Genomic DNA, 286702 nt, shown 5'->3' with positions numbered 1-286702 from the left:
CTTATGTAAACAATAACATGCAGGGGGTCTAGATTTGTAAATCCGATTATAATTAAGTCGGTGCCTCACCAGGTATGAACCTCACCGCAAGTCACTAATCTATCTATCTATCTATCTATCTATCTATCTATCTATCTATCTATCTATCTATCTATCTATCTATCTATCTATCTATCTATCTATCTATCTATCTATCAAATTAGTACAGATCCAGAAATATTTGAAGGAGTGAAACTTAGTAAAAGTTTTGCAGATTTCAGCTGAAGAAGCAGAAGTTTTTGTGCAACATGAATTATTTGAAAAGTCAAAAAGTGAAACAGCATAAAAATATCATAATTAGCACAAAAGGAAATTAGTGCAAAACCATAAATAGTTAAAACGGTTGAACAGTGAAACAGCAATAAGCTTACATTAAGGGAAGCAAAAAAACCAGAAATATTTGAATTAGTAAAACAGCAAAACCAAAAGCAAAAAGGATCAGAAGAAGCAGAACATTTTCATATATTAATTGCTAAAATTGAATAAAAATTGCAGAAGAAATTAGAAGATAGTAAAAACCAGTAGAACCAGAAGGCAAGACAGAAAAGCAGACTTGCAGAATGCGTAGAAAGAGATAAAAACAGTGGAAGATGAAGGCATCTTCATCTTGAAAAGGTGAAAGGTAGTAAAACCAGTGGAAGGCAGTAGAAACCAGTAGAACCAGAAGGCAAAACAGAAAAGTAGACTTGTAGAATGCATAGAAACAGATTAAAACAGAGCACAAGACAAAAATACATTGAAAGAATAGGAGAAAGTGTGACATGGTTGTACTCCAGAAGAGTTTGACAGAAAACAGTAAGACCTATAGCAATAATAGTAATAATTCCATAAAGTAGACACACGTAGCTACATTTTAATGCATAAATTATTTCTCTACAGTGAAATATGTATGAACAGCATCATTTTGTTTGTCAAAAAGCAGAAAAAAGTTCAAAAACGGCAGTTAGAGTGTACACTCTAGCAACTGACGTCTGTTAGTGAATTCCAGCATAGGAATGAATGGGGCAATAAATTTGCACAAAAGGGCAATTATTTCAAAAAGTGCAATAGTGAAGTTTACCAAAAGATAAAGCAAGATTCTCCTGAAGGAGCTGAACGTTTTGATATATGAATTAGTAGAATTAGTGAAAGATAGTAGAAATAGTTAAACGACAAAAAACGTACGGAACATTATATAATAATAATAATAATAATAATAATAATAAAGGGAAACAGAAACACTAGTAGTGAGAATGCATTGGATGCATTCTCACTGATAATAATAAAGAGAAACAGAAACACTAGTAGTGAGAATGCATTGAATGCATTCTCACTGACTAGAAAAATAGCTGTTCCTAGCGAAACAGCCGTGAGAATGCATATTTGCAGAATGACTGCAGCAGAAATGCAAGAAAAATTTGAGAACAAAGAATAAGAAGTAGGAAAAAAGCATAAGAAAGCTACAGTCATATATTGTAAAAATCCTTTGCCCAGTAGTGGAACTTAGCAAAGGTGTTGCAGAATTCAGCTGAAGACGCAGAAGTTTGTGTGCAACCTGAATTATTTGAAAAAGTCAAAAAGTGAAACAGAGCATAAAAAAGACCATAGTTAGCTAAATTATGGTCTGTATATATATATATAGATAGATAGGTAGATAGATAGATATAAAATCAGTGATGTGCTGTCAGATGAGGCAGGAGAGCCAGAGCCACACCTGTCATCATTGAAAAATAATATATAACAATAACCTCATTTATAAAGATTTTTTCACCCTGTGGTTTGTCCTATAAAGTCCCTATTTATCATTTGACTAAAATATGATGATGTTTTTTCTTCAAAATCGCTGAATTTTCCCATTAAAATGCTTGGAAGCGAAGTCGGTGAGGCAGCATCGAGCTGAGCCTCACCTGTGATTGCGCAACCTCTCGCTAAGAGCACCGGTTGCCATTCTATGAGAGCAGCTCCTCCTGTCTGTACGTCGCCAATAAAATGGTTAAAAACATTTAATGTATGAACCTATTTTCCATGATTTAGCTTATGTATTTAATGTACTGTGTTTTTATTTTCACCAACTGTGTGTGTCAACATGTTTCGTGTGCTGAGGAGCGATCATAAATGGCATATTATTTGAGACGGCAAACGCCATACAGATTAGAGGTGAGGCAGGCAGTTCTCATGCCTCATCGCTGGGGGCGCTCATGAACCCAGACATTGTGACTGCACAACTGCAGAGTAAGAGATGGTAACAGCGAGCCGTCCAGCGAGCTACTCACACAGTAGTTGTGCTGATACAGAGAGCGAGAAAGACATGGTTTTGAGTTGCACTTTAACGGTTTCTCCCTTTGCTTTTAAGGACAGCACGGAATTAATAATATCTACATGTCTAAGTTTGATTGAGATCACGGAATCATGAATGGCATGTAAAGGAATAGCCTTTTTGCCCTCCAGCATTGTAGCATGCGAGAAATTTCCTTATGTAAACAATAACATGCAGGGTGTCTAGATTTGTAAATCCGATTATAATTAAGTCGGTGCCTAACCAGGTATGAACCTCACCGCAAGTCACTAATCTATCTATCTATCTATCTATCTATCTATCTATCTATCTATCTATCTATCTATCTATCTATCTATCTATCTATCTATCTATCTATCTATCTATCTATCTATCTATCTATCAAATTAGTACAGATCCAGAAATATTTGAAGGAGTGAAACTTAGTAAAGGTTTTGCAGATTTCAGCTGAAGGAGTAGAAGTTTTTGTGCAACATGAATTATTTGAAAAGTCAAAAAGTGAAACAGCGTAAAAATATCATAATTAGCACAAGAGGAAATTAGTGCAAAACCATAAATAGTTGAAACAGTTTAACAGTGAAAGAGCAAAAAGCTTACATTAAGGGAAGCAGAAAAACCAGAAATATTTGAATTAGTAAAACAGCAAAACCAAAAGCAAAAAGGATCAGAAGAAGCAGAACATTTTTATATATTAATTGCTAAAATTGAATAAAAATTGCAGAAGAAATTAGAAGATAGTAAAAACCAGTAGAACCAGAAGGCAAAACAGAAAAGCAGACTTGCAGAATGCGTAGAAAGAGATAAAAACAGTGGAAGATGAAGGCATCTTCATCTTGAAAAGGTGAAAGGTAGTAAAACCAGTGGAAGGCAGTAGAAACCAGTAGAACCAGAAGGCAAAACAGAAAAGCAGACTTGTAGAATGCATAGAAACAGATTAAAACAGAGCACAAGACAAAAATACATTGAAAGAATAGGAGAAAGTGTGACATGGTTGTACTCCAGAGGAGTTTGACAGAAAACAGTAAGACCTGTAGCAATAATAGTAATAATTCCATAAAGTAGACACACATAGCTACATTTTAATGCATAAATTATTTCTCTACAGTGAAATATGTATGAACAGCATCAATTTGTTTGTCAAAAAGCAGAAAAAGTTCAAAAACATCAGTTACTACAGTGTACACTCTAGTAACTGATGTCAGTTAGTGAATTCCACCATAGTAATGAATGGGGCAAAAATTTGCACAAAAGGGCAATTATTTCAAAAAGTGCAATAGTGAAGTTTACCAAAAGATATAGCATAAATCTCCAGAAGGAGCTGAACGTTTTGATATATGAATTAGTACAAATAGTGAAAGATAGTAGAAGTAGTTAAAGGACAAAAAACGTACGGAAGACAGAATAATAATAATAATAATAATAAAGAGAAACAGAAACACTAGTAGTGAGAATGCATTGAATGCATTCTCACTGATAACTAGAAAAATAGCTGTTCCTAGCGAAACAGCCGTGAGAATGCATATTTGCAGAATGACTGCAGCAGAAATGCAAGAAAAATTTGAGAACAAAGAATAAGAAGTAGGAAAAAAGCATAAGAAAGCTACAGTCATATATTGTAAAAATCCTTTGCCCAGTAGTGGAACTTAGCAAAGGTGTTGCAGAATTCAGCTGAAGACGCAGAAGTTTGTGTGCAACCTGAATTATTTGAAAAAGTCAAAAAGTGAAACAGAGCATAAAAAAGACCATAGTTAGCTAAATTATGGTCTGTATATATATATATAGATAGATAGGTAGATAGATAGATATAAAATCAGTGATGTGCTGTCAGATGAGGCAGGAGAGCCAGAGCCACACCTGTCATCATTGAAAAATAATATATAACAATAACCTCATTTATAAAGATTTTTTCACCCTGTGGTTTGTCCTATAAAGTCCCTATTTATCATTTGACTAAAATATGATGATGTTTTTTCTTCAAAATCGCTGAATTTTCCCATTAAAATGCTTGGAAGCGAAGCCGGTGAGGCAGCACCGAGCTGAGCCTCACCTGTGATTGCGCAACCTCTCGCTAAGAGCACCGGTTGCCATTCTATGAGAGCAGCTCCTCCTGTCTGTACGTCGCCAATAAAATGGTTAAAAACATTTAATGTATGAACCTATTTTCCATGATTTAGCTTATGTATTTAATGTACTGTGTTTTTATTTTCACCAACTGTGTGTGTCAACATGTTTCGTGTGCTGAGGAGCGATCATAAATGGCATATTATTTGAGACGGCAAACGCCATACAGATTAGAGGTGAGGCAGGCAGTTCTCATGCCTCATCGCTGGGGGCGCTCATGAACCCAGACATTGTGACTGCACAACTGCAGAGTAAGAGATGGTAACAGCGAGCCGTCCAGCGAGCTACTCACACAGTAGTTGTGCTGATACAGAGAGCGAGAAAGACATGGTTTTGAGTTGCACTTTAACGGTTTCTCCCTTTGCTTTTAAGGACAGCACGGAATTAATAATATCTACATGTCTAAGTTTGATTGAGATCACGGAATCATGAATGGCATGTAAAGGAATAGCCTTTTTGCCCTCCAGCATTGTAGCATGCGAGAAATTTCCTTATGTAAACAATAACATGCAGGGGGTCTAGATTTGTAAATCCGATTATAATTAAGTCGGTGCCTAACCAGGTATGAACCTCACCGCAAGTCACTAATCTATCTATCTATCTATCTATCTATCTATCTATCTATCTATCTATCTATCTATCTATCTATCTATCTATCTATCTATCTATCTATCTATCTATCTATCTATCTATCTATCTATCAAATTAGTACAGATCCAGAAATATTTGAAGGAGTGAAACTTAGTAAAGGTTTTGCAGATTTCAGCTGAAGGAGTAGAAGTTTTTGTGCAACATGAATTATTTGAAAAGTCAAAAAGTGAAACAGCGTAAAAATATCATAATTAGCACAAGAGGAAATTAGTGCAAAACCATAAATAGTTGAAACAGTTTAACAGTGAAAGAGCAAAAAGCTTACATTAAGGGAAGCAGAAAAACCAGAAATATTTGAATTAGTAAAACAGCAAAACCAAAAGCAAAAAGGATCAGAAGAAGCAGAACATTTTTATATATTAATTGCTAAAATTGAATAAAAATTGCAGAAGAAATTAGAAGATAGTAAAAACCAGTAGAACCAGAAGGCAAAACAGAAAAGCAGACTTGCAGAATGCGTAGAAAGAGATAAAAACAGTGGAAGATGAAGGCATCTTCATCTTGAAAAGGTGAAAGGTAGTAAAACCAGTGGAAGGCAGTAGAAACCAGTAGAACCAGAAGGCAAAACAGAAAAGCAGACTTGTAGAATGCATAGAAACAGATTAAAACAGAGCACAAGACAAAAATACATTGAAAGAATAGGAGAAAGTGTGACATGGTTGTACTCCAGAGGAGTTTGACAGAAAACAGTAAGACCTGTAGCAATAATAGTAATAATTCCATAAAGTAGACACACATAGCTACATTTTAATGCATAAATTATTTCTCTACAGTGAAATATGTATGAACAGCATCAATTTGTTTGTCAAAAAGCAGAAAAAGTTCAAAAACATCAGTTACTACAGTGTACACTCTAGTAACTGATGTCAGTTAGTGAATTCCACCATAGTAATGAATGGGGCAAAAATTTGCACAAAAGGGCAATTATTTCAAAAAGTGCAATAGTGAAGTTTACCAAAAGATATAGCATAAATCTCCAGAAGGAGCTGAACGTTTTGATATATGAATTAGTACAAATAGTGAAAGATAGTAGAAGTAGTTAAAGGACAAAAAACGTACGGAAGACAGAATAATAATAATAATAACTAGAAAAATAGCTGTTCCTAGCGAAACAGCCGTGAGAATGCATATTTGCAGAATGACTGCAGCAGAAATGCAAGAAAAAGTTGAGAAAAGCGCAAGAAGTAGGGAAAAGCAGAAGAAATTGAAATAGTTGAACAGTGATACGTAGCAAAGAGCAGAAATTAGCTGAAGCAGAAATCAGAACAAAACCACAAATAGTTGAAACAGATGAACAGTAAAACATAGCAAACAGCAGAAATTAGCTGAAGCAGAAATTAGTACACAACCAGAAATATTTGATGGAGTGAAACTTAACATAAAGGGCCAAAGAAGCATATTTGCAGAATGATTTATGCAAAAATATAAGAAACTTGAGAACAAAGAGTAGGAAGTTGGAAAAAAGCATAAGAAAGCTACAGTCATATATTGTAAAAATCCTTTGCCCAGTAGTGGAACTTAGCAAAGGTGTTGCAGAATTCAGCTGAAGACGCAGACGTTTGTGTACAACCTGAATTATTTGAAAAAGTCAAAAAGTGAAACAGAGCATAAAAAAGACCATAGTTAGCTAAATTATGGTCTGTATATATATATATATAGATAGATAGATAGATAGATAGATAGATAGATAGATAGATAGATAGATAGATAGATAGATAGATAGATAGATAGATAGATAGATAGATAGATAGATAGATAGATAGATAGATAGATAGATAGATAGATAGATAGATAGATAGATAGATATAAAATCAGTGATGTGCTGTCAGATGAGGCAGGAGAGCCAGAGCCACACCTGTCATCATGGAAAAATAATATATAACAATAAAATCATTTATAAAGATTTTTTCACCCTGTGGTTTGTCCTATAAAGTCCCTATTTATCATTTGACTAAAATATGATGATGTTTTTTCTTCAAAATCCCTGAATTTTCCCATTAAAATGCTTGGAAGCGAAGCCGGTGAGGCAGCACCGAGCTGAGCCTCACCTGTGATTGCGCAACCTCTCGCTAAGAGCACCGGTTGCCATTCTATGAGAGCAGCTCCTCCTGTCTGTACGTCGCCAATAAAATGGTTAAAAACATTTAATGTATGAACCTATTTTCCATGATTTAGCTTATGTATTTAATGTACTGTGTTTTTATTTTCACCAACTGTGTGTGTCAACATGTTTCGTGTGCTGAGGAGCGATCATAAATGGCATATTATTTGAGACGGCAAACGCCATACAGATTAGAGGTGAGGCAGGCAGTTCTCATGCCTCATCGCTGGGGGCGCTCATGAACCCAGACATTGTGACTCCACAAGTGCAGAGTAAGAGATGGTAACAGCGAGCCGTCCAGCGAGCTAGCCACACAGTAGTTGTGCTGATACAGAGAGCGAGAAAGACGTGGTTTTGAGTTGCACTTTAACGGTTTCTCCCTTTGCTTTTAAGCACAGCACGAAATTAATAATATCTACATGTCTAAGTTTGATTGAGATCACGGAATCATGAATGGCATGTAAAGGAATAGCCTTTTTGCCCTCCAGCATTGTAGCATGCGAGAAATTTCCTTATGTAAACAATAACATGCCGGGGGTCTAGATTTGTAAATCCGATTATAATTAAGTCGGTGCCTCACCAGGTATGAACCTCACCGCAAGTCACTAATCTATCTATCTATCTATCTATCTATCTATCTATCTATCTATCTATCTATCTATCTATCTAGATAGATAGATCTATCTATGCTAAATAGATAGATCTATCTATCTATATAGATAGATCTATCTATGCTAAATAGATAGATAGATAGATCTATGTATCTATGCTAGATAGATAGCATAGATATTTGAAGGAGTAAAACACAGCAAAACCAAAAGCAAAAAGGATAAGAAGCAGAACATTTTCATATATTAATTGCTAAAATTGATTAAAAATTGCAGAAGACCTTAGAAGATATTAAAAACCAGTAGAACCAGAAGGCAAAACAGAAAAGCAGACTTGCAGACTGCGTAGAAAGAGATAAAAAAAAGTGGAAGTTGAAGACATAGAGAAAAGTTGAAAAGGTGAAAGGTAGTAAAAACCAGTTGAAGGCAGTAGAAACCAGTAGAACCAGAAAGCAAAACAGAAAATTAGACTTGTAGAAGGCATAGAAACAGCTTAAAACAGAGCACAAGACAAAAATACATTGAAAGAATAGGAGAAAGTGTGTCATGGTTGTACTCCAGAAGAGTTTGACAGAAAACAGTAAGACCTATAGCAATAATAGTAATAATTCCATAAAGTAGACACACGTAGCTACATTTTAATGCATAAATTATTTCCCTACAGTGAAATATGTAAGAACAGCATCAATTTGTTTGTCAAAAAGCAGAAAAAGTTCAAAAACGTCAGTTACCAGAGTGTACACTCTAGCAACTGATGTCAGTTAGTGAATTCCACCATAGGAATGAATGGGGCAATAAATTTGCACAAAAGGGCAATTATTTCAAAAAGTGCAATAGTGAAGTTTACCAAAAGATAAAGCAAGATTCTCCTGAAGGAGCTGAACGTTTTGATATATGAATTAGTAGAATTAGTGAAAGATAGTAGAAATAGTTAAACGACAAAAAACGTACGGAACATTATATAATAATAATAATAATAATAATAAAGGGAAACAGAAACACTAGTAGTGAGAATGCATTGGATGCATTCTCACTGACTAGAAAAATAGCTGTTCCTAGCGAAACAGCCGTGAGAATGCATATTTGCAGAATGACTGCAGCAGAAATGCAAGAAAAAGTTGAGAAAAGCGCAAGAAGTAGGGAAAAGCAGAAGAAATTGAAATAGTTGAACAGTGATACGTAGCAAAGAGCAGAAATTAGCTGAAGCAGAAATCAGAACAAAACCACAAATAGTTGAAACAGATGAACAGTAAAACATAGCAAACAGCAGAAATTAGCTGAAGCAGAAATTAGTACACAACCAGAAATATTTGATGGAGTGAAACTTAACATAAAGGGCCAAAGAAGCATATTTGCAGAATGATTTATGCAAAAATATAAGAAACTTGAGAACAAAGAGTAGGAAGTTGGAAAAAAGCATAAGAAAGCTACAGTCATATATTGTAAAAATCCTTTGCCCAGTAGTGGAACTTAGCAAAGGTGTTGCAGAATTCAGCTGAAGACGCAGACGTTTGTGTGCAACCTGAATTATTTGAAAAAGTCAAAAAGTGAAACAGAGCATAAAAAAGACCATAGTTAGCTAAATTATGGTCTGTATATATAGATAGATAGATAGATAGATAGATAGATAGATAGATAGATAGATAGATAGATAGATAGATAGATAGATAGATAGATAGATAGATAGATAGATAGATAGATAGATAGATAGATAGATAGATAGATAGATAGATAGATAGATAGATAGAAAATCAGTGATGTGCTGTCAGATGAGGCAGGAGAGCCAGAGCCACACCTGTCATCATGGAAAAATAATATATAACAATAAAATCATTTATAAAGATTTTTTCACCCTGTGGTTTGTCCTATAAAGTCCCTATTTATCATTTGACTAAAATATGATGATGTTTTTTCTTCAAAATCGCTGAATTTTCCCATTAAAATGCTTGGAAGCGAAGCCGGTGAGGCAGCACCGAGCTGAGCCTCACCTGTGATTGCGCAACCTCTCGCTAAGAGCACCGGTTGCCATTCTATGAGAGCAGCTCCTCCTGTCTGTACGTCGCCAATAAAATGGTTAAAAATATTTAATGTATGAACCTATTTTCCATGATTTAGCTTATGTATTTAATGTACTGTGTTTTTATTTTCACCAACTGTGTGTGTCAACATGTTTCGTGTGCTGAGGAGCGATCATAAATGGCATATTATTTGAGACGGCAAACGCCATACAGATTATAGGTGAGGCAGGCAGTTCTCATGCCTCATCGCTGGGGGCGCTCATGAACCCAGACATTGTGACTCCACAACTGCAGAGTAAGAGATGGTAACAGCGAGCCGTCCAGCGAGCTAGCCACACAGTAGTTGCGCTGATACAGAGAGCGAGACAGACGTGGTTTTTAGTTGTACTTTTAACGGATTCTCCCTTTGCTTTTAAGCACAGCACGAAATTAATAATATCTACATGTCTAAGTTTGATTGAGATCATGGAATCATGAATGGCATGTAAAGGAATAGCCTTTTTGCCCTCCAGCATTGTAGCATGCGAGAAATTTCCTTATGTAAACAATAACATGCAGGGGGTCTAGATTTGTAAATCCGATTATAATTAAGTCGGTGCCTCACCAGGTATGAACCTCACCGCAAGTCACTAAACTATCTATCTATCTAGATCTATCTATCTAGATCTATCTATCTATCTAGATCTATCTATCTAGATCTATCTATCTATCTATCTATCTATCTATCTATCTATCTATCTATCTATCTATCTATCTATCTATCTAAACCAAAAGCAAAAAGGATCAGAAGAAGCAAAACATTTCAATATATTAATTGCTAAAATTGAATAAAAATTGCAGAAGAACTTAGAAGATAGTAAAAACCAGTAGAACCAGAAGGCAAAACAGAAAAGCAGACTTGCAGAATGCATAGAAAGAGATAAAAACAGTGGAAGTTGAAGACATAGAGAAAAGTTGAAAAGCTGAAAGGTAGTAAAACCAGTGGAAGGCAGTAGAAACCAGTAGAACCAGAAGGCAAAACAGAAAAGCAGACTTGCAGAATGCATAGAAACAGATTAAAACAGAGCACAAGAGAAAAATACATTGAAAGAATAGGAGAAAGTGTGACATGGTTGTACTCCAGAGAAATTTGACAGAAAAGAGTAAGACCTGTAGCAATAATAGTAATAATTCCATAAAGTAGACACATGTAGCTACATTTTAATGCATAAATTATTTCTCTACAGTGAAATATGTATGAACAGCATCATTTTGTTTGTCAAAAAGCAGAAAAAGTTCAAAAACGGCAGTTACTACAGTGTACACTCTAGTAACTGACGTCAGTTAGTGCATTCCACCATAGGAATGAATGGGGCAATAAAGTTGCACAAAAGGGCAATTATTTCAAAAAGTGGAACAGTGAAGTTTACCAAAAGTCATAGCAGAATTCTCCTGAAGGAGCTGAACGTTTTGATATATGAATTAGTACAATTAGTGAAAGATAGTGGAAGTAGTTGAAGGACAAAAAACGTACGGAAACAGAATAATAATAATAACTAGAAAAATAGCTGTTCCTAGCGAAACAGCCGTGAGAATGCATATTTGCAGAATGACTGCAGCAGAAATGCAAGAAAAAGTTGAGAAAAGCGTAAGAAGTAGGGAAAAGCAGAAGAAATTGAAAGAGTTGAACAGTGATACGTAGCAAAGAGCAGAAATTAGCTGAAGCAGAAATCAGAACAAAACCACAAATAGTTGAAACAGATGAACAGTGAAACATAGCAAACAGCAGAAATTAGCTGAAGCAGAAATTGGTACACAACCAGAAATATTTGACGGAGTGAAACTTAACATAAAGTGCCAAAGAAGCATATTTGCAGAATGATTGATGCAAAAATATAAGAAACTTGAGAACAAAGAGTAGGAAGTTGGAAAAAAGCATAAGAAAGCTACAGTCATATATTGTAAAAATCCTTTGCCCAGTAGTGGAACTTAGCAAAGGTGTTGCAGAATTCAGCTGAAGACGCAAAAGTTTGTGTGCAACCTGAATTATTTGAAAAAGTCAAAAAGTGAAACAGAGCATAAAAAAGACCATAGTTAGCTAAATTATGGTCTGTATATATATATATATATATATATATATATATATATATATATATATATATATATATATATATATATATATATATATATATATATATATATATATATATATATATATATATAAAATCAGTGATGTGCTGTCAGATGAGGCAGGAGAGCCAGAGCCACACCTGTCATCATGGAAAAATAATATATAACAATAAAATCATTTATAAAGATTTTTTCACCCTGTGGTTTGTCCTATAAAGTCCCTATTTATCATTTGACTAAAATATGATGATGTTTTTTCTTCAAAATCGCTGAATTTTCCCATTAAAATGCTTGGAAGCGAAGCCGGTGAGGCAGCACCGAGCTGAGCCTCACCTGTGATTGCGCAACCTCTCGCTAAGAGCACCGGTTGCCATTCTATGAGAGCATGCTCCTCCTGTCTGTACGTCGCCAATAAAATGGTTAAAAACATTTAATGTATGAACCTATTTTCCATGATTTAGCTTATGTATTTAATGTACTGTGTTTTTATTTTCACCAACTGTGTGTGTCAACATGTTTCGTGTGCTGAGGAGCGATCATAAATGGCATATTATTTGAGACGGCAAACGCCATACAGATTAGAGGTGAGGCAGGCAGTTCTCATGCCTCATCGCTGGGGGCGCTCATGAACCCAGACATTGTGACTCCACAAGTGCAGAGTAAGAGATGGTAACAGCGAGCCGTCCAGCGAGCTACCCACACAGTAGTTGCGCTGATACAGAGTGAGAAAGACGTGGTTTTGAGTTGCACTTTAACGGTTTCTCCCTTTGCTTTTAAGCACAGCACGAAATTAATAATATCTACATGTCTAAGTTTGATCGAGATCACGGAATCATGAATGGCATGTAAAGGAATAGCCTTTTTGCCCTCCAGCATTGTAGCATGCGAGAAATTTCCTTATGTAAACAATAACATGCAGGGGGTCTAGATTTGTAAATCCGATTATAAATAAGTAGGTGCCTCACCAGGTATGAACCTCACCGCAAGTCACTAATATCTATCTATCTATCTATCTATCTATCTATCTATCTATCTATCTATCTATCTATCTATCTATCTATCTATCTATCTATCTATCTATCTATCTATTTAGATAGATATCGCTGTTCTTGACATTACAAATTTGATGAGAGAACATCAAATTTTTTGTATAACTTAGTTTTTTTATTTGTAATGTCAAGAACAGCGATTTTTTTATGGCTATAGATAGATAGATAGATAGATAGATAGATAGATAGATAGATAGATAGATAGATAGATAGATAGATAGATAGATAGATAGATAGATAGATAGATAATCAGTGATGTGCTGTGAGGCTACACCGAGCTGAGCCTCACCTGTGATTGCACAACCTCTCGCTAACTGCACCGGTTGCCATGCTCCTTCTGTCTGTACGTTGCCAATAAAATGGTTAAAACATTTAATTTATGAACTGATTTTCCATAATTTAGCTTATGTATTTAATGTACTGTGTTTTTATTGTCACCAACTGAGTGTGTAACGTGATTTGTGTGATGAGGAGCGATCATAAACGACGGAGAACAGATGCGGAGTGAGGCAGGCAGTTCTCGTGTCTCATCGCTGGGGGCGCTCATGAACCCAGACAGTGTGACTGCACAACTGCAGAGTAAGAGACGGTAACAGCGAGTTGGCAATACAGTAGCTGCTCTGATACAGAGAGCGAGAAAGACGTGGTTTGAGTTGTACTCTCACGGTTTCCCCGTGAGAATCTATCTAAAATCTACAATCTATCTATCAAATTAGTACAGATCCAGAAATATTTGACGGACTGAAACTTAGTAAAGGTTTTGCAGATTTCAGCTGAAGAAGCAGAAGTTTTTTGTGCAACATGAATTATTTGAAAAGTCAAAAAGTGAAACAGCGTAAATATATCATAATTAGCACAAGAGGAAATTAGTGCAAAACCATAAATAGTTGAAACAGTGAAACAGCAATAAGCTTACATTAAGGGAAGCAGAAAAACCAGAAATATTTGAATTAGTAAAACAGCAAAACCAAAAGCAAAAAGGATCAGAAGAAGCAGAACATTTTCATATATTAATTGCTAATATTGAATAAAAATTGCAGAAGAAAATAGAAGATAGTGAAAACCAGTAGGACCAGAAGGCAAAACAGAAAAGCAGACTTGCAGAATGCATAGAAACAGATTAAAACAGAGCACAAGACAAAAATACATTGAAAGAATAGGAGAAAGTGTGACATGGTTGTACTCCAGAAGAGTTTGACAGAAAACAGTAAGACCTGTAGCAACAAAACTTATAATTCCATAAAGTAGACACACGTAGCTACATTTTATTGCATAAATTATTTCTCTACAGTGAAATATGTATGAACAGCATCATTTTGTTTGTCAAAAAGCAGAAAAAAGTTCAAAAACGGCAGTTAGTAGAGTGTCCCCTCTAGCAACTGACGTCAGTTAGTGAATTCCACCATAGGAATGAATGGGGCAATAAATTTGCACAAAAGGGCAATTATTTCAAAAAGTGCAATAGTGAAGTTTACCAAAAGTCATAGCTTGAATCTCCAGAAGGAGCTGAACGTTTTGATATATGAATTAGTACAATTAGTGAAAGATAGTGGAAGTAGTTGAAGGACAAAAAACGTACGGAAACAGAATAATAATAATAATAATAATAATAAAGGGAAACAGAAACACTAGTAGTGAGAATGCATTGAATGCATTCTCACTGACTAGAAAAATAGCTGTTCCTAGCGAAACAGCCGTGAGAATGCATATTTGCAGAATGACTGCAGCAGAAATGCAAGAAAAAGTTGAGAAAAGCGCAAGAAGTAGGGAAAAGCAGAAGAAATTGAAATAGTTGAACAGTGATACGTAGCAAAGAGCAGAAATTAGCTGAAGCAGAAATCAGAACAAAACCACAAATAGTTGAAACAGATGAACAGTAAAACATAGCAAACAGCAGAAATTAGCTGAAGCAGAAATTAGTACACAACCAGAAATATTTGATGGAGTGAAACTTAACATAAAGGGCCAAAGAAGCATATTTGCAGAATGATTTATGCAAAAATATAAGAAACTTGAGAACAAAGAGTAGGAAGTTGGAAAAAAGCATAAGAAAGCTACAGTCATATATTGTAAAAATCCTTTGCCCAGTAGTGGAACTTAGCAAAGGTGTTGCAGAATTCAGCTGAAGACGCAGACGTTTGTGTGCAACCTGAATTATTTGAAAAAGTCAAAAAGTGAAACAGAGCATAAAAAAGACCATAGTTAGCTAAATTATGGTCTGTATATATAGATAGATAGATAGATAGATAGATAGATAGATAGATAGATAGATAGATAGATAGATAGATAGATAGATAGATAGATAGATAGATAGATAGATAGATAGATAGATAGATAGATAGATATAAAATCAGAGATGTGCTGTCAGATGAGGCAGGAGAGCCAGAGCCACACCTGTCATCATGGAAAAATAATATATAACAATAACATCATTTATAAAGATTTTTTCACCCTGTGGTTTGTCCTATAAAGTCCCTATTTATCATTTGACTAAAATATGATCATGTTTTTTCTTCAAAATCGCTGAATTTTCCCATTAAAATGCTTGGAAGCGAAGCCGGTGAGGCAGCACCGAGCTGAGCCTCACCTGTGATGGCGCAACCTCTCGCTAAGAGCACCGGTTGCCATTCTATGAGAGCAGCTCCTCCTGTCTGTACGTCGCCAATAAAATGGTTAAAAACATGTATGAACTTATTTTCCAAAATTTAGCTTATGTATTTAATGTACTGTGTTTTTATTTTCACCAACTGTGTGTGTCAACATGTTTCGTGTGCTGAGGAGCGATCATAAATTGCATATTATTTGAGACGGCAAACGCCATACAGATTAGAGGTGAGGCAGGCAGTTCTCATGCCTCATCGCTGGGGGCGCTCATGAACCCAGACATTGTGACTCCACAAGTGCAGAGTAAGAGATGGTAACAGCGAGCCGTCCAGCGAGCTAGCCACACAGTAGTTGTGCTGATACAGAGAGCGAGAAAGACGTGGTTTTGAGTTGCACTTTAACGGTTTCTCCCTTTGCTTTTAAGCACAGCACGAAATGAATAATATCTACATGTCTAAGTTTGATTGAGATCACGGAATCATGAATGGCATGTAAAGGAATAGCCTTTTTGCCCTCCAGCATTGTAGCATGCGAGAAATTTCCTTATGTAAACAATAACATGCAGGGGGTCTAGATTTGTAAATCCGATTATAATTAAGTCGGTGCCTCACCAGGTATGAACCTCACTGCAAGTCACTAATCAATCTATCTATCTATCTATCTATCTATCTATCTATCTATCTATCTATCTATCTATCTATCTATCTATCTATCTATCTATCAAATTAGTACAGATCCAGAAATATTTGAAGGAGTGAAACTTAGTAAAGGTTTTGCAGATTTCAGCTGAAGAAGCAGAAGTTTTTGTGCAACATGAATTATTTGAAAAGTCAAAAAGTGAAACAGCGTAAAAATATCATAATTAGCACAAGAGGAAATTAGTGCAAAACCATAAATAGTTGAAACAGTTTAACAGTGAAACAGCAATAAGCTTACATTAAGGGAAGCAAAAAAACCAGAAATATTTGAATTAGTAAAACAGCAAAACCAAAAGCAAAAAGGATCAGAAGAAGCAGAACATTTTCATATATTAATTGCTAAAATTGAATAAAAATTGCAGAAGAAATTAGAAGATAGTAAAAACCAGTAGAACCAGAAGGCAAGACAGAAAAGCAGACTTGCAGAATGCGTAGAAAGAGATAAAAACAGTGGAAGATGAAGGCATCTTCATCTTGAAAAGGTGAAAGGTAGTAAAACCAGTGGAAGGCAGTAGAAACCAGTAGAACCAGAAGGCAAAACAGAAAAGTAGACTTGTAGAATGCATAGAAACAGATTAAAACAGAGCACAAGACAAAAATACATTGAAAGAATAGGAGAAAGTGTGACATGGTTGTACTCCAGAAGAGTTTGACAGAAAACAGTAAGACCTATAGCAATAATAGTAATAATTCCATAAAGTAGACACACGTAGCTACATTTTAATGCATAAATTATTTCTCTACAGTGAAATATGTATGAACAGCATCATTTTGTTTGTCAAAAAGCAGAAAAAAGTTCAAAAACGGCAGTTAGTAGAGTGTACACTCTAGCAACTGACGTCGGTTAGTGAATTCCAGCATAGGAATGAATGGGGCAATAAATTTGCACAAAAGGGCAATTATTTCAAAAAGTGCAATAGTGAAGTTTACCAAAAGATAAAGCAAGATTCTCCTGAAGGAGCTGAACGTTTTGATATATGAATTAGTAGAATTAGTGAAAGATAGTAGAAATAGTTAAACGACAAAAAACGTACGGAACATTATATAATAATAATAATAATAACTAGAAAAATAGCTGTTCCTAGCGAAACAGCCGTGAGAATGCATATTTGCAGAATGACTGCAGCAGAAATGCAAGAAAAATTTGAGAACAAAGAATAAGAAGTAGGAAAAAAGCATAAGAAAGCTACAGTCATATATTGTAAAAATCCTTTGCCCAGTAGTGGAACTTAGCAAAGGTGTTGCAGAATTCAGCTGAAGACGCAGAAGTTTGTGTGCAACCTGAATTATTTGAAAAAGTCAAAAAGTGAAACAGAGCATAAAAAAGACCATAGTTAGCTAAATTATGGTCTGTATATATATATATAGATAGATAGGTAGATAGATAGATATAAAATCAGTGATGTGCTGTCAGATGAGGCAGGAGAGCCAGAGCCACACCTGTCATCATTGAAAAATAATATATAACAATAACCTCATTTATAAAGATTTTTTCACCCTGTGGTTTGTCCTATAAAGTCCCTATTTATCATTTGACTAAAATATGATGATGTTTTTTCTTCAAAATCGCTGAATTTTCCCATTAAAATGCTTGGAAGCGAAGTCGGTGAGGCAGCATCCAGCTGAGCCTCACCTGTGATTGCGCAACCTCTCGCTAAGAGCACCGGTTGCCATTCTATGAGAGCAGCTCCTCCTGTCTGTACGTCGCCAATAAAATGGTTAAAAACATTTAATGTATGAACCTATTTTCCATGATTTAGCTTATGTATTTAATGTACTGTGTTTTTATTTTCACCAACTGTGTGTGTCAACATGTTTCGTGTGCTGAGGAGCGATCATAAATGGCATATTATTTGAGACGGCAAACGCCATACAGATTAGAGGTGAGGCAGGCAGTTCTCATGCCTCATCGCTGGGGGCGCTCATGAACCCAGACATTGTGACTGCACAACTGCAGAGTAAGAGATGGTAACAGCGAGCCGTCCAGCGAGCTACTCACACAGTAGTTGTGCTGATACAGAGAGCGAGAAAGACATAGTTTTGAGTTGCACTTTAACGGTTTCTCCCTTTGCTTTTAAGGACAGCACGGAATTAATAATATCTACATGTCTAAGTTTGATTGAGATCACGGAATCATGAATGGCATGTAAAGGAATAGCCTTTTTGCCCTCCAGCATTGTAGCATGCGAGAAATTTCCTTATGTAAACAATAACATGCAGGGGGTCTAGATTTGTAAATCCGATTATAATTAAGTCGGTGCCTAACCAGGTATGAACCTCACCGCAAGTCACTAATCTATCTATATATCTATCTATCTATCTATCTATCTATCTATCTATCTATCTATCTATCTATCTATCTATCTATCTATCTATCTATCTATCTATCTATCTATCTATCTATCTATCAAATTAGTACAGATCCAGAAATATTTGAAGGAGTGAAACTTAGTAAAGGTTTTGCAGATTTCAGCTGAAGGAGTAGAAGTTTTTGTGCAACATGAATTATTTGAAAAGTCAAAAAGTGAAACAGCGTAAAAATATCATAATTAGCACAAGAGGAAATTAGTGCAAAACCATAAATAGTTGAAACAGTTTAACAGTGAAAGAGCAAAAAGCTTACATTAAGGGAAGCAGAAAAACCAGAAATATTTGAATTAGTAAAACAGCAAAACCAAAAGCAAAAAGGATCAGAAGAAGCAGAACATTTTTATATATTAATTGCTAAAATTGAATAAAAATTGCAGAAGAAATTAGAAGATAGTAAAAACCAGTAGAACCAGAAGGCAAAACAGAAAAGCAGACTTGCAGAATGCGTAGAAAGAGATAAAAACAGTGGAAGATGAAGGCATCTTCATCTTGAAAAGGTGAAAGGTAGTAAAACCAGTGGAAGGCAGTAGAAACCAGTAGAACCAGAAGGCAAAACAGAAAAGCAGACTTGTAGAATGCATAGAAACAGATTAAAACAGAGCACAAGACAAAAATACATTGAAAGAATAGGAGAAAGTGTGACATGGTTGTACTCCAGAGGAGTTTGACAGAAAACAGTAAGACCTGTAGCAATAATAGTAATAATTCCATAAAGTAGACACACATAGCTACATTTTAATGCATAAATTATTTCTCTACAGTGAAATATGTATGAACAGCATCAATTTGTTTGTCAAAAAGCAGAAAAAGTTCAAAAACATCAGTTACTACAGTGTACACTCTAGTAACTGATGTCAGTTAGTGAATTCCACCATAGTAATGAATGGGGCAAAAATTTGCACAAAAGGGCAATTATTTCAAAAAGTGCAATAGTGAAGTTTACCAAAAGATATAGCATAAATCTCCAGAAGGAGCTGAACGTTTTGATATATGAATTAGTACAAATAGTGAAAGATAGTAGAAGTAGTTAAAGGACAAAAAACGTACGGAAGACAGAATAATAATAATAATAATAATAAAGAGAAACAGAAACACTAGTAGTGAGAATGCATTGAATGCATTCTCACTGACTAGAAAAATAGCTGTTCCTAGCGAAACAGCCGTGAGAATGCATATTTGCAGAATGACTGCAGCAGAAATGCAAGAAAAATTTGAGAACAAAGAATAAGAAGTAGGAAAAAAGCATAAGAAAGCTACAGTCATATATTGTAAAAATCCTTTGCCCAGTAGTGGAACTTAGCAAAGGTGTTGCAGAATTCAGCTGAAGACGCAGAAGTTTGTGTGCAACCTGAATTATTTGAAAAAGTCAAAAAGTGAAACAGAGCATAAAAAAGACCATAGTTAGCTAAATTATGGTCTGTATATATATATATAGATAGATAGGTAGATAGATAGATATAAAATCAGTGATGTGCTGTCAGATGAGGCAGGAGAGCCAGAGCCACACCTGTCATCATTGAAAAATAATATATAACAATAACCTCATTTATAAAGATTTTTTCACCCTGTGGTTTGTCCTATAAAGTCCCTATTTATCATTTGACTAAAATATGATGATGTTTTTTCTTCAAAATCGCTGAATTTTCCCATTAAAATGCTTGGAAGCGAAGTCGGTGAGGCAGCACCGAGCTGAGCCTCACCTGTGATTGCGCAACCTCTCGCTAAGAGCACCGGTTGCCATTCTATGAGAGCAGCTCCTCCTGTCTGTACGTCGCCAATAAAATGGTTAAAAACATTTAATGTATGAACCTATTTTCCATGATTTAGCTTATGTATTTAATGTACTGTGTTTTTATTTTCACCAACTGTGTGTGTCAACATGTTTCGTGTGCTGAGGAGCGATCATAAATGGCATATTATTTGAGACGGCAAACGCCATACAGATTAGAGGTGAGGCAGGCAGTTCTCATGCCTCATCGCTGGGGGCGCTCATGAACCCAGACATTGTGACTGCACAACTGCAGAGTAAGAGATGGTAACAGCGAGCCGTCCAGCGAGCTACTCACACAGTAGTTGTGCTGATACAGAGAGCGAGAAAGACATGGTTTTGAGTTGCACTTTAACGGTTTCTCCCTTTGCTTTTAAGGACAGCACGGAATTAATAATATCTACATGTCTAAGTTTGATTGAGATCACGGAATCATGAATGGCATGTAAAGGAATAGCCTTTTTGCCCTCCAGCATTGTAGCATGCGAGAAATTTCCTTATGTAAACAATAACATGCAGGGGGTCTAGATTTGTAAATCCGATTATAAATAAGTAGGTGCCTCACCAGGTATGAACCTCACCGCAAGTCACTAATATCTATCTATCTATCTATCTATCTATCTATCTATCTATCTATCTATCTATCTATCTATCTATCTATTTAGATAGATATCGCTGTTCTTGACATTACAAATTTGATGAGAGAACATCAAATTTTTTGTATAACTTAATTTTTTTATTTGTAATGTCAAGAACAGCGATTTTTTTATGGCTATAGATAGATAGATAGATAGATAGATAGATAGATAGATAGATAGATAGATAGATAGATAGATAGATAGATAGATAGATAGATAGATAGATAGATAGATAGATAGATAATCAGTGATGTGCTGTGAGGCTGCACCGAGCTGAGCCTCACCTGTGATTGCACAACCTCTCGCTAACTGCACCGGTTGCCATGCTCCTTCTGTCTGTACGTTGCCAATAAAATGGTTAAAACATTTAATTTATGAACTGATTTTCCATAATTTAGCTTATGTATTTAATGTACTGTGTTTTTATTGTCACCAACTGAGTGTGTAACGTGATTTGTGTGATGAGGAGCGATCATAAACGACGGAGAACAGATGCGGAGTGAGGCAGGCAGTTCTCGTGTCTCATCGCTGGGGGCGCTCATGAACCCAGACAGTGTGACTGCACAACTGCAGAGTAAGAGACGGTAACAGCGAGTTGGCAATACAGTAGCTGCTCTGATACAGAGAGCGAGAAAGACGTGGTTTGAGTTGTACTCTCACGGTTTCCCCGTGAGAATCTATCTACAATCTACAATCTATCTATCAAATTAGTACAGATCCAGAAATATTTGACGGACTGAAACTTAGTAAAGGTTTTGCAGATTTCAGCTGAAGAAGCAGAAGTTTTTTGTGCAACATGAATTATTTGAAAAGTCAAAAAGTGAAACAGCGTAAATATATCATAATTAGCACAAGAGGAAATTAGTGCAAAACCAGAAATATTTGAATTAGTAAAACAGCAAAACCAAAAGCAAAAAGGATCAGAAGAAGCAGAACATTTTCATATATTAATTGCTAATATTGAATAAAAATTGCAGAAGAAATTAGAAGATAGTGAAAACCAGTAGGACCAGAAGGCAAAACAGAAAAGCAGACTTGCAGAATGCGCAGAAAGAGATAAAAACAGTGGAAGATGAAGGCATCTTCATCTTGAAAAGGTGAAAGGTAGTAAAACCAGTGGAAGGCAGTAGAAACCAGTAGAACCAGAAGGCAAAACAGACAAGTACACTTGCAGAATGCATAGAAACAGATTAAAACAGAGCACAAGACAAAAATACATTGAAAGAATAGGAGAAAGTGTGACATGGTTGTACTCCAGAAGAGTTTGACAGAAAACAGTAAGACCTGTAGCAACAAAACTTATAATTCCATAAAGTAGACACACGTAGCTACATTTTATTGCATAAATTATTTCTCTACAGTGAAATATGTATGAACAGCATCATTTTGTTTGTCAAAAAGCAGAAAAAAGTTCAAAAACGGCAGTTACTACAGTGTCCCCTCTAGCAACTGACGTCAGTTAGTGAATTCCACCATAGGAATGAATGGGGCAATAAATTTGCACAAAAGGGCAATTATTTCAAAAAGTGCAATAGTGAAGTTTACCAAAAGTCATAGCTTGAATCTCCAGAAGGAGCTGAACGTTTTGATATATGAATTAGTACAATTAGTGAAAGATAGTGGAAGTAGTTGAAGGACAAAAAACGTACGGAAACAGAATAATAATAATAATAATAATAATAATAAAGGGAAACAGAAACACTAGTAGTGAGAATGCATTGAATGCATTCTCACTGACTAGAAAAATAGCTGTTCCTAGCGAAACAGCCGTGAGAATGCATATTTGCAGAATGACTGCAGCAGAAATGCAAGAAAAAGTTGAGAAAAGCGCAAGAAGTAGGGAAAAGCAGAAGAAATTGAAATAGTTGAACAGTGATACGTAGCAAAGAGCAGAAATTAGCTGAAGCAGAAATCAGAACAAAACCACAAATAGTTGAAACAGATGAACAGTAAAACATAGCAAACAGCAGAAATTAGCTGAAGCAGAAATTAGTACACAACCAGAAATATTTGATGGAGTGAAACTTAACATAAAGGGCCAAAGAAGCATATTTGCAGAATGATTTATGCAAAAATATAAGAAACTTGAGAACAAAGAGTAGGAAGTTGGAAAAAAGCATAAGAAAGCTACAGTCATATATTGTAAAAATCCTTTGCCCAGTAGTGGAACTTAGCAAAGGTGTTGCAGAATTCAGCTGAAGACGCAGACGTTTGTGTACAACCTGAATTATTTGAAAAAGTCAAAAAGTGAAACAGAGCATAAAAAAGACCATAGTTAGCTAAATTATGGTCTGTATATATATATAGATAGATAGATAGATAGATAGATAGATAGATAGATAGATAGATAGATAGATAGATAGATAGATAGATAGATAGATAGATAGATAGATAGATAGATAGATAGATAGATAGATAGATAGATAGATAGATAGATAGATAGATATAAAATCAGTGATGTGCTGTCAGATGAGGCAGGAGAGCCAGAGCCACACCTGTCATCATGGAAAAATAATATATAACAATAAAATCATTTATAAAGATTTTTTCACCCTGTGGTTTGTCCTATAAAGTCCCTATTTATCATTTGACTAAAATATGATGATGTTTTTTCTTCAAAATCCCTGAATTTTCCCATTAAAATGCTTGGAAGCGAAGCCGGTGAGGCAGCACCGAGCTGAGCCTCACCTGTGATTGCGCAACCTCTCGCTAAGAGCACCGGTTGCCATTCTATGAGAGCATGCTCCTCCTGTCTGTACGTCGCCAATAAAATGGTTAAAAACATGTATGAACTTATTTTCCATGATTTAGCTTATGTATTTAATGTACTGTGTTTTTATTTTCACCAACTGTGTGTGTCAACATGTTTCGTGTGCTGAGGAGCGATCATAAATGGCATATTATTTGAGACGGCAAACGCCATACAGATTAGAGGTGAGGCAGGCAGTTCTCATGCCTCATCGCTGGGGGCGCTCATGAACCCAGACATTGTGACTCCACAAGTGCAGAGTAAGAGATGGTAACAGCGAGCCGTCCAGCGAGCTAGCCACACAGTAGTTGTGCTGATACAGAGAGCGAGAAAGACGTGGTTTTGAGTTGCACTTTAACGGTTTCTCCCTTTGCTTTTAAGCACAGCACGAAATTAATAATATCTACATGTCTAAGTTTGATTGAGATCACGGAATCATGAATGGCATGTAAAGGAATAGCCTTTTTGCCCTCCAGCATTGTAGCATGCGAGAAATTTCCTTATGTAAACAATAACATGCCGGGGGTCTAGATTTGTAAATCCGATTATAATTAAGTCGGTGCCTCACCAGGTATGAACCTCACCGCAAGTCACTAATCTATCTATCTATCTATCTATCTATCTATCTATCTATCTATCTATCTATCTATCTATCTATCTATCTAGATAGATAGATCTATCTATGCTAAATAGATAGATCTATCTATCTATATAGATAGATCTATCTATGCTAAATAGATAGATAGATAGATCTATGTATCTATGCTAGATAGATAGCATAGATATTTGAAGGAGTAAAACACAGCAAAACCAAAAGCAAAAAGGATAAGAAGCAGAACATTTTCATATATTAATTGCTAAAATTGATTAAAAATTGCAGAAGACCTTAGAAGATATTAAAAACCAGTAGAACCAGAAGGCAAAACAGAAAAGCAGACTTGCAGACTGCGTAGAAAGAGATAAAAAAAAGTGGAAGTTGAAGACATAGAGAAAAGTTGAAAAGGTGAAAGGTAGTAAAACCAGTTGAAGGCAGTAGAAACCAGTAGAACCAGAAAGCAAAACAGAAAATTAGACTTGTAGAAGGCATAGAAACAGCTTAAAACAGAGCACAAGACAAAAATACATTGAAAGAATAGGAGAAAGTGTGTCATGGTTGTACTCCAGAAGAGTTTGACAGAAAACAGTAAGACCTATAGCAATAATAGTAATAATTCCATAAAGTAGACACACGTAGCTACATTTTAATGCATAAATTATTTCCCTACAGTGAAATATGTAAGAACAGCATCAATTTGTTTGTCAAAAAGCAGAAAAAGTTCAAAAACGTCAGTTACCAGAGTGTACACTCTAGCAACTGATGTCAGTTAGTGAATTCCACCATAGGAATGAATGGGGCAATAAATTTGCACAAAAGGGCAATTATTTCAAAAAGTGCAATAGTGAAGTTTACCAAAAGATAAAGCAAGATTCTCCTGAAGGAGCTGAACGTTTTGATATATGAATTAGTAGAATTAGTGAAAGATAGTAGAAATAGTTAAACGACAAAAAACGTACGGAACATTATATAATAATAATAATAATAATAATAAAGGGAAACAGAAACACTAGTAGTGAGAATGCATTGGATGCATTCTCACTGATAAAGAGAAACAGAAACACTAGTAGTGAGAATGCATTGAATGCATTCTCACTGACTAGAAAAATAGCTGTTCCTAGCGAAACAGCCGTGAGAATGCATATTTGCAGAATGACTGCAGCAGAAATGCAAGAAAAAGTTGAGAAAAGCGTAAGAAGTAGGGAAAAGCAGAAGAAATTGAAAGAGTTGAACAGTGATACGTAGCAAAGAGCAGAAATTAGCTGAAGCAGAAATCAGAACAAAACCACAAATAGTTGAAACAGATGAACAGTGAAACATAGCAAACAGCAGAAATTAGCTGAAGCAGAAATTGGTACACAACCAGAAATATTTGACGGAGTGAAACTTAACATAAAGTGCCAAAGAAGCATATTTGCAGAATGATTGATGCAAAAATATAAGAAACTTGAGAACAAAGAGTAGGAAGTTGGAAAAAAGCATAAGAAAGCTACAGTCATATATTGTAAAAATCCTTTGCCCAGTAGTGGAACTTAGCAAAGGTGTTGCAGAATTCAGCTGAAGACGCAGAAGTTTGTGTGCAACCTGAATTATTTGAAAAAGTCAAAAAGTGAAACAGAGCATAAAAAAGACCATAGTTAGCTAAATTATGGTCTGTATATATATATATATATATATATATATATATAGATAGATAGATAGATAGATAGATAGATAGATAGATAGATAGATAGATAGATAGATAGATAGATAGATAGATAGATAGATAGATAGATAGATAGATAGATAGATAGATAGATAGATAGATAGATAGATATAAAATCAGAGATGTGCTGTCAGATGAGGCAGGAGAGCCAGAGCCACACCTGTCATCATGGAAAAATAATATATAACAATAACATCATTTATAAAGATTTTTTCACCCTGTGGTTTGTCCTATAAAGTCCCTATTTATCATTTGACTAAAATATGATCATGTTTTTTCTTCAAAATCGCTGAATTTTCCCATTAAAATGCTTGGAAGCGAAGCCGGTGAGGCAGCACCGAGCTGAGCCTCACCTGTGATGGCGCAACCTCTCGCTAAGAGCACCGGTTGCCATTCTATGAGAGCAGCTCCTCCTGTCTGTACGTCGCCAATAAAATGGTTAAAAACATGTATGAACTTATTTTCCAAAATTTAGCTTATGTATTTAATGTACTGTGTTTTTATTTTCACCAACTGTGTGTGTCAACATGTTTCGTGTGCTGAGGAGCGATCATAAATTGCATATTATTTGAGACGGCAAACGCCATACAGATTAGAGGTGAGGCAGGCAGTTCTCATGCCTCATCGCTGGGGGCGCTCATGAACCCAGACATTGTGACTCCACAAGTGCAGAGTAAGAGATGGTAACAGCGAGCCGTCCAGCGAGCTAGCCACACAGTAGTTGTGCTGATACAGAGAGCGAGAAAGACGTGGTTTTGAGTTGCACTTTAACGGTTTCTCCCTTTGCTTTTAAGCACAGCACGAAATGAATAATATCTACATGTCTAAGTTTGATTGAGATCACGGAATCATGAATGGCATGTAAAGGAATAGCCTTTTTGCCCTCCAGCATTGTAGCATGCGAGAAATTTCCTTATGTAAACAATAACATGCAGGGGGTCTAGATTTGTAAATCCGATTATAATTAAGTCGGTGCCTCACCAGGTATGAACCTCACTGCAAGTCACTAATCAATCTATCTATCTATCTATCTATCTATCTATCTATCTATCTATCTATCTATCTATCTATCTATCTATCTATCTATCTATCAAATTAGTACAGATCCAGAAATATTTGAAGGAGTGAAACTTAGTAAAGGTTTTGCAGATTTCAGCTGAAGAAGCAGAAGTTTTTGTGCAACATGAATTATTTGAAAAGTCAAAAAGTGAAACAGCGTAAAAATATCATAATTAGCACAAGAGGAAATTAGTGCAAAACCATAAATAGTTGAAACAGTTTAACAGTGAAACAGCAATAAGCTTACATTAAGGGAAGCAAAAAAACCAGAAATATTTGAATTAGTAAAACAGCAAAACCAAAAGCAAAAAGGATCAGAAGAAGCAGAACATTTTCATATATTAATTGCTAAAATTGAATAAAAATTGCAGAAGAAATTAGAAGATAGTAAAAACCAGTAGAACCAGAAGGCAAGACAGAAAAGCAGACTTGCAGAATGCGTAGAAAGAGATAAAAACAGTGGAAGATGAAGGCATCTTCATCTTGAAAAGGTGAAAGGTAGTAAAACCAGTGGAAGGCAGTAGAAACCAGTAGAACCAGAAGGCAAAACAGAAAAGTAGACTTGTAGAATGCATAGAAACAGATTAAAACAGAGCACAAGACAAAAATACATTGAAAGAATAGGAGAAAGTGTGACATGGTTGTACTCCAGAAGAGTTTGACAGAAAACAGTAAGACCTATAGCAATAATAGTAATAATTCCATAAAGTAGACACACGTAGCTACATTTTAATGCATAAATTATTTCTCTACAGTGAAATATGTATGAACAGCATCATTTTGTTTGTCAAAAAGCAGAAAAAAGTTCAAAAACGGCAGTTAGTAGAGTGTACACTCTAGCAACTGACGTCGGTTAGTGAATTCCAGCATAGGAATGAATGGGGCAATAAATTTGCACAAAAGGGCAATTATTTCAAAAAGTGCAATAGTGAAGTTTACCAAAAGATAAAGCAAGATTCTCCTGAAGGAGCTGAACGTTTTGATATATGAATTAGTAGAATTAGTGAAAGATAGTAGAAATAGTTAAACGACAAAAAACGTACGGAACATTATATAATAATAATAATAATAACTAGAAAAATAGCTGTTCCTAGCGAAACAGCCGTGAGAATGCATATTTGCAGAATGACTGCAGCAGAAATGCAACCAGTGGAAAACCAGTGGAAGTTGAAGGCATACAGAAAAGTTGAAAGGCAAAAAGATAGTAAAAACCAGTGGAATTTGAAGGCATACAGAAAAGTTGAATAGTTAAAAGATAGTAAAAACCAGTGGAAGTTGAAAGCATAAACAAAAGTTGAATAGCTAAAAGATAGTAAAACCAGTGGAAGTTGAAGGCACACAGAAAAGTTGAAAAGCTAAAAGAAATTAAAAACCAGTGGAAGTTGAAGGCATACACAAAAGTTGAATAGTTAAAAGATAGTAAAAACCAGTGGAAGTTGAAAGCATAAACAAAAGTTGAATAGCTAAAAGATAGTAAAACCAGTGGAAGTTGAAGGCACACAGAAAAGTTGAAAAGCTAAAAGAAATTAAAAACCAGTGGAAGTTGAAGGCATACACAAAAGTTGAATAGTTAAAAGATAGTAAAAACCAGTGGAAGTTGAAAGCATACACAAAAGTTGAATAGCTAAAATATATTAAAAACCAGTGGAAGTTGAAGGCATACAGAAAAGTTGAAAAGCTAAAAGAAATTAAAAACCAGTGGAAGTTGAAGGCATACACAAAAGTTGAATAGTTAAAAGAAATTAAAAACCAGTGGAAGTTGAAAGCATACACAAAAGTTGAATAGCTAAAAGATAGTAAAATCCAGTGGAAGTTGAAAGCATACACAAAAGTTGAATAGCTAAAAGATATTAAAAACCAGTGGAAGTTGAAGGCATACAGAAAAGTTGAAAAGCTAAAAGAAATTAAAAACCAGTGGAAGTTGAAGGCATACACAAAAGTTGAATAGTTAAAAGATAGTAAAAACCAGAGGAAGTTGAAAGCATACACAAAAGTTGAAAAGCTAAAATATTAAAAACCAGTGGAAGTTGAAGGCATACACAAAAGTTGAATAGCTAAAATATTAAAAACCAGTGGAAGTTGAAGGCATAAAGAAAAGTTGAAAAGCTAAAAGAAATTAAAAACCAGTGGAAGTTGAAGGCATACACAAAAGTTGAATAGTTAAAAGATAGTAAAAACCAGAGGAAGTTGAAGGCATACACAGAAGTTGAATAGCTAAAAGATATTAAAAACCCGTGGAAGTTGAAGGCATACAGAAAAGTTGAAAAGCTAAAAGAAATTAAAAACCAGTGGAAGTTGAAGGCATACACAAAAGTTGAAAAGCTAAAACAAATTAAAAACCAGTGGAAGTTGAAGGCATACACAAAAGTTGAAAAGCTAAAAGATAGTAAAAACCAGTGGAAGTTGAAGGCATACACAAAAGTTGGAAAGCTAAAGGACAGTAAAACCAGTGGAAGTTGAAGGCATACACAAAAGTTGAAAAGCTAAAAGATATTAAAAACCAGTGGAAGTTGAAGGCATACACAAAACTTGAATAGTTAAAAGATAGTAAAAACCAGAGGAAGTTGAAAGCATAAACAAAAGTTGAATAGCTAAAAGATAGTAAAAACCAGTGGAAGTTGAAAGCATACACAAAAGTTGAATAGCTAAAAGATATTAAAAACCAGTGGAAGTTGAAGGCATACACAAAAGTTGAATAGTTTAAAGATAGTAAAAACCAGAGGAATTTGAAAGCATACACAAAAGTTGAAAACCTAAAAGATATTAAAAACCAGTGGAAGTTGAAGGCATAAACAAAAGTTGAATAGTTAAAAGATATTAAAAACCAGTGGAAGTTGAAGGCATACAGAAAAGTTGAAAAGCTAAAAGATATTAAAAACCAGTGGAAGTTGAAAGCATACATATAAGTAGACAAGCAGAATGCACTGAAACATATAAAAACAGAGCACAAGAGAAAAATACATTGAAAGAATAGGAGAAAGTGTGACATGGTTGTACTCTAGAGAAATTTGACAGAAAACAGTAAGACCTGTAGCAATAATAGTAATAATTCCATAAAGTAGACACACGTAGCTACATTTTAATGCATAAATTATTTCTCTACAGTGAAATATGTAAGAACAGCATCAATTTGTTTGTCAAAAAGCAGAAAAAGTTCAAAAACGTCAGTTACCAGAGTGTACACTCTAGCAACTGATGTCAGTTAGTGAATTCCACCATAGGAATGAATGGGGCAATAAATTTGCACAAAAGGGCAATTATTTCAAAAAGTGCAATAGTGAAGTTTACCAAAAGATAAAGCAAGATTCTCCTGAAGGAGCTGAACGTTTTGATATATGAATTAGTAGAATTAGTGAAAGATAGTAGAAATAGTTAAACGACAAAAAACGTACGGAACATTATATAATAATAATAATAATAATAATAAAGGGAAACAGAAACACTAGTAGTGAGAATGCATTGGATGCATTCTCACTGACTAGAAAAATAGCTGTTCCTAGCGAAACAGCCGTGAGAATGCATATTTGCAGAATGACTGCAGCAGAAATGCAAGAAAAAGTTGAGAAAAGCGTAAGAAGTAGGGAAAAGCAGAAGAAATTGAAAGAGTTGAACAGTGATACGTAGCAAAGAGCAGAAATTAGCTGAAGCAGAAATCAGAACAAAACCACAAATAGTTGAAACAGATGAACAGTGAAACATAGCAAACAGCAGAAATTAGCTGAAGCAGAAATTGGTACACAACCAGAAATATTTGACGGAGTGAAACTTAACATAAAGTGCCAAAGAAGCATATTTGCAGAATGATTGATGCAAAAATATAAGAAACTTGAGAACAAAGAGTAGGAAGTTGGAAAAAAGCATAAGAAAGCTACAGTCATATATTGTAAAAATCCTTTGCCCAGTAGTGGAACTTAGCAAAGGTGTTGCAGAATTCAGCTGAAGACGCAGAAGTTTGTGTGCAACCTGAATTATTTGAAAAAGTCAAAAAGTGAAACAGAGCATAAAAAAGACCATAGTTAGCTAAATTATGGTCTGTATATATATATATATATATATATATATATATATATAGATAGATAGATAGATAGATAGATAGATAGATAGATAGATAGATAGATAGATAGATAGATAGATAGATAGATAGATAGATAGATATAAAATCAGAGATGTGCTGTCAGATGAGGCAGGAGAGCCAGAGCCACACCTGTCATCATGGAAAAATAATATATAACAATAACATCATTTATAAAGATTTTTTCACCCTGTGGTTTGTCCTATAAAGTCCCTATTTATCATTTGACTAAAATATGATCATGTTTTTTCTTCAAAATCGCTGAATTTTCCCATTAAAATGCTTGGAAGCGAAGCCGGTGAGGCAGCACCGAGCTGAGCCTCACCTGTGATGGCGCAACCTCTCGCTAAGAGCACCGGTTGCCATTCTATGAGAGCAGCTCCTCCTGTCTGTACGTCGCCAATAAAATGGTTAAAAACATGTATGAACTTATTTTCCAAAATTTAGCTTATGTATTTAATGTACTGTGTTTTTATTTTCACCAACTGTGTGTGTCAACATGTTTCGTGTGCTGAGGAGCGATCATAAATTGCATATTATTTGAGACGGCAAACGCCATACAGATTAGAGGTGAGGCAGGCAGTTCTCATGCCTCATCGCTGGGGGCGCTCATGAACCCAGACATTGTGACTCCACAAGTGCAGAGTAAGAGATGGTAACAGCGAGCCGTCCAGCGAGCTAGCCACACAGTAGTTGTGCTGATACAGAGAGCGAGAAAGACGTGGTTTTGAGTTGCACTTTAACGGTTTCTCCCTTTGCTTTTAAGCACAGCACGAAATGAATAATATCTACATGTCTAAGTTTGATTGAGATCACGGAATCATGAATGGCATGTAAAGGAATAGCCTTTTTGCCCTCCAGCATTGTAGCATGCGAGAAATTTCCTTATGTAAACAATAACATGCAGGGGGTCTAGATTTGTAAATCCGATTATAATTAAGTCGGTGCCTCACCAGGTATGAACCTCACTGCAAGTCACTAATCAATCTATCTATCTATCTATCTATCTATCTATCTATCTATCTATCTATCTATCTATCTATCTATCTATCTATCAAATTAGTACAGATCCAGAAATATTTGAAGGAGTGAAACTTAGTAAAGGTTTTGCAGATTTCAGCTGAAGAAGCAGAAGTTTTTGTGCAACATGAATTATTTGAAAAGTCAAAAAGTGAAACAGCGTAAAAATATCATAATTAGCACAAGAGGAAATTAGTGCAAAACCATAAATAGTTGAAACAGTTTAACAGTGAAACAGCAATAAGCTTACATTAAGGGAAGCAAAAAAACCAGAAATATTTGAATTAGTAAAACAGCAAAACCAAAAGCAAAAAGGATCAGAAGAAGCAGAACATTTTCATATATTAATTGCTAAAATTGAATAAAAATTGCAGAAGAAATTAGAAGATAGTAAAAACCAGTAGAACCAGAAGGCAAGACAGAAAAGCAGACTTGCAGAATGCGTAGAAAGAGATAAAAACAGTGGAAGATGAAGGCATCTTCATCTTGAAAAGGTGAAAGGTAGTAAAACCAGTGGAAGGCAGTAGAAACCAGTAGAACCAGAAGGCAAAACAGAAAAGTAGACTTGTAGAATGCATAGAAACAGATTAAAACAGAGCACAAGACAAAAATACATTGAAAGAATAGGAGAAAGTGTGACATGGTTGTACTCCAGAAGAGTTTGACAGAAAACAGTAAGACCTATAGCAATAATAGTAATAATTCCATAAAGTAGACACACGTAGCTACATTTTAATGCATAAATTATTTCTCTACAGTGAAATATGTATGAACAGCATCATTTTGTTTGTCAAAAAGCAGAAAAAAGTTCAAAAACGGCAGTTAGTAGAGTGTACACTCTAGCAACTGACGTCGGTTAGTGAATTCCAGCATAGGAATGAATGGGGCAATAAATTTGCACAAAAGGGCAATTATTTCAAAAAGTGCAATAGTGAAGTTTACCAAAAGATAAAGCAAGATTCTCCTGAAGGAGCTGAACGTTTTGATATATGAATTAGTAGAATTAGTGAAAGATAGTAGAAATAGTTAAACGACAAAAAACGTACGGAACATTATATAATAATAATAATAATAACTAGAAAAATAGCTGTTCCTAGCGAAACAGCCGTGAGAATGCATATTTGCAGAATGACTGCAGCAGAAATGCAAGAAAAAGTTGAGAAAAGCGTAAGAAGTAGGGAAAAGCAGAAGAAATTGAAAGAGTTGAACAGTGATACGTAGCAAAGAGCAGAAATTAGCTGAAGCAGAAATCAGAACAAAACCACAAATAGTTGAAACAGATGAACAGTGAAACATAGCAAACAGCAGAAATTAGCTGAAGCAGAAATTGGTACACAACCAGAAATATTTGACGGAGTGAAACTTAACATAAAGTGCCAAAGAAGCATATTTGCAGAATGATTGATGCAAAAATATAAGAAACTTGAGAACAAAGAGTAGGAAGTTGGAAAAAAGCATAAGAAAGCTACAGTCATATATTGTAAAAATCCTTTGCCCAGTAGTGGAACTTAGCAAAGGTGTTGCAGAATTCAGCTGAAGACGCAGAAGTTTGTGTGCAACCTGAATTATTTGAAAAAGTCAAAAAGTGAAACAGAGCATAAAAAAGACCATAGTTAGCTAAATTATGGTCTGTATATATATATATATATATATATATATATAGATAGATAGATAGATAGATAGATAGATAGATAGATAGATAGATAGATAGATAGATAGATAGATAGATAGATAGATAGATAGATAGATAGATATAAAATCAGAGATGTGCTGTCAGATGAGGCAGGAGAGCCAGAGCCACACCTGTCATCATGGAAAAATAATATATAACAATAACATCATTTATAAAGATTTTTTCACCCTGTGGTTTGTCCTATAAAGTCCCTATTTATCATTTGACTAAAATATGATCATGTTTTTTCTTCAAAATCGCTGAATTTTCCCATTAAAATGCTTGGAAGCGAAGCCGGTGAGGCAGCACCGAGCTGAGCCTCACCTGTGATGGCGCAACCTCTCGCTAAGAGCACCGGTTGCCATTCTATGAGAGCAGCTCCTCCTGTCTGTACGTCGCCAATAAAATGGTTAAAAACATGTATGAACTTATTTTCCAAAATTTAGCTTATGTATTTAATGTACTGTGTTTTTATTTTCACCAACTGTGTGTGTCAACATGTTTCGTGTGCTGAGGAGCGATCATAAATTGCATATTATTTGAGACGGCAAACGCCATACAGATTAGAGGTGAGGCAGGCAGTTCTCATGCCTCATCGCTGGGGGCGCTCATGAACCCAGACATTGTGACTCCACAAGTGCAGAGTAAGAGATGGTAACAGCGAGCCGTCCAGCGAGCTAGCCACACAGTAGTTGTGCTGATACAGAGAGCGAGAAAGACGTGGTTTTGAGTTGCACTTTAACGGTTTCTCCCTTTGCTTTTAAGCACAGCACGAAATGAATAATATCTACATGTCTAAGTTTGATTGAGATCACGGAATCATGAATGGCATGTAAAGGAATAGCCTTTTTGCCCTCCAGCATTGTAGCATGCGAGAAATTTCCTTATGTAAACAATAACATGCAGGGGGTCTAGATTTGTAAATCCGATTATAATTAAGTCGGTGCCTCACCAGGTATGAACCTCACTGCAAGTCACTAATCAATCTATCTATCTATCTATCTATCTATCTATCTATCTATCTATCTATCTATCTATCTATCTATCTATCTATCTATCTATCTATCAAATTAGTACAGATCCAGAAATATTTGAAGGAGTGAAACTTAGTAAAGGTTTTGCAGATTTCAGCTGAAGAAGCAGAAGTTTTTGTGCAACATGAATTATTTGAAAAGTCAAAAAGTGAAACAGCGTAAAAATATCATAATTAGCACAAGAGGAAATTAGTGCAAAACCATAAATAGTTGAAACAGTTTAACAGTGAAACAGCAATAAGCTTACATTAAGGGAAGCAAAAAAACCAGAAATATTTGAATTAGTAAAACAGCAAAACCAAAAGCAAAAAGGATCAGAAGAAGCAGAACATTTTCATATATTAATTGCTAAAATTGAATAAAAATTGCAGAAGAAATTAGAAGATAGTAAAAACCAGTAGAACCAGAAGGCAAGACAGAAAAGCAGACTTGCAGAATGCGTAGAAAGAGATAAAAACAGTGGAAGATGAAGGCATCTTCATCTTGAAAAGGTGAAAGGTAGTAAAACCAGTGGAAGGCAGTAGAAACCAGTAGAACCAGAAGGCAAAACAGAAAAGTAGACTTGTAGAATGCATAGAAACAGATTAAAACAGAGCACAAGACAAAAATACATTGAAAGAATAGGAGAAAGTGTGACATGGTTGTACTCCAGAAGAGTTTGACAGAAAACAGTAAGACCTATAGCAATAATAGTAATAATTCCATAAAGTAGACACACGTAGCTACATTTTAATGCATAAATTATTTCTCTACAGTGAAATATGTATGAACAGCATCATTTTGTTTGTCAAAAAGCAGAAAAAAGTTCAAAAACGGCAGTTAGTAGAGTGTACACTCTAGCAACTGACGTCGGTTAGTGAATTCCAGCATAGGAATGAATGGGGCAATAAATTTGCACAAAAGGGCAATTATTTCAAAAAGTGCAATAGTGAAGTTTACCAAAAGATAAAGCAAGATTCTCCTGAAGGAGCTGAACGTTTTGATATATGAATTAGTAGAATTAGTGAAAGATAGTAGAAATAGTTAAACGACAAAAAACGTACGGAACATTATATAATAATAATAATAATAATAATAATAATAAAGGGAAACAGAAACACTAGTAGTGAGAATGCATTGGATGCATTCTCACTGATAATAATAATAAAGGGAAACAGAAACACTAGTAGTGAGAATGCATTGGATGCATTCTCACTGATAAAGGGAAACAGAAACACAAGTAGTGAGAATGCATTGGATGCATTCTCACTGATAATAAAGGGAAACAGAAACACAAGTAGTGAGAATGCATTGGATGCATTCTCACTGATAATAAAGAAAAACAGAAAGACTAGTAGTGAGAATGCATTGAATGCATTCTCACTGACTAGAAAAATAGCTGTTCCTAGCGAAACAGCCGTGAGAATGCATATTTGCAGAATGACTGCAGCAGAAATGCAACCAGTGGAAAACCAGTGGAAGTTGAAGGCATACAGAAAAGTTTAAATGCAAAAAGATATTAAAAACCAGTGGAAGTTGAAGGCATACAGAAAAGTTGAATAGTTAAAAGATAGTAAAAACCAGTGGAAGTTGAAAGGATACACAAAAGTTGAAAAGCTAAAAGATAGTAAAAACCAGTGGAAGTTGAAGGCATACACAAAAGTTGAATAGCTAAAAGATATTAAAAACCAGTGGAAGTTGAAGGCATACAGAAAAGTTGAAAAGCTAAAAGAAATTAAAAACCAGTGGAAGTTGAAGGCATACACAAAAGTTGAATAGTTAAAAGATAGTAAAATCCAGAGGAAGTTGAAAGCATACACAAAAGTTGAAAAGCGAAAAGATATTAAAAACCAGTGGAAGTTGAAGGCATACACAAAAGTTGAATAGTTAAAAGATAGTAAAAACCAGAGGAAGTTGAAAGCATACAGAAAAGTTGAAAAGCTAAAAGAAATTAAAAACCAGTGGAAGTTGAAGGCATACACAAAAGTTGAATAGTTAAAAGATAGTAAAAACCAGTGGAAGTTGAAGGCATACACAAAAGTTGGAAAGCTAAAAGATAGTAAAAACCAGTGGAAGTTGAAGGCATACACAAAAGTTGAATAGTTAAAAGATAGTAAAAACCAGTGGAAGTTGAAGGCATACACAAAAGTTGGAAAGCTAAAAGATAGTTAAAAACCAGTGGAAGTTGAAGGCATACACAAAAGTTGAAAGGCAAAAAGATAGTAAAACCAGTGGAAGTTGAAGGCATACACAAAAGTTGAATTGTTAAAAGATAGTGAAAACCAGTGGAAGTTGAAGGCATACACAAAAGTTGGAAAGCTAAAAGATAGTAAAAACCAGTGGAAGTTGAAGGCATACACAAAAGTTGAATAGTTAAAAGATAGTAAAAACCAGTGGAAGTTGAAGGCATACAGAAAAGCTGAAAAGCTAAAAGAAATTAAAAACCAGTGGAAGTTGAAGGCATACACAAAAGTTGAATAGTTAAAATACAGTAAAAACCAGTGGAAGTTGAAAGCTTACATAAAAGTAGACAAGCAGAATGCACTGAAACATAAAAACAGAGCACAAGAGAAAAATACATTGAAAGAATAGGAGAAAGTGTGACATGGTTGTACTCCAGAAGAGTTTGACAGAAAACAGTAAGACCTGTAGCAACAATAGTAATAATTCCATAAAGTAGACACATGTAGCTACATTTTAATGCATAAATTATTTATCTACAGTGAAATATGTATGAACAGCATCATTTTGTTTGTCAAAAAGCAGAAAAAAGTTCAAAAACGGCAGTTACTAGAGTGTACACTCTAGCAACTGACGTCAGTTAGTGAATTCCACCATAGGAATGAATGGGGCAATAAATTTGCACAAAAGGGCAATTATTTCAAAAAGTGCAATAGTGAAGTTTACCAAAAGTCATAGCAATATTCTCCTGAAGGAGCTGAATGTTTTGATATATGAATTAGTAGAATTAGTGAAAGATAGTAGAAGTAGTTAAAGGACAAAAAACGTACGGAACATTATATAATAATAATAACTAGAAAAATAGCTGTTCCTAGCGAAACAGCCGTGAGAATGCATATTTGCAGAATGACTGCAGCAGAAATGCAAGAAAAAGTAGAGAAAAGCGTAAGAAGTAGGAAAAAGCAGAAAAATTTGAAATAGTTGAAATAGTTGAACAGAGAAACGTAGCAAAGACCAAAAATTAGATGAAGCAGAAATCAGGACAAAACCACAAATACTTGAAACAGATGAACAGTGAAACATAGCAACATAGGAAAATAGCAGAAGCAGTAATTATTACAAAGGCAGAAATATTTGAAGAATTGAAACATAGCAGCACAAAAAACATAAAGGAGCAGAAGAGGCTGAACAGTTTGATATATGAATTGCTAAAATTGATTAAAGATTGCAGAAGACCTTAAACAATATTAAAACCAGCAGAAGTTGAAGGCATACAGAAAAGTTGAAAAGCTAAAAGATAGTAAAACCAGTAGAAGTTGAAGGCATAGAGAAAAGTTGAAAAGCTAAAAGATAGTAAAACCAGTAGAAGTTGAAGGCATACAGAAAAGTTGAAAAGCTAAAAGATAGTAAAACCAGTAGAAGTTGAAGGCATAGAGAAAAGTTGAAAAGCTAAAAGATAGTAAAACCAGTAGAAGTTGAAGGCATAGAGAAAAGTTGAAAAGCTAAAAGATAGTAAAACCAGTAGAAGTTGAAGGCATACACAAAAGTTGAAAAGCTAAAAGATAGTAAAACCAGTAGAAGTTGAAGGCATAGAGAAAAGTTGAAAAGCTAAAAGATAGTAAAACCAGTAGAAGTTGAAGGCATACACAAAAGTTGAAAAGCTAAAAGATAGTAAAACCAGTAGAAGTTGAAGGCATAGAGAAAAGTTGAAAAGCTAAAAGATAGTAAAACCAGTAGAAGTTGAAGGCATACAGAAAAGTTGAAAAGCTAAAAGATAGTAAAACCAGTAGAAGTTGAAGGCATACAGAAAAGTTGAAAAGCTAAAAGATAGTAAAACCAGTAGAAGTTGAAGGCACAGAGAAAAGTTGAAAAGCTAAAAGATAGTAAAACCAGTAGAAGTTGAAGGCATTCAACTTCTACTGGTTTTACTATCCAGTAGAATGTAGCTACGTGTAGACACACGTAGCTACATTTTAATGCATAAATTATTTCTCTACAGTGAAATATGTAAGAACAGCATCAATTTGTTTGTCAAAAAGCAGAAAAAGTTCAAAAACGTCAGTTACTAGAGTGTACACTCTAGCAACTGATGTCAGTTAGTGAATTCCACCATAGGAATGAATGGGGCAATAAATTTGCACAAAAGGGCAATTATTTCAAAAAGTGCAATAGTGAAGTTTACCAAAAGATAAAGCAAGATTCTCCTGAAGGAGCTGAACGTTTTGATATATGAATTAGTAGAATTAGTGAAAGATAGTAGAAATAGTTAAACGACAAAAAACGTACGGAACATTATATAATAATAATAATAATAATAATAATAATAAAGGGAAACAGAAACACTAGTAGTGAGAATGCATTGGATGCATTCTCACTGACTAGAAAAATAGCTGTTCCTAGCGAAACAGCCGTGAGAATGCATATTTGCAGAATGACTGCAGCAGAAATGCAACCAGTGGAAAACCAGTGGAAGTTGAAGGCATACAGAAAAGTTTAAAGGCAAAAAGATATTAAAAACCAGTGGAAGTTGAAGGCATACAGAAAAGTTGAATAGTTAAAAGATAGTAAAAACCAGTGGAAGTTGAAAGGATACACAAAAGTTGAAAAGCTAAAAGATAGTAAAAACCAGTGGAAGTTGAAGGCATACACAAAAGTTGAATAGCTAAAAGATATTAAAAACCAGTGGAAGTTGAAGGCATACAGAAAAGTTGAAAAGCTAAAAGAAATTAAAAACCAGTGGAAGTTGAAGGCATACACAAAAGTTGAATAGTTAAAAGATAGTAAAATCCAGAGGAAGTTGAAAGCATACACAAAAGTTGAAAAGCGAAAAGATATTAAAAACCAGTGGAAGTTGAAGGCATACACAAAAGTTGAATAGTTAAAAGATAGTAAAAACCAGAGGAAGTTGAAAGCATACAGAAAAGTTGAAAAGCTAAAAGAAATTAAAAACCAGTGGAAGTTGAAGGCATACACAAAAGTTGAATAGTTAAAAGATAGTAAAAACCAGTGGAAGTTGAAGGCATACACAAAAGTTGGAAAGCTAAAAGATAGTAAAAACCAGTGGAAGTTGAAGGCATACACAAAAGTTGGAAAGCTAAAAGATAGTTAAAAACCAGTGGAAGTTGAAGGCATACACAAAAGTTGAATAGTTAAAAGATATTAAAAACCAGTGGAAGTTGAAGGCATACACAAAAGTTGGAAAGCTAAAAGATAGTAAAAACCAGTGGAAGTTGAAGGCATACACAAAAGTTGAAAGGCAAAAAGATAGTAAAACCAGTGGAAGTTGAAGGCATACACAAAAGTTGAATTGTTAAAAGATAGTGAAAACCAGTGGAAGTTGAAGGCATACACAAAAGTTGGAAAGCTAAAAGATAGTAAAAACCAGTGGAAGTTGAAGGCATACACAAAAGTTGAATAGTTAAAAGATAGTAAAAACCAGTGGAAGTTGAAGGCATACAGAAAAGCTGAAAAGCTAAAAGAAATTAAAAACCAGTGGAAGTTGAAGGCATACACAAAAGTTGAATAGTTAAAATACAGTAAAAACCAGTGGAAGTTGAAAGCTTACATAAAAGTAGACAAGCAGAATGCACTGAAACATAAAAACAGAGCACAAGAGAAAAATACATTGAAAGAATAGGAGAAAGTGTGACATGGTTGTACTCCAGAAGAGTTTGACAGAAAACAGTAAGACCTGTAGCAACAATAGTAATAATTCCATAAAGTAGACACATGTAGCTACATTTTAATGCATAAATTATTTATCTACAGTGAAATATGTATGAACAGCATCATTTTGTTTGTCAAAAAGCAGAAAAAAGTTCAAAAACGGCAGTTACTAGAGTGTACACTCTAGCAACTGACGTCAGTTAGTGAATTCCACCATAGGAATGAATGGGGCAATAAATTTGCACAAAAGGGCAATTATTTCAAAAAGTGCAATAGTGAAGTTTACCAAAAGTCATAGCAATATTCTCCTGAAGGAGCTGAATGTTTTGATATATGAATTAGTAGAATTAGTGAAAGATAGTAGAAGTAGTTAAAGGACAAAAAACGTACGGAACATTATATAATAATAACTAGAAAAATAGCTGTTCCTAGCGAAACAGCCGTGAGAATGCATATTTGCAGAATGACTGCAGCAGAAATGCAAGAAAAAGTTGAGAAAAGCGCAAGAAGTAGGGAAAAGCAGAAGAAATTGAAATAGTTGAACAGTGATACGTAGCAAAGAGCAGAAATTAGCTGAAGCAGAAATCAGAACAAAACCACAAATAGTTAAAACAGATGAACAGTAAAACATAGCAAACAGCAGAAATTAGCTGAAGCAGAAATTAGTACACAACCAGAAATATTTGATGGAGTGAAACTTAACATAAAGGGCCAAAGAAGCATATTTGCAGAATGATTTATGCAAAAATATAAGAAACTTGAGAACAAAGAGTAGGAAGTTGGAAAAAAGCATAAGAAAGCTACAGTCATATATTGTAAAAATCCTTTGCCCAGTAGTGGAACTTAGCAAAGGTGTTGCAGAATTCAGCTGAAGACGCAGACGTTTGTGTACAACCTGAATTATTTGAAAAAGTCAAAAAGTGAAACAGAGCATAAAAAAGACCATAGTTAGCTAAATTATGGTCTGTATAGATAGATAGATAGATAGATAGATAGATAGATAGATAGATAGATAGATAGATAGATGATAGATAGATATAAAATCAGTGATGTGCTGTCACATGAGGCAGGAGAGCCAGAGCCGCACCTGTCATCATGGAAAAATAATATATAACAATAAAATCATTTATAAAGATTTTTTCACCCTGTGGTTTGTCCTATAAAGTCCCTATTTATCATTTGACTAAAATATGATGATGTTTTTTCTTCAAAATCGCTGAATTTTCCCATTAAAATGCTTGGAAGCGAGGCCGGTGAGGCAGCACCGAGCTGAGCCTCACCTGTGATTGCGCAACCTCTCGCTAAGAGCACCGGTTGCCATTCTATGAGAGCATGCTCCTCCTGTCTGTACGTCGCCAATAAAATGGTTAAAAACATTTAATGTATGAACCTATTTTCCATGATTTAGCTTATGTATTTAATGTACTGTGTTTTTATTTTCACCAACTGTGTGTGTCAACATGTTTCGTGTGCTGAGGAGCGATCATAAATGGCATATTATTTGAGACGGCAAACGCCATACAGATTAGAGGTGAGGCAGGCAGTTCTCATGCCTCATCGCTGGGGGCGCTCATGAACCCAGACATTGTGACTCCACAAGTGCAGAGTAAGAGATGGTAACAGCGAGCCGTCCAGCGAGCTAGCCACACAGTAGTTGTGCTGATACAGAGAGCGAGAAAGACGTGGTTTTGAGTTGCACTTTAACGGTTTCTCCCTTTGCTTTTAAGCACAGCACGAAATTAATAATATCTACATGTCTAAGTTTGATTGAGATCACGGAATCATGAATGGCATGTAAAGGAATAGCCTTTTTGCCCTCCAGCATTGTAGCATGCGAGAAATTTCCTTATGTAAACAATAACATGCCGGGGATCTAGATTTGTAAATCCGATTATAATTAAGTCGGTGCCTCACCAGGTATGAACCTCACCGCAAGTCACTAATCTATCTATCTATCTATCTATCTATCTATCTATCTATCTATCTATCTATCTATCTATCTATCTATCTATCTATCTATCTATCTATCTATCTATCTATCTATCAAATTAGTACAGATCCAGAAATATTTGAAGGAGTGAAACTTAGTAAAAGTTTTGCAGATTTCAGCTGAAGAAGCAGAAGTTTTTGTGCAACATGAATTATTTGAAAAGTCAAAAAGTGAAACAGCATAAAAATATCATAATTAGCACAAAAGGAAATTAGTGCAAAACCATAAATAGTTAAAACGGTTGAACAGTGAAACAGCAATAAGCTTACATTAAGGGAAGCAAAAAAACCAGAAATATTTGAATTAGTAAAACAGCAAAACCAAAAGCAAAAAGGATCAGAAGAAGCAGAACATTTTCATATATTAATTGCTAAAATTGAATAAAAATTGCAGAAGAAATTAGAAGATAGTAAAAACCAGTAGAACCAGAAGGCAAGACAGAAAAGCAGACTTGCAGAATGCGTAGAAAGAGATAAAAACAGTGGAAGATGAAGGCATCTTCATCTTGAAAAGGTGAAAGGTAGTAAAACCAGTGGAAGGCAGTAGAAACCAGTAGAACCAGAAGGCAAAACAGAAAAGTAGACTTGTAGAATGCATAGAAACAGATTAAAACAGAGCACAAGACAAAAATACATTGAAAGAATAGGAGAAAGTGTGACATGGTTGTACTCCAGAAGAGTTTGACAGAAAACAGTAAGACCTATAGCAATAATAGTAATAATTCCATAAAGTAGACACACGTAGCTACATTTTAATGCATAAATTATTTCTCTACAGTGAAATATGTATGAACAGCATCATTTTGTTTGTCAAAAAGCAGAAAAAAGTTCAAAAACGGCAGTTACTAGAGTGTACACTCTAGCAACTGACGTCTGTTAGTGAATTCCAGCATAGGAATGAATGGGGCAATAAATTTGCACAAAAGGGCAATTATTTCAAAAAGTGCAATAGTGAAGTTTACCAAAAGATAAAGCAAGATTCTCCTGAAGGAGCTGAACATTTTGATATATGAATTAGTAGAATTAGTGAAAGATAGTAGAAATAGTTAAACGACAAAAAACGTACGGAACATTATATAATAATAATAATAATAACTAGAAAAATAGCTGTTCCTAGCGAAACAGCCGTGAGAATGCATATTTGCAGAATGACTGCAGCAGAAATGCAACCAGTGGAAAACCAGTGGAAGTTGAAGGCATACAGAAAAGTTTAAAGGCAAAAAAATATTAAAAACCAGTGGAAGTTGAAGGCATACAGAAAAGTTGAAAAGCTAAAAGAAATTAAAAACCAGTGGAAGTTGAAGGCATACACAAAAGTTGAATAGTTAAAAGATAGTAAAAACCAGTGGAAGTTGAAAGCATACACAAAAGTTGAAAAGCTAAAAGATAGTAAAAACCAGAGGAAGTTGAAGGCATACACAGAAGTTGAATAGTTAAAAGATAGTAAAAACCAGTGGAAGTTGAAGGCATACACAAAAGTTGAAAAGCTAAAAAAATTAAAAACCAGTGGAAGTTGAAGGCATACACAAAAGTTGAATAGTTTAAAGATAGTAAAAACCAGTGGAATTTGAAAGCATACACAAAAGTTGAATAGTTAAAAGATAGAAAAACCCAGTGGAAGTTGAAGGCATACACAGAAGTTGAATAGCTAAAAGAAATTAAAAACCAGTGGAAGTTGAAGGCATACACAAAAGTTGAATAGTTAAAAGATAGTAAAAACCAGTGGAAGTTGAAAGCATACACAAAAGTTGAAAAGCTAAAAGATAGTAAAAACCAGAGGAAGTTGAAGGCATACACAGAAGTTGAATAGTTAAAAGATAGTAAAAACCAGTGGAAGTTGAAGGCATACAGAAAAGTTGAAAAGCTAAAAGAAATTAAAAACCAGTGGAAGTTGAAGGCATACACAAAAGTTGAATAGCTAAAAGATAGTAAAAACCAGTGGAAGTTGAAAGCATACACAAAAGTTGAATAGCTAATAGATATTAAAAACCAGTGGAAGTTGAAGGCATACAGAAAAGTTGAAAAGGTAAAAGAAATTAAAAACCAGTGGAAGTTGAAGGCATACACAAAAGTTGAATAGTTAAAAGATAGTAAAAACCAGAGGAAGTTGAAGGCATTCACAGAAGTTGAATAGCTAAAAGATATTAAAAACCAGTGGAAGTTGAAGGCATACACAAAAGATGAATAGTTAAAAGATATTAAAAACCAGTGGAAGTTGAAGGCATACAGAAAAGTTGAAAAGCTAAAAGATATTAAAAACCAGTGGAAGTTGAAAGCATACATATAAGTAGACAAGCAGAATGCACTGAAACATATAAAAACAGAGCACAAGAGAAAAATACATTGAAAGAATAGGAGAAAGTGTGACATGGTTGTACTCTAGAGAAATTTGACAGAAAACAGTAAGACCTGTAGCAATAATAGTAATAATTCCATAAAGTAGACACACGTAGCTACATTTTAATGCATAAATTATTTCTCTACAGTGAAATATGTAAGAACAGCATCAATTTGTTTGTCAAAAAGCAGAAAAAGTTCAAAAACGTCAGTTACTAGAGTGTACACTCTAGCAACTGATGTCAGTTAGTGAATTCCACCATAGGAATGAATGGGGCAATAAATTTGCACAAAAGGGCAATTATTTCAAAAAGTGCAATAGTGAAGTTTACCAAAAGATAAAGCAAGATTCTCCTGAAGGAGCTGAACGTTTTGATATATGAATTAGTAGAATTAGTGAAAGATAGTAGAAATAGTTAAACGACAAAAAACGTACGGAACATTATATAATAATAATAATAATAATAACTAGAAAAATAGCTGTTCCTAGCGAAACAGCCGTGAGAATGCATATTTGCAGAATGACTGCAGCAGAAATGCAAGAAAAAGTTGAGAAAAGCGTAAGAAGTAGGGAAAAGCAGAAGAAATTGAAATAGTTGAACAGTGATACGTAGCAAAGAGCAGAAATTAGCTGAAGAAGAAATTAGTACACAACCAGAAATATTTGATGGAGTGAAACTTAACATAAAGGGCCAAAGAAGCATATTTGCAGAATGATTTATGCAAAAATATAAGAAACTTGAGAACAAAGAGTAGGAAGTTGGAAAAAAGCATAAGAAAGCTACAGTCATATTGTAAAAATCCTTTGCCCAGTAGTGGAACTTAGCAAAGGTGTTGCAGAATTCAGCTGAAGACGCAGAAGTTTGTGTGCAACCTGAATTATTTGAAAAAGTCAAAAAGTGAAACAGAGCATAAAAAAGACCATAGTTAGCTAAATTATGGTCTGTATAGATATAGATAGATAGATAGATAGATAGATAGATAGATAGATAGATAGATAGATAGATAGATAGATAGATAGATAGATAGATAGATATAAAATCAGAGATGTGCTGTCAGATGAGGCAGGAGAGCCAGAGCCACACCTGTCATCATGGAAAAATAATATATAACAATAACATCATTTATAAAGATTTTTTCACCCTGTGGTTTGTCCTATAAAGTCCCTATTTATCATTTGACTAAAATATGATCATGTTTTTTCTTCAAAATCGCTGAATTTTCCCATTAAAATGCTTGGAAGCGAAGCCGGTGAGGCAGCACCGAGCTGAGCCTCACCTGTGATTGCGCAACCTCTCGCTAAGAGCACCGGTTGCCATTCTATGAGAGCAGCTCCTCCTGTCTGTAAGTCGCCAATAAAATGGTTAAAAACATGTATGAACTTATTTTCCAAAATTTAGCTTATGTATTTAATGTACTGTGTTTTTATTTTCACCAACTGTGTGTGTCAACATGTTTCGAGCGATCATAAATGGCATATTATTTGAGACGGCAAACGCCATACAGATTAGAGGTGAGGCAGGCAGTTCTCATGCCTCATCGCTGGGGGCGCTCATGAACCCAGACATTGTGACTCCAGAAGTGCAGAGTAAGAGATGGTAACAGCGAGCCGTCCAGCGAGCTAGCCACACAGTAGTTGTGCTGATACAGAGAGCGAGAAAGACGTGGTTTTGAGTTGCACTTTAACGGTTTCTCCCTTTGCTTTTAAGCACAGCACGAAATTAATAATATCTACATGTCTAAGTTTGATTGAGATCACGGAATCATGAATGGCATGTAAAGGAATAGCCTTTTTGCCCTCCAGCATTGTAGCATGCGAGAAATTTCCTTATGTAAACAATAACATGCAGGGGGTCTAGATTTGTAAATCCGATTATAATTAAGTAGGTGCCTCACCAGGTATGAACCTCACCGCAAGTCACTAATCTATCTATCTATCTATCTATCTATCTATCTATCTATCTATCTATCTATCTATCTATCTATCTATCTATCTATCTATCTATCTATCTATCTATCTATCTATCTATCTATCTATCTATCTATCAAATTAGTACAGATCCAGAAATATTTGAAGGAGTGAAACTTAGTAAAGGTTTTGCAGATTTCAGCTGAAGAAGTAGAAGTTTTTGTGCAACATGAATTATTTGAAAAGTCAAAAAGTGAAACAGTGTAAAAATATCATAATTAGCACAAGAGGAAATTAGTGCAAAACCATAAATAGTTGAAACAGTTTAACAGTGAAAGAGCAAAAAGCTTACATTAAGGGAAGCAGAAAAACCAGAAATATTTGAATTAGTAAAACAGCAAAAGCAAAAAGGATCAGAAGAAGCAGAACATTTTCATATATTAATTGCTAAAATTGAATAAAAATTGCAGAAGAAATTAGAAGATAGTAAAAACCAGTAGAACCAGAAGGCAAAACAGAAAAGCAGACTTGCAGAATGCATAGAAACAGATTAAAACAGAGCACAAGACAAAAATACATTGAAAGAATAGGAGAAAGTGTGACATGGTTGTACTCCAGAAGAGTTTGACAGAAAACAGTAAGACCTGTAGCAACAAAACTTATAATTCCATAAAGTAGACACACGTAGCTACATTTTAATGCATAAATTATTTCTCTACAGTGAAATATGTATGAACAGCATCATTTTGTTTGTCAAAAAGCAGAAAAAAGTTCAAAAACGGCAGTTAGTAGAGTGTACACTCTAGCAACTGACGTCTGTTAGTGAATTCCAGCATAGGAATGAATGGGGCAATAAATTTGCACAAAAGGGCAATTATTTCAAAAAGTGCAATAGTGAAGTTTACCAAAAGATAAAGCAAGATTCTCCTGAAGGAGCTGAACGTTTTGATATATGAATTAGTAGAATTAGTGAAAGATAGTAGAAATAGTTAAACGACAAAAAACGTACGGAACATTATATAATAATAATAATAATAATAATAATAAAGGGAAACAGAAACACTAGTAGTGAGAATGCATTGGATGCATTCTCACTGATAATAATAAAGGGAAACAGAAACACTAGTAGTGAGAATGCATTGGATGCATTCTCACTGATAATAATAATAATAATAATAAAGGGAAACAGAAACACTAGTAGTGAGAATGCATTGGATGCATTCTCACTGATAATAAAGAAAAACAGAAAGACTAGTAGTGAGAATGCATTGAATGCATTCTCACTGATAAAGAAAAACAGAAAGACTAGTAGTGAGAATGCATTGAATGCATTCTCACTGATAATAAAGAAAAACAGAAAGACTAGTAGTGAGAATGCATTGAATGCATTCTCACTGATAAAGAAAAACAGAAAAACTATAAGTGAGAATGCATTGAATGCATTCTCACTGATAAAGAGGCGTTCTATTGGGTGTAGAACAATAGGTGCCTGCCATGCAATGCATGGAGGCAGTGTCTGACCTGCTTTGCAGGTCAGTCACTGCTCTCCCTATGCATTGCTTATGGCAGGCCCCAAAAACAGCAATTTGCTGAAACAATAACACACTGAGAGCTGTAATTAATATTTTTATTTATTTCAAGTAGACAAAACGTAAAAGCAAAATAAAAAATGTAAAAATAAAACAGATTATCAAGCACATTGACATGCAATTTTACATAAGTTGTTTAAAAATGAGCAGGTAGAAGATACAGGATTTTCAAAACAGTAAACACACAGGCCTAAAAAAAAAAGGTCAAAGTTACACATTTTGTTTGCCAAAATATTTAAAGGTGACTCATTATGCTAAAGTGTTGGAAATCAGCTGGGGTTGCTTGGTAACGGGGCTGGGCTCTGCTGGGGTTGCTAGGAAATGGGGCTGGACTTCAATGGGGTTGCTAGGTAACGGACAGTGCTGCTGATTTACATTCACAAGGATTTTTGAAATGACTCATTTTCCAGACACCAAACATTAAGTTATTGCCAGAAAACAGCTGGTTGTTTTTTTTTTAGAAGCACTACAGACTCAAATGGAAGTAAAAAAAATGTACAAAATGTGGGTTTTAATTATGAAACAAAAGCAAATATTACCGTCAACAAGGCAACTTGCAACCAGGTGTTTGATCTCTTCATATTAATCGTTATACAACAGGCAACAAAATAAAAACGGTGTGCACCTTCTACATCGTTTTCATGCCAGTGCCAAATTTTTCTTTGATTCAAATTTTATTAACTCCATGACATTTTTTCAAACTGTGACTGAAAACAGAGAATGCTGTAAAAGTAAACAAAATTAAAACCAGAGAATAAGAAATTAAGAAAGTAACAAATCTATTACAGTAGAAGAAATCCCGATTGTTGATTCTCATGCTTGTCTTGGTAATTTCTAACAGAAACTGGTAATTTATTTTGGTTGATATATCGCTAAAACAGTAGAGTTTGTGACATCTGTGTTAAACGTTTCACAAAAAGGCGAGAAAAAAATAGATGATGAAAACCGAGTTTCCTTAAGCAGATCAAAGCGATCAAGAAAACTTGTCATTTGTGGGCACAAGAAACAGCCAGAACATTTGCATTTGGATAATCATATCAGCTTCACTTTCCGTTCATTATTTTTGTTTCATTGCGCCTGGAAGGAAGTAAATTGATAGCCTGCAAGGACAGGAAGAGAGAGAGAGTTAACATTTGCACTTGCAAACCCACAAGGATTACAATAAATAAAATAGTGTTGTTTTTGTTTTAATCTTGGTGTTGTGTGGGGAGGGTCCTTCTCCATAAGAGGAAGAGTCTTTAACTTTGACAGAAAAACAATACGAGGCAGACAATATACAAAAAGTCATCCTGCCAAGATTTAAAGGTGGCCCATTAAGCTTCCCTGAACAGGATACGGCAGGTATATGTTCTATACAAAACATGTTCATTACATTTTTTGCACAAAATCTTTCTTGGAGAATGAGGTTTTAGTCTGCTCCATTTTTCCTATTTTCAGAATGAGCTATTTTAGGGCTTCTGTTTCTTTAAATACAAATGGCAACGCTCCCCAACTCAACGTTTACACTTGTACATAAAAATGGCTGCAAAAAGATGTGCAATTATACAAACATACATCTTTGAAAAGCAGTAGTGGAGCCTCCTGCACAACCAAAAAGAATGCAGCAAGTGGTTTCTGGAAGGTAAGAGAAGCACCTACAGCAGTAAAACCAGCTGGCCAAATGTGCTGATGAGTGTTAAAAAAATACTAAAGGAAGTGGCAGAAATAAAACAAAATTGTAGAATTTAAGAAAAACACAATGGAACACAATACACTTCAATTTTGTAGCCTAATAATACTTAAATAACCAAACAAATATGAATGCTTTTTGCATTTTTGAATTTCAGGTAACATTACTAAATTTTTGAGGTGCAATTGCTCTCTAGTCAATAATTAGAGACTAGAGAGCAATTACGCATACTTTTGAAAACCTTGATACACCACTGGTTGCTTTATTATTAAGACAAGCAATCAAGCAAGTTAAATAGTTTAATTTAGTCCACAAATGTCCAGAATTGTATTAAAAATTGAAAAAGATCTAGAAATTTGGAAGTTTCTTAGCAAATATTTATATTTCATGAGAGAATGTTGTTGATATTGAAAAAATGATGAGAATACATTTCTTTTAAATATATAAAAACTGAATATGCATATTTATTTTAACATAAAGCAAAATGTATTTTGTATCTTAAGTGGGATATGATTTTGCACTTTTTCCATTCTAAGATTGATAAAAATATATATAACATCCCAACTACCCTCATAGCAACATGGATTTCCTGTTTTAAACATGCTAGCAGACAAACAGAATATACAAATTCAAATTATAACCAAAACAAGACTACTTACTGCGTATTGTGAAAAGATGTGTTTCTGCCTGTAGAGAAGCCAGCAGAATACGGCAGAGAGGACTGCCTGCACCAACGTGAAGAAAAGCAGAGACGACTTTAACCCCTTGGAGAATTTCTGTTGTAGGAAATAAAGAGCAGAAAATACATTTCTGTAATACCGTCGTTTTTTTAAAGCACAGTCTGGCTTACGCTAATGCAGAAACAGTGAGAGCTCACTAAACATTATATTTTTATTTTTTCCTATTATTTCTAGAATGTCTTCCTGAATTATTTTAGTGGTGTTTTCCACATCTTTAAAGTGGCAAGCTAATGATTTGTTAGCAGAGTATCCAAAAGTTATACTCAAGTGATAATAGAACTGTTTCCACATATTTTAAAAGTAAAAGTAAAAAGAATCCATCCAATAAATTACTAAAGTTAAAACATATTTAGTAAAAAGTCTACTCAAGTAATGAGCAACAAATCAAAACATCAATTATTTAAAAATTACATCATCAGATGGACCAAAAAATAAAATCATGTGACAATGTTGGTACTTTAATGACCAAATATTTCCTATAAATAACATAATCAGGCAAAATAAATATTTTCCTAATCATTTTTTTCCATATAAAATATATGAAACTTTAACAAAAACTGCAGGTGTGAATTTTTGGTTAAAACATGTTTGTTCATATATTGAAGTTTCTCACAGTGGGTAGAGAATCCAGAAATTTTACTCAAGTAAGAGTAATTATACGTCAGGTATGAAAAATGGAACAAAATCACAAAGGAAATTCACAACATGGTGACATAAATAGAAGCAGACACCAACCGTGGCGTTGATTTTGTCCTTACAGGGGTCGAATGAGTAATATGAGAGGTGCTCTGTCGTCATCTCACAGTGCGGCAGCGTATGTTTGTATAAATCCAGAGAGTAGATGATCACAGCCACCGCTGACAGCACCATAGCTGCCACACTCGTTACCAAACACACCTGTACCTGGATTGGAAAAACACATTTCACTTTCTGCATAAAGCTGGAATCAGAAAAGCACAAACTGAAACGGCTAATCAGGTCATCCCAGAACTTCTAGGAAAATGTTTTGGGATTTGGTGACTCAGATTAAGTTGAGCCGGTGATGGCATTTTCATAAAGTCAATAAAACCAAAGTGCATTTAAAAGAAAATGTGTGACCATGTTGATGAAGAAAAACACAGATGTATGAGTATTTTTGCCTAGTTTCTAGAGCAAATATCTCAGTTCACTTGAAATAAGACAAAAGTAATTTAAAAGTAACTTTTTAAATCAACAATTCTTGACTATAGATAGAGAAGTTCAAGTTCCACTGGCAGATATTTTCACTTATAACAAGACACTTTTCCTGTTTTAAGAGAAAAAAATCTCACAGTCGAACTCAAACTTTACCTATAATCAAGAATTATTGACTTAAAAGCAAACATATATCTTGCTGAAAAGTTACTTTTCAGTTACTTTTGTCTTATTTCAAGTGAACTGAGATATTTGCACCAGAAACTATGCAACAGTTTTGGTAAGATTTTGCAATATAAAATGTATGCAAATAACATACATATTGAGAATGATACAAACAATGACATAAATAATGTTATTATTTAAAATTCATGCAATTTTTAATATGCCTGGCGCAGACTTACAATCTTCACTGAGAAGTGTTTATCCAACGTCATCGCAATCGATCCTGCTGCAATGAACTGAGAACAGAAACAGGTAGATTTATTACATTCCACCTCCAACACAAAGTGAAAAACTTCATCAGCTTTTACACAAAGATTGTCCTAATTAACAGAAACAAAGGCTTGGAAACATCAGTATCTAGGTGCATTTCTGCTATAAATGTGCACAAAACACTTCTATGAATATCGAAGAAATTCCAATGTTTTAGTTTTTTTTTGTGTGTATTTTTTTTCTCTTTTTTATTTATTTCGAACAAATAACATAAGATCAAGTAATATCAACTTACATTAAAAAATAAATAGAAGAATAATGCTATATACAGGTGCTGGTCATAAAATTAGAATATTGTGATAAAGTTCATTATTTTCCATAATGTCATGATAAAAATTAAATTGTCATATATTTTAGATTCATTGCACACCAACTGAAATATTTCAGGTCTTTTATTGTTTTAATTTTGATGATTTTGGCAAACAGCTCATGAAAACCCAAAATCCCTGTCTCAAAAAATTAGAATATTATGAAAAGGTTCTCTGAACGAGCAATAAAAATAATCATCTGAATCAACAAAGTAACTCTAAACACCTGAAAAAGATTCCTGAGGCCTTTAAAAACTCCCAGCCTGGTTCGTTACTCAAAACCGCAATCATGGGTCAGATTGCTGACCTGACTGCTGTCCAGAAGGCCATCACTGACATCCTCAAGCAAGAGGGTGAGAAACGGAAAGAAATTTCTGAACGAATCGGCTGTTTGCAGAGTGTTATATCAAGGCACCTCAGTGGGAAGTCAGTAGGAAGGAAAAAGTGTGGCAGAAAACGCTGCACAACGAGAAGATGTGACCGGACCCTGAGGAAGATTGTGGAGAAGGGCCGATTCCAGACCAAATTAAATTTTCATCTCCATAAAACTTTTCAGCAGATGGAAGCATGAAGTGCTCCAAAATCATCTGATAGCTGCTGCATTGATCCTGCCCTTGATAAAACCCAGTGGACCAACACCAGCAGCTGACATGGCACCCAGACCATCACTGACTGTGGGTACTTGACACTGGACTTCTGGCATTTTGGCATTTCCTTCTCCCCAGTCTTCCTCCAGAGTCTGGCACTTTGATTTCTGAATGACATGCAAAGTTTGCTTTCATCCGAAAAAAGTACTTTGGACCACTGAACAACAGTGGTCCAAAGTGCTGCTTCTCTGTAGCCCAGGTCAGGCGCTTCTGCCGCTGTTTCTGGTTCAAAAGTGGCTTGACCTTTGACCTGGGGAATGCGGCACCTGTAGCCCATTTCCTGCACACGCCTGTGCACAGTGGCTCTGGATGTTTCTACTCCAGACTCAGTCCACTGCTTCCCCCAAGGTCTGGAATCGGCCCTTCTCCACAATCTTCCTCAGGGTCCGGTCACCTCTTCTCTTTGTGTAGCGTTTTCTGCCACACTTTTTCCTTCCTACTGACTTCCCACTGAGGTGCCTTGATATAACACTCTGCAAACAGCCGATTCGTTCAGAAATTTCTTTCCGTTTCTCACCCTCTTGCTTGAGGATGTCAGTGATGGCCTTCTGGACAGCAGTCAGGTCAGCAATCTGACCCATGATTGCGGTTTTGAGTAATGAAACTCCCAGCCTGGTTCATTGAGTAATGAACCAGGCTGGGAGTTTTTAAAGGCCTCAGGAATCTTTTTCAGGTGTTTAGAGTTACTTTGTTGATTCAGATGATTATTTTTATTGCTCGTTCAGAGAACCTTTTCATAATATTCTAATTTTTTGAGACAGGGATTTTGGGTTTTCAAGAGCTGTTTGCCAAAATCATCAAAATTAAAACAATAAAAGACCTGAAATATTTCAGTTGGTGTGCAATGAATCTAAAATATATGACAATTATATGTATGACAAAAATATATGACAATTTAATTTTTATCATGACATTATGGAAAATAATGAACTTTATCACAATATTCTAATATTGTGATAAAGTTCAATATTCTTTATCAATATTCTAATTTTATGACCAGCACCTGTATATAAAATGTCTGCTGCAACAAAAAACTAAAGTAAAAAAATATATAAAAGGTGTCTGCTTATGAGATAAAGTTACGTTTCTTAATAAGAGTCATTGTTTTATAAGTTTCTGATTATTTGAATTAAGTTTTTCAACAGGGGAATTGCACAACAGCAGTGTTTTTATTAAATAAGAAACAATTAAAATCACACATGAATAAGTTTGTTCATATGCTATTTGTTCTGTTTTCTTCTTCGTGGTTTACGCCAGTGGCAACATCTGGTTGTTGATCATCTGCAAAAAACGTGTTTCCAAAGCAGTTTCCCAAAATAAACCCATTTAGAAATAGCCGGGTAAAAAAAACACCTCGCCTTAGCACAACTTTTAATCAACTTTAAAATTTTCGAAATAGGCATATAGTACATTTATTTTTGAAATGTCAAATTGCACAATTAACGTAACCACAGCTGCTATGTAAATAATCTATATAATATTCAAATTTATTGAATATGGCTGCATAAGAAGACACAAACAAAACAACTCACTGTTAATCCGGTCCACCAGGGAACACCGAAGTTGACAACATGAGTGTGTTCAATGAAGTGTAGAGGCAGTGAGTAGGTCATAACCATCAGCCCCAGCATCACTTGGCTCAACTGGTACAAACACAACGAAAACACACACAAATCATTGTGGAAACTAAAAAACAAGAGAGTATAATGGCTTTTTAAAATTGGATTAAAAAAGGGTTTTTTGTATTAGGGCATACTACCCAACAGAAAAATAGTGGATCTGTGAAGAACGGTGAGGCTCCTTTTCGGTTTCAATGCTAATCCAATCCAATTTCTGGCCCAATTTGGTTAGAACTACTCAGATTCTGTCCCAACACCATGAACTCCATTTTGTGGTAAATAATAGCTGAATGAGAATGGGTCATTTCTGATGGATGGATCCGATCTTTTGATAGCTGATTTGTTTGTTTGTTTGTTTGTTTGTTTGTTTGTTTTTTCTGCCACTCATCTTACATGCTACATGTCAGACTTAGCTTCCAAATAAAATCTATTAGCTAAGCTAACTTTGCTTGTTCGCCAGTAATTACTACAGTAAATATCACTGATATTTATTTTAGTATTACACAGAGGTGGGTAGAGTACTCAAAAATTTTAATTGAGTAATAGCAGTAATGCACTTATACTGTGTATAAGGCAGGAAGAAGGCGAGAGCCAGTTCCAAGCTTGTAGGTTGTTTATTGTTGTCATAGCAACTCCATAGCAATGGCCTGCCAAGATGGATGTCAGCTAAAAGTTTACGGAAGTGTTACGTCAAACGAGAACGTTTGCACGTGACCTATGTAAGTTCGACCATAGAGTTCGACGCCAAGAAGCTTATCGAAGAAGAAGATACTATCCTGGCTAACACAAACTTGAACACAGAAGTAAATATAGCTAATAACTCACCCCCAGACATTTGGGCTCGCCCTTCTGTATGGCGGCGTGCAGCTGCTGTTGTCTGTCAGTCAGTTTCACTTTGTTCGGATCGTCCAGGACCTGGACACTCAAGTCCCTGGAGATAGTCACAGACATCTTCTGCTGATGGCAAAAGCGCTGTTACACAATGTTAATCAGACCATTCACAGCTTTACTTTATGCAAGTAAAGCTTTTAAGTTGAAGTACATAACTTTTATAAAGAATATACCTTTTATTTGTTAAAACGGTCACTATGTCTTGACTGTTTGTTAAGACTGTTTGTTGGGTTTTAATGGCGGTCTAAACCAACTCAAGGTGCATTTACCGCCACCTACTGGTCTGGAGTTTGGACGTCAATATAATCTCCTCCCTGAGCTACTATTGACATATGAAGAAATGCACCGCTCCCGATCAAAAACAACCAATCAGAACTAGTAGGAGGGAATAAGCACTGTGGGTCAACTTCATGTACTCGCTGCTAAATTCGCTAATGGTGGAGAAACAACTTAGTGTTTCAAGAAAACCGTTTATCTGCCTACAGGTAGCATTAGCATTCACAACAGGCTTTGCTGATGGGGAAAAGCTGTGCTTAGTAGAGCGCAAGGAGGGAGGGGCAGGGAATGAGAGATTGTGATTGGCAGCAGTAAAACCCGCCTCCTGGCTCTGATTGGTTGTTTCTAGTTAGCGCTGGGAGAAGACAGAGGAGATGAAGTTTTTTTCAAAGGTTATCTGACTCATACCATACTGTTATGACATACAGACACTTTCAACAGATATGTAAAAAATAAAAAAGTATTTTTTTTAATAAAACTTACATACTGCAGCTTTAAGAAAGTTACAGAAAGAATTGCAGAACAATGCTAGATTTATATTCATTCTTAGTTTGAAACTGAGCAGCTCTATTGCTTAACAGACATTTATATTCAATATTATAGAAACAACTTTAACAATCTGAGTTAGGGTCAATTTGATGAGTTTAGCTGGAGTTAGAAGAATTTTATTCTAACTACTTTAGGTATTTTGATATGTTTTAATAAAAATCAAAAACACGTCTTCTATGCAAGGTCTGTAGGCGTATAATCAAACACGACAGAGATTTTAAAAAGCAGATGAACGCTGATTAAACGACAACAGAGGTCTGTGCTGCTTCCCGGTCGTAGTTCTGCTCTGTTGTTTGTAATGGTCATTTGTTAAACCACCAAACTCCAAACTACTTACAATCTAATGATGCATTAAAAGTACAGTATGGGTGATTCCTACCTTTTATTGGACAGTCAGTGGTCTCTTCGTCTGTTTTCTGTCTGCGCTCCACGCTGTGCCTCCCTAACTTCTCTGTTCAGAGCCAGCAGGGTGTGTGTGAGGAGGGGGAGAATGTGTTTATCAGGGAGAGACTGGTCTGTGGGAGAAGTCCAGTAAAGCTCCCCCTCCTTCGTTTCCTCTGCCAGTTTTGTGCATTCCACGTATTAGTTTCTTGTTTGGTCTTTGGGTTCTTGTTCACTGTGAACTGTTCATCTGGGAACCAGGAACCGGGTCGTTTCTGCAGACCGGAGTCTCTCCGTCAAGGTAAATAATCCTGTTTTAGATATAGATACTCGCATGTTGGTGTTGTTTGTGTCACGCGAGAAGCTGACATGAAAAATGTCAACATGAAGAGTTGCAGATGTAGAATACTCTCCACCTCTCCACTCTACATAATACTTACACCCAGAGGTGGACAGAGTACACAAAAACTTTACGCAAGTAAGAGTAGCAATACTTCAACATACTTTTACTGTGGTAAAAGTAAAAAGCAGCCATCCAAGAAATTACTCAGGTAAGAGTAAAAAGGTATTTGGTAGAAAGTCTACTGAAGTGAGTAACTGGTCATATTATCAATCATTTAATATTTAAAAATCACATCATCAGATGGACCAAAATATAAAGTTAAGTGGAATATTTTATGGACCAAAATGAAAATAATTCTATTAAAATAGCATATAGCAAAAGTAGACAAAAGCAAAATCAATTTCCAAATCAATTTATTTCAATATAAAGTTAATGAAACTTTAACAAAAACAGGTGTGTGTTTGTGTCTGGTGAATTTTTGGTTAAAACTTGTTTATTTTTCATTCAGTGAAGTCACTCGCAGTGGGTAGAGAATCAGTTTTAAGTAAAAGTAAAAACATTTTTTTCAAAAAGTTACTCAAGTAAATGTGAGTAAATCTTAGTTTCTAACCACCTTTGCTTACAGATTACTGTAAATATGTTCAAATCTGGATTTTGATGTATCAGTGCATGACCATCTGTCAGGCTGCAGGCTGTTCTGATATCGATTCATTGGACGGAAAGATGCTACACTTTCCAAATGCACATGTAGAGACACTTGACAACTTTCTTCAGTATAACAGTGTTTCCTGTAGAGCTGTCCAGCTGGAAATCTAAGGCTTGAGATGAGGTCTTCAGGATAAGTCTGTCATTTATAAAGGCTTTGAATTTTAAAGTCACTGATTGTTTCATATCTGACTTATTGTGTGGGGGGGTGGGGTAGCACTTATAAAACTTGTATAGATTAAAATTTTCTTTTGTATAGAACTGAAAGTGGATACAGAGATCACACAAACTCAGTTAAACGCTTTGGAACTTAATGAATTGATAGAATACAGTATCTTAAAATTTATCAATCAATCAAGTTCAATTGTATAAAACATTTCAGCGACAAGTTCAAAGTGCTGTACATCACAAAAACATCATAAACAAATCGTACAGTCACCAGCCATTTTGCAGTTTTCTGAAAGTTTGTTTCAGATGTGTGGTGCATAGAAGCTGAATGCTGCTTCTCCATGTTTGGTTCTGGTTCTGGGGATGCAGAGCAGAACCAGAAGACCTGAGAGGTCTGGAAGGTTGCCATGACAACAGCAGATCTTTAATGTATTGTGGTGCTGAGCCGTTCAGTGATTTATAAACTAACAATAGTATTTCAAAGCCTATTCTCTGAGCTACGGGGAGCCAATTAAGGACTTTAGAACTGGTGTGCTCTGTATTCCTGGTTTTAGTCAGAACACCAGCAGCAGCATTCTGGATATGATTGATTTCTTAGGCAGACCTGTGAGGAGACTGTTGCCATAATCAATGCAACTGAATATAAATGTATGGATGAGTTTCTCTACATCTTGCTGGGACAAAAGTCCTGTAATCCTGGAGATGTTCTTCAGGTGATAGAAGGCCAACTTTGTAACTGTCTTTATGTGTCTCCAAAGGTTCAGGTCAGAGTCCATCACTAAAGTTATGTCACATCCACACATTAATTTGTGCTAAGCATCTGTTCAGTGCTTGGATGAGTTCAGAGTCACCTGCATAGCTCTGGTAGCTAATCTTATGTACGTACAAATCGCTTAAAACAAATACTTAAAGCTGATTTCTAAAAATAGAAAGCAAACACAATTTAAAAGGTACTGAGATTTTTCACAGTTTTTTGCAGTGATGATGGAAAGACGCATTTCAATTAAAAATGTCTGTTTTTGGAACAATCCATGCACTTTGGGAGCTGGTGAAGTTGTGCCAGAAACATCAGGACCAACAGTGACATACATGCCTACAAGGTGCTGCGTATCAACATCTTTGTGCATGTCTTTTATATACATATCAAAAAGCATACACTAAAAGTTTAATTGCATTTTATTGTTTTAATACAAGTAATTTAAGAGGCAAAAAAAATGCAAATGCCTCTAATTTTAAAGGAGTATTTCACAATTTATCAGAACGTCCTGAAATCTAGCAGCATGTAGTTTGGCAACGTGCAGTTCAGTTCTCCTGCCTCGAACAATACAAGACAAAACCCACAAAATGTTTCTTCTGTTGCCTGAAATCAGCATGTTTCACTTCTACATACCAGTGAAAAACCAGACAATCAACACGCAGACGGGAACCTGGAGCCTCAGCTTTGAGTTGCGTAATTTTTTTTTTTTTTCAAAATATATTGGGTCTCATAAGTAGAGTAGATTGTAATAGTGCATCATGACAGATAATGTCATTCAAACATACATTAGGAATACTCTGAGTTTGAGTTAGTGTTCCTTACAAAGCTAAATGTTCAGATTTGCCCTCTCTGGGTTGAAACAGACGGAAAATAAATTACAAAGCAAGATCTTATTATGGAAGACAACTCTTGCATCAAACAGGAAATGCTTAGAAAGTTAAATTGGTAGCTGAAGGCCTCAAGGCTATACACTGCAAAACAACGAAAATCTTACACGTATTTTTGTTTTAGTTTCTGGTGCAAATATCTTAGTAAACATGAAATGAGACAAAACTAATTTAAAAGTAACTATTCAGTAAGGTGAAAGAGCTTGTTTTAAGTCAATAATTCCTCAATATTGATTCTATTGGCAGATTATTTCTCGAGATTAAATAATCTGCCAGTAGGACAAGCTCTTATATCTTGCTGAAAAGTTACTTTTAAGTCAGTTTGGTCTTATTTCAAATGTACTAATATATTTTCACTAGAAACCAACCCAAAAATATTTTGTTTTTTTCTTCAGTGTAGGACAATAGAAAGGTTGTTCTGCTTGTCGGCTGCTTTAGAACAAGATGTTCCCGGTTCATCCACTGGACCTTCTGAGATGTTTCTGCCATGAAGAACTTCCTTGTCAATACAGTTTCTCTGCCTTTCAGAGTCCCCAGCCTCACACACACACACACACACACACGCACACACACACTTCGCTTTGTCGTCACAACACATCTGCTTCTTACCCCACAGCATTCCTCTGTTTCCTTGGAGGATTGTGACATGTGGTTCTGATGAAATAACATGCTTAATAGACACTCTCACTTCCTTTTTACTCTCTTTTCCGGTTCCAGACTCTTCTGAGTTCGACCTAACATCCTTAGAAAACAGAAGCGTTAATGATTGAACAGGAGTCAACTCAAAAACACAACCAGCTTCTGTGTTATAAGTCTTTTTTCTGTTAAGATATGGTTTATTAAAAATGCTCTGATATGAGTATTTTGTTTCGTAACTTAACGAAAAAAGTCAATGGGACTGCAGATGAGAATTAGCTTATGCTGTAATTTGGTACAGTGCATCAAATAGTGCTATACATTGTCCCTGTTTAAAAAAAGTGTATTATTATTTATTGGAGATATTCTCTTCCTGTCATTTCCCCCTTGTTGATATTGAGCATGTTACTCAGAATCTGACGTTTTCAATTTTAATTGTGAGATTATGGATTTAGCAACAAGCTGTCAGTGAGCTGACAAAAAATTAGATTTTGAAAATTATTTTATTCCCAAACAATCCGTAGAAAAGCCTTCATTGGCATCACACCAATATTTATTTTATTGCTTTTTCCCAATAAATTCAAAACATCCCTGCCATTATTTGCAGTTTTAATAATTTTTAATAACATTTTTGTCTGTATTTGAACATCTCTGTTGTTTGCACAGTTTTGTTTTTAATATACAAGTACACACACATAAACATGTATGTTTCCTACATTTTTTTAAAATTATCCTATATGATGCACATACCTTTAAATTGGAGTGTGCTGTTTTTGATAACTGCACAGTATTTTAGGTTGTAAAATATACTGTACTGTACAGTATATTATTTTAAATTTTGTTTTTAAATATTCTTATACTTTTTTATCCTTGTGTGAATCTACAAGCCTGAATCTCCTGTTATTTTGCTGCTGTTACATCTGAATTTCCGCTTTGTGGGACCATAACAGATATTTCTATTCCATTCTTCTATTATTCCTGTATTATTTGAGTTCTCATCTTTGTACTTTAAGCACTATTGCTTTATATATGTGCATAGTGAAGTAATGTTCACTATTAAATCAGGTTTTTTTTATTCTGTTAACAGTAACATGGCTCTTGAAAGGGAAGAATCGCCTTTTGAATTCACGTGGCGTCATTTCTCCTCCTGGTTTGACGTTGAAACTGTTGCGGTGAGACAAGAACACAATCACTTCTGCTTTGTTTGAATTTAAGAATAAAGACAACTCCATGTTAAATGTCTCTTTACGATATACAAAAAAAACAATATTAGTCATTTTGTGACCTTTTTTTACTCCTTTAATGTGACATATTCTGTACAATTATTATTGTAGTTAATTTAGCATTCATAAAGTTAAGCTGACTTGCTTAAAATTTGCTCATTTGCACACTTTAGCTTCAGCCATATTTTATAGAGAGGTCATAAAGGTTAAAGTGACTTATTTGTACAAAGGCATCAGTCATGAAAAGTGTTTTTGCATTAATTTGACACACTAAAAGTCTTGGATAATTAGAAAAGATATGAAATAACATTGACATTACTAAACTAAATGTTTTTTTATATAAATCAGAAAAAGAAGGAACCAGAACTGTTTAAGGAAGCTCATCACAGTTAGACAGTAACACTGAATGGGCTCTAAGAATTTCTAATAAAGATTAGCTGAGTTTTAAATGTGAAGAGGAAGGTAGTTTTCACACCTGACGGTCCGGTAGACTCGGTTTGATTGACAACTAAGATTGCGATATTTGTTCTCTTTTACACTCCATTGTGTCAAATCAACCTAACCGTTTGGGAAAACCTGTTCATTGGAACCATTTGAAAAACCTGTTTCCCTTCTCGCCTCAGGGGGCGCTGCACCAAGAACTACAGAAGGAAACAGCTCGGTATCTTCTTCTTGTTCCGTTCCGTTCTGAAGAAGATACTGAGCGCAACTTCCTCCTTCATGAAACTTAAACAAAAATGGATTAGCATCAAATTTTAGCGGTTGTAGAATTTATTTTTGTCTCTGGTAAAAGACTACGAGAAAATTATTCCTCTACTGCTAAACTCGAACGTTTGTTTTTGGTTGTATTTACCCAGAATGCCCTGTGCTTTAGCCCACTTCCTGCTTTTGGAGCAGTCCATGGTTCTGTTATGTATTCGAATTCCATCAGAGTTTATCTTCACGCGAACTGGACTTTCCAGACAAATTAACTGGACAATCAAGAACTGCTTCAGCTCAGTTTTAGTTTAAGGTTATGCACACTTATACATTCAGGAAGTTTCACTTTTTTTCCCACACCACAACCAGATTTTTGCTGAACTGTGCAGGATACATGTCACATTAAAATCTACAAAAATTATCATGGTCTTATTTTCTTACCTCATATACCTGGCATTTTAGTTTTTATTTCCACTGTAAGTGTTATAAAATGAGTTTGTCAGTGAGTTGTGTGTATCTACAGGTGGTGACCATCCTACTTGGAGCTTTCCAGCTGCTGCTATGTGTCTCACTCGTCCAGAGTGATCAGATGTTGCCCAAGTTCTTCTTCATAGTGCCTTTGGTGTTGGGAGTAGTTGTAAGTACATCAATGATGAAATTCTTGGCCTGCCTTATATCAAGGTTTAGCAAACTCATTTTAAATCATGGAGGCCATTTAATGTTGCTTTAAATAACTATGAAAAAGTAATGTCTAATTGCTGACTTTATAAAATATCACCGCATTAATTTATCAGTTTAATAATTTTGATTTTTTTTTTTTAAAGTAAGCATTGTGTTTTTGTTTGAATTGCAGATTATAACCGGGGGATCCCTTGCAATGGCCAGCCAGAAGAACCCAAACAAACTACTGGTGATTAGAAAAGAGTTATTCTGAAACAAAGTTATTATCTGCATGTACTTTTTCACAGAAAAGCTCTAAATTTCATAGAATGTATCAAAAAACATTAACTAAACTACATCATAAAATTAAATTTTAGAATGTTAGAATATGATCTGTACCAGAGTAGAGCAGCCATAAGTTTTACTCACGTGGGAGTAGCTCTCCATCATATTTTTACTCAAGTAAGAGTAAAAAGTAGCAGTCCAAGAAAATACTAAAGTAAGAGTAAAACAGTATTTGGTAAAAAGTCTACTCAAGTACTCAATAACTGATCAAATTATCAATCATTTAATATTTAGAAATTACATCATCAGATGGACCAAAATATAAAGTTAAGTAGAAATTTTGGTACTTCAAGGACAAAAATGAAAAAGTTCATATAAGTAACAAATAAAATAACAAAATCAGGCAAAAGAAAAATTTTCCAAATCATTTTCTTTGAATAAAAACATTTTGGTTAAAGCATGTTTCTTTTTTGTTCAGTGGGTAAAAAAAACATAAAGTTTACACAGGTAAGAGTAGAAATATTTAAACATATTTTTATTACAGTAAAATTAAAAAGTAGCCCTATAAGAAATTACCCACCTAAGAGTAGCAATGCTTCATAGTAAAATTACTCAAGTAAAAGTGCAGTGTAGCAAAAATACTCCTATAAGTAAATTGTTTTCAAAGAAGTTATTCAAGTAAATTTAATTGAGTAAATGTAACTAGTTACTTCCCAACTCATTCTATTTTGTTTTCTCCCCAGCTCCGTGGCTGTGCTTGCAGTAATTTACTTGGTCTGCTGGGGTCGCTGTTGGGCTTCGGCATTTATATCTACGTCTTCAACACGGCTAAAAACAGGGAGTCATGTGAACACATTTACTACAGATGTCTTCCGGGTTTACTAGAGGTCAGTCTCTCCTGATCATTTCCCCACTTTTCTTTTACTCTGTTATTTTTGTTTTAACTTTTGCCATTCATAAACCACGTCTTAATTCATATAAAATGCTACTCCCATACAGTTTATTATTGCTCTGTAGCAGAATTGGGTTGTACTTAGTTACATTTACTCAATTACATTTACTTGAGTACATTTTTTGGGAAAAACATTACTTTTAGGAGTATTTTTTACTATGCTGTACTTTTCACTTTTACTTGAGTAATTTTATTATGAAGTATCTCTACTCTTACTAGAGTAAAATTTCCAGATTCTCAACCCACTGAATGAAAAACAAACATGTTTTAACCTAATTTTCCAGACACAGACACACACCTCCAGTTGTTGTTAAAGTTCCATAAGTTTCCATAAGTTTTTTTATTGAAAGAAACTGATTTGGAAAAATGTTCTTTTGCATAATTTTGTTATTTTTTGTTACTTCTATAAATTATTATTTTGCTCCTTAAAATATCAATATTTCCAATTAACTTTATATTTTGTTCTTCTGATTATGTAATTTTTAAATATTAATGATTGATAATTTGATCAGTTACACAGTACTTGAGACTTTTTTTTTACTCTTTCTTGAGTTATTTTTTGGGCAGATACTTTTTACTTTTAGTTGAATAAAAATATGTTGAAGTAGTGCTATTTTTATTTGAGTGTACACTTTTTGGATATTCTGCCCACCTCTGTTATCCGTGCAGTGTTTATGTAATGTTTTCCTTTTTTTCCTTGCAGGACTATGCCTCGAGCCTAACTCTTCAACTGCTGCTCTACGACACTGTGACTGTAGTTTTGCATTTCTTCTTGTCAGTCTGTGCCTTCAAAAGTCTTAAAAATGACTAACACACATGCCTAACATACTATGTAATCAATGTATTGGAACTGAGTATTAACCCTGCAGGGTATTGTTATAGCAGATATTATAACTGCATTTCGCATTGCTTTCATGCAAAACGTGTCCTGATTTTACATACAACTAATAAAGATTATTTTACATGCTTTGTAGCTTTGAATAAAAATCATAAAATAATTATTTTGTCTAAATATGATCTATTATGGATCAGTAAAACTGTCAGTGCGACCATTTGTAAGTTTAGTTTGTCTCTGTTCTTTTTCTATGTTTTGTCATTTAGCTCTCTGTTTATTTCTCTATTTTGGTCAGTTATTTTACTATAATTCTTGCACACTTACAACATCATTATATATATATATATATATATATATATATATATATATATATATATATATATATATATATATATATATATATATATATATATATATATATATTCTTTAGAACCAACCGGACATTGTGGTGGTGGATAAAGAACAGAGGAAAGCTGTTGTGGTGGATGTAGCAATACCAAGTGACCACAACATCAGAAAAAAGGAGCATGAGAAACTGGAGAAATACCAGGGCCTCAGAGAGGAACTGGAGAAGGCCTGGAAGGTGAAGACCACAGTGGTGCCTGTGGTCATCGGGGCCCTCGGGGCAGTCACCCCCAAACTGGAGCAGTGACTAAAACAAATCCCAGGAACAACATCAGACATCTCAGTCCAGAAATGTGCAGTTCTAGGCTCAGCCAAGATACTGCGCAGAACCCTCAAGCTCCCAGGCCTCTGGTAGAGGACCCGAGCTCAGAGGATGAAAGAGAGACCACCCGCCGTTTTAATTTTCTTTTGAAATCTGTGATATAGCTTCATCTTTAGGAATGAGTTTCTCTCTCAGCATGTATTTGAACTTCTCTCTTTTATTTACTTCAGCACAGCTCACAGTTTTTAACAATTTCCGTTGCTTTCTGTGTACTTCTAAATCCGCTCCTTTTTCGCATCTTTTCGGGCCTGCTACTGCCTCTAGTGGCGTGGTGGTAGCACAACTAATATAAATACATTACTAAATCAGAATACCAAAGTCTTTATTATTTATTATTAATTCTCGCATAACTGGAACCACAAAAGATAAAGTCCCTCACAAAACACCATACCTTTTAATTGTCTTAAGGAAGTAGAGCTAATTAAATGACATAAACAAGACCTGAAAGTGGTTGCCGTTTCACTCATTGGCCAACCTGTTGAAACTGGCAAATTTTAACAAAAAAATAAAAAATAAAAAATAAAATAAAATATATATATATATATATATATATATATATATATATATATATATATATATATATATATATATATATATATATATGCTTTAGATATTGAAAATTCTGTATTTGTTATATTTTAAAACTATTTGTTGTTGCTCACAGCTGTGATTTTCCTAAAACAAAGGGCGATAACTTACAAACATTGTTCCGATGGAAGTGACAGTTGCTTTGCCATTGTTTTGAATTTACATTGAGAAGCATTTGAGCATGCGCGAATCTCTGGCCAGCGACTGTTTCCTCTCATCTCACGGCGTATACCATTTCCAGAAAGAGCTTTTTGTTTTTTGGGTTCTCCAGAGGTCAGTGGTCTGCTTAAGACATTACACTCAAACGAAAGGGCAAAACAGAATTATTCAAAATTTGGGCAAACATAAAAATCTTGTCAGTTCAGCAATACACGCCTGAATAAAAATCGTTTCTCCTGAAATACACCCCCGCCAGCTGTGGAGGATTCCAAAAATGGCAGCAGTTCCTGTCAGAGCAGAGTGGAACTTTCCTATTTTTCTTCCAATTTTGCCAACTATCGGTTAAATTTTCCCCACTGCGTTAATATTTTTGATTCAACTAATCATTAGCAGGACTATAGGGAGTTTGGCCAGCCATCAGTTGCTGGGTGACTTGGTCCCGGGGCTTCGTGTTTGGTCGGCAGATCACCGGGCTTCCCTCGAAGTTGACGCCGCTCTTCTTTTCACAGGCTCCCCCTAACAACAGCTCACTGAACGCGGAACTTTCAGCTGAGACTGGACATCGGCGGTAGCTAGCTAGTTAGCTTGCCGGCCGAAGAGCGCCGAAAACAAACCAGCGTCGTCTCGTTTTTTTCCCTTCATTCAGCTGATACCCTCTCGGAGATCCAGGAGACGTGTCGCGTCACTTGTCAGGGGAAATAAATATCTGGTGTTAGATGTCAGCACCAGTCAGAGACGCACTGACTTTCTTCTGCTGTTATAATGTAAGTGCCTGTTTATTTACACCTTTTCTTTTACTGTTCTTCTGAAAATCTGTTTTTATTTACCGTGGCCTTCGACCACTTGTGTACTGTACATACTGTTCTGAGTTATATTTCTCAGCCGCCAGCTGGCCAGCTATTTATAGAATGTCGCTATTTAGGTGTTCTCCGTTTACTCATATTTACTAAATAAGTGGCCAAATCATTTATAATGCGTGTTTATTACGAAATGCATCTATTAAGTAGCTAGTGTGTTTCATTTTTGTCAATAAAACTGTAGAAAAAAAAAAAGGCAGTTATAATTGACTATATTAATTGACATTAATTTCAGATGGGAGGCCTCCAAGTGTTCACTTTCTGTTTCCAAGCAGTGGTTTAACCTCGTTTTACTTCCTGTATGCTCTCTGACGGACAGCTATCCTAGCCAATCACATGGAGAAGCTCCAGGATTTGGGCCAATCAGAGCTGCAGGAGCTCCTGGACAATCCAGAGAGGGTGGAGTCTATGGCTCAGGAGTCTGACGAGGTAAGAAAAAAAGGAAGCGTTACTTTACCTTTAGCTCATGTTTTGAAATAGCTCACGGGCGAGTTATAGGTTTATTATAATTCAGGAACATTAAAGGTAAAATTGTCAGACTTAGTTGTGTTGATTTGTTGACTTTTATGGATAGATATAATCAGAGGTGGGTAGAGTACCCAAAATAAAAGTAAAGAGTAGCCATCCAAGAAATTACCCGAGTAAAATAGTATTTGGTAAAAAAAATCTACTCAAGTACTGAGTAGTTGATCAAATTATCAAGCAGTTAATATTTAAAAATTACATCATCAGGTGGACGGAAATATAAAATTAAGTGGAAATTTTAGTATTTCAAGGACTTCTTAGGGAGGAATTAAGAAGCTTGATCACTAAATTCATCTTAACTGCACTCGGATTCTGAACCCAAATAAAGTTTCATCAGATTCTTTTAGATTTTCACAGAAAGCTTTCTTGGACATTTTAACATTTTAGGTTTACAGAGCTCACACTGTGTCAGACATGCAAACATTTATTTATGTTTCTTATTTCTTTGGATTTTTGAGAGTTTGAGTTTAGCTTTAAGTCCCATTTTGAATCAAAATTTCCTAGATTGTTCTGGAGGGGTTATTTTTATTTTTACAGTCACTTACTGTTGAGTAAGTTTTCCTAGAGACAGGGAGCAGCTCAGTTGGCTAAGACAGGAAAAAAACATCTCATTTTTTTAATGATGTTGGAATAACAACGCCCCTTTTCTCTATGACTGGGTGGAAATATTGACAATGGCTGCACTTTTAGACTTTAGCAAATCATTGGCAGCTTTTATGTTTGAGTCATAAACCAGCTGTGTGTATGGAAACACTGTTAGGCAGACATGTAGTGCTTTGCATAACATTTAGTCACATTACAGTAACAAACATTAGTATATTTTATTTTGATTTTATGTGATAAACCAGTGCAAAGTATTACATAATGTGAAGCTTAAGGAAGATGATGTTTTGGAAAATTCTATACAAAAGCCGAGAACGGTTGAACAGATCTGCAGAATATGCAACATATTTGTCATTATCACAATACACTTTAAGAACTGTGATAATTGTTAGCTAATTAGTTAAGTACCGTGGATGAAATAAATTTGGTGTTTGATGCAGCATAAGCAAGTTTTAGAAGGTAAGGAGGAGGCTCCTTGCTCCTTTTTCCAAAACAACTTTTATTTTTTTTGCAGTAGTTGGATACACTAATCATTATCTAGTGTCTATGCTATGAACTCTAAGCAGATTATTATTAATTCATTTTCTGTGAGCCATGTCGTTATTGCAACATTCATCAGTATTATTGCATGTTGTATTATCATTGTGCAGCTGTAGGGTAAAATGCAACCCTTTTTTTGCTGCAGTTTCAGCTGAACGTCTTATCTAGTTCGTCTCCAGCAGCTCTAAACACCCAGAGACTCAAATTTACTAATTCTCACTTTGGATGAGAGTCTATGTAAACATCCAGGTTCAAACCTCGCTGAAGTTTCAGCTTTCTATCTAGATCTTGACTTTGACCAGGTCATTCTAACACACAAATATGCTATAATTTAAAGCATGGGTGTCAAACTCGAGGTCCGCAGGCCAAATCTGGCCCGCCACAGCTATTTCTGTGGGCCTCTAAGTCTCAGAAATTGAACTGCAAGGTAACAGTTGTGGTTAAATATAATTTTAACATTTAAATCAAATCAGTTTTTATTTGTATTGGGCCAAATTACATCAATGTGAAAAGATGTTCAATATTATTTCATCTTAAGAAGTATCAGTATCAGGGTTGAGTCCCAGTCTCAACTTTTCCCTGTATTTAGCTCCTCCTTCCTCTTAATCAACCGCTCAGTTTTCTGCTGAATAACAGCCTCCCCACATCATGATGCTCCCACTTCCGTATTTCACTGTAGAGGACAAAAAGTTCAGGTTGACATGTTTTATTAGTTTTCCATCATATACATTTTCTGTTTTGGCCAAAAGGTAAAAATTTTTGACATGTTGTGTTTCTTGGACTTGTATACTTAGGTTAAATTATACAAAAGTGAACTTTAAGACTGTTGTTGGACTGGATTTTAATTAGAGCCATCAGAAAAAACAAACGTTCTATTTAAAAATCATGCACCATTTGTTTTGATATGTTGCTTTAAATCCCAAGAATGCACATTAAATTTTGAGGTTGTAAAAGTTTGATAAAGTGTTTGAAGGGTTGAAACCAACAGGAGTGAGCACGCTTTAATGTAAAACACATTGTGTGAGATATTATGAAGACTGTAGAACAAAAGAGGAAATATCACCGGTTGTCATAACAGTGCTGTGGTTATTGTCTACCTGTGTCTCAGCAGTTTGTCGCCATCTGTTGTGTTTTCTCACTTTTTAATCCTTTAACTAACTTTGACTTGAGTCTTTAACACTAGTGTATGTGCTATAATGCCTCAAACACAACAAACCTATTTATTTTGTGTTTTTTCCCTTCTTCAGATTCAGAATATCCAGCTGGAGAGAGAGATGGCGCTGGCGGCCAACCGCAGCCTGGCAGAGCAAAACCTGGACATGAAACCTCGATTGGAGTCCCTGAAGGAGGCGCTGGTGGCGAGATACTCTCAGCTGGAGGCCGTCAGAGAAACCTACAGGCAGCACTGCTCCCAGAGAGGTGGGGCGGCAGGAAACACTGACGTGGAAAATTAGAGCCACAATGAGATTTAAATAAATGCTGTCAGTTCACCATTGTCTTCTAGTCCTTTATATTGTGCTATTTTTAGACATGTGGATTAACTATTTTTAGGTTTTTTATAGTCAAAGTCTATATTGCCTCAGGTAAAGGTGCCTTATGTAACTTTTATACAAAATTTTTTCCTTACATATTTGTTAAAAGTGTCACCATGTCATGACTGTATAATATCAGACAGATCATCTGTAAAGCTAAATCTTCTTCATTTCCTCCCTGAGCTAGCGTTGCCGTCTGAAGAAATGCACCGCTCCCGACCAAAAACAACCAATCAGAGCCAAGAAGAGCATCTTAGCGCTGTCAATCATCCTCATGTTCTCACTGCTAAATTTCCTAATGGTGGAGAAACAGCTTACAGCTGCAGGATAACCATTTATCTGCTGTCATCAGCATATGTGTCAACTAGCCTTAGCATTCACGTCAAGCTCTGCTAGCTGCAGCATTGACAGTGCTAAGGCCCGCCTCCCTGCTCTGATTGGTTGTTTCTAGAGAGCACTGGAAGAAGGCACAGGAGCTCAATTTTTGTATTTTTTTTTTACAGATTATCTCTCTCATATTGTCACAACATAAATTATTAAAAAACATTCTTTTAATAAAAGTTGTGTACAGTAGCTTTAAGAAGTGATCAGTCCAGTTTAAGGTTTTTTTTTAATTGGCTTGAATGAATTTACTTTACTCTGCTCCCTTGTTTTCCCATTGGAAATTTTTTTAAAAGTCATGAAGTAGGTCATTTGCTGCACGTCTCATTATTCTGAGCAGATTATTATCCAGATGAACACAACCAGTTTTTCACGTTCTCTGCTGTTCTGTAAACGAGCTAGGTACGTTTTTTTTTTTATCTTAAGGTATTGTTTCTTATCTGTCCACACAGATGGGATGGTGGGTCAGGTCTCTCCAGAGGCGTTCTTCTCAAGACTACAAACGGAAAGTGAAAAAACAGAGTCTGAGTCAGAGGTTAGTGTTCAGCCGCCCAACACATCAATCAATCAACTAATTAATCAGGTTTACCTGTATAGCACATTTCAGTAGCAAGGCAGTTCAAAGTGCCTTAAACACAAAGTTGCTGATTAATGTTTCACTACCAATTTTTCAAAAGTAACTCTAAACAGGTGAGTTTTTACTCGCATGTCTAATTAAAATGTATAATACAGGGCATTATAGATGTATTTTATACAATATTTTTCACATATTGCTTTGTTAAAAATAGAAATTAGATTTTATGTAATAGACTATGACTTAAAATATAATCAGATTTTTTTCATACCAGACCTGTCTTTATTTAAACTGTTTTTAAACTTTATTCTGCTAATACTATGATTACGTTCTTGTAATTAAAACAAAATTGGTGGTTTCAACTAACTAACTCACTCACTCACTCACTCTTCGGTTACCTAGCAACTCACTCATTCTTTGGTAACCTAGCAACAACCTGTGGAGTAATTGACGCAGCAGCAGTTTTAAGGTTTTCTCACAGTGCCTCTTAACAGTTTAAAAAGAAAAAAACAAAGTTGTGGAGTAAGAGTTGAAAATGATAACAGTTCAAAGTTCAGTTTGGCAGTATTTCAGATATTTAAAACAAAAAACTAATCAATAATTATCAATATTAACTGGTATAAAATGCTTATTTTGCCATTCAGGTCTTATCTGGCCCTGATGCTGCGTCATACAACTCATAGAAGTTGAATTAATTAGAACCCATAGACTGAATTAAAAGCCTCTTTTTGAAAACATTTCCTGTCATTTGTAATATATTTTTTAGAAATAAAAGCAAGGAAGCTGGCGCGGGGGGACTTAAGATTGCAAATCTTTTTTGTTGTTGTTTTTCTCTTATTTTTATCTACAGTTGGGTTTTTAGGGCTAATTTGCTGTTGTAATGTTGTTTTGGAAAACAAAATACACAATTCAGAGCAAACTGAAATCAGATCTGGTATGAAAATAATTTTAGATTTTATTTGTAAGCCACGCTGCTCAGCCCTGTGTGTTTCTCCTGTTGGCGGTAGATGATGCGTGTTTCACCATGTGTGTGTCCAGGCTCTGGCCGATGACTTCCTGGAAGGCTCTCTGTCCTTGGACTCCTTCTTCGAGCGTTTCCTCCTCCTGCGCTCGCTCGCCCACAAAAGACGCGTGCAGATAGAGAAACTCCAAGAAATCCTGCGACAGAGGGACAAGAGCAACCCGACCGCCATGACATCATCAGCCGGCGTTGCCCCGAACCCCGTCGCCACGGCAGCCTCATGGAACCTACCGACGACAACAGTGACGACGACGAATCTGCCGCAGCCGAACTCCAACCCGCCATCCTCCAGCTACCAAAACTCCTCTCAGTCGGCCTCGTCTTCTGCAGTTGGAGCCTCTGGGCTTCCGTACAGCCCGTACCCCGTTTCCCCTCCCAACCCACCTGCTGTAGTGGCAGCGGCGGGGCCGATCCCAAACAATCCGCCGCCACAGTTCACTCCATACCCGAGCTCTGGCTCGTCTTTCACCCCGGCCGCAGGCTACTCCGGGCCCAGACCAGCATTCGGGCCGCCTTCCTCTGTCACCTGCCCATATCCGACCCAGCACCCATTTCCTGCCCCGCACCCCGGCTCTGCGTTCGGTCAGTACACCCCCAGCCACCCCCCCGCCGGCGGCCCGGCGCCGTACCCGGCCTCCTACAGCTACGGCGGCTACAGCTACCCGGCCGCGCCGGCGTATTCCAGTTCTCAGTCTCCAACGGGGAAGCCCATGTACAGAGCCGGGTATGGCGTTCCCCAGCCGTACTCCTGAAAGCGCTGCTGCTGATCGGCCTCACACCGCAGAAACACTGAACCTCTCCAAGTATTTCTGATGTAGTTTCTACTGCAAATATCTTAATACGCTTAAAATAAGACAACGCTAACTTACAAATAACTTCCCAGTAAACATGCTGTAAGTAACGTACTTACAGCATGTTGCTTTAAGTATGCCTTTATTGATTTAAAGACGTTCAACTGGCAGATTGTTTCACTTATAAGTGAAACAATCTGCCAGAAAACTGCACCGACTGCAGTTTTCTGGCAGATCATCAGTCCTGACCTGCCAATTCAGAATTTGGCTAATACCATTTTTTTTGTCTGAAATGTTGTTAAACCCCTCTAAAGGCAGAGCAGAAGAGGACAGAGGCTGATTTTTAGACCTTTACTGAGGTAGATAAGATCAGCTTCACATGCGTGCGTCAGCCCAGAATTAAGGAAATCAGGGCCAGTTTACTGCACCCTTACTTGTTTTAAGTGAATACTTTCTTAATATTGATAGTTTCACTGGAAGATTGTTCCACTTATAACAACACTGCAAAAACATAAAGTCTTACTAAGTATTTTTGGTCTATTAGTTTTTGGTCTTTTAGTGCAAATATCTTATTACACTTGAAATTGGACAGAACCAACTTACTAGTAACTTTTCAGCAACATGTAGATTATTGTCTTGGTTTAAGACAATAATTTTCTAATTCCATCAGCAGATTATTTTACTGATAAAACGTTTTCCCCATGTTATATGTGACATAATCTGCCGGTGGAACCAGTATTTTTTTTTTATCAATATTAAGGAATTATTAACTTATCTTGCTGAAAAGTTACTTGCAAGTTAATTTTGTATATTATGAACTAGAAACTAGGATTTTGTTTTTGCAGTGAAGACATTTTTCTCCTAAGTGAAATAATCAGCCAGTGCAACCAATACTTATTCATCAAGATAAAGGGATTATTGACGTATAGCTACAGTATGTAACTTTTATAATAAGAAAAAAGTTTTTCACATATTTGTTGAAGTTGTCACCATGTTGTGACAGTGTATGTGTGAAAAGATCAACCTCCTCCACCTTCTACCTGAGCTGTCTGAAGAAATGCACCACTCCTTAGCAAAAACAACCAATCAGAGTCAGGAGGCGGGTCTTACTGTTGTCAATCTTGCTTGCTGTTACAGAGAAACCCTTTGTCCGCTGTTATCAGTGGCTACGCTAACTAGCCTTAGCATTCACCGCAGGCTATGCTAGCTGCAGTGTAGCAGACGGCAAATGAGGTGATTGACAGCACTACAACCCTCCTCCTTATTCTGATTGGTTGTTTCTAGACAGCATTTTTTTTCACACTTTATCTGTCTTATACTGTCACTATATACTGACAGTTTCAACAAATACACACAAAAAATAATTTTTATAAAAGTTGCATACCACAGCTTTAAAACAAGCTGCCATATCTTGATAAAAAGTTACTTGTAACTTAGTCTTGTCTTTTTTTCCTCAATATACTTGGACTAAAAACTAAACCAAAAACACTTGGTTAGATTATTTTGTGTGTTTTTGCAGTGCAGTTCCCAACACTTTCTTCCTTTCTCTCCCTCTTCTCTCTTGCTTTTTTTCCCCTGCTTCTTCCTTCTTTCACACACAGTCTCACCCTCCAGAGGTCTCTTGCTTTACTTAACTTTGTTGCACTATTTCATTAAACCAGTCTGAAGTATCTGCCCCTCCCTTCCTCTGTCCCTCCCTCCCTTCACCACACTAGTCTCAGGTTGTTGCATTGCTTTGATGTGTTCAAGCACTCGTTTGTGTCGTCTTTCTCCCTGTTGAAGTGATGTACTGTCCCCCCCCGCCTCTCCGTCACTTTCATGGCAACGATGAGTCGTCGTAACACTACAAACAATGTAAACCAGCTGTCTGTCTGCTTCACACCCATATTTATTAGTAAACTGCTTGTGATCGGAGCGTCTTAGGAGGCTGAATACAGACGGAGTTGTGGCTAAAGCGAAGCATGGTTTCTTTATTAAGTCGTCTGGGTTTTGATGCAGCTTCGGCTCGTTCTGCCGTTTGATTGGCTCTCCCGGTGGCGGGTGAACGCCTTCATGCAAATAGCTTTTGTTCTGAGGAGCTTTCAGGAATCAGTCCCACTTTCTGTTCTTAGAAACCAAAGAAGCTTAATTTCCTTTGACCTGCAGGTTGGCGACGTTCTTCATCTGCATGTTTAAAACTATCCACGCCATTAATTTTGAGTTTTCAGCTGTTACTGTTTTTATGGGGGGGGGAAAACTCTTAAATATATTAATGAAAGATGATGACAGTAAAATTTCCTGAGCAACTTTTTTCTTGTTTAGCTAGATGAGCACCGATTTCAGTTTTCTGGCCGATCACGGATCTTTAAGGGCGTTTGCCTCGTAGACTCGGTTTGATTGGGGATAAAATCGGTTTCATATCTAAGTATCTACTGATTGCTGATTTTCCAAAATCATGGAAAACTGTGCCAATTTAACCTCTTTGAAAGAAAGGATTATTTTGTGTTTACGTCCCCCCAGGATTTGTCAACAGTTGGGAGACAATTGCTGTTTATTACAGTGTACTTTGTCCTATAGCGCCCCCCACTGGCCACACAGTTCACATTGTGAGGACTTGGATAAACCTGAAAGTAATTTTCCATTGGGGAAAATTTTCACAGGCGAGTTAATTGGTTTGTTGCTGGATTTAAAATAATCCAAGGTTTTAAAAATACCTCATAACTATAATCTGTATTTTTGCTTAAATCAAATATTGTTTTCAGTAATTGCAGCTCTATCATACTATACATTTTTAGATGTAATTCTTATATAAATACAATGATAGCTACCCTTGGAAATCTCCTACCAGCTCATGACAATTAGACTGAATAAAATTTAGAAGGAATATTTTTATCAAAGCCCGCCAACACAAGACACTGAATCCAACCACAGGCTATTTGTTAGCAAAACGTGAAGTTTCGTGAAGCCTGGTGGTGCACCGATTGCAAGTTTTTCAGCTGATCATGAATCTTTAAAAAGCCTGACCTGCCAATACCAATTTTTTATTTTTTTTTTATCTGAAAAGTTACTAAGTTTATTGGTGCACCCCCTTCCAAAACTACTTGTTTGTTCTTTTGGATATCTGGATGAAATTTTCTCTGCCAAGGATCTAGTTCTGAGTACTGTTTAACTTTGCACTGTGTTTCACCACTGTTCACATTCGATTCAGAACCGTTCTGCGAAGCTAATGTGTGAAAACGCCCCACATTCCCTCTGATCTGTTTGGATCCATCTTCAGGAATCGCTAAACTATAACATTTCTGTTTGACGTCAGAACAAAACAAATTAGTACTCCTGAACCAAACGAGTGGTCTCAGTACTGATGATGTGGTTTTTACACGCCTTGGGGTTCTGGCATTTTGCACAAACTTCCTCCCTGAGTTTCAGTTTTAGATCCCCAATAAAACAATAATGAACACCTTAACGCTGACTTTTGTCATGGATGAAGGAACAAAACTGATCTTAAAGAGATCAAACTGAACTTCTGACCAGACAAGGTGATCGAAACTTGCTTGTGATGGGAGTGATGTTGGTGGGTGATCAGGTACCGACTAATCAAAGGGAAAACGCTTCAACAGAACCACAGTGGGTTGGTTTTGTTGTAAATACGTTCTGACTTTACTTTGGCCCTCATGTGTTGACTGGACGTGGTTTAAACCATCCAGCACAGTGAATGTAAGGATCATGGTGTGGCGAAATGTTAACGGTCTACTTGGACCACGTGTATCAAACTCAAGGTCCGGGGGCCAAGTCTTGCCCGCCTTAGCTTTTCATGTGGCCGTCTAGACACCAGGCACCATATTACATCAATAAGTCTCTCTGGTTTTTCATGAAAATTCACATCACATAATCTTAACACATCCCCGCATTTTGAGTCAACAAAAAATGGTCAGAATCGTTTGGGTTTAAATGACCAACTCCCACCTGCAGGTGGCAGCATTTCTTCTTTTGACCGCCTCAGCCTCACTTGATGTAGTCTGTGATCAATAAGACGAGAAACAAAAAGTTGCATATGTAAATGCAAATACTGTAAAGATCCTTTTCAGATATTTCTGATTTAGCACCACACAATCAGAAACTTTGATTGTAAAAGAATAAAAAATCAATCATGAAATACTGGAGGGACTGATCAGTAGCTGCGTTTCTGTTGACCGTGTAATTCAGCAGTTTGACATTTCAAAAATTAATTTGCTTAATGGAAGCGCAGCAATTTTGAAAAAACTCATTTGGCGCTGGGATGATATGGTTTTCGGCCATTTTGAAATTGGTTTATTTATCAAAACTTCAATGGAAAAAGTTTTTTCGCATCACACGAGTCACATGATCAACAACGCCGGGCGCAAACCACGAAGAATAAAACGACAGGAAACAGTTGGAGGATATTAGTGTGGCATTTTTATTGACTTATTGTGTCAACAAACTTATTCACGTGACTTTAATTGCGTTTTTTTATTTAATGGAAACACCGCAATTACAAAATTGTGTTTCTTCTAGTGGAAAATAGAAAAATCTTTGCGGACATTTGTAATGGAAACGCAGCTAATGTGAAAAGACGATAAATATTTAATTTTTAGAAGAACATTCATGATCTTGGTATTGCCCAACATGAAAATGAGTTCGACACTCCTGCCTTAGACCATCAAAAGCACAAAAAGGCAGTGCTGAGAAATTCCAAGTTATTGACGAGTGATTTTGTAAGGTAGTCTTTGTAACGCTTCATTAAAAGCAAAATGGAAGCATTGTGCATCAAAGAGTGATCTGTCTTATACAACGGTGTACTAGAGCTACTATAGATGGGGGGGGAGTACATTTTCACCAGAAAACTGAAATTTTCAGATTAATCTCAAAAATTTTCTAGAACAAAAAAACGTGGAAATTTGAGTTTGAACATTTCTAAAATTTGCAAATAGAAAAAAGTTCCTGGGATTAATCAGAAAAATTCCAAAAGTAAAAAATTTTCTGAAGATTAATCTGAAAATTTCAGAATTTATTTTCTAGAAAACATTTGATTTTTCAAACTCATTAATTTCTGTTTTCTTTGGAAAATGAGATTTATCTCAATTTACTCTTTTTTTTCTAGAATTTTTTTTACTTCAAACTTAAAGATTTTTCAGAAAAACATGGACATTTTCAGATTAATCTCAGAAAATTTCCAGAAAAATGGGAAGATTAATCTAAAAATGTTATGACTTTTCATAGTCAGAAGATTTTTTTTTTGTTTGTTTGGTTTGTTTTTAATTTGTTAGATTGATCTCAAAATTTCCGGGATTTTTCTTTCTAGAAAACATTTGACGTGTCAAGCTCAGAAATAGTTTGTTTTTTTTCTGGAAATTTTCTGAGATTAATCTCTAAAATTTCTTAGATTTTACTCCTTGGTATTTTTCTATCTGCAGCGGCCCTCATAAACCGTCGTAATCATTTAATCAGAGTTAATTTTTCAGTCATAATATTTCACGGAACCTGGGATGACTCCAGAAGAGCCTGCGGCACTCCAACGTCAACATACGCTCGTCTATTGATGTGACGTAAGCAGGAAAAATCTCACGTGGAACAATCAGTCTTAAAACACGTCTTATCTGGCAACCATGAGGTGGTGAACGCTCCCACCGCATGGTGGCGCCACTGCGCCGGCGCGGCAGTGTTTCCATCTGGATCACGTGCTTTAGTTGAGTCTTTCTCGCCACACGCGGAGCCTTGTTGTTTTCTGTGGGCTTTGAGTGAACTCATCAATGTTTCTTCTTCGCCTGCCGGGTGAAAAAACCCCAGAATGGTTTCATATCCTCCTGATGAAGAGCGATCACACCGAGGACTTATACCGGCCCGCCGGGCTCTGACGGTAAAAGTGATTACAGTGTTTTAGAAGAAGCACAAGAAAAAAATATATTAGCTTGGTTGAGGATTTATATTATTCTGAGGGTAATGACATTCAGATGGACTGAAATCATCTTCTGATAATAAAAAAATATGTAGATTGTTTAAAATCTTATCTCTTTTTGTTGTGAATAATTAAACATTCATTCATTCATTTGAACTAATCTAAGCTTGTTGTCTTTTTATTCTGCGATTATTTCATTAAAGTTAAAAAAGAGCAGCAAAACGTGTTTTAGGGCTTCAGCTAACGATCATTTTAGTAATTAATTATGTTGATAATTAGTCGAGTAATTGGGTATTGGTAATTGCCGATTTTTCTTTTTTTCAGTTTTGACATTTCAAACTCAAATTTCTTTTTTCTTCTGGAAAATGTCTGTGAATTGAAAATTTCTGATTTTATTTTTCTAGAAAATCTTTGATGTTTTCTTCCCCATTTTTTTTATTTTTTTTTTTTTTGCGAAATTTCTCAGAGTAATTTCTTAAAATGTAACTTCTTTTTTAGAAATTATTCAACTTTTCAAACTCAAAAATATGTAAAAGAAATTCCTAGAACATGTCTGAGATTAATCCAAAAACAAGCTTTTTTTCAATCAAATTTTTGACTTTTTAATTTCAGAAGTTTTCTGTTTTTTTTCTAGAAAATTTCTGAGATTAATCTTATCCTTGCTTTATACAATATTAGGTAGATTTTATTGCTGACTCAAAGACCAAATCACATAAAATAAGAACCAATCAGAATACATAAAAAAGACTCCAAACCATTAAAACATTTAAAGATTTTTAATAATGCAAATAATTCAAATCTTTTTTCTAAATAAGCATTTTATTGCATAAAGTATATATATATATATATATATATATATATATATATATATATATATATATATATATGTATATCATTCATTTAGTGTGTGCAGAGGACCCATCTACAGCTGAATAAATACTTGAAGCTCTTTCTGCTCCACTTAACATCAATACAGTGCAGGACTGATAGCAAAAGTAGCTTAATGGGAGAATTTTACACAATTTGAACCAGATGAAGCTGAAACTACGACGCCTGAGGAGTTCTGCTTAGAACATATCTGCAGGTTTTGTATGAACAAGACGTCTCACTTTGAAATAAACTGTAGGTGGGGAAGTTTTCTTTAAAACATGTTTCTTTCATTCAGAGTAACTAGTTTTACTCAAGTCAGAGTAGCGATACTTCACAACAATGTTCACGAAGTAAAAGTAAAAGGTACTCCTAAAAGTACTTTTCCCTCTCTAAAAGTTACTTTAGTAAATGTGACTGAGTAAATGTCACTATCTACCTCAGGTTTCCTGAAGAACTTTTCTGGTCTCGGACAAAACCAAAGTTCTTCACATTCGCATTAAAACACACAACAGATTTAGGATTATGTTTAGGCTTTAGGAGACTGATTGATTGATTGATTGATTGATTGGTTTCTTAAGAAAACAATCAATCCATCATGTTTATTACATTTTGTACACTGCCATCGTTAAAAACATCAATGCAAGTCAAATATATTGATCAATGTTTCATTGACTATGGTTCAGAAGTAACTCCAAACAGCTGAGTTTTTAGTCTAGATCTAAAGGAACTCAGTGTTTCAGCAGTTTTACAGTTTTCTGGAAGTTTGTTTCAGATTTGTGTTGCATAGAAGCTGAATGTTGTTTCTCCATGTTTGGTTCTGGTTCTGGATGCAGAGCAGAACCAGAACCAGAAGACCTATAATGTATTTTGGTGCTAAGCTGTTCAGAGATTTATAAACTAACAACAGTATTTTAAAGTCTGAAAATACTCCTAAAAGTATTTTTTTTCTAAAAAGTTACTCCAGTAACTGTAACAGAGTAAATCTAACTAGTTATCGTATTTTCCGCACTATAAGGTGCACCTAAAAACCTTCAATTTCCTCAAAAGCCGACAGTGCGCCTTATAATCCGGTGCGCCTTATATATGGACCAATGTTGAGCCACAACAGGTCTAGCAACTACAGTAAGTAGCCGCCGACTTCATTTTCTCCCGTAGAAGAAGCGTGCAGTGCATGCTGGGATAGTTGTCAGAACGCTGGTTTGTTAATAAAGTTTGACTGACCTATCTCCCTACCGACCTGATAATCAGGTCGTCTGCAGGTCATTTAGCACCCCGTTCTCCACCAACATGCTGTGCGCGAACAGAGAAGGGTGACCATCGTCCGGCCTCGCCCCGGCCCAGTCGCGGAAAGCTCTCCTCGCCGACTGAAGTCGGACTGTTTTGTTGAAATTCCCTTTAGTGCAGCTCCATCTAGTGGATGCATAACGTAACTCCGACCTCTACTGTAGCGTCTATTCTATGAGCCTTATAATGCGGTGCGCCTTATATATGAAAAAGTTTTAAAATAGGCCATTCATTGAAGGTGCGCCTTATAATCCGGTGCACCTTATAGTGCGGAAAATACGGTACTATCCATATCTGTGTATGACGCAATGTATGATACATTGGTCCTTTAATCCTGGAAATGTCCTTCAGTTGATAGAAGGGCGACTTTGTAACCGTCTTTATGTGGCTCTGAAGGTCCAGGTCCATCACTACATCCAGATTTCAGGCCTGATCATGAGTTTCTACACTGCAAAAAAAAGAGAATGAAGCCTCAATTTAAAAAAAAAAAAAAAAAGTAAATGTGGTACATGTAGTCAAATTAAGTTTGTCAAACTTACTTTATTTACGTTTGCTTAACATGACAACTTAATAAAATTAATACACAGCTCTAGAGAAAACGAAGAGCCTACTCCTCTGAACCCCTTAGAAAACCTCCTGGCTACGCCACCAAATATTGATCCTGAGTTAAAACATTAGTATTGTTGTTTCTAAATGAATATGAACTTGTTTTCTTTGCATTATTTGAAATCAGAAAGCATTGCATCTTTTCTGTTATTTTCACTAAATATTAGATTTTTGCTTGGAATTTCAGGGAGATGTTGTCAGTAGTTCATAGAATAAAAGAACAATCGTCATTTTACGCAAACATATACCTATAAAGAGTAAAATCAGAGAAACTGATCATTTTAAGTGGGCTCTTAATTTTTTCCAGAGCTGTATTTACTTGAATAAACATCCTTTGATTACTTGTAACAATTTTATTTTTCTTTTTACAGTGTAGCTGAAGCTGACTCCGGATCGTTCCTCTTCAGGCCCAGAGATAATAACATTTTGGATCCGTTGTGTAACGGTTGAATTACAGCTAAAACATGTGCATGTGGGCGTGTATATTCATAAAATCGAACTTTAACATAAAGACATAAAATTATTTAGCTTTATCATTGTTCACTACCGCTGTGATATTTTTAGTAAATCTGTGTTTCTCTACACCTTCTGGCACACCAACATGCTGAAAGTACTTAGATTAAAGTAACGTTTGTCTTCTCTGCCTTCTCCTATCTCTTCCTGCTTCCTACTCGTTCTTCGTTGTTTCTTACTTTCCCCACCCCTTTTTCACCCAATTTGCTTTGAAGAGAGGAAATCTGCTCTTCTGCAAAAGCTGCAGCCGCCATCTGTGGATGAAGTTCTTCACTGTATGGAGAAGGTGGCGGTGGGGGAGAGGAGGGTTTTTTGTTTTTTGCAACTCCGCATCATTTCCTTTCTCATCACTTCTGCTGTTGTTGGCGTGTCAACTTGAACTGAGCTGTTTGTTCTCCTACATTTATCTTATTCATCTACTTAATCTCTTCTATGATGGATCTGAGCACCGTTGTGATCATCGTGGCCTTTTCTCTTGTGTCTGCAGGTGAGTTGGTTTGTACAAAATGTTAAAACAAAATAGAGATACGATTATTAGAACAGTAAGCTTCAGCTTTATGCTTGACTGAAATGTTTTTAAGACGGTGGCGAAGGTAAGTGGCAGAAATCTTCTTGTGTTTGTGGATGTTGGCTCAGTATATTTACACATACATTCATTTATACAATCATGTGTTCTGTGTTAAAGAAAGCAGGATTTTTAACGAGGGTTTTTCAATTTAAGTTTAAATTTATAGACGGCCTAAGTCTAGCTTTCATATTTTAGGTTTTTGCCCCTAAAATTTTGAGTTCACAGCAGCAGGATTAGAGGAAATCATGATTCTGTAGCTCAGTCAGGAAGGAACAGACTTAGGTTATTTAAACTGAAACTAATAGATATTGTAGGTCTAATTATGTATAGATCAATAACCTCTTTCTGTTGGTCTTGTTACAGCGCCAAATTTACTACAGGAACTTTGCAGATGTTAAAACTCAACCCTCGTACTAATGTCATGTTTGCACCTCAAAGTACTTTGACTGCAACCTGCAAAACTGTGATACCATCAAACTGAGAGAGAAACAGAAACGCCGGGAAAAACTTAAAAACTGCAAAAGGGATTTAAAAAGTAATCTGATTAAAACAATTAGAACTGGATTCAATTTTTATTTTTATGGACTCGTCTACTGAAAAACAACCAGTCCTGTAAAATATAACAAGACAAAAATGAACAGGAAACTATCTGAATAAGAGTCCAAACCCATAATCTAATGCACATTTTTAATCCACTTTCAACATTTAGTCTTCTTTCTTTCGCATCTAACAGGAGCTATAGGGAATTTATCATCCTAAAATAAACCACAACCATCCCAACCAGGTTTTACTCACATTTCACACAACAGACGAAACAAATTGATCTCATTTTCCAAAGGTATCAGTCAGGAGAAGAGCTGAAAGTCCACAGGATTACATATATCATGATATAGCGCAGATTGACATTAAGTATATGAAGAGAATTTGGGGCAACATTGACATTAGAAAAACTAAATGTTTCTCCAAAATTAGTCAAAAGACAACAGAAAGTGGGGAGGGAGACTCCCAAAACAAAAACAGAAACCCTGAAAGAGCTGCAAAAAATTCTGGTTCTGGTTCTGTTTTATTTGCATATCTGAACTGGGTTAAAATGGTGAGCTTTCCCTTTCAAAGCAGAAAGTTTATGCAGGGATAAAATATTCTACAAGCTTGTTCAAGCGAATTTAATATAACATCATATTAGTAGGAACATGTGTTAGTGGCAGAGTCATGCTCTGGGGTTGATTCCTTTTACATGCCACTGGGATTTTTTTGTTCAAGTTGGATGTCTTTCTTCACAAAGTCCAACGCTCCATCCTGCTGCATCCTTCGTGCACAAAGCAGCATTATTATATATCCTTCCTCCATAACGGTTTACATCCCAGCTGCTATTTTCATCATAACATTCCTGTTGTGCAGTGTTATTTTCTTATGTTGTATATTTGCCAATTCTGTACAGTTGGATATTGTTTACCTTAGTTTGAATATGTATGTTAAACTTTGATTTGCTGTTGTTGCATCTGAATTTCCCCGCTGTGATTAATAATTAAGGATATTTCTATTCTAGACCTCACACTGCTCCTTTATTGTGGAACATTTTCAACATTGATCTAAACAACAGGGAACAATTTGTTATCCTTTACATTTGAGTGTTACTGACAGTTGTGTGAGAAAAGATTCCTGCAAAGCTTCTCTAACTTAATATTTTAAACTTTTGTTTTGTTTGTGTGTTTTATATAGTGAATAGTGAGCCAGAATTGAACATCAACTCAACTACAATCAGCCCCAATATAGTCTGCTCCTGTGCCACTCCAGCTCCCCCTATTCCCAACCCCAACCCCAATCCCGACATCAAAGTGGGCATCCTCAAAGTCAATTGGACAGAAAAATGCGAAGGGACTGTCCAGCTGTGTTTTAGCTTCAACAACACTTCCCTGCCTGTCAGTTATAGGTCAGAACCTCAAGTCGCCGAGATTCTTAAAAATGCTTGTAAGGACAGAAAAGCCTGTGAATATAAGTCAAAATGGCTCCATCCGAGTACCAAAGAGGAGGACTGCTACATGATTCATGCTAACGGAACTAGCATAAAGTCCAACCGCGAGACAATCATCAGAGTCAAGTGCAAAGGTTGGTGCCAACAACATTCTACACATTACAACCCGAGTTAGGCAGTTACTTTACTCAGTTACATTCAGTAACTTTTTGGGGAAGAAAATATACTTTTAAGAGGAGGATGTTTACTACGCTGAACTTTTTTATTATGAAGCGTTGCTACTCTTACATGAGTAAAATTTCTGAACTCACTGAATACCCACTGAATGAAAAACAAACAAAAAGTCACCAGACAGACACACACCTGAAGTTTTTAAGTTTTGTTGTTGTTTAAAGAAACTGATTTGGAAAAATTTTTCTTTTCCTTAATTTTGTTATTTTGTAATTATTTTAATTTTGGTCCTTAAAATATATAAACATAACTTTATATTTTGGTCCATTTGATGATGATATTTTTTAGATATTAAATAATTGATGGTTTGATCATTTACTCAGTATTTAGCAGACCTTTCAACAAATACTTTTTTACTTTTAAGTATTTTCTTTGACGGCTTCTTTCTACTTTTAATTGAGTAAAAATATGAAGTACTACTCTTACTACAGTACAATTTTTGGGTACTCTACCCACCTCTGATTATATCTGTTTTTAAGAAAGTTGATTCAGTGCACTCTAAAACTTCCTTCGCTCCCATTTTGTCTGACTTATGTTAGGAATCTTGGTGTTATCTTTCATAGCTGTTTAAAATTACTGAATTTGTTAAATTAGTTTTTGCCACCTGTTAAATCTTAATTTTGTTTTAAAGTTGCAGGATGTAACTTTTATAAAAAGTGGTTTTTGACATGTTTGTTAAAATCACTATTATATCGCGACAATAAGACAATCTGTGAAAAACCTCCCAGTACCAACTAGAGCAGTGTTTCCCAACCCTGGTCATCAAGGCAAACTGCCCTGCATGTTTTAGATGTTTCCCTGCTTCAATGCACCTCATTTAAATTATTGCAGTTCAGAAAAAGCTTGTTAATCAGCCATCGATTGAAATCATGTGTGTTGAAGCAGGGAAATACCTAAAACATGCAGAGCAGTGTGTCTTGAGGACCAGGGTTAAATAGCACTGAACTACAGGAATACACCACTCAGTCAGAAACAACCAGTCAGGGTCAGGAGGAGGGTCTTAGCGCTGTCAATCACTCTTACCTGCTGGTTCACTATGACAAAGCCTGCCACGAATACTAAGGCTAGTTAGTATAGCCACCATTGACAGTGGAAAATTGTTTTTCTGTAACAGTAAGTTGTTTCTCCACAGCTTACATTTAGCAGCGAGTACACAAGAATGATTGACAGTATTAAGACCCTCCCCTTGGCTCTGATTGGTTGTGTTTGGTCAGGAGCAGTGCATTTCTTCACTCCAATCTTTTTACAGATTATCTGTCTCATACCTTCAGAACATGATGAAAGTTTTAACAAAAATGGAAAAATATTTTTTAAACATATGTTTACATGCTGCGTCTTTAAGGATTTTGAAGGATTTATTCATGCCTTTATTACATCGATATTGGATTGTTGTACCTCATTATATAAAGGCATAAATAAATCCCTAATACGGCGTTTTGGCTTGTTTTGTACTAGCTGCCTGTTTCGTTTTGGATAGATTCCTTTAATGCAGGAGTGCCCAAAGTCGGTCCTGGAGGGCCGGCATCCTGCATGTTTTAGTTCTCTCCCTGGTTTAGCGCACCTGGATCAAATGATGGCTCGTTAGAGACCTAAGAGGAACATTGACATGCTGAAAAGATTGTTACTACCACCAGGGAGAGAACTAAAACGTGCAGGATGCCGGCCCTCCAGGACCGACTTTGGGGACCACTGCTTTAATGACTTGTAAAGATTTTAACGGATTGGTCCCTTCTTATCTTCAGGATCTTTACACTTTCATCCAGATTCACCTGCTTTTAAAAGTGCTATATAAACAAGTAGAGTACCCAAGAATTGTACTGAAGTAAGAGTAGCAATACTTCAACATATTTTTATTAAAGTAAAATTAAAAAGTAGTCGTCCAAGAAATTACTCAAGTTCAGAGTAACTGATCAAAATATCAGTCATTTAATATTTAAAAATTACTAATCAGTTGGATCAAATAGGCTTGTCACAATAAGTAATAAATCAATTAATCGCATGATAAATTAAAACAAACTCAATCATTTCCATTTCCATGATTTATTATTTTTCCTCTTTTCTCTCTTTCTACTAATAGTGGATGATAAAAATCTTCATTCTGGCATTTTGGTCTCAGGTCATTTTTTTGAAGGCCAGTTTTGTTTATAGACACTTCATAATTAATTTTATTTGTTCTTTCTGTTATTTTGTTAAGTAATTTTGCATATTTAAAATGCCTTCTATTTCAAATATTAAATATTTTTTTTAAATTTAAAGTTTATTGATCCTTAATGATGTGTTCCTGTATTACCTCATTAACATTATCTTACTGGAAAATGGTCTCAAAACTACAGTATTATTGTTTATCGCAATAACTTCTGGGACAATTTATCGTCCAGCAAAATTTGTTATTGTGACAGGCCTCAGACAAAAGTATAAGGTTAAGTGGAAATGTTGGTATTTTAAAAATGACAATAATTTATATAAGTAACAAAAACAATAACAAAATCAGGAAAAAGAAAATTTTCCCAAATCAGTTTCTTTCAATAACAAACTTATGAAAGTTCAACAGGAACTGCTGTGTGTGTGTGTGTGTGTGTGTGTGTGTGTGTGTGTGTGTGTGTGTGTGTGTGTGTGTGTGTGTGTGTGTGTGTGTGTGTGTGTGTGTGTGTGTGTGTGTGTGTGTGTGTGTGTGTGTGCGCGCGCGTGTGTGTGTGTACATGCGTGCGTGTGTGTGTGTGTGTCTGGTGAATTTTTGGTTAAATCATTTTTGTTTTTCATTCAGTGGGAAGAAAATCTAGAAATTTTAATCAAGTAAGAATAGAAATACTTTATAGTTCAATTACTCAACTAAAAATAAAAAGTACAACGTGGTAAAAATACTCTTAAAAGTAAATTTTTTCCAAAAAGTTACTCAAGTAAATGTAATTAGTTGCTACTCAACTAAATAAACTTGACATTAACACACTGGTGAATTTTTCATACAAGTCTGTCTAAATGACTTTATTTAAACCCCGCTGAAGGCATGTTGCTCATGATTGGTAAAGTTTGTTCCTTCCTTACTTTACATGATGTTGTCATTAAGACTTTAGAGAATAATGTCTGTTTGTCTCCAGTTGAGGAGCTCCCAGATTTTGAGGGTCAGCTGGCGGCCTGTAAGGTGGTGATAGCTTTGCTCAGCATCGTCCTCCTGGTCCTTTTGTTAATGCGCTTCACCAAACCCACCGTCATGGCCCTGCAGAAGAGATGTGAGTACACGCACACACATTACTCATACTTCGAATCCTATTTAACTAACCTTGTATTCAAAAAAAGAGGAGTTGTGAAACATGCCGGTTCGCCGGCGAGATATGTGGGTTTAACGGCGCAAAATTACTGTTTTCAGTATCAGACAGGAGGCAACATCACTGGGTCGGGCCCACACAAAGTCACAGTGGTGAGTCACACACTTTTATTTTTACTGTTAACTGTTTGCTTAAAAGTATCCCATAAAACATTTTTATCACCAACATATTGACACACTAGCACATGGTATATCTCTGTACCTTCATAACGTCTTTGCAAGTATTTTTAGTGCAAATATCTTGAATACATTTGAAATGTGACATAACTAACTTACAAGTAACTTTTCGGTACAATATAGGATCTTCTTTTAAGTCAATAATGCCTTAAAATTGGTGAAAATAATCCAGGAGTGGAACAAGACATTTTAACTTATTTATGTTAAAGATTAAATAATCTATGAATGGAAAAAGCTATTTTCCCTGTATTATATCAATAACTATATATTTTTACAACAGGACATAAAATCACGCATGTAACACTCAAAGATTATTACATAATTGATAATTGAAACATGACTTTGCATCAAAAATTAAAATATGCCTAACAAGATAGAAAGTCAAGTTGGTGGTTAACATCAGTCCAGTAGCTTCAACCTCTATATATTAAGTAAAATACATTAAATATCCTTAAATAAACTACAGAGCAACAGCTCCCAATAAGCAGCTAAAACATACATTAATTATAATAACTGTTAAAACATACACAAAAAGTGGCAAAATTACACTTGAAACCCTATATATAATTATAAAAAATATATGTTCAAATATAATGCTTGTAAAGGAGACATAGCTCATATCCGCAACAGAAAAAAGGGTCGTAACCCTCGGTTACTGGTTGCTACGGTAACCACCAACTGCCAAGAGCAGATAACTTAAACAGCAAAAAAAAAACATGTATGGAGAAAATATATATTTGAAAATATAAAATGAATTTGAAGAATGAATGAACAAATTTTGACAAACTTCATATCCACAGGGTGTGCCATAAGTTTCCGTACACAGAAAAAAAAAAACATTCTGCATTGGACAGCCGTTTTTATTTTTGTGGGACTCTGTGTAATCGCTGCACGCCTTAGACCACTTTGTGGTTGATCTGCAACATTTCCAATTTTCTGAAACTTGCAAATAAGTTTTGCTATAGTGTTGTGTGTGATGCTTGTTCCATTTTTTCTGTTAAAGTTTCGTGCAACCCGATCCAGCCATCTGTATAATTTCAATTCTTTGCTCTTTTGTCAAACGCATCTTCTTGGATATCTGAAATATAAAATAAATATTATACATTTTACCTATGTATGGAAACTTATGGCCCACTGTGTGTAACATTGTTTAAAAAAAAACCCTGTTACGTTTAGTTTGCGTTATTTTACCTAAAACTTCCTGAAGCAGCAGTTAAATTCTCCTATTTGTTTAAAAATCTATTTTATATAACTTAAGTGTCATGTTATAATCTGACAACATTTGAAATTTTGATTTTAAACAGACAGAAATAATGTAGTATAATGTACATTTTAATAATTTTTACAAAACAGATTCACTTAAAAATACATACATTTAGTTGACTATATATTTATTTTTAAATAAATAGAGGGAAATAATTATATGTCATTCTAAGGGGTGGTCAGGTTGCCTATTTAAAAATGTAAATTACATTTTTGATTTGCCTTCTTCTGTTTCCTAACAGTTTCCTACCACCGAGGGAAAAGTGTCGCTAAGAACGAAGATGAAGAGAAAAGATTTTCAGGTAGCCTGATATTATGTCACAAGGTGCCAGCAGAAAGTTTTCAGACCAAACGTCATATTTTAGATTTTGTTCTGTTCTGTTTGTCATTTTACTCTATAATCATTGTGGAAACATTTCTGCACATACAGAAAATATCTTGTTTTTTTAATAGCTACAAATGGAGAACTTTGTTTTTATAAAATCTCTGGTTTGCTTTACTTCTTTTTCATTTACTCCAGTAAAAGTAGTGACACTTCACAAAATTCCTCAAGTAAAAGTAAAAAGTATATTGTAGTAAATCTCCTACAAAACATTACTCAAGAAAATGTAACTGAATAAATGTAATTAGTTACTACCCATCACTGAGGATAATAAGTGAATTTCTTATGAATGAAGCATCAAGAGTTTAGCTAATTTATGCTTCATTTGTTCTTTCACCAATTTCTTGCCTATAATCAAAACCTATAATAAACTTTCTGTTGGCGCTTTGCTGTAAGTAAAATATTATCTCATCTGAAATGTGTTTTAATCCGCCTCCACTTTGTGCCTGAACAGCTCTGGAGCGTCTGACAGTCGGCGGCGGCAGCAGCCCGTCGTGTAACAGGAACTCCTACAACTACTAGCCTGCAGCAGGATCCTCCATCTTCATATCCACGAGTGTCTTTCTCTCCGTGTTGACAATCTGTGTTCAAATGTGAAGCTCTAGATTGTACCAGTGTGTAGAAAAAACTGCCTACGCTTGTCAAATGAATTACCATGATTTGGATCACACACAAACATCATTGTAACATTATAGTATGATTTTATTCTGTCTGTAAATTGGACCTGTTTGTCTTGTAAAGTACCTTGAGATTACATTTGTTGTGGTGTGACACTGTACAAATAAACTAATATGAATTTAATCTGCTTAGTTCGGCAGTTTCTAATTCTTAAAATTTGTCATATTTTTATCAAAGCAAAATGTTATATATGGAAATTGAAATGTTAACAATTAAATGTAATGTAACTGCAGTAATTCAACTAGGGATGCAACATTTATGGTAGATGTAAAAAGTTTTCACACAGTTGAAATGCCAGGTTTTCAGGTGTTAAGAAGGAGACTGATTTTTCCACAATTAATGAATCATGTGTCCTGTACAAGACAACTGAAAAACAGAAATCTTTGAAACGTACTGAAATCATCTACTGTGACTACTTTAAAATTTTAAAAAGGAAATAAGAATTCAAGAGCACAATTTCTTTTGTCTTCTTAAGGCCAATTTAAGTCCATTATTCTTTAATTATATATTTTTAAATATCTTTATTAGTTGGTTTTAAGAACTTATGTCAGTTTCACATTATTTCAACAACCAAAATTGATTTTTGTCTTTTAATGTAATGGCATGGTAGCAACATGTATCCCTGAGAAACTTGCTACAATTAGTGTGATTTTGATGCTTTTATTTTGAAATGTAGCCGGACGTTATCTAAGACAAGCGGAAGGAGAAATTATGGTGGCGCCGCTAATGTCGGACTGGCAAACATGAACACAACCTTCCTGCTGTTGTTATATCGAAGTGCTAACAGTGTAACCGAACCCCCAAGTCGGTTACAACAGCAAGTTCGTGAAACTAAATAAATAAACGAAAGTCCGATGCGAGAGAGGTAAGCTAGCAATATTTTTAAAAAAGAAAAAAAATCGAATGACAGACGTTCATTCCGTCCGTTGTTCTTGATAAATGTCTGCAGTCTTGTGCTACTTGCTTTAACCCTTGTGTGTACGAGGACTGAGGCAAATGATACAAATGATACTGGTGTGTGGTCGGTTGGACCCCATTTGTAAACACAAGGGTTAAGCCGTACGGCCATTGTGGATAGAAAAAAAATGGAGTAAATTCCCGCCAAAAAAATTCAGATTTTGAAATTAATCTCTGAAATTTCTTTGAAAAATCTTTGACATTTCTAATTTACTCCTTTTTTATTACTTGTATGTACAATGACCCAACACCGTCATAATAGCTTGATGGTTGTGGCAATAAAAAAAACTGTGCAAATGTGTTAAGACTGGATTGGCTTTGGTGGCCATGAAAGCAATGGCAATGGCCGATTTGTCTTATTTTGACATTCAGGTTTATGCCTCTTCCATCCAAAGAGCGCTTCATGCTGAATCCCACACACACATCTTAAATCTTCCTGTTATTTGATGTTAGGTTGAAACACCAGTCTCTGAAAAATTAGACAGTAAAAGGGCTTCAGAGAATTTTTTTCCAAATTCAGTTAACTTTAAAGCATGTTTAAAGCTAAAGTGAAACTGACGAAACAGCTGTATGTGGTTTTTGGGTTTTTCGTCACTCTGTCGTGGTTTTGGTGAATACATTTAATTTTCCATTCTCTGCTTCTGTTTATTTCCTCATATTTTCTCAAAAGCAGAATTTTATACTCAAATGTAACTGAGTACACTGCAAAAACACAAAATCTTAAGTATTTTTGTTTACTTTCTAGTCCAAATATCTTAGATCACTTACAAGTGTCTTTCTAGGAAGATATAGGAGATTGTTTTACACCAATAATTTCTTAATATTAGAGAAGAAGTACCAGTTCTGCTGGCAGATTATTTCACTAATGGAAAAAATATTTTGTTATAAGTGTAGGAATCTGCCAGTATATTAACATATATTAAGGAATTACTTGCTTAAACCAAGCTCCTATGTTTTACTGAAAAGTTACTTGCAAATTAGTTTTGTCTTATTTCTAGTGTACTAAACTATTTACACTAGAAACTAGTCAAAACATATTTTGCTGTGTAACTGTAACCCAACTGTGGTCATGAGAAGGTAGATACTCGAGTACTGCGAGCAAATAAAAAAATAAACGGTGTCGAAAAAACATGAAGAGATCCTAAGAAGAACTGAGCTAAAGTAAATCATGCAGATCAAAAAAATAAAAAAGTATAAACAATACTTTCCTGGAGATGGTTGTTCTGGTTAAAGCAAACATACAACTTCAGAATCAATTGTGTAAAACAACATAATATTAAAACAGCAACACGCCCACACAGCGCTTTAGCAGCTTGACCAAACTTGAGAAACATTTCAACGTTTTTCTGAAGGTCCACATGATGCAACTGCAAAGCCAATGATGCAAACTGAACTGTTGCAGCAGTGGCATCTTCTGATACTACTGCAAGGTAAACTGCTGCAGAGGCATTTTATGCATGCTGCTGCTGGTGCAAAATAAAGTGTGCTCTCCACCATAGGACGTGAATATAACATAATTTGAATAACCTATATTTCCTCACGAAGTAGATCATGTCATGTTGTTGCAAACAGCTTCATGGGCCAACTCGTTTTAGTGTGTTTCCAAGTTTTTATTAGTTATTATTAGTTAAATATTAGTCTTAGTTAAATTTTTATTAGTCATAGTAGCCGTTTTATATTTTTTCATATTTTGGTTAATTTTAGGTTCAAAATTCAAAAAGGTCAAAGTATTGAATTGTGATTATGTAAACATTGATTGAGTAATGAATACTCAAAAGAAGAGGCCATTTTCAAAAATGTATTCAACTGTTGTTGAACAACAACCAACTCTGGTGTTTTCTCCCTATTGAAAGACTAATAAATAGATAAACATACTTTGAATCTATTCAAGGTTTGAACCTGTTTTCCTATGAAAACAAAGGACATTTTATGTATAAGTTCATTTAGTTTTAATTTTAAAAATGCATGCTATAGGTCCAGTTTGTTATAGTTTTTTAATTACTGTTTTTATTTCTGTTAAAAAAGTTTTAATTTCAGTTTTTGTTATTTTATTAGTATTAAAAAATACTAATTGTTAACTATTATAGTATTATAGTTAACTACAATAGCCTTGATTCCCAGTAGTTGGAGTACATGTTGTTCTCATCTGTTTGTAGCTCTGTTGACTTTATTTTGCTCATATTTTGGATTAAGCTTGATGGTTAATTAGGAATTATGGAAGTTTTACCTTTCACATTTTTTAAATCTAAAAAACTGATTGTTTCCCAGTGCCTCTACATCTTGTCCCACATATTCCCCAGACTTTTCAGAAATGACTGTATGCACACCTAGAGACAGAAAATTAGACTTTTACAAATTAACATTCTCACATTTACAGTTATGAAAGAAGCAGGGTAGGTATAATTCACAAACTACCAACAATCAGATTCCCCCACAGTTGAAAATGCAAAACTGACACAACTTCCAATGATGCAAAGGATACAAGAAGCAGCCACTGTGGTTTTTTTCATTTAATGGACAAAGCTAACAAAATGTCACCCATAAACTCTGATCAGACCCTTTAAAGTCATTTAGAACCACAAGATTCAGAAAATAAAAATTCAGGAAACATTTACAGTCCTGTCTTCTATTAAGAAACGCGTTCAAACTTTGTTGGCATTTTCTGCTCAATAACCAAACCACTATTAGCAATACAAGCTAGAAACTTTGAACAACTTTGAATCTTGTGGATTAATCCATAGCCGTTTGAACATTTACTGTTGTGGCTATTTGTCCATGAAAACCAACTAACTTAAAAGTGATCAAACTAAAGGCGACTATTAACAGTCATCGTTGGTTCTGGTTTTTGCAGAACAAAACAGGCAGACATTGACGCTGCTCTGTCATGTAGCTCAGCTGAATAAGCGCTATCAGGTGAAACTTCAGGATCTTTTAGAGTATTTACTTTTCAAATTAACTTAAGTAGCTTGTCAAATGTTTATATTTCAAACCAGGATCGCATAATGTGCATTTTCGATCCCACACCAGACTCTGTTTGGACCGTTCACACTCTGGTATATCTCCGCCATCTTGATTCCTGTACCAATGGTGCCGCTGATGGAAAATGACCAGTGGCGCCCCCTACTGGTTGGCGACCAAACTACAACACCAAAAGACTGTTTATGTGGAGGTTACCAGTTAACCGTTTGAAACTAATTTTAATCTAATAAACCATTAATTGACACTTAATCGTAAGATTAATTATTTACATCCCTCACCATTGATTTAGTGATATACAAACTGCCAGAAGTACAACTGACTTTATCACTTTCAAACATGTCAGTTGGATGAAATAATAAAATGACGTTAAAGGGAGGTAACATCCTCCTTTTAACATCATTTTATTATTTCATGTACACTTTCACAAGAGGTGTGTTAAGTTTATTCCTCTTTTTTCAGCCGATCAACATCCGTGTTACTCTAGAGACTCTGTGGTTGACGCTGTGGGCGGTTTCAGACCACCTCTTCAGCTCGTCAAGAGACAGCATCATCATCGTCATCATCATAACTCATGATCAGGTCAGGTGGATCAGTTGATAAACTGGGTTGATGTAGCCGCCAGAGTCCACCAGCATAACTTGATGTTGAATAGTCCAACTTAGAAAGTCTTTTTAGATATATAGAGGTTAATATCAACAAATATTAACATTTTATTATATAGATAAAAACATTTCTGGTTTGGATCATTTTAAATTACTAACCAGCTTCTGATAACTTGGGATCCTCCACCTTTCTACAGAGGAGTTTCTCTCTTTAGTTCAGCTAAAAATATTATTTTGAGCTGCTAACATTCCAACACAACTTATAATTTTTAATAAAGATTTACTCCTGTTGTTATCTTTTAAAGAACCGCAATTTTAATTCTGTGTTTAAGTTTTGTAATAAAATCTTTGCTAAAAAAAAAGTATCAATACATTTTTTTACAGGATGTTAATATTTGTCGAGACTGATGTAATAACAACTCAAAGAAAAATAGATCTGAACAATATTTCTAGAACTTTTAGTGTCATTCTTTTGTGGAAACTCAATGCAATCATTCCATGAAAAAATACTAAATACTGCCAGTCATCATGATATCTATTTTAAAAATACTTGGTTCTTTATTATTTTTAGCCAAAGGTAGTAAGAGATATTGGGACCATTGCGGAATGTCCATAGACCCACCTGTGGTCCCGGAACCACAGGTTGAAGACCCCTGGATTAGGTTTACCTGACAGCAAAGTGATTTCTTCACCACAATCTGACATTTTTTTGTCACAGGAAGAGGAAACTAATAATAACCTCACAGAACTTCAGTTCAAACAAATCAGACCGCTTCCTGTCCTTTTAATAACCTGCTAATCTGAAAATAAAAACTCTATTTTTGACAAAGAAATGGATGAAAACTATGACGTGCAAACTCTCCTTTACTCACACTGACTTTAAATGGCTTTTAAATGGTCCAAGCTGAGTTACTATGAAGAAAAAAAGCATGATTAAATTATAACGAACATGTTGCAACGTGAATAGTCATAAATTATGGCATCATCTATGGAGATGCAGAATGAAAACATTTTTTTATTTTCCAAGACTAATCAACTGAACGCAGGTAACTATTTCAAAGCATATTTATCATCTGTCTTAATTTAAACATAATTAATAGCAGATTTTAAAATTATATTTACTGGCATTTTTGGTGACATATTGTTTAATTTGAATTTTAATTTCTTCATGCTCATCGGTGCCATTTTCAAAACACACGAACAGAAAGAAAAGATTGTTATTCAAGAATATTTTATTAAAATTTATAGAGGGAAAGGGGAGAAAGTGAGACAGGAAGGTTGCTAGCAAGTGCAGATTGTGGTTTCCTTTGCCGTTGACGTCAGCTTCCTGTTTGTGTTAAATCGGGCTCAACCGAGGCATCGTGTCCCTGTCTTCCATTCTCATTCTCAGCTGTCCTCATTTGCTCCATTTTCCTTAATTTATCTTCATTCATAGAAAACAGTTGATACTATTAGCTTAAATCCAAAAATGACACACGAGGAAGTTAAAAACTGGAACGTATTGATGAATTATTTGGTACAATTGTTGCAGTTCTCCTTTAATTAACATTTTCTCTACTTCTCTCAGGTCTTTTAAGCCAAATATCAAAGAACATTAAAAGATGCCAATCTTACTCCAACACAACACACAAAACAATACAGAATTTTATTGTGGTTGGATCTCAAAATGTATATGTCTTGGACTCCTGTTTATTAAAGTTCAGCACTTACACGATCATATTACATAAGTCAACAAATAAAATATGTAAAAATTAATGTTTGATCAGTTAGAATATCTGTTCCTTTGAAAATAACCTTTAAGCAGTTATTAAACACACTTTTCATTAAAACTGAAGTATGAAATGTTTACATTTTTTTTCCACATATTTGGTAATACTGTCATCGTGTTGTGACAGTATTATAATAATCTGTGAAAAATCGGTCTCCTCCACATTCCTGAGCTACAATTGCTTCTGAAGAAATGCACCGCTCTGACAGAAATCAATCAATCAGAGCCAGGAGGCGGGTCTTAGCGCTGTCAATCACTCTTGGGAATGTTCTGGTAAAAGTGCTAATGATGGAGAAACAATTTACTGTGACAGGAAAACAGTTTATCCACCATAGTCAGTGTCCATGCTAACTAGCATTAGCATTCTGCTATGGGAAGATTCTGGAAAGAGCAAGAGGGAGCATGAAAGAGCAAGAGGGAGCATGAGCAAGATTGACAGCGCTAAGACCCACATCCTGGCTCATGATTGGTTGTTTCCAGCTGAGCATTGAAAACAGAGGATTTCCTTTTTTTCAATTGATCTGTTTTACATTATCCTATCACAACATTGACAGGTTTAACAAATGTGTCAGAAAATATATTTTTCATTAATACTTTGGCTTTAACCCCACATTTCTGCATTATTTTTTTTATTGCTCTGGTGTAAAATTCTGATTTTAATTTCTTCATTAGCTGTAAGCAGAAAATCATAATTATCAAAAATAAAGACATCAGTGTGTGTAATTAAGGTATATAATGTACTAATATACTATATAATGTAATGCTGTGCTCTTGACAAATTGTTGCTGAGAAAAAAAAAGTAACAGTGGTTTTGTGAAGGTAATGGGGGAAAAAACACTTCAAAAAATATGTTGTGGCGTTTGCCTGTTGTTGACCCTTCCAGGCCACCATAATAATCTGCTATACTCTTTTTAACTTGTATATTATGAAGATTACATTCAAAGAAATATAAACACAACACAGTTATGTAGGGTTTTATTTTGACACATTTTCACAATATTCTGTTTTGCTGTATTTCATTATAACTAATACTGATATTAAGAAGAGTCACACTACACTTTAAGCTCAATTTATATAAAAGGTAAAGTAAATTTAAATAATTAAAAATATCACATGATGTAAGCCTTTTCTCAGTAAAGTGTCCAAATTATAAAGATTTATCACAGTAAAGGTCACTTATCTTATAGGAGATGCTGTAGTGAATATATAATTAAATACATTTAAGAAAATCTGGGGTTATTATGACAAATTATTTCTATTTTTCTTCCATATTTTGAGTATTCATTTATTTTATCTGTAGAGCACTTTGCCACAGCTGTTGCTTTTCATAAGTAAAGTAGTTTTAACGCAAACTGTCAGTTGGCCAATCAGAGGTTTCCAAAGTCATGACATCATCACTGGGCTCCCCCACATTATTTAAAGAGACAGTAAACATTCTGTATGAAACGTCATCATTTTTAAGACATAACAAATAAATCTAACAGTTTCTTTCCTCCATTTTTGTGGAACTTATCAAATAAAAATAATTTTGTTGATTCTGACTGACCTGACCTTTGATCTGGTTTAACTTGAGACTGTAAGAAAAAAAATTTTGTGTGTTTTCTGTTTCATTGCTGTCTCTGTTAATAAAGTTCAGTTAAAACTTAAAGAAAAAGGCTAAGCTCAGAGCTTTGCTTTGAAAGTAGGTGAAATTATACTAAAAAGATCATGTTGGTTTTGTTGAATTACTTACATTAATCTCTGTAATTATGATAATTATTTATGTAATTTTTGTATTTATGTAATTATGATTATCATGCAAGACAATGTCTTTGTGGAGCAATAAAGAAAGCACTCCAACTTCTTTCAACAACATTTGGAGAACTTCACATGTTTTATTGTGGTTTCCATTTATATAGTTTGTGATCATTTACCCAGTTAGGTATGGGGGGCCGTTTGTAAAGTTACAGTCAAAAGTTAGCAGCAATAATTCAGGTTATTTAGCCTGTCATGAGAGGGGCTAAAAATATAGTTAGTTGACAGGAAGGTGGGTAACGAGAGAGGGGGAAGACATGCGGCAAAGGTCACCAGGCCGGGAATCGAGCCTGCGACAGCCGCGTCGAGGACTGAGGCCTCCATATGTGGGTTGTGCTTAACCCCTGCGCCACCACAGCACACCCCAACTAACAAAATACTTAGAGAAAGATATTTAGTTTGTAAACTACATATTTAGCTTAGCTAAGTATTTAGTTACCAACTGAATGCTTAGCTTCAAACTAAATATTTAGTGGGGAGCCAATCATTTGGTTTGAAGCTAAATATTTAGGTTGCTAATTAAATGTTTGGTTTGATGCTAAGCGTTTTGCTAACAAAATATTTAGTCTGATAAAATATTTAGGTTGCTAATTAAATATTTAGTTTCAAATTCTGACATTTATAAATGAATAGTGAAAATGTGACTTTGAAAAATGAACTCCCAATTTTTTTCCTCTGATGACAGGCTAAATAACTGAAATTAATGCTCTTAATTTCTGACTGTGTAACTCTACGAATGGCGCCTCACAGTTAGGAACCTATTTGGGTAACAAAGAAAAGTAATCTTTTCACTTTGTCCATTTAAAAGTATGAACAGGAAAATGTTTTGGAGACTAGAATAATTCGCATTAAGACAGCTTTGACAACACCATTGAAAACAACAAACCCACCAGTCATGAAGTAGCAGATAGAGTTAAGTCTAATGTCCTTTGTTCAAGCAGACGATCGATTAACACACACAGATACACAGAAGACTGAATATTTAGAGTCTGGCTTAAGGGAAGATTAAACACCATCTACATGCCACACTGGGACTGCTGCCGGTGTCTCCGAACGCTACACATCTGGCTAAAGGACTGTCCACAGCGGGAGCAGCTGTAGGGTTTCTCTTGTGTGTGAACTGTGCGGTGCCTTTTCAGGTGACTTGAAGAGATGAAGCTTTTCCCACACAGTGTACAGCGGTAGCGTCTCTCACCAGTGTGGACAAGAAGGTGGACCCTCAGGTTGTTAGGCTGGGCGAACCCTTTCCCACAGTGGGGGCAGGTGTACGGTCTCTCCCCCGTGTGAATCTGCTGGTGCTGCTCCAAGGCAGCAGCGTTTGGGAAGACAAGCCGGCACACCGCGCACACCAGCAGCTCCTTATTAAACGCAGCGCCGTTCCTGGGCGGCCGCCGTTGGCTAGGTGGTCTAGCTGCAGAACCTGTGCAGTGGGAGGGCGGAGGAGGATGTGGAGCGGCGATGACGGCAGCCATGTCAAAAGATGGCGCAAAAGCAGCCACTTCATGAGTGACAGCCATTGGACCGTCTATAGCGTCTGCCTCTCCCTGGGAAGGAAAGGAGGACAAAGCATGTGCAGAGTTTGTGTTCCCCAAACCCAGGTGTGCAACTGCATAAGCTGCACCAAGATGACTGACCCGCTCCTGCATCCAGGCCAGATCCAGGTCCAAGTTAAGGTCAGCGCTGGGTTCTTCTGATTTCACAGCAGCTGCCAAATTAGAAGGATGAAGGCTGTCATTTGTAGTTTCCTCTGGCTTCATTTCGCTGCCTGGAAGGCACTCGGTAAACTCCCTGCTAACGGGGCTTTGAACGCCAACGCTGCCGGCGGGAAAACTGCTGCTCAAAGGTTTCATGGCCTTCCGTTTTGCTCGAGGTCTGAAGGTCAGATCTATTGTGGCGTCAGTGGGAGACGGAGAAGACTGCGAGGAGGACAGCAAGGTGCTGGTACTGGTGTCAGTGACGATATCAGCAGGAGGAGGTTCTTCACTCTCATCCTGGGCTGAAAAAGGACAGAAAGAGAAAGAAGTTCTCTAAGTAAAATGGATCCACAATGCACATTCACCTCTGAAGTTTCAAGTTTACATTTTCTGACTAAATAATTAATAGGAAACAATCACAATTCTCAAAAAAACATACTTTGTTACAGTTAATATAAACTCTTAACATAAATTTGCTATAATTGGCAGCAAAGTCTTGTTTTCTTTGATTTCCCATAAGAAGCAAAATCTAAATATGTTAAAAAAAGCAGCAACATTATTGTCAGGATCAAAGGTCCTGGAAAAATCAGTAAAAACCAATCAGAAGCAGCTAAAACTACGATGGGAGGACATCTCACCAGAAGAAAGGTCGCCACAGTCGGTGCTGATGTTGACCTCCACCTTCACATCCAGGCTGCAGCTTTCTCGCTCCTTTTTCACCTGTTTCTGCAAGGCTAGCTTAGCTTCTTCTTGCTGGAATACAGTAAATAAACCAAATAAATAAACTATTTATTTTTTAGTGAACATAGAATATAATTGGATGTGTTGTATGAATGGATTAAATAGAATAGAAAATGTTAGTTTTCATCGTACAGGAGACGGTATTTAGATTATCGATACTGTAGACTGATAAACATAACTGTGAAGGTACATTTTGGAAACTGTAAGATAATAGTAACATAATTATATGTATTCCAGACTGAAATGTACAATGTGTATACTGGACGAGTCAGTTTTATGTTTGATTAATGTATATATTTTTATTTTGTTACTAATATTATTGACTCGTTGTTTACACTGTAAAACATTTGAAGGTGGTTTAACTTGAAAATGAAAGTCCACCTGCTGCCTTGAAGATCCAATTTAAGTCACAAGAAAATTGTTTTGGTTTTGACTCAAATTAAAGTTCATGAAGTTGATTTAACAAGAGACAAGTTTTCTAAACATAGTTTTTTAAGTTTGTTAATCTTGAATTGTGAGTTTTAACTTAATGCTGCGATTTAAACCAAATAATTATTTCACAATATGCAAGAAAAAAATCTGCCCTGGTTAAAGGTCACATTTCTCTATTATTTTACTCACATTATCAAGATAAAAAACTACTTATTTTGCTTTAAATTCTTGTTTCAAATTGCATGAACAAAATTTCTGATCTGATAATGAACTTTATTAGGTTAAAAATCTAAAACTTGTTAAATTTATTTGACTTAAAGAGTAGAAGATAGTCGACACAAATGTGGCTCAAATGTTTTACAGTGTACGTATTGAAAATAATAACTTGAAGAAAACTTTAAAACTTGACCGTTTCTCCTGTTTACTTCTAAAACAATAAATATTATATTGTCTAAATTTCTATTGATCAAATACAGCACTTAAAATATATGGAAATGTTTTTGTATAGTTTATTGTTTAACTTCAATCACTGCTGGTCTTAATGTCATGTAAAAATAAGACATTTATTGATCACAGCATATACTGACGGGTAAATCTAGGAGACGGTAGTAGAAATAAAACAAACCATCATGCTTCCACCACCGTGCTTTACATTAAGTAAAATGTCTCCCACTTAGCTGCTTTCTTATAAACTCTTCGGTTCTCATTGAAGTATTTTTGTTTGTTGTTTTATTTAGTTGTGTTATAAATGCTTGAACTGTTTCTTTCATGATATGTGGCGACAATTTGTGAATCACGTGATGATATTTTGGGCTATGAGTGTATATACTGTCAATTTAAGAATAATATTTCTTAATTCTTTGTGATTTTCCATTGAATATTGTTTTTTTCTCTCAACAATAGTTGAACATCTTTATTTTAAATTCCAATTTATATTTACCTGTGAGACATGATGAAATGTTACGTCTTCAGATGCTGCAGGAAGAGGCGCCAACAGAGGCTGATGGTTGCCAGAAACTGAAAAATATGACATAAAACTGTATTATGCATTATTCTTTACCAAAAAAAAAAAAAAAAAAAAAAAAAACTACTCCTTTAATGCATGACTTGGTTTCAGTCAGGTTTGCCTGAAGTTGTTCTGGACCATCGTTTTTTAGGTTTTGAGATCATCACAGAAAAGGTCTACAGGTTTGGTTCTGTTAAAAAATAATACTACAAATCAAATATATGTAATCTACCACTTTCTCTCTTTAAAAACTCCTGCTCTTTCTAAAACAACGCCTTCAGGAAACATTTACATTGGCCAGAGTTTTTGTTATCGTTCGTTTTTACTGCTTTTAAATGGAGAGGAATTAAAATTCTCCTGCTCTTTTGTTTGTCCAACAGTGACACCTTGTGGTCATTTTGAATAACGGTATATTTCTTCGTGGGTTTAATGGACTGCTGAAATGAAGGAACTAGAGGGAAATACTTAAAATAACGTCTTTGGAAAGCAGAATGAGGTAAATATGCACAATTGTGTTTTGTGATAAGACATGTTTATTTAATAAGTGGCATCATGTCTTTGGTTATTTTGTTTAGAAAGGAAAACTGCGTGCTGAAAAATTAAGGACAATACATATTGTTTTTTATGAACATTAATAGCTTTATTTTATTTAAGTGAAATATAATGTTTTATTTTCTATTTGTTTTGAAAGACACTCAATGACTATTTCATTTATATTGCATCATGATTAAGCCTTGGAAATTGTTTTATTGGGTTAAACATCTCCAACAATTCTGTTTCTTTTCCTCTTATGCTACAGTTTTCACAGTATCTGTTCAGTTTATCAGATATCATAGCTACATGTAGACAAGGACTTAGAGCAGGGTGTCCACAATGCCATTTGCAGCCTCTGAACGATTTCGGCTGGCCCTTGATCTCAATTCAAGAATGTCTTAATTTTGCTTTGCCGGGCAAATGGAAAAATATAAAGTCCAACACAGAGTATTCATCCAGGTTTCTGTTTTGAATGTATTTTAGTAAAAAGAGACAAAAAAACAAAAACAAAACACAAAAACTCCAGTGGTATTTACTAAAATGCAGACTTGGGCACAATCATTTAAGAAACTTTGCAAAAATAAATCAAGAGTGAGCCATGTCTGGTTCTTGTTGATAAAAGGACACAAAAAATAAATAAAAATAAGATGAACTTTAAAAATGTTGGATATGGTTTGCTGTTTTTTTGTTTAATCTGGAAAACCTGCAAGAGCATTTTATGTTTGAAATCTACAATTCAATAAAATATAGTGTACATTTTATACCCACCTTTATTTATTTTTCCAAAATTTGATATTTTTGGCCAGATTGTCAAAAAGTTTGGACACCACTGCCTTGGAGTAAACTAGGAATGACGAAGCATCCAGTGTTGATATATTGGTATGGGGGGGCCCTAAATTAAGATTTGCTCAGGCCCCCAAAAAGGCTTTGGTCGGCCCTGGTGGAGGGGGATTCTGGAAGCCACGCCCACTGAGCGTCAGCCTCAGACAGCTGTTGTCACCAGTTGATCTCTCACACCAATAAGCTCGTCTGGGATTCAGTCATCCCCATCCCGACATAACCCCAAACCTCTCTAATCCTGCTCATTCACAAACCAACGGTCCCACCGGCGCCATCTCCGTCCGTTTACCTTCTCCAGGCTTCAAATGGACGGCGTACATTTCCTCCCGCTGGCGGCTCCTCCTCAGCCTCTTCTCGCAGCTCCTCATCTTCACGTCCATTTCCTGCAGCCTCTGCCGCAGGGCATCGTTCTCCTTCTGGCTCTTGTCGAGCTCCAGGTCCATCTGGGAGCGCAGAGCCGCATAGCCAGCGTCCACCAGTTTGCAGATTTCCACCACCGCCGAATTGGCCAAAATCTCTATTACCGAGGCGATTTGCGCCTGGAAGCCCAGACAGTCCTCCATCATCCCCAGCGGTCTTCCTGGTGCCGTCTGGATGGACTCATACAGACAAAACCAGCCTGCTTCTTCCAGTTAAAAGTGTCTGCTGTTTTTAAACTGTCATGTTCCGATTCCCGGCAAGGCGCGCATGCGCAGACATGAGACGTTAGAAACAAACAGGAATGCGTCACAAATGAATAAGTGACAAGTTTGAATTGTTGGTGATACGCTAGATAATTTTTATTCGGCGAATATATAAAATACTACGACGGCGCATTAGAGACATTGTAGATAGAAAAAAATGAGTAAATTTCTGCCAAAAATGTACAAGAAATTTTGAGATTGATCTATTAAATTTTCTAAAGAAAAAGATAAAGGAAAACTTGAGTTTGTAAAAGTCAAGAATTAAAAAAAAGAACTCCGAAATTTTTAGATTAATCTGAAAGATGTTCTAGAAAAAAAATAATTAAAGTCAGAATTTTTAGGAAAAGTTTGGAATTCTGGGAAAAAAGTTAAAATTCAGAGAAAAGTCAGAATTCTGAGATCGAAATCTGAATTTTGAGGGAAAAAAAATTAAATTTGCAAGAAAAAAAAACTTAAATTTTGAGATTAATCTGAAAATGTTTCAAGAATTTTTTTTTCTGAGGGCAAAAATATGAAAATTAGGTGAAAAGTCAGGATTCTGGAAAAAAAGTTACAATTCTCAGGTTAAAATCAAAATTTTGAGAAAAATAGTCAGAATTTTGAGGAAAAAATAAATCTGAGAACAAAAACATTCTAAGAAAAAAATCCACAATTCTGAGATTAAACTCAGAAATTTATTTGTTTGTACTTTGGGGGGTCCTAATCCTATTAGAATTCAGAGTCAGACTGAGAGCTAAATTATCTGGTTAGGCAGAGTATCTTAACAATAATAATTAATAATAATCTAAATTTTGTGTCTTACCAGTTTGATTAAACTGATTTCACTTATTATGTAAATGAAAATGCAAAACAAAACAAATGCAGACATATTTATAACATTTAGATCTTTTTATTAACATTTTGTTTGCATTCAGCTGTTGAGTGAAGAAAAGGCAGCAAAATTCAAAGCTTAACCAACTGAATACTTTGGTGCAGGAAGCGTTTCACAATAATAAATCAGTGTCTTGTAAACTGGACAGATAAAGATTTTAAAGTACGAAAAAGCAACATGGAGGCATTCATCACTGCTTTCTGCTCCTCCTGTAGTTTGCGTTCACCTCTTTCTCAGACATTCATCGACAACAAAAGGAACTGGAAATGAGGAAAAAATGCAGGTAAATCAACTTGATTTGTCGCTAAATCAAATTTAAATTTGATTTCAGCCGGAGTTATGTGAGGGTTTTTACCTGCATTATGTTCATTCTTACTCTTCCCCTGTTGTGTTCATCCAGGGCCTGGAAAACTCCTAAATAAGAAACACAATTCAGTCTAAATTAAGGTTACTATAGTTAGCTACCAAAACAAAACAACAAAAATAAACTAAAATAAACTAGTGACTAATGGGAAAAATAACCAGTTTTCTCCTGGTGTCACTTATATCAGCAAACAAAATGGCAACAGAAAAAGTTGGGTGAAAACGCCACAGTCAACAATAACTAATAATTTGAAAATTTTATCTTCTGTTAAGTGTTCTTTACCCAATTAATATTTTCATAATCACCATGCAATACTTTGATTTTAATTCTGCACCTAAAAATTAATTAAAAGTATGAAATAGATAAAACTACTACTATAAATAATAAAACCTAAACTAAAACTAAGCAATAATAACTAATAAAAACTAGAAAACACACTTTAAAAACTGAATTAGACAAAAAGTTACCAAAACAAAAAAACTATTATAATTCTGGTCTGAATTGTGGCAAATCAAAAACATTCATCAGGGATTAATATTGTCCAGTCATAAATGTTGATTTTTACTGCTGTCTCTAATGAATAAGTTAAATTTTTTAACGTACTGAACATGTTCTCCAGACGGACGATGCAGGTGAGGTAGTCGTCAAAGTCGATGTCGTAGTTATCGTCTGCGAACCTCAAGCCAATCAGCTGCAGCAGCTGGTTATTCAGGTTCATACCTGCATGAACCCAAGCAGAGGTTAGACGTGACCCGTCACTTCATGTAATGAGATCCACTTCAACAATAAGTCACACATTTTCTGGGCTTTCAGATTTTAACTAGAAGGGTCGTAGAAAAGTCTCTCAGAAAACTTCATGAAAGTCCATATAAAAATATTGTTCCTAAAAATGCATCCTAAACAAATCAGAACTAAAAACCTACCAGAATCTATCTAACCAGTAATATCATATTATTGTTTTCTAAAATTTACTCTCAGTCCTTCTTTGACAGAAAGACAACTTTGTAAAATCCAGGCCCTTCTTTTACGCCTCACTTTGTTCTCCTCCCATCTTCCTGCCGGAGGCAAAACTTACTAGCATTGGTTTTAGCTGTCAAGTGTCAACATAACGCGCTAAATCTTAAATGTACGCATGATATATAAAAGAAAAAGAGACGCAGCGCTTTGCTACTTGTCAAAAATTCGACAACTAGATAACTAGGAAAAAGTTTTAACAAAACAAAAATAGTGACTGAGAGGGAGGTTAGTTATGCTAGCTTGACTTTGACAACTTAACATTTAGATGTGCTGTGGAATCCGGTCTGTTTCGGTTCAGTGACAAAATAAAAAGGTGGCCTACACACCAACTCTGACAGATCATCAATAGAGAGCAGGTGTTTAAATTAGCTAATCTACCACAGCGGTCACTTATTAATAATCACAAAATTAACATCAAGCCTAAAACATGAAGCTGTAACGGACTGAATGTCTGTTCATTGTGTTGTTGGAGACTTTCACGTCTCCAGTTAAGGTTCGCCGATGCAGGAGATTCCAGAAGAATCAGTGAGTTAAAACCAACCAAAGTTTATTAAAAATACAAGATATATCTTGGATATCCACTCAAGCACCAAACATGCAAAGAGTTATCCAAAGGCAAAGAGATCTGAAGTTTCCCCCAATGACTGTCTCACTGTGCTCTGCAGCCCGAACCCCGCCCTGCTCAGAGCAGGCTCAGCCTTTTGTTTTAAGGCCAGCAGTCATAAAAGGTTTTATTGAAGCTACAGAGAAAAGATGACCACTTTGAAGCAAACAGCTTTGATCTGTAACCTCAGTTCCTGTCCAGGACAAAGTTATAAAACTAACAACCATTTGATTCATCTCCTCTTTAATCCACCTTTTGGCTCCTACTGTGAAAAGCCAGGGCCCTAACCAAGCTGCAGGATGTCGTTATCACGTCCTTATGCAAATCCGTCTTACAAGATACCATTTGTAAGACTCACACTGGGAAGAAAACGCAGAACAGAGTAAGGCTACACTTGTACTTTCCTTGCAACTCATCAGGGTAGATTCATGATTATACATCAATGTAACATTCAACAAAAATCACTTTAGAATATTTCCACAGTGCGGGAAACGTTTGAGTGTTTTTTGGTATTGAATCCTGACGCATATTGTGGAGCCGTTGTCAGTCAGTTGCTACGGCAACGTGTCAGTGTAGCGTAGCCGATACACAGAGCAAAAAAAAAAAAAGAATATGAGTGGTTTAAAGTTGTTCCTCGACTGTTTTGTATGTCATTTTCCTCTTTGCTGTGGCGCACAGCACTGAATCAATCAACCTACCTCTCCAGGTTTCATTTAGTTAATGGAGTTGTTCTACCGGGCAGCGCCGGCATTAATAGCATGTGAAAGAATAATCTTTTTGCCTTCAAAAAGATTACTTTGGGTATATTTCCCCCCACAACACCACTCCACCAATATCTTCACTGAGGAGCATATTGCTTATAAAAAGTCCTTCTTTTTAAAGTTAAAATATATTTTTATAACATATACGAAGCTGGTCAGTTTACTCACCTGCGGCTTTAAGAGCCGTGCGAAGCTCATAGGAAGACATTTTTCCTGTCCGGTCGGTGTCAAACGACAGGAAGAGCATCTGCAACAACAACCTGGTCTTAAATAACTTCACAATAACAACAGCAGCTAAATTTACTCAACCCTTCACCAATAAAATATTTCACCACATAAATCAGTACATACAATCCATTTCTTCATCTTGTCCCAAAACACCTTAAACTCCTGGAACTCCATCTGTCCTGTGTTGTCCACCTGTTTCACTATGTTAGGAAAAATCTTTACCAACATCTTGATAATCACATCATCCAGTATCACCAACCTATTTCTCATAATCTATTAAAAAAGTACAAAAATCTTACAGGAACTCCAGTCATTGTCTCCGTTTATAACATTACAGGGATATTTCAAGCTTTTCTTGAACTGGAATCCAGATCAGTTCTTCTCACGATGAACAGAACCGAGCCATCTCAAATAAAATGTTCTTTTTAAATCCACTAGAGCCTAATTAATATCCTCCAATAAAGTAGTCCACACAATCCAACAGAATCACCTTCAAAACTTCCTTCAGATGAGTCTGGTTGATTCATTTACTAGATTGGTGAAAAGCTAGAAGTTATTGTTGATAAAGTCGTTCACCACACTTTGAGATGTCCTGTTTTGGTTAAGACCAAACATCCTTTTTAAAACATTTCCTCCTTTTAGCAGAACAGGAGCCGTTTTAAACCTGCAGTCATGAGGTGGAAGGATACGTCCATCAGGTTGATGATGCTGTGGCAGGTGCTCAGACTCAGGCCATCAAACTTAATCTCTCTTCCTGGAGACAAAAAAAAACATGTAATTATTCAAAAAATATCTGCTTCAGGTTCAAGCAACAGATTCCTGAGAAAAAAAAGGTCAAATCAACGCCACGTTTTTTAAAATACAGAAGAAATTGGGACTTTGTGTTTTATTTGTGTTATTTAGATTTTTCTTTTCCTAATTGAGCACATTTTGTTTTCCTGTTTCTATTCTTTATTATTTATTAGCACCAAGAAGTGACTACTTTATCCATTTGTTATTTCAAGTTTTGTGTTTTTGTGGTGTAGTTATTTTGCTCTACATTTTCTTCTCTTTTACATCCATTCTGATAAAAACAAAGATTTAGTTAGTTTGCTTTCCTACTTACGTCTGCTGAGAACACCGTTCAGCATCTCCTGAAGCTCTCTCACACAGATCGCTTTATCCTGTCGTTACATTGAGGAAAAATAAAAGTTACTCGTTTGCTGTTCATTTAAACTCTGGGAGTCTTGAAGAGCGTTTCTTACCGAACCGGCCAGCTGATCAAACAGCCTCCTCAGGCCTTTCTCTTCCTCCGTCTCGTCCTCTGGAGCGCTGGGCAACGGTGGCTGCAGGACGAGACAAAACCTCAGGACCAGCAGAGTCAATTTGTTAACTCAAGATCTGATTTATTATGAGCAGAACTGGGTGGAGAAGCAAGAGTAGCACTACTTCTACGTATCTCTACTCAAGTAAGGAAGCCGTCCAAGAGACAAGAAAAGAAAACGTCTTTGGTAAAAAGGCGATTCAAGTAACTGATCAAAACATCATTTAATATTTAAAAATTACATTATTAAATTAAATTACATTGTTTGTCTTGTTTTTGTGCCTCAATTTAGACAAACTAGTTATTTAAAATTTGAATTTCAACAATAATTTGCTCAAAGAAAAAAAAACAGTATCCAGAAATTTTTACTCAATTAAGAGTAAAGATACTGCAAGTAGAAGTCAAGATACAAAACAGGAGTTCCTACCAGCTCTGATTATCAGTGATTTATTTACCTCAGGTAAATCTGCGTCCACATTGGTCCCCATCTCTCTGTTGAACACGTAGCATTTTGTTACAGCTGCAAGTCGTAAAACATTTCATTTTGTTACGGGTTTGAGTCCTGGATTGACGCTGTACTCACATGGCTTCGGCCTTTTTCTCAGAGAAGATGCGGATGAGGAAGTCGGCCTCGTGGTGCGGCTGGAAGGTGGTGGGGACCAGCAGGTATTTCCCTGGCGGCAGAGTGAAGCGCTCCGACACTTCCCGCATGTTGATGTACGTCCTGCTGCGCGCCTTGGACGGGTGGTAGCGGAAGAAGTCCTTCCCCACCTGGTCCTCTTCGTCCGGAGCCTGAGAAGGACAGAGGAGGACATGAGGTCTGAGTTTGAGGGAATCCTCTTTGAAACAAGAGGAAATCATACGGCCAGTTTATTTTCTTCTGAAGGAAGGGCAACCGCTAACTGAAGCTAAATTTCTGTATAAAATCATCCTTAGACCAGAGGTTCCCAAACTGTGGGATTACAGGGGGGGCGCAGGAAGCCGTCTGAATGAAAAAAAAACCAAACAAAACATGAACACTGTATGCGCTGGGTTTTTACCTTAGAATGGCCAACTCTCTGTTATTCCTATGTCAATTTGGTACAGTAGAGGCTTCCACACGTCCCATATCTGTGTCCTCTGTCACTTTTATCAGCAGTTAAAACTGTTTAATCCGTTGTTAACATGTGGTAACCTGTTTTTCCGAGCCGCCTTTAAACGCAACATGAGCGCTACGACGCTCGCGCTGGGTTTAAACAATCCAAATAAGCTGCTGCTGCTCTAAGCTCACATTTCTGTTTTTAAAAATAAATTTTTATTGGTCTAATGTAATATTGTAATTATTATTATTTTTTTAAATTTCACTTTCTGACCTCATACACTGCAAAGCCGATGGTTTCCAGGTCCAGGCCTTCCTTCCTGAGCTTCCGCCTGTTCTTCTGCATGAGAGCAATCACCACGCTGCAGACGTCATCGTCATCATCAGCGTCCTCCAGCTGCAGCCTGAACTGAGGGTTGGTCCAAAACGTGTCTGCACAACACAGGCGTTGACGTAAACGGTTCGTAACAGAAACGAATTACAGCATCACTTAAAGACAAAAGAGACAGTTCTGGAGAAAAACCGAGCACTTTTTCATCATTATCAAGGACTTATTTACACCTAAACAAGCTCCTATACCTGGCTGAAAAGTTGCTTCAAAGTTAGTTTTGTCTTTTTTCAAGTGTGCTAAGAAATAAGATATTTGCACCAGAAACTAGACAAAAATACAGTGCATGTTCTGCTGTCTGCAGTAGATCTGACACAATGACTCCAAATAACACTGGATAATGTTTTTAATTCTCAAAATAATTACAAATGCATGTTTTAGTAGTTTTTGTTTTTTATAGTAACATTTGCATTTAATTTAAAACACAAAATGTTGCAAAAAGTACCAGTTTTATGTTCTATATGTATTTTTCTTGCCATGACTTGGAAACTGTGAACTTTATCCTTTTAAAACAATTTGCACAAATATCCAAATTCAACATAAGAAAATGCATTTGTCCTCTTTTTGTAAATTAATTATAATTTTGTACATTTTGATTGAAATAAAATGGTGGTTCTTTAAAAATTACAAAATTCTCACAGTAGCTATTTACCAAACATTACAAGTTGTCTTTTCTCAAACCTTCATGTGAAATTAGTGGCTCTAACTGAGTTAATTCAGGTGAACTGAGGTAAAAATGTCTCTCTGGGCTGTAACGGTCACAGACTTCTGCTCCAGATGAAAAGTCTCACCGATGTAGTTCCTGCAGCCTCCGGCGGTGGAGCCGCGGATCCAGTTGCCCTCGAAAACGTTGACCTCCCAGTGGCGCTTGGTGGTGTCATCCAGGGCGTCGGGGCTCATGTTGCAGATCTCCACCTTGTCATAGTTCCTCTTGAAGTCCTCAAACTCCATCCTGGAGTTAAAACCACACAAATAAAACCGTTTCTCTGTGGCTTCTGCATGTGGAAGAGTTTATGAAATACAACCTTAACTTCCCTGATGGGTCCGTGCTTTTATTGTTTTTATTTTGTGATAATTGTGATTCAGTTATTTTTGGCTGATGTTTGGCATGAATACAAGGGCATAATTTAAGGGCATATATGAATTTAAAAAATAAAAAGACAATGAAAAAGCATGTGTATATCGAGTTGTGGAGTGAGTTTGGCTAAAGACATGAAACAATGCATAAGCATAAATATATTGAAAAAGGGTATAAAATTATATTTCTAACAGTTAAATGGAAGATGAAACAGACATAAACAGTAAAATAATATGCAATATTCTTATTATGCAAATGATTCAGATACACATATTTAAAAAATGCACATATAGTTTAAAATTTGTTTTTACTTAAGATATTGATATAAACTGCCACATATATTTTTATTTAAGCTACACTGAAGAATAGCAGTTAAAAAACTGTAAACTTCTTTTTCCTTTTCAAACAAGGACAACAGCTAAAATGATTACCGTATGTTGGAAAACTGTTTTTTCTGTGTGCATTGTATGTAAATATACATGCATTCTTGTTTTGTTTGTTTTTTATTTTTGATTCTTTAATTTTCATGAGATAAAATAAAAAAATAAGGCTGAGGTCTCACCAAAATTCACCGTCATCAGTTGAATTCTGCAGGATTCGTGACTTTTCTGCTTTGTCGACATAATCCCACTCTTTGGAACTGAAACAGACAGGAACCGGAACATTCAGACAGGAACCGGAACATTCAGACAGGAACCGGAACATTCAGACAGGAACCGGAACATTCAGACAGGAACCGGAACATTCTGACGGGAACCGGAACATTCAGACTGGAACCGGAACATTCAGACGGGAACCGGAACATTCAGACAGGAACCGGAACATTCAGACTGGAACCGGAACATTCAGACTGGAACCGGAACATTCAGACAGGAACCGGAACATTCAGACAGGAACCGGAACATTCTGACAGGAACCGGAACATTCAGGAACCGGAACATTCAGACTGGAACCGGAACATTCAGACAGGAACCGGAACATTCAGACTGGAACCGGAACATTCAGACAGGAACCGGAACATTCAGACTGGAACCGGAACATTCAGACAGGAACCGGAACATTCAGACTGGAACCGGAACATTCTGACAGGAACCGGAACATTCAGACTGGAACCGGAACATTCAGACAGGAACCGGAACATTCAGACGGGAACCGGAACATTCAGACAGGAACCGGAACATTCAGACAGGAACCGGAACATTCAGACAGGAACCGGAACATTCAGACTGGAACCGGAACATTCAGACAGGAACTGGAACATTCAGACAGGAACCGGAACATTCAGACAGGAACCGGAACATTCAGACTGGAACCGGAACATTCAGACAGGAACCGGAACATTCAGACAGGAACCGGAACATTCTGACAGGAACCGGAACATTCAGACTGGAACCGGAACATTCAGACTGGAACCGGAACATTCAGACAGGAACCGGAACATTCAGACAGGAACCGGAACATTCAGACTGGAACCGGAACATTCAGACAGGAACCGGAACATTCAGACAGGAACCGGAACATTCAGACTGGAACCGGAACATTCAGACTGGAACCGGAACATTCAGACAGGAACCGGAACATTCAGACAGGAACCGGAACATTCAGACTGGAACCGGAACATTCAGACTGGAACCGGAACATTCAGACAGGAACCGGAACATTCAGACTGGAACCGGAACATTCAGACAGGAACCGGAACATTCAGACTGGAACCGGAACATTCAGACAGGAACCGGAACATTCAGACTGGAACCGGAACATTCAGACAGGAACTGGAACATTCAGACTGGAACCGGAACATTCAGACAGGAACCAGAACAATCACACTGGAACCGGAACATTCAGACTGGAACCAGAACATTCAGACTGGAACCGGAACATTCAGACGGGAACCGGAACATTCAGACAGAAACCAGAACAATCACACTGGAACCGGAACATTCAGACTGGAACCGGAACATTCAGACTGGAACCGGAACATTCAGACAGGAACCGGAACATTCAGACTGGAACCGGAACATTCAGACTGGAACCGGAACATTCAGACAGGAACTGGAACATTCAGACTGGAACCGGAACATTCTGACAGGAACCGGAACATTCAGACTGGAACCGGAACATTCTTGATATGCAGAAAGTCTTAACTGTGCAATATGATTGATTCTGCTGATTCATGTGATTTATGGAAAGTTGAGGAAAAATTGTGTGAATAAAAGGTTAAAAATGTAAAAAAAAAAAATCTAAACTGGGCTTTACATGTCATAATAATGTAAGTCTTTTATTTTGAAAGTCAGAATAGGTCAGTCTTTTCCTCTTACTTGTCACTCCAGCGGCCGTTCCACTCGACTTGACCCCATGGGTTTCTGATTCGAATCAACTTCACTTTCTGGCCTCGGAAATTCACCTGAAAAGCAAAATAAGATTTTAGTTGTCATTTCCCCCGGCTTAGTTTTACATAGTCCAACATAGTATGACAATTTAAAGGCAGATTTCTCTGAAAAGTTCAGATCAGGTGACAGAATGAAGATTGTTTAAAATTTAACGCTGTTTACTTTATTAGTAACTGGCATCACTGGAGCATTCAAACAAACAGAGTTTCTCTTCAACATGAACTGAAGTTGATCTGAGTTCAAACTTTCTGTGAACTGATGTCAACAAGGCAGGTGGAAGTGGAAAGTACTATTACGTCATTTTATACGTCACTTTTGATTAATTAATTACATTGATTTTAACACAATAAACATTGTAATTACATGAACATTTTAAAAACATTAATCGCACTGGAGCCTTTATAGTTGTGTGTTTCTGGTAGGCCTGTAAATCTGCCGCACACCTCAAACAGGGCTGGACGACAACGCTGCTTCTCTTGACCCACTGGGTTAATTTTTGCTTAAAAAACTGATGGGACGCTAGAAAATACTATTGTTGTGTTCAAGACGTGCTAACAGGAGTCAGTGAAGCTATTCAAGCCTAAAATAGCATCTCAAAGCTAAACATGTAGCAGCAGGACAGCCGTCCTAAACGCTAATGTCAGTGTCAATAATCATTTCTAAAAAAGCTTTTTTTCTAAGAAGTTACATGAATAATCAGAGGTTCTTGAAATAATGGAAAGCTGAAGAGGTATAAGGACAATTGCATCAATCTGATGCATATAATAGATTAAAAATAAATATCTTTTGTTTTTTTTTAGCTCAATAATTTGGCAGAAGATAGACTTCAATATGTCAAGCAACACATATATAGAAAAACATAATATGATAATGTAATATGAAGAATCTTTCAGTTTAGTTGTTTTCCTTGTAAATGCCTTTTTAAAGCTCTTTGAAATTCATTCGTCTGATCTGTCTCCTATATGTTTTTTGGTAAGCGTTAAGATCGACATCTTCAATTGGATGTCTAGTTTGATAATCATGTACATTAGTACTAAAAACCTATTTAGAAAATATGATCTGGTGAGTAGTCTTACCTCTTCCAGGCCGGTAATGGAGTATGCGTGACCTTTCACCAGGCCTGTGCTGGTCTTGGCTTCAGACTCTGCTGAGCTGGAGATCTGGACAAAAAGATAAAAATACAAATCAAAGAATCCAGACATGTTTGAACCAGAAAGCTGAGCTTCATCGTCATAAAAGACATTCATTAAAACATAATGTTTTGATGATGTACTCTTACATCAATGGAGCATCCCATCATGGATCCTCTGTCCAAGGCCTTCTTCATGATTGTGAACAGGTTATCTGGGGCGCTCTTGGTTTCATACATCTCTCCAACTCCCCCAGTGAAGTCCTCCATGGCCTCCATGGTGCTGCCGCCTTTTAGGGACTCATAGCTGCCGTTAACTCTAACATAAACCATAAAGAAAACTGGATTAAGTAATGAAACTCACTACAGCTGCAACTTTATTCCAGTCAGTAGCTGCGTTTTCATTACAAATGTCCGCCATTCTGCTAATGTCGAAAAGAAAAACACAATTTCGCAATTGCAGTGTTTCGGATATATACGGAATTAAATTAAATTCACATGTGAATAAACTTATTCACGCAATAAGTTATTAAAAAATCATGACAGCGATTGATGCAAACATTTACATGAGATTTATTCATAGTTCAGCCAAGCACGTGGCTAGCATAATCTATCAGCCAATCAGAAGAGACGTTGGCGTCTAGCTTCAACGTATGAGGCTTTTGGGGGGATTGTAGTCCGTAAATTTACGAAAGAGTCTGAGATATGGATTAAGCACAACTTTTAATGAACTGTGCAATGCTGCGAGAGCTCTGGTGTAACTACCTGCACATTGTCCGAAAAAACAACAAAAAAAAACATTCTCCTATTACTTCCTGTCATCTTCTTCGTGGGTTTCCGCCAGTAGTTGGTCACGTGACTCGCGTGACGCGGGAAAAAAAGTGTTTCCATATGGCTGAAAAACCGCTTAATCAAGACGACAAAACTTCTTGTCGAAAAACGTCAGTTTTATTTTCGGAATTAGCGAGTTTCCATTAAGCGAATTTATTTTTGTTCTTTTATTTTGCGCAATTCTGTGGTTAATGGAAACGCAGCTAGTGAGATCTGCTGTCGGCGTTGCTTACTTGGCGTAGGCTTTCTCCAGCAAGGCGCTCCAGAACTCGTCGTTGGAGGCAGAGTGAAGCATGATGAGCCGGTTTCTCACCGTCGGCAGCCGGTCGTCCACCACCACGTCCAGCCATTTGTTATGTTGCCAGAACTTATAAAACAGAACGCATCATAAAATAATTGAATCTGGTCTCCCTTCATTGTAAAAACACTGTAAATATATATATATATAAAGTAATTATTTTCCCTTTGGGCTCTACCCATCCAAACGCTTAGAGCAGAAAAATGTGTAGTGGTGCCATAGCTTTCTCCAGCTGGACAAAAACAAAACTTAAGCACGATAAAGTCAGGGCACAGCTTCAGTTATTACAATTAGAACAGGGGTGTCAAAAGGGAGGCCCAGGGGCCACTTGTGGTCCTTGGACTGATTTTGTGCGGCCCCCAACTACAATTAAAAAATGACAGAAATTTGGCCCGTAGATTCAGATGGATACTTTCAATTTGTAAGTTCAACATAAAATATTTGTGTTTTTATAACCAAGTTTTAACAAAAGATAAAACCAAGAGATTTTTACTGAAAAGTCAATTTTACTACACCCAAATCAGCTTTTATTCTTTCTTATACTTGGCTATATATAGCAAGAGTTTTGAAACAAAGTGACTCCAAATTCTGTTCTTATTACTGAAAATAAAGGTATTCATCCGAGCCCAAAGGAAACTGAAAAATAAATGCCTATTTTAATACAGCAAAAATGCAAAAGCTACGATGGAGCACTAGGAAATGTAATCCTTTTTTTTCTATCTAGTGGCCCTAATACACTGCCGTGAAAATCCCTTTCAAGTTTTGGATCTACAGAAAATATCAGGCTACTTTATTTGATTGAGAAAGTAGTGATCAGGCCCCAAATCTGGTGATGGACTCTGACCTGAACCTTGAGACACACATAAAGACAGTTTCAAAGTCAGCCTTTTATCACCTGAAGAATATCGAGTTCCATGAAATCAAGACCAAAACCCCACCTACTCAGAGTTGTTTTTAACTACTAGTAAGTTGGACATTGATCAACATATTTGTGTATTGGGTAACTGGCTTATAGGAGGAAAAATTAAAAGTTAATGCATAAATTTAACTATATTCTCATCCACCTTTTCCCTTGAAGCTTTTGTAAAATAAAAGTATCATGGCATTTAAAACACATAAAATTCAGTCTCCCCTGTCAGGAGTCAAACAGTTGTGTACCTGGAAGTGAAAAATGCCGGCGTATCCACGGTCGAAGTCTTGATCGTGGGGAACAACTCGAGCCAGAGCTTCTTTCTTCAGAGTTAATGAGGCGATGGCTGCTAGGAGCCAACAGTCCCCTATGGAAACAAAACAATATGTACCCCAAGGATGAACAAATGAAAAATATGACTGTGAAGCAATGTTCACACAGAAGGTCTTAATGGTCAACTCTATATTAGGGCCATTGAAGACAGGAAAAAAAAGAGGAAAAAACTCAAGGATTTGGAAATGAATCTCAGAAATTTTTGAGAAAAATAAGAAAAGCTCTGGTTTGAAAAGTTGAACATTTAACAGAAAAAATTCAGAAATTTTCTAGAAATTAGTAGTCAAACATTTTTGACATTTACAAATGTTCAGGTTTCAAAAGTTGAAAGTGTTCTATTTCTCACACTCAGAAATTTCCAACTTTTTAGAAAATTTCTGAGATTAATAATATCAAAATTTCTTATTTTATTCTAGCAACTTTTTGACTTTTGGAGATCAGAAATATCAGTTTTTTGAAAATTTCTGTGTTTTTGGCAAAAATTTACTCATCCTTTTTTTTTTTATCTACAATGGCCCCAAGAGTCGTACAATTAAAATTTTTGGATGAAATCCGATGTTTTTTTGTGTGGTCTTTCATACTACAAATTACCGCAATGAGACTTCTGTGTGAAACGTTTACGTCCTTAAAGAGAACCCGGATGGCAGAAGAAGAATGTTGACGTCACTCACCCAGCGCATTGTTTACGGAAGTAATAAGCGATATTCACACCGCAGGTCTCGATGCCAAATCCATATTTTTGCTGAAATCAGATATTTTTTCGATCATACTACCAATCCCAATGAGACTTGTGTGTGACGTCCCCAAGGTGACCCGCATGCGCAGACGAAGAATGTAGACGTCACACAGCAGCGCTCTGTTTACGGAAGTAATAATGAATGGAGCCGTTTATGGATTGATTTTTTAAATTGTTTAGCAATGAGAGCTATAGTAAAATAAGTTTTTTTTTTATGAAAACAGAAAGGAAGCTAATAGAAAAGAACCACAAGTACTAGTGATAGTCATTAGTGGCGCACTGACTCTTCGAAAACATTAAGATATCCGAATCAGTACCACATGGAAGCGGCACAGATCGGATATTTTAGGAGGGGTGAAACGATCAGATTGCGGTGAAAACGCCGGATACAAATCGCGTTTGCCTGCTGTGTGAACATAGCCAGAGACAGATAACAGAACCACTCACCAAGCTGTCCTTGGCAAATATCCGTCCTGTTCGCATCACCGACGATGAACTTTGGGTTTTCACATATCTCCTGTAGAAGTGACAGAAAAAAACAAGAAAGGAAACAGGTTGGTTGATTTTTAAAGGCCACACCAGGAGCATTCCTGATAGGCGTGTTCACATTCCAAACATATCAATCAGTCTGAAATCCCAGTCAGTCACTAACAGAAAATACACACAGCACCACACACCATGATGGCAGCTGAACCATTTACTCAGAAGAAACGCCCCGAGGAAAAATGTACAGAGATTGTAACAAAGTAGAGGGGTGAGTTTTTTTTTCCACTAGATGAGATACAAAGGTGGGGTAAAAATGGGTTAATGGGTAAACAAAGAGATGAAGAGAAACCTGCAAACCAGCTACTGACATTTTTACTACAGATACGTTAAACGTGGATATTATCTACTCCATTTACAAAAAGTTTCAGTCAGATCATGTTTTCATGTTTGTTAACTGAGAGTACAGCTGAAATGATTAATCGTGATTAATCGATTATTGAAATAATCGTGAACTAATTTAGTTATCAATTAATCGTTAACTGGAACATAGACTCAACAAAGGCCATTTTGTGAAGGAAAAAAAACATAATCAGAGCAATAATTAAGCCAAAACCATAGAATATATATATTCTATGGTTTTTAATATATATATATATAATATATATATATATATATATATATATATATTAAATGTGTTTTGCATTTAAAATGAAAGCATATTTGTCTAAAATTGGCATATTATTAGCTTAACCCAGTTTCAAATATACTAATGTACTCATGGTGTATTGCAATTTAGACAATAAAATGTTTGCTTTCTTGTTTTAAAAAGTAATGTGAATTATTTATTTTCATGTTTGTATGTTTTTTGAATATTGCATAAGAAAGCTTATGTGGTTAAATGAAAGAGCTGTAGAATGTGCCGATTTATTTTATCCAATTAATTGATTAATTGATAGATTAATCTAAAATAACTGTTAGTGGCAGGCCTAGTAAAAACACACAACACATAAAAAGTTCATAACATTAAACTTTCCCTTCATTTCCTTCTTCTACTTTGCTTACACTGCAAAAACACAAAATCATACCAAGTATTTTTATCTAGTTTATAGTGCAAATATCTAAGAACTCTTTAAATATGACAAAAACTAACTTTCAAGTAACTTTTCAGCAGTACGTAAGAGTCAATAATTCCTTGATGTCGATTAATTAAGAAAGTACTAGTTCCACTAGCAGATTATTTCACTTATAATTAGTACTTTTTCATTAAGGAATTAGCTCCTATATCTTGCAAATTAGTTTTCTCTCATTCCAAGTGTACTAGTATATTTGTGCTAGAAACTAGACCAATATTACTTTGTTAACCTTTTGTGTTTTTGCACTGTATCTTTCATTTACTAATATAATAAGTAAATATATTTCCTTTCAACAGATTTTTGCGTCCCAAACATCAACCAGCTGTGATGTTTCAAAGCCTACATACCCGCGGCCTCTTCCATTCGATCTGCACAGGAACGCTCTGGCTGAAGAAGAGCGAGGAATCAGCTGCGGGGAAGTCCGGGTCCTCAAACAGAACCCCCTTCTGGAGACACTCCTGCCTGAGCTGCTCAAACGACTTCCCGTCCCACTGAGAGCTCACCACCTGGTTGGAGTTCCTGCCGGACAGAGTGGACTGCAGAGGCATTCTCTTCTTCGGCGCACAGAGGAGGAAGAGAAGAAGAAGGTGTGAGGTGAGCTGCACCTGACAGAGTGGTGGATGTAGGGAAGAGTGTTGGCTGTGTAGGGCTGGTTGGTGGTCACACCCCAGGCAGACAGAAACTGGTTTGTCCTCCAGGTAGAGAGCCACTCCCTTTCTGTCAGTCTCACTGGGCTTGGCCTGCAGGAGGACACACGCGTGTTGACAAGGTAACAGGAGCATTCACAAAAAATAGTGAAGAAACCTGCATAGATAGACAGGAAGTGTTTTTATTGTTTTTGAACTACATTTCCATGAAATCTATTCATGATGTAGTAAAAGTAGATCCACATGAAGTTCTATTGGAAAGTAACTGCAAAAACACAAAATATTACCAAGTCTTGTATGTCTAGTTTCTAGAGCAAATATCTTAGTACATTTGAAATAAGACAAAACTAACTTACAAGTAACTTTTCAGCAAGATATAATGGCATGTCTAAAGTAAATAATTCTCTATTATTGATGAAAAAAAGTGCTAGTTCCATGTGCAAATCGTTTCACTTATAACATGAAAAATCTCTTATTGGTTTAAACAAATTGCCAGTGAACTTTTTTTTTATCAGCATTAAAAATATTGACTTAAAACAAGCTCCTATATCTTGCAGAAAAGTTACTTGTAAGATAGTTTTGACTTATTTCAACTGAAGAAAGATATTTGTCCTGACAAAATACACCAAAAGTACTTGGTAAGACTTTATTTTTTTGCATTGTTGTTTTAAGTTACATAATCTGCCAGTGGTGCTGATATTTATTCATCAACATTAAGGAATTATTTGCTTAAAACAAGCTCATATATCTTGCCAAAAAGTTACTTGTCAGTTAGTTTGTTGTATTTAGATATTTGCACCAGAAACTAGACCACAAAAACCTGGTAAGATTTTATGTTTTTGCAGTATAAGCAATATAAATGAAATAAATGAAAGGAAAATGTGGTTTTATTAACTTTTTATATGTTGTATGTTTGAACTTGGGCTGCAACAGACAATTCTAGTAAATGTTGTGTTTTTGCAGTGAACTAGCATTAAGTTAATCTGCAGTATAACGGGAAATCTCCACTTTTGTGAAACACATTGAGATTACCAGCCTCTAGAAAAACTCAAGCTAAAACAAATCAAGTTGACGTGGAAACAACAAAACAAACTCCACTTCCTTTATAAAACACAACTTCTACGTTGCCTTTAAGGCCTGAAAGATCCATCTATCATGCAATGCAAAGATAATTACAGATTATCATTTATGAATTATATATTTTACTGTATGCAGGGTTTGTGAAAGAAATCTTAAGTCAGATCTACAGGGCAGAGAGCGACTTTAAGACTTGTTAAGCAACTTCAAAGATCTGGACAAGCTGGATAGTTGACTGTATGTGTGCATGCTTACGCAGTCGCTCACATTGTTCTGTCCGGCTCTGCAAGGTGTGAACCAGAATCGAGCTTCGACAAACAAGGGGAAGTGAATGTTCACCTTGATAACAGGAAACAAACATGTGGATTTATTCATTTTCATTATTTTTTACTGCATTTAGCTGCTGCAGAAGGCAGACATACTGTAGTCTGAAGATATTCTGTTCAAAGTAACTAGTTACATTTTCTTGAGTAATTTTTTACTTTTACTTGAGTAATATTCTTATTAGGTATCACTACTCTTGAGTAAAATTCCTGCATACTCTTCCCACTGAGTGACTTCATTGAATGAAGAGCAAGTTTATGACAAAGTGAGACCTCTTGTTTGTAGACAATCTTTGTTGCTCTACTGTTATTTTCTATCTGCTGAGCTTCTAGAGTCACTTATAGAAATAAAACATCCCAAACATTGTATTCAAGTAACAGTAGCACTATTTCAGCATGTTTTTAGTCAAAAAGTTCAAGAAATTACTCAAGAGTAATAAGTACTGAGTAAAATTATCAATCATTTAATATTTAAAAATTACATCATCAGATGGACTAAAATATAAAGTGAAAATTTTGGTACTTTAAGGACAATAATTCATATAAGTAACAAAAAATAATGAAATCAGGCAAAATAAATTTTTCCAAATCAGTTTTTAAATGTTAAATTCATGAAACTAACAAAAACTGCAGGTGTGTGTTTGTGTCTGGTGACTTTTTGGTTAAAATGTTTGTTTTCCATTCAGTGGGTAGAAAATCCAGAAATTTTACTCAAGAAAGAGTAAAAATACTTCATAATAAAATTACTGAAGTAAATGTAAGTAGTTACTACACAACTAAGCCTGTATGGATGTAGTGGGAACAGAAAATATACACAGAGCTGCTGAAACTTACAAGTTTATTCCAACTGCAGCAATAAGCAAGTTATCAATAATGTTATTGTTCATAGAAAAAAAAAAACAAAAGAACATTTTTCCCCTTTTACTGGTGCTGTGCATCCAGATTCCTATGGAACAGAGTGAAAAATGCCCAGAAACGGCCACGTATTTACACTTCATTTACAGTACGATAAAGAATATATCATCAGGTTTCAGAAACAGAAAATCCTTTTTTTTTTTGTTGCTGATTGTTTTGGTGCTTTCTTACGATACCATGAAAAACTACGACGGAATATTAGGGCCACACTCAGAAAGTAGAATTAAAATATGAGAAGTTTAAATAAAACGAGATTAAATAAAAAAACACACATGAAGTTGTAGTATTACAAGAATAAAGTTGAAATATTACAATAAAGTCATAATACTGAGAACAAATTCAACTCTTTTCTCTAAATATTACAGCTTTTAGACTCGAAGTACGTTGGGATTATTCTTGAAATTTGTTATTTTCACATTTTTACGACTTTGTTCTCAAAATATGACTGTTTATATTGTGTATTACGATTCGTAATGTTATAACTTTTTCATAGGATTCTTACTGTAGAACTTTTTTCTTGTAGTTTATTTTAGTAAAATGACTTTTTTTCATATTATTAGAACTTTATTCTTAAAATGTGACCTGTTTTATTCTCATTATTCCTGCTTTAATCTGGTAATTTTATTTTACTTATGGCCCTCCTACTCCATCGTAAAAACCACGGCGTCTGCAGAAAACACGCCAACATTTCAGTAACCAGGCTTCCATGAAGTTCTACATCAACATAAATGAAGCTGTGGAAGTGAAATCGGAGCAGTCGTTTGTTGCTACGGCTCGGTTTTCTCCAGCGCCGTTCCTGTGACCAGCAGCAGGTTGCAGGCCATGAACTGGACGTTCAGGACGTTGCTGGTGTTTCCCACGTACTGACCCACCAGCTCGCCGGACGAGCCATCGGCAGCCGGCGCCCCGCCGTGCGTGCTGCGGATGTCCCAGACGCGGACGGAGTTGTCTATGGAGGAAGACGCCACCAGGCTGCTGTCCGGGCTGAAGGACAGGCTGGTGATGCTGTCCGCGTGGCCGCGCAGCTCTTTGAACAGCGTCCCCGCCGCCAGGTCCCACAGCTTCACCCGCTGGTCCTCGCCGGCCGACGCCAGGTACTTCCCGTTCGGCGAAAAGGCGAGCGCCAGCACAGCGCCGCGGTGGCCCGTGAAGAGCCGCACCGACTGGCCCTGCTGGGTGCTCCACAGCCGCACCGTTTTGTCCGTGGAGCCGGTGGCCAGGTAGTTGGAGTTGGGGTGGAACTTGACACAGTCGACGTCGGACAGGTGGCCGACATAGAGCCGCAGCGGGTAGGAGCGCGAGAAGGTCCAGAGGCGGGCGGTGCGGTCGTGGGAGCCGCTGGCGAAGTAGAGGCTGCAGGGGCTGATGTCCAGGTCCCACACCGGGTAGCCGTGGCCCTGGTACAGCACCGTGTTGGTGAAGCTGCCCAGGTCCCAGTAGCGGATGGTCGAGTCCTCGGAGCAGGACAGCAGGCCGGAGCTGTCGGTCAGGAAGGCAGTGCGATAGACGGGACCGCTGTGGCCACGCAGCATCTTCACCTCGCTGCCGCAGCCGTCCTCCTCGTCCACCTGGAGGACGACAAAAAAGATCAGGACACGTCTACTTTTGAATTTCAAAGTTAAAAATTTGCCAGAAAAAAACTCAAAAACTGAGATTAATCTGATAACTTTTCTAAAGGAAAAAAAAAAAAACAGAGAAATTTGTTTAGTTTCAAAAGTTTAAAATTTGCAAGAAAAAACTCTGAAATTTTGAGTTTGATCTTAGAAATGTTCATGAAAAAACCAGGACATTTCTGAACTCAAAAAATCAAAAATATGTGAGAAAGATTTTCTAGAAATATCTTGGAAAAGTCTGAGTTTTAAATGTGGAAAATTTGTGTCTTTTGAGAATTTTTAATCTCAAAATTTCCTGGAAAAAGGGTTCTGAGTTTATTTCAGTTAATGAAAATGTTCTCTCACTTTCAGTTTTAGTTGACTATCGTAATGTTGATCTGAACTCTTAAAGTAAAGGCCACTAGTTTTGTCGGCTCACCTCCTCCTCTTGCACGTCGCACGCCAGGTGGATGTACGACACGTCGGCCTGGTGCGGTTTGGCCTTCAGCTTCCTGGCCCGGAGGCTCCACAGCTTCACGGCGGAGCTGTCGAACCCGGCCGCCAGCAGCCGGCTGTCCGGCGAAACCTCTGCCGCGTTCAGCATCTGATCCGTGTGGTGGAAGGCGTAGAAGCAGATGGTGGTGAGCGACGGCGGGCCTTCACGGACTTTCTTGATGCAGTCCTGCAGCGCCAGAAGCGCCACTTCGTTCTGCGGGATCCCGGCGGGAACCTCCACCGCCTCGGTGCCGCCCTCGCCTCCGCCTCCGCCCGCCCAGGAGCCGGCGTTGGCGGCCGCCATGGAGCCAGCGGCGGCTCCGTACAGCTGGTACTCGGTTCGCCTGGAAGCGGTGACCTCCACCTGCAGGTGTGTGCTGAGCGCCCTGCAGATGGCACTGTTGTCGTCGCTCTGCAGGTAGCGCAGCAGGTAGCTGTGCGCCGGCTCCGTCAGGTGAACCACATACTTATGCTCCAGGAAAGACCTCAGCTTGGGATTGGCGGCGACGTCCTGCGCCGTGACAACGTGGCGGAGCTGCTCCACCACCGACCGCTGCTCCCCGTCGTGAAGAAAGGCGTCGTGAAAACGGACGTAGAAGCTGTCTACTGCCCCCTTCAGACTGCAGTGCACCATGTCAAGGTGGAGATAAACGAAGAGCGGGTAGAGGAGGCTTCTGACCTCCTGGGCATATGAGATTTCTGTTTCTGTTAGTGGAAAAATAGGAAATAATCTCAACATTCAGGATCATAAAAGGCCTTAAAAGTTCCCATTTAGTGCTGCAACTATATTTAAGTAATCAATTATTTTATACAGGGTTGTTTGTTTGGCACCAAATTTGATTTTTTTTTTTAAAGTCAGGGGTGGGGTGTGGTTGCTTTACTAACCTCTTTTTACTGTCACAAAGGTCTAAATCTAAACTCTATGGAGGTAGATATGTGCCAATATCCTCCTTCACCAGCTCTGTTTACACCAGAGCTGCTTCTTCTACTGGGTTGAACAGGAATATGAACATTGCTGGCATCTAGTGTCTAAAGGCTGGTTTTGCAGTCAAGCAAGAATAAAGACTATTTGAGCAGTACTGATGTAGAGGATGTTACCTGAGAGGAAGCAGCGGAGCCTGGAGAACTGGACCTCATACTGCTGCGGGTCGGGCTGGCAGGGAGCAGCAGAGACAATGTTGGCATAGCCCGACTCCGTCTGCACTGCTCACAGCGAGGAGGAGAAGAAGAGGAAATCACTTTGGTTACATGATGATTGTATTTTAAATAACGGCCAAAGAAAGAATGAGCTCACCAGTCAGACCAGCAGCCAGCTCTTCTGTGGACTGGAAGAGTTTGGCTCCTTTCAGGGAGCCGTCAGTATCCACATACTGTCTCCTCTTCAGGTACTGAGCCACAGCGTACTGGATCTGCTCGGCCCGGACCCGTTTCATGACCTGACAGGAACGAAAACATCAACGCTCAGGCCTCCAAATCCAAGTAGGGAATCCATCATTCTTTGTTACTAATTTATGAGGAGTGTGATCTAAAACAAGCTGGAATGACAGAGTATGGCAGGGCGGTATGGATTAAAAATAAACTATTTTTCCATCCAGATCCCATTTTAAATCTTTTTTTTTCCTAAAAAAAGAAATTACAAATGACGAGAAAAATTTTCAAAAAGTGGATTTTATTTCAATCATCCCTTCTATGAGTTGTACGATGAAGAATTATGGCTGGGCTAGGAGAATTTGTGTTCAATTACAACAATATCGTCATTATATTACCAGTATAAAGACGCAATTTTACCAGAATAACATCTAAAAATTATGAGAAAAAAAAAATTGTTTTATAGAAAAAAAGCTTTGACAATTATTTCTATCTGTTATGATGGAGTTCTCCTAAAATTACAACTTTATTCTTCTAATATTAAGACTTTATTCTTATTATTTCAACTTTGTCATGTGACATTATTCTCATTTTACTGTCTGTATTTTTTTTTTACTTTATGACTTTATTTTTGTGGAAAAAAATAATAATCTTAGCCTATCCTTTATATTTTGTAAAATAAAATTAATTGTATAGAATCCACATTTTCCAAATTTTTTTTTTTTTTTTTCAAAAAACAAAAAATTTGAATAATCGATAAGATTGAGGACAAGATTTGAAAAAGCACTGTATCTCATGAAATAAAAACATTTTAAAATGGCCCAAAGAGATCATATAAAACTGTGTTTCATGGTTGGAAAGCGTAAATGTCTGCTGGCCTCTGTGCATTGTTGGAAACAGGAGATTTACATTTATTACTGAAGGAATTTGTAATAAAAACAAACATGTAGCACAAAAATCTTTGAAAAAATAAAGCAGTGAAGGAGACTGGCAGGATGAGGAAAGTTTACTGTACACAAGACATCTGAGACTGTGATATGTTTCACCTTTCTTATGGTGGTGGCATGACCTCTGACCTTAACTGAGGCAAGTGAGGACTAAAGTTAAGTTCAGACTGTTTAGTGTTTTCCCCATTTGTGGATAAAGTCTCTGAGAAATGACTTTGTAACTCTTTGCACACTGATCTAATTTGTTCCTGAATGTTTAGCTTTTGATGATCTTTTAAACGTAGTTCAGTTTGGTAGGAAAGTCCCATTTATGAACACCTTATTATAAAACTTTAATTATGTGTTGATTTTGGATTTTTATTGGAAGAATTTGACAAGATAAATGTGTGTTTTGTCTGATAACGCATGTCTTATACTAAAAAACTGCTTTCACTTAAAAATACAAACCTGATTAAATTTAAGTCAGTTTTTAGTTTCCTAAAAACTCCTCCAATTTAGAAACTAGAATACTTAAACTATTCAAATCGGGACTAAATATTCTACACTAATGGCAAAATACTTAAAACCCAGTTTGTGATGTGCAAAACCGTTATTTTGCCTTTTATTTTACTTTGAAAAATCGAAAAGTCTTGATACTGCTGAGACGCGACGCTGTCCGATCGTTTGATGGAGCTAACCGGCTAATTTAGCTCCGTTAGCAGCGGGGCTAACGGAAAAGGCTTTTCATGGGAATATGTTTCATTCTGAGTCATTGCAGGCAGCAAAACATTTACTCACTGCATTTTGTCGTGTTATCCTCAGCCGTCAGATCATATATGTAAGGCGGTCTAGTTTAATCCAGACTCTAACTGAACGAATATTTCTACTGTTCATTGCCGCGCCATCATGGATTATCTTCTTTTAAACTAGGTGACAGTTAGCGAACTCGCGTAATAGCGCATTACTGCCACCTACAGTCTGGACTGTTAAACAGCGCATTATCTCCAAAAGTTTATAAACGGGACATATATTCTACTTTTCAGCACTTTTCAGTCGCTGAAAATTCGTATTGAATGAATTATTATAAATTAGCTTTTAAACAAACTTTTAAACAGAAATAAACACTTGAGATACTGTGTCTAACTTCCAGCTGTAGTTTTAAATTGAATTACTCAGTTAAGTTAATTTTTTGATTATATTTGAAACGTGTAATGACGCAAAGAGCACGAATTCATTTATTTAAAAAAAACACGTATTGCAACAACATTTTAATGGTATTCTAGTTTGATTCTTTGTCAACATTCTCTGTTGCGAGAAATCAACTCCTTCCACGGCCACTAGAGGGCCGTGGAAGGATGCATATGATGATTTGAGTTCTGTTCTGGTCACGTGGTTGTTGAGTGATGACGTTCAATCATCGCGACTGAACCGCGCGTTGTTTGGAGAGTGCTGTGTTGAGTAGCAGCTAAATTGATCATTTCCACCGTTTGGTGTGGATTTATTCGGTGTGCTGTTTTGTGTGTTGATAATCGGAGCTCTTTATAAACTATTGAACAGTTCGGAGTCCAGGCGCAGGCATGTTTAGCCCCCGCACCGCCCCGGGCTCTGGCCGCAGGCAGCAGAGCAGAGCTACCGGGAGAAAGAGCGTCTCTGGGTCGGGTGGTGGGCTTATGTTTTCCCCGCGCAGGACGCCTATGACTGCGAGGTAAGTGGACGCACACTGAACACAGGCTTTGTTGTAGTTTTATATTTCCTCTTTAAAGTAAAAAAAAAACAACAACACACTTATATGTCTTTGTTCCCAACGGAAATCGAGTAAACAAAAAGCACATGCAATCATATAGAGTTGCCTGCTTTTAAAACACTATAAAAGCCTTTTTTTTTTTTGCTGGAATTTTGGCATTTATGCATATTAAAGTTTACCGTATAAAATCATTGGCTTTTGCAGCCATTCTAGAATACTAATGCAGAGGACTAACAAGAAGGCCGTTCACGATAACATTTTTTTTTCTGGACGATAAATTGTTCCAGACGTTATTGCGATAAATGATAAAATTGTTGTTTTGAGACCATTTTCAAGTAATATAATAGTAATGATGTAATAATGCAAAAACACATTCTCAAAGGTTAATAAACTTTAAATTCAAATGAACATTTAACTCTGGAACTGGTAGGCAATTTAAATTGTCCTTTAAAAAATGAGCCAATTGAGACCAAAACACCAGACTGAAGACTTTTGTCACCCAGATTTTGGTAGAATGAGAGAAAAGTGAAAAACAACAAATCATGCAAATGGAAATTATTGAGTTAGTTTTGATTTATCATATTATAAATTGAGTTATTGCTTTTTTTTAAAAATTTCCTTTATTTAACCAGGTAAACCCCATTGAGATCCAGATCTCATTTTCAAGGGGGACCTGGGAAATTTATTATTCATTATTAGTAGCCCTGTGGCTTATTGCTACAGGGCTACTAATAATAAATCTCTAAAAAAATGATCTGGTGGATCTTGCTTATGAAATTGGTTAAATTTGTGCAGCTACATTGAAATGTGTTAACATCTGCTGATCGTGTTAAATTAAATATTTGTGAACTCTCACCAAAAGAACCTGTTTGGGATACACACACAAAGTCGGGAGTTTTTTTTTCTGTAGCTGCATGGATCCCTTATCCTTGGTATAAAACCAATGTGTTGACTCTGCCTATAGATTTTTGTAATTCGGAACTTCTTCATTATTGATTGTCTTACAAGTTCTCTGCATTGTCCACAGTATACAAATAAACCTGACAAGAGTGATTTCATCTAACAGTGCTTGGAAATTAATTTTTTCCACAAGAGCAAAGGAATATGCAAGAGATCTCAAACTTTGGTGCTGCATTTTAGTTAAAAATGGCGGTCCAGCTCAGTCAACACTTTTCCTTCTGTCCTCTGCAAATGGTTAAAATCCACATTTTATCATAAACTAACACTTTATGTTATTATTTTGCTGATTATGCTAAAAATCCAGTCCTGATGTGTGTAATCTCTCCTCGTCAGGTCGACACCCACTCGAGTGCAGAACCACACCGTCACTGAGACAGTATACTACGACGTTCAGACGTTTGGTTCATCGCTGCCTGTCAAAGTGATGGAGGCTCTCACCATGGCTGAAGGTGAGAAAAGCCTCATCTCTGATTGGAGGGAAAGAAACAGGAATGCTCTATCTATAGTTAAAGCCAGAAGTTTACATACACCTTGTTTTTTTTCTCACCGTCTGTAGTGAAATTAGACCAAACTTTTTTTTATGTCAGCTAGAATTACTAAAATTATTTGTATTTGTTAAATGTCACAATAATGCCAGAATATGTCAGATATTTATGCATTAACATTTCTAAATGTTAATTAGAGATATTTAAGATTACTTGCTAATTACTTTAACGTGTCACTTAGCGATTTCTACTTTGAACTATTTTTAATTTCTCTCTCAGAAATGTTTTTAAGTTTTGTATTAGTTCACCAAATAAATGTACAAAACATTGATGCATTTACATGCTGAAATAAATACACATTTTCAGTTTGGTGTGCTAATAAACAGGGGAAATATTAAAGTTTTATTTTTCTCCATGCTTGATCTGCACCACTATTGTTTTCTAAATTGTTTCTGGTTCTTCTAGCTGAGGACCCGATCTCAGTAAAGGTGAACGAGAGTGGCTGGGCCTGGATGGTTTGTGGAGAGAGGCTAATAATCTGGAAGATCTGCCAGACTGCTGTAGCTAAGGTACGATAAACCAGATCAGTAGGGCAGGGCAATAAATCAATTTTATTGATAATTTGTATTTTTGGTTTCAGGGCAGCTCTGTGAATATTATATCCAGGTTAAGATATATATATATTTTTGTTAATGAGAATATTAGAAGAATAAAGTAGTAATTTAATGATAACTCCTGCATGAAAAATACCAAAAAAATTAAATTGATGAATGTTGAGCATCTTGTGAAGTTATACTTTATATTGATACTTTATAGAAATACTTAATCTTTTAGCACATTAGCATCACATTATTATTAGTAGCAGAATTTTGAAACTATTGCAAACAACTGTGAAAAAAGATCTACACAAACTGAGCTGCTAATCCGATAAAGCTTTTTTCCTCAATAAAACAAGTTTTGTTTTTGTAATTTTGAGACTTTTTTTACTGGTAAAATTGGATCTTTATTCTGCTAATATTTTGATTATAATCTTGTAGCCTGGCTCTAATACTCCACTGTAGTGGTTGAAATAAAGTCCATTTTTTAAAAATATTTTCTTTTTTAGAAAAAAGCTGGAATTTTCTTTTTTTATATAAAATTGGATCTTGTATTGAAAATATTTTTTTTGTAATTTTGTATTCAGAAACAAAAGCTAGCAAAAAAACGATAAAAATCAGATCTAGGATGAAAGAATATGAGCTTTTATTTTGAAGCCATTTCATACAGCCCTACAAATCTGCATAAAATATGATCTGTTGAAAATGAATACTTTATAAATAGTTTCTGATGTAGAATAAATGAAGTCTTTTTTTTAGTTTGAATGCAAATAAAACGTGTGTTTTGCTGCAGCTGTCTGTTTGCAAAGAACTGCAGCTGCCCAGCAGTGAGTTCACCTACACGGCCGACCTGGTAGCTCTGACGTCGGCCGCTCCTCTCAGGACGGCCAGCGTTCAGTCCGTCTCCGTCCTCACCGTGGCTGCAGAAGGAACGGCTCGCTTCTGGCCGAGTCTGGCACATGAGGGGACCTACACAGAGTCGGACGTGAACCTGGGAGATCTCTGCAACTTCGTTGTTGCACTCAGAGTTAGTAAAAATCTGAAAGAGTTTGACATTTTTGTATTTATCTTGACAGAAATATTGTTTTTAACCCTTGTGATGGTTTCTATCCTCCTGCTGCTGTTTTAATTTTTTCCTCTTTTCTCTCTCTAAGGGTCGAAGCTTCGTTTTATCGTCTGTGAAGAATCAGCTGCTGAGAGCGAGCGCGGACTCTTCAGGGAAGCTGCAGTACCGAGCCCTGCAGCAGGGTCAGGGAGTTCTGTCCGGGATCGGGCGCCGTGTGTCCAGTCTGTTCGGTATCCTGTCCCCTCCAGCTACCGACGAGGTGAGTTATATTCTTCTAACAGCTGGCAATTCCAGCTCAATGGAGAACAACAAGATATTTTACACCCCAAAGAAAAGAACATTAGATGAGCTGGATTCTTTATGTTTTAGACATTTTTGATGTTCCAGTTTATTCTAAACTTTTTATTATAGTTTTCTTTATTTTATTTTTTATTTAAATGTGTACAAACCTCAACATATAAAAGAAAGGTAGCAAGATAAATTAGTAGGATGAATGACGACGTAGGCCTGTCGCAATAAGTAACAAATCAATTAAATTAAAACAAACTCAATCATTTCTATTTGCATGATTTATTGTTTTTCTCTTTCTACCACAACCTGGATGACAAAAATCTTCAATCTGGTGTTTTGGTCTCAACTAGACATTTTATTGAAGATCACTTTTAAATAATTCATTTTATTTTTTGTTTCTGTTGTTTTATTTATTTTGTATATTTAAAATGTCTTCTAGTTCCTGTATTAAATGTTCATTAGAATTTAAAGTTTGTTGATCCTTGAGGAAATCTTATTATGCCATTAACATTATATCACTTGAAAATGATCTCATAACTACAATATTATCGTTTATCACAATAACGTCTGGGAAAATGTATTGTCCAGCAAAATTTGTTATAGTGACAGGCCTACACACACACACACACACACACACACACACACACACACACACACACGTTTGTGTTGCTATCTTTGTGGGGACTTTCCATTGACTTCCATTCATTTCTACAGCCTAAACCTTACCTTTACCCTTTTCCTAAGCCTAACCATCACATACCTAACCCTAACCAAAACTCAATTCATACCTTAGTCCTAACTCTGACCCCTGACCCAAAAACAGGGCTTCCCCTGGTGGGGACCAGGCTCCGGTCCCCACAAGGAGCAATTGGTCCCCACAATGTAGTATATGTCAGGAAAATCGTCTCCACAAGGTATTACAAACAAACGCACACACACACACACACACACACACACACACACACACACACACACACACACACACACACACAAAAAAACAGATTTCAGCAAAAATTCTGAATTGAGCATCAATACCTGCTGTGTCAACAAAGTCTAAAGTAAAGTTTCAAAAAGTAAAGTTTCAAAATGTTGTTGCAAATGCAGACAAATACTCTGGGTCTGGAAAAACCTTGAAAACTCCCAAAAACCTGTCCAGCATCAGTAGTTGACCTGATCATCCTCTACATGTCTCTGCAGCTCCACAGCGTCCTGTGGGTGGAGGGAACCAGCTGCTTGTACTCGCTGACCAGTTCCACTGTGAGCAAATGGGAAGTGGACGACAGCACAGAGCACCAGATCTTCAGCTGGGACACCAGGAAAGCTCTGACTGAGAGCATCGTGGATTCGATCTGGGTCAGTAAGAAGGCAGCATGTGTCACAGTGAGATGGCTGAAAGCAGATTCAAACTACTGCTGGGGTCAGGAATCCAACTGGGACCGTAGAAACTACGGCTGTCTTTTGTATTCTTTTCTAAAAAGAAAAGACAATAAATATATTTAAAAAATTGGCTTTAATTTTAGTCAACCCATCTGTGAGTTGTAGGATGGAGTATTACAACTCACAATTGAGAAAACCAGAAACAACCATTACATTTTGACAAGTTTCAAATATGTTGGCCAGTGTTTCATTTGTTATGGTTCAGAATAAACTCTGAACAGATGGTTTTTAGTCTTGATTTAAAGGAACTCAGTGTTTCAGCCGTTTTTCAGTTTTCTGAAAGTTTGTTCCAGATTTGTGGTCCGTGGCAGCTGAATATAATCATAATATTAGCAGAATAAAGATGCAGTTTTACCAGAAGAAGTCTTAAAATTAAGAGAGAAGTTGTTTTAAATAAAATAATTGTAGATTTATCAAGATCTGACATGACCAGATCAGTTTTTTTGTTTTTTTGTTTTTCAAAATAGACTTAGTTGTTGCTCAATAATTTCAAAGTCCTGCTACCGATAATAATGTGATTGCAGAGGTGTCAAACGATTAAGTATTTCTTTATCTTAGTTTAACTTCAGGAGATTCTCAATATTATGCATTTTGGTTATTTCCCATGTCCAGAGTTATTGTAATATTTCTTCTTCATTCTTCTTTTATAAATTTATTCTAATCATTTCAAAAAATAAAATCCTAGCCTAGCCCTAATATTCAAAGTCTAAATAGATAGAAATTGTAAATCAAGATGGCGGCTGACATCTCTCTGAAATATGGAAACTCAAAGACTGAACTGGTGAAAAATAATCTCGATTTTCTCAAAATTTAATTTTCAAAGGCCAAAAATTTAATTAATAATATAGATTTATCGCCCAGCCTTACTCAAAACTAAGGCTTTAATAAAACTGCTAAATACTTCTGTTATAGGAATCTGCATAATTACAGCAAACATTGATTTTCCAGAAAATGAGACTGAACTTTTTTCTCCAGGGGTCAGAGAGCAACTATGAGGAGCTGAAGGAGGGAGCGAACGTCACATACCTGGATATGAAGTCGGGCCAGTGAGTGGTTTTGTCTTTCCGTCTGAAAGTGAATGAAAAATGTCACACTGATGATAAGAAATCATTTCAGTCCAACTTTATTGTGATTTATGTTGATTAAACTGCAGCTAAAGAGCAAAACCAGAGCAGTACACACTGACACAATCACCTTAATGCAAGAGTTTCTTGCAAACTAGATGATAAGAGAGGAAATATGAAGGGAAAGAATAAATAAGTGTTAACCTGGTTATTATAAAGACAAGAAAGCATGTTGTGTGATTCAGAAATACAGCATTAATATGTTTCTTAGAGCATTAATGTCTGTTTCCTATTCAGTGAATACTGAATTTAATCAGTTTTAAAAGCAGATTTTAGCAGATTCTTTTGTAAATATAATTTCCAAGCTTCTGCGACTCCCCCATTCAGCTCCTTCAGACTAGCCAGCAGCAATTAGCAAACACCTTTTGAAGCTGAGCATCAGCTAAGCTCATTGCACAAGCTGCTTCTCATTGAAACAGATAAAAATGTTGTTAAAGGGTTAATAGAGGAGCCATGTTGTGATGCCTTCCTGTAGTTTCAGAAAGAGCAGGAGTAATTTGATCTCTGTGCCCACCGTATGATGTCTAAATCCCAGACTCTGTTGTGTGTGCCTCCAGACTCGGCCTGGTGGTTTTGGCTGCAGCCTGGCATCCATCAGATTCGCCCTGCCTGGCTTATTTCTGCCTGATCACCCTGCAGGAGACCGGAGACACAATCTCCGACCAGTTCACCGTGGAAGTGACCAAGTACAGCTGTCCATTCCAGGTCAGTGCCCATCCAGCTCCGGCATGCTTCAAAAACTTAGTTTTTATATTCAGGGAAAATCAATTTTAAAATGATAATCTTCCACTCTGATGTTAATATTCTGAGACTTTTATAGTAATAAAAGAGAAAAGCCTAAAAAAAGATGGAAAACATTACAAGCAGATACAAATGTATCATAAAATATCTAAAAATACACATTTCTCAACCTTATTCACTGCAAAATCACCAAATCTCATTCTTGTGAAAATATCTTATTACATTTAATTAATAAGACAAATAAGACAAGACAAAACTAACTTAAAAGTATCTTTGCATCAAGATATAAGAGCTTGTTTTAAGTTAAAAAATTCTTTAATATTTGTGAAAAAGTACTAGTTCAACTGGCAAATAAATTTACTTATAACAAGACAATTTCCCCATGTTATAAGTGAAATAATCTGCCAATTGAACAGATAATTTTTCATCAATATCAAGGAATTATTTACTTAAAACTAGCTTCTATATCTTGCTGATAAGTTTTATTATACGTATTTGAATGTGTTTTTGACACTTTGTTAAAATAGTACCCATTTATGTATAAATTTATCTAACTTTTGCTTGTTACTTTATTTATTATACTTTGTAGATTGCAAGACCTTGAAACCAATATTGTCAATGTCTGGTTGTTTTTTATTTTTATTGTGGATTTGTGATATTTATCACTGTGTTAAAAGACCTTCTCTGTAATGTTATTTGTTTGAAATAAAGTCAGTTGGTGGAATCAGCTAGCTCACTCTTTGGTTACCTAGCAACGAGTAACTTGCTCACTCTTTGGTTACTTAGCAACAAGTAACTGGCACAGCAGAAGTTTCAGGTTTGGCCACTGTGACTCATAACTGCCTAAAAAAAACAAGGATGTGGAGTGAAAACTGTGGATAAAACAGGAAAGATCACACCACCAGTTTAGCGATATTCAGGTATTTAAAACAAGATACTAATTAATAATTATCTAAAGACTGATATGAAATGCTTGTATTGTGATTAGTTTCTCAACCTTATTGCCCAGCCTGGGTTTTATTCTCTCTGGATGAGCTCTTTATAACGGGGTAAAACACATTTTGAAATAATAGTTTACGTTTAAAGGCGTTCCGTTTATTCTTAACTCCATTTTTGGTTCCATCAGAGCGAGGACGAGCTGCAGGCCACACGCTTTGTGCTGCCCGATCCACCTGGTACCACCGCCGTCCTGTACAACAAGGAGATGGTGTCGGCCTGCTCAACGGGCACCAGCAGGGCAGCGCTACCAGATGAGAAAATTAGCTTCAATTCACCAGGTAACACTCATTTCTTTCCCCTCTTATATAAACTTATTAAAAAAAAATCATCCAGCTGAAAAATGTTAAATTTTAGAAGGAAAGAATATTGATGATATTTTTGCTTTGTTTTGGGTTTTATGACATTATTAGAAGACAGACTAATGAGAGCTTATTAAAATATTAAATTATCTACTCTGCAGAGTATTATATAAAATATTTATTTTTTTAACATTTCTTTGTAATTATCACTCCCATTAGCATACAGACAGAAGTACAGATATAAATGTTCAGATAAAGCGAAGTTGTTAAAAACATACTTGTTTTGATCACGATTTGAGTTTGTGTTGTTTCTCACCTCCAACAAGGTAACATAAAAGAGACTTACAGGGGAACTGGTATGGAAAATTTGCGGTTAGCATGTTTTTGTTTTTCTATTTGGGTTTTTGTTGCTTCTAAAAATAAACGCCCAAGTCCTTAAGAAAATGCACCTAGACATTTTCTGGACATATGTTAACGTTTTTTGTGGAAAATGAGCCATTTGAAAAAACTCCTTATTATTAAGTCACATTCAACATGCACTGCACAGTTACCTAGCAACCCCAGCCAAGCCAAACCCGTTGCCTAGCAACCTAAGCTGAGCTCCAGCTCATTTTGGTCCAGCTCTTTTGGTCAGCCGGTTTTAGCGTTGTATGAGCCATACAATGGCCACTGGAAAAGACAAGTGATGTGACAAGTGTAGGGAAAGGCATCACTGTGGGGTTTAAGTGTAAGCAAACAAATGTGTGTGTCTGTTCAGGTGATGGCATACGTGGAGGAGGCTGCTGCTCCAACCTGCCGGTGTTTTTCTCCCAGAACAGTGGATTGGTAGCTGTGGTGGCCAGAGAGAGCGCCTCCATCCTACCAGAGACCATGGAGGACTCACTGTGCTCCTCGCTGGCTGCAGCGCCCGAGGTAAAACGACCAAAACGCAATCCGATGATCGATACCTCTGAAGGTTTACACCAAGGAAGGGCGCGTCTAATTCAGTTGCAGCATGCTACTTTATTCTTCTGGAGGTTTTGTACTTGGCTTAAAGCCGTAGTATGTAACTATGTAACTTTTATAAAAATATTTTTTTACTAGTTTAAAACTATCACCATGACATGATAGTATAACATAACCACCACAACAACAAATTTTGCTGGACGATAAATTGTCCCAAAAGTTATTGCGATAAACGATAATATTGTTGTTTTGAGACCATATTCAAATATAATGGTAATAATGGCTTAACAATGGAAGGACACATTGTCAAAGATCAATAAACTTTAAATTCTAATAAACATTTAACACTGGAACTGGAAGACATTTTAAATATCCAAAATAAACAAAACAACAGAAACGACAAATAACATGACTTATGTAGTACCTGTAAACAAAATTGTCCTTCAAAATAAGCAGCTAGTTGAGACCAAACCACCAGACTGAAGACTTTTATTATCTAGTTTTTGGTAGAAAAGAGAAAAACAATTAATTATGCAAATGGAAATAATTGAGTCAGTTTTAATTTAATCATTTGATTAATTGATTTCTTTCTTATTATGACAGGACTGAACATGAGATAAATAATCTGTGAAAAGATTTATCTCCTCTGCCTTTTCCCTGTCTTATTTTAGGTCAGCTGGAATTACCAAAATTATTTCTACTTGCTAAAATTCACAATAATGAAAGAAATAATAATTCCGATTTATTTATGCACAAATATGTTCAGGTTCTGTGAGCCACCAAACAAACCTTCTAAGTCACAGTTTGAGATGTGAAACACTGATTAGAAGCAGTTAAACCTGAAGCAAAGAATTTGCATTGAATCATTTAATCACTTTCTTGATATTTTTTGTTTTTCCAGATTTCTGCCATGGAAACACCAACCAGATCAGAGCCCATTGCTCAGGAAGACAAAACCAAACTGCTGAAGGCTGCTTTCCTCCAGTTCTGCCGGTATGTCGCTACAAAACAACCATTTCTTACCTTTTCATGCATCTAGTATAGACTGACAAAATGAAACTTCACTTGTGACAAATTAGTTCTTGCAATATTGTGACATTTAGCAAATAAGAAATAATTTTGATCATTTTAACTGATTTAACTTCAGACAGTGAGGACAACGGTGAACTTTTCTTTATTTTGTGCATCCAATTAATTGAATTTTAAAAAATTATACATTCTGAATATTTTGTCATTTAAACACAGAAGTTTATTTTATACAAATATTTTAAATTGACCAAACCCTTGTTAGTATTCTCCAGCTAATTTCTTTAGATTTTGGTATTCACTGCAGTAATCAACATCAACATGGACCTGCTTTAAAATAAAAAAAAACTGCAGTTATAATTGAGTATTACTGTGATTCCTGTGTTTTCCTTCTTGCTCAGTAACGACCTGGTTGGCGCTCAGACGGTCACAGACGACCTGTTTCCTGCCGACGCTGATGGAGAGGAAGGAGCTGAGCTGGACGGCGTTGTGGTTCAGATCAACCTGGAACTGGTGGACGATTACCCGGCGTCAGACCCTCGCTGGGCCGAGTCTGTCCTCGGCGGTGAGGCGTGCTTTACATCTTAAAAACTTCATACGGTCCTAATTATTAAACAAGCGCTACACATTACATTTAGTGAAACACCATCACCAAATTCATTCAGCAACTACATCAAATATGTTGATCAGTGTTGCATGTACTGCTAATCAAAGGCAGCTCTAATCAGCTGGGTTTTTAGCCTTGATTTAAAGATACTCCGTGTTTCAGCAGTTTTGCAGTTTTCTGGAAGTTTGTTCCAGATTAGAGGAGGATAAAAAGTGAGTTGTGCTTCTCCATGTTTGGGTCTGATTCTGGGGAATCAAAACTTTTGTCGATATTTCGTTAATGTCAAAAACACACAATTTCTCAATTGCAGTGTTTCCATCAAATAAGAAACGCAAGAAAAATCACAAGTGAATTAGTTTGTTTGTGCAATAAGTCATTAAGAAACATCCAGTGCCATCATCCTCCAACTACTTCCTGTTGCCTTTTTTGTCATTTCCTCCAGTAGTAACTTCCAGCTGATTATCACAACTCGTGTAATACAAAAAAAAATTTTCTATTGTAGTTTTACGAAATACAGTAATTTCAATACAGCCCCAAAAAAATCACTAAAACTTTTTATCCAAAGTTTTTCTCAAAATTGCTGCATTTCCATGAAGTCAATTATATGGTCAATGGAAACATAGATGGAGTAGACCAGAACCAGAAGACCAGAATAGTCAGGAAGGTTTTTAATGCATTTATAAACTAACAAAAGCATTTTGTTTTAGCAGCAGTGTTCTGGATCAGCTGCAGCCGTTTGTTAGAATTTTTTTAGGCAGACCTGTGAAGACGCTGCTGCAGAAATCAGTCTGACTAAAGATAAACACATAGATGAGTTTCTCCAGATTTAGTTGGGACATTAGTCCTCTAATCGTAGAGACAGTCTTCAAGTGATAGAAGGCCGACTTTGTAACTGTCTTTATGTGACTCTGAAGGTTCAGGTCCTTCACCCAGATTTCAGGCCTGATCTTTGGTTTCCAGCTTTAATAACTGAAGCTTAAGATGGATCTTCTTTAGGTCCAAAGATAATAACTTGAGTTTCATTTTTTCTTTGGTTATTTCAGAGAGTGCCGGTTTTCCTCTCACGTCCCTCATCATCCTCCACCAGCTGGAGGACAAGATGAAGGCTCACTGTTGCTTCATGGACTTCCTGCTCCAGGTATCCTCACGCCGTTCCTCCTCTTCCATGTTGGGTTTCTTCACGTCTCACCTTTGACCTCCGGATCAGATGGGGCTACTGGACCGGCTCAGCCAGGTGACGGTGAGGTCGTCTCCCATGGCAACCCGCCTGCTGTTGTGCGAGCACGCTGAGAAGCTGCAGGCGGCCATGGTGCTGAAGAACCACCACAACAAACACGCCGAGCTGGTGAACCGGGCCATCAACGTCGCTCTGCAGCGGAGCAACACCGCCGTGCCGCCCAGCCTCACGGCGGCCGACGTCTTCTTCAGGGAGGTGTGTGTCTGAGGAGCTGCTGTTTGGCAGCCGGATGATGTGTAAATGATGTAGCGCAGGGGTGCCCAAAGTGAGGCCCGGGGGCCGTTTGTAGCCCTTGGACTGATTTTGTGTGGCGCCTGACTGCAATTCAAAAATGATTCAAATTTGTCCCGTAGATGCAGACGGAGAGTTTTAATTTGTAACCAGCGGAAAAATTGTTACCAACATCATTTTCTTTTTACACAGAAACATGTAAAGTACGACACAAAGTATTTGTGTTTTTATAACCAAGTTTTAAGAAAAGGTGAAACCAAGAGTTTTACTCAAAAAACAACTTTGCTACACCCAGAATTATCTTTTATTCTTTCCTAAATTTGGCTAAATAGAGCAAGCGTTTTGAAACAAAGAGACCCAAATCCTGTTATCATTACTGAAAATTTATTCAGTCAAGCCCAAAAGAAACTGAAAACTAAAAGTCTTTCTGTTAGTACAGCAAATATGCAAAATCTGCTACGGCGCACTAGCACTTTTGTTGAAGAAAAAAAAATCTGTCAAGAAACGCAGAACTTTTGAGAGTAATCTCAGAAAGAAAATTTGGTAGAAAAAAAAATCTCATTTTCAGATCCATATCAGAAATTTTCTACAAAAACAAAATTTCCAAGTTTTCCAGAAAATTTCTGATTTTAGTCACTAAATTTCTGAGTTTTTGGGGAAAATGTTTTCCTTTTTTCCATCTGTAAAAATCCCTTTCAGGATTTGGACCTACAGTAAATATTGGGCCACTTTATTTGGTTGTTTTAGGTTGGTTTATTTTTTTGGCCCGTCCTTACTTTTGAGTCTACAGTTTTGGCCCACGGCTAAAAGATTGGACAGCCCTGATGTAGCGTTTTTCCGCAGGTGTCTCAGATCTCCTTGTTGTTCGACTGTCTGGTGGAGGAGGAGGAGCGGATCCTGAAGGAGAACCCGGTCGACTCGGAGCAGTGGGCTGACGTTGTGCTCACAGTTAACAACATACTCAAGGTAAACGTGTCACTAGTTCACAGCTGGGCCTGTCACAATGAGTAATAAATCCATTAATCACATGATAAATAAAAATGAAATCAATAATTTCCGTTTGCATGATTTATTGTTTTTCTCTTTTCTCTCTTTCTGGATGATTAAACTTCAGTCTGGTGCTTTGGTCTCAAAATATTCCTTTTTTTTTAAAGATCCATATCTCGTTTTATTTGTTGTTTCTCTTGTTTTGTTTATTTATTTTTGAATATTTAAAATGCCTTGAAGTTCTAGTGTTAAATATTCATTTGAATTTAGGGGTGAAATTTCGACCTCTTAGCTCGAACGCCATTACCGAAGGTCAAAGGTTAAAGCCCGCTCTGAGTTCCCATGCGCAGTTAAGCCTTTACCGCTTTACCTTTTTAAATCCTTTTTAAAAGTAGAGCAAATATATGAAAAGTGAACAAATTGAACAAATTCTAGACTAAATGGGAAATATTTATGGAGATTTTTTGCATAGCAAAAACTCCATAAATGGAGCTATTTTGTGTTCTTTGAGCCTGAAAATTTGCAGCTTGTAGCTAATATTTATGCCCAACATCATTGCACCATTGACACATTTGTTCTTTATGCAAAAATATAAATCAGAAAACTTGTGGTCTGTGTGCAGGACATGCTTCAGGCTGCAGGTCAGTACAGAGAGACGAAAGCCTCCATGTACAGAGCTTCAGAAAATGCAGCTGCAGAGCCGGAATATATTCCATGGACGGGTAAAATACCAGAGCGACGTATTGATTTAACGTTAAACAATAATTAAATATTGAACAGTTTCCCCCCCACCCCGTTCCCTCCAGCTTCAGGCGGTGTAGGAGGCGTTCGCACCGTCCTTTCTCACCAGCATGAAATCATCCTGCACTCCGTCTACCCTCACGCCGACTCAGAGTTGCGCAGCGCCCTCTGTGAGCAGCTGGTGGCACTGTTGGACATCCACCTGGGTGGCTATGTGGCCCAGCTGTCCTCCCTGCAGAAGCTGAGGGCCCAACAAGAGCGCTACGACGGCCTGGAGATGGAGTACAGCCAGCTGCGCTCAGAGCTGCTCAGCCCTCTGTGTGAGTGGAAGATGCTAAGCTTTGCTAATCTCTTACATCAGAGGCGCCCAAACTTTGTGCCTTCGAGTCGTTGAGTTGAAACAGGGCTGGACAATAAATCAATAACGATATCTATCGCAATAGATGTGGTCAGACAGAATATTTATTATTCAGCTAAACAAATGTTGGTGGAATCAGCTAACTCCTTCATTCTTTGGTTGCCTAGCAACTCGCTCATTCTGTGGTTGCCTAGCAACAACCTGCTGAGTAACTGCTGCAGCTTTAAGGTTCAGCCACTTTTAAGTGCCTAAAAACAACAATGTGGATGGAAAACTGTTGGTAAAACAGGAAAGGTCACCTGTTTGGCAGAGTTTCAGATATTTAAAACAATAAGAACACGTATCAGTAATTATTAACATCAACTGATATGAAACATTTATATTGTGATACATTTTTCAGCCCCAAGTTGAAAGCACTGTAAAATGTATTATTTTACATATTCAGTTTTTGGGTTCAATTGTTTTCTTATTTGATTGGAGAAGTAATATTTCTTTTTAAGAAAACTAGGGCAATGTTTGTCAAAATTAAGATTGATGGAAAAACTTTGCTACTAAATAAGAATGTATTTTTTTGTACTTAATATTTGGAGAAAAAAAAAAAGAAGTTCCCATAAAACATAAAAATGTTTCGTCTTCCCAAAATCCTTCAGAAGGCCACTAATGGGCCCCCGGGCCGCACTTTGGACACCTTACTTGGGTTTTATGTTGGAAAAGATTAAAGGCTAAAGAGACCATGAAATAATTATACATTTAGCTATCTGCATTGATTATTATAAACTTTTATTTTAATAATTTAAGTAAATATTTATTAAATTACTTCTCTATTAAACAAATTATTTAAGCATTTAATAAAACATTTATTTTATGGTACTTCTAATGCTTTGAGTATGCATTTAATTTTGTCCCTTTTGTTCCTCCATATGGATGATGTGTGTTGCAGTGGAGCTTGGTCAGTACCAGTGGGTCGCGGCGCTGGCAGAGAAGTACTGCGACTTCGACATCCTGGTCCAGATGTGTGAGCAAACCGACAACCAGAACCGCCTGCAGCATTACATGGCCAAGTTCGCTGACCAGGTACAGAACCGGTACAGAACCAGCAGATACCAAACCAGAGAGTCCTTTATTATTTAATATGGAACGGTTTGTAGTTGCGTTGAACAATAAAACACTCAGAAATGTCTTAATCCGTACATCATTGCCCACTTAATAATGTCTTCTTAAATTACCTTTCTAAGAGTATATTTGAACATGTATATATAATTTTTTTCTCTCTCTTTTGGAAATGAAAATGAACTCTGTCTGAAGAATGGCTCATTTCTGAAACAAACAACATCTAACGACAAACATTAAAAACCAAATCCTGCTCACGTGAACAAACTCTTCCTTTGTTTCGTTCTGTTTTTTTCTAGAACTTCTCTGACTTCCTGTTTCGTTGGTACATGGAGAAAGGGAAGCGGGGGAAGCTGCTGGCCCAACCCGCCGCGCAGCACCAGCAGCTGGCCAGCTTCCTGCAGTCTCACCAACACCTGAGCTGGCTGCACCACATCTGCATCAACGACTTCCAGAACGTATGCACACCAACACAAACCTGTTCAATCAACCAACTCTGTTTGATTTGAGCTAGGAACGGCGTTCATCTGGCTTTAAACGCATGTATAAACTTTGGTTTTCCAGTTTAAAAGAAGAAAATATTTTTTTTTTGCTAAATTTCAAGTCAAGTGAAAACGAGTTTGTAAATGAGTTTATTGTTTGGAAAAATGTGCTTACGTTCCTTCAATTAATAACCACATTAAGGTTTTGAAGCTGTTTTCAGTGTTAGGATTCCAATATATTGGAATCAGTTCCTTGTTGAACATCAAGTTGTGTGAAAATTTCTGAAACATTATCAAGTTGATCATGTGCATTAAAATATTTTGAGATGGTCACATTAAGTTCAGCTGTAGAAAAACCAAATATTCCAGACTTTATCAATCCAATCCGATTTATAACACATATTTAAAAAATAAAATGTTTACCTAAAGTGCTGTGCAGTGGGACAGAAATCAAGACACTAAATAACAATAAAATAAAAACATTAAAAGTAAATAAGACATACAGATGCCTTTTTTGTAAACTTATGGTTATACTTATGAAATTCATTAAAGTTAATAGCTATAAACCTCAATACGTTTTATAGTTTTACATTAGTGTCAATATTTCACTTCCTAATACTTTTCAGACATTATTTATAAAAGCCCATCTAGAGAAAAGTGCTTATGCTATAAGGACCTAAAAAGACAACAGATATTCTAAAACAGAAAACAGCAAATCAACGCACATTGTGTAAAATCCACTGCAAAGAAATTTATTTGTAAGAGAAACCTGAAACATCAATATGAGATGCTTCCCTGATTTTAATATTTTTGTGAGTGGCGTATATTTCACGTTATCTGTTGTTATAACTTGGCTCCCTGCAGGCCCACAGGACTCTCTACAGTCAAGCCAACAAAGAAACGCGATACTTTGTGAAGAGGAAGACTCTGCTGGCTCTCAGTAAGCTGACGGCGCTGGCCTCAGATCTGCCACAGGATGAGATCAGCAAACAAGTCGACGGTAAAAAAAATAAATCCACCCTCATCAGACGGTTTAAGACTCTGTTTAGTTTTGACATCTCTGCTGTTCTGTGTCATAATAAAATGCAGGGGAGATTGATGTGATGTTACTTTATGGTAACTTCTAAACTAATGTGAGCACAAATTAGATGGATCCTTAGTTGCAAGTTTTCAGATTCTTTGTTTATGTTTCAGTTTCTGGTAACAAGATAGATATTCAGTGTTGAATTGTTCATCTACCTTTCTGACTCTGTAAAGCATATTTACACAGTTATAAATATAAGTTTTATGCTTAAAACTTATGTTTGCTTGGAAAAGAAAAAGTGAAGATTTTTCATTTAACCACTTGAGCTTATTTTACACAGTAGTAGAAGTGCATTTAAAAACATCTCTTTCGTGTATACTTGATTGTTGCAAAAAATGCTTATTCAGCTCAAAAAAACTTCTAACATCAGCATATGAAAAGCTCTGCTCTTTCTGCTTATCAATACAGTATATGGCTAATTTGTTTTATTTTATTTGTATCTTTTTTTTGATGAGCTGATTAAATATTGGTTAGCAAAATGTGCTTAAAATTTTTTATTTATTTCTTACAGAATTGGAATCAGACCTGAAATGCAAAATGCATATATTTTTTGTACAGTTTTGACTTAATTACTGCTCTGAATAAGTTGTTTTTTCAGCCAATTACTTTTTTTGAGTCTGTATTCTCCAGTTAAAATCAATTACGAAATAAGTTGACGAATATATCAATAATTAACAGTTTCAGCCCTACTTTTACGGTTTATTTTTCTGTATTTCTAGAGACAAGCTGTAATAATAAAACACTGCAACCGTTTAAGCTGTAGCTGACAGCGCCATGTCTCTGCCTGACTCAGATATTGTGGAGCAGGAGCGCTTCCTGCTGCATCAGGAGACCCTGCCGAAGCGCCTCCTGGAGGAGAAAGAGCAGAACCCTGACACCATGCCTCTGCTCAGCGCTCACAACCTCATACAGGTGAAAATACAACACTGATCACACAGCTGTCATCCAGGATCAGGTTCCTACCAGCTTTAAGCTTTAAACAGAATAATCTGACCAGTTTCTGCCTCACTTTTTTTTTTATCAATTTGTTACACATATTGAATGTATACTTGATTTTGCTTCCACTTTTTTATGATTCACAAACAATTAATTGATTTACGACTAATGGTTTATTAGATTAAAATTAGTTCCAATCGATTGGCTATTTACGTCCGCTTATCCTTATTTCAGTGTTGTAATTTGACCGCCATCCCGCAGGGGGCGCCGCTGGTCATCCCGTTGGTACAGGAATTAAAATGGCGGCGGGGGCACATTATAACGGGAAAGAGAAACGGTCCAAGCTGAGTCCGTTGTGGGATGAAAAGTGCACTTTATGCGGTTCTTTTTTGAAATATTAGTCTTCGATAAGCTCCTTAAGTTTCGCCTTAATGGTTGCTACCAAGCCGAGGGTGTGATGAAAAGCGGTGGAGATGGCGCAGAATGAAAAATGCACCTTGTACGGTTGTTCTGAAATAATTAATTTTCTTAATAGCGCTCATTCAGCCGAGCTTCATTACAGAGCAGCGTCAACTTCTCATTTAAAAATCGCTTATGTGCGACGAAGGCGAGGATGTGATGAAAAGCTTTGAAGATGTCGCAGAAAAATTGTAACATAACGGAAAAAAATATGATGCCAATAATCATGGTTGATTTTGCGGGGTGTTTTGAGCTAATGCACTTCATAGAGCGAAGTTCTTGCATACATTCAAGAGCAACATTTGACGGTACAGTATTTAATACTAAATATTTAACAATATTCAGTATTAAATACAGAATATACTTATTCAGTATTTAATACATTGGACACAAAATAATAAAAAATGTTATTTGGTATTTTATGACAAAATTATCCCTTGATATATGGAAAGACAGTCGGCCCCTTTGATACAAGAGAAAACTTAGATTTTTCAGAAAATGGGTGCTTATCAACTAATTGTCCATGGATAAGATTGTTAGCTTTAGATCAACTATCAAGCATCCCTATTCAACACTTTGTGTTGGTGTTATATAAATATTAAAGAAAATACACAACATTTTGTTTATTTTTATTGTGAGTAAATGTTCAAGACGCTTAAATTACTGTAACAGAGTGAAACAACAGATCGCAAGTCAGAATGAAGCTCATATAACTGACTGGATCCAAAAATTGGATAAAAAATTGAAAACCATCTGTGGATGTTGAGACAGATGCACTTTATAGATATGAGTTGGCTCACAGAACTGTAGGAATCCGGTGTTATAGTTCTACTAAGTGTAATCCAGTTGGGGAAACACCAGATTATGAGAGATAATTTTCACAGATTAGCATTTCCTTCCCTCCAGCTGTACATCTGCGATGACAACAGGCAAGCCAACGAGTACGACTTCAAAAAAGCTCTGGACCTGCTGGAGTACATCGATGAGGTAACGTCCTGTTTCTGCTGGACCTCTGGGTGCCATTTTGAATCAGCAGTCATGTAAATGATTTTCTGTGATTTTGTTTCAGGAGGATTCTGTGGACATCGATTCTCTGAAATGTGAAATCTTAAGCAAAGCACTCAGGAGAGACGAGTAAGATCTTTATTTAGTTTAAATTATTGAGAGGTTAAATCAGAGGTTGTAGTTGGTGTTTGCTTTACTTGGACGCCCACATAATGTAGAGTAAGATTTTTGTTCTTACTTTTTTTTTCACTTTTGTCCATTTATTTTGAGTAATCAGAGCAACAGCCAGCAGCATCTGATTAAACTCGCAATAAATGATGCTTCATGAATGCAGAGCAGAGAGAAAAATACCAATTACTCACTCAGTTAATCAATTACACTGATAAAAATTGGCATATTGTGGATATTTCTTTTAAAATTTAACCCTTTTTTAATCATAGAAATGCATTAAAAGATACAAAAAAAACTGATATTTTTAATAAGAAAAGGATTTAATTGTCTGAATTGCAATAACATAAGATATATTACAGCACAGATTATTTTTAGATTAACGTATCAATAAATAAATAGAATGAAAAGAAACTCTTGCATTATGGTCACAACTGCCTTCTACTGCCCTCTAGTGGTAATAGAGTTCTGTGTCGTTCTGTAAAATATTTCACAGAATGTGACTTTACCGCTGGTTTCTTTCAGCTGGTCCTCTGCTGATGGGAGCGACGATCCTCTGGAAGCAGCTAAAGACAGCATCTTTGTGAAAATCCTCCTTAAACTCATTCAAGAAGGTGTTCAATCCTTACTTTGGATGTTGGGAACAAATCTAAACTCCTCATTGTTTTCTTTCTTTTCTCTTTCTCTCACTTTATTTCTTTCCCTCTTCTTTTTTCTCTTGTCTCTTTTTATGTTTTCTTTCCCTTTTCTGTTTCTATCTTTCTTTCTTTTTTCTTTCTTCCAATTAAAAGTTCAACAGAACAAATACATGGGAAAGAAGCACAAATAAAAATGGAGCATTTTTACACGAAATGATTTGTAAAATAAACCAAAAGGTGTTTAAAAATGTATTAATTCTCCAGCCCATAAGTTTACATACAAACTCTTACTCAAAATGGTAATTCACTACAGTAAATCCATATATCTCCATATCAGAGCTTAATGTGCAGACACACAGATTAGTATATATCAAATTTTTAAATAAGTTTGAACTGTTAATTATGTACTCCTTAATTGTTATTGAATTGTGCAATATTTTTACTTTGCTTAATTCTGTCTAAGCCAAGTAGCTAAGTAAAATCTTAAAGTTTTGTGTTAAACTTTCTGATTTAATCATGTTAAACTTACAGAGCAGCAGTATTGGGTTGAATGTGTAGTTTTGATGCAAATATTCATAGATTAGAACAATCTAATGAATATATATATATACATTTGGTGTGAATCTGATCTTTTCCTGCTTTGAGCAGATTTCTTATAGATAAACCTTTAACTAAAACTCCTTTCCTTCCAGGTGTTCCTCTGCAGACTTACCTGCCTGATGTGAAAGAGCTGCTGGAACAGGACGAGCTGAGCACTTTGAAATCAAAGCCTTACTTTGAATTTGTCCTTCGAGCCAACTATGAACATTACTTTCAGGCTCAGATGTGATGACTGCTTTTTATTGCAGTTAAGCTTTCTGCACTTCTGTTTGGCTTTACACTCTAATAATGTTCAAGATTTGTATGAGTTTTGCTGTTTTTCTAAATAAATATGTTGGTAATTCTTGATTCTTTACTATTTTATTTATTTTATGTAAAAACACAACCTTTTATTTATTTATTAAACATTATTTACAGAGAAGAGCATTGAAACTGACTTTTCTAAACTTTACTGATATTTTTCTTGCAGAATCAAAATTAATAACATAATTGAGTAAAAAATATTGTTTACTCAGTTTAATACAAGTTATGTTTAATATGTACAAAATGAGGTATGAAATGAGCTTTAAATGAACTGACATGATCTACTTTCATTGCTTCAAAAACAGTTTCCTTCTGGCTTCCAACTGTGAAAAAAATTTAAAAACTGGACTAGCGGAGGCACAGCAGCTAAAGTAAAAAGTAAAGTCTGATTTTAGGTGTCTGATTCTACAAAAAGGCCACATTTAAGCTTCTTCACACAATAAACTGCAACTTAAGATAAACTTTAAGCAGTTTGTATATAGTTTAAACTTCAAAGGTGTGACAACACAGCCCTGAGGTTTTCCAGTTCTGATTGAGTTCATAGACCTGTTAAATAGTAAATTGACTTTATTTTGTGCTATATCAGTATTTCTAAACTTTTTGGACTCAAGTCTAGGAATAAAGTGTTCTTTTTTTTTTTTTAAGAACATATGGAACAAACAAATTTAATGTTACATAGATTTTTTTAGGGCTTTATGTAAAAAACATGTTCAATTCTAAATAATTTTATGGGGAATCTACTTTATCTAAATAATAAATATTCCCAAGAAATTAAGATCCTGATGAGTCATTTGTCAGATTAAAAGTATCTTTTTAAAACTGCCTTCGGGTAGGTATTAGACATATTTTTGATTAAGCCCACATTTCTGTTTATAAAAATATTTTGTATTAGTCTGATGTAAGTGGAAAATGATTGTAGTTACCAGAAATTAAGGCTTTCAACAGATTGTTTCACTTAATGATAAAGTTCCTAAAATAAATTGACTCGTCAATAATATAATTTATTGAATTATAACTATTATTATAATTCAATAAATAGAAGTTTAGTGGAATGGCCCCTTTAATATATCAGACGTGAGAACCTCCATCAGCGCAGCTGATCAGTTTTTTCATGGCGTATTTAAAACCCACACCGAGAGCACGCATGCGCTGTTTGGATTCTCGCTTTTCCATAGCATCATTTTTATCCGTTATCAAAACATCTTTACTTTGTATTCGTGAATTTGACCGAAAACGCACATTAAAAATTACGGAAGCTGCTGTTTATTCTTTCAAAATAAGCCTTTTGGTTCTGTAGCTCTGAATAAATTGAGCTGTAAGATTTCTGTACTCTATCAACTTGTCTATTAAATGCTTTATTATGTAATCACTGCGTTTCAATTTTGCTAAAATCTTGTCTTAAACCAACTTTCTAGTCATGTTCGCTCGATGTGGCCGAGCTCAGGTTCATTTGAACTTTTATTGTGAAACCGGAAATGAAAGTTAGGTTATTGTTGCTAACTTGACCAGTTCAGCACCTGTTCTATAGCTGTCAGTCTGCGGGGCGATGCTGGCCGTCTGAATCCGAACTGAACGCACACAGACGGGATCTCTGTGGTAAGTTAACACGGCAGAATCATCTGTCCTGTCTGGAGCCGTCAGTTTTAATAATAAACAGAGGCTTATCTAGCTGCAGACAGGAAGGCTGTCAACGTTGCTACCGTTTATTTCACTCGGTTATTCGGTGCAAAAATGTAATTCACCCTCTTCATTGCGCTTTTTATTTTTTGCACTCACCGTTTTAAAACGGTAACAAACGTTGACCCGGTTTTTAGCTTTGGATCAAAGAATTAATCTTCAATTAATTATTCATTTTCTCACCATATATATATATTGCAGGTAATTTTAAGAGTTTGCTTAGTAAAGTCGGGGCAGGCGGGAGGTGTGTGTTAATGGTTCTGGTGGATGAGTGGCCCAGTAAAGGTGTAGTAAGCCTCAATCCGCCTCCGTTTAGTAGCTAATCTGTTTTGGATGGAGAGGTGGGCGGGGCTTGCAGGTAGCGCGCGCGCCCCTCTGTAGAAACGTCATCAGATTCTGACTGTTGATCCAGAACCAGAGCACCGTGTTCCAGCATTTATCAACTTCATTTACCCCAATGTTGCGTCTATTTCCCCCGTCAGTTCAAATGCAGACGCCAGTCGACTGTAGAGGTGTGGCGGACCGCAATAAAAGACTAACTGTTCCTATTTTATTTAACTAAAAAGGTTCTGCTAGCGTGAATAAATTTAAATGTACCCAAAGATGGATCGAGTACCCCCCGCCCTCCCAATTTTTTTTTACATAAATAAGAGTAGCACTACTTTAACTTTATATTTTTTTCTCAAGTAAAAGGAAAAACTGTTCAAGAAATTACTCAAGAATAAAATAAAATAAAAAACCCGTTAAAATGCTACTCATGTACTGAGTAACTGCATATTAGGGCTTTATAGGTAGAAAAAGGCATAATTTGAACTTGCTGTCTCTCACAAAAGCAGTGAATTTCCACACAAAAATAGCTCAGACATTTTGTAGAAAACACCTGAACATTTCTGAGTTTGAAAATGTGGGGGATTTTTTGCTAGAAAAAAAACACAAAAACTTTGAGATTAATCTCAGAAAAGTTCAGATGTTTGAAACGGACAAATTTCCAACTTTTTTAAAGTTTGTTTTAAGGTTATTCATAGCAAATATTTTGACTTTTCAAACTGGGGAAGATTTTTAGAAAATTTTGGGGATTAATTTCAATATTTCTGAGTTTTCTTTTCTTGCAGATTTTCAATTTTTGAAACTCAGAAGTTACTCTTTTTGTTTCTATCTACAATGGCCCTAATATGCCGCCGTAGAGTAATTGATCAGAAAATCTGATTTAATATTTAAAAATGATTTCATCAGACACAAAGATATCTCCCAGTTTTGGTCATTTAAAGACTAAAACAAAAAAATATTACAAAATAATAGATTCAGACAGAAGCACTTTCCAAATCATAAAAAAATGTTTGAAACCAATACTTAGTCTATAATGCGTATTTTATGTCAGAAGAAGTACTTCCAGTGCACACATTTAGCTTTTTCCTCATTCAGTGTAGTTACAGGTAGTAGATTATGCCAACTTTACTGAAGTAAGAGTAGCAATACCTTATAACAAACATTGCTCAAGTAAAAATAAAAAGGACATGATAGTAAAACTACTTCTAAAAGTATTTTTTTCCCAAAATTTTTCACAAGAAACTTTTTTTCTCACTGTCTGAATATTAAATCAAATCAAATAGACCCATACCTGTTTGACACAATGAAAACTTAAAATAAATCAGCAAAAATATCAGCAGGAAATGTCTGGTTCATCCTTAGGAAGAGTTTCCAGATGCATGAAGGTTCATTGTTCATCAGTTATACTCATGATGGGGATGTCTAACCATCTACCATCTCAGGAAGGAAACGGGTTCTGTGTCCCAGACATGAACGTGTTTTGGTCCAAAATGTGCAAATGGACTCAGACCTCCATTTTTGGCGACATGTTTCATAGTTTGATGATAACACAGTGACCATTCTAAAATTTGGAGGAATAAAGTGGATACTTGGTAGCACCACCCCAACTGTGAGGTTGAATAGCTCTGAGCTCTGAGGTTTTTCCTTTTGTCTAAATTTCCAGGATTATTGCTTCCAATAAGACTGGATACCCAGAACCATGGTGACCAAGAAGGTCAGGACAGAATATATGAAGAAGTTCAGGGATCCCAAATGGGAGACGTTCTCTAAATGCTACGAGGATTCTCTGAAATACCGCCTGACCCGGCGAGTGATGGAGCATTCCCACAAGCCGTGGATCTGGGAGGGCTGGGAGACCGCTTCCAACTCCAGCGGCTGGTCCACTCCGAGACTGACCAGAAACAAGGTCGCTCCTCTGTCGCTGCCGCCGCCACCGCCGCTGCCACCCGCGTGCTCAGAGGTCAAACAGAAGCTGATGGAGGTGAAGACCAGTCTTGATTTGAAGCCAGAGGTCAAACAGACTGAAGAGGAAACGGGAGAAACTCCTGTTGTAGACGTTGCACCAACAGCAGGTTTGGAAACTGATTTCTTATGATATTGACTGATTTATCTCTGTTTGGTAGTTTTGTCTGTGTTACTCAAACGAGGAAGAACCGATAAGATGTAACTTTGGATTTTCAGGCAGACACAAACCTATTGCCCATTATGTTAGCTATCGGAGTCTTTTGTGCGTCCAGTTATGAAAACTAAGAAGAACACTTGCTGTAGCTTTAACAAGGATTTAAATGTTGAGTGATCTTAGCTCCTTACTGGTTCAAGGTTGTTTAGTTCAAATGGAACCACTTGGTTTTAAGCCCTAAACCAAACAGTGGTATCAGTAAAGTCTCATTTCAAGCCTGCATTCAGTCTCCATGGTAACCGACTGCTGTTCAGTGGAGCCACATCCTACTTATCTATCTACCATTCATCACCAAAGTCCTCCGTTATTTTTGAGTTTTTCTTTAATTAAAAGGTTTTTTCTCATGTTTGTTTGAATCAGATGTTTTAGAAAATGGCCTAAACGGGCCTGGGACAGTTTCTGCATCCATACCTCCAGACACCAGCGGCCCCTCAGACGACACAGCGACAGACAACAGGCCCGACAGTTCGGATTCATCTGACGAGAAGCCGGTGAACCCAGCGCCGAGACGACGCCACCGCTGCCGCACCCCTCGCTCTGTACCGGCGCAGCAGGACAGTTCCCTGGAAGAAAAACTAGCTGTGGTCCAAAAGCCGCCGAGAGCCAAGAGCCAACCGGCAATAAGCAGCAAGGCGAACCGCAGACCGTCCAGCAGGATGGACGGGACCGAGAGACAACCAGAGGTAAACATACAGACAGCACTTTTAAATAACCATACGTTAAGTTCTTTGTTTGTATCCACTTTTAGCTGTGATTAACTTCCAGTTTTAGGTTTGGGGCTTTTATTTTGAAAGGATAACTTCCGGTTTCTATCTTAAGGAATGGCAGCTGAACAACGTAGCTTTTGGAATCACTGTGAAAACCATTCATACCCCTTCACTGTCTCACATTTTGTCACACTACAAACAAAAAGCACGGCGTATTATAAAGTGAAGGCAAATTGAAACATAAACAAAAATAAAAACAACTTTCACATTCTTGTAGGGGCTGAATGCAAGGGCATGTTACACAGTATTATTTTTCTCTGAAAATTTGGTCTGTCACAAATTTTCAGATAATTTCCAGAAGTTATTGCAATAAGCAATGATATTGTTTTTGTTTTGAGACCATTTTCAAGTAATATGGTAATAATCCCATAATAATGCAAGAACATACTCTCAAATGTTGATTAACTTTAAATGCAAATGGACATTTACAATTGGAACTGGAAGACACTTTAAATATCCAAAATAAATAAGAGAAAACAACAGAAACAACAAATATATTAATTATAAGGTCTCTATAAACAAATTGTCCTTCAAAAATGTGCTAGTTGAGACCAGAACACCAGACTGAAGACTTTTATTGTCTAGGTTTTGGTAGAAAGAAAGAAAAGAAAACCAATAAACAATGCAAATGGAAATTATTGATATAATTTTACTTTATTATGAGGTTAATTGATTTATGGCGACAAGCCTTCTGAAAATATAAATTTCCTTCCACTTCCCAAACATGTGCCACTTTGGGTTTCACATAAAATCCCAGTAAAGTTGTTGAATGTTTGAAGCCTTTATTTATTAATTTCTTTGCCTTTGGATCCTAAAGTTTGATATTTTTTTTAAACTTTAGCTATTTTTTCTTTTCTTTAAATTGTGTATTTACAGACTGACTGAGTGTATCTCCAGTGTTTTCTGTGCAGTTCTGTGGTTCAGATCTGCACATCTCTGGTTATGAATGAACTCCACAGTATCACTCTGATTTGATAATAATGTTGCTACAAAGTGTTTCTTCCTCTCAGCGATACTTTAGTAGAATAAGTTTAAAGTCTGAGGACACCTGAGATCCGGAGCGTTGTCACCAAACTCCCTGCACACATTAATAATAAAACACACACTGTGAACTTTCCATCAACGAAGCCCTCTGGCTTTTTCCTCCCAGAGCAACATGTCCGCCGCCGGCGTCCAGACGCAGCCCAACAGGCGCAGCTCTAATCTGGACCGTCGACGGGCCCGGTCGGCCGACCTGGAGAAGACGCGGCGGTCCCAGCTAACGATGGCCGCTGCTGACGACCGCTGGATGACAGAATACATGCGGTGCTTTTCTGCCCGGCTCAGGTAGAGGCCGGATCCATAAAGAACCCACGTTTACCCAGCAGCGGACGAACGTGAGGAGCTGCAGACTGTTCAGCTGATGGAGCAACAGGCTGGGCAGCAGGTTGACTCGGTGGTGAAGAAGTTAGCAGGAGAAACTAAAATTATTCAAACCCCTGGCAAAATACATAAAAGATACCAAAAGTTCCTTCTAACTGGAAGCAACGTTAGCAGAGCGTCCTCTCATCCTTAAATTCATTAATCGCGGGTCTTAAATTTTGTCTTGACAGGACTATTCAATCACAATATATGTGGTTTATTTTTCTTCTGTCAAATAAATGTTTGAGTTGCACAGACATTTTTATTCTATTCTGACTGTAAGTTTACTCAACGCCTACAGTCATTGAGTAATAATAAGCTAGCTAGTAGTAAGCTAGCTTATTACCAGCGGTAATAAGCTAGCTTACTACCAGCTTAAGCTAGCTAGTAATAAGATAGCTTATTACCAGTGGTAATAAGCTAGCTTATTACCACTGGTAATAAGCTAGTAGTAAGCTTACTATCTTATTTTGCATCTGTAATGGAGAAGCGTATGTTCGTTTTCACCACTGGCTCACAACTCATACGATGCTACGTAAAGTTTGTGCATAAAAAAACAACACAGCACTACTACATTAAATATGCTACTTTCTTTTGTACATTTCTGTTCATAATGGTTATTAAAATGTCTTAAAAAGCCTTAAATTTGAGTTGTTGAAATCTGCAGGAACCCAGATTAAGTCTTTTTTTACTTGAATCTGATAGGAAAACCTCTGAATGGAGCTAAAAGTTAGGCTGGAGCTCATCACAACAGGAGAATCATCAAAACACCAGGGAAAGTCAGGCCGAAAGCTGCTCAACAACCAGAATAAGAGCTTGACTGTAAATCAAGTCTTTTCTGTTAATCTTGGGGAAGATTATGAGTAATTTTGAAACGCAATTTTAGTAAAACAAAATAAAAGCAGATCAATACTTCTGCATCTGAAATCTCCTGTCATCACTGTATCTAAACATTATCAATAAGAGTTAAAAAGATGATGTTTGCCAACAATTACTCAGCATATCCCTGCTTGCTTCTTCACTTCAGAGGCAGCTGAGATGTAATGTTGCATCAGTGAATCTCTGCTGCTGTGGATAAAACACCAGAGGCGTTTTCACCTGCAGAAAACAGAAATACTCTTGTGGTGTAGAAAAGTAAGAAATGAAAAGATCTCAGTGTCTGAATCTCATTTCTGTAGCTGAGCAGGAACAGAAGTCAGATGCTGCAGATGCTTTCATGTCCTGTGTGGTTTTGCCTCGATGGCAGGGATTCAGTGAGCGCTACGCTGCCCGGTCTGCACTGCGTCTGTGTGAGCCGCGAACAAGGATCTGGGATTTCAGAGAAGCTTTTTTAAGCTTTCCAGTACAGACTTTAAGAAAGTGCTAACATGCTACTGTCTGAATGTGCAGGAACTCATTTCTCCAACCGCTGTACTTTAAATGAGCTTATAAAAAGTCGTTCCTGTTTTGTTTTAATTCAACTTTTCTCTCACTCAAAGGCAGCTGAGCTTTTCCAACTCTGAGGAAACAGAGAGGACCAAATTAGAATATTTTTGATATCCGGTTTGTATTTTGGGAATAAGGACTTCTAGTTTAGAGGTTAATAAAGAACAGATAAATATAACTTATCATCTAAAATCAGTATTGTATTCTAACAGAAGATATATTTACGCTACGCTGGCCTTATAGTTGCTAAATGAACCTCACTTTATTTAAAACTGGAGATAAGCTGTGGAGGTGGGCAGGTTTTATTTAGGTAAGATGCATCGAAATGGGACGTAACGTAACATTTCATCAAATAATGCTTTATTTATCTGAAAGGGAAATTTAAATGATGTCGTAAAGAAATATCATCCGAGTATCTTCAAAGAGTCATTGTGGGTGGAGATGCTGTGAGCAGGAAGGATCTCAGGTAGCAGTCAGTCTTCCAACACATCTGAAGAGGCTTCTGACTGAAGACTCTATGTATAATAATACTTTATTTGTATAGCACCTTCTTAAACAAATGTTAAAGTGCTTTACATTTAAAATACAAATGAAAACATAATAAATGACACAAAAGTATACCAAATCAATTAAAATATATCACAGTGAAATAATAAAAATACAAAAGCAATCCAAATATTAGAAGCCTTTCTATAAAAGTAAATTTTAACTAATTTTAACAAATGATTTAAAAGATATTTAGATATTTGGAAGGACAAACTGGGAGACATTGCATAACTGTCATGACTTGCTAACTGCTCAATATCCGGGCAGAAGAGACGAGACTCAACAGTAAAATCTCCTGGCTGACACCATCAGTTATTGACAAGCACTGCTAATCCACCTCATTTGCTTTTGCCACTCCGTTTTAAATCGGCAAGAGAGACGTTTGAACTTCTTTTCCTTCTCTCTTTTAACTCCTCTTGGATTTGGGGTCATAGTTCAGGCACTACTTAAGCTTTTGAGAAGCTAATTAGCTGCTCCCAGTTGTAAAGAAAAAAAAACCTTGTTGCCATGGTTACGCATTATAACAACTGTCTGAAAATGAAAAAGTAAGAGCAAAAAAATCCTTCCAGCTGCACAGCATCTGAAACCAGACATGCAGAAAAAGGAAGACAAATAAATGTCTACAAAATTAACAAACTGAGGTTAAAAGGGATTATAAATTTGAACATTTTCCTAAATTTAACAGGAATAAATCTCAAAAAGAAAACCTATTGTCAGGAAACCTGTGAAATTTTTCATCACATCTTTAAGATTGTTTATTCTTATTTTAGTTCAAAAGAGAAGGAGAAGGGAAAAAGATGGATCATTGCTACTAGAGATGTGCCGATCAGGTTTTTTCCTGCCGATTCCGATCACCCATGAGGGCCGATCACCGATACCGATAAAGAGGAGACCAGCTGCACAGGCAGGCTGCGAAATGAGAAGCAGGTGATGATCGGTTTGTGTGATCGGCAACAAGAGACCGTGATTGGCGATCACCGATCATACACTTTTTCATGGAAATCGGTGGCCGATCGATCGGCACACCTCTAATTGCTACCTTTCTTTCTTGATATTTACATCAAAATTAATTATTTTTATTTCTTGAATTAAGCTGCCAGGATGTGCAGATGTGCAGGCATTCGGTGATGTAATGAAGGAATAATTTGGGTAACATCTCCATGTTGTTTGGATTTAGTTCCTTTCTAACTGTGGATTGTAAACATGCATTGATGTCATTGTTGCATCTCCCCACTTTGAGGGCTAATGGTCATTATGCACCATTTTATTCAGCAAATATCCTTCTAAAAATCTGAATGCTTTTAAATTTAATATGAATGTTTGTTGATTTCACACTTGCTAATTTTTCTATATTTATGTGAATGTTTTTATAACACTGTGGAGAACCTCTGCTTCATGCTGAACTTTAGTATTTCATATGACTAAGTGTCTTATAAGAAACTATTATTGATCATGCTGTGCTAGTTTTTCGTGTCTCTGTCTTACCAAAACTGAAAAAAGACATTTATCACACATTTATGAATTAAAAATTATGTTTAGTATTTTTGATGTGAGATTATTCAAATTAATGTGACCAATAAAATAGCAGGTTCAGAGGTAGTCATGCATCCCACCTAAGGAGTTAAGCTAACATGCGAGATTGCTTCATCGGCATGCATGGTGTGTACAGTGCCTTGGTTAAGTATTCATACCCTTTAAACTTTGTCAGTTTGTTACAGCCAACAACTTTGGTGTATTTTATTTGTGCTATCACACGGATATGAATTGATCTAAATCATTTCATTGTAGCCTTAGCTACATGTTTAAAACATAATATCCTATCAAAATACATCGAAACGTAACAACAAAAGAAAACCTCAAGAGGTATGAATACTTTTGCATCGGACTGTTTACACAGACAGTGACTGATAATCAGTTCGTGGGTAAAACATGTTAACCTTTAACAGTGGTGGGCACCGCTGACTAAAATATTAGTAGCACTAATCATAAACATTAGCTTTGCTAACGCACTACACCACCATGTTAGCAATGCTAAAGTGCTAACAACAATTCATATTGATCTGCCCTTGAAAGACTACTATCCTCAAGCCCAAATTTAATCTTAACACAATTTACATGTTCTGTAACACCCTTGGACACTGTATTTGTTTGTAACTTGTTCTCTATTGTTTTATTGTGGGGGCGGGAAACAGAGGGAGACGTGAGGACATGAAACGGAAATGCTGCGTAACTGTCTTCACTCAGTTCAAAATAAGAGCATGGATATAAACGTCTACCTTCTTAAAGAATTCTTAACGGTTGATGACCAAACCAAAACTTTGGTCTGTGTCGTTTCGACAGATAAAATGTATTCAAGTGAAAGTTTACAAAACAACCAAGTAAATTAACACTGTGGAATTTACCTAGAAAAATTAATTTAAGGGAAGCTAACTGTTCTAAATATTTTCAAAGTTATCGAAAGTGATTAAATATATGTAGCTAAAAATAAGCTCTGCTGTTAGCAGGTTAGCAAAAGTGTGCCCACCACCACTTCTTAGCTCTTGCCAAGAAATCAAAATTTGTTCCTTAAGTGACACTCTGTAAGTCCTGGTAAAATCACTGTGGTCTTTGTGTCTGTATGTATTTAATTTGTTTAGTGTTTGTATGTTTAGACAATCACAAGATGGTATCTGAGACGTTACTAAGTGGGACAATTAAAAAAAAAAAATAATTAAATTGTTATGCATAGGGATGGCTGATGTGAATTTTGACAGTGCTTTGTGGGATTTTTGTGATAAGTGATTATTTTAAAAAATTGTCCTCATAAACTTTAAGATGCCGGTTAAAGAAAATGTAGTTTTATCAATGAATTGCACACAACTGATTATAGTTTTTAATTAGATATTTATCAATGTTCTCATGAAAAAAAATGGACAAAATGGTTAAATTAACAATCCTGAGATTTTTTGTAAGATTACTAGAATTTATTATCCTAAGAAATTTTTCTTGATAGCGACATGATAAATATCCACCCCTATTCATTCGACTCTCAAATTTCAGTGGTTGTGTTGGAAAACGTGATTCAGTCCAGGATTATCGATGGTAGATATTTTGAATGTTATGCATCCAAATATTTGATCATTTTACCTCCACTGATGTTTGACTTGATGCTCCATGTATTTGTATTAAAAACATGCACATATTTCCATTCACTTAGATATTGCTGTGAATAAATTATTTGAATAAAATCAGATGTGTTTTATATGTGTAATTTAAGGTCATTTCTATATCAGATTTTAATTTTGATTATTTCCACATGTACTAATTTCTGTAAACATTTGACTAATTTTATTTTTGATCTGAGAGAACACCATCTGTAAATTGTGGATGTTACAGCTAGGAATTAGTGATCAGGCCCAAAATATGGGTGTAATAATGCACTTCATAGCTACATAAAGACAGTTACAATGTCGGCCTTCTATCACCTGCACATTTCTACAATTAAAGGAGTAATGTCAAATTAAGCTCCAGGGAAACACGTGAATGTGTTTATCTTTAGTCACATTGATTACTGCAACAATGTCTTCACAGGTTTGTCTAAATAAATAAAATTGGCTGATCAAGAATGTTGCTGAACAAACTTCCAGAAAAAACACTCCATTTAAATCTAGACTAAAAAAAACTTCCTGATTAGAGTCATCTTTGATTAATAATTGGAACATTGAAAATATTGATGGTATTTAACAAAATGTAATGTTTGTTGCTTCATAATTGGTTATGTTACGTTTTTATCAAAGCTTGTTGCCGAAATGTTCTGTACAAATAAACTTGAGTGGACCCGTTAATCAGAAGAAAATGATGGAAGAATGGATTTCCATGCGTTTAAAAAGCAGAGGACTGAGCACACATCCCTGAGGGATCCCAGAGTCCAGCATGTTTTATTCTAATGCAGACCACTTAAAATTAAATATTCTCTTCTGTTAACACAACTGCACTCCAGTGCAACCAGTGTACTAAAGCAATTATTTATTTTTAAGTTTTATTTTTAGTAACATGATTCCTGTTTTTAGGGCAGGGCTGCACACCATTACCAAAATATTATTGAAACAAGTACCATTAAATTTAGCCATAAAATCTCAGGTCTGTTTGCTCCATTCCTATTATGTAGTTTTAAAAATACTGAAATCAAGTCACAGTTTTCCAGGCTGCATAGGTACAACCTGCATGTTTAGCCACACATTTTTTTTTTTTTACCAAGTTTGCTTCCAAAATTTTGCCAGGACAAAACCAGTTTTGCTGCTTTGGTTCTCATCTGTGTGAACACTTTGGTTTCTGCAGCTTAGTCAGGCCATCTCAGCCTCCTTTAATCCAATCAGGTTAAAGGCTGAGCTAATTCAGAGGACAGAAATAGATCCAGCTCTGAAGGAAAACCCAGAAAAATTAATAAAACACTTCATGTCTGTAAATCTATTTATTTACAGTATACAAAAAAACAAAAACAGAACATTTAAAAACCAATGAATCCACCTCAAAATAACTGAGCAGTCATCTAAAAAAGTACAAGCATTTCCTTTTTAAAGGAAACATCTTTAAAATAATTTTTAAAAAGTAAAACATAATTTAAAATAACTATAATTGATGAGGGATCACGAGGGAAGCCCTGCAGCCAGGATGCTGCCCAGAAGCGTTCGGTCCTTCAGAGCGTTTTCTACGTCTTTTTCATCAATTTTCAGGAACACCTGGAAAAAAACGAAAAAAACAGAGTTCAGTAATAAGAACAAACAAACCAGCTCACCAAATGTGCTGGAAAGGTTGATAGATCTGAGTTTATAGCACAAACTCAGACTTTCTAGGACATGGAAACACCAAATTCTTGGAACAAAATGAGATATTTATTATCTTAAAATCAGAAAGATGTACCTCTATATAGTGACCTTTGATTAACCAATCACAATTATAGATGCCACTTTTGACAGATAAAAAAAAAAAAAGAACTAAAACCTGTATATTTTGCAAAAATATAAAGGTTTTGTGAATGAATGTTTTCTAAAAACAAATGTTGTGAAAGGCAGCCCAAAACTATTTTTCTCCAATCCAAAGTGTTCAAAAAATAAACCCGTCCAATCTGGCAAAACTGCACTGGAACTCTTCTTGGGTTGCTAGGCAACAGCACAGGGTCCCCTGAAAGCTCCTCAATGTGCAGGAGGTTTTTGAAACGGCTCAATTTCCAGACACCAAAACACGAACTTACTGACAAAAACTCGTTGGGTGTTTTTTGATTAAACGCTTAGGAATTTGTTTTTGTTTTGTTTTTAGAAACAGTAGAAACCCAAATGGAAATACAAAAACATCCAAAATGTGAATTTTGTACAATTCATCCACTTTAATCATATTCTAAGGCTCCTTTAAATAACATTTGAACGTTGTTGTTCAGAGAGTTTTGTACCTTAGTGAGACGAGCCTCTTTGGCCTTCTTCAGAGCGAAGATTCCCCGACTCTCCAGCAGGCTGCACAGTGCCAAACACTCGCCCTGCCCGACTCCAGACACCTGCCTCTGGGCGCACAGGCGGCTGTAAACCTCATGGAGCTGAAACGCAAAGCAGGGTCGTTTAAAACTCTTAATTCACACAATTAGACTGCAGAGGCGTTAGGATGAGGAAAAAGTAAAGCTGGAAGCAGTGGGTGGTGCCTTTAGTAGATCCTTTTAATTACATCACACTGAATTAAAGCTGCAGTGTGTAACTTTTATAATGTTTAGATTTTTATACATTTTGTTAAAACTGTCAAAATGTCGTTAGTTTGTTGTGAGACAGATAATCTGTGACAAGATTCATCTCAACTTTCTCCCTGAGCTACTATTGCCATCTGAAGAAATGGATGGCTCCAGAAAAAAAAACAACCAATCAAAGTCTGGAGGAGGGTCTTGGTGCTGTTAATCAACAACATGTACTCGCTGCTAAATGTGCTAGTAGTGAAGAAACAACTTCCATTGGAAAACCATTTTTCTGTCATCATTCATTAATGATGACAGTTTTCCTAAGTTAAAACTAACTTAGAAGTAACTTTTCAGCGAGATATAGAAGATTGAAATAACCTGCCAGTGGAACTAGCACTTTTTCATCAATATTAAGGAATTATTGACTTAAAACAATCTCCTATATCTTGCAAAACTAAGATATTTGCTCTGAAAAGTAAGGTTTGGTAAGATTTTGTATTTTTGCAGTGCAACACTTTACATTTCAATTAGCCTCAGTATCTTTTAACCTGACGACCTTGAGTCATGCTCGTAGGATCTCCATCTTACCTTCCCCAGGTTCGTCTCTTTGCTCTTCCCTTTGCGGATGAGCAGCAGCAGGCAGCAAACCAGCAGCTTCTGCTGCAGAGGGAAACTCTCTCCGTCCGAACCGCCGCTCTGCGACGCCATGCGGTCGCCGTAAACCTCTGACAAAACCCTCGCCACCTGAGGGAGGCCGACCAAAGACGCTGCAGGCAGACAGGCAAACTCAGTTTCAGTCACAATTATTTTACTAAACGAATACTCTGACGATTAATCGGATAAAAATAACTGCCACTTGCGTCTTTTTTATAGAATATTAGAAAAAACATTAGAAGATGCAAAAAGCAATTAAATTCCATTTTAAATAAGAGAAACATATTAATGTCTAAATTCCAGCAACATGTGGAGTTCTGGGTAGAAGATATTTACAGACAGAAAGCATACTCCAGTTAAAGATCAATGAGTTACTAAATTAGTTGACGAATGTTTGAACAATCGATTAATCACAAATAATCTGATAATTTCAGCTGTAGCTGGTTACAAAGTTTACTCTGATGACCCCAGGTGACCTTACCTTTAGCGGAGGCCTTCTGTCTTTCATCAGCTTCTGCGATCTCGACCGCTCTCCTGGGAAGACACAGCGTTACGTCAGCCATTTTCTCTGGCGTTCTAGACTCGGGTCATTATTACCGATTAGGGCTGAAACGATTCCTCGAATGATTCGAGTACCTCGATTACTAAAATTCCTCGAGGAAAATTTACCTGCCTCGAAGCTTCGTTAATTTATGTTTTATTAGTTAGCGCACCGTGTTCCGGCCGGGACTTCATTAGCGTTGCGCGGAGCTCTCACTTCCGCCTCTGAGTTGTTGACAAAAGCTAAGTCTCAGCGGCATAAAGTCCAATCTTCAAGATTGGCCCGTGGGGATTTTATTGATTGATGATAATGCCCGACTTTTTATCGTTTTTGGGGAACCAATAAGCATCCTTAAAATGACTGGGGGAATGCCTGGAGTACGGCAGCATTTCTCCTCCGGGGCTGCTGGTTGAAAGCGAACGGCGGGAAGAGCGCTGAGGTGAGCGGATAGCCTGAACAGGGCGGGCGGCTGAGTAGCTGATGCTTACCGTGTAAATGTAGCTTTACCGACGAACCGCACAATAAATTTCATATCCCGGTCTGAAGAAACGGGTGGCGGAGCGCATCGTACATGGCTGGTAGATGAGTTTCTGAGTGTGACCAGTGAAGGTGTCGTAAATATCCCGTATTGCTTCCCCCGTGTTCGTCCCCCGGTCTAACGGTTCGTCAGTCCGCTGGTCTATTTCCTCCCCTCCACCCCATGTTCGTTCATTCGCCCTCTCCTCCCACTCCAGGCGGCATTTCCCGTATTTTCAAACCCAAAGCGTGACAGGTTAGGTGGCAAGGTGAGTTTAATTAATCTATTAAACTCACTGAAGATGAATACATAAATTAAAAGCTGGATTGTAGACATTTTTTATAAGCATATTTGTGAGCCTGCCTCTTTGTTATTAAATTCAATATAATTTCAGATTTTTCTATAACTTTTCTTCTGGTTAACTTAGAAAGTGAGCTATTATTGTTACAGGTTAGTTTTCTAAACTACAAAAAAAGCAACTGTTAGGGATGCTCAAATATGAAAAATTGGACTGATATTGATATCTGATAGTAACACCGGTATTATGCCAGATTTACCAATATTTCATTTTATAATTTTTTTTTATCCGATTACTCGATTAATCGTAAGAATAATCGATAGATTACTCGATTACTAAAATATTCGTTTACAACAGCCCTATTACCGATGTTTACCTGCAGATGTCTAGAGCCTTTCTGGCGTCTCCGGACACAGCCGATACCTTCCTGGCACAGAACTGAACAGCCGATGCGTCCAGCAGACCCTCGGCCGAAACCTTCAGAACCAAAGCAGAACTCCAGTTAGACGAGCCGAGACATGGAGAGACGCTGGTGATACCAACAGAACCGGACCAACCTTTGAGAGTCTGTCCTGTATGATGTCGCTCAGCTCCTGTCGGCTGTAGGGAGCAAAGTGCAGCAGCAAGGGGCGACAGTGAGTCTGAGCCTGCAGTCTGGGCAGGATGCGATCCGTCAGGTCCAAAGCGTTGGCAATGCCTGCAAGAAGACATGAAGTCAGTGTGAAGGTCGCATGGTGGAAGGTGAGGCATGCTGTGGGCCAAACTCCTACCGATGAGACAGAGACGGGACCGCGGCAAATACGGCCATTCAAAGATGGTGTAGAGGACGTCCTGAGCTTTGCTGTCCAGCTGGTCCAGCTCATCCAGAACCAGGAGCCTGAGAGGACAAAGATTAAAGATCAAACTCAAGATCTTTACCCAACAAAAAGAAAGAAATATACAAAGAAAGAAATCATATTATATTATTGTGACTTTATTCTTGCAATAGTAAAACTTTTTCCACTTATCCTTTTGTTCACCGCGACATTTCAAGCAAAATCAAACCTATGTTTTCATGAATTGTCATGACTATTTTCAGTTTATTGCAACTTTTTCTTCAAGTATTATCACAACTTTTCTCATAATCTATTTTTTATTTGTTTGTTTGTTCAGTCTGGTCAAAAAGCAACTAAAGTTTTAGAAAGCAGAAACTCACACTGTGGGCCCCGGGGCAGTCAGGAACCTCTGGAGGCCGCTCTGTCCACCGGCTGCTTTCAGCTTATAGGCCAGCAGCGGGAAAATGCCATGGGAACTCCGCAGACTCATGCAGTTCACCATCACCGTCTTTACCGATGCGAGCTCAGACTGGAGGACGGAAAAAACCCGAACATGTTACAGAGGACAAAATGAGGACAAGCAGATTAAAACTGGGTAGAATAATCTGCCCCAACTCACCTTCATCTCTTGGAGGATGCAGTTCAGGCAGGCGGTCTTTCCGGTCCCCGGGGCCCCCGAGATGTAGAGGCTGCTGGGGACTCGCTGCAGCACCTTGTCCTCCAGGAAGGAGCGGATGGACGCCTGCTCAGCGTCTCTGGACAGGAGACACTCGGGGATGGCGGTGTGCAGCGCCTGCTTCACGCTTTGAAACCTCGACTCTGCAGAGAGACACGGGAGGTCACAGATTAGAAATAAATCTATTCTGCACTGTTTTTTTAAACTGACCTGGCTGTTTTTTACGCTTTTCGAAGGGGACGCATTATGCAAAGATTCACATTTTGTGTGTTTTTGTGCTTCCGTTTGGGTTGGGTTTCTACTGCTTCCAAAAGCAGCCAAAGCGCTTAACAAAAAAAAAAAAAAAAAAAAAGCAATTTTTTGGCAATAAATTAATTTTTGGTGCCTTGAAAATGAAACATTTCAAAAACCTCTGGAATGCAACATCACAAATCGGCAGGCACTGCCCCTCACCTAGTAACCCCAGCTAAGACAGCCCGTTGCCTAGCAACCCCAGTAGAATTCCACCCGTCACCTAGCAACCCAAGCTGAGTCCCAGAACATTTTGTCACTTGACTTCAGAAAAGATACTTTATTGAACTCCAAGGGGAAATTATTTATTTGCTGTTAAATATTAGAACATATAAATGTAAACATTAGTGATAACACGTGAATAATACGTGAAATTACAACTAATGTAAATATGATTGAAATATGAACTAAGTAAAATAAAAAAAATCTCATGTACATAAAAATATGTGGATATAAATGAGTTCAGAATTTTGACCGAGTTTTAACGGCTGCTGGAAAAGACAAGTTTTTTGTTGTTGACTTTCTATCCTGAAACTACATGCTGTATTAGCTCCATTTCTGTTTTTCAAAGATGTACGGTTGTATAATTGGGCATCTGTTTGCAGCCATTTTAATATGCAAGTGTAAATGTTGAGCTCGGGGGCGTAACCAGCGGCAGCTTATGTGGATTTAAAGTGGCAAGATGCCCTAAAGCAGCTCATTCTGAAAGGCAAAACTGACCAGGCTAAGAATGATTTTGTGCAAGAAATATAATAACCGTTTTGTACAGCCCATAGACTTTTCCTTATATGTTCAGTGAAGTATAATAAGTCACCTTTAAAGATCATTTTCAGCTCAGAAAAGTTCTTACTGTCAGCAAACAGGTGGGCAACAGGAGGCTTCTTCTCTTGGCTGTGCAGGACGGGAGTCCCAGGAGGCGTTTCCTGTTTGTTCGGAGACAACTTGCTGGTTGGAGAGTGCCGCTGCTTGGCTGCCTGAACTTCAGATGTTTGCAAGTTTTCGTCAAAGCCGAGTTTACGTGGCGTTGCCGGATTGGGTCTGTTCTGCTTCAGAGGGGAACACTGCACGTTGCAACCATTGTCGTCACCTTCAGAAAGAAAACAGAATAAACTGAAAAAGAATGACTTGCATTACAAAATATCTACAGAGTTTGACCTAGGAATCCAAGTTATTGATTAATGAGGAAGTCTAAAGTTGATCAAGCTCATTAATCAAACAACAATTAACTGATAAGCAGACATTTGTTTTTCTATAATATAAAGGGATACATTTTTAATAATATGCCAAATTTAAAAAAACATTACATTTTGTCAGTTGTACAAAATGTAATGTTTTATGCATTACATTTTGTGGTTTTATTCAGAAACAATGGTTTCTGAATAAAAGAGTGGTTTTCCGTTTCATTCAGAAACCATATTTTCTGTGTTTAGTGGTTTTCTTTCATTATTAATCTTGGACATATTTATAAAACATAACAAAACAGTTAAGTTATTAGGTTGCTGTGTAAAAAAAACAAATGAAAGGAATAAAATATGTGAAACATTTAATTCCCCATGAACAAAGAGATATTCCTACAGAAGTACCGTCTGTTTTTGTCAACATAAGGAATGTTACATTTTTTCTCCATTAAGCTTTTTAAAATCACAACAGCTCGCAAAATCAACCCTGTTATTGGCATGTTTTTTTTTTCTGCGTCTCTTTGCTTTTCATCACATTCTCTCCTTCGTAGCAAATCAGTCATTTTTAAATGTGAAGTTGTCGTCATGAAGTTCGGCTGAATGAGCGCCATTACTGTAGAACTTAAACAGCTTGTCGAGTGTTTATATGTCTGAACGGAACCTCATAAAATGAATTTTCAAACACCGGACTCCCGTTTGGACCGTTCCCCCCCCGTTCTGCGATACCGCCGCCATCTTTAATTTCTGTACCAATGGCTCTGCTTATTGATGCCCAGCGGCGCCCTCTGCTGAACGGAGGCCAAACTATAACACTGAAAGGTTTAAGACGGTGTTTCTCAACGCTGGTCCTCACCGCCCCCCTGCTCTGCATGTTTTAGACGTGCCGCTATTCCAGAACAGCTGATTCAAATGATTGCATGACCATCAAGTACTGCAGAAGCCTGTTAATCACCCAGAGATGCAAGTCAGGTGTGTGGCAGAAGGGAAATACCTAAAACATGCAGGAGAGGGGGGCGGTGAGGACCAGGGTTGAGAAACTCTGGTTTAAGATAATTTTATTAATCAATTGGAACTAATTTTAGCCTAACAAACCATTAATCGACAATCACCAGTCGATTAATTATTTGCATCCCTAGTTCAGGTAGATCCCTGTCTCACCTGTGCGTTTCCGAGGACTGAGAGGGAGTCGGTTCTGCAGGATGGGGGAGGAAGGCGGTGTTGGTGGAGGCGCCTGTGCTGCAGATCTGCAAAGCTGATCCAATTTCTGCTTTGGAGAGGTTAGAGGGCTCTGGGCAGCAGAACATCTGGGTGACAGAAGCCTTGGTCTGTCTGACGACCGCCTCGGGGAAATCGGACCAATCCGACTCGGGGAAGGAAGCCGGAGCTCTGGCTTGTTTGGAGACACCAATGCGACCTTTGAGGGCTGAGCCGTCTTCGACTGCTGGGGTGCTCGGCAAGATTTGCGACGCGGGAACGGCAGTGGGGGCTGAACTTGCCCCTGAGAGCGAGTCCTGGGCATGTCTGGCTCTCTGATGAAAACAAAAAGAACAGAATGAGTGAACAGGATGTGGAAATGAACGATAACAGGAAGCTAAATGACATTTAAAAGAAAAAAAGTGTGTAGTTGCAATGTTGAATCTTCCTACATTTTCTCTTTCCATCATTCAAAATCAGAGATGCCCAAACTTTTAGCAACATGGGATAAAAACGTCAACAGTATTTACTGGTCAAGCCTGAAGCAATTAGTCAGTTAATCACATCGTAAATTAAAATGTGGTCAATAGTTTCCATTCTGATGTTTATTTTTTTTAAGGGAAGCTTTGTTTGGAGAGACTGCAATATCTATTTTATTTATGGTTTCAGTTGTGTGTGCTTCTTATTTCCTTTTCACTCGCATAGGAATACATTGAGATAGTGCACACAACCAGTTTTTGGTTGTGCGTTTTATTTTGGAAAATATCCTCCACTTTCTAATGTGAATTATTTCTAAAGTTAAGATTCATTAGTCTTTGAGAGGGCAAACATTTTATCAATTCATTTGCTGAAAGTTGTCTCAAAACAATAATTATTTAACACAATTTCTGGAAGAATTTATTATCCAGTGAAATTTATCATATTGAAGACCAAGAAAAAATGAAAAAGTTAAACCTAAAATCACAATCAGTTTTGTTAATATTTTTTTCTTGCTCAACAATAAATTACACATAAATGTTTTCTTTTTGTAGGACATGTGTAAATCATTGTAGATCCCAAGCCTAAATTTGTTTTGCATGTTTTCATTCTTGAAAGACAACCAACCTCTCATCTATTTATTTAGGGTTTTATTGAAGAAAATTAAAAAAGGTTTAGCCTGACCTAAAAACAACAAAAAACCTAAAAAAAAAAACAAAACATGATTTATGTTGCTATTTGCATAATATACCAAAAGATTAATACTTTGTGTTTTAACTAGCGATTTTGTGAACAGGTGTTAATCTGTGGCTCATAGTTTTCTCAATTGTCTTCCTGTATAGTTACAAAAACTAAATCAAATTACAAAAAATACTGTAAAACTTTTCCCTCAGTTTTAAGAAACTGACTATTATTTAGAGATGAATAATACATTCAGGTGTGGGAAACAAAAAGAAGCCTTTTTATTTCACTATGAATGTTGTGTTGTTACAATTTGGGTTAAAATGGTGCGAGTAGGTCAGATTACAAAAATCAGAGATAAAATAGTATCTGAACATAATACAAGTCGCACTGTCTCAATGTATTCTTACACGAGTAAAGGTAAAATAGTATCCGTTCAAGAGTGAAAAAGTATTTTGTAAAAAAGACACTGCGTAACTGTCCGAATTAATATTTAAAAATCATGTCCTCAGATAGACAAGAAAATTAAAGTTTTATGCAAATTCTAGTATTTTAAAGACTAAAATACTACAGCACTTACGTAAACTAGCTAATGGCGCCAAAACAACTACATCACCTCCAACACCCATCTACTTACGACTCTTTTTAACTAAAATGTCGATTTTAAGCACCCATGTTTCAAAATGACCGACTTCAGCAGATGTCCGGTCACGAAAGAGCAACTTTCTAACAAAACTACCGCAAACAAATTAGACAAATTTGCAAACAAGTCCTGGCACTTGGAAGTGGCTTTCTTATTTCCGCCTCTTAAACAACAAAATATTTGAGATTCTGTTACTTACGAGAAACACGTCGACGATGAACGCAGATTTGTAAATGGATAAAAGAAGTCCTCTTGATTCAGAGTTTCGGGTTTATTCGACGTAAAGCTGTTTGGTGTCCGTCTTCAGCTGCACACGGAGTCCGAACTGGCCAAATCTCTCTAACTCAGCTGTATCTCCCGCCAGCTCTCTCTGATTGGTTCACAGCTTCAGCTTCCGCGATGCTCATTGGCTTAGCGTCACATGAGGATGTTACGTCACTGTTGCTGAGCTCACACACAGTTTGGTGGCGGGAGTTTGGATTAAATCTCCGATTTTGGCGGATTGCGTTAGTCTACGTGTCAGAAGAGCCGCACTCCTAACGTGTTTTTAAATAATAATGCAGGCAAAAACTGGAAATAAAATACTAATAAATAGTTGACTACATCAATAAAAATAACAATTGTGATGTTATTTTTCTTTTAAACTGGACTTAACATTTCTTCATACTTTAATGCTTTTGATAGTTTCAAATAGACACAAAGTGAAAAATCATGATTAACAGGATTCAAACATGATTCAAACATCCATCTGTGAGTAGTCTATAATGTTTCACATTGTGATAAAGTTATTGAAATAAATTGGCTATTCAATAATACTAATTTATTGAATGAGTCTTCATTAATCCCAAAGGGAAATTAAATGTCCATTGTAAGTAATTTTATCCCAGTTATTTCAGAGTTGTAGATACTGATGGCTGTGAAGCATCTCCTGTAATATTCTGTATTACGTGTCTGAAGAAGCCTCTGACTGACGTTTCATGAAGAGGCTCAGAGTTGTCCAGAATTTTCTTTATTTTTATTTGAAGAATCTTTGAATAATAATCAGATTACACTTTCCACAGCAGATTTTTAGAAGTTATGCAGCATATGGCACCAATGCATTAATACGCTTCCTCTACTTCTTCTGGGTAACTCAGATCTGAACCTTCAGTCACATAAAGATGGTTACAAAGTTAGCCTTCTATCACTTGAACATTTCCAGGATTAAATTACTAATGTCCTAGTAAGATCAGATATTTAATCAAACTGATTACTGCAAGTATCATAGGTTTCCCTAAAAAGTCTTAAAACTTTAACAGTTGTATTTTATCAGTTATTATTTTATCAGTTAAATCAGTTTTTATTTGTATGCCAAATAACATGAATATGAAAATATGTTAAATATTTACTTTTAAGAAGTATTCATCAAATGCAGAGAAAGTGTTATTTTAATTTGTTAATAGGTAGTAGGTAGGCGCTTTGACGACATTCATGAATCAATCTGCAGTAATTTCCATTTAGTCGCCTAGACGTTTACAGAAACATCATTAAAATCAAGCAAAAACAACACGAGACAATGAATTCAATACCCTTTGTCCCCTAACAGGAATGTATTTTATTGAATTTATTTCAGATGAAGAAGAAAAAAAGATTAAAAACGAATATTCGCCACTTGGTTCCTGTTTTTCAGAGTGAGCAATGTGAAAACATCGTGACGGATCACTCATGCGTCAGAGGTGAGTTTACATCCAGTAAAGAAAGTGCAGGTTCAATAACGTCACCGGCGTCGATCGCTCGTCTATTTATTACCTGATGGATCTTTAGGAATCATACAAAAACTAAAAACAACCAGCTGGTGAAAAACTGACATGCATCAGAGCATCATTCACCCCAACGACCGAACACTCAGAGAGGCTCCAGGTAGTCAGACTGGAGCTCACTCACCGCTGGAGATCCTTTCCTATATCACAAAAACGTATTACGTCACAAAAATAGATCAGTAATTAGGATCATCATTCTTTAGTGTAAATATACAATATTTATTGCATTTTCAAATACACTCGTTTCCTATTTTGTTTCTGGCCGTCACCTGAAAAGACAAAATAAATTGTAAAAGCCATAAAGTACCAAAGAGAAGTGAAGTCAGCCTGGTGTAAGGCAAAGAGCAGCAAGAAACGCTGCTTCTGTGAGAAATCACCAACTAACCTCAACCTCCTCCTCCATTTCATCAATTAATCTGAGAGCGATTAGTGTTTTAAAGTGAAGTTTAGCAGATCGTAAAAAAGTAAAATATAGCACTGATTTAAACAGTTTTCTGGCACTTAGTGTTCAACGTTTTATTAGCTGCTACCATTTACAACTACAAACTGTCCCTTGCATAGAAAATAAAATCATAATGTCTCTGTGGAAAAAGAAAAGAATGAATAGCTTTTAGGTTTACCTCCTAAAAGATTTCTGATATATATATATATGACTATTTCCTGTAAACTCCACCAACAAACTAGGAAAATCTGCAGCTAAGGGGATTTTTCACCAAACCGGTTTCAGTTCTGATTCTAGCTCTAAAAGCACATCTTTTAAAACTGTAACTTAATAAAAAGCAATGCTTTATTGCCCATAAGGAGGTAAATTAGCACTGGAGATACATCTGATGCCTCAGGTTCGTCAGATTTACTGTCGCCAGACAGTGAACTTATAACTGCACTGCAAAAAAGGAAAATTTTACCAAGTATTTCTGGTCTAGTTTCTAGTGCAAATATCTTAGCACACTTGAAATAAGACAAAACTGAACTTACAAGTGACTTTTCAGCAAGAAAAGTTTTGTCTTATTTCAAGTATACCAAGATATTTCCACTAGAAATAAGAAAAATACTTGGTAAGATTTAGTTTTGTTGCAGTGCTGTTGGGCCTGGTGTTTATAAATCTATTTAATCAGGATGGAAGGCAGGATGTTGGCAGCTCAGACAAAAAAAAAAGAAAATCTCTGGGATTGGTGTCAATAAAGTGCCTCAGATATTGTACAGTTGGAGCCGGTTCTCTGTGGAAAAACAAACTGGATTGTAATAGAACCAGTAAAGAACTGGAACTGCTTTGGTGGAAAACCCCAATAAATCCTCTAACCTGGTTCGGGTTCTTGCTCGACTAAACAGTGACGATCCGGTCACTGTAACGTCACTGAACAAGCTTATAATGTTACACAAACGCTACTGAATAAGAAATATTTTATCTCTAAAGTGCATAAATCAGCATCATGCACAGTGTTGGTTTTAGCGGTTAAGGTGAAGTGCAAAAATCGCCTTAAGACGGGAAAAAAAAACATTCAGAAAGAAGGAAAAGTGGAAAAAAAGAATGCATTCCCTCTCCAAATGTAAAAAGTTGACAGCATCAAGATGTAAAACTCTATTCTACATACGGAGCAAAAATAACGTGACTCAAAGAGCTTTTGGCACGCAGAAAAAAATAAAATAAAATAAAAAAAATTGGCTGCAAAGGAACACCGTTACCTGGCAACGGGAACGGCGATTAACCAAAAACCTAAACAACAACCCCACATCTGTGGGCAAAGAGCTTCTCAGAAACATTTAACAACATAGCTTCCGTTTATAAAGTTGATTTTTTTCCCCCCAAAAAAACATAATAATGACACCCAAAAAAAAAAAAAAAGCCAAGATAAGAATTGAGAAAAATCATAATAGTTGTCATATTAAAAGAATAATTCAGAGTTTTGGTCCTGATATGTCGTGTCGCGTCCCATCGTTGGAGGAGGTGGAGCTGAGCAGCGTCGGCGGTTTTGTTCTCTCATGCGGTGTCAAAACTTTTCGTCGTTTGTGCCGCGGTGCGTCCGGCTGGCTTAGCGTCGTTTCGTGTGTAGTGTGTCTAAGATTCGCGTGTCTCTCCACCGCACCCTGCTGGCTCATTATGTCCTCTGACACAGTTCAAGTCCTGAGTGGAAACTGGTTCACCTCCCCACAGGCGGCGCTGGAGGAGCTCCTCTCATCACTCCTGGGCACAGAGAAGCAGAAACGACCATTACCATCCATCCACCCACCCACTTCCCTGTTGATAGGCTAGTTACCTTAGCAACACAGATGACACACAGCTCTATAATACAACAGCTGCGTTTTCATTGCAAATGTGAGAAAATTTGTTTATATTCTCATAATGTAGAAAACAAATTCTGCAATTGCAGTGTTTTTATTGAATAAAAATTTTTATCAAAATGACGTGTGGATAAGCTTGTTCACTCTATAAGTCGTTAAAAGCCCAATTTTATGGCCAATGCAAATGCAGCTAACGTCACTCTGAACCCAAGCAATGAACAAACGCTTGAAACAAATCGATGTGTAGGGGTGCTTAAGCTTTCGCCAGTTGAACAGAAACAAAACTGAAGTTATTATCTTTGGACCACAAGAGGAACGTACCCCTGTCAGATTTGCTGGGGTAAGTCCTGTTGGAGGGCCTGAACTCCTCAGGAGGTGGAAGATCTTCAATGGGGTGGAAGTTGAACTTTGACTCAAAATCATCTGAGGGAAGAAAAAAAATATGATAAAGGAGAATTAGATCGTCAGCCTGATGATTAGATCGTCAGCCTGATGATTAGATCGTCAGCCTGATGATTAGATCGTCAGCCTGATGATTAGATCGTCAGCCTGATGATTAGATCGTCAGCCTGATGATTAGATCGTCAGCCTGATGATTAGATCGTCAGCCTGATGATTAGATCGTCAGCCTGATGATTAGATCGTCAGCCTGATGATTAGATCGTCAGCCTGATGATTAGATCGTCAGCCTGATGAGGATGATGATTAGAATGTTGCAACGGATTCCTCCGTTGTTGCAAACAACAAAGGAGGAAAACAAATGACTGACTGTTCACTTCGCTTTACAGGAACTCTACTGTGTTTACTTAAAAAGTCCAGTTCGGGGGTGCTGTGGTGGCGCAGGGGGAAACCACAACCCACGTATTGAGGCCTTAGTCCTCATGCCGGTGGTCGCAGGTTCGATTCCCGACCTGGCAACATTTGCTGCATGTCTTCCCCCTCTCTCATGACCCTCTTTCCTTTCAAACTACTTTCTAATAAAAAAAAAGTCTGGTTCGTTTGAAGAGGTGTGAACGCATCAAACTCTGGTCCGCCTAAAAACCAAGGTCTGGGTTCAGTTGAAGTGAACTCTGGTGTGGTTTGAATGCATGTATGAACGGCAAGCAAACTGGAGATCACTTAAAAACCAGGAAGTGGACGACAGAGCAGGGTACTGTGGGTAAATACAACCAAAATAAATGCGAGTTTAACGTTAAGGGGAGAAATGGCTCTTTGTCTTTTACCAAAGATCCTACAACCGTTAAAATCTGACGCTGCTCCATTTTGTTTATATCCTGTATAGAAGAAAGTTGTGCTCAGCGTCTTCTTCAGAGGTTTTTGTGTTGTTTCCTTCAGCAATTCTTGGTGCTGCGCCCCCACATGAGAGGAGGGGTAAAGAGGTTTTTCAAAGGGTCTGCATTCTTTGACACAGTGCAGTGTGAATGTGAACCACAGCAGCTGAGAATGTAACAAATGTTGCAACTTTAGTGCCAAATTGAGTTTACCAGACTATCAGGTGTGAAAACAACAGAAGTTCAGTAAGTATTTAGCGTTTTTTTGTCCTGTAAGTGAGCTGGTCTCTGCTGCATGCTGCTCTTAAAGGGAAGTGTTTAATTCAGATTAACTCCTTATAAGCGTGTGAACACATGCTAGTACTCTAAGAACTGTCGCTGTACTCCTGATTTGTGCGAACAGCAGGAAACAAAAGCCTTGTTTGCATAGCTGAAGGAGGGCATTTGACTATCCACGACTGTTCACCGCTGACAGCTTCAACACATCAAGATCACAAACAAAACAGTTCACCAGCAGAATAACTGGTTCCATTTAGAAGACTCACATGGACCAGTAACAGCGAGTAATGAGATGATAATAAATCAAGCTCTGAATCTGGAACAAGAACCAACTGTTTTCTGATTCAGAGCTTTTTTTTTTAAGGTTTTGTTGGCTCCAGTGGCCTTTATTTGAAAGTAGTTTGACAGGAAAGAGGGTAATGAGAGAGGGGGAAGACATGCAGCAAATGTCGCCAGGCTGTGAATTGAACCTGCCACCACCACACACCCTAAGGCCTCAATATGTGGGTCATGCTTTGCCCCTGCGCCACCACAGCACCCTGATTCAGAGCTTTAAAACTGATCTCAAAGATATTACAGCAAGCTACAGAGAATAAAAGTCTGCATGCTACCGTCTTATAGTGAGTTTATAAAAACTTTACCAGGAAAAACAATGTTCAACACTAATGTGAAGTTTAGTTCAATTCAAAAAGGGAAATTAAATGCTGTTGTAACTCAAACTATCAAAGTTTATTGAAAGAGTTGCTGCAGATTTTGATAGATCTCCTGTAGCAGTTGGTATCCACCAGTACAGTCCTACTTGCAGCTAGGACACATGATCTATCATTGTCTATCATGTGATAGACACACTATAGATCATGATTATCTATCATCATGTATTTATCATGTGATAGACACATGATCAAACTGATAGATCTATCAAACTGATAGATAAAAAAAATAATCAAAAAATGAGATTTGTTGGAATCTGATCTTCCATCAGATTTTCCAACATCTGATGGAAAATTTAATATTCCAATATTAAGTGTTTATCGCTCAAACTCTCAAGGCCAGCAGGAAAAGTTGGTGGAATCAAGTAACTAACCGACTCTTTGGTTACCTAGCAACTCAGTCATTCTTTGGTTGCCTGGCAACAACTTGCTGAGTAACTAGCACAGAAGGAGTTTCATGTTTCTTCACTTTGCCTCATAACTGGTTAAAAATAAACAACGGCATGAAGTGAAAACTGTGGATAAAACAGGAACCAGTTTGGTAATTTTTCACATATTTAAAAAGAATTAATAAAAATTATCAATAATTATCAATAGACTGATATCAATCAGGGTTTCCACCAGTGTATGAGCCTGGTGGCCACCAGGCTTAATTTCTGCCCCCAGCAGACTAAGCTTTCTTTGTTTATTTGTTATAGTTTTCTTTATACAGCAGTAACAGTCGTAGCAAAGACGGGTCAGAGGGTGCGTTCACACTGCAGCCTGAAGTGACTCAATTCCGATTTTTTTGACGTAATGCGACCTGTATCCAATCTTTTCATGGCAGTGTGAACAGCACAGGTCGGATTCTTTTTCGAATGTGACCCAAATCCGATACGTATCCAATTCAAATGCGACCTAACGTCCAGGTCGCATTCATCCGAACTGAACGTCACTGATTCTCAACAAATCTCACTATTCTGCGTCCTGATAAGCGCAAATGGGAAGAAAAACAACAACCATGACGAACTATATGAGGATTAAGTTGTTAATATGTTGCTCCGGCCGGACAACAACTTCAAATATGTAAGCTAAGCTCCACCGTTAGCCTCCATGTTTGCTTCCGCAAACACTGAGCACTTCTTCTTTTTATGGCGGTTGGCAGAACACTGAGAACGCTGACGCTATTGCGCCCTCTACTGCACATGCGGGACACTTTCAGGTCGTTTGCCCGTTTACACTGCAGAACACATACAGGTCGCATTTACTGGCAGTGTGAACGGCCCGGCAAAAAAATCGGAATTGAGTCACTTCAGGCTGCAGTGTGAACACACCCAGAGTCTGTTTGGTGAAACACTTGGAAGCACAGCTGGTCAGTATGTGAATAAAAACAAATAAATTAAAAGACACCAACAGGTCCAGTGTCTATTTTTATTCAGTGCAAACAACTTAATTAGGACAAAATAACCAAAGTGCAAAAACTTGATATTTATTTTAATTGTATCGTTTATGTTTTTTTTAAATGATTTTTTAAGACTAACATTGGTGGTTAGGTATTGTTAAAAACCTCTTACAATAACACATCATTACTGAATCATATTTTCAACTTTCTGTCAACTTTAAACATTCTTTAAATTCAAAAACACAATGGGCCGTTGGAAGACTGTCCTAGCGACTCTTAGCTAGTTTTCTGGGTGAAACCCTGGTTATGAAATACTTAAATGTTTTGTTTCTACATGTCATTTTATAAAGGACATAACATGCTTATGTTACTTTTACATTAACATTTATCATTATATACTGTAATACTAAATGGACAGTCAAAGTAGATTAAATTAAGGTAATAATTTGTGCTACTAGGTGGTGTTTGTACTCACCCATGATGGATTTGGAGGAGGGGCCCGTGGAGTGGCCGTTCCTGAAAGGTGGAGGAGGAGGAGGAGGACCAGCCGGGGTCCGGGAGGATGAGGAAGACAAGATGGGTGATGGCGAGGGGGGCGGCGGGGGTTTCACCCGGCCGTGTTGTTCTGAAACTCCAGTACTATGGCCGCGGTACGGGGGCGGCGGAGGAGCGTCTCTTCCACCATTACGAGAACTGGAAGGAGGCAACTGAGGGGCTGAGGTGAAAACACAAATTTAACTTTTAGGAAGGAGCTGATGAAACTCCAATAAGTTCATAGTTTAGCTTAAAAACATGTTACTATATAATAAAATGCAATAATCCAGAAACATTTCGGAAAAGACAAAAAACAAATCGGAAGATTGGTTGCTTAGCAACATGCGTAGCCTAGCAACATGTGAGGTTTAGATAATAGTTGAGAGACCACGCATGTTTTACTTTAAAAATCAAAGACGTTGTAAGTAATTTTCAGGTAGTTTTCCTTTTCAAAGCATTCTGAACGCCCCAATTCAGATCTTTTCACCCACTTCCAGAGACATTAGAAAAAGTACATCCAATCTTATCTACCTCAACAAAAGTTAAAAAAATAAAAAGTCACTCTCTGTCCTCTTCTGCTCTCCTGTCAAAGAGATTTGACCAATTAACTTAAATGGTTGACTTAACTGCACATTTGCATGTTTAAGCTTCTTTTAACAGTGACGGCGAAGAAGGGTTAAAGAGACGATTTGGTAAAACGGATGGAAGCGCAGTTGGTCAGTATGTGGAAAAATAAACGGACACCAGGCTTATTCACTGTAACAACTGCCTGTTTTTCATGCCAACAAGAGACAGGTCACAGATTTAGGATTGAAAAAATTTGAACACTTAAATTAGGATGAAACAACTAAAGTGCAAAAACTTTATAATAATTTTAATTGCTTTGTTTCTTAATGTTGACCTTTTTTTAAGACTGTATCGTTGTTGTTCAGGTATCATTAATCTGTTCTAACAACACATAACTACAGAGTCGTAGTCAACCTTCCTGTCAACTTTAAACATTTCCTTAAGGTTTTGTTGGCTCTAGAGGCCTTTACTTCAGTTGCCAGACAGGAAGACGGGTTATGAGAGAGAGGGAAGACGTACGGCAAAGGTCATCAGGTCGGGACTTGACCCTGTGACAGGAACGTCGAGGACTAAGGCCTCCACACATCGGTCGCGCTTTTCCCCTGCGCCGCCGCGCCTCAACTTTAAACACTTTGTAACTAAAAACACGACGGGCCGGTGGATGACTGCACTAGCGCACCTTAGCCAGTTTTCTGGGAACCTCTGTGCACCCGTAGTAAATATATTTGACTTGCTGAGAAGTTGGTACCTGTTTTGCGTCCAGGTGGCTCTCTGGCCGGCGGTGGCGGTCTGCTGACCTGCTGGGAGGAAGAAGGTGGCACCATCGGCGGTGGCGGGGCGTGGTTACGACCTTGGCCGCCGCCTCCTGACGTCTGTTTTTTGCGTAGCGAGTTTTTTCTCTGAGGAAGCTCCGGAGCCCCGCCGCTGTCTACCTGCGACGGCCCGTTGGCGGTGCCGCTCGGCCTGTAGGGCGGAGGAGGCGGTGGCATCGACGAGCCGCCGCTTGGCGGTTTGCTGGAGGAATAATTCGACCTGACGTTGCTGCTTGAGGAAGAGGAGGAGGAGGAGGAAGAGCCTCTGCTGGGTGTTGGAGGAAGAACTTTGTCTCTATTGTAGGACGGACCTTTCTGGTTCGGGGTGGGAGGAGCGTTGCCACGGCCACCTTTGTTGAAGGGGGGAGGAGGAGGAGGAGCAGAGGTGCTGTGCTTCATCCCGCCGCTGGAAGAACTGTTGCCGGCGGCGGGGCGGCTGATGTCCGGCAGCGAGGGGCGGTGGGACCGCTGGTGGTCCGATGAAGACGGCTTGTTGGCCAAGCTGGGTGAGGTGGAGCCACCGCTGGGGGGGCGAGGAGCTGCGGGTCGTGACCCTGGAGGTCGAAGGGCAGATCTGCCGACTGAACCAAAAGCTGAACCATCTGGATGAGCGAGAGGAGAGGTCGACTTCATGAAATGGAGATTTACACGAGGGACGCACTTTTTCACTTCTGATACCGATACAGAGGTTTGATACGGCACAGAAAAAACACCAAATCTTACCAAGTGTTCAGGTCAGTTTCACTTTATTTTGGCAAATGATCACCGAGTGTCTTTAGTCCAGTTTATACTGTTAATATTTCAGTGCCCTTGAAATAAGACAAAACTAACTTAAAGGTGCTTTTCAGTAAAACATAGGAGCTTTTTTAACTCTGTGATGAAGCTACTAATTCTATTGGGATTATTATTTTACTTCTTGTTATAAGTTAAATAATCTGCCAGTGGAACCATTTTGCTGAAAAGTTACTAGTCATTTTGTCCAGAGATGCATCAAACTCTATAATCCATCAGATTATTAGTAAATTACATATTCTCATACATAAATCAGCTCTGAAAGTGTTAATTAAAAACAGGTTTTTTAGTTTAAAGTTGTAACAGAGCCTGAAGACATTCAATGTGATCTTCAGCTTTAATTTACACAGATTATCTGGGAAAACCCTGCAGCCTGCATAGAAAACATCAGAAATGGCTTTTACCTCCAACTGGACGTAATTTTGGAACGCCTCCTTGGAAAAGCGCTCCCATTCCAACCGGGCCTCCACCTCCAAAACCGCCTCCGCCTCCGCCTCCTCCTCCTCCTCCTCCTCCTCCTCCTCCTCCTCCACCTGCACCTCCACCTCCACCTCCACCTCCTCCAGGTTCTGGTAAAAAGATGCAGTAAAACGCATTAAAGCTATTATTAAAGTATTACTACTAATATCAAACTCTATGATGAATATTTACAGGTGAACGAAAACATTCGCAGACAGTGTTTCCATGCAGTTTGGGTGATGAGAAAATGAGTGGACGGCGTCAGATCAGGAATGTAAGGATGCATTCAGATCAGAATTAGCCAGCCACATTTGTTTATTAGTATTCTGTTTGCATATCCAGGAAGCTTTATTGCCGGGAAGACTGTGCAGTGGAGTGCTTGTTTGGCCAAATGTGGAGCAAAGGGACCTTTAAAATGCAAGTTTCTCCTCATGTATCGAACATAAAGTGCTCCACTCTTAAGCTGCTTTGGTTCTGGACTGATTGTGGAAACGTCACATGGGTTTGTTGTTTCAGGAATCTCTGCAGGTTTATGACAGAACCGTTTTGTGAAAGAGACGTTTGACACCTTCCACCCTAATCAGATAATTATCTTTAAATCCTGTGAGATCAATTTTTATTTGATTCATGTATGCAGGATCAGGAATCCATTTTAGGCTACATTCACATACAAATGAAAACCCAAATCCGGATTTTTCAAAGCAGTCTGAACGACCCAGTTCAGATCCATTTTCAACAGAGAATGTAGCTGAACAGAAAGAAAAACAAGTGCACTTGGCTACATTTACTATTTCAGGGTTGACATCTTATTTAATAGAGATTATTAAAGTAGTCCAGGCAGCTAAATTACTCTTTTTTTAAAGGGTAAAAAATAACAGAATGGCATAAGCTAAATGCTAATTTCCACACAGAACAGATTACAACTGATCAGTCAACAAGCATCCAGAAACATTTTAACATCTTTGGTAAATAGGTAAATGGAGTCTAAAGGGGTCAGAGAAAAGGATGCAGTCTCAGTGCTACTCACTGTCCAGTACTGGAGCGCTGCGGTCATTGACTTCAGTGACCTTCTTCAGCTTGGCTCCTTTGCAGATGTCTGACAGCAGGGCTCCACGGCCTTTCGCCTCAGACGAATTCAGCTTCGGAGGCGTGGTGTTGGCCTGGGGAAAATGTTAAAGGGGGATTTATTATGCAAAATTCACATTTTACATGATTTTAAACTTTCATGTGGGTCTCCACTGCTTCTAAAAACAACCCAGCTGATCTCTAGCAATAAGTTCACATCTTTTGGTGTCTGGAAAACCCGTCAAAAACCTCCTGACTGTTCAGTCACATTTGACGAGAGCGGCGCTGTTACCTAGCAACACAAGCTGAGCTCCAGCACGTTTGGTCAGCTGGTTTTACTGTGCAGCACTGTACAATGGCTGCTGGAAAAGACGACTGTTTTGTTGTAGACTTGCCATCCAGAAACTGCTTGCTGCATTCTTGTTGGTTGTGCAGGAGGGTCTACTTTTCAAAGATGCATTGTTGAATAATTTAGCATTTGTTTGCAGCCATTTTCCCAAGCGAGTGTAAACATTAAGTTAGGGGGCGTGGCCAGAAGTAGTACATTGGATTTAATGTGACACGACACCCTAACATATCTGAAAATAGGCAGAACTGACCAGACTGCAAGCTCATTATCTGAGAATGACTTTGTGCAAAAAAGCAATAAACGTGTTCAAGGAAGCATGATAGGCCAGCCTTAACAGTCACAATATCATATTTCTGTTTCCTTCATTGTTTCCTTGAGCAGAAAGTCTGTCGACAAGACCTGAATGGGTACAAATGGGCAACTTAATCTTGTTTTTGCTTTTTTAGACTCCAAAACATATCATATTTCCTTTTTCTCTGCCTGTTAAGAAACTAAACCAAGCACATTTCTGAAAAACATTCTTTTAATGATTGACTGTAAGTGTGTTGTCGTAGCAGAACCAGCCATAAATTCACTTTGATTGCAAGCTAGCAGTAAAAAAGAAAAATTATATGTGTTAGCTCCAGTCACTCACCTGACTAAAGGTTGGGGGAGGTGGAGGACCAGGTGGAGGGGGAGGAGGAATCGGCATCCTGTCCCTCTACTGGCAACTCTCTCTGGAGGTCAAAGGCCAATGGAGTTACTGACTTCTGAATGATGGCATACACCGACTCTCTAGAAAACAAAAAATACACGTTTAAACTTACAAAGTTAAAGTTTAGACAATTATTCAACCCTGAAGCTGCGTTCTCCATTTCAGCAAATGCAAAACGCAGGCATTTGGAAACCTTTTAAGCACAGGTTTTTAAATGCTTAACAGAATGTATAATCAGCCAATCACATCGCAGTAACTCAATGCGTTTAGCCGTCCAGGCGTGGTGAAGACACCATCTTGAAGTTTAAAGCGGGAAAAAACAGGGATTTAAACCTGCAGTATGTAACTTTTATAAATAATGGAGTTTTTTTTTTTTTTTTTTTACACATTTGTTAAAAATGTCACCATGTCATAACAGAATAACACAAGAGATAATCTGTCAAAAGATCAATTTCCTCCACCTCCTCCCTGAGCTACTATAGCCATCTGACGAAATGCATCACTCCCGACCAAAAACAGCCAATGAGAGCCAGGAGGAAGGTCTTAGTGCTGTCAATCACCCTCATGTACTGGTTGATAAATTTGCTAATGGTGGAGAAACAATGGACCCTTACAGGAAATCCGTTTATCTGTCATCATCAGTAGTCATGCTAACTAGCCTTAGCATTCATAACATGCTATGCTAGCAGCAGCGTAGCAGAGAGCAATGTGGAGGGAGGGAGGAGAGGGTGATTGACAGCACTGAGAACTGCCTCCTGGCTTTGATTGGTTGTTCCTAGATGCCACTGGGAGATGGCAAAGGAACTCAGTTTTCTCAGACTATCTGTTTCGTACCGTCATGACTTGGTGATAGTTTCAACAAATGTGTAAAGAAATGTTTATAAAAGTTACTTTACATAACTGAGCGTAGCATTTTAAAAGCCAATGATGTTCTGGGGTTTACATGCAATCATTTAAAGGTTACAACAAGTGGTCACAAAAATAAAATAAAACAGAGCATAAGTAGAAGGGGCTAAAAAGTCTTTCCGATGTCAAAAGTCAGACGTGAATGAACAGATACTCAAGAGCATCCTAAATAAGTTATGCTGTAAACAATTACAAAAGTCCAAACTAACAACCAGAATAGAGAAAAAATGGATTCAAAAGGGCGGCATCACATATTTTCCAGGCAAGCCGTCCTTGCAGTTGCATAAAACTGCATCCATTTGTTTACATTTGATTGTAAACAAATAGAGTGGATAACGCAGGAACAACTGCACCACTGTTTACTTTCCTGTTAATGTTACTCTGCACCCTGCATTCCCATATTTTATTCCATCCAATTCAAAGTTCATTCCAAGCAAAACAACATGATTTGTTTGCACCTGCAAGTTTGCTCGCAACATGGGTACCTGTGTGCAGGCATTGCAACACGTCACTGAACTAACACTGTAACCGGAGAGCAGCTTAGATGGCAGAAATGTGACAAATATATCAGTTCTCTAGAAGAAACGCACTCCCATTTTTCCTGAAGAAACAAGTTTAGACTCACATCAAATTTCAAGCAATCTACTCAAAACTATCAAAATAATGTTGAATCGTTAAAATAAAACAGAAAATGTTCTCTGCAAAACGTCATGTTTAGCATAAATATCAAGCTCAAAATACAATCAATAAAAATGCATATCTTAATCAAAATTTAACAATTTATTTGTTCCTGTTAGTTTATATTTGTGCTGCAGTGAAAAGATTATCTGTAGTCACATCATACATATTATTACAACAGTGAATAAGGGCCAGTGAAAATAGAAAACGAAGTTAAGTTCTGCCAGGCAAGCTGTCCTTCCCTGGCAGAACAATCTCAAAAAAAACAGACAAAAAATACTTGGAAATTTATGAGTTTCAAAAGTTTAATTTATTTTTTTAAAATAAAAAAATAAAGAAAAATGTGGAAATTTCTGATATTAATCTCAAAAAGTCTAAGTTCCAGAAAACGTTCGACTTTTCAAACTCAGGAGTGTTTCTTTTCCATCTCAAAATTTCTGAAATTCTTCCAGAAAATTTTTCACTTTTCAAGCTCATTAATTTCCACCATTTTCTAGAAAATGTCTATAATTTTTTGGCAGAAATGTCCTCCTTTTTTATTTCCTGTCTGCAGTGGCCCTCATCCACCATCGTACATTATACATAAACATTCCAAGTGGTACTAATGCTAAGCTAAGCCAGTTTTACTTGTACTCCTCCATTATCTTATGGAAAATGAATGTGTTTTGACGAGTTGAATCACTTCCTGCTCCTCTTCTTTCACATTTTCCAGTTTTGACCGACCGTCATTCCTACCACCAGGATAATAAAGCGTCTCTGTGATGGACTGCAAAGCATTTTCACTCCGGCTTTTCATACCACAAGCTTTTCCCACCATCTTTACTTTCCTTACAAAACACACGAGAGACAGACATGAACCAGAGTTTAGGTAACCGTGTTGCCATGGAGAAGGAAATTTATAAAAACCGCAAAATTAGATTGTGGGTCATGACATAAACAAAGATGAGTAAAAAATGTTGCATTCAAATTTCTCAATGATTACCAAACACTGGAAATGATCAGCCCTGTTGTATTATTTGGAAGATCAAGGCCAAACACATACATAATAATTATTATTATAAATCCATATTATTTGGACTGTTTTAGTCTCAGCCTTACGGAAGAAGATTAGGGCCACCGGGGGAAAAAAAAATCTGACTTTAATCTAGAAATTCTGATTTTAAAAAAGTCATAATTCAGACAGAGATTAACACCAGAGTTCATAGACTGAAGTCAGAATCTAGGAACTCTCAAGTCAAACGGTAAATATGAGGAAAAATATATATATAAATCTGATGAAAAGAGTCAGAACTGAGAGGTTAATTCAGGATTATTACTTTAATCTCAGAACTATTAGGGAAAATGTAATTCTGAGAAACAGAATTCAGAGATTAAAGTAAGAAAAACTAGCAAAAATTAATAAAAACTAACTAAATTAGTCAAAATAAAAATAAAAATCCCAAAACTATTCTAACCCTGTCATGGTGATTGAGATGCCACATGGTACTTTAAATATGAACATTCAGACTCGATGAAAGTATCTAACAGAGTGACGGTGCAACGTGTCTGAGGTCACTGGATCTCCCCAAACCAGTTTAGGCCTTAAGCTGGTTCATGCCTGCAGCGCTGGTCCCTCCCTCACCCTGACGGCGCGTGGCTGTGGGGTTTCTGCAAGAAACGCTGCAGGAATCTCACCAGTCAAGTCCAGTCGGTGAGGCGGTGTAAACGGAAAAGCACAGCAGCAGAAATGTCGGGGTCAGGGATGGGGGCATTTTACAAACCAACTCACTCAGAGCTGTGAAAGCACTGGATTAAGTGGATTAAGATTAATCCCTTTGATCATTTCACATGAAAAGTATCTGAGGTTTGAGTCGGGCTTCAGACTTTTGACGCACAGCATACGTTAAGTATGTTAAAGTTAATGTGCGGCATATCTTTCACACCTCAGTAAAGACCTGATTAGAGCTGAAAACAATCAGATTAATCGTGAACAACTGATTATTAAAATCATTGTAAACTAATTTAGTAATCAGTTAATTGTTAACTGGAGTGTACATACTTGGCCTTTGCTGGAAAAACAAAATATTCAGAGCAAAAATTAAGTCAAAACTGTACAAAGATATTTTTAAAAGTTCTCTTGTGGCATAAAATGTTCATTATTTAAAAAAGGAACCGAATGGTTTATTTTAATGATGCAGAATGTATCGCCATCGGTCAATATTAGTCATTTTTAACATATTGGTGTCGATCTGGTAAATAAAACCAGGCCGATATTAACAACAAATATTTGTTTTCATCTTGTTGCCATTTGTCTTTGGTCGTTTCCTTTCTCAATTTGTTCAAACGGCACAAAACTATAAATATAATATTGGATATCAATTTTCATATCGGTGAATCCCTAGTTGATTTGCATCTTTTTTAAACAATACTATAATCCTTTTATAATATTGGAGAAAGAAAAGGTAAAGTGAGTAAGTGAAAAATCTGTAGAATGTGCTTATTTCTTTCATTAAAATAATTGGTAATCGTCAGAAAAATAGATTGTTTATTGTCATAACAATAGCTATTCATCTTTTTTATGATGAGACCACATCATAAAAAAAGCATTTATTACAAAAACAGTTGCAAACACTTATCATAATATTAGAAAATAGCATATTACTAAAATAGTAGTTAGTTGCAGCCCTAGATTTGAATACATGTCGTTTCTGAAGATGTTTTTAATGCTGTACGAAAAATAAATCCTGGATTTAGTTTATTTTTGTCCAAATGTTTGAATTTTAAATAGTTCAGATGATGGCACTGAATGCAGCTCTATTACTACAGCTATATTATAACACCGCCGAGGTAAAATCATAGAGATATGGAGTGAAGTGGAGTCACCAACTAGGAAACAGATTATTCAAATATTCTTTGATAGGCACCTTGGTGTGGTACCCAGTCAGGACATCCCCAGTTCAGACCGCAACGTAGGTCAGGATTGTCTGCATTTATCTAGTTCAGGGGTCTCGTTCGAAATAAATCTGGACAAAAATGCTAAAGAATGGAGCAATGTTTTAAATTTAATGGTAACTTGTTGCAAATTATGTAAATGTCTCATCTCACTGAAGAAAATGCATAAAAACAAAAAACAAAAACATAATTGTTCTATAATAAGATGATCTAAACATATTTATTTAGTTTTGGTTCACATAGCTGTGTTGTTTTTGTGGCTCTAAAACTTTTTAGTTGGACCAAAGGCCAAAAAAAAAAAGAGAAAGAAAATCAAAAACTGTTGATTACAAAATGGCCGCCATTTTACATGTTGATGTCACATACATGGCAACATAATTTTATCTATTACATGCCAAACAACATAAGTAGAGGTTTTGCTCCTTCAGTGACTGTACAGAAAATTAATTGTATTATATTTATCTGTATTTAATGCTATTTGAGAGATAGCATCAATAATCTACATATTTGGATTGAAGCAAGTGTGTTGGATTCCTTAAGCGCCTAATGAATCTAATTAGCATCATACCTAAATTTACACTAATGGACTGTTTGAACTTATAATGTCCAAATTATTTAACATGTTTGACTGTAAAAACACCAGCAAAAATATTTTTTGTACAACTGGATATAAATTCAGGTTTTACGTGGTTGGAAAAAGGTGAGTATATATATTTTTTTACTTTAGAGCAGCACTACTCTAACATATTTTTACTCAGGTAAACATAAAAAGTAGTTGTCCACAAAATTACTCAAGAGTAAAAAAATTCTGTTGAAAGGATACTGAAGTACCAAGTAGCTGATCAAAACATCTAATTTAATATTCTAAATACCAGATGGACAAAAAAATGGCTATGTGCAAATAATTACAAAATAACCAATTTTAAGCAGAAGAAACACTTCTGCAGGTATTTTTTTTCCAAGATAAAGCTTATAAATTAACACTTATAGTAGGTACTCATATACAAATATGAACAGAGTAAAAGTACATTGAGTAATAAAGTGACTAACTTACATAATTTAGGCGTCATAAGAGAAAATAAAATTAGAACAATAAAGAGATCTCACTTTGTCATAAACTGGTCTGTGTCTGGTGAATTTTTAATTAAAAACAAGTTTGATCTTCATCTAGTGAAGTTAATAGCAGTGGATAGAGTATCCAGAAATTTCACTCAAACATGAGTGAAATTTCATCATACTTCATAAAAGTATGATCCACTACATTTACTCAACTAAATGTAACTGATTACATGCAACTAGTTACTACCAACCTCTGAAATCCAGCTTTAGAGGAGGAAGTATAATGCTTCTGTGGTCAAGGAAATAAACTGAGCTACAGTGTTAAATAACTGTTTATTTAGGCCAAAACTAGACTGATTCCCCATATTCAATATTGACATAATATAATAAAGGGCTCACATTAACCATTTCACTAATTTAAGGATTAACAATAACAGAGGTAAAAACTAAAAGTGACTAAAAGTAATTTGATGGCTTCTAAATAAACAATATGTCAGATAAACTGATTTAACATCAATCCACCATTTAACATTTATAATCAGCATAGGACATCATTTTAGAGAGCTGTTCTTACCGACAAGTCACCGGATACAAAAGTAAAACACATACATGACTGTGGGGCAGTTACGATTTCAACACCACAGGTAAGACCTTTCGAAGTAGTTGTTAATCACTTTATGAAAATTATTTTTCATTTTATTTATTGGGTTTTATTCATAAATGGCTCGACAAGAAAAATGGCAGTTAATTTTCCAGGACCAGGAATCGAACCAGGGACAGCTGCCTCGAGGACTGATCCACCTGATTCCAAACAATGACGTATTTTATATGTGAACCTTTTACGGTATGTAACCTGCTGACTATGTTTTCCAGAATTAAAAAACACCGAGTTCCGGACAAGCAGAAACGTGTAATCTGTGACAGAAACTTTAGTCAGGCCGAGACAGGTTGCATAGCCGCTCCCAGACATGGCAACAACATACCTGGCCGAAACTCAGGAGGACTGAAGCCAAACATTTACTCACCGGAGCTTCGGTACTCTCGTTTGCCCAAACAACATGAATGGAAAGTGCTGGCGTGGCAGTCTCTCGTTGAAGCAGTATGGTAAAAATAAACAAACAAACAAAAAAAGAAACGGCTCGAGGAAGGCTGCTGGCAGGTCGCAGTAGTGTGGCTTAACGCCGCCGAAGAAATTCACAGGTTAGCCGGGGCTAACGTTAGCGACTAGCTGTTAGCACAGAGCTGTTTACTTCAAAGCTGTCAGTGTCAACCCGGTTCGGCTACCTACAGTCACTGCCCGAGTAGGACACCTCTGCGTGTTGCCATATAAAACAAACTACTGGGCCTCTTTTCAACGTTTCTGGTTGTCACGGCAGACTTTACCCGCACTACTGACCTACAAGCAGAGCCATAGTGTCCGCTGCTGTCGGTCCCTTCCTTCCCAGAAACCAGGAAGTGGGATGAACTGCGCAAAATGGAGGCCTTTCCAGTGCCTTTAAAAAGAGAATTACGACACTCTTTGAACTGGCCTTCACAGGGTCACGTGGTTCATCTTTTCTACAACACTGAGCTAATTATTAAATTAAAAATTTTAATGTATTAGGTTTATTATTAAACATAACATTTAATTTCCCTTTGGGTTTAATAAGTTATTTCTGAATTGTTCCCCTTTCAATTGATTTTTTTATTATTTTAAAATCCCCCAAACTAATGCTAAGTGGTTTTATTTATAATAAATATGCTAACTCTTCTGGCTAACTGTTAGATTCATTCTTGTAAATTTTATATTCACAAAGTTGGGTAGTAACTACATTTACTCAATTACATTTACTTGAGCAAATTTGAGGAAAAAACATACTTATAGGAGTATTTTTCAATGTTGCACAATTGAAGTATTGCTACTCTTACTTGAGTAAAATTTCTGGATTCTCTACCCAATAACTTCACTGAATGAAGAATAGACATGTTTAACCAAAAATTCACCAGACAGACACACACCTGGAGTTTTTGTTAAACTTTCTTAAGTTTTTTTTTTAAAGAAACTGATTTGGGGGGAAAATTATCTTTGCAAATTTTTTTGTTACTTAAATTAATGATTGTTATTTTGGTTCTTAAAATATCAACATTTCTACTTAACTTTATATTTTGGTCCATCTGATTATACAATTTCTAATTGTTAAATACTTGATAATTTGATTAGTTACTCAGTACTTGATTAGATTTTTTTTTTTTTTTTTTTTTTTTTTTTTTTTTTACCAAATACTTTCTTGGATGACTACTTTTTTCTTCTACTTGAGTAAAAATATGTTGAAATAGTGCTACTCTTTCTTCAGGATAAATTTAATTCCCTCTGATTATTGTTCAGTCCATGCTCCAGTCCGGCAGGTGGCGGTGCACCATAAGACGTTTGCCTTCTTCCATAATATAAAAGAAGAATAAGAAAAAAAATCAACAAGAAGAAGAAGAGGACGATGATAATGGCGGCGGTTAGCCGAGGGTTTGCTGCCCTGTGGAGGACAAACGGTGTGCGAGTACCGTTACACCCTCTCCTGTCCCTCTGTGCCGCTCGAACACAAAGCTCTGTAAGCGGCGACCTGCTGCCCCGGACCTCCCTGTCCAGCCCTCCGTGGTCGGAGCAAACTAGTTTCGTGTCAGCGGAGGAGGAGCGGAGCCGACACGCCGCCGTGGTGAGCACCGTGAACGACCGGATCGAGAGGCAGGACTTCGGCCGACTGTTTGCCGTGGTGCACTTCGCAGCTCGCCAGTGGAAGGTCACCAACGAGGACTTGATCCTGGTGGAGAACCACATCGAGGCGGAGTGCGGAGACCGGATCTACTTGGAAAAAGTGCTGCTGGTCGGGGCGGAGGACTTCACTCTGGTCGGTAGGCCTCTGCTCGGGAAGGAGTTGGTCAGGGTCAAAGCCACCGTGATTGAAAAGACCGAATCCTGTCCCAAAATACACATGGTGTTCTGGAAAAGACACCGGTTCCAGAAGAAGAAGACCATCGTGCAGCCGCAGACTGTCCTGAGGATCAACAGTATCGAGCTGTACCCGCGGCTGTCTTGATTCAGACTGTTGACTTATGAGGGAATCTGGTTTCGGACGTGCTGTATCTCTGAAACAGTTCAGTTCAAACGTCATGAATGCAGAAAATGTATAAAATATTAGAGTTGTACTTTCAGAAAACTGTGTCGTGTCTGGATCTGTATTCCTGCTGTAAGTAAAGTTGAAAACGTATTTTTATTGGAGTCGGGATAAAGCTTGTCATTGCATTCCTACCCTTTTCTATTCTGCTCTACTCAAATCTGGCTTACACCACAGGCTGGGCTTTCTGCCATTTATGCTGATTTTTTTTTTTCCCCGAAAGAATTTCAACCTGACAGCTAACAGAAGTTGTGACCATGACGGCGTTTTCCTGCGCTTTCTGTAGTTTTAGCAATAACAGCAGAGGACGTGAACGAAGCCGTTCAGTCCGTGTTGGACAAGTTTCTAGGTTGCAGACACGTGACCCAGATGACGCGCGAAATTCAGATGGGGATCAGGAAGTGACTTTTTTTTTCTCGTCCTTGAATCTTTGAGAATACATAACTGTACAAAACCAGAAAAGGTGGTATAATGACCGCCAGGGGGTTACAAACACAATTTATCACCATAACATTACACAAATATATTAAATTAAGAACATAAAGTGCAAGTTTTAATTGGTTTTAGTATTGGTGAAATTTCTAATAGTTTTGATATATTGTTTGACCTCATTTTCAAAAATTAAAACAAACTGTTTTTAATTAGTGTAATATTAGAGTGAATATGCTTAGAAACCGACCCATACCTGAATTCACACACACAGCGTTTCCTCTTACACCAGAGCGCCCTTAAAAATGTACAGAAGACGAGACGCTAACTCGTCTTTTCTATACATGCCCTAGCATGTATAGAAAACCATTAGTAACCATTGTCTCCATGGTTACTAATGGTTACCAAGTACACATACCTTCTCCATAAAGCAATATTTGGTATCTTTCTAATCATACTTATTTATAAAGTATATTAACTTTAGTTTCCCTTACCTTGTAAAAATGTTTGCTGTATCCGCGATTACACCGAGGGTTGACAAACATGATTGAAGGCTGCTATCCATTGCTGCCGTATCTTCCCTCAAATAAAATGACAAGTTTGGTTTACATCCTTGGCAGGTCGTTGCACGGTCGGCTATACAAACAATGGCCATTTTCAAGGTGAAATCAACTAAATAAAGGCTATATTTGGCTACCAGATGTCTGTATTTAGACTCGCGTTAAAGGAGAGTCGTGGTTGTTTTGACGTCTGTCATGGCGGAGTAGCAGAAATTCTAGAGAGCGTGACGTCACGTGCAAAGGGTCAAAGGGTCATGCAGAACTGATCTGATAGTTTCCATAGCAACAACCAGAAGCAAGACCTTGCCCCAGAACTACAGTGAGCTCATAGAAGAGGTCACAGATGGCCTCAAGAAGATTAATTAATATTCATTATTATATTTAGTAGATAACCATTATAATTAATAATTATTATTACTACCATAGTATTACTAATATTACTGTTAATATTATTTTAATAATAATAAATAATAATAATAACGATGATGATGATGATAATAATAATAATATATTAATTTACTTATTTGTGTATTAAATTTCTTAATCTGGGACCCGACTCCAAATTTTCGTACCACAAACAAGCAAAGGTGGTATGACAGTAAAAATAAAACTTTTTTTTAAAAATCATTAAATTCTTATTTGTAAAGACAGCGGATGCGCGCGCAACTTAACTGCAGCCGGACCCATAGCCGAACCAGCCTTTAACGGTCACTGGTTGTCATAGTTACTCGCATTTGCCTTGCTGTTTTAACGTCAGTTAGTATATTATCAGCTTACTATTGACCCTTTGCAACTTCGTCACTTAATCATTCGAGGCTCCATGACAGACGTAATGAAATGAGGGATGGGCGTATCGAAAAGAGCAACTGAAATTGTTTTCCCAAGTTGTTTCTGCCTGTTTATTTATGACTTATACTTATTTACAAGTTTGAAATAGCTAGCTTAGAAACAGACCGATATCTCCTCCCTCCTGATATGTTGATATAATTACCGACTTTGCCTGAATTCGCACCACATGATTCATATCACTATGTAATAAACGGCGTTTCCCGATCAGGATTAAAAAACGTACAAAAGACCATATGCTAACCATTTTTTTCTATACGTTAGGCTACATGACGGTGTGACTGTCTCCGTAGTTACCAACGGTTCCTTCTCCATAAAGCGATATTTGATATATTTCTAATCATATTTACTCATAAAATATATTAACTTTAGTCTTCTTACCTTATAAAAAGAATTCTCTGTAAATCCGCGATTACATCAAGGGCTTAAAAGTCATTATGACTGACAGCTGCCAGTTATTTTTGATTAACAATTGCAATCCAAAACCGATATAACTTCCCTCATTAAAAGTTATACAATAAAATGACAAGTTTCGTTTGCATCCTTGTCTGTTTGTGCAGCAGACCTGTGACCGTTTTTAAAGTGAAATCAACTAAGTAGAAGCGATATTTGGTTACAGATGTCTGTTTTTAAGGACCGCTATGGCGGAGTTCAGGAGCGCGTGACGTCACATGAAAAGGGTTAGAGAAAATTATTTTCTGTAGCGTTATTGGCTTATCACAAGATTCCTTAAAGTCGCTCAGTTTTTTTTTTCTTTTGTTTGTTTCAGTAAGAGATCCCAGAAACCGACAGGTAGAATATTTTGATTTATATAATTTAGTGATGTTTAGTGATTTTGTGATGTCTCCATCTGTGTTTAACTTTTGAATGGTGTCAATTTTGGCATGGAATTTTTCCAAGTACGCACTATTCTGCTCTCCTTCAACATTAATTTCACAAACATTATGGAGTGTACAACATGCACTGATGACAGTGTTGATTGTAGAAATCTCTACATCAAGCCTTTTGCTAAGGCACCTCCATCGACTCTTCAGTCGGCCAAATGCAATCTCCACAGTCATCCTTGCTTTGCTGTGGCGTTCACTGAAGTAGCGTTGACCTGCTGCTAGTGTTCCTGTATCTGTGTGTCCTTTAAGCAACCAGCTTCAAAGGGGGTAAGCAGGATCACCTAGCAGCATTATAGACACTCAAACACCCATTATCTCTTTCTAAATCTTGTTCTAAAATTGTACAGTAAACAAAAATTAAAAGTTGGATAAAATCAAAATTTCCTATCACCATAACTAACTTCTAGCACTAGAATGTCAAACACTTACTGGTGTTGCCAGGGAATAAACATGGGAATTTTTTACGATCAAATGTTTTTATTTTAGTTGCTTTACATCTACAGCATGTACAATACTGTATAGTTACAATAGGTGGAATAAGACATAGAAATAGAAAAAGTAGTGTGACCCCCCCCCACCCACTCCCCAACCCTCAACCCCATGGCGACCCCCTACCCTGTTCCCAAGGATCTCCAAGTGATAACAAATACGGAAGTGGACAGTTGCGAAATACATGGGAATTTTTGAGGACCCTGGCATTGTGGACGCTTCCTGGAAATCCACTATAAATGTTGGTAAAACTGTTGGAAGACATTTTTTAAATGTATTAACTACAGAATTTTAAAATGAGCAAATATCAGTATTTACTACCCAAAACAATGATCCACTACTCCCTGTAGAATAACTGAGTGCGTCCTTTGCGGTTAAAATAATCATCGTGATTCTCCTCTGGAGCAACTACGGGGTTATGGGCCCCGTCGATTGCTCCTGCACACTGCGGGAATCCCCATCTCTGTTTGAATCCTTCGATCACCTCTAGCAGAACTGCTCCATAGGGTACTTTTATGTACTCCGGCACAAGTACACGACAAACTGCTTTGCAGAACTCGTGGACCAGGGAGAAGATGGTAAACCTCGCAATACCGAAAAGGTTAGTTATAGTGCGATAACATGCACCTGTTGCAAGCCAATACAGTCCCATGGCAACTCGTTTGCTCGTTGGTATGGGTCGCCAAAGATGTGTGGCTGTACGTGTGAGTCAAAGAGAGATGTTCACATATGTACATAAATGTTTTTGTTGCCATTCTAAAATTTTGGATGAAGTTGGTGTCACTAAAGCCAATTAATGTACATCTGTTTCCCACCACTCCTGACTTCGACTCCGAACTCATGCATCACGCTGAACTGATGTTGCTGCCACTGCTCCACAAAATGCTATGGCCAAAATCCGGGCTCTCTTTCTTTTCAATCTTCTTAAGATGAGTATGTTGTTAAGGTGCTGGTGGTTGGTCAACAACTTGAAGATTGCTAGATATGTTCCATTCCCATCCATGTGTAACCACTTTATGTTCGTCTCAGGTCCAGTATGTTGACTTTATGACAGATCCACTCAGGTTCACTGTATTTATTCTAACAAAAGAAAAAAATCAAGTTGGTGGTTAACATCACTTCACCAGCTTCTGCCCCTTTACATTAAATAAAATACATGGTTCTCAATAAGCAGTTAAAAGTTGTAAAATTAAATATTTAAAATGCACATTAGTTATAAATACAAAACATTGCAAAATTGCACATTATACCTGCTATATAAATATGTGTGCTTAAAATACATTTTATAATTATACTTATAAATAAAAAACAGATTTAATCATAATACATACCGCAGTAACAGATTGCAACAGAAAAAGGGGACAAGCTGAAAGTAACTATATAACATGTCAACAGCAGTATAACATATTTTATATACCAATAATGTCGGGGGAAACAACTTCTTGACTAAACAAAGTGAAGTTGAAGGATAACACATTTTTGATAAAATTCACATCATAGATGTGCAACGTTATTGCGCCCTCTACTGCGCGTGTAGGACAGTTTCAGTTCGTTTGCCCGTTCACACTGGAGATCCATACAGGCTGCATATTTTTGGAGGTTTGAACGGCCGGCAAAAAATCCGATTTGACAGAGAATTTGAATTGGGTCACTTCAAGCTGCTGTGTAATCAAACTTGTATATGTTCTCAAACACTTTGATAATTCACATTTTAAGAGTTCCAAATTGTAACAAAATGTTCTTTCTACCAGAGAATTATACCAGAAGAGCTGAATCAATGAATGAACCATTTTAAGGCTAGAGCTGTTCAGTTCCAAGTATGAACTGGGGCGAGTATTAGGATTCATAGAGATTTGTATTCATATTGCCAATTTAAGGAGTGGTGAGGATATTGACATTAATACAATTGGAAATCAGCCAGAAATCTATACGTGATAAACTAGTACATGCTTTGTTGCTCCAAGTATATGAACTTAAAGTTTTAATCTCCACACTGCAGTGTTGTAGCTATAGTTAGCTTAGCTGTATTAGCTGTGTGTCCGGTCGGCAAAAAGGGTAGTTAAGATAAAATTAATGGGAGAAGCGGCCTTTAAGAGTTCGTGAGACTGTTTGCAGTATATTCGCGGATATTTAATGCATTATATTGAAAGTCAAAGTATGAAAACAAGGGATAGAAATCCCAAATGCTGCTCAACCACTGAGGCTTACGTCTACCTCGGTCGCCATTTTGTCCGACCTTTCTTCTTCCTCACCTTCTTTCTGGTTTTGGCGGTTGGCAAACAACGAAAATGGTGCATTACCGCAGTGGAAGGCGGTTGTTTTCAGCACAACTGTAAACAACTTCCGGTGAGAGTCAGCGTTTAACTGCTGCAATGTATACATAACGGACAAACGTTAGCAAAATTTAAAGATTCAATGCCTCAACGTTGTAACCGCCATACTGTTCGTGCTTTCTTGGGCTGAACATCCGGGCAATAGTGACGTCATTTGCGATGAGTTTCATAACAGAGACCAAACCTTAAAAAAAAAAAAAAAAAAAAAAAAATTTTTGTACGAAGCAAAGCGTAGTACAAAGGTTTGTGATAAAATGGTCAGAAGACAAAATATGTGAAACATAGTTTTTATTTTGAAAGCTAGCTTAATCTTCTAGAAAACGGCAAACAGCATTGAGGACTGAGTTTTAAGGCACTGTTGAACTTTTTCTGCTCAGTGGTAACAGGTTTTCTAACTGAACTCAAGCACTGGAGAATAAAAAAACAGCTTGTCCAACAGGCAAAAATTATGTAAAAAATAAAATAAAATACAGTGGTGTAATGTGCTAGCATGTTAGCAAAATGTCCTCTGGAGTCTAAATACTAACACATAGCAAAGAAGATCCTCCTGAACAAAGTGATTCTGCTTTAAAAGATAAATCTGGGCAACCGACCTTCACAGATCCTGGTGGTTTGATTCATTCATATGAGAAATTACAGCTACATCACTCAGTTACAGAATTTCACATTAATTCAAACATACTGGATGTTAATACTGTGTAAGTACCTCCTTCTCTGCTCATAAAACCATCACCCGTAAAGTTACAGGAGATAAAAAAACAGCAACTTTACAAAGTTATGTGTCTTCTTTTGGAACTTCCTGTTTAGAGAGTAGGCTTGGTAAGGGTGGCATCATGCTGTTTAAAGTTATTTTCATCACAAACAAGAGAAAAGACTGGAATGAACAGTTTTTCCAGCTAAATGAAGCATAAAGCAGGGGTGTCCAAACTTTTTGTCACACGGGCCAGAAGGCCAGAATCATAAAATAAAAATAAATAAATCAAGCAAATAAAGTAGTCTGATTTATTTATTTTGTAGGAAAGGGGTGTTATTTGTCATAGATCGAAAACATAAGGATTTTGCATGTTTACTGTAACTTTTCAGTTTTTCAGTCTTTCAGAGAATAAATGCATATTTATTCTCTGTTACAAAAACAAAATTTGGGTTATGTCTTTTCAAAACTCTTGCTATATTTATCCAAGTTTAATAAATTAAATTTTAAAAAGTTGATTTGAGTGCAGTAAAGTCAGTCTTTTAGTACAAGTCTCTGAAAAGACATTCATAATTTTACCCTGACTAAAAATAAAGTTTAATAAATGTATATCATTGCTGAACTACAGTTGGTGGCCAGAAAAAAATCAGTTCAAGAGCCATAAATGGCCCCTGAGCCACACTTTGGACACCCCTGGTTTAAACAGTTCTGCCTGACCTTCACTTGATGTTACAAACTGCCGATCAGCTGGCTGAAAAGAGACTTCAACACTTTCCCATCCTTATTTTAAAAAGGAGAAATTTGCCTGATTTAAAATATTTCTGCTTTTTGTGTAAAAACTAAACGTCTCATCCAGGAATTGCAGGTTTTAAAACTCTAGCTGCTGAAATTTACTTTAAAATATTGCAAAATTTGTTGTTCAAAATATATTTGCTTTGATTTTAAACACAAATATATTTAGAAACAGTAGAAAGAAGTTTTTTGTTGTAAAATTAGTTTATACTCCATGTTTTTGTTTTAAATTTAAATCCCAGCCCATGTGGACTGCAGTCAGATTTCCTGGAGGTAACGGATGAAAACATTTCACTCTCCCCAGAGGACAAAGTGCGACAGAGTACAAGGGACAGACTGAGATTATTTTTGTAACTTATGAAAATAAAGTCATATTAGCAAATAAAGACGTAAAATTATAAGAAAAGAGTTTTCATGAGAAAAACCCAAACCTTTGTGTTTTTTTTCCTTTGATTGTATTAAAGTCCTGCTACTGATAATAAATTGATATTTCCTTATTTTTAAAACTTCACAAAATGTTCAACATTCCTCCACCATTAACACAGTGGTAACATTTTCTTTCTTGTAGGATTTCTCATAAAACTATTACTTTATTCTGGTATTATTACTGCTTTATTCTTATATCACTTTATTCTCATAATTTCAGAAAACCAAATTCTCCCAGTCTGGCCCTAACGCTCTGTCATACCAAAGCAAAGTGTGAAGTGATAGCGATCAATCAGACATTGACGTGTGTCAGACATCACTAGGTGTGCACCGATAAATCAACCAGCCAGTAAATCGGCGTAGATTTCCATAATATTGGGAGCTTGGTGGTCGGCCGATCTTATCCACCAAAAATCAACTACTGTCCTCGTTTTGGGAGAGGTTTGACTGTCAGCCCCGCCCACCGTTCATATCTGCATGTTCACAGTTAGCAATAGTCACCCTAGAAAATTTTTTGCTATATTTAATTACATTTCGGACAAAAAATAAATCAGTACCAGCCAAAATCGGAATCGGCAGATCAGCTAGACTCCTGCACTCAGTGCGCCCCAAGACGTTCCCAGTAAATTTATCCACTACCTGGTTGTTTCTGTATGTTTCACTGCAATTTAAAAAGGCAATAGCTCTGGAGGATATCATAGTAGACATACGTCTCATCTATACAGAATCAAAAGGAAAAAAAAAAATCTTTTATTTTCAGCGCTGACCAAGTCAAATGCCAATCTCTCTCCCAGCTTCGTAGCAGCAACAAACTTCAAAATAAAATTTCAAGTATAATCTTTAAAAGTCCGATCAGTATAGTCCAAAAGATGGATTCCTCCTCTTGAAAGTTGTCCGCTCCCTGGGGGGGTTTCTTTTCGTTTTGTCCGTCCGAGCCCTTTTCGAAAGGGTCCTGCGGCACCGCCTGGTCGTAAAACACCCGGATCTCGAACTCACTCTCCTGGTACGACGGGTGGCCGTAGACGCCGATCCCCACGGGCCTCTTGAAGTCGCCAGGGACAACCACCACGTCATGGCCGCAGGTCACCGACTGCAGCTTGTAGGTGTCGAAGTTCGGGTGGAGCGTTTTGTCAGACACGTACAGGTCCGCGTCGCCTTTGAGGCTCTGCATGTGCAGGATGATGCGTCCGTCGTGGTTGAGGCGCAGGTAGCTGTAGTTCCCAGCTCCGATGTGACCCTGGACCACGTGGAGCAGAACCCACTCCTCGGGGATGCCATCATCCTCGGCGGGGCTCAGGAAGCTTCCGGCATGCGGCAGGAAGAGGGCAACGAGCAACGCGGTGTGGCCCAGCATCATGGTGAAGGCATCTGTCAGTCCGCCAGACAGCCTGCAAAACATGCAACGTTTAAACTAGAACGGGGCCATACAACCATTGTTAGACCTGTCACAATAAATTAATTGCAATAAACAATAATATTGTAGTTTTGAACCCATTTTCAAGTAATATATTGATAAAAATGCCCTCTCTAAGACTAATATACTCTAATTTTGTACAGAACATTCCACAAAAAGTACTTTATTACTCCCAAAGGGAAATTACATTTTGTTGTACTTCATTCATTTTCTTCCGAGAAATTTATACTCCTCCCCCACTTCTTTCATGATTGAAATACTCCTCAAACTAAACTTGTTTCTCCTGAAATCAACAATAGTCTCTCTTGTTTTGTTCATACTCTAGATTATTTTTTTCACATCACGCCATAAACCAGTCCATCTGTTGAATGTAGGAACATTCAACAGTGGTCTCAAACTTACGTCAAAATGGATTGAATTTATGTTTTTTTTTTTCTGAAATAGCTAAAAGTCCTAAGATTAAGCGAATAGTTCTCGCTGTTTACTCTTAATCTTCTTCTAGTCAACGCAAAGTTAAAAATAAACAGCTTGGTTTCATCTTCACCGACTGTTCTGACCTTTGATCTATGCATTAAACACACTTAAAACATTAACAAAACTATTTTAAAACTCACTTCAAAATATAGTTCGATACTACTGCTTTCAAATCAACCCATTAGTTTGATTAATAATTCACGTCAAACTCAGAGAAGAACAAAACCAGGGCAATTCCTGTTCCCTAGCTTCATGCTAATCCGTTATCAGCTAACAGGTGCGGACCAGTGCAGTTTTAAGATTTATAATCTCCGTAACAATTACATTTAAAAACAACTCTATAAATGCTTTAAGACACTGAGGTTACAATTTAGATTCAGCACAATGTACGCAACAATTTAACACGTTAATGTTACTCACACAGCTGTCGTTTCCAAGCCAACATCTTCCAGTTAGCACAGCTAACAGCAAGTTCGCTTCTTTACTTCCTCTCTGTCGAACAGCGGTAGGTGGCTCTCTACCGCCACCTACCGCTCAGGAAGGGAGACTCACCTTCAAGTCAGGTGCATATCGCCTGGAGTTTAAGGAGTTAGGTTGTAGTTTTCTGAAGACTAAAAATATATTTCTTTATATATACAAATCTTAATTTATCATAAAGCAATCAGCAAATAGAAAATAACATCAGAACAACAGAGTTTGTGAATAAAGAGGTCTCACTTTGACATAAACTGTGGGTTTGTCTCCGTGTCTGGTGCAATTTTAGTTAAAACAATCTTGTTCTTTATTCAGTGAAGTTAGTCACAATGGGTAGAGGGTCCAGAAATTTTACTGAAGACTAGCAATGCTTCATAATTATATTTCTCAAGTAAAATGTCAAAATATGGTGCAATAAAACTCCTCCTACAAGTAATTTGTTTCCAAAAAGTCTCTAAAGTAACTAGTAACATTTATTTATGATTCATAAAAATGTTAGTTTCATAAATTTTGTATTGAAAAGTTTGATTTGGAAAAGTGTTACTTATTTTGTAATTATGCATTTTCCCTCCATTCTACTCATTAAATAGCCATTTTTTTGTCTGTTATTTATAAAAAAAATTAAATCAAAGCAGTATTTTGAGATTCCCTTTTACTCTCGAGTCCTATTGTACAAAAAATGTAGTTAATGGTGTTTTTGCTGTCAGAGCCGTCAAATTATTTAGAGATCATAAACTGGAACATTATACATTTAAGTATGATGCTAATTAGATCCATTAGGCACTTAGGGCACTTTTTAAATCAAACCCAGTATGTTATTTTATTAAGGCTGCCATTTTTAAAACAAGACTTTGAAACCGAATGAAGAAGTTTTCAAATCATTGCTTTTTCATGACTAGTGATTTAAAAACACCTAAATGTGACATTTCTGTGCTGCACAGTTCCATAAACTCCTAGCTCCTTTTTCACAATATGAAAAGCAGTTTTATATATCAAAATCATAACTGCTGACCAATAATCTCCACAAGGAGAGTCATTGGTAAGTCTGTATCCAAGGAAATTATATGAGTAATAGAAAGTTGAGTGGAAGGAAAAATGTGATAAAAAACATTTGTCAAGCAATTCATAACAACTAGAAACATTGGACGTATCCTACCTGGGCCAAACAGGACAGGATTGTTGCTCAGAGGTCTAAAATACTCTAAAAATTAAATGCAATTTGTTTTGAATTTTAAGGTTCTGGGGTCTGCAAGGTCTCAGAGAATCAAGTTAGTGATCTTCTTCCACTGGTCCACTTGGTTTTATTAAGTTCAAGGTCTACCTGGAAATATCAGAGTCCTCCCAGATTCCCTCAATCACCAAAATGAACAGAAATGAATCTATAAAACATCTTGAATCATTTGATATTCTTTAAATTTTGATGATTAAGGTTAACAGATAAAAACTTAAACTTAGAAAAATAGAATACTAAATTAGATCAATAAAAACATTTAAAAAGAAACATCAGCCTTCTGAACAGTATGTTTATTTCTATCCACTCTGCTTGGTTGGGGCTCCTTTTACATCAAATACTGCAGCAAGTGATGCATGGAAGTGATCCGCCTGTGGTTCTGATCCCAGCAGCCTGGATCCTTTACCTCGCCACTCTTCCTCCAGACTCTGGAAACAGAGACTTTGGACTACTAAGCATCAGTCCAGTCCCGTTTCTCCAAGCAGATCTTGATGCGCCGACTCAAGTCTCAGTCAACTCCTAGTGAAGCTCACACAAACTCTTGCTGGTACATTTTTTCCTTGCACTCAACCTTCTGTAAATATGCTCAAATATGAGTTTCTCTTTCTAAAATGGACAAAAATATTGTCATTTCCCACTATATTCACTTTTTTTTAGATACCTGCAAAAAATTAGTTCAACTTTTTAGATTGAATTTCTAAAATTAACTAAACCGTTTAGATTTTTCTAAGTGGGAATTGATCTACAATTCCCAATTGTAGATCAATTGGGAATTGATCTACAATTGATTGATCCACAACCTCAGGTTGCCCAACTTCCAAAGCAAGTTGCTACAGGATGTAATAAGCTTCTTGACAGTTGCTTTGATTATTTTTTTTATAACTTAGTTTACAAAATCAACCAGCTCACTCATTGATGGACCAATATGATTGATAATCTATTTCACCTATTATGGACCCAAATGTTGCTTTAACAAATAAAACTTACTTTAGGATGGAAAGAGTCTTAGTAGCTGCGTTTCCATTAACCTTATAATTGTGCAAATTAGAATTAGGAAACTTTATCTGGATTACGGAAACGTGACAATTTCGAACAAAAACTAATGTTTTCGATAAGTTTTTGCGTTAGGAGGATATTCAGCCGTATCAAAATTCTCAAAACTGCAGTGGAAATTTTTTTTTCGCATTGCGGGTCACATGATCGACAACCGGACGTCATTACTGGCGGAAACGACAGAAGACAACATGAAGTGGGAGGAGAATATCGAGTGAACAAACTTATTGACGTGATTTTAATTGTGTTTCTCATTTAATGGAAACAACGCAATTGTGTTCTTTTTTACATTAATGGAATATTGATAAAGTTTTTCACACATTTGTAATGGAAACGCAGCTAAGCAGAAGCTGAAAGACCCAAAAAAAAAAAAAAAAAAAAAAAAAACACATCAAGTTGGAAATTTTATATAGTTATATATATTTTTTAACAAGTCTGCAGATCCTGCCATGTTGGATACAGTTCATGTTGAGTGGAAGTCACCTATTATCACCACATTAGGGTTTAATATTTACTGCAAACCAACTGGCTGCTTTAAGGCTGCCCAGTTTGACAGTTAAACTGGAAATCAATCCGTCCCATCAAGACAAGTCTGAGTTTCCTGGTGTCCCTTCAGAATAAAATACAACATAAATGTTGTTATTCTTTTTTTTTCCTGGAATAAAGACAATCTAAACACTTAAATAAATCACTGCATCTGTTGTCTTATAAAAAAAACTCCTGAATCGTCATTTAATGGCTGGAAGCGGATAGAGAAACACGATTAAATATTTTTTTTTTTCTTTGACTCCAACTATACAAACCGATTTAGGTGCATGAAGGGAGGGTGGAGACATGATTTATGAATAGTTTCATTATTTCTTTTAGAAGAATATAAGAAAAAAATGCTTGCATTAAACAGTTTACAATATAGTACCATGCTAGCGCTGCTTGCCCCCGTCCTAACAATTTATTAGCAGTGAAGAATCAGTGCTGTTGGAAACTACAACACACACTAGTGTTAAGAAGCTCCCTCTGTCCAGACGCGCTCAGCTTTCACCCAATCACAGTGCCCGAAATAGGAGGAAGAGGAGACAGGATGAGGAAGAAAAAATAAAAAGAGAAACTGAAGTCACCAATTTCCATAAAGAGGATAAAAAAGGGAAATGGAAGTAATCAAAGCTGAAAAATGACACTTCATGCAGAAGGAGTTGGGTTCACAGTTTTCTCAGCTATGATGGAGGGATGGATGAAGGTGTGCATATTGGGGCACGTGAAGCGGGTTCTGGACCGGCCGGGTTCTGCTGCATCTGCACAGCTTTAGTAGCGTTGCACACCGACGGCTGACGATGGATATGTCCTCTGGTCATGGACAGACTGGGAGCAAACCTACATTCCTGGTCTGATTAAATGGACTTTTCTCATTAAACTCAACTCCTCTCGTCCTCCAAAAACAAAAAACAAAAAAAGAAGCTCCGTTCAATCCTTGGCTTTGTCTTCTTCTTTTGTACAGTTCAGAGTAAGGAAGCTAGGAGTTACTCGTGTCTCCCCGTCTGATATAAAGTCCCGGGACGTGGGCGAGACGGCTATGATGATGGGAGGAGGAGAAGCGGGGATGGAGGGAGGGATGGGGAGCGCATGCAGCAGGCGGGCGGCTCAGACGGGGGGCGCCTTGCGCTGCAGTAGATACTGGTGGATGTCGTCCGCGTCGCGCTTGAGCCAGGCGGCGTTCAGGAGGATGTTCTCGCAGCACTGCTGCACGGTGCGCTCAGCGGCCGGCGCGGGGTGACTCTCGAAGAAACTCTGCAAAGGAAAAACACAAAGGCCTTTAATTAGATTAAGGCAGCCTGATGTTTATGAACGGTGGTCTGTTATGCTTCCTTACAAAACATGTTTGTTTCAATTTTTTTACAGAAAATCAGTGGTCACGTCTGAATATTTTGAGCTCTTTTCAGAATGAGCTGTTTTACGGTCTCTGTCACTTTAAATCCAAACAGAACTCATTGTTTACACTTGCATGTGTAATGAAAATGCCTCCAAACAGATGCAAAATTATGCGACCGGACATATTTGAAAAGCAGAAGTGGAGTCTCCTGCACAACTAGGATGCAGCAAGTAGTTTCTGGATTTTACGTCAACAATAAAACACTTGTCTTTTCCAGCAGCCATTGTACAGTGCATACAGCGGTAAAACTCTCATTTATAGATTTAGATTCACATATTGTCACCTTCCTAAAATTATGGCACAAGTCATTTTTTTTTCAAAAAGTAAGTTTTGAAAAGAAAAAAAAAAAAACTTTTGGCAAAAAAATTACACAGGCCATTATATCAGAAAGGCGGCAATATCTTCATGTGCATACTTGTTTTTTTTATTAATTTAATTTATTAGGCTATGTCTAAATTAGTTGTAATGTCACATGTCATAAATATGTCACTAACAGATTTATATTTACTACAATTAGACAAGAAGTAAGCAATTTCCCCTTGGTGACCAATAAAGCATATTCTATCCTAAAACCAGCTGACTGGAGCTCAACTTGGGTTGCTAGGTAACGGGCAGAGTTCTGCTGGGGTTGCTAGGTAACGGGCAGAGTTCCGCTGGGGTTGGTAGGTAACAGTATAGGCTTTGCTGGGTTACTAAGTGAGGTGCAATGCCATTTCAAAAACCTCCAGAAATCAAAAAATATTAAAAACCAGCTGGGTGTTTTTTTAAATGCTTGGGCTGGTTTTAGAAGCAGTAAAAACCCAAATGGAAATACAAAAACATGCAGAATGTGAATTATGCATGACAGGTTCCCTTTCATGGTGGAAAGTTGGGCGGATGTTTTGAAGTTTGAACGTGTTTGTTTAGCTTAAATATTTGAGTCGACAATCTGCAATTTTGTCTGGACAAAAGCTCACAAAGAATATAAAAAGTAAATAGGTTAAGTCTCACCTTGACTTCAGTAGCCATTTTATCAATAGCAAAACCGTCGACTGTGAGCTGCAAAGAGAAACAACTTAAATGTTCAGGAAAGCAGAAGGATAAAAGCATTTGCTACAATAAAAAAACAAAAGGAAGACATTTTATCTCAAATAACTGATGCCGTTCCATACATGTAATCACTGTAGACGTCCAACTGGAAGCATGATTTTCATTCATGCTTCCAGCAAATGAAAATCAGTTTTCCACTTACCTTGATGAGGCGTGATATAAGGAAGCCTCCTTGGTAGCGGTTGTAAAGCTCCTCCCAGTTGTCCCTGACAAATTTCCAGGCAGCTTTCCGGCCTTGTTTACTGCTTCCTGCCACCCCTCCGATTACAGACACCGTGTCCTGGGGACGAACCTCTTCCTGCCCGGGTCAACATCCACAACGAAAAGTTAGGTTGGAATAAAAGCAAATACCAAGTTATCCAGTTTACATTTTTACACAACAGCTGAGGAGGTTTGTGTCATACGTAACAGGTGAAGTTAAAAGTGTCTGTCCAGACTCTCAGAGTGGGAATTAAGTCAAATAAATGCTAGGCTAACGTTAGCATGCTTGCTCCATTTTAATACGACTCAATACTTCAGTTTGTAACGTATTTCAGTGCTGTTCAGGTCACACAGAAAAGGCCGATTTCCTGCTGCACAAGCTTAAGGCTTTGAACATTATAAAGTTTATTGGTTGGTGTTTCAGCTGCTCTCTACAACAGATTATTAAAGTCAGGCTTAGATTTGTTTTAATGAGAAAACGTTTTGATAGAATAAAGATCTGACGAAACCAGCTCAGCAAGTCGGACTTCTTTCTTCCAAACAGACACAATCGTTTCAAAGTCCTGCTACTGGTAATAATTTGGTGCTGATGTGTTAAAAAATTAAGAATTTCCTCTTTTTAAAACTAACGCCAAAGTATAACTTCACAAGATGCTCAAAATTTCTCTTTTTAATTTTTTTATGTAGCAGTTAAGTTTACAACTTTGTTCCGGCATTTTTATGACTTTGTTCCGGCATTTTGACGACTTCGTTCCGGCATTTTGACGACTTCGTTCTGGCATTTTTATGATTTTGTTCCGGCATTTTGACGACTTCGTTCTGGCATTTTGACGACTTCGTTCCGGCATTTTTATGATTTTGTTCCGGCATTTTGACGACTTCGTTCCGGCATTTTGACGACTTCGTTCCGGCATTTTGACGACTTCGTTCCGGCATTTTGACGACTTCGTTCCGGCATTTTGACGACTTCGTTCCGGCATTTTTATGATTTTGTTCCGGCATTTTGACGACTTCGTTCTGGCATTTTGACGACTTCGTTCCGGCATTTTTATGACTTTGTTCTGGCATTTTTATGACTTTGTTCCGGCATTTTGACGACTGTTCTGGCATTTTTATGACTGTTCTGGCATTTTGACGGCTGAGAAAAAACGTTTATTAAAACAACAAATCAATGTGTGCTTGATGGGGCATAGAGTCCAGTTTACCCAGGGAATCCTTTCACAGATTCTATTAAAAATACATCAAGCTGATTCGCGGGATTGGACTAGGACATAAACAGTCTGTCAGTTAATGTAGCAGGAGATCAGGGACAGGGACTAAATACTGAACAAAAGGAAGGATTTCTCGTTAAATTCCTTTCTCCTCCGTACAAACTGATAAACTAAAACACTCGGAAGCACGAAGCTAAACAAACAAAAACAGTTTGTGTACCGAGAGGGCGAAGTTGAGGACTTTCTGGATTAGATCGGGAGCAGAGATGGCGCCAAGAACTCTCTCGATGCGATTTTTCTCCTCCTGCATGTCGGCTTGTTTATGCAGCTGCAGGAGCAAACAGAGAAAACACAGAGAATGGTAAAACTTTTCATAATCCACAGCTTTCTGAGAGTTGTGTCTCTATATCACAGTTCACCGTTTCTCAGCTGACTGACAACAAGTGCTAGAATAGCAAGCTAGAAAATGAAACAAGTTCTGAGAAGAAAAAGACCAAGACGACCCGGATGTGGAGAACACTACTGGAAAAAACCAGAAGAACTGAGGGAATAAAATAACATTTAATGTGATTAATATGAAATATTACTTATTTTCTCATAATTAAAAAAAGAGTGGATTTTGATGAAAAATATATCTGGTAAACTTTTCCGCCACAGAACTTGTAGTCAACTAAAATCAGAAGATATGAAGCAGCATTTATGCTAAATGGATATAAAAATGATGGAATAATGAATAAAAATTACTCTAAAAGTTAATTTTCTTTACATAATTTTAAGCTTTGTCCATAGGTTTGCAATTAGGTCCCGAACCAAAAGCTAAAGCCGTTTGGTGTGGAAAGGTTTGGGAACTCGTGGATTAATCAATAACAAATAATCGTTCATTGTAGTCCTGGAAACAGGCACTATAAAGAACTAAGTCTGACACAGAAATGTTTTTTTAACCGGCGTACCTTCAGCATCGTGTCCAATGTGGCGCCGTCTCCGTGCTTCAGCACCGTTAGATACACCTGGTGAGAAGAGAGTGAAGATAAAGACTCAGTATTAAATGTTGACGACTTTGGGGAACAAACGATGATTCCCTTTTTAATCATTCATTTGTCAAATTGCACATTTTTAACTGCTTAATGTTTTTCTGATAATATCTGCATTGAATTTCCACAAACAATGACACTGAAAGAACTATGTCTATGTCATTACATCGGAATATGATTTTTTAAAATTCTCCATCCTCTTTAATGTTTACCTTTATTTTATATCCTAAAGACAGAAATAAAACCCTGGTGCTTTAAAAAGATATTTGTCAAAAGACATGGGACATTTGTGGCTCTAAACGAGTTTTATTTCCACCGACATTAAAATGGAGAGAAATCTGTCACCGGCCACAGAATATCTGATTTGGTCGAAGGAAATATCGAAGATGAGAAAATAAGCGAGCATTTTAAGACTGGTACAGAACATGTGTGTCCTGATGGGTCCAGTTACTGAAACATTCACGACCAGAGACACAAAAACTTTATGGGACAAAAGGGTAAAAAGAGTAAAAAGATTTTACAGGTTTCCTGTTTGCAGGTTTCTCTCCGGGCGCTCCGGCTTCCTGCCTCAGCCTAAAATCATGACTGTTTGGATAATTGGTCTCTAAACTCTCCTAAGGTGCGAGTAAAACATTAATTTTGTGAATAAAATGGTTGCACAGTGGCTCAGTAGGGACCACTGTTGCCTTGCAACAAGAAAAGTCCTGTAAAATACAACATAGGAAATTATACTCTACATTTTCCATAAATGCCACCCAAAAAAAACCAAATATCTAACTTTCAGCATGCCCCTTTATTGCATTAATCTTAAACCTCTCTTACCGGGCTCCTCAGGTCTGCAGGCAGAACCTGCTTCGCCTCCACATGCTCCTTGAATCTCCGTCTGGCCTCCTCCAGTGTGGGTTTGTGTCCCGCCTTGCCCAGTTTCCCCAAAACCAGCCCTCTCAGCAGGGCGTCCAGGTGGCCTGAAGTCCAAAATACATGTGAGAAAGAAATTAGGAAAATATTTCAGCAGCTGCAGAAATTATTCTTCGGAACTTGGAAGGATTTGAACAATAACAAAAAGGATAAAATCAACAAAACGTTTTTTTTTTGTTTTTTGTCTTTTTAAGTTATAACCTGAACATGGATTAAGAATGAAACGACTAGATTGATTTGATATTTAGTATTTTTGTTCTGGAAAAATAATTTTAAGTTGATGTCACAAGGGTTCGTTTTTGAAAACTGGTCAAAATGGTTAAGTTCAAAATGTCAGACCTCATTTTTGCATAATTATCCGATTAATTTTTAGTTTTCCCTCTTTTTCTCCCACTGATGTTGAACTTTGTTTACCAGTTTACATATGATGTACAGAAACTAAACATCAATAAAATATAGATACGATATTACGACGGTGTTTTAGGGCCACACTAAGAAAATAAAGTAAAAATAATAAAATTACTGTATTTTCTGCACTATAAGGCGCACCTAAAAACCTTCAATTTCCTCAAAAGCCGACAGTGCGCCTTAAAATCCGGTGCGCCTTATATATGGACCAATATTGAGCCACAACAGGTGTAGCAACTACGGTAAGCAGCCATAGAAGAAGAACCACGCGGTGCATGCTGGGATAGTTGTCGGAACGCTGGTTTGTTAATAAAGTTTGACTGGCCTATCTACCTACAGACCTGATAATCAGGTCGTCTGCAGGTCTGCGAGTGAAACAATGACTGGGGCAGCCTACTATACAAGTTACTCGGGGACCACTTTTGTAGAGTACGGACCAAATCGAGTCCCGTATAGGTTCAATACGGGACGGGTGGCAACCCTAACTGTAACGTCTATTCCATGAACCTTATATATGAAAAAAGTTTTAAAATAGGCCATTCATTGAAGGTGCAACTTATAGTGTGGAAAATACAGTTCAAGAAGTTATGAAATTATGGGAATAAAGTTGTATTATTAAGACTTTACTCTCGCATTATTTCAACTTAATTTTCATAATTTTATGACTTTATTCTAATAATTTTATTTTTTTTATGGCCCCAACACTCAGACGTAAAAAAATAGAAAAGTCAAAGATTTGTTTTTATCCCTAATGAAAAGTGTGTTCTTAGCATCACTTTTGAATATGCCAAATATTTGATTCATTAAATAAAAGACAAACATGCCAAGAGAAATGTTATTTTTAAAAGTGTTATTTAAATTAAATGTTATTAAGAAGGAAAGAAATAACAAGCATTTGGGTTTAAATGTAATTTCATGGTTCCTCCTCACCTTCGCCTGGCTTGCTGTCCCAGCCCAGCTTCAGGCCGATCGGGGCGAACAGGTCCCTGATGAACTCCAGGATGTCGTCGTGAAACTCCGTGTGAGACAGCAGCGATGACAGCACTCCCAGGTTGCAGCTCAGGTCGCTCCAAACGGTGTAGTTCGGCTCGTTGACAAACGCCTCCATCAGCTTCAGCACCTCCACTGTGCTGATCATTCCTGCACGAGACTGAAGCCACACGACAGGAAGTGAGCAGAAACGCCAAATGATGAAACGGAAGGAGTCATGGACGAGCTGCATCCTTTATTCACCGAGCAGAAAGGGAAATTAGACTCTTAAAAAAAAGTAGTTCAGCTTCTTCACATTACAACCTACAGGTTGTTGCTAGGTAACCATAGAATGGGTTGCTAGGTAACCAAAGAGTGAGTGAGTTAGCCGATTCCACCAACTTTGGTAACGGCAGACTGAAAGGTTTCGCAGCTAAAGTTTTTCCTCTGCCTACATCTCCCAGAATGCTGTGCGGTTCTGGATTGGAGTTCAGTGAATATTCTATATTTACTTATTTATCCATTTTATTTTTATTGGAGTCTTGCAACAAAATTCCTCTCGATATGTAGATTTGAATGATGCATTATAAATTGATATTGATCATGCGTCTATTGCGATATGTAATGTTTTTGATTCATTGTTCAGCCCTGTTTGTATTGGTGTAGAAGAGAACATTTACTGCACCAACAGAGGAGTTCAATAAATCTCAACATGGATCTGAAATGCGTTTCTTCTCAGTATGAACTTCACTTAGAGAGGATGTGTGTGTCAGTGAGACCTACGAGGGAGAAGAGGTCATTCTGCAGGCCGAGTCGGTCCACAGGCTGGAGGCTGAGGTCTCTGATTCCTGGCAGCAGGCTCTCCAGCATGGACGAGCTGTACTGGATCCGGTAAAAGCCGACAGTCCCAGGGTTGATCTGCAAACAGAATGAATGCGTTACAGCTGGAAAACATCCTTACATTGTGTTTTCAGGGCTCAATGTGCAACATGAGCTCACCTTGATCCACTGATCCGGACCGACGCCGTTAAGAGTCACTGTCGTCTCAGATTTTTCCAGCAAAATCCTGAGTTTGGAGCATTTGGGGTCTTCGCTAGTACAAATACTGATAGGCACCATCCAACTGGGGCAATCCTCACCTGTCCGACAAAAAGGGTGGAGAATTTATCCTTCACTCAAAGGATAAATAATCTTTGAGTGAAGTCCAAAGAACATAAATGGTCAGAAAAATCAGCTGGTAACTGAAATCACCCAACTTCAACTCCTGAAACTTGAAAGTCGGATTTTTCCCCGATCAGTAAACGCACCGTACTCAACTAATCCGAAGAATTGGTTAATTAGCAAATCACAACATTCTTCATAGTAGAAGCTGTAACTTTGTGAACAGGAGTCAATTTGAGATATTTTCAATATCAGGGTGATGTTTAAAAATAAAAGCACTTCAGATTTAAGAAAACATTAAAAAAAGAAAATTTTCTACAAAGGGAAACTGTAAACAGTATAATGAATGGGCATTGTTGTGATAAAGTCCTGAAGGTGGCGTGTCGCAAAGAGTAAGAGCTTCTTAAAGAGACAGAGGCCCAATTTCAAAGCGTTAAACTATAAATTCAAATAAATAACAATGTTGTAATATTGTTTTTTCCAAGTAGATTAATAATAATAATATTAGTACGCCCTCTCAAAGATCAACAAATTTTGATTTATAAAGAACCATTTACACTGGGAACTGGAAGACATTTTAAATATCCAAAATAAAAAACAAAAACGGTGAAATGGAAACAAAACCACAAAACAACTATAACAGATTATTACTCATAAATAGCCAGAGCTCACCATTATGTGGCCCACTGGCACAGAACTTCTTCTGCGATAGTTTAAGGATTCGGTCATCACCTTGCTGCAAATGACATCATCAGACAGCAACTTAAAGACAGTGGAAAATCACACCAGTAGCAAGACAGAAGGTGAAGAAATTACCAAGAGATTTTCATTTCAATCAGGTTCAAAACATGTTATAACTGCTACAGTTGAAACCAATTACAAAAATAATCTCAAAACAATGAACATGGAAAGTTTTCTAATTTTTAAAACAAGAAAAGTTTGGTCAGACTTAACCTCAGACAGTGAGGGAAAAAAAGGCACATCTTTTTACTTAGTGCATTTCCAGATGGCAGATAAATCAACTAAATTAAATAAAACGACTCACCTGTTCCTGGTCGACTACTATGATTGGAAAGCCCATTTGCTTGGTCCATGAACTCATCACTGCAGCAATGGGTTTCCCACTCGCCTGTTCCAGACAATCCCAGAGGTCCTCTGTGGAAAACGGCCCAAAATCAGACCAACGAGCGGCGGCCATTTTAAAATAACTCCAGCTGGACACAATGCGAACTGAGTGGTCTTACCTGTTGATGCATTTTTATGTTGGAACTTCAAAAGATAGGAATTCATTCCTTTCCTAAAGTCCTGTGAAGACACATTAAAAGACCGACTGAAATAGATTGGTGCAGCGACGGCGCCGGGCCGCGAGTTGGAGACCACCAACCTCGTCTCCAATGTAGTTGTGCAACATGCGGATCACAGACGCTCCTTTGCTGTAGGAGATGGCATCAAATATTTCATCTACCTCTGATGGATGGCCCACGTTCACCTGAAGCACACAGCCACAAAACGTCACGATAATTTCACCCTTGATGAAGTAAAACGAAACAATGTCTTCTAGGGCTGCAGCTAACGGTTATTTTAGTTATCGATTGATTATTTTAGCAATTAATCGCATTAAAAGAGGCCACATTGTGTGGATTTTTCTTTTAAGTCTTCTTTAGACCATATTAAAAATGCATTAAAAGAAGCAAATAAATAATGTGAAACGCTCAATCCTTTTTGTTCAACTTATCTGGTTAAGTTTGTTTTTTTTTTTTTACCATTTTGAGGAGCTGTGGGTATTTACAGACTATTTTTTCTTTATATACATCCTAAATGCAAAATGTACATATTTTTTGTTCAGTTTTGGCTTAATTGGTGCTCCGAGTGCATTTTATTTTTCAGCAAGTGGATTTTTGTTTTTTGAGTCTCCATACTCCAGTTAATGATTATTCGATTTATAAATTAGTTGCCGATTATTTCAGCAACTGATTAATATGATTAATCATTTCAGTCCAAATGTCTTATGATTCATAATCACCTTCCAGACAAACCATTTAATGACACAAGGGCTGAAACAATTGATCTGATTAATTGAGATTAATCGATTATTAAAACGATCGTAAACTACTTTAGCAATCGATTAATCGCTAACTTAACTATACAGACTTAAAAAAGGCCATTTGTTGAAAAAAACCCCCAACATATTCAGAGCAGCAATTAAGCCAAAACTGTAGCAAATGTAAACATTTTTTCTATAAATATGTTTTAACCAAAACTCCTCAAGTCCCCTCATAGCTTTAGCTTCATCCGGTTCATATTCACTAAAGAAATGCTATGCTGGTGCATATGTGCCAATTTTTTTTTTATCCGATCCATCGATTAATTGTAAGAATAATTGATTAATAAAATAATGGTCAGCTGCAGTCCTGATGGACGGTCTCCCCAGGAGAATAAAGCCCGTCCGGTTGCTGGTTCTCCTCCTACCTCGATGGGGTGGCTGCTGTCCAGCGCGTCCAGGTCCAGAGCCCGGGTGTAATCTGCCGAGACAAACTGGGTCCAGATGTCGTACTCTGGGAAGCAGTGATCCACACACAGGTACTCGATCCAGGAGGCAAACCCCTCGTTGAGCCAGAGGTGAGTCCACCATTCCTGCACACAGACACAGACACAGGGGAACGTCGACCATGAACAGCTGCACAAGCGAACGGGCTAATTGGGTTAAGTTTCACTTTATGAGCTTCTATAAAGAGATATGCATCATAGGGCGATCAATTAGCCTGCAATTCTTTCATACTGGATCCCATTTTAACATTTTCCCCCTTGCTTTCTTTTCTAAAAGAGAAATTACAAGTCACAGAAAATATTTTCAAAAGGTGGCCTTTATTTCAATCATCCCTTCATTGAATTGCATGGCGGAGTATAAGGGACAGTATTTGTTTAATCATGATAATTAAGATTTAAAAGACATTTTACCAGAAAAAAAACGTCTTAAAATTGAGAAAAAAAACTTGACTATCGAGCTCAGTCAGTGTGATTCTTTATTAAAAAATAGACATAGTTGTTTGCACAATCGTATCAAAACAAGGCTACTGATAATCTTTTAACACATTACATCAAATTATTAAGTTTTTCTATTAAGTATTATTGGTAAAACTTGTACCAAAATGCTCAACACTCCTCTTTTTCTCTTAAAATTACATTATTTTTCTAATATTATGACTTCATTATTGTAATTTAAAAAATAAAATCTTAGCCTGGCCCTTATATTTTGTTGACTTGAATTGAAAGCTAGAAAACATTATGTTCAAAGATGGCAGCTCTAGGCGCGCTGACATCACCCTGAACTGTGAAAACTACTTCTGTAGGAAAATATCAATTTCACATCAGCTGGGAAGGCTAAATAGATTCATAAACATAAAAACAAAGCATATTACGTCTATAATTGTAATATTTTTTAGTTAGTTTCATAAATATACAATATAGTTCTAGTTACCTATAAATTTCCTCCCATTAACTGCCATTTTTATTTATTTCAGTTAGCAAAAAAGTTTTCTCAGTTTCATTTTCCATTAGTTTCAGTTGGCTGTAATCACCTCGGTAGGTGCGAGATGGTGTTTCCCTTTAAAAGTTACTAGTGAGTGTTCTGGATTATTACCATGGTAACCAGGTTTCCAAACCACTGGTGGGCGAGTTCGTGTCCAACCACTAGCGCCACCCACTGCCTGGATGACGAGCACGAGTTCTTCGGATCGATTAGCAGTGCAGTCTCCCTGGAAACAAACATCAGCTGGGAGATTTATTTGACTTTCTGTAAAATTTACAGCCTTACTGTTTTAAATCTGGTCAGTATTGTACGTTTTGTCTAAAGTAACGTGATATTATGGTTCCTTTTTGCCAGATCACAAAGCCAGTAGAATTTATAACTACATTAAAAAATTAACAGCCAATCCATGTGATCCGTATCGGTGATCAACACTCATGAGCGATTGGTATATTCTGAAGAGTTATAGTTTTAATTAAGTCATATTAATAGTATCACAGTTCAAAAACCCCAACAAACCATTTTAAAATTGGTACTGCATTAGTAGTTTCAGCCTCAGGCTTTAAAACACTGCCAACGTTAATACCATTAATGTTTTACTACAATCCAAATATAAATGATTCTCACCTGTATGTAACAAGGCCCCAGTTTTCCATGGCACCTAAGAGACGGAAAGAAAACCGACTTTTACTCTAAATGTTTTAAATTCTTCAGAGAAGATTAGGTTTGGTATCTACTCACCAGCAGCAAAATCAGCAATCGCTATGAGATCAATTTTAGGTAATGGATAAGGAACACTGAAGTAGTCTTTGTAGAAAGGTAAGGTCTTACAAGCAACCTGTAAAATATTTTTAAAAAGCCTGTTATAGTGACTTTTGTCCACTGTCAGCACCTGAAAATGAGAAAAACTAACAAGCATATACAAAACATGGCAGGATAAAAACACCGTCATGCAAGTTTTGGTAACCTTTAATTTATTTGCTGCTTCAGTCACGATTTTTAGTAAAATTAAAAGAGAACATAAAGCGAACGGACCCGTTCGATTGGTGTAATTCCCAACATAATATTCTTACCTCCAATGCAAATTTCCCTTGTTCTGCCTTCCCGACGGGCGTGTAGACGCGTACCTTTATGCCATCTGACGACTGGCTCTCCACAAAGTCATATTCACCGATCACAAAAGCTACGAGGTACGTGGACATGATGGGCGTGGTGCCGAACTTTACCTCCACGAGGTTTACATCACCTGGGTATGGCTTTTGATGAACGACATCCTGGAAAGAGGAAACCATGACATAAATATATCACCTTTGAAAACAACACAAAGAAGAAAAAACAAGGCAGAGACAAAAATTAAAGGCAGAATTTTAAACCTACTTATGCTTAAATTTAAGCACAAGTGGAACAGACACTAGCTGTGTTTCCATTGACCATATAATTGCCCAGTCTGACATTTTGCAAATAAATTTGCTTAATGGAAACACAATATATACAAACAAAAAAACAAACAAACTTGTTTTTCGTTAAAAGGTTTTGGGGCAAAGATGAGGTGATTTTGTTTTTGGCTACCAAAATTGATTTATTTTGCAAAACAGCAATTTTTTCGCATCAAACGAGTCACGAATCAACAACAGGATGTTGCCACTGGTGCAAACCACAAAGAAGACAACAGGAAGTAGTTGGAGGGTGATGGTATAGCATGTTTTAATGACTTATCACGCAAACAAACGTATTCATGTGTGATTTTAATTGCGTTTCTTATTAATGTAACCATCTCAACTGCGAAAATGTGTTCTTGTTCAACATTAGCAGAATATTGACAAAGTTTTACACACAATTGTAACATAAAGACAGCTGGTGTCAGCCTCATACCATGTTAAAGTCAAGGGAGTAAAACTGTGATTTTAAAAGAGATTTAAAGACATCAACTTAAGGCCACCAGAGCAAATGCCTGATTCCCCCTCAAAACAATTAAAATATTTGGGGTTTAATTTCTTGTTGAAAAAAGATGAAAGCCGAGGAAAATGCGACATGACCATTCAGACTCCAAACGGTTTGAAAGCAATCGGATACGTATCCGAATTAGCACCACATAGGAAATATTGAATTGGACCATTCAGACTGCCATGAAAAAGTCAGATTTGGGTAACAATTTGGGGGGAAAAAACCCACTGCATTTGTCTGATGTGTGAATGTAGCCTAAGATAATGAGTGAATTTTTTCTTATGCGAAGGACAGACAATTTTCTACTCTGGAACAGTTTATAAAATGTTTTATTTTGCAACATTTTGGCAAGAAATTAACTCCATACATACCTAACAAAAGGCTGTAAATGAAATAAGACTTACTTGTTAGCTTTGTTAGTCAAAGCTTCCTGTGACTAACAAACTCCTAGTTTTACTCATTTCTCAGAAAGGGCCAGATTTATTTACCCAGCACTCATCAGGTGAAATGTTAGCTATGAGGGGTGTGGTGGAATATATAACCTCCAACAGATAGTGGCTGCTGATTAAACGTAGATACAAATGCTTTCACTTCAGATTGACACCCAATGACTAAACTTATTTCTCACGTATATATAGCATTAGCCTGCAGCAGAAAATTCCGTCCGTCTGCCTAATGTTATGCAAACTGAGAGGACGACAAACACAGATGTCAGAAAGTTGGCAGCAGAGAGCGACTTGGGGAGGGGAGGCGTGGAAACCGGAGTTTCTGATAATGAGGTGTGAACAGATGACGTACCATATTGGACAAGGCGACTCTGTCCTTGGGAACTATCAGAGTGATGTCAAAGGTGGCTTTAATGGCGGGCTCATCCCAACAGGGGAAAGCTCTGCGGGCATCTGTGGCCTGAAAGACAGGAAGAAAAATTAAGAAAACCTGAGTTTTATTAAGACGTTGCTCAGTTCGGAGGGAGTTGGTCACTGGATGGGTGATAAAAGAAAAACAGAACATAAGAAAATACCTGGTAAGTAGGGGGGCGGGCACTTATTGTATCATTTATCATAAATCCATAACAATATATCCCGATAAACATGTGATTAATATCAATAGATAATAAATCTAACAGAATTTGACAGAAGCAAAGTTGGCGGAATCAACTGACTCACTCACTCTTTGGTTGCCTAGCAACTCGCTCAGTCTTTGGTTGCCTAGCAACACCCTGTTGAGTAACTGCCACAGAATAAGTTTAACTTTTGCCACTGTGCCTCATAACTGCTTAAAAATGAAAAAAATAGTGTCATGAAGTGAAAACTGTGGATTAAACAGAAAAGGTCATAGCACCAGTTTGGCAGCATTTCATTTATTTAAAGCAAAAAACTAATCAATAATTATCCATAGACTCATATGAAATTAAAACTTTATTATTCAGTCATATCATTCATAATTATGAAGATAATTGTATAAAATATCAGCCATTTTCAATCATCAACCTTTATTTCAATTAAACATATCAATAAATTGAGACATTAAAAATAATAAATAATCTAAAATAAAATATAAAATGTTCACAATTTTTTTTTGGCATTCAGCAAATGTTGATAATTCTAACTAAAGCAATTAAAATGTAGTCCGATTTAACTTCAGACAATGAGAAAAAATGTGCCTTTATATTAGGTGCATGAAAACATCTGGTTTCAACTGTAAGGCTTTCCAAATTTAGACTTTTAACTAAGCATTTGATTGAACTTTATTATTTCAAGCATTTGTTTGAAAATCAATCACTTTCAAGACTTCATACAGAAATCAAGCACGTTCCAAACCTTGAAAACACCAGACTGAAATTCAAGCATTTTCGAGGATGAACTCTGTTAACTTCCCCAGGTGTCGTTTGCCCTAGATGTTGTGTTTATTGTTGTGTTTACTGATCAAAGATCAGATGATTGAGATTGTGAAAGATTTAACGAGTTGCTTCTCAGGCTCCAGAAAACCAAACCAGTTCTTTTATAGAACCAGTAAAGAAGCGGCGCCAGCGCCTTCCTGTGCATGGAGCCGCTTTAACGGAAACATAAAGGAGAAAGACATGCCCTGAGGGCGAATGCCATCACTTTCATTTTTTAAGTCATCACACCTTGTTTATTTCAGTTGGCATACCGTGAGATCTCTGGAGCTTCAGTGCAGTAACTGTAATGCTTACTGTGACCACTAGAGGTGCTGTTGGGGGGAAAATATCTGCTGCCTCCCAGTGCAATATGATCTCTGAAAATTAGGAAAATATTCAATGTAAACTCCTATTGTTATTGAAGGTTTTTACATTTAGCTGGAACATTAAACTCACCATCTGATAAAAGTTCTGTCTCAAGTGGATGAAAATGTGGGTACATTTTGTTGTTATAATAACAATAACAATGCTTTATGGCAATAAATTTAATTTGTTCAGGTAATTCAGGGCTGTCATTGTATTATTTACAAAGTTTAGGCAGTTTTGTTTTGACTAGACCAGTGCCGTCAAAACATTTTGCCTTGAGGGCCAAAACTGGCAAATTTAAACAGCTGTTGGGACACAAAATCAATGAAATGAAAAATTTTAAAATTTGTTTGAGACTTTTTTTAAGTTTTACCGACTCAATAAAATTTTTATAAAACCTGAATATAATTAAAGATCAAAAACACAAAAAGATGGAGCTTCGGACTGTTGCCGTATTACGACGGAGTATCAGGGCCACGCTAGGAAGATGAGAAAAAAAGTAAATTATGAGAATAAAGCCATATCAGAATGAAGTCATATCACAAATTTATTCCCGCGTTATTGCGACTTAATTCCTGCAATATTTCTTGCATTATTACGACTCAATTCTTGTATGACTTTATTCTCGTAATATTACTGTCATTTTTTTTTCTTAGTATGGCCCTAATACTCCGTCACACCTTATTAACAGAAAAAAAAGTTTCCAAGTTTCATCGGTCACCAATCATTTTATATGTTGTTGGCAACATTTGTTAAACCAGTCTTAACTTGTGCTCAGATGCCAAACAAAACCATTTCAAGGGCCTCAAATGGCCCCTGGACCGCGCTTTTCACACTGCTGGACTTGACACACCACCTAAGGCTCAAACTGGCTGATACCACTGCCCTCCTTGATGTCAGCAACATCACTGGTTACTATAATTTCTCCTGGAGACGTTGGACGTGTGAATTCAAACGTTTAGAGAAAAACACATTAGGTTCATCTGTAATTGTTTTATTGGATTTTAGATTCATCCTGAAAGCAGAATATCCAAAAATCTAGGTGGTACAATAAAGAAATAAAAACACATTTCCTCACCTATTTGTATTAAGTTTATTTCTTCAATAGCAACCAAATTGAGAGTATAACAATAAATCTGCCTACTGCGTTCTCCAATCCTGCGGACGTCATCCACTCACCTCAAACTGTGTGACAGCTGCATACCGGGTCTCTCCAGCAGCCGTTGTATATTTACTTCTATAGAATCCTTTCATTTTGTCGTTCAGTTCCCCCACAAATTCAATCTTCAACGTGCCAGAACCTGTGGAGGCATTCACAGAAAGAGCACAGCTATTTGCTCTCGTTTTTTATACATTTTCTGAACAACTCTTTGACAGGCAGAATCCCTCCATACCTTTCTGTAGGGAACTTGGAAACGACAGGGTGACTTTTTCATCCTCGTTTTGATAGTTGAAGCCTGTGGCATTGATTTCTAAACCAAGGGAAACAGAGAAACACAGACAGAGAGAAAGAAGGAGAGAGAGAGGAAGGCTGATGACTTGGAAAAAATGACACTAGTGTGACTTTTCAGTCAGCTGACGCAGAGGTGAAAGAGGTCAACACCATATTTTAGTGAGGGCAGTAACATGACAAAAGGAAGGAGGAAAAGCCAAACTGAAAGTGTGACCCTCACCATCTGCTCCTTTTGGTACGAAGGAAGCTGTGATAATGTCAATGTCAGCGCAGTTCATCACGATCTGATTTGTAGCCTGTATGACCTGTAAATATTGACAGAAAACAGTTTAATCTACAGACTCACAATGTCAAAGACATACATGATTTATGGCTGCCGTTTGTGTCTACGCGCAATGCGACGTGTGAGAAATGTTCACCCATGCAGCCTGTTTTTAACTATGGCCTGCCTTTAACTATGGAAGGCCCTCCAGACCAAAAATAGTGTGTAAATTAACACGTTCTAAACAGTAGATAGCGGGATGAGCCGTTTTTTTTGTTTGTTTGTTTTTTTTTCCACACACAAATGAGTTGTGAATCTCAATGAGCTTTGTCAACAAACATTTGACACTGTAACTGGAAGACATTTTAAATATCCAAAACAAAAAACAAAACAACAAAAAAACAAATAAAATAGATACTGAAGTTCTGAACCATTTTTTGTTAGACATTTTGTTTTCATTGTGTCTCTGAGTCTTTCAATCATGAACCCCCGCCCCTTAGTAATTTATTGATTTACTGCTTATTGCAATAGACTTAATATGGATGCCCTAATAAAACTCCCTCTATAAAAGTTTAGTTCTGCTCTACTTAGCTCAACTTTTTTCAGACATCCAGCTTGCAAGGAAACCCAAAGTGTAAATGAAACTTTGTCTGAATCTTGCACTTTGCACTGAAATAGGATCAGAGCCTGGAACACATCCAACGTGTCTAAATGTTTAAAAGCTGGAAACGAAGCCATTCCCCACCCCATCCAGCACAGAGCAAGGCAAAAGAAAGACACACATGGTCCATGGTTCTCAAACTGTGGAACCAGGGCCTGCAGTGGTACTCAGGCTTGTGAAAAAATGTTGGCATTAATTGATTTATGATATAGTGACAGCGAACAAATACCGGAAGAAGTGAACTTAAACTTGAATCCAGTAATAAATCAGAATGACACTTAAATGAGCTCCAGTTCCAAGTTGGGAACGCAGATAGATTTGCTCAAAGCTTCATTCAGTGATAATGTCAACAATATTAGCAATACAATGATTAAATCTGCAAGATAATATAACTTCAGCCATTGCTACGTTGTTTGCCAGATTGGATTTTGGAGTTGTGTGACCACATATATGGAGGATATGGACCTTGATGCAGCTCTCCTGGGTTCAATTCCCGACCATCAGACACCATTTACTGCATTCCCTTTCTTTTTCTGCCCTTCTACTCACTTACTAAAACACAGAAAACAACATCCCTCCAACTTTATTACTCAGAAATCCAACATCTAAGGACTATTACTTAAATTTCCAACCTTAAAGTTAGAAAAATTTAACTTTTTTGTAAAACAAGTTAAATAATAAAACAGAATCATTTAATAATTTATGACAACAAGCTGAAAAGTGGAAGTCTTTGTTGCAGCACTGCTTTGTAAAGTCTTAAATGGAAAAAATTGAGGATTACTGCAGCATATCGTTCTAAATTGTGATGCAAAAAATAGTAGAAAGGACTGAATTTATTGTTGGGGCAAACAGACACTGGTGCACTGTAACAGTGACATTGACAGTTTGTAGCACAGGAGTTTTGACACGGCTGTCAGCTTGAGACTGACGAGGCGGAAAACCGGCTGCAATTATGAAACATGACAGAAGGCAGAAAGACAGACTGCTGAGCCTTTGGAGCACATTGCGTTAACCCGCTGAGGCCTTATGCAACGCAAACGTCTCACTTCAAGACATGGACTGAACCAGGGTTGAAACTTAATTTTAAAATAAATGCTTTTATCAAGACGTTTTCAAATGAGAGAGATTATGCAAAATGTTTTTTTCTTAAGGTTTGTAAAAACTGAGGAATGATGCTCCTGTGTTTGAAATCAACTTTCAGGACAGTTTGCGAGTGAAGGCAGATGCTTAAACCTGAAAAGACATTTAAAATGTTCAAACTTTGCCAACAGTTGGATATACATAAGTGATAGTGTGCAGTGTCTTTAGAGAGGGAAGCGCCTCCCTCTCTAAACTGCCTCTTGTCTATATATCCACATTTTGTGATAGCAAAACAAGTGACCATCTGATTTCAGTCCAGCTTCTTAAAAATTTGGTTTTAGAATTACAAAATCTGATTGTTGCAAAATCTGGTGCAACTGCAGATTGTGCAATCAAACGGGAGATGTGACGGGGACTCAAATTGGAACATTTAAAATAAAATAAGCATCAGAAATCAGCAGCATGTGATACTTCATCAACTATGACTGCTACTGAATAACACCAAGCCCAGCAGGACCCTCCCGACGTGTGGTAATGGTGAGAAACATCAAATGTACACAGCAAACAGATGCTCAATGTGTGCTTTCTCTTTCAAGTACCAGTTCTAACTGGCTGCACAAACTGTCTGTCATCATTACCCAAAACACCTGCAACGCAACAGCTGTTCTCCTTTACTTAAGCTGATATGCTGCTGTAACTACTTTGTTTTGAGAATACAACAGGTTGACTTGAACCACAGACCAGGAAAATAAAAATAAGAATATACTGCTTTTATTTTAAAAAGTGGTCACAATTGCTAATAGGGTTGTAAACAATCAATCGACTTACAGTTAATTGTCGAGAAAGATCTACTTTTTGTGTTGCAGTTTGGCCGCCGTCCAGCAGTGGGCGCCACTGGTCATCCCTAACCAGAGCCAGGAATCAAGAACGGGAACAGAAACGGTCCAAAGAAACCCCGGTAAAATGCACTTCATGCGGTTCTGTTTTGAAATATAAAGAACTCGACAAGCTCCTTACGTTTCGAATTAACTGATGTAGCTAATAACGTCTGCTACGAACTTCTTTTTGTATTGTAGTGAGGGCGCCGCTGGTCATAAGTGGAGCCGTTAATACACAAAAAAGATGGCGTTGAATAGGAGAGAGAAACGGTCCAGAGTCCGATGTGGAATGCAAAATACACTTTATGCGGTTCTATTTAGAATATAAACATCCCAATAACGCTCTTTCAGCCTAGTTAGGCAGCCTCTCATTCAATAATTACTGACACGAAGGTGAGGATGCGATGATTGAAATTGCAAAATTATAAGGGGAAAACATGATGCCAATAGGCACGGGTGATTTTGAGGGCTGTCGTGACTTGATAAAGTTCATGGAACCAGTTCTAACTGGCTGCACAGCCTGTCATCATTACTGAAAACACCTGTAACGCAACTACTGTTCACCTTTAAACAAGTAAGCTGCTGCCATAACAACTGCCGTGCTTTGAGAGTGTGGCAGGTTGACCATGGAAAAAACCCAAACATTGTTTGGGCTTTTTGTGATCACACTTGCTGATGATCCAGTTGATCGGCAGCCCATAACTATGAACATGTGCTTAGTTTTCCCTCCTGACGTTACAGGAAACGTCATTCTCCATGAGTGTGAAATACTTCTGGTAAATAAAATGCATATTCCATTAAAATGTTAAATTTAAACTTTTCCAGATCTACTGTCAAACAGTGGCACTACATTTGCTTTGAAAATATTCTGCAATATAAAAAACAGGAGCACCACAAGGGACAGTACTCTGCCCACTCCTTTCCACTCTGTACACCTGAAACTTCCACTTATAGTCATAGTCTTGCCATCTGCAGACATACTCGAATTACACTGCAGTTGTCAAGGGCATCATATATGCACAAGACATTGAGTACAGAGAGCAGGTGGATGGCTTGGTGGCATGGCGTGGAAACAATCAACTCTTTCTTAATTTAAAAACAAAGGTTAAGTTTCAGGATAAACCGGAACGTGTCAAACAAGCAGCAGTAAAACAAAGCAGACTGTACTCCTTGTACTTTAAATCCTTTAGCGTTTCCAACTGTATACAGCATTTCTTCTATAGTCTTGTGGATTGTGTAACCACTTCGTCATCTGTTGGAGTAGCAGGATCACAGCCAGTAACTTAACATGTTTTCACATCAGATAGTCATGTAGATCCGGTTCCATTGCAACATTTGAACACATAAACACAACATGTGCAACTTCTTTCTTCACTAAATGTAAACAAAAATGGAGTAGTCAGATTTTGGCGGTTGTAGGATTTCACTTTTGGTGCTGGTAAAAGACCATGTGTGTTACACTCATGCTTCGTTTTGTTTTGGTTGCATTTACCCAGAATGCCATGCACTATAGACCGCTTCCTACTTTTGGAGCAGTCTCCGATCCGCTTGGCATTCACATATGTGTTGCCAGAGTTTACTTCAACTGAATCGAGACATAAGTTTTAGCCAGACCAGAGTTCACTTTTTGGTCAGCATCAGAGTTTGTTTGCACATTGACATCTCCCCAAACAACATGGACTTTCTAGGCAAATGAACTAAAGTTTGTTTAAAGCGGACTAAATATGGTTGGTGTGAATAAACCCCTGAAAGCTGAACAAGATGATAAAGTTGACTACGCGCTGGGTCCTACTGTGGAACCTCTGGAGATGACCGTACAAAGGAAGACATATTTGACAACATGGACCATCCTCTTCTCAACACCAAGTCATTACCATGTAAAACCACCTGCAAGTCTTTTACGGTATATTTCTACCAACTTTGCTTGTCTAGAGACTGACATTTTTGCCTGTTCTACTTTACAAAATGGTTCATGTTTGGTCATGTTAGCTGGACGTGTCCTCAAGCAAAAATAATCAAATCCTGGCAATGCTTGGATCTGAACTTTGGGGTATTTTAACACAAGAATACTCTCTTGATTGTTTAAAGTCTGGTATTTTGCTGCCTCCAGTGTCTTTGCTTTGTTTTCTCCAACATTGACCTGTATCCATCGTCCCATCAGTACTGAATCTCTGCAGCTCCTCCACAGTCACCAATAATTTCTTTGCTGCTTCTGAGTTATGCTCTTGTTGCAAAGCCTGTCAGTTTAGGTGGATACCATAAATTACTATGTTCACAATTGTGCAATGATCTATTTTTGGGTGGTTGTTCGGCCAGCATTCAGTAAACACCTTCCAAACTTGGGATATCATTTTATAACCCAACATTGCGACATTGTGTCTACACAACGGTGCGGTGGGTTCCTTGACTCACGGTAACAAACTTCCGACTTTAATTTCACAGAGGTGGAATGTATTTAATAATTACGGAACTTGGAAGCCAATTGGTTTTGCTGAATTTTAATACAAGATACATCTCAAATGCTGAATACAAACAGCACAACATGTCGCAAAATATACAACATATCCTCTCAGTGTGCGCAGTATTCATATTGCAAAGTTCTGTTTGGAGGGCAATAATTGTTGGCTAATATTTTCCAAGTGATGGAAGCACTGGTGAGAAAGAGGACAGAAGATTCCATACCTGACTATCATCTCAATATTTATCAAGAGCCAGATTTTCTAACATCGTGCAACACAGTTACAAAACTATGAAAATCTTTAGACTTGAATTTGTGGAAGTTCAAGTCTAAGTGGAAGGAAAATGATGCATTTTCCTTCCACTTAATGATGCACTACTTTACTGTTTTACTTTGTGTCGGTTTATCACACAGGATACAATAAAACACACTCACGTTTGTGGTGTTAACTGGACAAAATGTGTAGAAGTTCAACAAGTATATTTACATTTCCAAGGCACAGCTAGTTATATGTAGTACCTTTTGCAAATCCACGTTTATACAAGAAAATAATGAGCCGAGTCTTGAATTATGTTCTGTTAATGTGCAGTGAGGGAGAGTTTACAAGCAGGGACATGTTTGCACAGGTGGCTGATATGCTGGTGGCCACACAAAGGGCGGAAGTGCACACTATGTAGAGCTACTGATTTTTTTTTTTTATTGTTGCCTATTTTACATTAAGATTGTTTTTCTTAATTATACATTGGGTTGTACAGAATTATAATATACACAGTGTTAAGTAGAGTAGCCAAAAATTGTAGCTGAGTTAAAGTACCATCATGTCAACATATTTTTACTCCAGGATGAGTAAAAATTAGCCGTCCAAGAAATTACTTAAGAGTGAAAAAATATTTGGTACAAAAAGCTACTTAAGTAATGCATAGCTGATAACAGCTCATGTAATATTTAAAAATGCTGCCAGAAAAAAAAAAACCTTATGTGCAAATTATGATTCTTGAGAGATTGGACATAAACAAATACGTTAATTTAAACAGCCATTAGCCAAACATAATCTTGTAGCACCCTCAAAATAGTTTTTTATACTTATTGGTGGTATTTATGCATCTTTTTTTAGGGATATACGTACATATTATGCTCCTAAACAGCCTAATCATAGATGGGTAGTGTAACTGAAGAAAGAGTATCACGTCAACATATTTTTACTCCAATAAAAAGTAGCCGTCCAACAAGTTACTCAACGGTACAAAACATATTTCACAAAAAGGCTCCTGAAGTACTGGAGTAACTGATCATAACATTTAAAAATGATGTCAGATAAACAAAATATAAAGTTATGTCAAAATTGTAATATTTTAAAGATTAAAATAAAAACAACATTTCAAAATAAATTTAGGAAGAAAAAATATTTCCAAATCAAATTGTTTACCATTAAACTTATGAAACTAATACTTAAAGAAGATGGTGTTTATGTGTTAAAATAAGGAAAAGTACTTCCAGTGACAATAAATAAATACTAAATTTCTTTATCTCCAAGTGGCACAAAAGGTTCAGCAGTCAGAAAATAACATAAGGACTACAGAGAATGCTTATGTTAAAGTCGCACGGCCCGAACTGTCATGGGGGAATCCAGTCCGGAAAGACGGTTGTCCCTGGCTCTGGTCCGTTCATGCCTCATTCTAAGGGGGGGGCAACCTCACCATCTCCTTCAATAACTCTCCGATTTGCAATAATTTCTGTTATTTCAACTGTTAACTTTATGCTTTCTATATCCTTATAAGCTGCATCAAGTCTGAGAAAATTCTGCCAACAATTAAACATTCTTCCTCTCCTTCAATTAACTTTTTTACATGCATTTAAAAAGTATTCGTACATCAGTCATTCTGCTTCTTTTTTGTGCATCTGCCCTGTCTTCTCAACCTGGCAGATGACCCCTCACACTGAGCCAGGTTCTGCAAGAGTTTTTCCTCTCACGATCACTACATGTTTGCTCGATAAGAGAGTGTGCTGCAAAGTCAATGACACAATGTAATCTGCTGGGTTTCCTCAGATAGAAAACATTTGAAACTAATTTGAATAATAAACTGAACTCAATGCACTGTTTGACGAGTAGGATCAACTGCAATGTATATATGATTGAATTGAAGTGCGTTGAGACGTGTTGTGAATTGGCGCTATATAAATAAACAACTGAAAACTAAATTAACTGAGTATTTGTAACCAGATACTACCCATCTTTGTACAAGTTAACTGTTGTTACAACGGGCAACTGTCAGACAGACTGGGAGAGCGAGTGGGAGGGAGCGACACGATGTTGCCATGATTTAGCAAACACTTGACAGCATTAGCTAGCTGTACCTCGGCTTGTTTGAGGCAGTAATAATAATTATTAAAGTAAGATATAGTTGTTAGGTGATCTAAACTGGTCTCACGTTAGACTTGCAGGCAGACGCTTTTAACATGAAGGCTAACTTAGGAGATATTTAAACGGTAGGCTATGCTAACATGAGAGTGCAGGTCTGCTGCACAGCTGTGTTAGCTTTAGTGACTAGCCAATTAATAATATACAGAAGTCTCTTGCTGCTTTTCAGGCCAATGCGAAACGCTTAAAGATTTACATTAGCGACCTTCAGTTAACACACCCACAACAGCAGCTAGCGGGCTAGTTGTGAACAGTTACTCGTGATCAGTGAACCACGATAAATTGGCTAGCGAGTGGCAACGTTAGCTGGTCAGATTACATAACAAAATCCCTGCCTGGCAGGCTCAGACAACATCATCCATGTCTGAAGCCAAGCAACTTACCTCCACTTGTGCCTCCAGCTTGCCGTCAAAGGTGAAGTCGATCAGATCTGGCTTCAGACACAACCCATAGTTGACGGGGCAAACGTCAGTAGGTAACCGCACGAAGGGCCTTCTTTCGGGCATGGTTCCTGTATTTTGGCCGCTTGCGCTGCTGAACGAGGAACTGTGTGTAGTAGCGCCGTTTATCTTTGCGATTTTTATAAACACGGAATTGATTAAGTTGGGCTTCGAGAGTGAGGATGGACAGTAGCTGGTGACTGTACGCGTGAAAAGCAGCGGAACCGTGCGTCCGAAGAGCAGCAACATGAACTGAAACCCTTTCAGCGCTACTCTTCGCTCTTGTACAGCCCAAACAACTTCACTTAATCAGCGTCGAGTTCAAGAGAAGTGACGTCATCGCGTCTCGGCTTACGTTCAGAACGTGTGTGAGGCAGCGCAGACAACAGACTTTCTCTTTTTTAATCTTTACTAAAGATTCAAAACCGGAGGTGGCAAAATAACTCATGTTATTTACTGAAGTATGAGTACAAATACTTCTGTAAAAAAGTCTAGTAAAAAAAGAGTACTTTAATAAATAAGTGCTATAAGAATATAAAGATGATTATTTGACAAAAGATAGAATAACACATATTAAATAAATGAAACACATATTAAATAGCTGTACAACAGTTCTCTATGAAAACAATCAAATAGTCTATCCTTTAGAAATCTATCTTCGTGCATTAAAAAAATCCCAAGATGACTTTTGGATTGATTTTCAGATAATGAACTAGCAGATAGTTTCTATTTTTTTATTTTTTGGTTTTGGTTTTTTACCAAAGCAGTAGCAGATAAATGTATAGACATTTGATGCATGTACAAAAACATTTGTAGTTTCTTAGAATGAATGAGAAACTACTACTATAATGTGCGCAAGTATTTAAATTAGGTAGAAGTTGAAATAACAATTATGAGAATTACACTTTTTATCAGAAAAATCCACAAAAGCCTTGACAAAAACGGTCAATGTGGCGCTTTTAACCTGAAAGGGTTTTCCCGGAAGCTGCTTTTCACTTTCCGGTAATTGGGGAAAGATGGCGACATCCATAACGAGGACATTTGGGTCTCTTCGTATCGTTGCACACAGAAGCTTAAAGGTACTGTGATTTTTCATGAGATTGTCATAAAGTCAGCATGCTAAAAAGCGTTATTTTTTTCCTGCTTGTTTTGAACATTGTATAATGTTTAGAGGCCTTAGCGGGGTAAAACATGTCGCATGAACGTCTTGGCATCGATCTACGAAGCTCACGTTTCAGCAGAAAATTTGTAATACATATATATCCATTTTCCTGTTTAATAAATAAAGCCAGAAAATATTACGATAGTTTAATATTAAAACATAGCTTGCAGGCAGGGCCAGCCCATAGTTTTATGGGGCCTCGAGCGGAATTTGATCAGAGGCCCCTTTTCCTGTTAAGAACTTCATGACTACTAACAGCATTTCAATACACATTTGGTTTAATCTAGAAGAGGGAGAAAGTAGAGCTTAAAAGCAATCACAAGTAAGTGGTATTGTTTGCTGGGATGTTATTGTGAACAAACTGAGCTCTTAAGATTTAAGGTCGTGGCATCAGATTGCAACAATGGAAACATCACAATAATTCTCTGCACTTTTACAATGTAAACTTAATTCCTTTAAGTCTTAAATTTTAAAATTAAACGACAAACACCATGCTGAAACTGTCAAATCAAATTTAATACTATTTTCATTCTCAATAATCAGAGATGCAAAATTTAGATATATGGTCTGGATTAAAAGTATAGCATGTATTGGAGGCCATCTGATGGTTCGGGGGTCTGACACAGCAGCTTAATCAACTTATTCTTGGGCCGTCTCTTTTTATATATAATGTTAAATATCATAAACTAGTTATTTAACTGCTTAATCTCCATTAAGGCCATGTTTATTGTCATTTAGCCTAGCATTATGAATCATTTATCAAACACTTCTCTGGTGATTAATCACTCCTTTAAATTTCCACTCTCAGAATGCTGAGTTGGCTCTAGATGTACGACATCCTGGTCCACTTTTCTTACCGGTTAGGACCAAGAAGCGGTACTTTATTCCTCCAGCGGTGAGCTTAAAGGGGAAGAAGGAAGAAAACCTAGAGGCTAAGGCTCGAGCAGCTGGCATCGTCTTCCGACAGCAGTACTTGGAGAGATCCATTAACATCGCTTGCTCTGGTAAAGTTAGTTGCATGAGGGACTTAAACTCTTTTCTGGTTGAAAAAACATTCTTGTTGAAAATCTCATCTGGATTTAAGCACATTAAAAGATCAGTTTTGTCCTATTTTCATCAGCGGGAGTGTTTGACCCGTACATCCCTCCAGAAGGAGACGCGCGTCTTTCCACGCTGTCTAAGGAAGGCCTGAAACAGCGAACAGAACAGATACGACAGAGCGCCGCATCACAACTCGCGTAAGTCTGGTTTTCTCTTCATGTTCTGTTGTTAATAATCTGTGAAAAGATTGACCTCCTCTATCTAGTCTTAGCATTCATGAGAGGTTGTGCTAGCTATAGCATAGCAGAGAGCAAGTGGGAAGGAGGAGGGTGGTTGAGCAGCGCCACATGAGATTCTGATTGACAGCACTAAGATCCTCCCCCTGGCACTCAGTGGTTATTTCTAGTTGGCACTGGTAAAAGGCAGAGGAGTTTGACTTATTTTTTTTCCACAGATAGTTTCTCATACCATATAGTCACTGCATAGTGTTTCAACAAATATGTAAAACAAATATGTTTTCTAAAATGTATGCTGCAGCTTTAAAATAAGGATTTTTAAAATCTTCTTTCAGGATTCGTAAAATCAAAGAGTACGATTCACAGTTCAGCACAAAGACGTTTGCAGAGCAAGCTCAAGAGATCTTCGTAGAGGCTCACAACTCCCTGACACAGTAAGAAGATGAACTCTTGCCTCGTTCCCCTCCCCCTGCGCAGACGGCTGATACAGGCAGCCAACAAAATATGTTTATTACTGTGAGGATTGTGTTTGAAGCTCCAGATATCCTCACACTGTTCTCAGATCTGCTGATGAAACATTAACTGTCATAATAAACAACGATAAACTCATGAGTAATTTATAAGGACCATTCTGGGTCAATGATCTTGTTCGTGCTCAGTTAGTGTTTTCCTGTACATTTCCATTGGTTATTATATGGCACATATTATCCAGTAGGAGCTGCAAAACATGCAGGCCGCACGTTATTGCTGTTTTCATTCTTTTGACACAGAATAGCATAGCAAATAAATATCTGTGGCAATGTTTTAGTTATTTTTAATGTGGTACACAAAGTAATTAAAGTAGAACAAGCTGATTTTAACTGGTTAGTTAGTCAGGCTGTCTGCAGTAATTTGCTGCTCAGCAGACACACTGCTGGTAGCTTGTTGGCTATAAAACAGTGTTACTATAAAAGGGTATTTTATTTTCAGCTCCATGTTTGTTTTGTTTTTCACGTCTGGAAATATTTCCTACACTGTAAAAACATAAAATCTTACCAAAGGTTTTGGTTTAGTTTCTTGTGCAAATATCTTAGTACCCTTGAAATAAGACTAAACTAAAATGCAAGTAAGCTATAGGAACTTATTTTAAGATGATAGTTACTCTAGTGTTTATTTAAAAAAGTTCTAGTACCACTGGCAGATTATTTAACTTATAAGAAGACTGTTAAGAATGTAACTTGGAAATTTAGTTTTGTCATATTTAAAGCATACTAAGATATTTGCACTAGAAACTAAACTAAAAATTATTGGTAATATTTTGAGATTTTGTTTTTTTTCAGTGCAGTGTTTAAGAATACACTGTCTGTACTACTGTGCAGTCTGAATTTCAACAGTATTCTGATCACCATTTGATAAATAATTTCAGAAGAAAAGAAGGAACTCAAATAGAAGTTGTTGTGACATTGCGGTATTGTCACATTTTTGATTTCCCAGCCAGTCTGTGTTTTTTGCAGTTCTGTGATCTCAGAAAATCACACACAATCTACAGAATCCTCAAATTTTTTCGTGCTAATGAGCAAATTCTCTGGTTGAATTGACCAACTCTTACCTGCGGGTGGCAGTATTTCTTACTTCTACTACACTGCTGCTTCAGCCTTGTCAAGTTATAGTCCGTGATCAATAAAAATTGAGCTATTTAAGTTCTTTAAGTGATAAAAATGTGTGTGTGTGTGTGTGTCCCGTCTGTCTGCTTGTTTTTTAATAAGGAATAAATATTGCAAGATTCCTTGCAAATATGTCTAAAGTAGAACCACAAAATCAGTATTTTCATCACAAAAAAATCACAAAAACAATCATGAAATCCTGGAGGATCTGCCCACCTGACAAATACAATCATTTACACATCAATCACTAGCCTGCATGTGGACATGTTGCTTTGGCTCCAAACTAACTAGATGTTTTTGTTTTGCAGCTTCAATAAAGAGAAGCTTCATTCTCTGGTTACAGAAAGATGTTATCCTGTAAGTTTTTCCTCTTCCTAAAGTGTCCACCCGTCCCTGTTTCTTTGTCCTAACTACTGTCAGCGCTGTGCTACGGTGTTTGCAGGAGATGACGAGAGGCAACCGTTACAAGACGATCCGGTGGAGGTTTGTCGAGTCACTGGAACCGCCCAGAGTGGTGCATGTCCGCTGCCCCGACATGGTCACTAAAGGAAACCTGTATGGGCAGGTTACAGTTCGTATGCACTCTAAGCAGGTATCACTTTATTTACTATGAGTTTAAGTGTAGATGTTATTTACTAATTAGATGAGTTCTCAAAGTAGTTGGTTGCATTTGATTTGATTTTGGGGCGTTAGAGTGTAGGAGGCTAAATACAAATGTACAGATTTAATGTTTTTAATATGTGAAAACCATGTATGTATCTTCCACTTCACAAATACTTTGATTTATTACATAAAATCCAAATAATATACATTGAAGATTCTGTAGGTGACATGAATGCAAACAATTAATCAACAATATATGATTAATTGTTGATAATTTATTAGATTAAAATTAGTTCCAATTGATTAGCTAATAACGTTCAGTCTTTTAGTGTTGTAATTTGGCCGCCATCCAGCAGAGGGCGCCGCTGGTCATCCTCAAGCGGAGCTGTTGGTACGAGAATCAAGATGGCGGCGGGGAAAAAAGAAACGCGGTCCCTTGTGTGATGCAAAATGCATTTTATACTGTTTTGAAATATAAACATTCAACAAACTCCTCTTTTGTTTTTACCTCATTCGCCCTTTATGTGATGGAAATACAGTCAGCCCTCTTGACAAGAGAACTTTTTTAGGAAAGGAAATTACTAGTCAACTAGCAACCATAGCAAGTGCTGTTTCGGTTTTTTGGGGGTTTATAATCCGGATTTCTGATCACTGGACTATTTATAAGTGGCGGTTTTGTTTACAGACGTTAGCCATCTACGATCGCTTCGGCCGGCTGATGCTGGGCAGCGAGGAGCAGCCAAAGGACGTCCTGGAGTACCTGGTCATTGAACGGCATCTGGTCAACCCCTACGGCAGATGGAGGCTACACGGGAAAATTGTGCCCTCATGGGCTCCTCCCAAAGACCCAATTATTAAGGTAACTGTCCCCTTTGGACCACTGATAATATTTTTATTTAGACTTAGAAGGATAATTTGATGAGGACAAAAAATAAGAATTGGAGAAAAAGTTCTAAAAATCTATTAAGCATCTTTTTTTATCCTGTTATTAATCAGTCTACCCTAAACATAATCAACATTGTATTAATTAAATTAAGTATTTTTTTAGCTGAAGAGCCTACAAATAATCAAGGGTACACTCAAGGAATATACTATTGCAATAACATCTTTAATTCTATTAAACATGGAAATTAGCTATCTGTTGCATCTTTTAATGTATTTCTAAAATTGTCTAGAAAGGCTTAAGTGGTTTAATCGACTACTACAACAATAAGTTGATGCCCTCATCATCAGTTTTTTTTATTAATAAAAGTAATTAGCTGTTTGTTTTGATATGACCTGTCACTCAGTACAGGTTAACGAATGTGTTGCACAGGTCTGATTTAGACACCATCTCCTTCTGTTGGTAACCCAGCCTGTCTTTTTAGCATTTAGTTGCTCAGTACTGAGGTACTACTATTATTGAATAATTTGTACATGTTCTTTCTATATATAATTTTAATTTTTTTCTGTTGAGCGACTTGTCAGTGAACTTTTGTCTGCTCCGGTGTCTCTTCCAGACGGTTGCCATCCCTGGTCCAGACCTGAAGCCAGGGGAAGAATTTGATGCCCTCAACTATGAAGTTCCCAAACCAGAAGCAGTACAGTGGAATAAGTAGGTCAGCAGGGGGCGCCGGTCTTTATATTACGCTGAGGACATTAAGGAATTACTCATGACATTGAATTTTTTGGATGGAGTTACTCTTACTTGAGGAGGAAACCAGGCTTTGTTCTTTTTCTGCTTCCTTCTGTTAAGAAAAAATCTTTTAGATTTTTGAAGGATGTGAAAAAAAATCTGAGTTTTGGTTCAAACAACCAGCTGTGCTCTGAAATCACCAGATCATCATTTTTTTTGTTATGCTTGTGAGAATAATTTTATTTGTACATGCAAGAAATAAAAATGCACAGAGCTCTAGAAATGGAGTGGTTTATTTCTGCATCAAATGTACAAGATGCTGATTTCTGCAATGGAAAATAAATATTGATATTACTGATGGTTCCACCTGCTTTTCTTCACAAGGCAAATCATGAACTGTGTTGCAGTAATTTATATGTTTCAAAAGACATAATACAAATATGATACAGAGCTTACAAAATAACTTGACAAACACAAAATAGTTCTGGATTTGATGGTAAATTCTCTGAATAAATAATTTTCTTGTGTTCTGAGATAAACTTCAGCATCATTTCTCTTATGTTGAAGGAACTTTATTATTATTATGCCACAAACATTAATTAAATGAAATGTAAAAATTATTAACAGGTCATCCTTGGTAGAGATTTCATTTTAATCAAAAATTTGCATTAATGTTTGACATGGTAAAGTTTTACTTCTGAGGTAAATAAAGGGTTTCTGTTATTCTGGAAAAAAGTTAAAAAAAAATAATTTTCTGTGTTTCTAATTTTGATGTGTTTTATAGCTATTTTTAATCTATACCAAATACAGAAAAAGGATTCAAGAGTAATTCTTTTAGATCTATTCTTCTGTAGATGTATACTATAAATGGATCTCTAAAAATAACATTTTCTGCAGTCAATATTTATGAAAAATTATAAGCTGTATTTATCAATTTGCAGGTCTAGACATGTAGCAGGATTGAGAGCAAAACATGTCTCTTTGGATCGTAAAAGTTGCAGACCCATGGCCTACAGTTTTAACTCAATTTAAGTCACCTAGACATCTTTTAATAACATTTTATTGCAAAGCATTAAGCATTCATTGAAAAGTAGAGTTCCCATACTGCATTTAAATCTGTCATAGCTGCAGGTTTTAGATCAGACTTAAACAAACACACATAAGACCAATAATAAAATAAAAACATGAAGACACAAATTACATTTTCATTTAAAATGGAGAGTGGAAGCAGGAGCTGGTATTGCCATTCAATGTGCGTGCAATTACCTGCAGAAGCAACATGATGTAATATGACGCAAAAGTAGAAAATAAAACTTGTTTGCAAAATGTATCATAAGTAATTAAGTCTCTGACAGATTTCACAACCCAACTCACATTACATGGTAAAGACAAAATCCTACCAAGTATTTTTTTTGTCTAGTTTCTAGTGCAAATATTTTAATACACTTGAAATAAGACTAAACTAACTTATAAGTAACTTTTCAGTAAGATAAAGGATCTTGTTTTAAGTCAATAATTCCTTAATATTGATAGAAAAAGTTCTAGTTCCACTGCCAAATTAATTCACTTATGGGAAAAATCTTGTTACAAATGAAATAATCTTCCAGTTGCACTAGTACTTTCCATCAAATTTAAGGAATTATTGACTTAAAACAAGCTCCTATATCTTGCTGATAAGATACTTATAAGTTAGGTTTGTCTTATTTCAAGTTTACAGATATTTGCACTGGAAACTAGACCCAAAATACTTGGTAAAATATTGTGTTTTGCAGTGTATAGTTCAATATTAGGGTTGACCCTAACTCCTGCTAACTCAAATAGCAGAAAGCGTTTATTTCCTTTTGATTTCACAAATCAGGTGGGAAAACGAGAGCCTCAGCGGCACACTCTGCATCATCTTCCTCATCCTCCTCTGGGATGTTCTCAGGCTCCCATGTAAAGATGTCTGTAGTATTGTCTGTAAATGAGCCTGATGAGCTCCTCATGATGTCCCACGGACACAGAGCGTCACGCCGACCCAAAGCCAAGTTGGCTTTAGACTCGTCCGTTTGCTCCGTGTCCATGTCTCCTGGAGTCTCATCTTCAAGAGTAATCCGGTTGTCCGTGACATCTGTGTCACTGTTGGTAGACAAAACATTTTCTGCAACAGTTGTGGGAACATTTACGTTACCTCTCTGTTCTTTGTTACTGGATTGACAAACGTCTTTGTTTTTAGTTTCTTCTGTCTCCCATGGGCAAACATCTGTCCGTGTGCTGTCTTGCTTTTTCAGCACTTTTGGGTCTTCTGTTTCCCATGGACACACATTTTCTCTAATGCTGTCCTGCTTTTTTAAGACATTAGATTCTTCGTTTTCCCATGGACACACATTTTCTCTAATGCTGTCCTGCTTTTTTAAGACATTAGATTCTTCGTTTTCCCATGGACACACATTTTCTCTAATGCTGTCCTGCTTTTTTAAGACATTAGATTCTTCGTTTTCCCATGGACACACATTTTCTCTAATGCTGTCCTGCTTTTTTAAGACATTAGATTCTTCGTTTTCCCATGGACACACATTTTCTCTAATGCTGTCCTGCTTTTTTAAGACATTAGATTCTTCGTTTTCCCATGGACAAACATTTTCTCTAATGCTATCTTGCCCTTTTGTAACTGTAGTGTCTTCTGTGTCCCATGGACAAACATCTGCCAAAGCATTGTCCTTGTTTTTGAGAATTTTTGGATCATCTGTCTCCCATGGACAGACATCTGCCATACCACTGTCTTGCTTTCTTAACACTTTTGATGGGCTTTGCAGCCTTTGAGACTCTGTTTTGGACACTTCCTTTTTTTCACAAGACTCTGTCTCCCATGGACAAACATTCACCCTGTTGCTATCTGTCCCTTCAGTATTTTCAGATACATCAGGTTTGTCTTGATGGCCACTTTCCCAAGGACACACATCTTTGTTCATAGTCATTTGCGAAGCAGAGTCTTTGTGTGAAGGTTCTTTGTCTCCCGTTTCCCATGGGCAAATATCTTCCATGGGATTAGGTGGATCAGGGAAATCCCATGGACAGCTTTCAGCTGCTTTGGACAGTTCTGTACTTGAATTCAGGGCAGGGGATGTTGTGTTGGGGGCTTTAGTAACTTTTGTAACTTCTGTGGATGAACTGGGATAGATGGCAGATTTCATGACTTCATGTTGAAAAGGTACCATCAGCGTACCTTTGTTTCTTGCAGGATTTAGGTTTTCATATGTACTTTCATGCTTGTCCTGAACCTCCCAGGGACAAACATTTGCATATTCGCTGTCTTGTCTTATTGAAATTTGGGGAGTTTCTACATTCTCCCAGGGACAAACATCTACTTTAAAAGACTGAGTCTGCGGATCTTTGGATGTCATAGAGTGCGGAGTGACTGGAATATCGTGTGATTCCCAAGGACATGCTTCGACCCGAGTCTTCTGTTGTCCTTTCAAAGTCCCTTGGTCTTGTGATTCCCATGGACAAACATTTGAGCGCTCCATCACCTGGGATTCCTGCGAACAGATGTTTGCTTTGATGCTCTGCTGCTTCTTTGGTCCTTCTCCTGGTTGTGCAGAACTTGCTCCATCCCCAGGACAAACATCTGTGTAAGATGCATTGACAGTTGGTCTGATTCGATTGCTGCCTCTTCGACGAGTTGAAGGGGTTCTTGAGCTGCTTATGGTCTCCCAGGAACTTATGCTGCTACGTTTGCTGCTCTGCCTTGATAGAAACACATGTTCGTGGCTGCCCTCTTTTTGAGGATCATCAGCATCAGGAGGGGAGATGGTTGATCTTACAATCACAATCCTTCGTGGGCTTCTATCAGAGGAATCCGTAGAAGACAGCCTGACAGCATTCTGCTTCACAAGGCTGGGCTTTCCATCTGTTGTTGACATACTAAATTTCTGCAGTGACTTCTTGTCCATACTTGGACGCCTACTGGATGATCCAGACACTGGTGTTGTGGAGGCACTCTCCTGGCTTTTTTGGGAATCCTCCCTGTTTAAATGTATCTCCTTACTGAACTTGCTACTGTCAACAGATGACATAAAAGATTTCACAGAGAGCCACTTATTAGTGGGGGTGCGGAAGGATAAGACTCGTTGATCCTTCGTCACCTTGGGTCTTGGTGTACCTGGTGCACTTGCAGACACAGTTACTGGGGTTTTAGGTGACACGCTGTCAGCTTGGGAGTTTTTGTCCACGGAAGGAGTCTTCTCAACAGGCGGCAGATGGTCCCAGGGGCAAACAAGTGCTTGTGGGGAGGGTAACTCCTTTTCCTCACTGTCCTTTGAGCTTGCGTATGTAACATGCTTTGTGTTCTTGTCCCCTGATTGTTCTGGTTCCACCTCCCAGGGACAGACCTCAGCCTTGTCAAATGATTCAGACTGGAGGGCACTCCGCGTCTGATCGCTAATGGAAATGCTCTGCTTTGACTGCATTGCACTTCCACCAGATATCTTTGGGATGTTCTCTATGGAATGGGTGGTAGAGGAGCTTAGGCTCCAGGATTTATGAAGCCTTGTGTGATCAGGATGCAGCAGATTGGTATCAATTGTCAAGTTCAGAGCACTGGCGGACTTGCACACCCCAGGTGGAATATCCAGGGAGTCTGTCTCAGATCGCTGGGAGGATCTCTTCACAGAATTGGCCCTTAACGTAGAGTCACGGAATGAGGAGCCTCTCTCTCTCACATAATGATGATCATTTTGGGACTTGCATATAAACGATGAATGGGATTTTATTGAACTTCTGTAACTGATACTTACAGAATCTGGTGCCATCCTAAACGAATCAGAGTGACTCCCACGTCTAATGCGGAAGGATCCATCCCTCTCTTCACGGCTGCACTGCCGACTTACGGTTTCTGGGAACTCAGCTATTTTTTTGATAAGCGATCTTCCCAGTGCACATCGAGAACTGCGCTTCTTTGAGAGATGAGGGTTGTTTGCTGTCATCTTCTTCACCTTGTGGACCTCTAACTGGGCATACAACTTCTTAAGCTCATCCTGATTCATGTGAAGAAAGCAGGAAATTGGTGTTGGAATTGAGCAGAAAGTTGAAACGACAGAGAGGAAAAGACAATGAAAGAAACAAGTCAGAGGAAAGTCTAAATGTTATTTTTATGTCAGGAGAAAACATTGGGGGTGTAATGAAGGAAAGGTGAATCCTTCATTACACCCATTACACTTGATATTTCCTCTACATTTGGTAAATTGCAGTTGAAACCAAATATTTACATGCACGGTATAAAAACACAAACATATGTTGTCCTTTTAAACTGTATGACTAACCTCTAACTAATGTTGCTGTTTCAGATTTTGATTTCCATCTTGCAAATTTCCCCCTATTTCATATTACCTAACCCTTCAGTCTGAAATTACGTTCGCACAGCAGGGAAATTTGACCCAAATCCAATTTTGTTTGCCCATATGCAATTTTTTCCCCAAAAAGATTTGGTTTGTGCCACTTCATAAGTTGTACTCAATCAGATCTGATAGATTTCGCAACGTCTGCAGTCAGAATGGTCATGATGCATTTTTCCAGCTTTTATGTCAATGATGTGAGACATGCATCAAAATTCTGCACCAGAAGAAGTGAGACACTGTAAATCTGGGCGTAAACAACGGCTGCAGCTGGCAGTTCTTTCTTTTTTTCTTAGCTTCCTCAGTCTTGTTATGATCTTCTGACAACACTGTCGGATCGCACTGCTCAACAACTTCTACGTTCTTCTTTTGAGCATCCGGGTTTTGAACCATTCACACAAAAGTCTGAATGTGGTAACATTTAGTTAGTAGCATGAAAAACGATGTAAAAAAAAAATCTGATTTTAGGAGAATCAAATTTGAGTCTCAAGACTTGCTGTGTGAACGTTTAGTCTCAATGAGACTATAGGAAGTGTCTCCAAAAACAATTAATTAATTTGCAAACTGTTTTCTGGCTTCTTCTTGTCTGAGCAGCTTTCATTTGATATGGCTGTACTTTCCCATGCTGTTTATATTTGCATTCAACTGTTTGAACAGATTGCACCTTCAGGCATTTGGAAATAATTCTTCCTGGTATCTTGCCTGATTTCCTTTGGCTGTACCAGGAGTTTGAGGTGTTGGCTTGAAACACCTGCATAGGGATTCTTCTAATGAATCTTATTTGAATTAGAAGAAGATACTCTTATCTAACCCTAAATGAAATAAGTTTTGTCTGATCTTAAAAAATTTCTTTTTGGGGTAAACATCTAATTTTAACTGCATGCTGTAGTTTTAAAGCCTGGTGTGAGGGGACATGAGACTTTACCTGAAAATCATCTGGGTCCATACTGCGCTCGCTCCAAGCAGAACAAAAGCTGTTGTTCAGGTAAGAGGCAGAACGTCGCAGATCCAGTTCATCTTCATACACTTCTGCTGCTATCTCCTCTCTTCTGGCCTTAGACTCATAAAAAAACTACAGAAGATGCACAAGTACACGGAAGAGTAACATATAAGAAAAACTGGTACTGAATAGAGATAACTTGAATATTTGGTTTGTCTATATTAAAGAAGCAGTGGAAACCCAAATAGAATAACAAAATGTGAGTTTTGTATAAAAGTCCCTAACTGTATGTGGCTAAGTCAGAACAGAACTGGTTTTATTTTAACTGGTTTTACTACCACTGACTTCGAATTTCTGACTCCTAAATTCAGCGACTGTAAAAAAAAATGTAGGGGTCACTTTCAAAAAGGATTTAAAATGTAACATATCACCAAAGTAGTTCAGTCTGGGTTTCATCATCTACACCAACTATGGTCACACTTTTAACTCTCACTTCCAGACGGGGAAACAATCGGCTTCAGGTCGATTTTAGAAAAGGTTTTAAACTTTTATTAATTATCCCTAAAGCTCTTAACAGTCTTGCTCCCCATTTTGTATCCCAGTTATTGAGCTTCTCTATTTGCACCAGCTCCTTTTGGTCAGTCAATATTTATTTACGGTTCCAAAGTACTTATGTTGGTTTGACAAAGCATTTTGGAGTCAGCTTTCACTAGATCTTTAATCTATAACCGAATTTGGCCATTTTAAATAAAAACTCAAGACTTTTTTTATTCAGGCAAGTTTTTAATACCTAAAAATGTAGTGGAACTTCTGGTTTTATTTACCTTCTTTTATCTACCTTGTTTTTACCATGTTTTCTGTAAAAACAGAAAATATGTTTAAGTATTTTGTTTACCAATGTTGTTGATGTGTAAAAGGCTATATAAATAAATCATTGATTGGTTTAAGTATAAATTAATGTTTATTATCTCTGAGCAAAATCTTTGAAGTTACATTGCAGCTTTTGCTGCTAAGAAACTACGAAGCCATAAATTTAATGTAAAAGTTAAATACCTTTGGAACGAGGAGCAGCGTAAGTGTAACTGTGATGGTGACATGAGTGTGCATGAAGGACAGCAGCAGCATCCAGTCAGGATGCAGAGACTGAAAGGTGAACCTAATGCAAGATGGAAGCACATTATTAACGCTCGCTCAGCCCAGTTTGTACTTCAGAGTACACATGAAAGCCTGAAAGGGTTGCATTACCGAAACAGGTGGAACATGGAGGAGAGCAGGAGCTCGTTGTGGATGGCGATGCCCATGTAGCGAGGCTCATGAAAGGCTGAGGGAACCGGCCTGACAGCGGTCCACAGGGAGCTGCCCCAGCACAGGAACAGGAGCTCAGCTGAAGTAAAAAATGGACCGAATGAGTGTTTGATTAACAAATTATAAATATTGTTTGCTGACTCCATCACTGCAGCCAGGTTTTCAGGCCTGATTGCTATTTTCTAGATCTGCAGCAAACTGTTTTCCGCTCTCCACCGTTACTTGATCTCAATGGGATGCGGTGGAACAACGTCTTGTGAAAGCAAAAAGTGTTCCAACCGGATAACAACAAGGTGTATCTCGCAAAAGATAAAATTTTTGGTAGGCTGCTTAGTTCGTATTCATTGCAGTTGAAATAAATAAGCAAATAGTCTGAAAGTATTTATCAATAATCATGTCTTCTGCCCACACTCACCCACAGCCATCATGTAGTCCCAGCGGTCCAGGTAGCACAGGGTGAATCCCTGGCCATCTGACGTTGTAGCAGTAACAAAAACGGGGATGTTCCTGTCTCGGTTCTGGAGCACACCCACGGTCCATGCACACAGGAACCAGCTGACCGTCATCAGCATCACTCCCAGAATCCTCAGCAGGTGGAGGCTGGAAATGTAGGGCATTCTCTGGGCCGTCCGTGAGAGGAACACCTTCAGCACCCTGGTCAGGGAGAGAGGCAGTCAGTGTTGCACTGCACAGCTTCCTCTACTTGTTACCAAGAGGCAGGTAATGCTAGCTGGATGCTAAATGTTAAAGTAGGTGAGAAAAATCAGAGGTTTTCTAGCTGTAAAACAACTTAAATCCCGCTGAAGATGTAGAGAAAGTACCTGAAGGAAGGCATTCTATTTTTTAAGTTTAGATAAAGTCACATCCGAGTCAAGCGATCAACAGCCGGATGTTACTACTGGCAAAAACCGCGAAGAAGACGACTGGAAGTGGATGGAGGATGACGGTTTGTTTCTGTTTTTTACGACCATGTGCAGCTAGCTTCTCCAGAGCTCTCACAGCATCGCACAGTTCATAAAAAGTTCTGTCATTCAAACATGTTGAATCTAAAGCTCTTCTGTAAAATGGCCGACTAAAGTTTCTCCAAAACGCCTAGTAGCCACACCCAAGGATAAGAGGTTTGTTGCTCCAACGCCTGAATAAAACGCCGACATCTCCTCTGATGGCTGAGATGATGACTAGCGCCATGACTGAATTATATGTCTCATGTAAATGTTTACATCTGTCGTCACAGTTATTTTTAATGACTTATTGAGTGAATAAGCTTATTTATGTGTGATTTTAATTTAATTTCTTACTTAATGGAAAACCCGAGATTGTGATTCTTCGACATTAGCAGAATAGCGGCAAGGATTTGCGCTATCAGTGAAAACGCAGCCAGTGCCTGTGGTTTATAGCAGAAGATTAGCCGGCTGCTGGCTAAATGTTGATATAACGTTTCTCTGGTGTTATATTAATTCCTTACCTGTACATTTTCAGTGTGATCGTGCCATAAACAACGGAGAAGCCAAGCATTCGGACCCAGCGCAGAAGAATACATCTGAACGTGCTGGGCTTGAAGTACAGAATGAAGACCTGCAGGGGGAGACAAACTCAACTCTGATACAAGTAATGTAGCATAAAGGTGTTGATCAAAGGTTAGCAAAGTACGGCTACCTCAGGGAACTGGGTAGAAGTGGCTGTTTGCACTTTAACTTACTTACAGAGGCCAATATGTTAGGAAAGTAAGTCAAATGTTTCCATAAATGTAAATTATTTTTATTTATTTATTTAGTTAGTTTTTATCTCAGGTGAGTAGCGTAGCCAAAAAAAAAAATTCTCAAGTAAAAGTAGCAATACTTCAACATATTTCTGCTCAAGTAAAACGTAGCGAAAATGCTATAGTAGTTTGTGTAATAATTTATGCTTAGTATTTCTGTATGGTGGCTTCTCTGTTTGTACCTCAAATGCTGCTTAGCTGTTAAATGCTGATCACTTGTTATTTTTAGAAATGACTGTAAGTAGTTCAGAAGGGCAGAGCGGCCAGCCCATTAACATGTTGACACGTTAAATCACTTCCCGTTAATGTGCCGCTCTGCACACACTGTCTCAGTCTGCAGGAACAATCCCTCATCAGCAGAGGCACATAAACGAAAAGAGCATGGCAGATGTTACAAAATGAACACAAACTCAGAGAAATCATCTATGACTGGAGCTGAGAAACGCACACGGTGTGTTTTGCATGAGGAACTTTACATCGTACTTACCGGGAAGTAAAGGAGCAGAGAGCCGAACAGGATGGTTTCCAGCAGCAGGAGGCTGGAGGCGCGGATCCTCTGAGGGCAAAGAAGCGGAGGAAGAGGCAGAAAACAAAATGAAAAGATGAAGCCCAGCGTGCTAAAACACAAAATCCTACCGAGTATTTTTGTTTGATTCCTAGTGCAAATATTTTACACCTGAAATGAGACAAAACTTGCAAGTAAGTTTTCAGCTAAATTATTAGCTTGTTACATGTAAATAATTCATTGTATAACAAGACATTTTCCCATGTTATAAGTGAATTAATCTAGTAGCTTTTCCTCAATATTAATGAATTATCAACTGAAAACAAGCTCCTATATCTTACTGAAAAGTTGCTTAAAGGTTAATTTTGTCTTACTTTTGTAGTCAAAAAAATTTACTCAGGGAACTAGACAAAAATAATTGGTGAGATTTTGTGTTTTGGCAGAGTATTTTAGTTTTAATCTTACAATCTACTTCACTAGCTGCTGCATATTCTCATACATTTCAAAATGTTTTATTTTACTGTAATTTGTTAATGTTATCCTGCATGTTTTAGTCATGCTATTCTGATGTACAGAGTAAATGTCCAGTAATCCGTAAACAATTTGTGGAAAATATGAACATTGACATATTAAACAAAGACATGATGGCATTATTCACTGCAAAAACTCAAAATCTCACCAAGTACTTCTGTCTAGGTTCACACTTGAAATAAGACAAAATTTACTTACAAGTAATTTTTCAGCAACATATAGGACCTTGTTTTAAGTCAATAATTCCTTGATGTTGATGAAAAAGTACTAATTATAATCTGCCAGTGGAACAAATTCATACAATTTGCCCTGATTCACTAAGACATGTGACTTACCCGGTTTTGACGGTGCTGATATGACACCAGCATGCTGACAAAGACGAGGAACATGAAGACTCCCTGCAGGGCCAGCACACCGGCCCTGAGGAGCTTGTCCTCCTGCACCCAGCAGGGGGTGCTGTCCCGACAGCTCTTACAGCCGGGCCAGCATGGGAGACAGATGGGCATGTTCGGGTAACACGTAACGCTGCTTTCGCTGCCATTTATAGGGTCTCCATCTGCAAAACAAACGTATGCATCTGCACCACCTAGGCGAAGCCATGTGCAACCTGCAGCTCTCACATGCACCAGTGAAAGAAATCATGTCTGTAAAGCTTTTTTTCTACCTGTCCTGAAAATTATCAAAAATGTGAAAGAGATAGATGCACATACACATAATTTCCATCATGTTGCTTAAAACCTAATTTATATTTTCTTTCTTCACATTTTTCAAATGATATATAGTTTTTCTTGTCTTCTGTTTAAAGCTGCAGTATGTAGCTTTTATTTAAAAAATCTTTAAATATCGGTTAAAAATGTCACCATGTTGTGACAGATAATCTGTGAAAATATCGACCTCCTCCATTGAGCTACTGTTGCTGTCTGAGTAAATGCACTGCTACCGACAGAAAACTGTCACAACATGGTGACAGTGGTAACAAGGAGGCTACTGCAGAGTCGTTCCCATAGCAACTGACTGACAACAGCTCCACTGGTGAATCAGGATCCAACTGGTGAATCAGGATCCAACACCAAGAAGCAGCAAACATTTCCCACAGAAAGAACAGAACATCCAGTCCGTTACAGTATTATGTTTTCAGGGTTGATATTTATTTTACGACTATGTACACAGCAGTGGTAGCAAATTTAAACACCTCTTAATTTAAACTTGCCCAGAACTCACCAAATCCCACAGCATATCTACATGCTAAGACTGTCATATTCAAGCTACCATAAGTGACCTCCCTCTTGCTATTTTTGAATGAAAACTTTTTTACAAGTTTTTGTAGTCTTGACAATTAATAGCAAAGCACTCCATCCATTTTTCTTTTACATATCAGGCATATAATTAAGTTTTAGAGTGATATTTTGACAACTTGACAGCTAAAACCAATGGTAGTCATCGTTGGTGAACCGCTTTTTTGCCCTCCAGCAGGAAAGCTGGGGGCAGGATCTTCAGTGTGTGACGTCACGCTGCAATGTGTCTAGAGGCCAATGGCTGTAAAAATGTGATGCGTGTGTCAGGGAAAACAGAATGTCATGTAACTAACTTGAAGTTCCCAGAAACTTTCCTTAGTGACCCTGATTATTGCTGACCAGTCCAGGGTGAACCCAGACTGGTTGACTTACTTGAATCCTCAGGAGAGATTTCTGGGTTGTAGTATCCCTCCTTGCAACGGCAGCAGTACTGACCGAATCGAAAGCCCCGGCCTGGAACCGGCACACACTGAAAGAGAGACACTGCTTTCACTCTTTAAGGTCATTTACTTACAGGTTGTCTGATTTTGTTATTCTGTGTGAGTTTGTGGTCATCTCAAGAAAATAAAGGAAAGATTGTCATATTTTGTTTGGGAGATAGAGTCCATCTGATCCAGTGGACCTGACTGTGTTGCAGATCTATTTATTGTTCCAGATACAAAGACCCTGCGTTGATATATTTTTCTTCTTGCCTATTTTTAACCTGTTTTTGCATCCTATTCAATAAGAAAATATGACGCTATTTGTAATTATGTAATTTTACAAATGATTTGTCTCATATTAACTGTCACAAGATGACATGGAAAAAACATATTTTTGTGAAAGTTACATACTGCAGCTTTAAATATGTAGTTTAGTTTGCATTTCTCTTCAATATATTAACTTTTATTTGATGGATTTTGGAAGGCAGAGTTTCTGGACATGCAACAGCTATGAAGTCAGACTATGAGGGAGTTAGATTAATGACACAGGAGCTTGAATTGATCATCTTGTTTACTGAACTCCAAGTGAAAACAACAGTAGCACCAGAAACCACACATGCACAGGGAGAACATGCAAACTCCATGTAGAAAGACCCTGGGCTGGGAATCGAACCCAGAACCTTCTCCTGCAAGGCAACAGTGAGACCAACTTGCACCACTGTGTCACTGTTCAAAATACAAAGCCACGTACTTTTTAAATCAAAACATCCTGTAGCCAAGTTGTGAGTGGAGCCCCCTGGTGGTCTGCCACAAGATTATTGATAATTAATCAAAAATATAATCTAAACCAGGGGTGTCCAAAGTCGGTCCTGGAGAGCCGGCATCCTGCACGTTTTAGTTCTCTCTGGTTGTAGTAACAACCTTTTCAGCATGTCAATGTTCATCTTAGGCCTTCTAATGAGCCATCATTTGATCCAGGTGCGTTAAACCAGGGAGAGAACTAAAACATGCAGGATGCCGGCCCTCCAGGACCAACTTTGGACACCCCTGATCTAAACCAAGAGTGACCAGCTAATTTTCATTTTGGGCCAAGAAAAGATAAAAAAATGTCCTAAAATATCCTTAAATATGAACAAATAACTATCTCTGTATTCAATAAATACTTCTTAAATTTAAATAATACTGAACATCTTTTCACATTGATTTAAATAGGCAGAATACAGATAAAAACTCCTTTGATTTCATTGCTAAAATAAAACACATAACTGCTATCTCAAAGGTTCTCTAGACTCTTGAGGACCACTTAAAAAGCTAAAGCGGGCAGAATTTGGCCCTTGGACCTTAAGTTTGACACATGATCTACACAAAACCAAAGACATTGGAGTACCTCTGGTTAAAAATAAAGAGGATGTGAGACAGCAGCACAATTATTCTGCACAGTGAAGCTAACAGGAGCTGACTGAATCAAGGTTAAACTCAGGGTCACGATACTCAGTCTCATTTTACTTCTCTCTTATGCTAGCATCAATTTAGCCAGTCAGGACACAGACACTAATACACACTCACACACACACTTGCTTAGATGCTGTGTGTGTTAATCTAAGCTAAAAGCTAAATGGACACATAATGCCTCAACTGAGAGTATTATCTTTTTTTTTTAGAGAAATCCTGTTCTCCAGCCTAGACAAACACACACAAACACACACTGACTGCAGGGATATTCAAACTCACAGCCTCTTTATTGAATGCTCAAAGACCTAATGGCACTAGTTGACCATTAATGTAACATGGATTATACGCAGCAGTCATCTTGATTCTCTCCATGCCCACATCTACATTCAGATCTATTCCTCTGGCATGTTTAACTAGAAATAACCAAAGCTTTACAACTTCATGTCTGCTAAAAAGCCATTTTATTGTTTACTACAGTGTTTGTAGTCGTAGCATTAGCTCTGACCTCAAAAGCCTTTGGCTTGATTATGTATACATTTAAACCCGGATATATTACATACACTGTGTAAATATACAGTATAGTATTGCATCCTCTCTGTCTTACATTAAAGCAGACCAAACCTCTCCTGTTATGGGTCAGTTGATATCATCAAAACTGTTTCTATTATCTAAATGTCACAATAGTCAGAGTGACATAAGCTTTTAGTGTTTTTAAAACATGATTGCAGATGTGAAGTTTGCCTGTATTAGTTTAGTAATTCTTCAAATTAGTTTTGTTTCGTCAACAAGTCATTTTCTCCTGACATTAAGTCACGTTGCTCTTGGGTGGAGGTTACCATAGAAACCAGTAACGACTGGCTCCTCCCCCTTTTTCTGTTGCCATCTGTAACTGTGTTTTCTTAGTGCTATATTTTAACACATATTTTAGACAAATCTAGTTATATACAGGGTTTCATGTGTAATTTTGCCATATTTTGTATATGTTTTTAACCATTATCCATTTCAGCTGTGTTTAGTTCTGCAACTGTTAACTGTCATGTCAACTGTTCATTGGGAATCATTGCTCTGTACTTTGTTTATGTTTATTTTATTTTATGTATAGGAGCAGACGATGCTGGCCTGATGTTAACCACCATCTTGATTTTCTTTCTCCTTAGATTAGAATAAATAGAAAGCCTGAGTCTGTCTTTTGTGAAGTCATCCTACTGAACCAACCATTAAAACCAGTCCTGTACCAACATGGGCTGAAAGGCCACTCAGCAAAGAAGAAACAAATACTCTAATGGAAACATAAAAAACCAGATTAGATATATTAATGCAGACAGGGACCAATGCCTTGATTGTCCTGTGGTCTGATGAAACTACAGCTGAAATGTGAGGCAACATTCAATGTCTCAATACCTGCCAGAAAGTATAAAAATGGGCACAAATGGACCTTATAAATGGAAAAAAAAATTGTATCACCAACATATTAGAAAGTGACTTAAAACCCTCAAAAGTCTCAACAAAAATAATAAAGTGTGTGTGAGCAAAAAGGCCTTCAAATCTAATTCAGTTTCAGCAGCAGTGAGAAGAAATGGGCCAAAACTATTTTGAGAAGCTTGTTGAAGGGTATGCAAACATTTGACCCAAATCATACAATTTAAATGTGACCTATGATGGTTCCTTGAAGAGGTTAGGATAAGTTTATGGGTTACACAAAACATGTTTGTTAGATTTTTTTGTACAAAATCATTCTTAGATAATGAGATTTTAGTCTGCTCAGTTCTGCCTACTTTGAGCTGTTTTAGGGTCTCTGTCACTTTAAATCCAAATAAGCTGCTGCACGCCCCCCAACTCAACGTTTACACTGGCACGTGAAATTGCAAACAGATGTGCAATTACACAACCCTAAAGCTTTGAAAAGCAGAAGTGGAGCCTCCTGTACAACCAACAAGAATGTATCAAGTGGCTTAGGGTTAGGGACTAGATAATTCAAACATCAATGGATTGTGTCAAGTATCAAGATCATGCTGCTTTAGGAATAAAAAAAAGTTTTTCTGGGTTTCCTTTCTGTATATCCATAAAAGAATGGGATGCTATGGGATGTTTCTTCATATTTGATGTAATTCCTCTATAAATATCAAGGCTAAACCTTCAAAACCAGGTGATGTTCTCAAATTATAAGCAGCATTTTGGCATTGAAAAAAGCAGTGAGATGAAGAACAGGACAGTCCATATCCTGTCCAGTCAGTAACGTAGAAGTCTCAAAGACTGAATCAGGATGGGAAACTGGTGCCATGAGGTGTCAGAGGATTTTTCGAATACTCTTCCCTTGGGCTTAGACCTCTATGAAAGAGGAAGTATGTCAGTGTGCTAGATTATGGCTATAATCCATCAGATCATCCTGCTGCCCGCCACCAACCCCATCCACTTTTAAATAGATGTCAACCTATCAGATAGAAGGAAGCTGATACAGGGCTGGTTGGGCCAACAGCCAACAGATGAGTGCATTTGTTAATAAAGTATGAGCAGAAGATAGACGATAAAACTTAAGCTGTGACTTAAAAAAAAACAGTGTTTAAGCATTCATAATTGAAAGGAAATTAATCATAAAAGTAAACGATAGAATCAGGGTTGGGAGTTTTTCTGTTTACAGAGGAAACTGTTTATTTTCTTGTCACCCCAGTATATCTTTTCAAGTGATTGTTAAGGCCCTAAGAGTCTTTGAGATAAACTCTTTCCTAATACTGTATTTATTTACTGCTCCAGGCTAAGGCAGTTCAAGAAAAAATGGAAATAAAGTGGAAATTATACTATTTCTAAGGCTTTGGGAATCCAGTGAATCACAATGAGAGTCAATATCCATCAATGGAAAAAACATTAAGTCTAGTAAAAATGTAATAAGTTCAAGTCACAGCACAAAAATCAGTATATAGTTCTCACAAGTCTGAACCGGAAGGGATCCGCACCATTTTAGTAGGCAATGCATAGCAGACCCACGGCTTTGACATCAACAAAAAAGAGAAATATGTGGACCAATGAGAGAAAGATACATTTAAAAAATCGCTGCTGTCGGTATCGACCGTATGAGACGCAGAGGGAAAATATGTCAGACGACGTGGGTAAGCTGCCTTCCATCTCATACAACGATGTAGTTGACTGCGAACACGAAAAGTGCGTACATGGAGGAGCTTTGCAGCCTGAAACCTATGGACGTATATAATTAATGTTTCAGCGGATCTGTAAAAGACGTACGAACTCTTCGTGTGAATAAAAAAGTTCTGGTGGCTGGCAGAGTAAGTAGCTACATGTAGAAACCCATAGGCTACGTGTCCGACTGAGCTTGCAGTTAAAAGCTACATTAGCTAAGCTAATTTTGCTAGTTCGGCAGTAAGTACTACAGTAAATATCACTGATATTTATCTTAGTGTTACACAGAGATGGGTAGTGTACTCAAAAATTGTGGTTGAGTAATAGTTGTACTGTATTTATATTATTGATAAGTTAGGAAGGAGGAGAGAGCTAGTTCTTGTAGCTTGTTTATTGTTGTCATAGCAACGGCCTGCCAAGATTTTTGTCAGGCCCTGAATCCTGATGCTGTTACATACCAGAAAGCTTTGAGTGCGAAGGTTAGTGAGGGTAGGACGGCGTAGTAGGGCCATTGTAGATAGAAAAAAAGGAGTAAATTTTTGCCCAAAAAAATTCAGTGAGTTTTGAGAAAAACATGTCTGAATTTCTGAGTTTGAAAGTTGAAAATTTGCTTGAAAAAACTCTCAGGTTTTTAGATTAATCCAAGAATTTTTCTAGGAAAAAACTTCTTAGTTTAAAAATTTTTTTTTTAAATGTTTACTTTTGAGACTAAGAAAATTTTCAAAACTCGAAGATTTTGGTGGATTTTTTTCGGGCAAATTTTTTGACTTTTTAAGCCCAGAAATGTTTTTTTCTGGAAAATTTCTGCTTATAATTTAAACATTTCTGAGTTTTTTTGTTGGAAATTTAGCCATAATAGGCCACCATGGTGAGAGATAAACCTTACTGGACAAAGTGTCAATGTATGGCACTTGAAAAATTCTAACCTGCAAAATACTGAAAGTTTCAAGTTGACCTTCATCATTTCAGTACTGTGCACACTGATATTACAATGATGATTGCTATTCAAAATACTACGCTGCAATAACATTGAATTTTATCATAACTTCTTAACATAAATATTAAACAAGCCACCCAACATCAGGTCAACTGGATGGCCTAATTCTTAATCAACTAAAGAAAGAAAGTACAAAATAATTGTCTGTCTTATTGAGATAATTTCTCCTTTGTTTACCTCCATGCTGGTGCGATTGCACTGGTGAGTATCAGCAAACCAGCTGTCACCTGTTGCACACTGATCCAAGTCAATGTCCTGAATGTTCACATCCACACGTACAACACCTCTGAAACACAAAACATGGCCAACAATATGATTAAAGATAACAATGCAGCTTCAGTCATCAATTCTTAACTGCTTTTTTGATTCAATCATGCCAATTAATTGTTCCTCCAGAAAGCAACATCTCATTCCCCAAGAAATAAAAGAAACTAATGAGAAATATATTTATTCTTATTTATTAGTTTGTTGCTTGTTCTAAAATGTATTTTTTTTAAGACAAACTATCCGGTTTTACTGTCAGAAAAGCAAGCAAAAACAGTTTGCTTGCTATTTCCGTAAAGGGCGGAATGTAAAATCTGGCAGCATTAGCCTGGTTACATGTTCGCACCCTGAAACTAACTGATTATTGAAGCACATTTTCATTAAGCTGCTTTTAGTACTTGATTCTTTTCAGCTTCATTGTTGGGTACAATTTATAACTTACGGACTCCGATTGCCTTCAGAATGGCCTTAATTTTTTGTGGCATAGATTCAAGTAGGTGTCAGAAATGTTCCTCTGAGATTTTGGTCCATATAGCATAACACAAGCTGTGTTACTATTAACCATATAATAAATTTGCTTAATGGACATACAGCAATTAAAAAATAATTATTAAAAAATTGATTAAACAAAATGTTTAACCTAGGATGAGGTGGTTTTTTAGCCATATCAAAATACTTTTTTCAAGTCATGTGATCAACAGCTGGATCTTACCTCTGGCGAAAACAAAGAAGAACAAGACAACAGGAAGCGGTTGGAAGATGATCGTTTGTTTTTGGTTGGGGGTTTTTTGGACAGTGTGGAGCTGACTCCACCAGAGCTCTCGCAGATTTGCACAGTTTATAAAAAGTTGTGTGTCATTCCAACATGTTGAATCCATTGCTCTTCAGTAAAATCATAGACTACAATTTCCCCAAAATGCCTGAATAAGCAGCTGAAGTTTGATGAGCACTAACGACATGGCTCAATTATGAATATATTTAACTGTTTGCATCTGTTATTGACACTGTTTTTAATGGTTTATTGTGTGAACAAGCTTATTCATGTGTGATTTTAATTTAATTTCTTATTTAATGGAAACACCGCATTTGTGAAAGTATGTTTTTTTGACATATAGAATATAAACAAAGATTTGCGCACATTTGTAATGGAAACACCTCTAGAGTTGCTACAGATTTATCAGCTGCACATCCATGATGGGAATCTTCACCACATCCCAGTGATCAGCAACAATACTTAGGTAGGGTGTGGTATTTACATTGGTATTGAGCGACTGCAAGAGTGCCAAGAAAATAAACCCCCGCACCATTATGTCACCACAGAAAGTCTGGACTGTTGACACAAATAGGATGGATCCATGATTTCATGTTGTTTACACCAAACTTTGACCGTACCATTTGAATGATGGAGCTGAAATGGAAACTCGTTGAATAAGGAAGCATTTTTCCACAATGTCACCATTCAATCTTGGTTAATCTGTGTGGATTCACTCTTATAGTTTCCTGTTTTTGTCTGATAGCATTGCAGCCAGGTGTGGCCTTCTTCTGTTGTTCTTCTACAAGGTTTAATATGTACAATCTGAGAAGATATTTTGCATACCTTAGTTGTAACAAGTGGCTATTTGACAGGTCATCTTAAGCCAGTCTGTTCTCCTATTGCCTTTTACACCAACAAATTCACACAACTGCTGATCACTTCATATTTTCTCAATTTAAGACCAAAGTCACTTACATCCCCTTTCTTCTTTAAACTGTCTTCACCAAAAGTGTCTTACTCAGAGGTGGACAGAGTACCCAAAAATTGCACTAAAGTAAGAGTAGCACAAAAAGTATTTGGCAAAAGTACCGAGAAACTGATCAAATTATCAATCATTTAATATTTAAAAACTACATAATCAGACAGACCAGAAATATAAAGTTAAGTGGAAATTTTGGTATTTTAAGAACCAAAGTGACAACAATTCATATAAATTACAAAAAAATAACAAAACCAGGAGAAAAAAAATCTAAATCACTTTCTGTTGATACAAAACTTATAAAACTTTATCAGAAATTGCAGGTATGAGTCTGTGTCTGGTAAGTTTCTGGTTGAAACATGTTAGTTTTTCATTCAGTGAGTAGAGAATCCATCAATTTTACTCAAGTAAGAGTAGAAATACTTCATAGTAAATTTACTCAATTAAAAGTAAAATGTACAGTCTAATAGAAATACTCCTATTACTATTTTTTTTCCCAAAACGTTACTCAAGTAAATGTAATTGAATAAATGTAACTAGTTACTACCCAACTCTGGCCTCTATCCATTGAGTTGCTACCTTATGATTGGATGAGTTGCTATTTGTATTAACAAGCAATTGATAAGATATATCTTATCAAAACTTTTTGAAGCAGTTTATCATATTCTCATTTTTAAATCACAAAAACCAGGCCTCTTACAAGGGATGTGTTCACTATTGAGGTTAGCACCCATAATGTTGAGAGTGAGGAGATACTGACCTGAACTCTGGTGTCAGGTCTGGCTTCAGTCCATAGAAGGACGTAGACAGGGTGAGAATCCATCCAGGCTCAAAATACCCGTCCTTACAGTCCAGAAACGGGGCGCTGGCATACTGAACCCCGGTTCGGTTGGTCACGTAGCTGTCACCCTGTCCCCACTTTGGCGTATCTAATGTGGTGAGGTCATTGAGGAGAACCCGCTTAGACAGGGAAGCTGTTGGTTGGCCGGACTCTGGGAACTTCAGTTTTCTAAACCAGCTGTCATCGGGGGCAGGAGATGGAGGGTGGAGACTCTCCCAGGTCTTGGATATGTCCTGAAGGAGGATGGCCTGCTGTTTGCCAGTTGGGTTGCGAGTCGCACGAAGAACCAGCTGTGGCACCGGGGCAGAGGGGTCAGCATCAAAGGTGAGCAAAGCCCGCTGAATAAGCAAGTCTGCCTCCAAAAGGGAACGGACTAGGGCGTGGTACCACTCCATATCCTCATCCACTGTACTCTCACGAAGGTCGCTGGCCTGGAACACCATGTTGAGAAAGTTGGCGGTGTTAGCCAGCGCATCCTGAGCTGGTTGGAGTGGGGCGTTGAAGTTACTCGGCAGAGATCCGGACTGCGCCTTGGTGCTGTACGCCCGCGAACAACGAGCCATATTCAAAGTGGAGGGGTCTCCGGTGTACAAAAAGGTCTCTGCTGGTGACCAGTCATCCTCCACCTCGGTGGGCGCCTCTGATGGGACCTCACCAAATTCAGGAAGCTCTGTGGGAGATTCCTCAGAACTTCTTGTGGTGTTTGTGGAAAAATCAGAGCTGTTGGCCATCTCCCCGGACAATACTGCTGGTAATTTTGGAGTCACTTGCGATCTTAGGATGGGTGCAAGCAAAAGAAGAAGCCAGATATTCATTCTGACTCAGTCTATAAGGGTAAAAAGGAACAAAGACGGTGAAATCTGTGATCTTTGGAGCAAAGATGGCATCAACAATTGGAAATCTGTGATCTTTTTGAAGGATCTTTTAGAAAAAATGCCTCATTTCACAGGTGTCTTGGAGGATTTTGCTGCAGAGTTTGCAACAATCTTGCTAATATTTAGTGTCAACAACTCAACGCGTGTGAAGTAAAGTCCCACAAGGTTTCACTCATCCCTTCTTTGAAGGACTTTTAAGCAAGCAGTGTTCTGTAGTTGGTAACAGATGAAGAGAAGAACTGCCATATTTCTTCATAGTCCACCAGGTTTCTCCAACTTTTATTGTTCCATAGTTGTTGACAAGAAACAAATGCAGTCTGTTCTTAAATAGAACAATAAAAATGAAAATGGCTCCCAAAAATCAAAGCAACATGTCGATCCGAAGAGATGAAATGTAAGCAGATTTCCGTTGTTTTCCTTGACTCCTCTCGCTCCAGAGCTTCCAGCTCAACTGACAGAAACTTGAAAAGCTTGTTCACCCCCTCCCCGACTCGCTCCTCTCGCTCACCCCTCCTCCATATTGATGGGGCTGCTTACCAGCACTGAAAGGTGATGAGAGTGGTCCATCTGTTGAGTGTGTGTGGCTTCGGAGAGAGGAGAGGATGATTCGGTCGGTCAGAGATGAGTGTTGGACTAAGCTGTGCTGCATTTGGGCATCCATCAAAAATCACCCTGCTGGATGGATGGCTGGATGGCTGGATGGATGGATTAACCCCTCCTACAGGAGAGTGGATGGGCTTTTTACTGCTTTCTGTCTCTCTTCTAAAGCAGATCAAATGTGGAGTGTTTAGAAATTTTATGAATGCAATTGTAGAAACCAAACAGGAGCTTTGCAATCAGGGAATCCCCTGCCTGTGTGCTGGCTACACATCTGTGTGCATATAAAGATGTTCATAACAAAGCACTTTTTAAAAATTGTTCTGCAAAAACCACAAAATCTTACCAAGAATTTTATTTGGTTTCTAGTGTAAATATCTTTGTGCACTTGAAATAGGACAAAACCAACTTACAGGTGACTTATAAGAAGATATTGAGCTTGTTTTAAGGCAACATTTAGGAATTATTAACATAAATAAGCTCTTATATCTTGCTGAAAAGTTACTTGTAAATTGTTTTTGTATTTCTGAGTGTACAAAGAAATTTGTACTAAAAATTGGATAAAAACATTTAGGCAAAATTGAGTGTTTTTGGGGTGTAAAACTGGTCTCAACACACAGCCAGGAGATATTGACAGCTTTCCAGTTAACAAATATATGGAAATGCGACAGACTGGCGACCTGTCCAGGGTGACCCCGCCTCTCGCCCTGAACATTAGCTGGAGAGGCACCAGCAACCCACCCGACCCCACTAGGGACAAGGGTGTACAGAAAGTGGATGGATGAAATACATGGAAAGTCCTGGTTTTCTCCGATACTTAGTTTTCTTTGTTCACGTCAGGTTTTGTATTCATACTTATTTTCCTTACTACTTGTCATTGCTATGGGGATCTCTCCCATCAGTGAATGTGATACTTCAGTCTCTTAGGCAAGACTTTCAGTCCCGTCTCTTGTACCACGAGTCTTGCCAAAGTTGATATTTATTTTTTACTATAGTTTGAGCATGAATGTTTCTGTTTACCTTTGACTTGCTGCTTGTACACCTGGATTCCCCCACTGTGGGCCAATAGAGAATATTTATATTCTATTTTATTCTACTTTACAGAAATTCTTAAAGAATTAATGGATTACTAATACATATTTCTCATGTGACGCCATACTTCTGGGAATTCTGTAGCTGACAGCCATCTTGGTAGGTAACTGCAACTAACTGTCATGGCAGTTGCCCAGGAGTTGCTATGATAACAATAAACAAGAAGAAATGCACCAATGAGAAAAACAACCAATCAGAGCCAAGGAGGAGGATCTTAGCGATGTCAATTCATGTACCTCCTGCTAAATATGATAATGGCAGAGAAACAACTTACCGTTACAGGAAAATTGTTTATTTGCCGTCATCAGTGGCCTTGCTAACTAGCTTGAACATTCACAACAGGCTAGACTAGCTGCAGCGTAGCACAGAGCAGGAGGGAAAGAGGGGATGAGAGGCCCCACAAAAGATTGTGATTGACAGCGCTAAGACCTGCCTCCTGACTGACTGGTTGTTTCTAGCTAGCGCTGGGAGAAGGCAGAGGATTATCTGTCTTATACATACTGTCACAACACAGTGACAGTTTCAACAAATATGTAGAATTTTTTTTATAAAAGTTAGAAATTAAACAAAAAAATTGGGCAATATTTGATTGTTTAATATATGACGAGGGCTTAGAGTCACCTGTGGCTACAGAGCTGCAAGTTGCAGACCCCTGATCTAACTTATGGAAATACACCTGAAACTCAAAGTGCAACAATGTAACTTAATTTTATTAGTAAAATAAAACTGGAATTTGTTATTGGTCCCTTATCGGTCTGTCCCAGCACATATCATAAAAAAAAACTATTTTAGTATTACCTCCTCAGGGGCACTGGCCCCTGTTGGTCACCATCTTGATTCACCCATGGCTGCCCAATTTCAGTCAAACTTTCATTATGTGATTTTGTGACGATTCCTCAAATCCTACCTTCACAATTTTTGAATTTGAGACATTAGAACTGCCAGAACCTGAAATATTATTTGGACTAGAGCTGCTGCACTAAATTCCCTTTTTGTTTAAGAGGTGGCTGCATAAGGATTGCTTTATTTCAGTGAAAGTTGCTAGTTTAGTTTATAGTTTTGAGGAGATGAGTGATGGGGGAAGGGTCTGTTCAAGTTGAGAAAAGGCTCAGTCAAACAATGAAAAATGATTGTGATTAATTTGTAATATTAATGCTGCTGAACTATGACCTCTGTGTTACATCACATCAGTGCTGAGCTTTGCTTGGCAGGTTGTTAGTTTGATTACTCCACATAAACCGCAGATATGAGCAAACACTGCCACGTTGGCTTACATGTAAACACACACACTCACACACACCGTGTATATTGATGGCCCCTCATTTACTTTCCCATCATGCACTCTGTCTCAGCGGCGTCTTCAATCAGTACTAAATGGTCTACATCGCCATCTGCCTGCCAATTGGCATTCATGCAGTTCTCCGGCTCTGCTGTATGTTGTGACCATACATTAAAGCTGCAGTATGTAAATATAAAAATATATTATTTTACACATTTGTCACCATGTTGTGACAGTTTAATATGGGACAGTTAATATTTGAAAAGGTCAATCTCCTCCACCTCCTCCTTGTGTTACTGTTGCTGTCTGAAGAAATGCATCTCTCTCGACCAAAAACAACCAATCAGAGCCAGGGGGAGGGTCTTAGCGCTGTCAATCACACTCATGTACTACCTGCTAACTGGGCTAAACAACCTATTGTTACAGGAAAACTGTTTATCTTCAGTCATCTGTGGCTACATGCTATAGCAGAAAGAAAGGGGGCGAGAGGCAGAGTGATTGGCAGCGCTAAGATCCGCCTCCTGGCTCTGATTGGTTATTTCTAGTTAGCTGAAAAAAAGCAGAGAAGGTAGATTTTTTTCTCAGATTAACTATCTCCTACCATTTTGTCACAATACAGTGACAATTTTTACATATATTCAAATAAATATGTTTTTTAAAAATCAAATTTAATATTTTGATCGTTTATTTATTTATTTAGTTAGTTAGTTAGTTAGTTAGTTCTGAGCTCAATGTTTAGTTTGGGAAAAAAAATTGGGGGGGGGAATTAAATGTTTAAATTGAGAAAACAAAGATTTAGTTCGGAACTAAATATTTTATTTTCAACTAAATATTTAAGTACGATGTAAATTGAACTAAATATTTTGTGTAAAAACTAAATATTTAGCTCCAAATTACATTTTTTTTGGAACTAAATATTAAACTTCTTATTAAATATTTAACTTGAAAGCTGCACATGTATTTCACATGTATTTTGCAAACTAAATGTTTCAAACAAAATAAATACAAAATAAATATTTATTTTGGGAGCTAAATACATAGAAACTAAATGTTTAACTGGTGAATTAAATATTTAGTTTGGAACTCCGAAATTAATAATTGTTTGAATAACATAGTGAAAATACGACTTAAAAAAATTAACACCCACATCTTTTATGACAGGCGAAATAAATCAAATTATTTTTTTTTACCCCAGCCCACACTGATGCAATAACATTTAACTGTGATAAATGTTATTAATAATAGTAATCACATCAGCTATGATGCTGAACCAGAGATTCAGTTTGTGGTTCCCATCATTGTTGCTGATGTGGAGGCTGAGCCGAGCGGGTGGGGCCTGGCTCGGTTCAGAGACAGATTGTGCTCACTGACCGGAGACTCCTCCAGCTTTTTATTTATCCAGCCCAAAATCAAACTGCATGTGTGACCCGAGGTCGGCCTGCTGCTGCTGGACCGAAGCTGCAGTCATTTTCCCGATCAGCCACAGATGGATGCTGCTCTGTCCTAAAGGAGGAGGAGGATAAAAAAAATACATTTGCTGGCATTTTCGCAGGAAAGGCATGACTCTTTCTTTATTATAAGGACGACATCTCCGCTGTTAGCAATGCGAAGCGCCTTGTGATTTTCATTTCGCGATCCTGTCAAATAATTATGAACAACGCGCAAGATATGTCGCCCGATTTCGTGTTGATGCGCCTTGTGTCCGCAGCCGAGGAGGACCGCTTGGAGGCAGAAAACGGGAATTTGCCGACGGGAAGAGTGGTGGTTGGGCTAGGGAAGGATGTCCTGGCTCACAGCGGCGTTAAATCGGCTTTGGATATCAGCCGAGATCCGACGGAGACGGCGGGGCTGGAGCATCCCAGCAGCCTCCTGAACAAAGGCCAGCCGAGCAGCGACACCACGGCGGCACCTGACAGCGGGGGGACGGAGGGCCGGGCCCCGCAGAGCTCCATGGATCCCCAGGGGTTCGACTTTGTCCCCAGCCCTGGCCTGCGACCGCAGCTGCTTGTCTTCTCCAATATAATGCGCAACGGAGATGGGATTTTGGATTTAGACAGTCGGGATGCGCTGGAACTGGGCCCAGCTGTTAACAACAACAACAACACCCCGAGTCCTGGAGACGTCGAGCGGCACCACGACCTGCTGGATCAGAGACCATCAACCTTGCAATCTTCCGCCGATTCATCTGCGGAGAGTCCGGGATCTGCCGAGTTGTGCCACCGACATCGATTCATCACCAACCCCCACAACTGGCCTCTATTATCGGACAGATCCGGACCCCTTCCCGGAGGCGACTCTAGGGGCCAAGAGGACGCCGTGTTTGAGTTGGCAAGACGGTTTGGTGAGCTGGGGGTTGGAGCGGTACCCAGGATGCTGTTTAAAGGAGCTGAGCTGCCGCAGTGCTCCTGTCAGGGCGCACAGGGTTCAGTAGATGGACAAGCAGAACCAAGAGACGATCCAACGGAGACCAGCGATGCCCTTTTGGTCCTGGAGGGGCTGGGGAGTAGGGGCATTAATGGCTTGGGTATGGAGGAGTGTCCGGAGGTTGGGTTGGATGATGAAAACGGACATGGAGAGTTTTTACTCAAAAGGAAACGGGAAATAATCCATAAGATGTCTGGGACTTTCTCCATCAGCAGCTTCCAAGTGGAACTGAGAACACAGATCGAAAAGATGGGCCTGCCGACGACCCAAGCAGGTTCTGAAGGTTCCGTTCAGGTTTTAGCCAAGACATCGACACCTGCCCAGAACTCACCTTGGACCACCACGCCAAACCTAAGCCAAGCTTCTACGCCCAGAAGAGCGAAGCGGTGCACCAGTGCGCCCCGGACTCCCACGTACCGGGCTGCAGGTGGAGAGAAGACGTTCAAAGTTCCGGGGAAGTCCAAAAGGAACTCGTTAAAGACCCGATTGAGTAAACTGTTCCGGACTAAAAGCTGCAGTGGGTCGAGTCACATACTGGACAAGAGACCCTCGGTGTCTTATTCAGTGTCCTCAGCCATGAGTCTGGTGGACATGGAAGGTGGATCTGGAGCCGAGCAGGATGCCGACAGGTGGGAAACTTTTGACATACTTTATAATTAAATCAGATTATTGGGATCTTTTTTTTAATCACTGGTAATAACAGAAACAACACATGTCCAAAGACATGTGTTGTCCAAAGACATGAGCTTTCCTGTTTTATCCAGTTTTCACTCCACGCCGTTGTTTAATTTTAAGCAGTTGGTGGGGAAACCTGAAACTGCTGCGGCAACTAGTTGTTGCTAGGCAACCAAAGAGTGAGTGAGATGCTAGGCAACCAAAGAGTGAGTGAGATGCTAGGTAACCAAAGAGTGAGTGAGTTAGTTCATTCTGCCAACTTAACTTTACTAGCCATGAGAGTTCGAGCAGCTCTTTCCTTTGTTTACATCTCCCAGAATGCTGTGTGGTTCTGGATCGGAATTCAGTGAAATTATCAGTTATTGATCACGTGTCTTATCAACATCTTGTTATTGATTTATTGTCCAGCCCTATACAGAGTAGTCTTCAGTTCAGAAAATGAGACTTTATCCTTTTAAATAAAACATAACGGAAGACCCCAAATTAAATATAACAGGTTTTACAAAATTGGAGCCTGAAACATAGGGACACGGAAACACATTTAAGGTTTGTAGTGATTATAGATTTAGATGTAACACATAACACTGTGCAAAAGACTGGAGTCATCTTATTTAAGTTATTTACACTTTTACTTGAAATTTCAGACGTTTAAAGAAGTTTTACACAGGAAGTAAAGCTAGAAGAAGATGGTGACATACAAACTTCTATATACTTAAAAAGGACATTTGAAGCATTTCTGGCTAATGTAGCTTTATGATATAAACATAGAGTAGTATACAAAGCAAAAACATGATTAAATTAATCTAAGAGTGATAAATCGATAATTTTAATAATTGTCAACTAATTTAGTAATATGTTAATTGGAGTATATTCAATAAAGGCAGTTTGCTGAAAAACAGCAGCAACAACAACAAATTCACCATAATAAAATAGTAATTAAATCAAATTTGTGCAAAATATATATGTATATTGCATTTAATTAAGATGAAACCTTCCTTGTCTGTTCTACCCAAAACTCCTCAAGTTTTAGCTTCACCTGGTTCAAATTCACTAGCATAGCATTTTGAAAGAAATGCTATGCTATTACATTTTAAGCATTAAGATGTTTATTTTCTTATTTTTAAAAAAAAACAAAAAAAACAATTTAATTATTTGTTTATTGAAAAACAAAGTTCCGGGAACTTGAAATATTGGCGGTGTATCTTATTTTCCCCACTGTGAAAACCAACATAAACAAGCAAATTTCCTCAGTTTATGCAGATCTTTCCAACGTTTTACTGTCATATCCTTCTGTTTCTCCCGTGTCGATGGCTGATGTGCAGCCACAGGGAACCCAGACTGACCAGGGCTCACAGTGCCTTCTCCCCTGCTTCTCTCTCTGCCTCCCTCTCTACCTCCCTCTCGACTTTCACTGGTAAGAACTACTTCATAAATTTCAATACTTAACTTATAGAAAAGTTATTGTAAAATGATGCAATAATGCCCCTGAAAAAGTTTATAATTCATTTTTATGCTTCTGCAGGGATCCACCAAGAACAGAGATCAATCTGTGTTTGTTGTCAATCTAGGTGCACATTAGTGCACATGTAGTGGCGCTATTTGACATTTTGAAAAAAGTGTTGCTTAATGGAAACACTTTCAAAAAGTCTCTCATTTTTTGTGGTAGCTTGGACGTAGAAAAACTGGTTTATTTGCATCACACAGTCACATCAACAACTGGATGTTTCCACTGGAGCAAACCAAAGAAGCAAAGAAGACGACAGGAAGTAATTAGAGGATAATGACAAACCGGGTGAACAAACTTATTCGCCTGTGATTTTAATTGCGTTTTGATTTAATGGAAACACTGCAATTGCAGAATTTGACATCATCAGCAAATAGACACAGTTTTGCACACATTTGTAAAAGAAACAGACTTAATGAGAGAATTGAAAGTTACCCTCTGAACACTAATGCTAGATGTGAAAACATGAAAGTTTCAGAAATTATATTTTCACATGCTAGTCTGCAGAAGGAGAGAAAATTAATTGAAGACCTACTACGGATCAAATTGGAATATAATGTAGTTATTGTTTAAAATTATGAAGAAATATTAACAACCAAACACCCCTCTATCAATTTTATTGGTTAATCCAATTTTCTGCTTATGAAGATTTGACTTTTAGAAAATCTGAATTTTTTTTCCAAATCATTGGGTTTCCATAATTTGGAATGATGTCAAGTCAATCCATCTTGTTTTACAGATTGTAGTTAGTTGAACTGTCCACAAGGAAAGATGAAAGTAAAAGCAATTTTAAAAATAAATTCAAATTTAATTTAATTTCTCTTCATTTTCTGCTTTCTTCCTAAGAAAGCAAAAAAACAGAAGAAAAAAACAAACAAACTCAACATTGATTAAAACTGGATTTGAATTTTTTAAGTGCGATCAGCCAGCCCTACTTGAGTTTAATGTTCCTCTTAGAAACTCGCTTTCAGGACTCAGTTTGGATAGTTTCTTTTAGTGTGCTGACGGTATAAAATAATGCTGAGAGGAGGAATCAAACATACAACAAATAAAAATATAATATTTAAGACCAGTCCACTTGGGAATCAGAAGCCGAATCTACAACAAATCCAACAGTGCATAATCTAGGACATAATATAGATACAAATCACCGCAGCCTTTAGCTGACCTGATCATTTCCCCGCTGCAGCTGGTGCATAAGGATTTAGGACAGATCTAAAAGTGATGAGGAAGCTTGTCGCTCAGCATAAAAAGCTATTTGCTCTCTGCTTGCTTCAGCATCAGCGTGCTGTTACTTCACATTCATGTTTCAGCTGAGTGTTTCTGTGTATTAATCAAAACTTCTTCTTTATTCAAACTTTTATCCGTGCTCATCTACAGCACTGAGTAATGCGAAATTACTCAGTTCTCTCGGAATCTGTTTAATTAAATAAAAATATTGTGTTTAGTTTGTTGATTTAACTGGTAAAAATAATAATAATAATAACAAAGTGTTTACAATTCTAAAAAAAAAATACTAAAAATATTATGGCACCCAGAATACTTTCAGCTTGACATTTTTGGCAACCCATACAAAAGGTTGGACACTACAGCTCTAGATGATGTCCTGGAAGCAGTGCATTCTGGGAATCCAGACCAGCTTGAGTTAAGGTTCAATGATTGGTCTTATAACGATGTTTTCCAACCTAAGGCATTATTTCCAGACGCTGCTAAAACGAGATAAATGTTAGGCTATGGAGCTATATTGGGGCCATAAAGTTTGTTCAAAATAAAATAAAACTGAAAAAAAGTTTTGAAACTGAAATTATTTTGAAACTGAAAAAAAATATATAATGAAGACCAAGATCGTGAATCATAAAATTGCAAGTCTTATGAGCTAATGCTAAACCGAGCTAACCTGTAGAGAATAATAATGGATGAGATTACATTTGATTGGTTTTACTGCTCCTATCAGTTGACTTTACAGCCAGGAAACCCTAAATTTCCTGGCTATAAAGCCGTCTCCAACAACCAAAAGTTCACTGAGGTAAACTCAGTCTGAATCATTTCGATTTGTCTGTTCTTTATTGGAGTGGTTTGAGCTAATTCACTCAGTGAAGTTTCCAGTAAACATCCTGCCTGGTTCTGCTTTAAGAGGCTATAGTGGACAAACACCAACATTAATTCTCTGATCTGTTTTTCCTGTTTCATGCCCCTGTTTGTTTCTAAGCTTTTCCTCCCATTTGCCACTTTGTGTCCCCAGGAGAAACAGTTTCTCTAGTGGATGTGGATATTTCTCTACGAGGGTCGAACACGCCGCATCCTCCAACTCCTCCACGCCGAAGCCTCAGTCTGTTGGGTAAACCTTTTTTTTTTTCTTATCCATGCAGTAGTCATTCCAAATCGAATAATAAAAAAGGCTTAATTGAAAGATCTGTATTTTAAAAAGAGGAAGCCCAGACAGTTGTGTGTGGGGTGCCTTTTATGAAGTTACATAGTAAAAAAATTGACAGCAATAATTTGGTTTATTTAGTCATAAAGAAAAAATGTAGATATTCATTTTTTAAAGTCATATTTTCACCATGTATTTCATAAATGTCTGAATTCCAAACTAAATATTTAGTTCACCAGCTAAATATTTAGCTTACAAAATAAATATTTAGTACCCAAAGAAATACTTAACATGGAGCTAAATATTTAAGTTTCAAACTAAATATTTAATTTGAAAGCTAAATATTTAGTTTACAAACTAAACATTTAATTTACAAACCAGTCATTTAAAAACTTAATATTTAGCTGGTGAGTTAAATATTTAGTTAGGAAATTTAGCATTTATAAATGTAGGAATAATATACTCAAAATATGACTTTGAGAAATGAACACCTACATTTTTTAAATGACTAAATAAACCAAATTATTGCTGTTCATTTTTTGCTGTGTAATGGTACAAATAGCACCCCATAGTTTTCATTTTAATCTTTCTTTTTCTACCAAAATCAAATTCAAAACTACTTTATTGATCCCAAAATGAAATTAAACATTAGTATGGCGTGACATTAAATAAATAGACGTCAGCCCATCATTTATCCCGTCACTTAATTTATATACAAGGCGGCCTTACCAGTTGGTGGCGGTAGTGTTTCCTTTATCTTTTTTGCCAACAAAGAAGGGTCACTGCGCATGCGCAAACAACGGCGATAAGTGTAGCAATTCTAGCTAGATACCGAACAGGTCAATTGAATATCACATTTATTATGGTTGAAAAATAAAAAGTTGCCAAGTTTAGATTTAACTGAACTGATTACGGTAGTTTCCGAACGGTAACTGTAACAGTAAAAGTACTGATCCTTCGTGTCTGCTACTAGCATGTGCTAAATGAAGATGGGCGCTTTCTTCTGCTTCTTCTTCTTCTGCTGCTTCTTTAGATTTCAACGGCAGCTTGCATCCATTATTGTTGCACTACTGCCATCTACTGGATCCTAATATCTATACCTCAAATTCTGATAATGATCCCAGTATTATTTAAAAAAAAAAAACGAAAAATCTTTTTTTCCCCCCTCAATGCGATTTAACTGATCAACAACATTCTCAAATTTAAATTCCCTATTAAAACCTAATTCCATTTTAATGGCCACTTTCTTCTTTTATTTCCAATTTTGACTTCCAATGATTCACGTCCTGCTAAAGAGCCCCCTGGTGGTTGAAGAAAAATCCTCATATAAGCTGCTTGTAGTCCGGAAAATACGATATATGAAAAAAAATCTGAATGCTCAGGGGGCTGGACCAAATGTGGAGGCGGGCGGATCCAGCCCGGCCCCAAACTACGGCCCGTGAGCCGTAGTTTGGGGACCACTGATCCAAACCGATAGGCTAGACATTAACTGTAGAAGAGCTGCTGGTAATATAAAGAAGGCACCTCCTTTCTTTTCTTTTCCTAATGTCGACTGCTGTTGTTTTTCTTCATTTTTCCCACTTTGCTGTCTTTTTATCCCCTTCCCTGATCTTTTCCTGTTGTCATTCCTTCAGATGACATAGCGGGGCCTCAACCGGGGCCTTTCCTAGTTAGTATTGTGGGCGCCTCCCTGCAGTCTCTCCCTCTTCCTCACCCTCCTCCTCCTCCTCCCTCCCACTCCACCATTCAGCACAGTCTCAGCCTCAATGGTAAGACGCCTATGATGGGAAAAATCCTCTAACTTCACATCTAAATAACTTAATATGCAGAAAATGTACAGTTGAAACCAGACGTTTATTTATATATATATATATATATATATATATATATATATATATATATATATATATATATATATATAAACCTCCCCCTTATTCTGACTGTCTGAAGAAAGGCTGAAACGATTAATCGATTATTCAAATAGCCATCAACCAATGTAGTAATTGATTAATTGGTCATTGGAGTATATATGCTCTAAAAACGTCACAAGCAGAAAAAATAACAGAGCAGTAATTAAAACAAAATTGTTCAAAAAAAGTATAGATTTTATTTTACATTAAAGATAAAAAAAATGTGTCATTGTTTTAGCTTCACCCAGTGTTGTGGTACTCGAAGTTGGTCTTGGTCTTAAGACCGGTCTTAAGACCATTTTTTGATGGTCTCGGTCTCGTCTCGGACTCGACCGCATTTGGTCTCGGTCTTGTCTCGGTCTCGGGCGCTGAGGACTCGGCATTTTATTTCAAGACCAGTCAAGACCGCAACTGTGAAAATATCACTAAACGTACAACACACTGTCCACTTTATTTGTTAACATCTTTGTTTTCAGTGGATGCAAAACGCACCGATTAAAATCCAAGCAACTACGTGTTTCTGTTACTCCCCCCACCCTCCCCACCTTTCACTCGCGCGCGGCGCTCCAGGACACGCGCAGTGGTTTCCTCTCAGCGGCAGAAAATGTTTGTCTAATCGTCAGTAATATAATAGCGCTGCATAAATAGTAAGAAATCCGATGGCCACAGCTAACTCAGCAGCGCTTCGCTTTCACAGACGGTGGGGACAACGTCTAACTTTTTTCGTCACTTAGAAAAGTAGATCAAAGAAGGTAAGCTCCGTTAAGGTGATGTTATCAAAGCTAGCTGTACAGAGACACATAAGCATTGTGATGAAAAATGTTATCACTCACTGCGCTGAATTATTGTGCGGAGGTGTTGACTGACTTGTCGCATATATGGGACAACGCTATGTCCAAAAGTCTGCAATATAGTGAGGTGACATTCAGAAACATCAATTCTTCTCCACAGCTCTTTACTTATTAGATAGGACTGGAGTGTCACTCACTGAGAGCCGTTATTCTATCAGATAGCCATACGCTGTCAGGATAGCATACATGCATTAAGCATTAAGAAATCTGACCGTCGGAGGAGTTGTCAGTTCACCATACGCAGCAAGTTATGATGAACATAAGTCATTAAATTGTTTTCAATGATAACTATATAGATATACATGTGTTGTCATGGTTTCAAAGTGTATTTAAAGCAGGGTCTGGCTGCAGCTGGAGTCAGCTACAACACACGCCCGTGTAAAACTCACTTAACCCTAAGTCAGGATGCCATACAACTGTTAATAACAAAGTGTATGATGATCTACGTCATGATTCTATGTTGTTGATTAAATGAAATCTTATGGTAATGACGTGTCTGACAGATATAGCCGGTGTTCTATCAGATAGCCATATGCTGTCAGAATAGCATATGTGTAGTTGTCAGTATACGCAACAAGTTATGACGAAAATAAGTAATTAAATTGTTTATAATATGACATAATGTGATAACTAGATGGATATACATGCGTTTTCATGGTTTCAAAGTGCGTTTAAAGCAGGTCTGGCTGCAGCTGGATGCCATACAACTGTTAATAACCAAGTGTATGATGATCTACGTCATGATTCTATGTTGCTGATTAAATAAAATCATATGGTAATGACAGCGTATGCATATCTGAGCTAAGCGTATGACTATCTGACAACGTATGCTGACCTGACAGAACACCCGTTCTTTGTTCTTGTAATGCTCTGTGTACACTGCATCATTATTTTATTTTATTATGTACGTTAATATTTAAATTAACAAATAACTAAAACACAAGAACGAAAGAGCACGCAGAGCATGCACATTGCTCTTTGATTGTTTTTGTTCAAAGTGGCAGCTGTAATGTCTGCCATGGTGTCAGACTACCTGGCTTCATGTACTGGGAGAGAGAGTGAAAACAGTCACGATGAGCGCCTTCTGTTTGGTTACTTCTTGCTTGTTGCTCCTTGGTCAGTGTTCGTAGTTGAGCGTTATTTACCGTCAGGGCATTGCCTCAATTGCTATGTTTCATGGTGCAGACAGTGGTGGTTTCTTATATGGGCAATATGGGCAAATGCCCAGGGCGTTATGTTTTTAGGGATGGCACGAGACCATCACACTTTTTAGCACATAAATGGAATATTTAATGTTGGTAAAATGTATTAAGTATTTAATATCTAGGTGTTTTATGGTAATATGGATCTTTCAGATTATTTTGAGAAGCAATTTCGATCATATTTAACATTTTATTGTGTCATGTAGCGCGGGCCGCTGGTCTTGGTCTTGACTTGGTCTCGACTTTCCTCGGTCTTGGTCTTGACTTGGTCTCGGACCCTAAAAGTCTTGGTCTTGTCTCGGTCTCGATACACTCTGGTCTTGGTCTTGTCTTGGTCTCGGGTTAGGTGGTCTTGAACACAACACTGGCTTCACCTGACACAAATTATGCAAAACTTAAGCACCTTTTACTATTCAATTATCAATCTGTTAATCCAAACATAATCAGCAGATTATCTTTACATTGTATTTACGTGATATCAAGCAGAAAGTGCAGATGCATCCTTTGCTACAAATGATTAATCACTCACTAAAGAAATGCTATGCTATTGGATTTTAGGCAACGTAACATTTATTTAATCATTTAAAAAGTAATTTATTTGTCATTTTTCATCTTTTAATGTTTTTCTAATGTATTAAAAAAGGATTAAATGTTTAAAATCTGGAGAATGTGCCAATTTTCAATCAGTTAATCATCAGAAATATCGATTTCTGAAATAATCATTAGTTGAAGGCATGGTCTGAAGTTAAAGCTCCTGCTTTAGGTTGGTTAGAATCACAAAATAATTACTTTTTGTTAAATTCCACAAAAACGATAGAAAGAATATGTTAAAGATTTATTCATCAATGTATTCTAAATCTGCAGAATGTGTTAACTTTTAAATTGATTAATTGATTAGTAAAATGATTATTAGTTGCGAGCCTCGTATGAAGTTAAACTTCTTTTGTTTTAGGTCAAATAAAGCCACGACAATTATTTATTTTTGCTAGATGCCATAATAACAATAGATAGAATAGAATATGTTCCAAATTTATTAATTTATCCAAAAATCTGACACTTATGGATTATGTATCTTTGTATTCATTGCATGTAAACCTTAACATGCCTCATTTTCTACGTTCTCTGACTCAGATGCCTTTTTCCGGGCTCTTCCTCATTCGAATCCTTTGCCGTCGGGCGGCGCTCCACCAACGAGACGGACTGCTCCTCCGGTGCTGTGTGCGCTGCGGCGATCCGAAGCCAGCAACTTCACAGCCAGTCTGAGAGAGCTGGAGAAGGTCAGGCTTTTTGTCATTCTGCAGCACACAAACTAGAACTGGACTTCTTCAGTGCAGCTGTTCTGGGAAGGCCTCAGGTTTATTAAAGAACCTTTGAGAACAAACAGCAACAGGAATCCCAGAAACACATAAGCAGGTCAGGGTGGAAGCCGAGGAAAGGTTTAAGCTTTGAACATCTTTTTTTCGTCATAAAACTTAAAATTTCTCGCAACCAAATTATGGTTAAAATATCAACAGGTGGATAATGGGGGGCAACTTGGATAAAATAAAAAATTTCCTGGAAAAATTCACACTTTTGGAGATTAATCTAAATCAGTGGTTCTTAACCTTTTTTGAGGTACCGAACCCCCCAGTTGCATATGCGCATTCACTGAACCCTTCTTATTCCAACCCCCCCCCCAACATCACGAAGTGTGTTTTTACCTCCGCGGCAGAGGCTCCGCCGAACCCCTGAGACCGACTCATCGAACCCCTGGGGTTCGATCGAACCCAGGTTAAGAACCACTGATCTAAATGTTATAGAAAGAATTTGGGACTTTTCAAACTGAGAAATTCCCAAGTTTTTTTCCAGAACTGTCTGAGCTTAATCTCAACATTTTCTCAGTTTCTTTCTAGCAAAATTTTCACCTTTTAAAACTCAGAAATTTCCTTTTTTTTTCTGATTTTTTTTTTTGGCATAATTGTACTCATCTTATTTTTTTTTTATATCTAAAACGGTCCTATTACACTGTTGTACATTTATACCTAAACTTGTTTTATTTTTCTTCTAAGAGACAGTGGTACAATGAATAGTTTATTTTGTTTATCTAGACATTTTGTTGTCAGTTTACATACCTGGGGTATTTTCCACCCATGTATCTTTATTACCACTCCTTTGCCCTCTCATGTAAAAGTTTCTGCCAGTCAGTTTCCACTATCAGGTTCTTTCTGCAGAAGTTTAGACAGAAGCAGAGAAGAACTGGTCCTTACTGTTCTGCTGGGTGGATTGCTGGTGTCTCTGCTTGCAGTGCGGCTGGTACTGGGGCCCTATGAACTGGGAAGACGCTGAGGTGAGGCTGAAGGGTAAACTCGACGGCTCGTTTTTGGTCCGGGACAGTTCTGACCCCAGATACATCCTGAGCCTGAGCTTCAGGTCGCAGGGAGTCACACACCACACGCGCATGGAGCACTATCGAGGTAAGAAACACTCACATCGTTTCAATAAATCTGCTCCATAAACCTCAATCTTCATGACTGGGACTTGATTACATTTTTTTGAATGATTAATTGAATGATTGTACGATTTTACTGGTCAATAAATCGTCCCAGTAGTGATTGCGATAAACAATAAAGTTGTTGTGAGACCGTTTTCAAGTAATATTTTGATAATAAAGCAACTTCGCCCTGTCAGAGACCAATACACTTTAATTTTGTAAAGAACTCTTAACACTGGAACTAACACCAAGTCCTGACCTGAAGTTGAATCATTTTCTTCACCATTCCTCCATTGTTTAATGTAATAATTTCCAATTTAAGCCCCTCTCAAAGTTAAGAGTTCGACATGAAACATTCACGTCTTCTGAATTCAGTTAAAGTTTATTATTTTCCATACATTTGTGGCGTCATTCTGAAACTGTTCCTTAAAGGTTTGTCTAAAGCTTCTCTCTGCATCCAGGGACATTCAGCCTGTGGTGTCACCCGAAGTTCGAGGACCGCTGCCATTCTGTGGTGGAATTCATCGAGCGCGCCATCATGCACTCCAAGAACGGCAAATTCCTCTACTTCCTCCGCTCCAGAGTCCCAGGTAAAGAAACGAAGCAGCAGATCTCCCTCTATGTCTAGATATGAACACTGGCCCAGTTGGGCGCCGTAACCAGAAATGCAACTCGTGAACATCAGCCCAGATAATGACCTCAGCTGGTCAATCCAGTGGACGACTTGAATTGAATTGGACTTTGTAGCAGAATGATGTTGACCGTTTGTGATTTTTGTTTTTTCAGGGCTGCCACCAACTCCAGTTCAGCTCCTGTATCCTGTGTCCCGCTTCAGCAACGTGAAGTCATTGCAACACCTCTGTCGCTTCTGCATTCGGCAAATAGTCCGCATCGACCACATCCAAGAGCTTCCACTGCCCAGGTAAAGGTCATTTAAGGCTCAACATTTTGGCTTCATTTAAATTTTAAAAACTGTCAATTAAAAGCAGATCAAGATATACATCTGGCTTCACAAACAAACTTCTTGGCACCATTTTTAATTCCCTACAGGCAGTCGTGGTTGTTTTGAAGCATTCTGATTGGCTGACATAAGTTTTAGCTTTGCACTACAGTGCCCCCTATGGGTTTGGCATGTTTACTACAACACTTAGTGGCGAATTTGTGTGGCTTCTTGTGGATGAAAACATATTTGAAACCGATCTTGTGTGTAAGATATTTTTTAAACAACGTGGCGGAGATATTTGTTTTTATAAACAAATATCTATATTTCAAGTAAATAAATCATTAGATTCTGTATTTGAGTCACTTTTCTTACTTCCTAATTTTACTTGTAAATGTGCTAAGTGAAACTGTTTTTGCCATTTTTTTCTATTTTTTGTGTCTTTTTAAGATCATTGATCTCCTACCTTAGTAAGTTTTATTACTACGACCCTGAGGAGGAGATGTACCTATCAATCAATAGCATTCGGAGGGTCGTAGCAGCAGAGCAGGAGGCCAACCCACAGACGTAGCAGCATACATATCCTAACCCAAAGTGAGTACACTTTTTAAAAAAAGTTATTTATTTTTTTGTTGAATGTGTTCTTTTGAGTGTAACAAAATAGTTCAGGGGATTTTTTTTGTTACCACATTAGCCTGTAATTCAGGTAAAGCCCCATCATTCTCAGAGTGGAGGTTGCAATCTGTTAAATATATAAAATAAAGTGATTAAAATTATAAAAGTTGACTCTTTTCAGTTAAAATTAAATTAATTTAATTTACCTATAACTTATAACAAATGTAAACAAATAAATGGAACTGCAGAGCTGACCTGAAGTGTCAACCATTACAAATCATTGTTAAAACATTTCTGCTTTCTTTATTCCAGTGTTGATATAATCACCTTCATTTTTTAACACATCAGCATCAAATTATTATTTGTAGCAGGAATTTGAAATGCAAAGGAATCACAGATATAAGGTTGTAAGCTATGCTCTCATTAAAATGACTTTTTTCTCGTAATTTTACGACTTTCTTCTGGTCCTATTGCATCTTTAATATACTAATATTGTGACTTGACTGTCATATTTTTTTATTTTATTCTCATAATTGAAAAAAAATCTTAGTCTGTCCATAATACTCTGTCATATTTAAAAGATTATGCAGCTCCTTATTCGCTAAGACGATACCAAAATTCACAAAATGTTCAACTTTCCTGGTTGAATCTGGTTTTCAGATTGAAAATGTTGCTGATTTTGCTGATATGTAGTTTGATTAAATGCAAAGTTCCTTCACTAATCCTGAAATATTTTTGTCTCCACTCCCTGCCTGCAGGTCTCTAATGGAGGACTTATCTACGCTGGCCTGCAGGTCTTCCAGCATTGGTCTCTGGAAGAGTGTATGCAGCCAAACTGGAACAGACTCTGTATGGTACTCAGTTCAACGCTTTCTGGAGACAAATGATGAAAAAAAAACCCCTGCTGTTTCTAAATCAGAAGAACTAAGAGAAAAGTTACTGACAGAAACTAAAAGAGCCTTGGTCAGCTCTGCTTTCCTGTTTCCTGAACCAGCTGGACTTTTAAAACATGATGCACTGGTCGATTTGTATAACTGTTGTTCCAAGGTAAAGGCCTTGTTTTTCTTTCTATTTTGTAAAAACTTGGGATTTTGGATTTAGAGATGCCAGCAGGATAGAAACGCACCTTGAGGCAAGGCAAGCCGGCCACCAGCAAGAAAACCTCAGACCTCTCCGGAAGATGGGTTCCTGCTTTTTGTGGATGCAGTGATCATTCCTTATGTTGCTGTCAGTCAAACATGGAAAAAAGATGTTATATTTAGGAATAAAGACGCCCCTTGAGCCTCAGTCCTGCTTTATCTGCTGTGGTGTTTACCAATCGAATAGTCATAAACCTGTGGAAACACAGAGCCGATGTTTTCCAGTTGGATTGACGAGTCAATCTGGAGAAAACAAAGCTCGTTTTCTCAACATCACGAGGTAATTGGTGTGTGTTAAACCTCGCTATCTCGAGAAAACAATCGGGAAAATTTATTTATCAAAGTCAAAGTTTATTCATATAGCACATTTACAAAAACTCCAGTTGACCAAAGTGATTCATAATAGTCACAACAACACAGGTAGATAAATTCAAGTTTGGTAAAAATAATAAGACAAATGCAAAATTGGCAAAAAAAAATACCAAAAACTAATAATATGAATAAAAACCAAAACAATTTATGTTGAGAAAACCATCGGGAAAACACGGAAAACATCCGCTCTTGGCTTCTGTATAAATCTAGAATGTTGCATCACATCTATTGTCTCCAATTATTGAGAATCTTTAGATCAGGATTGTTTTTGTTTTGTTTTTGTACCAGCCGATCTCCTTCACTCAAACCGACATGAACTGAAAATACAAATCATGTAAAAATATGGTCAGAATATGTTATAATCAGAAAAAGGCTGAATTATCTGTTGGTGCAGCACTAAGTTATCAACCAGATGTCCCAAAATACAAAAGTTTTGTGCTGTGGGTTGAAGACGTTTTAAAATTCGTCTCACGTTTCTATGATATAATAAACAATCAAAAATATTTCACAGGTTTTAAGGGCTTTTATCTAATCTGAGAATGTTTATCTATATTTTGAGACAAAATCAAAATTCAGATTTTTTTTCTTCATTGGCCCTAATCCTGTTCTGTAGTTTCATTTGTATAGAACCAAATTACATCAGCGTGAAAAGATGCTGAAAATTATTAAATTACAAGAAGCATAAATCAAATGCAGAGAGATTTTAATAGCTTGTTAATGAGAATACATTATGCCACATTGGCCCTTTGAGATTAATGATCTTGATGTGGCTCCGTATATGAAATCAAGAAAAATGCTACTCAAATGTTCCCTCATTGGCCCAACAATAATTTATCAATTTATTTGTTTATTTCATTCATTCACAGTTTAAAATGCCACATCTTGACATAAAACTAAAGTTTTGAATGAAAAGGAGAAATTTGGAGAAAAAAAATCTCATTATTACAAATATATTGTCATACACTCTCTGCAGAAACTCTGTCTGCACTAATGAAGATTCAACCATTACCAACTGCGGTAAAACACCAGAACACGTACACTACTGAGGCTGCAATAAAACTTAACACATGACCAAACTTTCTCCATGAAACATGGATCATTTATTCTGACTAATAACTGGGTAAAACCACTTTTTCACACCAACATGCCAGGCAGGAACGGAACCAGCAGCTTCACCGTTTCTAACACACATCTGTTCCCCTGCAGGTTCTGGGCTGAAGTTTTGACAACGTGAACTTTCACCACTAAAATTGAGACCATAATGTGTTTAAAACAAATGTTCACAACCAAAACTTCCAACTGCGATTCTCCACATTCACATATTTTAATTTTTTCCTTTTCTTTTTGCTGGACGTTTCCCAGAATGCCTCTGTGCAACAGCCCTCATCTATTTACCTTCACTTCTCTGCAGTTTACATGTTCTTCACCAAAAAGTGTCAAAATCAGGAAACCAGATGTTTACCACTGTTTCACCTTTTACGCTGGATTCCTCTCTATAGATTTCAATCTGCTTGCTGGTTTAAAGTAATAAACACCAAATAAATGTAAAGAAACTTCCCATGATTTGGTTTTATGGTGCTGGAAGTTTTACAGGATAAGCTAATATTTTATTTTATTTTTTAAACCATGCCCTGCCTCTTGGTGTATGTCTTCCATACCTTTTCCCTCCCTGCCTGTTGGGTCTATTTGCTGAAATGCCCAGATGTTTTTCTCTGTATCCTGATCTTCTGTATTCAGGACTTTGAGTAAAATGGAAAAACAATACACTGACATGTTTCTGAATCTGAGTGTTTTGTGGTAACGTGGTTCTGGGATTTTTGGTGGACGCTTTAGACTTAAACTTTATTTATTGTCATTGGACAAAGACAACAAAAGGTTGATGTTGTTATTGGGGCAAGTAAGAAAAATTAGAAACAAATAAAAAAATCTATAAAAATAATAACATAGTTAAATATGAAAGTAAAAGGCACCAATAAAAATAATATAATTTTTTTAAGACAGGAATTATATTAAGTTAGCATTTTCAGACAGTCTGAGTAGAGGGATTATTGATGCTGAGGGATTTTGTAACCTTTGTTTTCAGGCTGAATTTGGTCAGAAAATAGAGATTTAAATTAATTTTTGTTCCTTTTACACTAAAAACATTTGTTCTGTTTTGAGTTTTAAGTGGAAAGATCAACTCTGACTTCAAAATATCAACAGAATTTGGAAGTTTGAGGTTTATCAAAAATATGGTTGCAAATCATTAAAACACAGTGATAATTTGAGTATTTTGCCCATTTGAGCTAATATTAGTCCTGTACAAGTTTTATTTTTAGATGTAAGTTAAAAGCAAGACTAATTTATTCCAACTGTTGTTGGTCTGTTTAATCTAATATTTTTTCTATTTTTAATTGGTTAAAATTTTAATTCTTGGTCCTTTGACTAAATGAAGATATAGTAGCTCCTAAAAATCTCTGTTAACTTTTCACTGCAGTTGCCATGGAGATAGTTTTAGTTATGTATTCTTCAAATGAAAGACACTTAACTATCTCCATGGCAACTAAGCTTTGGACCTTGATGCAAAGCTTTGCTTTTTCTTAACGTTTTTCTTTGTGCTGCTGATTTAAAAAAATTACATTTAGGTGAAGTAATTTGACTAATAAATGAAGAAGGAACTTTTCCAAATATGGGGATTTGATCACTTTAAATTATTTCATTTTTGTGCTAGTGAATGCAGCACTGTTTAGCACACAATAAAGGCGCCTCACAGTCTACTGGAGGCTTAAAGACAACTTTGTTTTCTAATTACACATATCTTCTTAAATGTTTAAAACTCAAATCTTCCTGAGGGGAATTTGCAAAGCAAAGTAATCTTCTCCACTTTTTCCAAATCTGATTTTCTCTATTTCTGCATTGGATTCACAATACAAATTATACAAACAGGAGCAACACTGGAGATAAAAATATATATATATATATATATATATGTTCAAAACTTTAACAACAACGGCTGATAGGATATGGAGGACTAAAGCTGACATAATTAAAAATGAAAACAGAAATCAATATTTTTTGTTTAAATTTCTTCATTTTTTACATACTCAGCAATAAACTAAGCAACTTTAATTTAACAAATATAGTAGTCAACTTTGTTTCAGGAAAGGGATGTGTAAATTATTATACAGAGTCAAAACTTAAATTTTGCAAATTTTCTATCTAGGTATTATTGGGAAAAATTACAAATAAATAAAAATTGTGTTTACTCTGCACTTTGAAATCCCTTTCAATGATGCAGAAAGGGCCCACTGAGAAGAAAGAAGTACTCATTTTATGAGGTTAAGTACATTATTTGGTAAAGACTCACTGTAAATAAAGAGTGGTGCAGTGCATTGTGGAGGGGGTGAGTAACAGAGAGACAGGTCTAGTCAAAGTGCTGGAGGGAAGCTCAGCTGATGGTGAGGGCAGATGGGACTGACATCCAGAGGCACTGCAGGAATCATGTCAGGAAGTCCTTATGACAAAAAAAATCTAACAAAGAAAAACAAGTGTTCAAGTCTTTTCCAAGTCCCAGCAACCAGGTAGAGGCTGTGGCATGTTGCTGAAAATTAGATTTTTTTTTAAAGAAATAAATTGCTATTGGACTGGAGATTATGGTTAATCATGGATAAAAATGTTGCATCATATGGATTAGGGTCATATATTAGATTAAAATTAGTTCCCAATCTTCTAAATAATAACGTCTGCTTAGCCCTTTCTCTACTGTTGTAATTTGGCCGCTATCCAGCAGAGGGCGTCGCTGGTCATGCTTAAGCGGACTCGGATCCAGTTACAGAAACAAAGATGGCGGCCATTCCTGAACAGAAAGAGAAAGGTTCCAAGCTCAATTGTTGGATACAAAATGTACAGTATGCGGTTTTGTATTGAAATATAAACACTCGACAAATTTCACCTTGACAGCGCTCATTCAGCCGAGCTGCATGACGAAGTTGCGTCAACTTCTCATTCAAAAATTACTGATGTGCTACGACAACGGTGAAGGCGATTGTAGACAGAAAAAAAAGAAGGAATATATTTCCGCCAAATAAAAAAGATTAATCTCAGAAATTTCCTAGACTTTTTCTAAAGTTCTAAGCTTGAAAAGTAAAAAAATTTAATTGATTAATTGTCAGCGTAATCGATAGCATAATTGAAATAATCGTTATTTGCAGCCCTAATTAGCTTTAAGAAATCTAGTGGTCAGAGTGGCCAGAGCTGACCACTCTGACCACCACAATAAAAAGCCAAAATCAATATATTAATAGTTCTAAAAATAACTTTACTAAAGATGGGTTCTGAGCTCTAATGCAGGTGCAAAAAGGCAAAAACAAAACGTGCTAGAAAAGTAAAGGATGAACAAAAGCAAAAGGCAGTGGTGAAGATCATTCCTTCCTGGAATGAACCCAGGATATCAGGCTTTATAGAGCTGAATTTAAAATTAGGTATCTTCTTCTTCTTTGATGGTTCTGGTTGGTGTCTTACTCTGTCATCCCCTCATTCTCTCTGCCTCCTTTTGCACTGATTTAGCAATGAGATCACACAGAAATCACTCCATCGTGATGTCATCAGGAGATTAAATGTTGTGTGTTTATGGCATGTGACCAATCCCAACATGGCAAAGGGTTTTATTTCTTCAAATCTTTTAATCTACATTTCAGGGGGACGGAGTTTTAAAAACAACACTTGGATATCACTGGGAAGAAGCGATACTATCTCAAAGTCTGAGACAGGCGCTGAAATATTGAAGTCAAGGACATCTCACAGAATTTGACTTGTAGAGTAAGATAATTCTGTTAAAAAGCATAATTTAACTTTTATAGATATACACTGAAAAAACACAAAATCTTACCAAGCATTTTTGTCTAGTCCCTTTACACCAGTGGACCCCAAAGTCAGTCCGGCATCCTGCATGTTTTAGTTCTCTCCCTGGTTTAACGCACCTGGATCAAATGATGGCTCATTAGAGACCTAAGAAGAACAGTGACATGCTGAAAAGGTTGTTACTACCACCAGGGAGAGAACTAAAACATGCAGGATGCCGGCCCTCGAGGACTAACTTTGGTGACCACTGCTTTACACACTAATCTGTGTTGGCCTATCATCTGGAATCCCCTTAGAGAAGAACTCAACCGCCTTTAATTTATTTGTTCATACAAACTTCACAGTCATCTTTTTCAGTTAATACATGGCAAGGCATGTTTATTTGTATATAAAACATGATAAAGCAATAAATATTACATTTTAACGGCAAAATAAAGAAAAACTGAAATGCAAAGTACAATCAATGATAATTAAAATTTGGATGGTCTGAAATGTTGATATGACAACAGTGTTGATATTGGGTATTTACAGAGCCATTAATTATGAATATCATTGATAAGCCCATTTATTTCAGAAACTATTATATACATTTATATAAAATTTAAGCTCAGAAGAATGTTTGAAAGCCTCTATTTCTGTTAATTATGATTATTTTCCACTTACATCTAATGAAAACATCAAATTTAGAATAGGAAATTACACCAGACCAAAATTACCTAAAAAAAAGAAACCCTGGAAATGTGGGTTTAACAAAAAAATATGTTCAATACCTCTTTAATAGTTATTTTTAAAAGTACTTTTAATCTGACAAACAAGACTCATAAATCTATCTGTCTACATTGTTTACTGACTGATTGTTCCACCCTAAAATTCATCTGGTCACCCCTATTCAAATTTTCTTGGAGCGCCACTGCTAACGTTATGGCATATGAATACCTTTTACCTAAATTTATGTCAAATTTACCTAAAAGCACTCTGTATGTTGTCAAGTATAACGGCCTGCTCTTTAGGATTGCGCCTGAGTTCATTTAAACAGCACAGACAGGAGCACCTTAACGTTAATTGCTCCACACGGTTGTCATTCTTGCTTCGGCTGAA

At 37.1% G+C, this 286702-nt stretch overlaps 18 protein-coding genes across 23 annotated transcripts; 8 read left to right on the top strand and 10 right to left on the bottom strand.

Annotated features, from left to right (window-relative positions):
* Positions 1–48629: 48629 nt before the first annotated feature.
* Positions 48630–57483, bottom strand: tmem176 (transmembrane protein 176). Of its 4 annotated transcripts, none has more exons than XM_014973704.2 (7): positions 57352–57480; positions 56082–56210; positions 55170–55280; positions 52592–52648; positions 51750–51917; positions 50934–51050; positions 48630–49705 (listed from the first exon to the last, which is right to left on the bottom strand). In XM_014973704.2, exons 2-7 carry the CDS (start codon positions 56205–56207, stop codon positions 49649–49651), a joined length of 636 nt encoding a protein of 211 aa, XP_014829190.2. In that variant the 5' UTR covers positions 56208–56210; positions 57352–57480; the 3' UTR covers positions 48630–49648. The 4 variants fall into 4 exon arrangements, with proteins under 4 accessions (XP_014829190.2, XP_087862149.1, XP_087862151.1 ...); XM_088006023.1 differs by having other exon boundaries at positions 49663–50291; positions 57352–57483; XM_088006025.1 differs by having other exon boundaries at positions 49663–50291; positions 56082–56213; positions 57352–57440.
* Positions 57484–57520: 37 nt separating this feature from the next.
* On the top strand, positions 57521–65666 carry LOC148161195 (uncharacterized). The gene is made up of 6 exons (XM_088006030.1): positions 57521–57654; positions 61937–62021; positions 63295–63408; positions 63625–63681; positions 64460–64603; positions 65372–65666. Exons 2-6 carry the CDS (start codon positions 61941–61943, stop codon positions 65477–65479), a joined length of 504 nt encoding a protein of 167 aa, XP_087862156.1. The 5' UTR covers positions 57521–57654; positions 61937–61940; the 3' UTR covers positions 65480–65666.
* A 1205-nt stretch (positions 65667–66871) lies between these two features.
* Positions 66872–79854, top strand: vps37c (VPS37C subunit of ESCRT-I). The gene is made up of 5 exons (XM_014973703.2): positions 66872–67741; positions 68154–68263; positions 70750–70921; positions 71868–71950; positions 73028–79854. Exons 2-5 carry the CDS (start codon positions 68171–68173, stop codon positions 73760–73762), a joined length of 1083 nt encoding a protein of 360 aa, XP_014829189.2. The 5' UTR covers positions 66872–67741; positions 68154–68170; the 3' UTR covers positions 73763–79854.
* Positions 79855–83207: 3353 nt separating this feature from the next.
* On the top strand, positions 83208–91683 carry cd5 (CD5 molecule). The gene is made up of 6 exons (XM_014973702.2): positions 83208–83454; positions 85255–85641; positions 88834–88965; positions 89103–89153; positions 90743–90802; positions 91337–91683. The coding sequence occupies exons 1-6, from the start codon at positions 83400–83402 to the stop codon at positions 91402–91404; spliced, it is 753 nt and encodes a 250-aa protein (XP_014829188.2). The 5' UTR covers positions 83208–83399; the 3' UTR covers positions 91405–91683.
* Positions 91684–98826: 7143 nt separating this feature from the next.
* LOC106907840 (uncharacterized) lies at positions 98827–105990 on the bottom strand. Its single transcript, XM_014973715.2, has 4 exons — positions 105197–105990; positions 103468–103544; positions 101993–102107; positions 98827–101656 (listed from the first exon to the last, which is right to left on the bottom strand). Exons 1-4 carry the CDS (start codon positions 105471–105473, stop codon positions 100677–100679), a joined length of 1449 nt encoding a protein of 482 aa, XP_014829201.2. The 5' UTR covers positions 105474–105990; the 3' UTR covers positions 98827–100676.
* Positions 105991–106459: 469 nt separating this feature from the next.
* On the bottom strand, positions 106460–122163 carry capn9 (calpain 9). Its single transcript, XM_014973714.2, has 20 exons — positions 121876–122163; positions 120357–120426; positions 119089–119207; positions 117866–117999; positions 116952–117120; positions 116749–116832; positions 115601–115686; positions 113845–113922; positions 112996–113156; positions 112091–112248; positions 111322–111530; positions 111194–111230; positions 110680–110760; positions 110541–110598; positions 110125–110189; positions 109559–109627; positions 109376–109454; positions 107429–107545; positions 106817–106875; positions 106460–106721 (listed from the first exon to the last, which is right to left on the bottom strand). Exons 1-20 carry the CDS (start codon positions 122074–122076, stop codon positions 106695–106697), a joined length of 2061 nt encoding a protein of 686 aa, XP_014829200.2. The 5' UTR covers positions 122077–122163; the 3' UTR covers positions 106460–106694.
* A 2233-nt stretch (positions 122164–124396) lies between these two features.
* Positions 124397–129818, bottom strand: taf5l (TAF5-like RNA polymerase II, p300/CBP-associated factor (PCAF)-associated factor). Its single transcript, XM_014973713.2, has 5 exons — positions 129670–129818; positions 127872–128013; positions 127676–127780; positions 126522–127282; positions 124397–126058 (listed from the first exon to the last, which is right to left on the bottom strand). Exons 2-5 carry the CDS (start codon positions 128008–128010, stop codon positions 125258–125260), a joined length of 1806 nt encoding a protein of 601 aa, XP_014829199.2. The 5' UTR covers positions 128011–128013; positions 129670–129818; the 3' UTR covers positions 124397–125257.
* A 446-nt stretch (positions 129819–130264) lies between these two features.
* On the top strand, positions 130265–151575 carry nup133 (nucleoporin 133). Its single transcript, XM_014973708.2, has 25 exons — positions 130265–130576; positions 131909–132024; positions 132526–132629; positions 133450–133683; positions 133811–133981; positions 135211–135366; positions 136426–136496; positions 137132–137279; positions 138442–138592; positions 139371–139525; positions 140460–140551; positions 140986–141149; positions 142235–142329; positions 142399–142623; positions 143503–143625; positions 144269–144368; positions 144453–144707; positions 145686–145819; positions 146155–146313; positions 147202–147337; positions 148215–148333; positions 149723–149803; positions 149886–149950; positions 150515–150603; positions 151320–151575. Exons 1-25 carry the CDS (start codon positions 130449–130451, stop codon positions 151454–151456), a joined length of 3408 nt encoding a protein of 1135 aa, XP_014829194.2. The 5' UTR covers positions 130265–130448; the 3' UTR covers positions 151457–151575.
* A 3632-nt stretch (positions 151576–155207) lies between these two features.
* On the top strand, positions 155208–157976 carry ccsapa (centriole, cilia and spindle-associated protein a). The gene is made up of 3 exons (XM_014973716.2): positions 155208–155606; positions 156074–156396; positions 157631–157976. The coding sequence occupies exons 1-3, from the start codon at positions 155234–155236 to the stop codon at positions 157808–157810; spliced, it is 876 nt and encodes a 291-aa protein (XP_014829202.1). The 5' UTR covers positions 155208–155233; the 3' UTR covers positions 157811–157976.
* A 6311-nt stretch (positions 157977–164287) lies between these two features.
* cdc6 (cell division cycle 6 homolog (S. cerevisiae)) lies at positions 164288–173885 on the bottom strand. The gene is made up of 12 exons (XM_014974790.2): positions 173712–173885; positions 171676–172046; positions 170190–170426; positions 168992–169191; positions 168753–168901; positions 168328–168434; positions 168115–168254; positions 167934–168034; positions 166683–166735; positions 166136–166314; positions 165278–165418; positions 164288–164570 (listed from the first exon to the last, which is right to left on the bottom strand). The coding sequence occupies exons 2-12, from the start codon at positions 172034–172036 to the stop codon at positions 164478–164480; spliced, it is 1761 nt and encodes a 586-aa protein (XP_014830276.2). The 5' UTR covers positions 172037–172046; positions 173712–173885; the 3' UTR covers positions 164288–164477.
* A 1194-nt stretch (positions 173886–175079) lies between these two features.
* LOC106908640 (WAS/WASL-interacting protein family member 2) lies at positions 175080–193743 on the bottom strand. Of its 2 annotated transcripts, none has more exons than XM_088005968.1 (8): positions 193475–193743; positions 186445–186584; positions 185424–185556; positions 184342–184506; positions 183082–183747; positions 181708–181947; positions 177913–178014; positions 175080–177493 (listed from the first exon to the last, which is right to left on the bottom strand). In XM_088005968.1, exons 2-8 carry the CDS (start codon positions 186499–186501, stop codon positions 177450–177452), a joined length of 1407 nt encoding a protein of 468 aa, XP_087862094.1. In that variant the 5' UTR covers positions 186502–186584; positions 193475–193743; the 3' UTR covers positions 175080–177449. The 2 variants fall into 2 exon arrangements, with proteins under 2 accessions (XP_087862094.1, XP_087862088.1); XM_088005962.1 differs by having other exon boundaries at positions 193104–193742.
* A 604-nt stretch (positions 193744–194347) lies between these two features.
* Positions 194348–195328, top strand: mrpl21 (mitochondrial ribosomal protein L21). Its single transcript, XM_014974788.2, has one exon. The coding sequence runs from the start codon at positions 194550–194552 to the stop codon at positions 195144–195146; it is 597 nt and encodes a 198-aa protein (XP_014830274.2). The 5' UTR covers positions 194348–194549; the 3' UTR covers positions 195147–195328.
* A 2304-nt stretch (positions 195329–197632) lies between these two features.
* Positions 197633–200940, bottom strand: LOC148161194 (uncharacterized). Its single transcript, XM_088007591.1, has 3 exons — positions 200688–200940; positions 198777–199515; positions 197633–198202 (listed from the first exon to the last, which is right to left on the bottom strand). The coding sequence occupies exons 2-3, from the start codon at positions 199085–199087 to the stop codon at positions 197689–197691; spliced, it is 825 nt and encodes a 274-aa protein (XP_087863717.1). The 5' UTR covers positions 199088–199515; positions 200688–200940; the 3' UTR covers positions 197633–197688.
* Positions 200941–201039: 99 nt separating this feature from the next.
* On the bottom strand, positions 201040–205107 carry cunh6orf120 (chromosome unknown C6orf120 homolog). Its single transcript, XM_015007689.2, has 2 exons — positions 204986–205107; positions 201040–204065 (listed from the first exon to the last, which is right to left on the bottom strand). Exon 2 carries the CDS (start codon positions 204032–204034, stop codon positions 203492–203494), a length of 543 nt encoding a protein of 180 aa, XP_014863175.2. The 5' UTR covers positions 204035–204065; positions 204986–205107; the 3' UTR covers positions 201040–203491.
* Positions 205108–207719: 2612 nt separating this feature from the next.
* npepps (aminopeptidase puromycin sensitive) lies at positions 207720–233901 on the bottom strand. The gene is made up of 23 exons (XM_015007680.2): positions 233545–233901; positions 225624–225708; positions 225345–225422; positions 225130–225251; positions 222504–222611; positions 220835–221035; positions 220503–220599; positions 220389–220422; positions 219876–219990; positions 218705–218869; positions 217620–217724; positions 217480–217540; positions 217281–217390; positions 216908–216971; positions 216074–216213; positions 215858–215992; positions 215036–215255; positions 213602–213744; positions 212699–212755; positions 211969–212076; positions 210479–210634; positions 210238–210285; positions 207720–209105 (listed from the first exon to the last, which is right to left on the bottom strand). Exons 1-23 carry the CDS (start codon positions 233848–233850, stop codon positions 208959–208961), a joined length of 2805 nt encoding a protein of 934 aa, XP_014863166.2. The 5' UTR covers positions 233851–233901; the 3' UTR covers positions 207720–208958.
* A 653-nt stretch (positions 233902–234554) lies between these two features.
* On the top strand, positions 234555–240257 carry mrpl45 (mitochondrial ribosomal protein L45). Its single transcript, XM_015007681.2, has 8 exons — positions 234555–234680; positions 235572–235767; positions 235884–236001; positions 236376–236474; positions 237992–238040; positions 238126–238275; positions 238972–239145; positions 239786–240257. The coding sequence occupies exons 1-8, from the start codon at positions 234618–234620 to the stop codon at positions 239882–239884; spliced, it is 948 nt and encodes a 315-aa protein (XP_014863167.1). The 5' UTR covers positions 234555–234617; the 3' UTR covers positions 239885–240257.
* Positions 240258–241736: 1479 nt separating this feature from the next.
* On the bottom strand, positions 241737–261264 carry gpr179 (G protein-coupled receptor 179). 2 transcript variants are annotated; one of them, XM_088007607.1, is made up of 12 exons: positions 260369–261264; positions 257789–257897; positions 251981–252077; positions 250649–250869; positions 249765–249833; positions 248984–249093; positions 247934–248172; positions 247459–247597; positions 247267–247369; positions 246199–246345; positions 242520–244916; positions 241737–242285 (listed from the first exon to the last, which is right to left on the bottom strand). In XM_088007607.1, exons 1-12 carry the CDS (start codon positions 261262–261264, stop codon positions 241749–241751), a joined length of 5064 nt encoding a protein of 1687 aa, XP_087863733.1. In that variant the 3' UTR covers positions 241737–241748. The 2 variants fall into 2 exon arrangements, with proteins under 2 accessions (XP_087863733.1, XP_014863182.2); XM_015007696.2 differs by having other exon boundaries at positions 241737–244916.
* Positions 261265–265839: 4575 nt separating this feature from the next.
* Positions 265840–280541, top strand: socs7 (suppressor of cytokine signaling 7). The gene is made up of 10 exons (XM_015007676.2): positions 265840–267345; positions 268714–268805; positions 271138–271233; positions 272901–273035; positions 276361–276506; positions 277514–277682; positions 278161–278289; positions 278486–278621; positions 279090–279233; positions 280013–280541. Exons 1-9 carry the CDS (start codon positions 265943–265945, stop codon positions 279208–279210), a joined length of 2427 nt encoding a protein of 808 aa, XP_014863162.2. The 5' UTR covers positions 265840–265942; the 3' UTR covers positions 279211–279233; positions 280013–280541.
* Positions 280542–286702: the final 6161 nt, after the last annotated feature.

The sequence above is a fragment of the Poecilia mexicana genome, unplaced genomic scaffold (genome assembly GCF_051168715.1).
Source record: "Poecilia mexicana isolate PSO_F unplaced genomic scaffold, ASM5116871v1 scaffold_1, whole genome shotgun sequence".
Lineage (NCBI taxonomy): Eukaryota > Metazoa > Chordata > Actinopteri > Cyprinodontiformes > Poeciliidae > Poecilia > Poecilia mexicana.
Note: the sequence above shows the minus strand (reverse complement) of the source record. Positions and strands in the feature narration are given on the sequence as shown.

What these genes read in the sequence shown, in the direction of transcription:
- mrpl45 (XM_015007681.2), top strand. Translation starts at nt 234,618, where the DNA reads ATGGCGACATCCATAACGAGGACATTTGGGTCTCTTCGTATCGTTGCA. An exon ending in CATTAACATCGCTTGCTCTG is followed by an intron (nt 235,768 to 235,883) that starts GTAAAGTTAGTT and finishes TATTTTCATCAG; the next exon opens with CGGGAGTGTTTGACCCGTAC. An exon ending in GCTCACAACTCCCTGACACA is followed by an intron (nt 236,475 to 237,991) that starts GTAAGAAGATGA and finishes TTTGTTTTGCAG; the next exon opens with CTTCAATAAAGAGAAGCTTC.
- vps37c (XM_014973703.2), top strand. Translation starts at nt 68,171, where the DNA reads ATGGAGAAGCTCCAGGATTTGGGCCAATCAGAGCTGCAGGAGCTCCTG. An exon ending in TGGCTCAGGAGTCTGACGAG is followed by an intron (nt 68,264 to 70,749) that starts GTAAGAAAAAAA and finishes TCCCTTCTTCAG; the next exon opens with ATTCAGAATATCCAGCTGGA. An exon ending in AAACAGAGTCTGAGTCAGAG is followed by an intron (nt 71,951 to 73,027) that starts GTTAGTGTTCAG and finishes GTGTGTGTCCAG; the next exon opens with GCTCTGGCCGATGACTTCCT.
- nup133 (XM_014973708.2), top strand. Translation starts at nt 130,449, where the DNA reads ATGTTTAGCCCCCGCACCGCCCCGGGCTCTGGCCGCAGGCAGCAGAGC. An exon ending in TGGCCAAGTTCGCTGACCAG is followed by an intron (nt 145,820 to 146,154) that starts GTACAGAACCGG and finishes GTTTTTTTCTAG; the next exon opens with AACTTCTCTGACTTCCTGTT. An exon ending in GATCAGCAAACAAGTCGACG is followed by an intron (nt 147,338 to 148,214) that starts GTAAAAAAAATA and finishes TGCCTGACTCAG; the next exon opens with ATATTGTGGAGCAGGAGCGC.
- npepps (XM_015007680.2), bottom strand. Translation starts at nt 233,850, where the DNA reads ATGTTGCTGCTCTTCGGACGCACGGTTCCGCTGCTTTTCACGCGTACA. An exon ending in TGGGGCCTTGTTACATACAG is followed by an intron (nt 219,991 to 220,388) that starts GTGAGAATCATT and finishes GTTTGTTTCCAG; the next exon opens with GGAGACTGCACTGCTAATCG. An exon ending in GTCCGGATCAGTGGATCAAG is followed by an intron (nt 215,993 to 216,073) that starts GTGAGCTCATGT and finishes TTCTGTTTGCAG; the next exon opens with ATCAACCCTGGGACTGTCGG.
- LOC148161194 (XM_088007591.1), bottom strand. Translation starts at nt 199,087, where the DNA reads ATGGGACTGTATTGGCTTGCAACAGGTGCATGTTATCGCACTATAACT. An exon ending in ACTCAGTTATTCTACAGGGA is followed by an intron (nt 198,203 to 198,776) that starts GTAGTGGATCAT and finishes CCCCCTTTGAAG; the next exon opens with CTGGTTGCTTAAAGGACACA.
- ccsapa (XM_014973716.2), top strand. Translation starts at nt 155,234, where the DNA reads ATGGTGACCAAGAAGGTCAGGACAGAATATATGAAGAAGTTCAGGGAT. An exon ending in AGACGTTGCACCAACAGCAG is followed by an intron (nt 155,607 to 156,073) that starts GTTTGGAAACTG and finishes TGTTTGAATCAG; the next exon opens with ATGTTTTAGAAAATGGCCTA. An exon ending in GGACCGAGAGACAACCAGAG is followed by an intron (nt 156,397 to 157,630) that starts GTAAACATACAG and finishes TTTTCCTCCCAG; the next exon opens with AGCAACATGTCCGCCGCCGG.
- socs7 (XM_015007676.2), top strand. Translation starts at nt 265,943, where the DNA reads ATGAACAACGCGCAAGATATGTCGCCCGATTTCGTGTTGATGCGCCTT. An exon ending in GCACAGTCTCAGCCTCAATG is followed by an intron (nt 273,036 to 276,360) that starts GTAAGACGCCTA and finishes TCTCTGACTCAG; the next exon opens with ATGCCTTTTTCCGGGCTCTT. An exon ending in GTCTGAGAGAGCTGGAGAAG is followed by an intron (nt 276,507 to 277,513) that starts GTCAGGCTTTTT and finishes CTCTGCTTGCAG; the next exon opens with TGCGGCTGGTACTGGGGCCC.
- cunh6orf120 (XM_015007689.2), bottom strand. Translation starts at nt 204,034, where the DNA reads ATGATGCTGGGCCACACCGCGTTGCTCGTTGCCCTCTTCCTGCCGCAT.
- LOC106907840 (XM_014973715.2), bottom strand. Translation starts at nt 105,473, where the DNA reads ATGATGGAGGACTGTCTGGGCTTCCAGGCGCAAATCGCCTCGGTAATA. An exon ending in CCATTTGAAGCCTGGAGAAG is followed by an intron (nt 103,545 to 105,196) that starts GTAAACGGACGG and finishes CATATTTTTCAG; the next exon opens with TTTCTGGCAACCATCAGCCT. An exon ending in CTGTGGCGACCTTTCTTCTG is followed by an intron (nt 101,657 to 101,992) that starts GTGAGATGTCCT and finishes GTCCTTTTTCAG; the next exon opens with CCCAGGATGAGAGTGAAGAA.
- LOC148161195 (XM_088006030.1), top strand. Translation starts at nt 61,941, where the DNA reads ATGGCTCTTGAAAGGGAAGAATCGCCTTTTGAATTCACGTGGCGTCAT. An exon ending in TTGACGTTGAAACTGTTGCG is followed by an intron (nt 62,022 to 63,294) that starts GTGAGACAAGAA and finishes GTGTATCTACAG; the next exon opens with GTGGTGACCATCCTACTTGG. An exon ending in GTCTTCCGGGTTTACTAGAG is followed by an intron (nt 64,604 to 65,371) that starts GTCAGTCTCTCC and finishes TTTTCCTTGCAG; the next exon opens with GACTATGCCTCGAGCCTAAC.
- mrpl21 (XM_014974788.2), top strand. Translation starts at nt 194,550, where the DNA reads ATGATAATGGCGGCGGTTAGCCGAGGGTTTGCTGCCCTGTGGAGGACA.
- LOC106908640 (XM_088005968.1), bottom strand. Translation starts at nt 186,501, where the DNA reads ATGCCGATTCCTCCTCCCCCTCCACCTGGTCCTCCACCTCCCCCAACC. An exon ending in AAAATTACGTCCAGTTGGAG is followed by an intron (nt 183,748 to 184,341) that starts GTAAAAGCCATT and finishes TCGCTCATCCAG; the next exon opens with ATGGTTCAGCTTTTGGTTCA. An exon ending in GCCACCTGGACGCAAAACAG is followed by an intron (nt 181,948 to 183,081) that starts GTACCAACTTCT and finishes TTTTCACCTCAG; the next exon opens with CCCCTCAGTTGCCTCCTTCC.
- tmem176 (XM_088006023.1), bottom strand. Translation starts at nt 56,207, where the DNA reads ATGTCTGTGACTATCTCCAGGGACTTGAGTGTCCAGGTCCTGGACGAT. An exon ending in CCTGGTGGACCGGATTAACA is followed by an intron (nt 52,649 to 55,169) that starts GTGAGTTGTTTT and finishes TTCTGTTCTCAG; the next exon opens with TTCATTGCAGCAGGATCGAT. An exon ending in ACATCTTTTCACAATACGCA is followed by an intron (nt 50,292 to 50,933) that starts GTAAGTAGTCTT and finishes CACTTCCTTTAG; the next exon opens with TATTTTTTTAACACTCATCA.
- cd5 (XM_014973702.2), top strand. Translation starts at nt 83,400, where the DNA reads ATGATGGATCTGAGCACCGTTGTGATCATCGTGGCCTTTTCTCTTGTG. An exon ending in CTTTTCTCTTGTGTCTGCAG is followed by an intron (nt 83,455 to 85,254) that starts GTGAGTTGGTTT and finishes TGTTTTATATAG; the next exon opens with TGAATAGTGAGCCAGAATTG. An exon ending in GCCCACACAAAGTCACAGTG is followed by an intron (nt 89,154 to 90,742) that starts GTGAGTCACACA and finishes GTTTCCTAACAG; the next exon opens with TTTCCTACCACCGAGGGAAA.
- gpr179 (XM_015007696.2), bottom strand. Translation starts at nt 261,264, where the DNA reads ATGAATATCTGGCTTCTTCTTTTGCTTGCACCCATCCTAAGATCGCAA. An exon ending in GCAATCGCACCAGCATGGAG is followed by an intron (nt 252,078 to 257,788) that starts GTAAACAAAGGA and finishes TCTCTCTTTCAG; the next exon opens with TGTGTGCCGGTTCCAGGCCG. An exon ending in CGCTGCTCCTCGTTCCAAAG is followed by an intron (nt 246,346 to 247,266) that starts GTATTTAACTTT and finishes CATCTTCTGTAG; the next exon opens with TTTTTTTATGAGTCTAAGGC.
- cdc6 (XM_014974790.2), bottom strand. Translation starts at nt 172,036, where the DNA reads ATGCCCAGGACTCGCTCTCAGGGGCAAGTTCAGCCCCCACTGCCGTTC. An exon ending in CAGTCCTCGGAAACGCACAG is followed by an intron (nt 170,427 to 171,675) that starts GTGAGACAGGGA and finishes TTCTTTCTGAAG; the next exon opens with GTGACGACAATGGTTGCAAC. An exon ending in GCATCCTCCAAGAGATGAAG is followed by an intron (nt 168,902 to 168,991) that starts GTGAGTTGGGGC and finishes TCCGTCCTCCAG; the next exon opens with TCTGAGCTCGCATCGGTAAA.
- taf5l (XM_014973713.2), bottom strand. Translation starts at nt 128,010, where the DNA reads ATGAAACGGGTCCGGGCCGAGCAGATCCAGTACGCTGTGGCTCAGTAC. An exon ending in GCTGGCTGCTGGTCTGACTG is followed by an intron (nt 127,781 to 127,871) that starts GTGAGCTCATTC and finishes CGCTGTGAGCAG; the next exon opens with TGCAGACGGAGTCGGGCTAT. An exon ending in GCGACGTGCAAGAGGAGGAG is followed by an intron (nt 126,059 to 126,521) that starts GTGAGCCGACAA and finishes GTCGTCCTCCAG; the next exon opens with GTGGACGAGGAGGACGGCTG.
- capn9 (XM_014973714.2), bottom strand. Translation starts at nt 122,076, where the DNA reads ATGCCTCTGCAGTCCACTCTGTCCGGCAGGAACTCCAACCAGGTGGTG. An exon ending in ACTGATGACGGTGAATTTTG is followed by an intron (nt 113,157 to 113,844) that starts GTGAGACCTCAG and finishes TTTTAACTCCAG; the next exon opens with GATGGAGTTTGAGGACTTCA. An exon ending in CACGGCTCTTAAAGCCGCAG is followed by an intron (nt 107,546 to 109,375) that starts GTGAGTAAACTG and finishes GGGTTCATGCAG; the next exon opens with GTATGAACCTGAATAACCAG.